This window comes from Parambassis ranga, chromosome 15 (assembly GCF_900634625.1).
Source record: "Parambassis ranga chromosome 15, fParRan2.1, whole genome shotgun sequence".
NCBI classification, from domain to species: Eukaryota; Metazoa; Chordata; class Actinopteri; family Ambassidae; genus Parambassis; species Parambassis ranga.
This window is the reverse complement of record NC_041035.1, coordinates 9,930,286-10,218,643: the sequence shown is the minus strand read 5'-3', so window position 1 is coordinate 10,218,643 and position 288,358 is coordinate 9,930,286. Positions and strand designations below refer to the sequence as shown.

Here is a 288,358-nt window from a genome sequence, read left to right as displayed (position 1 = left end):
ATAGGACCTCTTTGTAAGATTGGACGTTAAAGTGATTAGAACAATGTAGCAAAGGTACATAATGATAATGTTCCCAGACATACTGCATCTTATTTTAAACACCACAATAACATGGCTGTAAGACCCACTGAAATGTAATCTTACCAGTAAGTTACAGTCACACTAAACGTGTCCGTCTTCAAGTCATATTCAGATTAGCTGATTGACTGACAATGACAAGATTCTGTACTAATCTAAGAGCATCAGAGCATTCAGTGTCTCTATCTCGATTTACTGTAACGTACAGTATAACTGTTTACAGAAAAGATTCTTCAAGAGATTGAGATCATCATGCTCCATTATTTTTTTTTATCTAATTTTAGGAGTACTATGTACCAAAATGAAGTCAGGATGAACATGGGGAGAAAAGCCATTACATTTATATATTAATCTGGGTGATATGTAAAATGGGCCTGAACGTTGTATGATGGATGTCTGGATGAGCTGTGATAGGGCTGCTGCGTCATCAGTTGGCTAATGGTGTATTAGTCTATACTATACATGCGGCCCCAGGCATCACGCTGCAAGAATATGCACAAACACTATATAATATCCGTATTACAATTCAGGGGAAATTACTATTATAACCTCCTATATTACTTTAATGCTTTGCTGTTGGATGGTGAGACTGGCACCAGTAGGAGTGCACTAGGATGAGATTTGTGCATTATTACAGCTTAAACAACCGGCTCCCTGACCTCGAGGGCAAAGTATAACTCAGTGTAATGAAGTGTGTCAGGGGAGTCAATTCATTCCCATCTCCACCAATGCATCAGTTGCATAAAAAGCACATTATGTAAACACCTTCTGAAGTCTCACCTCCTCTGGTTCCATTTGTCACTGTACATTTTTGACACATAAATTGATTCTCTGTTTTGAAGACATTTCAACAGCAAAAGAAATAACCTTATTCTTATACTACTATAGCTCCATAAGAAGCAGGGCGACATCGTATTATAACCTCAAAACATTCTTATGTGGTTTTGCCTTTTGTGCCTTCAGGCAAAAAGGAGAGAACAAAATTATATGATAATCCCATAACAACCCAGTGCCGACTGAAAACCCCTTTCAGGTTTTTTTTCTTTTGTTCTTCATTGTTTACTTTTTCCCTTTTTTTCTTTCCTTGCTGTCGTTTCTCATCAAGAGGAGCTGTGCTTCTTTTTTTTAAAGCCAATACTTTTGGACGACAAACCTACATTTGCAGTTTTGAGCCGTGCTCTCTGACAGCGCAGAGGGATCGTCTAATGCTTCAGCTTTTTATTTGAAAAGGACAAAATAAACCCAGCGCATGTCGAGGCCATAACACTTCATCTCTCACTGAAAAACAAACGTCTTGACAGCGAGAATTCTTTCTTTGCCATCAAAGATGTTTGTTATGCAAACGCTGCATTTACCTCTAGTATACAGTATATTGGTTTTTTTGTGGTTAACAGATGTTCTGTTTTGGGTTAAAACCAACTCTTCTTCTCCAATAGCACTTGTGGTTAGTGATAATAATGTAGCAGAATCATTTTCTCAGTTCTACAAATTCAACACATACATTAGCTTAAAGACTTTGTTTGTCTCCCTTTTGTATTCTCATTTGGATCTCATTCTCTGTTCTAATAGAAAGCCAAATAGTTGAAGGTTACATATGGGCTCTCACTATGAAAATAACCTGACTTGCTAGTTGGCAGTATTGAAGACATTATGGCATAAATGTAGAACTAATTAAGATAAAATATAGCAACATAATGAGAATGAATGGAAGAATGTCATTACATATAAGAGTCTTTTTCAGATAAGTCACCATAGCCTTCACATTTTGCTTTTGACTTGCTGCGAACCCTGCTTTTAGAGCTCCTTTGTGCTTGTTAATGTTCATATCCTGCCTGTGTTATAGATGCATATTTTACAATACAATCCACCTCCTGCTTTGAATGAAAGCAGCTTAATCAGTCTCTCAAGACCAGCCTAATTCTCTCCTCCTTTAACAGAGAGTCAGTCTCCACAGGGTGGTCCAGAGATAGCTGTAGCTGCTTCACTGTCATTACTAAATGCAGGTTAAGCCGAACAGACCTGCCAAGGAGCCTACTGATGTTCAAGAATATCGATCCCTCTTTAAGATTTCCTATAACCCTTCCTCATGATACCCCTTATGATAAAGTGACAGGGCAATGTTAGCGTAGCTTTTGTTTGCAGATAGTGTACACACTGTCCATCCTCTCCTGCTAGATCAATAGATGACTTGCACACAGCATAGTGTACTGCACTAAGTACCTTGAAAAAAATCACAAAGGCATAGGCTATACATATACACAAACCTTTAAACAGACATGGAGTCTACAGCAGCTCTGGGGGCTATACTTAGGCACATGAGCTAAAAATCAGACACACACATGCTCATAATGATAATGCAACCTTGCCAACACTAAACAGTTATAAAGATAATGGCATTAATGTTCATGTCTTGGGGCTAAAGGGCTATTATTTTGCAAACCAAATTAGCAGTTTACAATTCATCCAAAAGGGGAGACATGAATATTGTGCTCGACATCAACAGAAAAGCAACAGTAGTCATCAGTTAAGGCTGAAACTAGCAGGGGTCTTTGTATGACTTTCTGCACCAGGAACATGTATAGCCTTGCTTGTAGAAACCTGACACCATTAGGTACAAGTGGCATTGTAATATGATGAAAAATGAAACCTGACAAAGCATCCGTGTTTTGCCCAGTTAGCTGTAAGACTATGTCAGAAGATCAGAAAAAAAAGTAGTTTAACAACATGTTTAAAAAAACATAATTTTAAAACTGAACCTTGCCTAAACCTTGCCTAAATAAAAATACTTTGACAGACCTTTCTGTTTATTGACTCTACCTTAATGCCAGTTTTCATTATTATATTTTTATCCTTCCCATTGTTGCAGTCTGCTCTGTCCTTTCTAAGCACACTGCATTGTATCATTCCAAAAGCGTGTCAGCCAAATTTAAGTAGGGCAATTAATTTTATTCCCCTCTTGGACTAGACCTCACATGGTGGTGTTGTAAGCCAAGAATGCAATCATTGTACAGTATCTCTGAGACCATTCACAGAGCTCAGACTGAGATAATAATTCAGTCCAGGACTGCTAACTCCATCTCAGCCTGCATTACACATTCAGAACAGACTGCTTATATTGGAACCATTTTATTATCACTTTAGTTTTTATAGTTTTTGACAAAAAAACAAAAATTGTAGCAATATATTCACAGTCCTATAAAGTTTAATAGTGAACAGCTGTTTCTAAAACTTGCCAAATGTTTTTAAATCATGCTGCGACCTTAATAAATGTGTAGGAAATCAACAACCTCTGTGCAAAATGAGCACAACCCTTATTACATATATGACCCGAAGTGGCCCTTCATCATTTACTCAATAAACTGATCAAGCATATATCTTACACTTTTTGATTATTTTTTAATCTACAGAGACTTTACCCACAGATGTGCAGCTTTTTTTGTGTTGTTTGATTTCAGGGTCAGTCAGTTTACCTTGCCATGACAAATAACCAGTGTGGATCCACCTTTCACTCCACTAGAGGCCACGTAAGACCATCATTCATGCATTGTTTGTGGTGTCTGGCATGGTGTAAGAAGTGTTTTTTTTTCACTTTTCTCTGTGTGTTTCTCTTCTGAAAGGTGTTAGGTTGGTTTATCTGCACGTCCAGTTCAAAACACAGCATGCACATCTGCACAAAAAAGCTGGACTGATGGCCTGCTGTATGTGCACACATCCTCATGTACACATAGGTTTCAAAGCTATGGTGTGTCTTCAACTTTTAAATATGGCTCAATATTTGTATTTTTAATAAGAAAAAATGTCCACCCACCCCATTTTGGTGAACAAATATATACTCCCAACAGCTTAAATACTTAGGGACACAGTTTGAGAAAGTCTGATCCATCGTCAACAGCTAATTTCTCATCCCCCAGCATTTTTTCCATTAGTTCTGCCATTGAAAGCACTTTGGAAGCTTTGCTTGTTTCCAAAAGGCCTTCGTTCTGTGTTAATTGTGCTGATCGCTGTTTTCTTGCAGTGCAAAAACAATTTTTGATGTAAGTAAACATAAAATCCAAGATTAGAAGGATCTCCTTTTTACAGAAATTTGGCACAGACAAATAAAGTGAGGGTAAACTATGTATTAGCCTGTATTTATTATTAAATGTGTGTAACTGGGGTGATATTAGAAGTGTCCATCTTCTATTTGGGAGAAGCTTCAAACTGAAAACATGCTTACTGATGTATTGCTCTAAGGATAAGATGTATGGATCTCATAACCATGCTATATTTTCTTTACCTCTTTTTTTTTTTCAAAAGTACAGTCATCTCTAACTTTAAAGTACTGGGCTGACAGAAAGAATATATATCTGCAGTCACCTGGTCTAAAACTGAAGCAGTATTTTTTCTTTTTCTGTTGCTGTAATTGCTTTTGTGGCTGTGCCCAACAAACTCTGATGCATTTCAGATCTGCAAAAAAATCTATATAGCATATAATTAACTGATGTTATTGTTGCAAGACTAACAGTGATTACTTTAACAGGCTCGTATCACTTTTTGAGTAAACACTGGCTGCTAGCATAGCCATTTCTCTGGCTTTTCCGCTTGGATTGCAACACAGCTTGACAGCTCAGTAAAAACCTCTGAGCCTTTTGATCATGATATGCTCATTTCTGCATTGCTCCAATCCAAGAGGGAGCCCTGTTTCAGTTTCAACACGACTATGATACAGCTGAACAGGATGTTAGAGCATCTTTATGGAGTGTTTCTCAGTCTCTCTCAATCCATATTTCCTTTCTTCTGCAGTACTTATATACATATACATGCTGTTAAGCAAAAGAAAGTTAAGAGAGAGACAGACACAGAGAGACAACCTGCAATCCATCAGGAAAAGTGAGAAGTGGATACATGAGGCCCAGAGAATGTCAAAGTTTTAATATCTAAAACTTTCAGAAGCAGCATTTGTGTTCAGAAATGACGCTTGGGTAAACATGTCCAGAAATCAGACCTTTAATTCCACGTTAATCCTCTTTTCTGCAGCCCTGTCCGTGGCTGACACAGTCGCCCCGTGGAAAAGCCTGCTATGGGTCTGCAAGGCTGACTTTGAAGTCTGACGTTTCCATCAGGGTCCTAGAGAAGTTATCGCATGGTAGCTTTCCCTTGGCTTTTCATGGGATTAAAAACCCTTGTTTGTTTGTTACAGTACGTTTCATTTGAAACAAGTTTTTCACCAAACTGCATCTGCAGCTGATGATCAGTTCTTCAAATCTTTTGTTATTTGGATCCAGTCTGAACTGCATTGAATTACTTGTAGATATACAGTTTAAATGAAAATAAATCATATCTTTACACATTTCTATCCTCTTGGTTTCATGTTGAAAAACAATGCAATGATGACAGAACATAAAGATGGACAAACCTTTGGTGTTATTTAAGTCTTTTGAAGAGTGAAGTTGTAGTGCTACAGGTCATTGCCACCTTGCTTTTGGATCCTCAAGTGGTCATTCAAGAATCCACTTAGTATTGCTTCGTAGGTTAGAGGTTGCTACTTGTAGACAATGCAAGTCCACCTTGTGGCAGTCTAGAAAAAGAAATATGCAGTGCCAGCACAAAACACTGTCTTCAGCCATTTAGCAACAGTGTTTTTATCTGCACTGAAATAGTATGTAATTATCCATTATGAATACAGAAATTGGTTTTACTGCATACTGTTAAAACAAGGTTAGTATAAAATGAAGAGCATAATTAAAGCACTAACAAGTACACTTAACAAGTTGCTTTATCATAAAGGTCATATGAGAATCTAGACTTTTATGATATGGTGCAGTAAGATTTATTATGTGAGGGATCATCACTGTACTGTTATGTCAGAGTTTGTTTTAATAATGGCGAGATAAATATTAATTTTTTAGTCCAAGGTCAGTATCGCCATATGTATTGCATATAAAAAATGTTGTACCCATAATTAATTGTCCCGTTCTGGGAAAAGACAGAAAAAAGCTTGCAGGCAAATTGTGTTTGTGCTATAACAAAAGGGGTTATTTCTCAGAGGTTGTGCTCCTGCCCATTGAATTCCAAGTACACCCAGGGTAACCATTTCAATTTGGAGACAGAAGAAAGCATTGCACTTGTGTGTGTGTGTGAATGTGCACATGTTTGCAAGTGAAAGAGTTCTCAAAAATGGTGCGGTAAGAGTTTGGCGGAGCTTCAGAATGATGAATGATTTAATTTCATGTTTTGTTCTGCCCTTTGAACAGTTTTATTCTGAAGGGAATCCAGCAATAATGTATTTATGTTATCCAAAAAACTAAATTAGAAAATTGCAGAGAAGAAAATCAAACATTGCCTCTAATTCCTATAATTTGCTCCACGTGATCATATTGTTACTTCAGTTTGCCCCAAGGTAGTGATGGAAAAATGAGGAAGCTAGACCAATGTGTTGCATCTCTGCTCAGACCAGGTCAGGGGATTTCTCATTGGCCTAATTTCCTGTTTTGGCCCTGAGCAGTATGTGCAGTTTCTTTAACCATATCCCCTCAAGTTGCAGCTATATCTCTACAGTGTATAATTCTGTGTGTGTGCTTGGTACTGGTGAATATGTGCAGCTGTATATGGTCTATTTCCAGCCCCAGAACACTCTGTGACCCAGTGATTCAGAAGGGAAAACCTATCCTTGCACACCACACACACACCTCTATTGTGGATACAGAAAGTGGTCTAGCTCCAGCGATTTTGCCTAAACTGTTTTTGACAAAGCAGCATGACTTGGCACATGCTAGGCGCCTGCTCCCCGGTGTGACTCCTGGGATCGGTGTGCTCATTGTGAGCCACATCAACTTTGATTTGTGCGTGCACTGCAGGTTTTTTTTCCTGAGTGTACGCACATCTCTGGGGACAACACCTGCCTGCAGTTTCATATCCTGTAAAGCCCAGGAAACCAAAAGACTGGAGTGCTTGTTGTGTTTTGTCATGCTTTAGTTAAGGAGCAAAGAACACAACCTGCCTTGATGCCCTTGGAACCGAGCCTAAACATGTAGAGTGCACGTGCAGGTGTTGAAAATACAGGTTGTTTACCCGAAAATCTGATTACATGCTCCAGAAAGTAAGCACTGAGCACCTGCATTAAGTGTTCTTCTTTCTCTGCCTCTCTTTGCTTGTGTCACATTCTCACCCCATATTTTGCCTTTTCCATCAGATATCCGAGGTTTGCAATCCTTTATGGACCAGGCATCTCGGCTGGGTCTGGATGTTTCCTTGCAGAGGGTGGACCGCAATGTCAGCAGAGTATTTACTGACCTCTTCAACACAATGCGCACAGAGGAGCTCAACCGGTACCGGGACACTTTACGGAGGGCCGTGTTGCTCATGAGTCCTCGAGGTGCACAGGTGTTCATCCACCAGGTAGGCTTTATTTCTGTGGCACTTTCCTGGCACCCCTAATCTGACATTACAGTATGTCAGATGTAGCAACAGAGATAAAATATTTTCCTTTTCACGGAGTATTTGGCACTAGAGCCACACTTGTAACCGCTCCCTCTAAAACTGATGAAAAAAAGACCCATTGGCCCGTCTGCACCTGCTTTGAGTTCTGACAAATCCCAAAGCAGATGGCACAGATCAGGTGTGTTTCACCTTTGATGCCGAGCTGGCCAGAAAAGAAACAGTATTCTGCATTAAAAAAAAAGTTACAAGTACATCTTTGGACAGCTGAAACTAAATTTCTACAATAAAACTTCATTTCCTCATTCATTTCAGAATGCGTTGCTGGTGAGGGTTTTGTTTACTGCATGGAGCAACAGCACTGCTCCTGACCTCAGGCAAAGTTCAAACATAGTTACACATACAAACATAATTCAAACAGTGCAGCCACAGAGGATTTGTATCTTTCTTGGCTTATACTAGCAACTTGGAAGCTGTTGCTAACCTCTGCTCTATTTGCTCCTTCCACATCATGTTTTTTCATTATAGCGTTAGAATCAAGGAGGATGTATAGTTAATGTATCCACTTCTCCACTCAAGTAAACATTTTCTGCTTTCATCTCACCTTGCTGAGTTCAAGGGTTATCATTAATTAGCTTATTTTTTTCTTCCTTAAAACAGTTTCGATAAGATGAATTGCTGCATTAAAAGACCAAACAGGTTTCTCTGTGGTCTCCTCACTCAGAGCTGCCAGAAGGTTTCCTTTAATCATTTGCAGAGGTTTTTCCTCATGATAACCACTTGGTCATATCATGTTGAATAATTGCATGCTGTAGTACTTTGGCATGATTGAAGAATAGGCTTGCGTGGCTCTGGCACTGTTGGAGACAGTGAAAAATATGGCAACATAAAAGGGAGCTGAGTAGCTTGTTCTGCCCAGCAAACACATCATGGTATGACACTTAATCTTCTGTTCATCCGGCAAGGACAGTGAAACAATGGTAAAACACTGGAGATGTTCCAACTCAAATGAAAAATTCAGACCTCGCATAGGATGACAACGCCTTGGTAAAATGTGCCAGCTATCCTATTATTGATCCTTAGCTTTTCCATTTTATATATGTATCTTAGCCAACTAATAGTGTTGACAGTTGTTGCAAACGGATTCACTCCAGTTTCCAGTTCTGATTTTGGTCTCCTTAGACTTTGTGCTTAAACATGAGAAGTGAAAATATGTCTTTCAATCCATACTCTACAATATAGCAGTTCAGCAGTAATTGGACAAAAGTCACGCTATTTCATATTTTCAAGAAACTCCTTCGCAAAGACTGACCTAAGGTCTTTGACTTAATTAGCCCTATCACCACCACATGAGATTTCAAAGACATTTCATAAATTCCTCACAGGTCCAGTTTATAGATTACCTTAAACGTTTAGTCAGATGTCTCAGATTTTTCTTGTTCAACTGATATTTTGTAAAGCTCTTGCTTGTAAATCACAACTTTAAAGATTGGAACCCTCTCTCCCATTCCCTTTTAATGTTACATGTGCTGCAAAAAAAGTTGAAACTCATAACTCATTTCCTTTGGCCAAAAATGTATTAATTGTAATTATTTAACAAAAACATCTCTACTGGCAATGCAGAGATTTTAAACTTGTGTGTCTGGGAATCTGAACAAATAATAAATAAGTAGCTAATTTCTCTATTTTGCTTTATTTTGTTTTTTGTTGTATTTCACTTCTTTTTACCTCACTGAGAGCATGCGTGTCCACTTTGTAGAAAACCCTTTTGTATTTTCTTGAATATCGTTTGCCTTGAAAGTCTATGATAAGTGCTGCGGGAAGACATTTCTGCAGGCCATGATAAGTATATTTATCCATCTAAAGATAAGTTAGTGCTTAGATATGGGCTTGATGTACTACAATAGGTCATGGTGCTTTAAATTGCCTCACAATAGCAAAATCTAAAGTAAATGTCCATTTTCGGTCTTTTTATTGCATTCATAGCTCGGCTGCATTTAAATCACTGGGGGATATGAGTGGATTCTTCTAACACGTGTGGTGCTATTTTACAGCAATCCTGCCCCTATCTTGAAGCCTTAAAAAATAAATCTGCTGCTTATTTGGTGTACCAATGTTTATGGATCTCAACAGGCTTTTACTCTCAGTAGAATTCCGTTTATCTCCACTTATCCCCAGCCGTCCTTGCTGACTCATCTAATCTTTCTATCTATTATGAACAAACACAGCAAAAAAAAAAGCCTAAACTGAAAGTGAGTCCAAAACCTTACTTGCATTCTGATTAGCTTTTTGATCATGTTGCACTATTAATCTAAAAGTAAAGCACTCACAGACAAATAAATCAGTGCACAGGTTGTGGATACACCAGTGCTTTCAAGTTTCATTAATGATACACTGCTTTGATCTTTTCCTGTGCACCAATGAATTCTGTCTTAGCACACACAAACACTAAGTCTACTGCACGTAAGATTGCATTTAATCTAGACAATTATATTTCCTTATCATCCCTTATACAATTAACATGAGGCGTGTTGGGGACTAAGAAATAAGCGCGGCGTCGCACTCAGCACAGCCCTGAAAAGCTCTTGTGAATATGTTAATATATTAGAAGTGGTGGAGGTTTGTAAATTCATCAAAGGCTTCATTAATACCTTGGTAATGTTGTCACAGAGTGCACACACCCTTACTAGAGATACTGAAGAAGAAGAAGTAAGTACGCTAATATCTGTGTGATGATGAGAATTGTTTGGAGAATTAGACAAGTACACCATCAAACACACAACATCATGTAAATCTCAGGATTTGTTTGGGTTAATAACTACCACGATTAGTTCAGCATTGCTTTATCCACAATTTGTTCAAGGCGTGACACAATAAGTTATGGTATTGTAGGTGAAACTATCTGGAGCTGATCAGTTGTAGCACCGTGCACTTTACCTCAGAGACCTGTTCTGTTTCATGCTGCTTTCTGAATTTGTCATCTCTGTGTTTCCTTGAGCTCCATTATATTTTTCTTTCTCTGCTCAGCTCCATTGTTATTCATTTTCTATGCCTACATACATGGATGGATTATTGAACAGACCTGGAGGGACACAAAAAGAAGCAAAACAACAACAACAAAAAGACCTACAATGAATACAGTGGTGTGAAAGGGCCCCGGTGTTACTCAGGGCAAGTACAAACACAACCACAAAAAGATCCGAGATAAGGACAGCCACAAAGAAATAAAGACTCAATAGAACAATACAGAATTAGAAGGACTCCAGAGGCTTACGTGTACAAAGAGACAGGATCACAGAGAAACTACAGAGAGACGCAATAGGACTACAAATTATTTCCATTATAAGGACACAACATCACAACAGTCTGTCCTTTCAGATTCCAAGAGTCGTTCTGGATATGCTTTAGTTGTGTGATCTGACTATTTTTTTTTAAATAGAGGGTAACCTGAGAGTATGACCTGCCTTGCTTGGATTGGAGTGGCAAAGCAACCAGCAACATTGCTGCCTTTAGTAACTGGAATCTGTTACCGAAGTGAAAAAGACTCTGGGACCCAAAAGTGATCCTCCAAACCTACTAAAGAAGCAGTGGTCCATGGACACGTGTGGCTAGTAGCAGGTTTACCTGCTTTCAATGCTGGGAAAATACACAAAGTAAAGCCTGAAGGCAAATGGGAGCCTAAAATTAAATAAACATGGCATATAGTTGGAGTGCAAAGGATTTCCCTAAACAAACACAATGTTACTACAGTAGTAATGAATATTCATTTTTTTCCATCTTTGTACATGTTTTATTGTTACTTAGAACAAATGTCTGGTGTATTATTAGTGCCTATATAAATATAATAGACATGATTTAAATGTATTAATTGTCTTTGTGGTGCCGATCATTCCTCCCTTTGTTTTAACGGAAAAATGCTCATTATCATGGCATTTTTATACAGAAAAAGTACTAAAGAAAAAAAAATATGAATCATTTAATGGACGAGTTGTTGATGTAGCATTTAACAAACCCTTTACCCACATTTGTGTTGGGTATGTTGGACTAATGTTTCAGCTGCTGGATTCCTGGTTTCTGAAAATTGCAGCATCTATTTGTGTGTAGGGTCTTTTGTTAACCCATCTTCTTGTCTTTAATACTTGTTTCCACAAAGCTAGATGAAGGAAGCAGAAATGTCTCGGTACACTTTGGGCATTTTCATCAAGCTTTTTAAAGGAGTACTATGTCCAGGCCTTCATATTCATAACCTTCATTTCAGGTTCTTAATCCAGCACAAACTGCGTCTGCAAAAGTCATTCAAAGTCACATATTTTATTCTGATCTGTTCCTTCCTGATGATGCTCTATTTCCCTGAGTAACATATTCCATCACAAGTCAGTTGTCACTTGTCCTGTCTGCTCTCAGGCCACAGTCATTCCTCATACTTTGAACAAGCTGCATATGTCATTGACAGTGTCTGTACTTTTATGTTTTCTCTCAGCTAGACAGTTGCCATCTCGTCTCTTGTTCACTTCAGCCATGAGAGGATGCAGTGCCTTCTGTCAGCTTCAGTGCCGCCTTGTTCGTGACACCCTGCGACATTCCATTCCCTTCATGATGAGGGAATTTCAGTTGAGTCACGCGAGCCTTTCAGGGAGCCATAAACTGAAATTTTAAGCTTTCAACTGTCCTATTTCTACGTCCTTGAGTTGTATTAGTGAATATTTGCTAAATCACTTACTTTAAATGATGCACATTTAGGTACAAAATCTGGACATGTTTTATGAGTTACCAAAGTCACTCACCAATTAAATGTCAATGAAGCAGCTCCAAGCTATATATCTCTAAGACACTCAAATTAGATTTTTGGCTCTCTTGTCTCTGGCTTTGGGAGATAATCATTCATTTTACCAACACTGATTAAAATGCTTTAAGCAACCTGATTACCTGTACTGAATGTGAATTCTGAAAAAGAATAATAGACCTTAATAGTAGACTAATATGCATTAATATTTAAATTATGGCTGTATGATGGATTAACAGCAGCCTGTCCAGGGTTTACCCTGCTTCTCCACATTGACTGCTAAGATATAGGCTCCACCCCCGCCTACAACCCTGTACAGTATAAAGTTTGTGAGTTGAGAGGATGGATTGATGGATTTAAATTATCATTAGAAAGACAGCAAGCAGGCAGGCTTTTCCAAGTAACAGTTTTGGGTAGGCCTGGGAGTATTTTAGTCTGCATCAGCCTTTGTGATGTAACACGAGTGAAATATTCCTTCAGTCTTTTCTTTTTTTTCACTCACTCGGTAGTCTCCTAAAGGTGTTGATGTGAGGGGAAACAGAATGGGTGGTGTCAGTTGGCATGTCTGCTCCGCAGGGCAGCTGATGGATGGAGTGTTGTGTCCGGGAGAGGTCTGCCTTCTGTGCAGCACCTACACCAAGATACAAGAGTGACAAGCACTGCTGTCTCATGCCAGGTACCGTGAGAGGAAGTAAGAGATGCTGAGCAGGAAAGCAGGAGGGGTAGAAGGGGAAGACAGGAGCTGAGAGAGTGAGAGCGAGTGGGAGTGAAAAGTCAAGGTAGGTCCAAATAGGGAAAAATAAAAGAGATGTAGAGATGGATGTAGAAAGGAAAGGTCAACAATGAGAAAGATAAGGAGGGCTAAAGGTGGCACATCCAACATACTAAGGCACCTCTGTCTGTCTGTCAGTAATGGGTGAAATCTAATGGAAGAGATGGCAGTGTAAAAAGACATAAGAGATGAGTGCTAAAAAGTCATGCATCCAAACAAAAAGTACAAGGAATGATTGACATTTTCATGACGTAAAGTTAAAGGCATTCATTCACACATACACAGGCTTAGCCGTGTTATTATAGGCATATGTAAGAAACTGTAAAAGAGAGATAAGTAAAGTAATCTAGTCTTTAGACCATGAAAATGTGGATACTAACGCGTCCAACATCTAACATGGAAGAGAGGAAAACTTGTTAATTACACAAATCTGCTGCCATGACAGCTGAAATGAATTCAGCTAGAAGGAAGTCAGCAAAAAATATGTTGTACCTTGTTACCGTTGTTCCCTAAAAACGTGAAAGGAAATTTGCTCCCAGCACTCTGATGATCATGTGATTACGCTGACACATTGCACAGAAAATATTAGTATATAAGCTTTGGTTTTCTACAGCTCCACTTAATAATGCACCAGCCCTTCATGGTGCAGAATGCAGCAAAAAAAGAAGGGTGTTAAGTCACAAAGACGTGACTTAACTGTGGTGCATATAGGATACTGTACTATAGACTACCTGTCTTTGCAAATAAATATGATCATTTTTCAGGGTTGTCACTGAATCCAGATTGAAAAGCAGGTTGAAAAAGCAATCTGTCACAGTTTTTCTGTGTGTTTTCCCCCTTAAATAAAAGCAGCTTTTAAAGCAAACATGCCCTTTACTGTCAGCAGGGCTCCAGAATTCAGGACATACAGGGACCTTCACCTGCACGACTAGTGGTTGTGCTGCACTTCTCTCGCTCCTCCATTTAAGCTGCAACTGGTACTCTCCAGTTTTTTTTTTCCTCAATCTTCCACTTTATGGAGCACCTCTGCCAAAATGAAAACATCTTGTTCAACATCAAAATATTTATTTCAAAAGCTATGAGGCAGTATAAATGCCATCGCCGAGCAAATATACAGGTAGCCGTTTGTGTACTCTTTCAAGGTCTCTGCTTTTGAGCAGCACTGTGTCATAAAACCTACTTTTTATTGTGTCGCCCTGTCCCAGAATAACTTGCGCACTTGAGTTCAACAAATCCGGCTTGAGAGTTAAAATGATTTATTTGGCACCTTTTCTTGTTTGGTCATCTCTGACAAAATCATGACCTCAGTGAAAAAGTGACTCCTTTATATTATCTGATTGACAGCCGGAGCACAAGAGGGCTTTTGAAACACTTGTGCTTTGGATGAATGTCATAGCACATGAGGTTGCGGTGTCAAAAACAGATTCACTTGTCAAAATTTGAGACCCTGAATTGCCGAATTAAACTGGAACTCTGTGACACCTGAATTTGAGGTCCAATAAACATGTTTGCCCTTGCTGTAAATTGTGTTTTGATGCCAAGGACTCGTGTGTCTCATTGTCACGGACGCTTGTGGACGGTGATTTGAAAGCCACTCTAGCTGACATGCTATTATTGGGGTGCTTTGGAAAAAGATGGCCATGCTGGCTATTCTTGCTTGAGGAATTCGATGCTCTTTACATGACTGCTAATGGGGTGCAACACAGATATATAAATACATGAAAGTCTTAGACACACACACAGCGTTTTAACAGCAAAGTCATTGACACACTAATTCAACCAAGCTATTTTTCTTTTACAAATTTCCAATGATAGACTGCAGGCGTACTAAAGTTCTCACATGTTAAGATTTAATATCAAAAATATTCTCAGTGAGAAGCTTTTCGTTTTTTCTCATTAATGACAAAATCTTCCAGCATGCAGCACAGTTGCGTCTTGGCACCTGGACTTCCCCTCAGATGGCCCTGACCTGGAAGTGTTTATCTCAGCATGACTCATTAACCTGACATAGAGAGCACAGTGTTGGTGCAGGGAAGCGTAGTGTTGGCACAAACATCTTTTTTGCATTTGTGTGGAGACTCAGAACGATACTTAAACACACCTTCACTGCGTCACCCCTCATTCTGTCCCCTGATCTATCACTGCCAGTTCTGTCTACACCCCCTCCTTTAGTGCTAATGAGTGAGGCCAGGTATAATTAAATGGCTTCAAAAGTAGTGCTCAGGCTGTTTTTGTTTTTTTTTTTTTTCTATGCATGGGAGAAAAACACACTTGCAGCCAACCAGAAGATTGAAATAAACTGGCTCATAATGCAAATGAAGGCCGCTGGTTGAGCAACATCATTTGGAACAGGAGACTATGAATGTGACAAAGCAAGCAACACATTAGGGATGGTTTGTACTTAGCAGGGGAAGTGCAAGTTACAGAGGACATGCGATGAGTGCTTATTCAGTATTAAAATTATCTCATCTATGTAAACAGACAATGCAGCCTACAGCCTGAAAATTCAATCATGGCTGATTATAAGTCTTTATACTAAACATTTATTGTAGCTGATAAATAATATCATTGTGTATGTTGTATAAGTCAAGCATGATAAAGTCACTTTTTGTGACTTTGACTTATTGACATTAAAAAAAGCAGTTGCCAAATAAACTTAAATTCAATCTACAATGTAAACATTCACACAACTACAGGGGGAGTGTATCAAATTTGATCTAACTGCCAATATCTAGATTCAAGAAACTCCAAACTCTGTTTTAAATTACCAGATTTTCTTGTGAATGATTTAAACTTGGAAAATGTAGTGCAAAAGTGTCTTTTTTATATTGAAATAAACATGGTGAGTTTCTAATTATGATGGGGCCATTTGATGCCAAATTGAACTTTTTAAAAGCAGGACTCTATTAATGCAAGTTCACAGAGCCTGTGAAACTCCACATGCCCTGTTCGTAACACAACCTTGGTTACATCACCATTTCCTCACTCAGGCTAGGCTTAACTCCCCCCAGAGCCGCAGATGCCATTTTATAAACTAAGCAGTGCTCTTTGTTACTGTTGGTAGTATTAATGGTGTGATAAATTAGGTGCATCTTTCAATAAACCAAATAAGAGCATCGAGCAAACCAGCAGTGTGCCTAATGATCTTAAAAATGTTCCCACACCCACTGAAGTACATTAATCTGCATCATGCCATATGCGCATGTTAAAATCATGTTGAGACATCAGATAGATGGCCGGTGTGGGACAGTGGTTACTGGGTTGGAGTGATCATAGCTCTGTAACCTCTGTCATCCTCTGCTGGAGGCCGGAGGTGAATAGGTGTGCCGAGTTTATCTCGCTTACCATCTACTACTGGTGCTCCCCCCCGGCTTAACGCTCCCACCTCTGGACCCCTGTCCTCTCCCTCTGACCCTCCCTGCCGCTCTTCTATTCCATTTTCCTCCCAATAACAGCATGACAAATTGAGCCTGCCAGAAAACGATCTATCATTGTCCTACATCTCATCCTCTGCTGCCCTCTGTTCCTTCCTCTTCCCCCTCTCTTTGTCTCTGTTTCCCATTCTGTCCCTGTTACAGGACATTCCCTCTCTTCCTTTTTGTATTTTTCCCATCTTAATGGTTTGACATTTCTCCCTACACAGGCACTTCATCTTTCTGCCCTTGCTTTTTTTTGCCCATAACCTTATCTCCTTTGGTCTGCTCTCTTATTGCACTGTATACTTTTATCTGTGTCTCCATTTCTCTTTCTCTGCTCATTTCTTCTCTGCCTCTCTGCAAACTTGTTTTGGCCTGTAATATTCTTTCTATTTGTTGTGTCATCTTTCTGTTACCTTTACAGACAAGTACATTATTGTCTTGATTTATACACTTTTTAGCTGTGCTGCATGAAAATATTATCCAAAAGCTGTGTTTTAGTGTAAGGTTTGATAGCCGTTGTCTACCCCAGTTAAGAATTTCTGAACAGTTAAGTTAGCTTTGACTAAATTTGGTAACTCTATGTGATATTTCTTTATAAAGTCAAATGTTATTATCATAGAGCACAGAAAAACTGTGGAGAGAGAACCCGTTAATTGCTTTCTGTAATGAATAAACGCTACAATTTGACAGGTAAATAATAGATGGCTCTCTTCTGTCTGTGATCAATTAACGGAACCTCTCGGGAGCTTGTGTGAAACTTTGCAGTAACCGTGAGCACAATGTGAAATATTCAGGATGAGTTGGCCTGTGCTAACACTGGGCTACCTTCAACACTGCACCACTCTGTAACAAAGTAGTTTACTCAAACAAAAAAACAACTCTTCATGTGCATATTTCATGGGAGAGCGGAACAATCAAGAGAAATGGTTGTATATCCAAAGTCTGGTATTAAAATTGAAACCAGGGCAGTTGGCAAGCCCTTAACTTGATGGATTGTTATTACTTGCACAAGTATGAATCATCTGCTGAAGTTAAAGAGCTTTTCATAAATAATTTGCCTTTTCATAAGTAATGCTGGAGAATTAAAACTGGGGTGTATTCGAGATGATGGCTTATTCCTTCACATTAATAAATGTCAGGGGATTTTTTTTTTAAATGTGGGAAAAGGGCTTTTAGAGGGTAAATAACTTGAGCATTGTGCTACTGGCAGAGGTAAATATCATGATGATAATAATAAGGAAAGTGATGAAAACAACAATACCACCCCGGCAATTCATAGCTTCCTGCTCAGTGAGCGCACCTTTCTTGTCCTTTTGCCTTGTAAGAACACAGTCACATGTTGGTAGAAGTGTATTTCAGTGGCAGCATCCAAAACACATTCTTCTCCTGACAGAGGGTGATAAAAGTTTGATTCATGTTTGTGATTATGAGTTATGCATTGCATTATTGAAACAGTAAACTCTCTTGGGCATTTTTTTTATTTCTTCACATAAAAGAAGAGTTAATGTTATAAAAGGCACCTAGTGAAGATGATCTCATTTGTCTGGTGACCTCCAGAGTGTCACATAAGTGTCAAAACTTCAAATAGCAGAGATGCTTAACCAGGTTTTCCCTTTTTACTGTATTGGCTTCAGTCAGTCAGGAGCAGGTCCACATGGTGCAAGTTAGATTGTTTAAAGTAATGTTTGAAAAAATGGGCGGCTTCATGTCTTAAGGGCGGTGACATGGGTGCAAAGAAGCATCAAAAAAGGACACGAGGAAAGACTACAATGTTTATTTATACCAAAACTTTTTTAAAAAAAATCCATACATGGAACACCATGGTCCTTACAGTTAGTCAATTGGAGATGAAAAAGAAAAGCTAAGCTTTAACGTGTGAACAGACATAACATGCAGGACAATGTGCAGCATGCTGTGCTGTCACTGTTGCTTTCATGCCACATCCATTTCACCTCTCTGGCTTTGGTCGTTTTTTTTTTTTTTTTCTGTTCAGGGTCAAGAAGTTTGTTTCAAGCAGTCCCCTTATGTGTACCTTTGGCCCACACACGGAGAACTGTGAAACTTGATATAATAGAAAGTGACCATTGCAGCAACTACACCAGTTGTGCAAAGCTCCTTTCATGAGCATGAGCTCTCATGGCAGCTGTGACCATTTTGTCTAGCTTACTATGCCTTACTTCTCTGCACTGTCTTCTAATTTAACTACAGCTCTGCTAAAATACATCAGATGACACACTTGTACGTAAATGACTTCTGCTGATAATGACATGGTGGCAGGCTGCATGGAGAGAGTCGAGACATTAATTCATTTATTCATTTACACATCCATATTGTATTCCTTCGAAGCATGTTCAAAGTCGACTAAGTTCCCTTTCCAGAGCGCCCCTATTTGTCTGCAGATTTTATAGTTGGAAATCCATTCAGAGATGTTTGCTAAATCTTTTGTGTAACTCATTTTGTAGTTAAATTGGAAGAGTCAAGCACAGTTACTTTGTCTGTATACGTTAATAACTTTATCACCGTGTATGTTTGTCTCCCTGCAGCATAATACAGTACGAGATGCAATTATAACAAAACCTCACTATATTGTCGGAAAGTTCTGTCTCTGTGAAATTGTTGCTGTGGGCTCTGGATCATTGCCCAACTCCCAAGTGGCAGACTCAAAATACAGTAGGAGTTAGCAGGGTAATTGCAAAGCCAACCGCTTGGAAAACAAGTACTGTATTGGTATCCAACTCACAGCCTATCACAGTCCGAAAGCTCTGGAGAAAATGTTCAATTAAAGTACAGCCCCAGTGAAAAGAATATAAATACAAATGCTGGTTCAGGTGTCCTTTCACTCCCACTTTCACCTGTTTTCCTTTCTTACTTTTCCTTTCGTCCTATTTAGCCTTTACACAAATACCGATGAGTCAGTGTCCAACATGTGCACATGCATATTCATATATTCCTTTGATGTCGCCTTTGCAGCTCTGTGTTAACACCCACATTTTGAAAGATACAGCCACATACTGTGGCTCACATTTATGCATATGGACTGTATGCGAAACTATGCAAGTGGCTTTATTCACCATGATCTGCTCATTCTAAACCAGTTTTTGATGAATATTAATATTTTCTGAGGTATATATTAGTACCATGAATAATTGTATGTACTTTCAATATTAGAATCTCAACTAGCAGCAGTTTCCAATTTGTCTTGTCCTCTTTGCTTTTTGAGCAAATGTCACAAATTCATTGAATTGACAAAATCAAACATCTCACAAAGGAGCACATATCCGTAATGACTGGGATTATGGATGGTGTCCCGATCATTCAATGAAGCCATTATTTCTGCAACAGGTCATCAGCACCTCGCTGCACAAACCTGCTGTTCTGAGAAGACCATTTCCCACAAGCCAGTGGGAGTTTCATTGGGGCTGCGAGTGCTTCTGCAATTGCATTAGCGGATTTACTTTGCAGAGGGAGCTTTGTGTGAAATCCTTAACTGATTTTTTTTTTGTGTGTGTCTGTGTGTCTTTGTGTGTTAAAAACCCAAAAAGCACTCCAGAGAAAATCTTTGTAAAAGTTAATGTGTAAATGAGCAGAGGGACACGATTTGAACCCCGAGTTCACACACTGCCAAGAATGTTGCTTGATTTATTGTGCCAACACTAACCTGTTATCTCATATTTAATTTAGATCAGATGAAATATTTAGCCCGCTATCACACCAGTGAGTCCTCTATCAGACTTACATTTGGACCATTGTCCTTCTAAACTCTGGTTCACTTTCCTCCCATCGGTAATCCCTGCAGTGTTTCCTTAAGCACTTTTGCTTCTTTTCTTTTTCTATTTCTATCTCACAAATCATGATGAAGATTTTTTTTGTAATATAATCCACCTTGAGGAAGCCAACAGGCACACACACTAGCAGGTCTCTGTGCTATATTCTACTAAGGGCTGTTTTACTGTGGCTGTGATTTTACCCTCAGCAGATGATGAAAGTTCAGAGATCTCTCAGATGTGACAGAAAAGTAGTCATTTTCTGCACTTTATAATTTCCAGATGAGCTTCCTCATACCTGCTCAAGTGCGGCGATTATGAAGATTGATTTTGACAAATTAATGAATTCCTTGTGTGTTTCTTTTCATTTAATTTTTTCTTCTTATGCCTATTCTCTTGGTGGTGAGCTGATTTGAGCTCATTAGTGTAGCTGAACTATGAAACCTATTTGTTGCGTTGTTTCTTAGAGACTGCATCCCACACACACTGTGGCAGCTAGCATCAGACAATAAGGGTTTAACTATTGTGAAGTTCTTTGAGGAATATTCTCAGAAAAGTCGAGAGTAGATATCTTTTATATTAAAATGAATGTCAGTTGCAAGTAGTGGTGCTCATTAAGACTGATTAATGGTTCCAAGTGGCCCCAATAGCAAGAACAGGCAGATGTGTGTCTGTAAAAACAAAACAAAATATCAGGTAAATCTATGTATTTAGCAGTGTTACAACATTGTTGTAGGGGTTAACCTGCAATGACGGGAGCAGGATGGGGGACAAACTGTGGTAATTCATGTTAGTGAGTTAGCATCATTCATCAGTTTGAAAAACAGGTACTTTTTGTCTCTCAGATTATGCAAATACACCTACAGGGATGTGGGCTGGAGCATTATCTGAACATGTTTCTACCTGGCAGTCCCCTTGGTCCATATTAAGTTAGCATTCCTGACTTCTGAGCCTTATTTTGCAAGGCATCAGAGGCAAATTCACCTGCCCCTTATATGCATGTGTCCATAATGCTTCTGTAATTATTTTCACTTTAAAATAAAGGTGAGAAACACAGTTCACAGTGTGGTTTTAAAGAATCTAATTAATTCATTTTAATTATCCGCCCTAAAGTCTTCTTCACATAATTTTTACAGTGTCTCAAATGACCACCTTTATACTGTAGATGTGCTCTGTTCATATACAAAGCAGAGCCAGATAATTAAAGATAAGGTTTGAAGAGGATATAGCAGCGTCCTTTGTTGTATTGTTCCATGTGTAATTATTTCCATCCAATTAAGGTGGACATTTCAAAGCCTCTGGAGATGTCTGTTATAATGTCTCATTAAAACATTTCAATAAAACGTCTCAAGTGGCACCTGCGACATTTCTGTTATTGTTGATCACTAAAGAGGTTTGCATAATATTTTCCTCAAACTGTTCAAAGAGTGTCAAAAAATGGAGTCAATTAAGGAGGCCTTGAGGGACTGGATTTGAGCATCAACTGAGTGTTAAACGGAATGTGACGCAAACACAGAAAGATGCTGCGGATGCATATTAATCACAATTTAAATTGTAATATGCTCCCCCAACTTAGAGAGAAGCCAATGAAGCATGAGACTAAGCCTGATGAGAGATGCTTTGGATGGGGTTATAGTAGTGCTGTGAGGCTTCAGGGTGTGTGGCAGGCGGGGGTAGATGGATGAAGAGGAGAAAGTCTACTGTCCAGGATGCCCTGTAGAATCTCCTTCAGATCCTTCTTTCAAACAGGCCTTTTCAGCCCTCTATTCAAAAAGCAGTAATTGCATCATTTTTCAAGCCCCTTGCCTCTGTCTGACTGTGAAACTGGCCCCATTAATCAAACTAATGGAGAAGTAAGTGATTTCAAAATATAGGCTTTGATCATGCACCCCCTATCCTCTCCCACAACTCCGCCTTCTCCTCAGCTTTGGGAACCCCTCTCCTCCCACTCTCCCATATCTGTCTATTCTCAGAGCCCTCCATGTGCACTTCACTACATACTGTATAAAAAGGCCTGACTGAAAAATGACTTTTCATATTCCCTGTGAAGCTTCTGTGAATGTATGTAAAAGCTTTGCTTTTGACATTCAAGCAGCGCTGTGGCTCTGCGACTGATTAGGTTCAATTTCCAGTATAGAAGAGCACCACACTGCGTATATGAGGTGGTAGAAAATGGTCACTCTAAAATCATTGTGGCCTATTAACAGGCAGTATGTCCCAAAGAGTCACAGTTCAGACACATTTATTGATCTTGATGAGACAGATTAAATTAAAGTGCTCCTCAGGTGTATTGGAAAGCTTGTGCCAACTATAAAGCAGCAGAACCATTATTTCAGTGCACACGGGCAAATTAGATTCCCCTCTAGCAAAGAGAAAAAAACACTCTTTGTGTCTTTGATGCAATCACTATGGTCATGGGGGATTACATGCATCCACACATGCTTTACAGCCATTGTTTACAGTGACAATTGCCGTCTATTCAGACTTTGCTGTAATTGCTTCAGAATGCTTGTTATTGGGGATTAATGTCTGTAAAACATCAGTGTACACCATGACCCTCAACACGCATCTTCCTCATATTGTGTATGTTGACATGACATGACAATATTTGTGGAAGCTGATTTGCTGGTAAAGGGACAGGAGGTCAGAAAGTTGGTTTGGTCTTTTGTGTCTTTAATGTAATACTAGAATATTTATATAAAGAAGCTGTCAGTCAAGCTCATTGTTGTGCACAGAAAGACAAACAGGTCCAAAACAATTGATCAAACAAACATGTCTCTTCACAACATCCAGCATGTAATTAAGGAAGTGCCATCTTTCCCACCTCCTCCTTTTTGTTTCTCTGCAGTGTCTCTTCTCGTTCGAATTAGCATTATGTCAAAACTTTTGAACTCCCACTCCACAAACCTCATCTTCTCCATGGTGTTTTGAGAAGGCATGCTTTACTCTGCTGTGCAATAATTAGGACGAAGTTCATGTTCATCTTTGGTCAGCCAACCTCCCACAGTTACCATTTCCACCCCCCTTTCCTTATTTCTTTCCTATTTGTGTGCCCACTTATCTTGCTTACTTGTGCTTAATCAGACAGAGTTCGGTGCATAGAAGCAGACTACTTACTTTGACCTCTAATATTTACCAGCATGGAACAGTCCTTGGTTTCTCAGCAGAGGAGGGAAACAGCATGCTGCAGAAATTTATAAAGGAGCTCTATTTACTGTTGTTTTGAAGGAGAAAGAAAAGCATTAATACCACATACATAATGGGCCTGTTATGTTATTGTTTCTTCATCTTAGGATGTGTTTTATTGTCCTGAAGATTAGAGGCAATAGAAGCTCATATTTTTTACATTGGAAGAAATACTGCTGTAGTCCAACTTGTTCTTTTTAATGTTTGTTTATGTATGTTAATGGTCCTTTTAGGCGAACATCAGCCTAAGAGAACAGAGAAACTCCTAGCACACCTGTGGAGTCTCTCACCATCAGACACTGAGCTCTATAGTGAGCCTAATTGTTGCCTAAGAATGGGTATTGAAACAGCAAAGCACACTGACACTTTCATGGTGCCCACACCTGTTATTTTCCACACACCAGGGGCAGTCAAATGCATACCTGACACAAATGGATGCCATCTGTCCATTTACAAGTTATAAATATCCACGATCCAGAAAACACACTTTTCTGTCGTCTGATTATTCTCTGTCACAGAGGATGTGGAAGATCTTATTGTTGGGGGAAAATATAGGTGAAAGCAACAAAACTGACAGCTGGTCAGTGATTTTCTTTCCTTCTTTTTAACCCCTTTCTTTTGCCCTCCCCTTGCACTATACCTTGTAACAACGTTAAGTAAATAACAGCCTTGCAGCAATGGGTCATGTAAAGTCAGCCACAAGTCAGCCAAATTTTAAGCAACAGAAGTGTAGTAATATGATGCATCCATTGTAACCACAGTGGTACTCTGTAGCATCTTTATTATTGTTTTTTGTTTTTTTTTATACTACAGAAGCCTGTGTGTCTGGAGTCCTCTCACTGTGTATGGATGTCCTTACCCATGGGGCAAGGCTTTCTTAGAGGCAATGTGAGAAACAAGTCCACAGTACATGGAGGAACTGAGAGGCTCAAAGAGACATTGGGTATCATGTAAGATCACTAACATGGGTGTCAAGTGAGGATGCTGCTTTGTAGAGATTAGGTCTGTAGTGAGATTAATGCTTTACAGGGGTTCTTAGCATGTAACAGAGGTTATTACTGCCTAAACAAAGGGAACATTTGGGTCCCAGCTTCCCACTAAATCGGCCTTAATGTTGTACAGAACAGATGAAAGTGTCACTTGTTTAACCCTCTATACATCATTTCAAGAAGTTTGAGCAAAAAAAGCTGAGAGGTATTTTTGTGCCACTTTTGTAGGGCGCTACCTACTTGAATACAACTCTGACTAAAATGAGAGCTAAAATATTTATACGTTTCCAAATGAAAAAATAGCTCACCCCTCCTTTAAGATGTGTTTTTTCAGGTGTATAGTTTAGTGTGAAAGAAAAGTTGTATGATTCACTGTTCACAGCTAACGTCCTGGAAGGGTGCGAAGTGCTTTTATGGAAAACTTTTTTTTTTTGTATTTCCTTCAACTCAAATCACTCAACAAATGTTAATGGTGACTTGCATTATTTAGGTGCATTTAAATAGCTTTCTATTCCTGTCCTGGCAATTGTGGATTCATATTTTTATATTATGTGACTTATCAACTTCAGTCCGAGTGTTGCAACTTCCAGGTCTTGTCTAGGCTTTCTGTTTCATGTCATCAGAAAGGTGCCTTTATCCTCCTTTATTTTTTTTAAGGCTCCATTTTTGCTACAGCAGCTAATAAAAACTTTACTTTGTTGATAAAGCATTCCACAGTATAGCAGTAATGACAAGCAGGCACCTTCATGCAATACAAAGTCAATGGAGAGTGATGAATTATTTTACCTTCCGGCGTGGGCAGTGTCCATACACTTACTGTGTTTGTTTTCCAATATTCTGTGTAATATTCTCTACTGGTTTTACAGTGTGAACACAGCCTTCTTAATATGCTGCTTAATGTTACATTTGAGTTTGTGAGTAATATGTGTGTATGTGTGTGTGTATGTGCTTTTTATAGTGCATTGACCCTATATCTGCTCGCCCTTGTGTTGTAACTGTAGTCACAGACGAACAAAATATCTTTTGGTGAGGTAATCAGTTTCCTCTCTGTTAATTATCCTTGGATATTACATTCATCAGCCGTGCAATAAAAAATCAATTGAAAATATCATCAAAGATCCACAACATAAATTTCCCCCAAGTGCATGGATTTAGTTTATGTTCAGTGCTTCCCCCAAGGGCACCCTGCAGAGATGCAAAGTAATTCATCCTCTGCTAAGACATATTGTTCACAAGGTGTTCCTAGGTGTCTTGTTAAAATGCAAAGTCTGGATTTTTACCGCTCACAAAGCTCTCTCACTTATTGAAACACTTTATTTTGTGCATAATGTCTGTTGTGTCACAACTATGTAAATGGCAAATTGAGTATAGAGTAAATTGGATGTTTTGGAAGTGCATTTGTCAACTAACGATTAAGCATTTAATTATACGCTACACTCTAATTAATCAATCAAACTGCTATATAGGTTTTGTGACCCTAATCATAGTCTTTCCCCTTAAAGCATGCAGTGTAATTTGGTCATTTCTGCAACAAGATGTAATTTTTATCTAGTGTTAGCAACCTTCTGTTTTGTTAGTGATTTTCAAATGGGGGAAATTATGTTGGTGGCATTATGCAAACAACAATAATAGCAATCAGACTAATAAAATGTTGCAAACCTGCTGCAGTATTCACAAAATGTCACACTTTTAATTCTAAATGTGGGTGTCAGAACATTACAGCTCACAATAAGTGACTAATAAGGACTATGTCACCGTGGAAGTCACCGTTTAGTTTGAATTCAACATGACAGAAATTACTACAACTTTATTGTGGTCTGTGTTTGTACAACATTGCATGCATGAAACATGGTTGTTGACATGCAGCTTGGTTACCCCACATTAAAAAACACTGTACTGCAGCCAAAGGTGCAGTATTAAGGTTCTTCTAATTTTAGTTTATGTAACAAGGCTAATGTGCCAACTGGTGAGTCTCCTAGTGGGGACATTATCTATTCCACTCATGTCTATAGCATAAGGCTGTGGGTAGCTACCTACATGCAGAGAGAAGCTAGCAGCTTTAGTGCCATGGCAGATGGGAGTCATGATTTGTTTTTAATGTGACACACGTGCGCCATCTTCTTTGGAGGCTCACCTGGTCTTTAATACTGACAGTGTAAGGTCAGAAGAGATTTGTTCAGGTGTTGTATTACCACCAAGGCTTGCACATCAGCAGCCCGATGGGCTTTCCTCTTGACTTTCCCTCTATCTTACAAGAATTAGCTGAAAGTGATAAGGTCATGTATGTATACCAGCATGGTTTAAATGGGTTTGTACCTGTATACTAAGGGCAGCTGGCCCCTGTTTTTGTTCAGTGCTGTGTCGCTGGAGCACATTAAGTGGTCTAAAGGTGCGTTTCTACAGCAACAGTGGCAAGGCTGGGTTCAAAGGGACCATTGTGAATCTTTTATGACAGACCTCATTACTCCTTTCTGGCTTCTTTGTGAGATCCTAACACAGAAAGAACAGGGAACGTGTGACACCTACCAAATCCTTTTCATTGTCCACGCTCTTCAAATTATAGCCAAATACAAAGACATGGTGAAAAGGCTCCCACCTAAAATCAAGAGAAGTCTTTGGTTGCTGTGCACCTAACCCAGCCTGAGGACTGTGGTGCATTGCCTTGAACAGGAACAAATCTGTTGTCATTGAAGCCTTACTTTAACAAGAGAAAAAAGAAAGAGCAGATGGTGTGAGAGAAACGAGGTAAACAGGACATTCTGAGAGCTTTTCACAGATAGGAAAAATGTAACAATCCATGCATGACTGTATTCAGATAACATATCAGGATAAGTGAGAACACGTGTTAATGCAAGCAGAACGTATTGAATGCAATCAGATCAGCCAGACCACGTTTATAGAGGTTTAGACTCACGCTGTGATCAAATTGTGGGCATAGTCGAGATAAGAGGCATTGCATTATGAGGTGAAAGTGTGAAAGACCTGCAGATTGGATGTCATTGCTCAAACACAGATAGCATGTTAATAACAGGCGTAAATGAGGTATGCCAGATGGATGGAGATGTTAGCAGTGAGCATTTTTCCAGGTCAACATAACCTCCCACTCTAAAGCAGTACAACTGATTTGATTCAGATGCAGAGGTTACATTTTTCAAAGCTGTTTTTAATAATCAATGTGTGACTAAATTGATATTTTGTACTATTGTTATGCTGAATTAGAAAGGAAATTGAGGCTTTCTGCCATGCAGACAACAGCAACCACAAACAATGTGTTGCCAATTAGCCAGCTCAGTTTCAGCTCTCAGATTCTGCAGACTGAGCATTGTTTACCTCAGCATCTGGATCAATGTGCCATTCAATATTTTCAATATTTCTACAGTAGTGTTTTGGCTTATTCTTTAAAAATAAAACAGTAGATTGCATAAGAGGACATGGGGGCCAGTTAGAATTCACTTGACTTTATAGTGTTGCTCCTTATAACCACTCGGTAACAAAGTAAATTATGCCTTTGGCCTATTTTATGACATGGATTTTGAATGAAGTGTAATTGTTGGTGTGTGACCAGACAGATTACTTGATCCGTACAGGATCGTTACATTCAGATAGAATTGCTGCATGATTAATATAGATCTGTGAAACCAATGATCCATTTTTAAACGAGTAAACCTTGACTGTTGCTATTTGAAAGGCAATCAGACTGTGTAAACATCTGATGTGTTGACTTGTGTCACCAACTCACTTACTGGTATAATTCAGTGAACAGAAAACATACTGGGTGAACAAATAGATGGGTTTATTTTCCCCCAGCTTCAAAGAGATCTGCTTATTATTTCCACTTGTTTTCAGAAAATTAAATTTAGATCATTATCCAAAGTGTAAGATGCATGGCGGGAATTTGTTTCACTTGTCAGTTCTATAGACTGGAATGAAAAAAAAAAAAGCTGTGATCGTTAGTTGTGATGCAAAGTTGCTGGAGCAACACTATAAATTACACTATAAATACAAATGGCTTTACTTCCTGCACACTTATTTATGTATTGATTCATCAAGTAAGAGCCACAGGTTGTAACAGATATATAATTACAATAATTACAATATAGCTTAATTCACACCTTTGCTTTACCTTAAATAGGATGCGCAGCAACCAAACATGCTCTGTAGAATGTATATACTATGCGATACAGTGACTAAAAGATGCTCAAATAGCTATATTTGTGTTTAACTTGTTATCAACGTGTTGTCACTACTTGCATAGGAGCTTCAGAAACTAAAGTGAAGATGCTTTGAAAAACGTAGAGAAGATTGAAGCAAGGCGTCTGGACTTGTAGAGTTTTCTAGAAGACGTTTCGCTGCTCATCCAAGCAGCTTCATCAGTTCTAACTGTTTGGTGGGGAAACATGGTTTATATGTGGTTACAGACCTGTGTGGGTGGGTCTGGGTAAAACTTAAAAAACTTGAAAACAATAGCACTAAATGTTTCCATACTTACCTCACAGGTAAGTATGGAAACATTTAGTGCTATTGTTTTCTTCTCTACGTATGATGACCTGGATGACTGAGAATCTTCATCAACATGATGCTTTGAAAAACCACAACATGACCAGTTTTACCATTATATAAGCTGGAGTAAATCAGTAAACAAAAAAGTGCTTTTTCAGCACTGGACTGTAAACATGTTTATTTCTGCTGGCCATTTTAACACAAGAGTTTATGGGGATTCTGTCTCTTTTAGCACCAGCCCCCACATGCTGCAGGGGGGGCATTCGTTTTTGACAATTATGCACGGGGCTTCATTTCTTAGCTCAAGAGGTTGGTGCCTAGTCTAAAGCCACAACCTTTTACAGTTCTACCATTGAGAAGAAGTTGAAATAGCAAAAATGTTCATTTTACAATACAACAAACTGCAGCTTCATACATTCATACACATATATTCACCTTCACAAACCAGACACCTAAACAAAATCTGAATATATGACCGCCTGCTATATTGCAAGTTTTTACAATAACACTGAAGCTAAATGGACAATGAAAATAGGCTTTGCTGTCAAACATTTAAACAATATTTTGTTGTAAACAAATAACTGAGTGTATTTACACTGAGCACATCTTTTCACTTTCAGGAGATTCATCCAGCCGTCTGAGCTGTGCCCACACCTCCCCAACCCCCCCCCCACCTACCTATTTTCTCATCCTCCTAACCACAATTCCTCTCAATCCCTTTTCAGCTGTCACAGCTTTAAATTGGAGTTGGCATTCTCTGGCTTCCTTTGTGGCAGTTCTACTGTATAAGAACATGCCGGGGGTGCTTTGCCTCTCTGATTAGAGATCTTACTGTCGCCAGGCTTTGGTTGTATCAACAGTATAGAATATTCCTCAGATGTCACTCCAAAATCTCGTCTGCGCCTCCTTCTCCAACACCACATTGCTCTGTATAGTTTCAATGTTACATCATCTCCTCAGCTGAACAGAATGAAAGAAAACACACAAAGCTGAAATTACTCTGGCTGGTTGTCGATAGCATTTAAGGTCTCAAATGGAATTTTAGGCTTTGGTGTGATAAATTTTACGCAAAGAAACCCCTTAGTTAGTTCAACTGAAATAACACTATGTGCTATTAGAAAGAGGCTGATTAAGCAAAATAATGTAAGATTTGTGCTTAGACACAAGGTGCCTTTTATATTTAGGAGCCACTAGTTTTGAATCCTTTCAGAAGCTGCTGCATCCAGGTTTTTGTCAATTAAAATCTTATTTCTCATTTTAGAATTGAAGAGCAGCCTATGGGGGAAATGAAGGTGAATCAAAACAAGCAATGAATGTTAAGTCTTAATTAAGCATTCAGTCACATAATGTATTCATTTGAATTTATCAACAACAGCCACATTTTGCTTTCTTAGACAGTGTCCACAGTAGCTCCCTGTGTCTCGCTGAAGTGAGGTTAAGCATTAACTTGCAGACATCAGTTGAACAAGGTTTTATTTCTGAAGTGTCTACAGTGTTTTCTTTTGCTGTGAACTGATGCTGAACCTCTCAAGTCTTGGGTTCTGTTGTGCCCACGGCTTCAACAAAACACTGCATCCCAGCTGGTACCCATTAACTAACCCACACTAGAGCACTTGACTTTGTTTTTTACCATTATGGCATCTGACAGATTTTGTCTGGAACAATGAATGCAGTTCAAGGAGCTGTCGTTTCTCTTGAATGTCAAGGTTATTCTTCAAGGCAGACAATAGTTATCACTGTCAGATTTTATTTATATCATAATATAAATTAATGGATTACTCACACATGAATGGAGCTTGCCCAATTTCCCATCATACACATTTTGTATTTAACATATACATTTACTGTGAATTGTGTGCTGTGTGCTTGAGTCACAACTCATGGTTTCACTGAGGAAAGAGTTTGTTTATTTACGTTGCTTGATTAAAGCTATCCTCGTGTGTTGTTCATGGATAGATTGAGTGCTAATGTAATCACCCATGTGTGAAAATTAACCTGTAACAGCTGTTAAGAGAAGAAGAGCTACAGCTGAAACAGTCTGATTCAAAGATCCAGTATCCTGTATATTCATTACCACAATGTCCATTTTTGAAACTCTTCAAAGTGTAGTTCCACACAGCTCCTCACATACATCCACCCACACACACCCACACTGAGGAAGCAGTCTTTTTCTTTTTCTTTTTGTGCACAAGTTTAGTCCCTACGGCTCAACCTTGAACATTTCTAACCTTCCCTTCCCATCTCCAAATCTTGCTCTGTTCCACATCTACACACACACACAAACACACACACCCTTGTATGAATTGTCCCTGCATTTCACCATCAATTGTCACTTGCAGTGTGCTAAACCCAATGTTACATAAATAACAGTGGGAATGTGTCCTGATCTTTGATGCAAGTACACCAAGGTCTTTTGTTAAGGCCCAATTAGACAGCTTTTCAGGTCTGTCCATCTTCCTATGACTTATATTATGCTATCACCATAGACATTTAGCAGATTAGTACATCCAGCATCTATCAGGCACTTCACAGCATTCATTGATATCAAGATTTGACGTTCAAGGTTATCTTTGAAGGCCCATGGCCCTATACTCTGTAATTGTAAGCACAGGCCATCATATTCTGACCATGGAGGTAAATATTTCTCCTACATTGTTATGGTCCTCTTGCAGTTTGATGAGATCAATCTGCCAGTTGGAGGAGCATTAAAATAAAATCACGACTCTTCCAAGGTTATGAGATCGATTGGCAGCTTTTTGGTGATGTACTCTGCTCTGGCCATTATTGATGCGCACGCATGTTGTTGAGTGAAACTGCGGCAGGGTTGTTTTAGTTATATGTTCAGGCATCAGTCTTCATTGCTGGGTGTGAGAAGGATTCATTTAGATGCTAATGATAGCAATTTGCAGAATACGGCATGCATTGAGACGTTAAGCATGACAGATGTCAAGCAGGTACAGTCTTGTGACTGTGGTTGAGAAACTCCATAATGACATTGACAGTTTTGTTAATTCCCAGAGGTTCTCTGCATATGTAAAGAGAGATTGTTAGGTCATTCACTGTGCTCACATACAATTCACTAACCAGATTACACTCCGTTTCTGCTGTATCTACCTTATGGAGGGGTAAGGTAGAGGATTAGAGAGATCAGATTTTCCCAGCTAGAGTTATTGGCTGTGTGTGTAACAGAGTTTCGAACATATTGCTATGAAAGCAGCAGGATGAAAGAGAAGATTAAAACATGTATCCTTGTATTATTCCATTCAATGAGTGAATAAATCTGAAATACTGACAAAGCCGCCTATATATGTCTAAATAGGTTTTGGCATTGACATTTGTGCTGCATACTTTCACACTGCACATGTTGCTGACAATTTACAACACATTAGTCATGTTTATCTATATAGCTGAGCCTTCAGTTTCGCAGAATCATAGGTCACAGGTTTAGATCATATCTATCCAGCAGTGCTGCCTTCTTCTGTTGGCTCCATAATTTCTGTGTCATTATCAAAATGTATTTTATAAGGTAAAATTACTATGACAGTGGTGTGGACCTATTATATGCATCTAGCTTTCCATCCAGGTGTGCTCATCATAGCATTAGTTATAATGGCTGGTTTGTGCTGCAGACTGTGTGATTTTCATTATGTTTTTCTTAGTTTTTTTTTGTTTTTTTTCCGAATTTGTTCTGACACATTAAGCCAGCATAATCATTGTGCTGACATGTCTATGGCCTTGTCCATACAATCTTTTTGCTTTTTGTTGTGTTTTTCATGCCTAACCTTAACCCTAGCGCCATGTTAGGCAAAGAGAAGCCTGAAATGATTCTGCCAGCTCACGTTTGATGTTGTGCTGTTATGTAGCTTTGACGGAAGACCAAATTGCAAAAAAATTTAAAAAAGAAAAAAAGGCCTAGGAGCCCTGGCATTGATTATCTTAAAACTCAATGAATTTGCACACTGAAATTGTCCTTCTCTCTCTCTCTCTTTTTTTGTCATTTCATTTACTGCTGCAGGCTGTGGAAACCAACCTGGCATCCAAGGATAGTCACTGGGTCTATGCCAATGAGGTGAGACTGCATACACACACACACACACACACACACACACACACACACACACACACCCCTAAGTGAATATAGACGTTAGTGTCAGCAAGCTACAGTCCTACATGTTGCCAAGGCACCCACAAATATCAGGGTGTCACTTACTGCACATTCACATTCAGTGATAATTCAGTGTTTTTTTTATTTTATCTTGTTTAGGCCTTTATTTGATATTGTAAAATTGCTGCCCCTTTAATTGTTTATGTTAGTGTATCCCTCCTCTGTATCAGAGCGCTGTGTGTCTGACATTGACCTAATGGTCTACTAAAGTGGCTGTAGCAGCACAAAATTCAGGCACACTTTGTGAATACAAAATAGTAGCCTCTCTTGGATCTTTAGCTTTAGTGCTTTAGCTCTGCACTTCCATTTATTCAAAGTGAATTGGAGATGAGAGGGTGGGGCACAGGATTGGCCCTATACCAAAAGAAAAGACGTTAGATTAAAGGGTTGCTCCCAGATGACGACCAGGAATATTTTTTTAATGCCTCTGCTTAATGGGAGCTCTCTCTATAGCCATCACACATCAGTATTCACCTGTTTGTTCATGTTTTTTATTATATCAGGTTAAACCCCACATAATGTGACATATCATCTCATTATTGAAGAAGAAACATCCCCTCCTCACACGTACGGACATGTCATTACAACCCTAAACATGACACATATTGATTTAGGATCCATAGAGGGTGATGAATGTGTCCCCTAACAACATCAGTATTTAGGCAGCGTTGTGTAAACAATAACGTATTGGTAGAAAAGAAAATGACTATTAAAAAAACCATCTGTATTCAAATTGTTGTAACCTATTGTATTTAAAAATTCAGAGTGGAGGATTACTGTATGTTTCAGGAGCTTATATATATTGATTTACAAAAGTTAATGAGGCTCAGCGTGTTGAAAACCTTCTGCTATGTGCCAACTGAAATTACCTAATTTTAGGCTATAATGAGCTTTTATAAAATAATGGCCTTGTCAAATTTCCAGTATTCATTTCAGCATAACTGAAGTATTGACATATTATAGCTAATGAGACCTTAGTTCCTTGGAACCTTTTCTCTATCAGCATAAATTGTATTTTGTTGATAGGCTGTGATCTGAGATGAAATTTGAAACAGTATTCACATTTACAAACTCGTGCATGCTTCTGAGTCAATTACTACAGACCTCCACAAAGACATTAGCTTTAATTGCATCAGACTCTGGCAAAGTATGAACTAATGGCATGTTAATTTCTGTGGCGCTCGCTTAATGGTTGATGTGATGTGGCTTACTGGAGAGTTATCTCTCCCTGATATACATTTAAAGGAGCATAATATGCCCGTTTGTATCTATTAAGTTTAAAATGTATCCCCATAATTTTCATTTCTGTGCCCTCTCTGCTCCTCATGGTCTTTTCCAGGACAGCAAACAGAACTTTGTTCCCCCCTCTTTATCCTCACCCTTTGCTCTTCTGTCTGTCTCTTTCGCTGCCTTTCATTTCATCACCTTAAATAAACCGTCCATAAAGCTGAAAATCACCTTGAAATGAGAATAACACAGACATGTTGAGAAGACTAAAAAGAAAATTTAATTACTACTCATGTCGACCTATTTTTCTAACCGATGTGGCCTCCAGAGCTTGTCTCATACAAAGAAAAAATAACATGAAAACACTTAAAGTTGCTAACAGGTCCATTTTTTTCTGTCCTATGTTTCTCATACAAGCAACAGTAATTACCTTGTTAATGGAATCCATGTATGTGTATAACTGTGAATAATTTATCTGCTTATCATTAAAGAGGAAGGAGATTTAAAGGAAGGTGCAAAGCTAATTTGTTTCAATTAGCTTGTGATTAGATTCCTTAGCCGCTCCTAATGTGGCTTATGGCAAACTGCATATACACGTTTTTTTTTTTTGTATTTTGTTGTTTTCTTTTTTAATCACATTTTATTTAAACACCAGAGGAGAGCCAAAGTTATTCCACAGACTGTATCACTCTCTCTTTTCATAGCAGCTGCTGGTGCATGCTGTAATCCCACCATGCTACATGCCTATAATATACCTGGATACAGTTTCCTGCACTCAAAATCTGAAAATCCTGTTAGCCCAACCAGATGCAGTCCAACTGTATCACGAAATCCTGCAGGGAAATAACAGCTCCCTGCGACCGCTTTCCCCTGAATGCATCATCAGTCCCTGTGGACAGTTGCTGCTGTTCAGCTGGTCAAGACAGAGTTGTGACATACATTTTAACCAGGTGATCGTGAAGGCCCACTGTGACATGCCCACCTCCATCTTCTCCTCGCAGTCCTGCACCAGCCATTAGACCTCACACATTTAAAGCAATGTCTTACATTACACTTATGCTAACATGCCATCAATGTGTGGCAACAACAAATATAGATTTCAGGCAGCCTTATCACATTTCTAGCCTGACTCAGGATAGAAATGTGATAAGAATGAAGGAACGTGATGATGAGAAAATTACAGAAACAAAAACACTATTAACACTACTTAACACTGGAACAAATTCTGAGGATTTTATGTGCTTTATTTGAATTTATTTGATGAGTATACACACACACACTTACACACACAAAATATACCAGTGTAGGTGGAAAGAACTATTTTAAATAAAACTAGCTATTATTATTATTATTAGTAATTCTGTATTTACACTACCACAGTCTACCTTTGTCAAATTAGACAGAAGGGTTCTGGTTTGGCATCTCAAGTCATTGGTCAGCCTCTACAGGGTGTAACAAACAGCTGCAAAATATTGTAATATATTAAATATTCATTGCATAAATTAATGTGTTATTGCTTAAGACCAATATACAGTATTCAGAGATTTAGCCTGTTCCTGCTCAGATTGTTTTGGTTTCTTCACTTTGCACCACTTGTTGGGCTTCTGTTATGAATTTTAACCCAAGCAAAGTAATGTCACCTGTCACAATGTCAGCAAGGCTTTTCTCCAGAGACGCAGAAGACATTATCAAGGCCGCAGTTTACAATTATTTCATTATTGATTCATTTGTCTCTCTCTAAAAATTATAATTTCCAAAAGCTCAAAGTGACATTTTCATTCGCCTTGTTTTGTATGATCAATAAAACCAGACATTCAGTTTATCATCTATGACAAAGAAAAAAGTATAAATCCTACATTTTCGAGTGATATGTGAATGTAGAACAGAAACAAAACAACTGATCATAAAATGACAGGAGTAAATTCTAAAACAGTCATGCAGTAAAATAACTACAAACAAACAACAGTGTACCGTATTGGTACCGATGTACCGACCATAAGTCGCACCTAAAAGTCTGGTATGTAAATTTAATTCTCTCAATTATTTGAGTTTTTCTCTCAGCTAATATTCCCTCAGTTGTAAACATTTTAGTTTTAAGACACTAATGTACTTTAAAACCAAAGGAGTGGGTTTGAGTGGCACACAGTTCATCAGCCCTCGGGGTGTGAAACCAATTATGTTGGTCACAAATGACCAACATAATTGTTAGGAAAAGGGAGACAAGCTTTGAAATCTGTGTAACAAGTGCAGTGGGACTTAAAGTGCGCAGAAGGGCAAAGGGATGATAGGCAGGCGTGTGTCTCGCTAAACCACCCACTAAACCGGGGCACTCCAGCTGCTAGCACACAGAAGGCTGTCTGCCTCTGACACTGTCTGGGCGACTCAGATGGATTGCACATCCAGGGAGGATTTGTTGTTTTTTTTCCTCCCCCTTCAAAGGCAGGACGGTGACACTTGAGAATGTTTGATGGATTAGGTGGTTGTGCCTGCTGTGACAGACAGAGTCGAGGAGGACAGTCGTGATATGACTGATGTCCTGGGTAACTGCCCATCAAGCAACTGAGATGGAAACCCTTTTCTACTGATGCAATCTCTGCCACACCACATAGTGGGATTTTAAGGGGGATTTCTGCAGAAAGTCACTTAAAAAGACCCAATATATATATATATATATATTATTTCCAATTGTCTTGATGCTTATTCAATAGGACTGTACAATTATCAAAATGCTGGATTTTCTGTTAAGGTGATTTATATCATTATCCACGATGAGCATCCATGCAGAAACTTAAGTCTGATGTCAAAAAATTATGTATTCAGCCAGAAGTAATGACCATGGGAATCATCTAGCGTTCATAGTCATAAATCTAAAGAGACCCCTGACAAGGTATTCCTTTCATGAACCACGTTATCTAAATGTTACAGCAGTTACAGTCACAGTCACTTCATGTCATTGGGGTTAATAAGTGGGCAATTCAAATTATACTCACAGACCCACAGCAGGATGAAATTTAAGTGATGAAACTCTCAGGATAGTGTAGGTTTGCACTGTGCGTACAGTTGGCTGATCCTACTGCTCTAATGTACAATGAACTGTGTCATGCAAATAGTTTTAAAACAAACTAATAACATGTGGACTAATTACTATGATTGTTTTCAGTCTGCTTATTACATTTGTGATAATCTTAAGTGCTAACTCAAGCATAATATCTGTTCTTTGTGAATTTAATCTTCAGACAGGCTAGCACTGAGGTGATGGAAAGCAAATAATATGTGGGACTATGTTACCGTTTCTGCCTGCTCAGACCATATGTTGTTTAGTCTTTATTTCAGTTTTGCACTTTCAGACAATCATAAACTACAACCTGTAATATGCCTTTCCTTACAGCATTTTTAAAACTGGATGTTGATCTCTGACTGATTAAAATATGTTCAAGCCTAAACAACTCCTGTTCTTCCACACCCTCCAGAATTACCTAGTTTTAGCCATTTGTGTATGCACTATTGATTTAATGCACAAGCCACAGATTTATGATGTGCCAAAGCTGGAAATGATGCACCCAACACAGGATATTTTAACTACAGTAACCTCCCCACATCAGAAATATTGATTCTCTCCCTCAAGACTGACCTCTTTACAGTGTTTATCCCACTTAACTTTTTTCTTACTTTTTTATTTTGATGTTTTAATCTCTTGATGTTTATTTTATCTTGTATTGTATTTTTGTTTGTAATTTATTGTGTGGCATTATTGAGTGTTGAGAAAGGTGCATTCAAATAAAATTATTATGCTTGGGGAAGTGACATACTGTAGAGCCAAAATTTAGCTAATGTGGTTTACTAATCTTTTTTTTTTTACTGGCAGTGCTTGAGAGCATCATTAATAAAGGCCAATAAAACCCTTAGCTTAATTTACCAATTTGAGGATTAACTGATCATTAGAAAGTAACTGGAGCTCCTGCTAAGGCAAGTCTGTGTGACAGCACAGTAACCTGCAGAAAAGAGGAGCTTGTGCTGTCACCATCTTGGCAGCGCCTGAGTCCAGCTAATTACCAGTTGATCCAAATATTATTATTAATAATAATAATATTAGGTCCTCCTCGTATCTATATATTGAGATACAGTAATCCTTCCTCTGGTATGTAAGCATGCAATGTGCTGGAATCTGACTAAACACTATTAAACTTGGTACAGTCAATGTTACCAGGCCTTGTGCATATGTGAAACAGTGAAAGTTAAGTCTCGTAGTGTAGGAGATGGTCTGCCACATGGATCTATTATATTTGTCCTCACTGTAACAAACAAGCACTAATATTATATATCATTTCTGTGCCTTTGTTGCATGTAGGAGGAGAAGGACTTTAATTGTGAAATCATGCAGTATTGCATGATTCACGGACAGCTACCATCTGTGTTGTTTAACGTGGAAGTAGAAAGCTTTGGAGTGTTGATACCGTAATTGGCTCACAAGACATTGATGACTGAATGTTAAAGCACATTAAGACAATATTTGTCACTAGATGATTTTCTGTTCTACCTTTCAACTAAGCACTTTTTTGTAGGCAAGAACAACTCAAATAAGTGTCATATCCACAGAGCTTTGTTCTTCATTCCTGACTCTCATTAGCTGTCTGCAGCTTCAAAGCACCTTAACTTCTAATTAAATGACTGTCACTGTTATTACTGGTAAGATTTTTATTTATTTCTAGTGAAAGATTACACACACAGAATAATAAGCAGCACAAAGAGGATAATTTAGCCTATCTGTCAGCTGGATTTGATTTGATTAATGTATTTTGGTCGTCAGCTGTCATTGAAACATGGCCGCGCTGTAATCGTTTTTTTCTGACCACCAAGGAGCTCAGAAACTGGAGTAACAGTGTGATACTTTCAGATTTTAAAGCATGTTATCTGTCTGTGCCAGAAACAGGCATCTGCAGATTAATAAACCTTATGGTGCTTAAAGAAATGTAGTTAATTTGCCTAATATGAGTGTCATTAATATTCTTTTGATATATTTTTAAGTGTTAAAATAGTGGTGACTTAATGGTCTGTATTTTCCTCCAACTAAAACCTGGGTTGGAGGCAGATATTTTGTGAGCGGTGTCCCATTGGTCAGTGTCACACCCGGGTCAGATTATGACATAAATGTCACCTGTGATGGTGACAGAATACTTGGACCGCGTGGCACTAGAAGTTATTAACTTGGACGTGAGGGTTCAGCTCTGTGAACCATACAACATAATTTGTCTGATTAATGTGTCACAGCAACTCATGAATATTCAGGCTTTCCACCTGAATGACTGCGAAGAGTGAGAGAAAGGAAAAAATAAATGAGCTAGAATCACCTGAGGAGTATTTTGCTCACAGTATATACACATAAAAGACCTGGGGAACAAGTACTAAAAACACTATACTGTGGCTTTTTATGACATGAAAAATTGAGATGGAGGTAAAAGGGAGAAACACACAAAAGGAAGACTGAACATAAAATCAAGTTAGGAAAACATACAAAGATTAAAAGTGATAGAGAGATAACATTCAATAACATTGAAACCCACGTTGGAATTAAAGCAAAGGGCACCAAACAATGAGAGACAGCAGGAGAAATGAGCGGTAAGTGTACAGAGATAGAAGCGGATAGAAGGAAAGATATCTCAAAATGTCTGATTAGGAAAACAGATGAAGAGCATGTTATTCAGGATATGTGGTGAGCGATCATATCAGCATAGAACTGCTTGAGTTTTGACCTCACAGCTTTTATTTTGTCAGATAGTACATGAACTCAGCGTTTCCCAGGAGACTCACTGTCTGCTACAGCATTGACCATTGTCCTGCTATGTAGACTAGCAGTCAGCGTAGAGTCTTAAGAATATTGATCTGTTTCTTCACACAATCACCCCCAACAGAACAGAGGTCACCTGCTTTACTATTGTGATGGATAATCAATTATTATTGATTTGTCAATCTAATGTCAAAAACAAAAGTAAGAGTAAGCTAGGTTATGATAAAAATAAGGATTGCGGTGTAAGGGATTTTTGTCTCTAAACACTGACAGAGGCTCTGTAAAGTCCTTAGAGACATTTTGTTTTTATAAAAGACACCATACAAATAACATTGAATTAAATGAATGCTGGAAGAGAAGTGGTTCATATTTTGTCCTCAAAATATAGTTGAGCACATAGCTTGAGTCGCATTAACTTGTTTAAACCATCCTTTCTTTAATTGTTTCCCCCCTTTCCAGTATGCCATCTGATATTTTAATTTCTCAGGAAGCAGGCCTGGCAACTCTCCAAATAAAATGTGCCAAATAAACCTCTCTTCTGTTATCTTCTTCTTCAGGAGGTGAGTGATGCCGACATCATGGAGCTGGTTCACAGCTCTCTGGGGCGGATGACCATCATTCGACAGACCTTCCCGCTGTGGAGGGACACTAACGTCCGATGCATGAGGAACAATCATCGCATCTCCTCCCTGCTCTGTGACCCACAGGAAGGCTATCTGCAGTCCCTGGAGGTACTGTTGAGTCTGCTGAAATTGTGTCACTCCCATTGTATTGGCCTGCCATGGTTCACCAGAAAAACCCATCAGAACTGAATATTATAGGAAAGTGCAACAATATCTAAAGTGCTAAAACCGATAGAAGTTGGAGTCATTGGAGAGCTCCCACCTGCAACTCCCAACACTGAAGGTGTGAATGTGTTCTGGGGAGCAATGTCAGGAATGCTTTGCAAGTGGCTGATGTGTGCATTCCCTATTTAGGGACAAAACATACAGGCATTCTCAGAGCCATGTAGCACATGCACCTCAATGCAGGAAAGAGAGCACAGGCCTGCACCTTTGGAGAACAAAACTGCCACTTAACAAACACATGACGACGAGAGTTGGCCAGAGAATATTGTAGCAAATCTGAGCTGAGGCACCACCTACCAGCATCCCTCCCCAGGACATCTCACCACCATTCACACTTTGGTGCATGACAGTTTCAGATCATTAACCAGCCTTCAGTAATATGGATATTCGACAAGTACCACCTACAGATGGCCTTAAATAAAAACAGTCAGTTAAGAATGATGTAAACGTTAGGAGTCCAGACCAGTCGCCTTTGTTTTAACACTGAGATACCATGGATGACTGAGACTCTTCACAGGCATAGCCCGCTACATACATTATGTATGGCTTTCCAATATATGTTTTAGAGGTGGCCGTAAAAGGTAGACATGTTTTCAGTCTGTTACAGTGAATTCCAGTGGTGGAAATAAATGTAACAAAACAGCCACAGAAAAATCCACCCTCTGAAACCTCCATTGTCTCAGACTCAAAATTGGCAGTGTGCTCCAAACAACCCCAGAATCTCAACATAAGCTACTCAGAAGTTTTGAGGATGGTGAATGCAGTACATAAAGCAGTATGATGGATGAGGCTGTAGAGTTTTTGACTTGTGGCAAGGTTGTGTTTTTTCTTTCTTTTTCTTTCTTCTGTCTTTTTTTATCCCTTTTGCTGTGAGTATTTATAGGACAGTGACTTTGTGTTTTGGCAGCAGCTAGCACGTTCCATCCACTTTAATCAGGAGTAACACATGAAACAAGCATGTTGTGGCCATGTTAGGATCTGTATACAGCACATATGCTGTAAGGGGTGGTGAGCATGATCTCTGCTTAATGCCACACATTCGCCACAGCATAAGGTACAGTCATGGTGTAGAACAGTACAAGTACTACATGAATACAAATATTAAATGATTATGCATGCAACTGGGTATATATTACAGTCCCAGGTAAGATAATTATGAGGGTCTTGAATGTCCGTGAATATAAATCACCACCAGAGAAATAATTGGCAGAGTGAGTTATTCTTTTAAATAGTTTTTTATTAACATGCAATTAGGAATATACTGAATTTGAGGATAACTATCAGTAAACTTGTCAGTTTAAAGAAATTTCTGCAGAGGAAAGTACTATACTCTGCCCTAAAATAAATTCCTGCAATTTGTATTAAAAGTTATCAACGAGAGAACCAAAGAAGTTTCAGTAAATGACAAAAAGATTAATAAAGAAGATTTTCCATATAGCGTTATTATTCCTCTGGCACAATGTCATTCTCTTCTTTAGGTCTTTATAGTAACCTTGCTCATCCTGCCACTCATTACATTCGATAGAATTAAGAGTGCCTCCATACACCTCTCAGACTGTTCTTTTGCTCAATCCATCTGGACTGCAATGGCTGCGTTCCCTGTAGCTCTAATGAAATGTTCACATTCCTTTTTATCCATAGTCCGGGCAGATGGCAAAACCATGTGGTGCGTGCACCCACAGTCCTCAATAATTCACATGAAAGAGGGTTAAATATCGGCTAATGGCAGTTTAAGCATTCATCAGAATAGTTAGACACTGAGGAGATTGCAGTGTTTCCCTGTACTAATCTCTCTCATTGCACTTTTAGCTGTGATGTGACATCACAGGTTCAGAGCTACCTAGCTGCATTTGACCTGCAGTTAGCTTTGGATGCAATGACCTTAAGTAAGTTGACTTACGAAGCATGTTTTACCATTACAAGGGTTGATGTGGAGTCTAAGAGGACAGTCAAATCCACCGTCTCACAAAGACAAGAGGCAGTCGACATGACTCCTGACAGGATGATCTGCAGTTTAAGGGGAAACAGTCAGACTGATGGGAGTTCTGAAATTCATCAGACAGGAGATCACTGAAGCTGAAATGATTGTTGTTTTCATATCACACCACAGTGCAAAACATTTCACCAGCTGCAGGCAGTCATATACAATCATTGTTAAGCAATTAGCCCGAGTGTAAGGCTAGAAAGGGTCTTACAAATAAAAGGGTAAACCACTGCCTCCCTGTCGAGGGCCTGGAGGATGACCCCTATCCTGGAGGCTTTTTGTCGCTACCATCAAAAAGAGATTGTTGACAAGATCAATCATATCTTGTAACATCGACAGAGCTGGGTGTCCTACAGTTATCCACAATGAGAAACAGATTCAGCACCTCTCTTATGAGGCATGCAAAGAGAGTACCGCTGGGAGACTACCTGTAAAGGGTTGCACTATTACAGCAGCCTACTACATGCATCTCTTGAGACGACCAAAGGAGAAAGTCAAAAGGATTTGGAGTGGGAAGCTGACAAGAGCAGTGCTCTTCTACAAGTGCAGCATTCTCTCCCACAAGTCATCATTGGTGATGGCTACTATCCAGGAGTTTGTTGAAAATATACAACTTAGGCCACACATTTATCAGTCAATTCAGTTATATGACTGTGGAGAGTCATGAATGAAGAAAGAAACCCGGTTTTCATTTCAAAACCACCAGGCAACCATGACATTGTCAGGCAAAAGAAACACCCTCTCACCAGTTGTAACCAGTTTCCACTCTCTCCCCAAGCGAGGAGACAGGATTTTATTCAGCACTGAAAGTTTTTTGTAGTTTTTTTTCACCTCCAAAGACTGCAGCCAGACTGGAACCATGGGGCTGTGTGATATTTCTGGGAGCATTAAAAACTAATATGTTTTCTTTGTTGTTTCCAGGGTTTCTGTGCTGCTCTGTGTTGCAGAGAACAAATCGTCAAATATCTAAGAATACATTTTTCAGTATTTCTTGTTGTTCTCTCCCCATTAGGTGTCCAATCTCTACCTGTATGACAGTGTTTTGATGCTGGCCAACGCTTTCTATAGGAAACTGGAGGACAGAAAATGGCACAGTATGGCCAGTCTTAACTGCATGAGGAAGTCCACAAAGCCATGGAATGGAGGATGGTCAATGCTGGACACTATCCAAAAGGTATATGAAAAAAAAAGTACTTCTTCCTAATTATTTTATTGTAATTGTGAGTTCCCTGTGTATCTTTAGACATAGAAATTGTGAGGCAAGATGGCCCTTTTGTTTCTTTGTTTCTCCACTGAATGAAAAGTGTGTCTGGATTATGACATCATAAGGAGATACGCTCTTCTGTTCAAAGCATGTAATCAGCTGTATGAGTTCTCCTGCGTGGTTTTCTCTAGGATTTCCATGGCGATCTAGAGACATGTGGGTTTACATTCATTCATTAAACATTAGTATTATATAAGACCAGGAGCTGTTGTAAGGAATTATGAATTGCTGTTCATTTTCAGTTTCCCACCAGGAATCATTTTTTGAGTAGCTGCATACAAAATTGCACAACCATGGATTTATGACCATTTTTAGCAAATATGATGGACTATACAGCCATAACACACAAAAAGAGAAGTGCCCTGAAAGAGGCTGATTATGTAATGTGATCCACATTTGGTGCTGTGATGGATTTGTGGCTGATTCTGGGCTTTGATCTCTTTATGCTTGTGTACTCCTCTTGGGTTTCCCATTGAAATAGGGCCTCATATACCAGAAAGGGACTTGATGTTATCCATTTTAATCTGTTAATGGATTTTTTTTCATTGTTCGGAAGTGGCATGCTGGTTTAATCTTAAATGTAACATAAGATGACCACATGGGGCACAAGGGAACAACAAAAAAGTGGTGGTCATCATATTCTGATTTAATTATACTTTAACAATGCCTCATACTTTATAATATCTCACTTTCTCAGTGTTTTCTCACATTATCCCTTTTTATAAGCTCCTACAAGCATGGCTGAGTAGCACACATATAAAGTTTGTGAGTGTACAATTAAGGGGATGATTTGCATACATTGTAAAGTATGATTTTAATACTGAAAGCCTCCCATTGATAATAACATGCTGTAAAACATCACAGTTAAGTAAAATGATTTTTTTTTATAAAAAAAAAAACACACTATTGATTTTTTATCTCTCCTGTGTTGTGACATCTCATACTGTCAACTGTCTTCTGCTACTGTCACTACAGGGACGGATCAGTGGCCTGACAGGCTTGATGGACTTCCGTGCTGAAGGCTCTAATTCTCATGTACAGTTTGAGATTCTTGGGACCAGCTACAGTGAAACCTTTGGGAAAGATGTGAAACGGGTTGGTACAGAATCATTTCTATATGTCAGTTGAGGATTTTTTTTAACTTTAGCTCTGTTCTAAGATTTACCAATGATAGTTTGGTGTATGCATTGAAGCACCAAAGAACTCAATCAGAGCTTCTTTACAGTAGCCAATTCCTGAAGCTTTTTGTTGGCCGTTTTGCAAAGACTTATGTAACATACAATCCATTGTAGGTGTTGAGAGAACAGCAGGTACTGTGATAGCACTGGTGAAAATAGCTTTTTCTAAGACATTGTCACAATGTGACTGTGCAAGAAGGGAAATAAAAGTAAAATTTCTATTACTTTTTAGGCCGTCCCTAAAAAGCTCCTGAACTTAGGGAGTCGTTTCCAGTTTTGACCGGTGACCTCCATGCATCTGTGTCTTCCTACATGTTCATTATCAACCTGGTCATACAGCTTGTTACCAAATAGGAACAAATGTCCCAAAGAGATTCCTTTTCTACTTCCTTTTCAACACTAAAATTCTTTCCTAATAGCCAAAGAATCCAGGCTATTTTTTATTTTATGTTATTTTTTACAGGAACATCAAGCAGAGGTATCTAATTTGCTAGTAGGAGTAGGATAAAATAAGCTACACTCTGATCCCTGAGAACTGTGGTCACAGGTCTTCATATTTATCAGTGAGGTGTCAGGTTTGCAGGCGCCCTCTACTGGAGACCCTGAATTAAACAGATCTTTGGGATAAAATCTTCCTTTTTATCACACCTAAACATCTTGACTGGTCATAACAAGTGCACCTCTTGGCACCTGTACTTACAAACAAGCTACGACTGTATATTAGGTTTAGTTTTGACAGAACACACAACACAGAGCCTCCACTTTGCATGTTTGATCTGTGGTTATGTGATGGGCAGAGACATGATGTGCATGTCTTTCTGATAACAAGCAGGCTGTGTGAGCTGATTGTGGCCTCCACTGGGAAACTTGTTGGATCTTTGAGTGTTGTTGGGCTGAAGTGAGAGATTGAGTGTTATTTGTGCTCTTCACTCTTAGCTGTAATTTGTTTGTCGCTGTTTGTCCTGATTCAGTCAGGGACTTTTTGCAGAATGAGGAGAAATTGAGTTTCTTGGCAATCTATGTAGAGCAGGACTGACCAGAAGCAGTAATGAAGATTTAATCTCCTCTCAGCCTAACTGAAATCATGAAGCCAATTCATCATAATGTGGCCATTAGCATTAGGTAGGCACACACACAGAGACAGACACACACACACACACACACACACACACACACATAGAAACACATAGAACCCCAAAGAGCCTTCACAAATAAGCGTGTTTTGTACACACTGTTTTGGATCACAGACAGTGATAACATGCAGCCACAATGGGGGCCAGGGAGGACACCAACATGTGTGCGCTTGTATCTCAAAATCATTAGAGGCAGAAGGGGACAGCAAGGCCAGATAATGGGATGCCAAATGCATTCAGTACTCTTGTTCATTACCTGGTATATATCTGAGTGGCTGGCCACTACCTGGCAGAACGATTTGCTGTGAGAAAAAAGGCATAAATTCATGTACTTCTCCTCCCTGTTTCGCTGTAACAGGTTAGTTATACATACATTCGGCATGCTGCTTGGTCCGTTTTATGTAAAACTGAGAGCACATGACCACATGGTGTTCTCTGCATTGTACAGCCATGTTCCTGTGTCTTTTCAGGCAGGCTGTAACTGTGGATCCATGTTGTGCTTAACCAGCAGACCTATATCCGTCACTCAGAGCCATCCTCATTTTGTCCCTTTCTTTTATCTCCCATCCTCCTCATCATCTCTTCCCTGGTCACTTCTTGCCTAACCTCTTCTCCTCGTTTTTCAGCCCTGGTTTTCTCCCTCTCCATCATCATTTATCTGCATTCAGTCCATTTTCTTCCCAGCCTGATGGCTCTTAGATGAGGCGTCTTTCTGGTTAGAAACTGTAATGAAGACTGAAATACTATTTCCTGGATGGCTACTGTGAGTTTTCTCCACCATCCAGTGCTGATGCAGAGTGATCGATGCTGTTGTTGTTGTTGTTTTGGTTTCCCAGTTTGCTCTTATTGATGTGTCAGTTTGTCTCTAAGGAGATATTGCTAATGACTTCCAGCTTACACGAAGCTCTCATAGTGGAACATCCATTCATTTAAATGTAATTTTTAGTGTCTTGCATGCATCATGCAGTAGTTATCTCTAAAATGTTTCCAATGTAGTAATACTGGCATTATTACTCAAAATGTGGAAAATATTGCCCAAATGTAAATCTGCTTGATAGGCAGTTATACGTAATGCAGTCAAAATACATCTTTCATGATGCATAACATGATGTAAATAGTGTATATTGTGCCATTTTAAAAGCCTTAAATACTACATGGTATGGCTGCCTGAGACATACTATTGGTGGGTCCAGCAGCTTTGATGTCATGCCAGCACAAATGAGTGTTGGGCAAAGGCTGTATACAAAAATGAACCAGAATAAGCATGTCCATCCAACTCTGCTTTCCCACACTGCCCCTAGGTGCCAATAAATAGAATTTATGCTTACTCCTAATATTAGACTAATCTGCCATCCTTTTAGAGGCAGCTCACATTTGATACTCTGACACCAGTATACTGATACTTTGTTGCATCAGCCACTATGCTTGGATGAAAGGACAGAATTTTCTTATTGGCCATCATCACCCTTCAACTGACCGCTTCTGATGTTGATGATAGTGGATGTAGGGGGTCAGATAAGCTTTAATGTGGCACATTTCATGTTGAAAACAGGCAGAGGTTGAAAGCTGATGCATTCCTCCCACTGCTCAACCCTATTTCTCACTGACTCATGAAGCAGAAATGACATTAAATAGCCTCTAAAGGGCACTTCTCTCGTGCCAACAATAGATCTGCAGGGGGTTGATAGGGCTGTTGATCTAGCGATTAATTTGCCAGGCACAGAGATGTCTAGCTTTTAGAAATTCACTTCCTGGCTCCTGCTGTGTTTTGAGACCTTGCCTTCCTGCTTGGATTTTCTCCCACAGGTGGACAAAGAGCAGTAAAACGAGCCACTAACATTTCACAAGCCAGAGTAAACAAAAAATCAACAGGACCATTACTCGAATTTACTATTGGTGCAGTTCCACCAATTATACTAGCTGGGTCTGTGCTCTCATTAGATAATCACCCATCTCTAAAGCAATAATTAGGTTTCCATATTAATTTCATCGAAGCCACTGTAAGCGGTGCCAGACACCTGCTAGAGCTGCAATTCCACAGTTGACGATTGACACCAATAAAATTAACCAATTACTTAAAGATCCTTTAACCATATCCAATTCAGTGGTGTGGAACACAGCATTGGTTTCAAGTTGCAGATAAGCAAAAACACAGGAGTATTGTTTAATAATACATTAAACTGTTACGTGCCCAAATTGCCTTTTCTCACAAACAAAAAAAGCATTAAAATGTCCATACCCACTTGTGGCTGTTCCATCAGTACTGCCACCCTGCACTGGCAAAAATAAATCCTCTCGTGAGTCTCGAATAATTGGATGAAAAAGTGGATGATATTTCTCCACATCCCTTAATGTATTCTCTCTCATGTGCTCCAATGAATTATAAAAACAATAGCTAACAAATGTCATTCACCTTAAAGCCACTGCAGAACCTGCTGTTTGTTGCTCTCACTTCACAAGGTGAAGTAAAAATAATTCATTTTTTCAATGGGTGAAAGTCGGCACCACTGCTCTTATCACTACTAAACTCTGCAGCACTGCAGTGTGCAATCAGCCAGCAGATCTGTGTGTGTTTCTTCAGCATGACAATTTATGTGAAACAGAGGGGGCAGAAACACTGATTGAAGTTACAGACACTGCACCTATCTTCTCCCCAAGATAACGCAGTGTATTAAAGTATATGAAGCAGTGCAGTAAATAAATGCAGGAATGATGGAAAACTTCTTAATGCATTCTGTAAGTTGTTTCTCTTCCACAGAGAAAATGAACTCATGTTTCTTTTCCTTTTTATTCATTTCCTTTCCCTCCCTTGTCTCAGTTTTCCTATTTTGCTGTATGACATACTTTTTATGGAGTGAATCCTGCCTCATGTTTCTTATTAGAGGTTAGAGTGCTAGACCGACACCATGTCTGCCAAGCTCATCTTTAGTATATCAGGACAGATAAGAAGCTTCTTCTCTTGGCTAATTTAAATGGCTGGCTTATTTTTGGCTGTGGTTCTGGTGATTAGAGATAACTCTACTGGCACCATTCCAGCATTCTCTTCTGTTGATGGAGCAGACAAAATGGAACGTAAAAACAAAACAGCATGTTTGCATTTGTACTGACACATTGTGATTGGATAGATATGCCCATAATTATGAAAGGGAGACTATATAACTTCTGCTGAACAGCAGACGTAGTGACATTCTTTATGTTTTTGTGCAATTTACAAAAACACTCCCCGCTTCCTGCTGTGTTCTGTGCATGGTGTGTTTGTTTTTACATTAAAACTTCTATTCACATCATTGGATTCAAAAAGGCATGCAACACAAAAAATACGACAAGCAGTTACTGTTTGAATACTGCACACTGTGTGTGTTAAACACACACACGCACACTGCCATGCCCTCCAAGTTGCTCAGTCAGACAAAGGAGTGTGGGTCAATAAGAAGCTAGTAGCATGATGGGCTTGTCAATATGTGAGGACCTGACGCACTGAACTAGCAAACAAAAACTGGAAGCAGAACTACTGCAATAAATTACACTTGCATGTCCATGATGAGGCTATTTGTAAGAGTTTTATGGGACACTGTAATTATGACAGTTTTGGAGCTCTGAAAGCAGGGCTATTTGATTCCCATGCTTTTGTTGTTTTCAAATGGTCATTGGCATTTACTCAGATGATTATTCAAAGAGACAGTATCATGACCATTTTCTAAATAGCAGGCCTGTTATTGATGTGACTTTTCAAACATCATATAGCAAAATCTTGTTAGCACAATAACCTCCATTTTCCTGACGGATAAGCGTTTTTCCTTAGATATTAAAGGAATATCACTTCAGGTAAAATATCTAAAAGTGACCTAAAATTGAAGGTCAAAAATTAAAGGTAGGGTAGGAGATTTCATTCTAATGCACTTTTTGTTAAATAAGTGTAACTTCTCTTTACAATCCGATAGCAACCGATTAGTTTGGCCGTTTCGCTTTAAAACGAAGAATATTAATCATCTATGGAAGCTATAAAACACTGAAAACATCAGCCAATCCTACGAGGCGCACCTGCATGAAGTATTGGCTGGTTGGCTGCCCTCTTCCTGCTCGGCGCGCACCAGAGAGGTACGTGCATGATGGCCGAAGTCACTGGTTGGGAGGCGTGGCTTCGGGGTGAACTCCGAGAGAAAGGTTTCTTCTTCTTTCTGTTTTCTTCAAACTACTAAAGAAAGATAATTTTTTTGAACTCTGCTAATATGGTGATATTGTCTTTGTAAACTGTATTTTTATATCAGACTTGTTGACACTGAATTGTTGGATGGTGTGTTATAGTGAACATTTTTGGAGACTCTATAGATATTTATAAAAAAGGATATCGGACACTTAAGTCACATTTCAGCAACACTTCAAAGCATGAATAAAGCTAGAAAACTTTTTTTAGGAGCTTTGACATCAAGCAACAATAATCCGTTTTTCTCTCACATGTTGTTAAGCACTACCGTGTGTCTCTGTCGCATCTTTAAAGTCTCATCATGTTTTCTTTGTTATAGTCAGATACCTCATGCACAAATAACCAATTTCCAAACCTGGAAATTAAACACAGTAGTGTGGCTGTAAAATGTAGGTGGTGTGTCTCTGCTGCATGTGTTGTGTGTGTGACCTTCCCAGTGGCATGCTGGAGTGCAAAGCTCTGTGAAGTAGAAGTGTTCATCTTTAGTGTTCTTCAGTTTACAGAGCAGAGATTGCTTAGTGTTTTTGCACCGAGGACAAAGCTGCTCATGGAGAAAATAGCCCGCTGTGAAGCAGACACAGCAACTCTGACTGACATTTTGCCCCAGTGCACACACAAACACACGCATACATAAACAACCACATATGCAGATGAGCCAAGTCAGTGCAAACACTTCAGATACGGCAAATGATGAATGGACAACTGTTAAAAATCAGTGGTTATCAGTGATACAAAAAATAATAAACCTGTGCTGATGTGGTCCAAGCTGCAGTGACAACTGACTGTGTGAAGTGTGGATTGTGTGGATTCTGCAAATAGTACAGCCATTGGACAACTAGCATGTAGTGGCTGCACCTGCATTGGAGGAACTCACTCTCCATACCAGCAGGTGGCAGGAGTCTGTTTTTGAATTTCAGAAAGGGAAACCGGAAGAGTTTACACCATGTGTAAACAACAGAGTGCTTGGTTTCATTTTCACACCAGTCTCACTCCTCACAGATGGACTGCCTGGTATTTGGTTTCTTTACTCCAGATGGCCAAGTCCATGAAATAATTTGCATAAAGTAATATAAGGATGAAAAATAGGAATTTGTATGTATACTGGCTCGTGTGTGTAGCTTACTATTTCTTCTTCCTCGTTTGTTGGTTTGCGATATTGTACAGTCTGATCTCTCCACCACAGGTTCAACACATTCTTATAGCTGAAAAGCTGTAAATAGAGGTCCTCTATATAAATTAGGGGGGAAATACCACAAAAAATACAACCATAAATGCTCACCAGCACCAGCAACATTGACACTTCAATGACTTATACTTATATCATGGGACTGATACTGCAGTCCCATGCTTTTAGCAAAACTGTTACAACCACACCATATTGGGTTACCAGTGTGTATCTGCATTCACATTCTGCAGCACATGCCTAGTTACATACCAAGATTTCCTCTTCAACACCTATTTCACATTATATGAACAAATAGCCCTACAAAGCTATCTAAATGCATACAGTACTTCATACCACTGCATTGTATTTAATACGAACATCTGTTCCCCATTACACTGACATGCACACCATGCTTAAAGACCTTTAGAAGGCAGCATTCATGATTGCTGTCCTGTTTACAAACACCCTCACAAGCTGGTGGGTTATAAGCACGATTCACTTCATCACTTGACTTCATTGATCAGTTTGCAGTAAAGCTATTCATAGCAATGCACTAAGATCAGGCATGTGCACTTGAAGCATGAGTTGTTCTGCAGATAGGCTGTGAAGAACAAAAATTTGTTTAATTTAAAATACAATTATATATTTTTCTGATGTTTTTGCAAGATTGTTTGAATGTGCCAACTGCTTCCATTTTATCCACGGATGAATGCCTTTGTTGTTGCCTTTTGTATTCAAAGTAATTGTTGTTTTTCGATTGCATAATTGTTTGTATTTTACAGTTTGCTTTTGTAAATGGTGTCAGTGGCACAGAGTTTTCTTTGTTCAACTTTTTTTTTCTTCGAAATCATCAGCAGCCAAAACGAACATCAACAAAATGATGATTTTAAAAACAACCAGAACCATGATGTTCAGTTTTACTGTTCCTGATTTTCACACCCCAACTTCAGAGCCTGTGTTTAACAGGAGCAAATGAGTTATATAAGCTGTCTGTAGGATGTAACTGTGCCAGAACTGTCCATTTTCTCTAAGAAATTACCCAGGCTGAATGCAATAGTTCAGTAATGGAGGTAGTTTATCAGTAACACACAGAAGTCAAAAATTGTCTACTACATGAGTGAATTAAAAAATATTTGTTAAAAATATCAAGCAGAGAGTGCTATGTATCTGGTTAATCTGGAGAAATCAATAATTCACAATGAAAAGTTAAAAAAAAAAAACAATAGCTTTAATAATGCATCAATCTACTGTGTCAGTGCTTTGTTGTGGAATACTGTGTGTTTCTGTGGAGAAGGTATCTCAGCGCGTGCTGTTCTTTGACCTTGGGCCACCATTCTTGTCCTGTCAGCTCAAATCTCAAAGACCACTCCAAGTGATGTGTCAGAATCCTCCTCCAGCTCTCAGCGCTGATTAAGAATTTAACAAACATCAACTTCACTACTGGAGACACAGCTCAAAACGTTGACAGCGTGGAATGAGAGTTTCCAAGCTAAGGGTTTAGTTTAGATTCAAGAAACAAACTCAGATTGATCTGTTTTGTTTGTATCCATCATGAGCTAATTAAAAATATATTATAATAATGATGCTCTTCACACTCCTCATCTTCATTCTCACCTCTAACTCCATGTACATGATTACTGATAAAGCATGCTGTACATTGCTTAGAATGTATGTCGATACTTTTTAGCTATTCTGAACATCAACTTTTTGTTTTTTTGTTCTGAACAGTATTAATGTGCCTGTGATAAATGGAGTAAGGAGGTGTATAGAAGACCAGCTACATTCTCCTTTTTATCACTTTTGTTCATCCTATTTTTCTTTCTCCTTATTAGCTGGCATCCTGGGATTCTACTCGTGGTTTGAATGGTAGCCTGAAGGAGAATCGGATCGAGAGCAGTATGCAGGGAGTGACACTGAAGATTGTTACATTACTGGTAAGTTGTGGGAGTACACTGAATCTATTAACACTTGGCCTGAGTAGGCAAATATCAGAGTAAGAAAACAAACACATCAACACATGTATTTACTTCTTCTTTGTACCCACATATAAAGCTGCAGAAATACTAAAACAATATGTATTCACTTGGAATCTCAACATTGATCACTGGCATGTTTTTGTGTGCTTATGTCTGCTTTACAGATACATGAGAACAAATACATTATGGATGTGTTTAGTTTTCTATAAAGCAAACAGATTAGCATAAATATGAGGGGAGCTGACAGAAAAATCACCTGTGTATATAAATATAGAAATAATGGGATTTTACAACGTTGTGTCTGAAAAATAATACATACAGTAGAAAACAGGTTCACACAGAGGGTTATCTTTTGGAACCAGACCCCATGACAGCCGAGTTTCTAACCCTAGCTCAGGATTAGGGTTAAAACATCAAGCGCTAAACAAAGGAAATATTTCCATAACGAAGGGAGGCATAATAAAAGACAGGTCAGAAGCAGTCACAATCATAATGTTATACTAATGTTGGAAACTTTTCTTAATGTATTAATTTATAACGTTGTCATACCTGGTTTATTCCTTTCATATTTGTGAAGTTTTGCATCCTATTCTACCACTATCCCACTCAGATAATCCAACCAAGGTCTCTTAGCCTCCACAGATCCAAGGGTATGTTGTGCTTTTGCGGTTAGGGCTCTGTCCTTCTACAACTCATATCTTTCTGTCAGAAAACGATGCTCTGTCGGATTTATCTGTATCTTTTAGTTTCATTTTGCTTTAAATCTTTAATTAAAATGACAGAAATGTGCAAATATGCTTTATAATATTACTGCCCAGCTGTTATGCTCATAAATAATGACCAGCTGATGAAATACCAATTAAGTCTAAGAGAGTGCAAGAGTTACCTTCATCCATCCCTTGGTCTTCTGAACCTGCTTCGCCCTGTAGTTGTACAGAAAGGTGGTCATTGTGATAGAGGACACTACACATAAAAACCCTTATTTATGACATCACAAGAACAAACACTGCAGCTTTTCTTAAAACAAACTAGTCCAAAGGAAAAATCTCCCACTCCCCTCCCCCATTTCCTCTTCACACATGATTTACCTGCGCCATATTTATTCACATAAGTTCTGCTCAGCTCTTTCCTGGCAGTCTCACTTAATCAAGTCATTTGCCCCTGCCCACTTTAACAACCCACCTTCCCTCCCCTGCTCTCTTTACTCCACCTTCACCCATTTAATTCTGCCCTGACACTTTCAACTCATAAAGAAGAACCATGGGTGGCTGCAATAAATTTAAAATGGCAATTTCCACGTTGATGAACCAGAGCAGTTGCCATGGCGCCATGTGTTACGGGTCAACAGTTGCTGAGGAAACTCTTTTATTAAAATGAAGTTTAACTTATATCATCAAGAAGCACTTCATAAAGGTGTCACCCCTCAGGTTCTTAAGTTGACTGAGTGTGTCCTCGCTTCAGTCACCGATCTGGCCCTGAGGGGATTTTCGTGCAACTTGATAAATGATATACCTGTGATTAAATACACACATATTCTACTTTTTTTCAAAGTCCGAGTGCAAATCCTGTCCCCAGAGATAACATTCACCTTCACGTTCTTTGGCAGGTTAATTTTGTGAGTAACTAATTGTACTGATTAACTAATTGTACAATGTTAATGCAAACAGGAGGAACCTTTTGTGATGGTGGCAGAAAACATTCTGGGGCAGCCCAAGAGGTACAAAGGTTTCTCAATCGATGTGCTGGACGCCCTCGCTAAGATCCTGGGATTCAAGTACGACATCTACCAAGTCGGGGATGGGAAGTATGGCTCAGTGCTGCCTAATGGATCCTGGAATGGAATGATTGGCGAACTCATTGGCAAGGTTGCACTGGTTTCTTTTTTATCCCTCTCAATCAATGTCCAGCTTTTAACTGCAAATATTAGTTTTTTTCCTCTGGGAGTGAGGCCATGTTGTGTTGTTTTGAAATGGGACGCCAATAATAAGGCTGAGTAAAAGTGTGAAAGAACAGGCAAACATTGAACAGGCCAACAACCTACATTTGCAAATCAGTTTTAGTGGGTGGTATTCCAAGTGGATCTGATTCTTATAGTCTGAAGGGAAAAATATTATAGATGATAATAATAATTTTTGCTCTCTTTACAATGTAAACCTCCATTGATTTGTTGATAAATTGTCTTTAAAAGAAAGTTTCAGGGCTGTTACATCTGTGATAATGTTGGCAATTTTAGACATTTAATTAAATAGGAGCACGTGCACTCCTACCCTCAATTCGTGATTTTTTTAGTTGTTCAGAGCAAGCTTTGTAAATGAACAGTGACAGTGAGAACAATGTGGTGTTAAATGTAACAATATACAAACTGATGGTGCTTTCTGTTTAGAAGAAACAGCCTTGACACTTGATCAAACACATTAATTGTGTTTCCTCAGGCAAGCAATATTATCATTTGTTGAGGATTGATGACCATATTTTTTTCCATTGTAAACGGCAGGATAATACAGACTTAATTCCAAGATTGATAACAACTGCAAACATCCACAAAGGCTAATAATTTCCCACGTATTTGTTTTTCTTTTGATGTCTAATACTCTGTCCTGCCAAAATGTTAAATTGGTCAGGCTATTTCTAAAAAGAAAATTCACTAAAACATATGACTTCATATTCACAGAGAGCTGACTTGGCCATATCGGCCATCACCATCACGCCGGAGCGTGAGAGTGTGGTTGATTTCAGCAAGCGCTACCTGGACTATTCAGTGGGAATCCTGATGCGGAAGTCAGAGGAAAAGATCAACATTTTTTCTTTACTCGCTCCATTTGACTTGGCGGTGTGGGCATGCATCGCCGCTGCCATCCCTGTAGTAGGCATTATGATTTTCCTGCTGAGGCGGATCCAGGCAGTGCGCTGCCAGAGCAACACAGGAGGCCATCCTCCACCTTCTGTTTCCACCTCGCTTCAGAGCGCTATCTGGATCGTCTACGGCGCTTTTGTGCAACAAGGTAGGTGACAGTCAATTACAGTATGCAAGGACAGCACATGCAAATCATGCATTTGTTATACATTGGAACAGCAAGCCTCAGTGAGTTTTTATTCCAACAAATTATGCACCAATCTTCTTCAGTTCCCAGCATTCATTGTCAATGTCACTGGATGAAAACATGTCTGCTATTGTCTTCCTGTGGCACATCAGTGGACACTACGTCATAAAACTCTAAATTATCAAGTGTTATATCAACCAGACACTAAAACAAAAGAGTGAAAAAAACATCCAATAAACTGAAACACACATGTGGCTGCCACTATACAGCAAATGCTGATTCAGTAGTGAGTCAGGTTGAGGCACAACATCCACCATAGCATTTTCTAAAGGTGCCCTTCTCAAGGGGAACATGCCATCTTTAGGCCTGGTGGAGATCCAGGTATGTCCATTTTGGATAAATGGCTACTTCAGCAACTGATGTTAAAGCCTGAACTGCATCTATCAATGTCTGGCACACTGCCTGTGAGCCTTTTTTAACCTAACACCCACTATATTTCAAGAGAAACTAAAATCAAGCCTTTTCTCTGCCTTTCCTTTTTTTTCCCCCTCATCTTGTTTCCTGGCTCGTGTTCCAACATCGCCACTTTTGTTTCAGTCAAGTGGATTGCATTTTTTTTCTCAGGGATGACGTAGGTCACTTTGATATGGATCTGAGTGCTGATGCATAGTGTGCTATTGTCAGAGTGCATAAACTTGGCAGACGTATCCCTCCAATGATTTCATAATGATATGCCAACACTTGGCTGTTTTTTTGTTGTTGTATGCTCAGCACAGAATAAACCATCCACCGCCCAGACACACTGATTTTTTTTTTTTTTTTTTATCACAGCCTTTTTTCAAACAGGGACTGCCCTGCTTTTGTTCCATAAAGAGGTCAGGGAGAGGTAGCGAATAATCTGAGGAGAGCATATAAAAATAACACCTCTTCCTCACGATTAAATGGTTTAATCAATTTCTTTCATAGATGAAAGAGACCGCACTGCAGCTGGCGTAGCAGTAGGCTGAGATCCAGCAAAGTTTCAAGATTCACATTTCGCATTCAACGACCTTAAGAAATCACTCAAAGCCATATGTAATAAAAATGACTGATTCTGAAGTGCTATGCAACCGACAAGGCCTTCAGTTTTTTCCTTAGCTGTCCTAAGGGGGCAGTTGTGTTGATTATGACACTTTCAGACAAATATGTTTTCATTACATTCCATATTCCTGAATCATTCAGATGACATTTCTATGGCTTTAGACTTCAGACATAGAATATGTGCTGACATTTTTCTCGTGAACCTCCATAAGCTGTTTTTTTGGATTTTTTGTTTGCAAAAGGACATCTTGGTCTGACAGAGAAGTCTGATGAACCTCAAAGAACACAAGAGAGATGTGGAAAAAAAGACTTTAGTATTTTCTTTCATATAAATGTGGGTCATCAAATATAAAAATATTCATTTTATGGTAGATAGCATTTTGATAAATGGTGCATAAAAGATTACAGAGATGGTATTGAATCAAGGTGGCTGCCCCAGAGTCAGATGTACACATGGATATTATCTCAACAATGAAAACAAAATTACAATCCAAAAAAAAAAATCTATTTAAAAACGTAAAATGATTCAAGACACTTTAAACATATGGTATAAAAGCATATATTTTCTTGGCTATCACATAATATAACACGATAAAATCAGACCACAGGACCTTGATGATAATAATGATAATGATAAAGGAAAACCCACGCATTCTGGCAGCGCTGCAATTTACTACACCACATAGAAGATGTCCTCCTTCACTCTAAATTAGATTAGAGGTGCGTTAGATCTTGTAGAAAGATGACAGAATTACTCCAGGAGTCAGTTAATGGCAGTTGCCATAATTTTTTCCAGCTGCTGTTTTATTTTTAATGTGCAAGTAAACAATAAATGCATTTTATTTTGAACTGCCAGGGTGGAAAAAACCAAACATTTTTTTTACTATCACTGCACGCCGATCAACTATCAAAGAAAATAACTGTCAGAAAAATCAATAATAAATGTAATTGTTCCTTGCAGGCCTAATGTGTACAGCTAACAGAGTGATGTACAGTTTTTAACCTACTATCTGCACTTCCCACAGGCACTGACTCCATACTTGGCTCGGTGGCTCTGCGGATCGTAATGGGCAGCTGGTGGCTTTTTACCCTCATCGTTTGTTCGTCCTACACAGCTAACCTGGCTGCCTACCTCACTGTGTCACGCATGGACAATGCTGTCAGGTAAAACCTTTTTTTTGTGTTTAAAATGTAAATTAAAAACAACTTTGATCACTAAAGTAAAGCCTTACAAGCTTAGGAGAAATGTTTTATCCAACCATCTAATAGGCAGCCGCTTGCATTAGGTGAGAATTAAAAAAACAAAAGAACCAAAGGAATGTTCTTCTTGCTGCAAATATTGTTGCAGTGTTTTTCAAAGAGTTCCAATGTTTGGTCTGTCCCAGGACTGCTGCCTTTTTGGAGATGTATTTCTTTCCCAGGCATTACAGCGTGAAGTGCAGCAGAAAAAAGCGCACATTTGAATCTACATTTTCTGTACTGTCTGTCACCATTTGGATTTTCCACAAATGCACAAAAACACTTTCAAGGAAGGTGAAATCCCATTGAGAAAGAAAACCGTTAGATATGTCTGTGGAAATGCAAAAACAGAGCTCACCCTCTGTGACAGAAAGCCTGTTGAAGATCACTCTTAACACTTAAGAAAACAACTTACTTTAAAGAGCACAAAGTCCATGGTGGTTCATGTGGCAAGTTACAACTGCACTCTCTGATAAACATTTATTTTGCAATAGAAAATCAACTACAATGATTCAATAAAGTAAATCATAAAATTTGTCTGAAATATGAACTATCCTGAAATGTTATTTTTTTCTTTTGGTTTCAGCCTTAGTTTAGACAGATTTGTAGTTCTGGTAAGCAGGATACTGATGCTGGTCAGGACCTATTGGACTGATTTGTTCTGTTTGTTATGTTAAACTATTTGTTGATATGTTTTGCGTCATAGTCTCATGTTCTTCTAATTTTGTTTAGTATCAATAATTGTTTACCATCTCCAGTACCTTTAGTGTTTTGTTTAGACTTCCTACAAAGTCAATTCGAATAAAGTAGCAGGTACTGGTCATAGCAGAGGACATGTACATTGTGTTTTAATTGTTCAATTTAAAAAGCCACTCTGTACTTTCTTCTTCATTTTAAATGCAATCACAAGCAGTTACTCTCTGTTCCCTTTACCTGTGCCAAATGGACTAGATTAATGTTCCTGTAATTGTCATTCTGAACATAAACACACACAAACATGAGAGAGAAGGAGTGGGGCTCCTCACAGGTGAGCTGTGTGCTGCTTAGCATTCGTCCCCATGCTCACATGTCCACATGTGGCTATTTGTTCAACAGAAGACAGACCCAATGCAATCAAATGCCTCTTTGGCCATCCTTTGGGGATAGACAGAGCACTAAATTGGATTTACTGACAAATAACATTTGGACTGTGGAGAGGCTAGTTGTTAGGCAGCAGGTCAAAAATTACACAGTCTGCAGCAGGTGGAGCTGATGAGACGAGCATGCAGATTGATCTCTAACACGTGTCCCTGCAGTGAGAAATATTGATAAATAAGATGTGTATGTTATCACTTCACCAGCCTGGTATCAACAAGGTGAATTGAATAGATGAATAACATGTTATTAGTGCACATTTTTTAGCATTTTGTGTGTCATTTCATGCCATTTTAAGTTTCCGCTGATCAGAAGGTGCTGGCTTTGCTGTGGTGTTGTACCATTATCCCCAACCTTGGTTCCTCATGCTGCCTTGTTGTGGTCATTCCATGATCGGGTGACATATTAGTGACATTGGCCAATATATCACTTGTGTTTAAACAGCATGAGAAATGCCTACAGGTTCTGTGTTATTTATTCCATAGCATCCTATGTTGTGTGTATACAGAATGAAAAATGGCTACATGTGCTTTTTCTTACCTTCAGTGTTAAATCAGAATTGTGACTTGTATAGGCGCAAATGAAGGCAACACAGAAGTGGCAAAAACTGCTGTTCCTAGACCTGCTGTGTACGCTATAGTTGGTTTATTATCAGCACATCATTTATCTGTCAGACAGTCTTTGTCCCTCGGAGGTGTGAAGCTACTTTAAAGCCAATACATTAATAAAATCTTCAATCTTATAGAATGTAAGAGTTTCTTATCTACCACTGTGACTTTGTTTTATCTGCAGGTTGTTAAATTCATAGTAATTCTGAGTGATACTATTATAGTAACACAAATTAACAACTCATGGCAGTGGTGATCTGCAAACAGCAAGAGAAACTAGAAACTGTTTTTATAGAGTCTGGTGGCTTTTAAGCGAGTCGTATTACATGCAGATAAGATCATTTTTAATAATATCTGATGACGAATGCTCCACTGATTCTACAAACATTAAAATGTTTCCTACTTCATTAATTTTTTAACTTTAATCCAGTGTCCTACTCCTGGGCTCAACATAACTTGAATTTTAAAAACATCAGTACAAAGTTGTCCAAATGTTGTTTCCTTACAAATGAGTTGTACAGTAGACGTTGGTGTGCTGCCAACAAAGCAGCAGCTCGAGCTGGAGCTGCAACTAAAACCATGTATATATTGTGTTTGCGCCTCTGTGGGGTTTCCAAATATGTGTGTGCATGATATATTAATATTGTGTAATGGGAGGAAAAAAACAACAGTTAAACCCAGATTTGCATAGAAAATGTTTTTAAATACTACATGGCTTTGTCCCTTTTTGTTTACTCTGTGAAAATAAGCCTTTATAAAAACTCCTACGCCTAAAGACACAAAAGGTGATGTTATTTTTTTTTTCCTACCATGCTGCGATGTGAAACTAATCTTGTGTTCTTGTTTTGTATAAGTGTGAGAGAGAAACGACTCACGTTAATCCTCCAGGGTATCATGTGGCTTATTACTAATGAGATGAATTCTTTGATGGAACCATATTGTTTTTGTCTTGTCACTGTTTTGGCCAGTTTTACATTTACAGAGCTAAATAAGAAGGGTTACTGAATGTTTCCTGTCTGAGGTAGGAGGGGATGAGCTGTGCAGCTCTTGTTATATAGCAGTGCAGTTTAACTCATTGAGTGATTCTGCAGAAAGTTTGATGTCAATACATTTTGTGGCATTTCTGGTTTGTCAGCGCTGAGAAAAATGCACATCGGCCTTCATGCAGTTATCCGTGTCTTTTTACAAAAACCTGCGTATTCATGGTTACAATATTAGACCTTTTATGGTAAAAGCATACAGCACATTTTCCATAATTACCATTTTAGTCTCAAGGGTTGACCGCCCGTGGAGATGGTGGCAAAGGCAGTGAGGAGTGCTCCTTGGTGATAGAGGGGGCTGCAACTGGTTCTTGAAATTAATGACATGCATGAACACCGACAGAAGGATTCTTTCATGTTTGTGTCTCTGCTGTGGAAGAAAATGAAAAAGGGAAGTAGAAACTGTGTGTGTGTGGCTGCTGTGCTTCTTCCTTGGCTTAGCCATTATAGGTAATGAACAGAGGCCTGGGCTTGGACCTCTTTCTATTGATTGCAAATCAAAGTGTTTGCACTTTGAGAAACAAAAGGTAAACAAGGAAAAGTACCTAGAATGGGTGACATATGTTCCCAATGCATAGGGATACAATATCACCTCTCTTAAATAGCTGGTGCCAGATAAAATAGTTTAATTGCGTTACTGTATTTTAAATGTTTGCTGTGCCAAGAATCCGTCTAATGTTTTTTTCTATTTCTTGCTTACAATATAGGGTCTCTCACCCCTTTGTTCTCTCCAGCTGGTGCATCTAAATATTTATGGTCCTGATTTACTTTGAGCTGTAAATCTATCTTGTAGTTTCATCTGCACTGAGATATCTAATCATTTGTTTCTCTCCGACTTTTTCCTCTTCGGCAAACACTGCCACGCCATAGAGGCTTCTAATCAAACGGCTGAATTAGTCCTGTATTATCATCATGAGATAAACAACTCCATTCCTATTTTTTTTTTTCAAAGAACTGGGGAAAGACAAACTAAGTTATGTCAATATTCTGGGGTTATATTTAGTAAATGTAAGGAGCAGGTAATCATGCACATTCAGATTACACTGAAAACTCTCTCATTTAGCAATTATCTCTATCTCTATGTGCAGTAAAAGCCGGCTGTGGTCCTCTTACTGCCTTCAGCATCTATATAACTATTTTTAATAACTGTTCATATAAGGGAGAGTTTAGCGTGATGGTGGTAATACTGGGGAAAGTGCACGCTACAGGTGCTGATGAATAATATACCCGTTAGTGGCTTGCACTAATGCATTAGACATGGAGTGTTTTGGACCAAACTGACTGGATGAAGTGAACCCAGGGGTAGTTAGATGTTGAATTTTAACTGAAATGTTTGTATATGAAGGGTTGCATGCCAAGAAACGTATGTGGGATACTGCAATGAATGAAAGAGAAGCACTGTCTGCTGGCATACCTTTGTTATTCTGTGAGTACAGAAACCATAGATGCATTCCACTCATTTTTTAATTAATGCTACTTCTTATTGCATCATAAAATACCCATATGGCATTGATCTCATTTTAGAATTATTATAATGTCAGATGAATGCTGCAGTATGATCCAAGTATAAACAAAATGCAGCCCACACATGTAAGACAGTGTTCATGCCTCTGTACTGTAAGTAAACAAGTAAAACTGGCTGATTGAGAAGTTGGTGGCTTAAAGTAGAAGCAGCCAATGTAAGAAAACCCAGACATTTTTTCCCCTCATACATTTACATGCCTAGTGGTGAAGCATACAGATTCTTCTCTTTATAGATGCTTAGACCTACAGAAAGTGGTTTGCAGAAGTGATGACATCATCATTATCTCTGTGAAAATGGCGTTCAGTGAGTGGCTTCTTCATCTTGGGGAAGAAGAAGCTTGACAGTGCCAAATCAGGTGAACAGGGCAGGTATTAGAAGAGGTCGCACATTCCTGGATTGCCGACTTGCAATTTTATATTTCCAGAAAGAGAAATGCCACAAAAGTTATCGACTTTTTCAAACTCTGCATAATCACTAGGAGTTGAACTGCATGTGTAATGTGAGTATAACTTGTCTCATTTCACCACAGGCCACAGTTTTATCTCCTGTCATATAATGCTTGGAGTTGTATTTTTCTGCTGTCAGTTGTCTACATGTAACGTGTCAAAGAAAACTAGCTTTGGCTGAAATTAGCATTCCTTCCAAAGTCTTTGCTGACTAATTCTTTGATATGATCATTCTGCAGGTCGTTCCAGGACCTGTCGAAGCAGGTGGACCTGGTTTATGGGACGGTGAGGGAATCGGCCGTTTATGAGTTTTTCCGGGCCAAAGGCACCAACCCTCTAGAGCAGGACAGCACATTTGCAGAGCTCTGGAAGGTCATCAACAAGAACAATGGCTTTGAGTACTCCGTCTCGAGCCCGTCAGAGGGCATCAAGAAGGTCAGTGCTTCGGTTGATTTAAAGGAACCCTCACACAGGACGATGCAAGCCAGACTCATTAAGATCTCATAAATGTTTCAGTTCAGTCCCATAAAGTACAATATGAATTCAGCAATTAATTAAGAAGCTAAATAATAAATACTGGTTAAGTTACAGTAATTACAACATAATTATTATATACTAAACTCATAAGATGGTAATTAATGCTAATGCAGCCAGGTAGGAACACACTGAGAGGGATTTAAATTATATACACAGTAAAGTGATATTGTTGTGAAGTTTTTCTAATTATACTCACAAGCTGTGTGTGCAGCCAAATTAATATTGTGAGGATCTTCCCCTGATTCTTTGACACACATAACACACACACACAACCAGCAGACTAAACAATAGTCCATAATTGGACAAATTATCTGCAGTCATCTAGACATCTGTGTTATTTGAGCAGCACATTGCATTGAGTATCAGGCTGGGTCATACATACATTTAAAACAAACTTCACTGCACACAAACATGGTTCATTCTTGTCTTTATTTATTAGATGTGAACTGACCAAATAGTAGCAGCTTTATACAGTATGTGGCGAGCAGAGATATAGAAACACCACAGGGGAGAAAAGAAATGTGTACAAAACAATAGAGAAAAAATGCAAAGAGTAGAATTCTGCTACGCTTGTTGTACATATTCTACACAGTGGGCCTCTCAGGGTATAGCATTAGACTGTGTTTCTGAAAACAGGCGACATGCAGAGTATTGCAGAAATGAAGATGCAATTTTCATTGTCTATGTATAGAAATCAAAGCCTGTGCATGCTGCTCAGTGTTTCCCCTGAATGGGCAAAATATTTAGGCTCCTTCCTGTGCAACACTCATTGCTATTTCCCTACTGAAGATCTCTCACTGCCATGGGTTAAAGGAGTAAAAAATAAGGAAGAGTGGTGGGAAGAGCTTGGGTTGGTTCCATCCTTGAAATCAATGTCTTAAACCATGTGTGTGTTTCTTCCAGGTAAAGAGAGAGTCGTATGCCTTTCTGTGGGACATGGCTGTGGTAGAGTACGCAGCTCTGACAGACGACGACTGCACGCTGACTATAGCAGGAAACAGCATGAGCACCAGAGGCTACGGCATGGCCCTGCAGCACGGCAGTCCTTACAGAGACCTCTTCTCTCAGAAGTACGTTTTATACTGTTATACGTCAAGTTGATATAGCACTGATGACAGCTTAGCAGAAAAGGAACCTCACTGGTGCATTATTCAACCTGTGAATCATTCTTTAACAACTTGGCTGTGATAACTAGACCTAAAATAGGCAGTCAGACAATCAGAGAAGTTGTAAAACCTTTGTGGTTTTTAGAAGCATCTATGAAAACATCCTTGTAAGCCTTTCAAGAATTGCAGTAGATGAACGAGATGAACCATTTGTCTGTCAGCATCCATCACAAGCTAACTTTACCACCACAGACCATCATCACATGTGCTGTAGTCACCAGTATCCTCACAGGCTGTTGATTACCACATAGCTTAAAGCTTGGCAGGATGAATTCTTATGATTCATGTTCTGTGACAATAATCAAACCAAGTGGCACAGGTTGTAAAAACACACTCTTCACTACATTTATGGGCCTGGACAGTCATGTGTAAACTGCAACTTGACTTGTTTGCGCAATCATACAGCCATAGCACTGTAGTTATAGTTTACTGTGTGAGAATGCTCATATTTCTGTCCTCACTGGACCTATTTTTAGCAACGTAAGTGTATTTCCAGAGCTCAGCAGTTTCCTTGCTGAGTGCAGTGCTATCAACACCAATGCACTTGATGACCAGAGATATAACATATGGCTAACATTGTAATTTATCTTTTTGACACATTCAGATTTTTAGGATATTTGCAACCAGAACATTTGTTCTGTTAACTTTTTCTGCAGAAACACGATGTTGAAGTAAACGGGTTCTGTGCAGACTTGCAGTACAGACCTAACAAATTTCTCCTAGGTTTCTCCCAGACAAGCATCGTCTGCACATAAAAAGGAAAATAAATGGGTTTAAAAACATGAGGCTGTGATGTTTCATGATTTTAAAAGTGTATAAATGACACAGCGTCAAAGCTGTCAGCTTGTACTGCCTGAACGTCTGTCTGCCTTGAATGAATGCGTGTGCACAAACACACACGAGCCAGTCACTGCTGAACAGGTTGAATAACGACTGTGCACAAAGCTAACTGCTCCGGTGGGACAGGCTGACAGTCTCTTCTGTGTTTGCGCTCAGCCGTCATCCTTTTCCATCTATTCCTCCCTCTGCACTAACTGATGGTCTGACTGTAGTGTGTGTTTGATCTGCTTTGTTTCTACACTTGTTGTTAGGAAACTGATGAGCTCTGAAGCTGGGATTGTTTTTCTTTGCCTTGTTCCCAAAGAACTGCTTGTTTAGCTTTCGTTTACGATCAATCAGCATCACGTCTCGCACTGTGTAACCAAAGCTAAGTAGCATAGTGTTTCACCCATCAGCGGTCTTTAATAAGCTAACAGTCACTGTTAATACACTAAATTAACTGTTTTATTTTATGAGATTCACAAGCGCTTAATTACTGTATCGTGATAATCATTGTTTGTTTGTAAAATAATTTAGTTTTCCCTCCCCTACTCTGCTGTCTATGTCATTTTATTAGCAAGCTTTTAATCTTAATCGCTGCTGAATTATTTGTCCCGTGACCTGTTGTGTTATTAAAAGGAATAGTGTGTGAATAAACCACTAAAGTCTTCTCTCCCCACAGGATTTTGGAGCTTCAGGAGAAGGGTGACCTCGACATCCTGAAGCAGAAATGGTGGCCAAAGAAAGGCCGCTGTGACCTGCAGAGCCACGCAGATGCTCAGCCGGAGGGACGGGCGCTGCATCTCCACAGCTTTGCCGGCGTTTTCTGCATCCTCGCTGCCGGGCTGCTGCTGGCGCTCCTGGTGGCTGCGCTGGAGACCTGGTGGAACAGTAACCACTGCCGGCGAGAGCAGCCCAAAGAGGTGACCACTGACAACTCGTCGGGCCAGGGCCCAGGGCCAGGCCTCCTAACCCAGAACCGGGCCATGGTGGCAACCACGGGTCCCCCTGCCCCACCAAGGCCCCGATCGAGACCCAGACCCCCGGGCCCCCCGGTCCTGCCCAGAGATGCCACTGCCACACTCTACTTTATGGATCCAGCTGGTGCTGATGCCAGCCCCGATTTAGTAGAGCTGCAGTACACCCAGTTATAATAGGTGTGCCCCTGGTGATAGTTCAGACATCATGTGATCAATCTACTCATTCCTTCTCATGTTGGGAGAGAGGTTGGGGTGCTTTGTTAGGGATTTCTCTGAGGCTTGTCTCTTACGCTGATTGCTGACAATCACAGTCGCTGATGCTCACGTGAGAGACCCACAGCTGAGCAGATGACTGCAAAGCCAAAACCACATACTGAAATTGTACTTCTGAGTCGACAAGTGCTTCAGTTGTACAATAGCTCTCTTTAGCTAATCCATTCAAGTCTTAATGCTTTAGAGCTCTGACTTTATCTCACAGCTGTCAACTGGGCAGCCCCTCTGCATGAGGTGTCCAGACAACTAAGGCTTGACATGGATCCCTAAACTAAAGTGTGAGCAAAAGCAGACAGTAAAAAAATATGAGCCTTGAGCTGGCTGTTTGACATGACAGTCCAACAGTACTGGATGAGAACACCCATTTAAGACCCAGTCCTGTCCTGAAAACACACAGTAAATCAAACTTCACTGGTGCTGTCTTTAGGCGGCAAATGAGGGTTTGAATTACTGCTGTTAATTCCTACGTCTTTGTGTGCAGCTGCTCTCATAATAATCACATACTGCTGTCATGACAGACACATCACTCTCTCGTTGTTTAAAGAACACAAGATGTGATGGATATGTTCACTGTAATCACAGATGTGTGTCTAGACTTTTCCACCCGGAATCTTTTGAGTATAAACTACTTGCTCTGTAGGTATTAAAAGGACAAAAAAGACCCATAGGAATGGTAGCAGTATATCAATCTATCCATTTCCTAAACCATTTAATCCATCAGAGTCGTGGTAGCAACCGGGGGAGCAGAGACACCCTGACCTCCCTCTCCCCACCAGCTCCAAGGCCAGACGAAATATGTGATTCCTCCAATGTAATACAGCTGATGGCCACATAAATGATTCTACATAATATTGTATATTATATATACATAATATACTTATTTCAGACTTAACGATGGTAACGTAGTTTCTATGCTCAAAGGTGCTTAAACAACAAAGTACAAAAAGGCGGCTCAAGTAGAGGTTTTATGGCTGGATTTCACACTGTATACACTTAGTGTACTCTTAGTGAATCCAGCATCAGCAGTTTGGAACAGTTTTGATAGATAACAGAAGAAAAATGCCAAACATTTCCTCAGTTTTTATTAATGTAACTGGACTCAAAGAGGAATTCATGCCGCATGTTAGTTGTTTTTGCTGCTTTTTAAGCCTGCAGAATGAGCGAGTGGTATTCCTAAGATGTGGGTGGAGGATCACTTAATATAATTTGATAAATTGCTTGTATTATGACAGCATGAATATACAGTATGTGGGCATTATGACAGCCATTTCAACTTACTGCAAGCCTGAACAATTAGAAGAATAGTGTGGCATTATGGGAAATACATTTTATACCCCTGAGGATACTATAATAAATACTATGAATGCAGTCAAGCAGACAAAAAGAAACCCTGTTTGTGTCAGGACTTGAATTACATTCTCACTGGTCTTACCACATTTAGTAACAAGGTAACAAGGTAACAATTTGTTTTTGTCAACATTAAGATGGTGCAACACTTTGAATTCTGCTGCTGTAAGAGATAGTGGGATGATGCCATTACTGTTTCTTTGGTAAACCATGTTTCAGTCAAAGACAAAAGAGACACTAGAGCATCTTTTTAGCATTCAGCTCTTCTCACAGCTGCCACTCAGATGTGTCTGGGTCATTTCACTTAGTTTATGGGAACCTGTAGGCGTGGATTTTCCTCATGTCTGTATTAAGAGACTTGTACGCGGCTTCTGTTGGTTGCCTGGCAACACAAAGTCCCTGTGCATAGCCGTTAGCAACAAATTGTGACAACAGTAAACTCCTGATGAGAGGCAGCTGGCATCAGCAGTTAGGGATACACAAGATGAGACAGGGTAGGCAACTGAACCTTCAAAAGTAAAAGGATTACATATGGCACCTCAAACACATATTTCAATCTTTTACCTCGTTTTCATAGTTGGGGTTAGACATTTAAACACAACTGGTTAAGGGTAGCCATTAAAATACTAATTCACTTTAGTGCTGCAGGAGCAAAGTATTCCAGCTAAAAGCCATTAGCTTGAATTCTGTGCTGCCTGTCATTAAAAAAAAAAAAAAGTAAATCAAGTCATTATGCATTTAACAATACTTTCAAAAGTATTGTTAAAAAGAGCCTATTACACATTATATGATGGTAAAGTTTTTATCTTATCTTATGATGAGACTGGGTTGTTTAATGACACAATTTCTCCTGAGAATGCTGGAAACCCAAACAAAGAAGTAAGAATTTTTCTGACACTCCCTTATTATATAGATAAACAAGATGACTGACCTAGACATTAACACACAGATGGGATGGTGACCTGCACCTCATCTGATCAGTCAGTGAATGTATTTCCCATAATGTCAACTATTCCTTTTTTTATATTTTAAGTAGTAACTAGTTGCTATTATATGTCAATGTCCGGATTCACATGGGACCGTTTTGGTTATGTATCGTTGTCTATGATCTCCAGCAGGTGACTAAGGATTACAGTCTGCAAAGGGTTTCTGGTCCATTGACATATAATGACATAACAGGCGCTTCACCTGAAGGGAGGCGGGACATTTGGACAGACAGAGAGAGAGACTGGGAGGAGGCCGAGGCTCTTGACACAGGTCAGGAGGAGGCCTGACTGTGCTGTGCTGGATGGTCATTGGTTGTAACAGGGCGGAATGGGCGGGGCATGGGGCCGGGCAGGGGTAGACTGTAGTTGCCTCATCTGTCATCTCACCTCATGGTCTGTCCTGTTATTCGTCTTTCTGGTGTTGTCTGTCTTCAGTGTGTCTCAACTTAAATGGGTGCATGACAATAGTAGTAAAATCCAGGAGCAAGCATGTTTGTCTGAAACAAACTCTCTATTTGGTTTTCCCCTTTCCTCTCCCATATCTATATGTACCTGACCAAAGAAAACAATACTTTAATTAACCAGTCTGTCTTCGTTCAAATTTGATTGTCTTACAGTCTGATTCACTGGATTTGTACAAGCCTGTCTCGTTAACAGCTCTTCATGTGACTGTCACCTCCTGCAGATGTGCAAACGCTTCTGCATGAAGTGACTTCTTTGTTTAAGCTCATCCTAGCAGTGGAGACATTACCTTTTACAACTTCACATTTAGGATTTAGTGTTTGACGGTCATGTCTCTCTGAATGTTGGCTGCTTATTAATGATTGATATACTTCTTGAATGAAGCTGAAATGAACCAGTGTTGTTTCAGCATCCTTCACATGAACACTGCGATGATGATAGATTAGACTGCACTGCATGCTGAAGATAACTAGTCATGATGGTGATAGTGAGATGGCCATTATAACCTGTCTTTCTCTGTCTTCTTTCACATCCCATTCCTCCTTTTAACCTCTCAACCCCTTTTCACTGTACATTCATTTCACTTTTATTCTTTATCACACTCCCTGCAAATCATATTCATGCGCTGCCTTCCATTAAAACCTCTATCTGCCCATCCTTTATGCCGGCATCTTTTATTCCACACCGCTGTCTATCTTTTAGGACAAAGAGGTGAACCTGGAACAGGTCCACCAGCGTTTGAACAGCCTCCTGGACGAAGACTTGGCCCACAAGCAGCTGCCAGGCCAGTCCATCGAGATCTCTGCCCTGGACATTGGCAGCATGCAGCCCAGCCAGTCCCTGGAGGCTTTGTCTGTTCGGGACTACCCAACCCATCGGGGACCACCGCCACTCTCTGTGACCACCTTCCTCCAGGAGGGTCATGGGACAGGAAGGCTACTGGGCACGTCCGCTGGCAGGACCTTGCCCCTGCCCCTCAGCAGTGCCACCATGCCCTCTATCCGCTGCAAACACAGGGCACCCAACGGAGGGCTCTTCCGGCAGAGCCCAGTCAAGACACCCATGCCAATGTCCTACCAACCAGTGCCAGGAGGACCCATCCCAGAAGCCAATGAGCCCAGCCACGGGACATCCATCTGAGCACGCCGAACATTCACAGACACTCAGCTCAAACAGAATAGTGGAGAGCTAAACAGAGTGCTAACCGTGGGAAGAGATATAAATAAAACACTAAAAAAGGATTTTTATTACCAGTGATGACGCGCCAGTGGGACGACACGCAACACTGCGACTACTGTACATATTTGTAAGTACAAACAGAGAGAGAAGCAACATTAAAAAGTGTATTTTGAATATTCAACAGTTGAGTTTAAAAAACACAAAAGTATTAAAAAAATGACTGTTTGAATGGCTTTGTAAATTTTGTTCTAAATGAATAAAGGTGACAATTCTTTGTGGTTGTTTTCTAAGTGCCAAGTTCAAAGATGTTTTCTTTCAGATCAACATTAACTGAATGTACTGTGGGAGTTCATGACAAAGACATTTCACACTTCAGACACAGTGGAGGAATTGATTTGTTTCATATGAAAAAAAATAAAAAGTATAATACAAAAACAGCCAGGCGTGTGCTTCAGTACATCAGTGTCGTGCTGTCGGTGTGTATCTGTGACTCAGATCAGTGTGACAGTTCTGCTTCAGAGAACAAATTAACAGAATTTAAGTTAGAGCTTTTGTAATCTGAGACAGCTCCCACCTGTCACGCAAACAACTTTGTGCTGTAAATGTGGGCACTGTAACGCGGCGGTGGAGCCAGCCTCAAGTGGCCATGTGTGGAAGCACAGTTTTGGGATTTCCATGCTGGCTTCATGTCTCAATGTGTCAATTTAAATGGGTGTTAATGGATGTAGAATAAGACAATGACAGCAGATGAGGATTTTCAGAGGGAGGGAGTTTTTTATTGAAAATAAAAGTAAATTAATTAGTTTAATTAATTAATTTACTTTAATTCAAAATACCTGTTTCTCCTTACTTCTGTCAGTCAGTCATGTCTTTTTTGCACAAAATATAGACTTGGTAAAATGTCATGTAACATTAAAACTAGAGATGCTTTGGTAAAACATGATGTTTGGTAGAAAAAAAAATTGTAAAATCCTTCAGCCACTATCTTGCAATGTTTACCACTCACAGCCAACAACAACTTGGACTTGTAAAGTAGAAATACCCCCCAAAAAACAATAGAATTGCCCATTTTACCCATGTTTAATGCAACAATAATCTCAGTTTGTGGCCAGGTTTGCCTCTGAGGGCTTCACTGGCAGTCCAGCTTACCGCAACAATCATCTTACAAACAGAGAGGCGAAATGGAAAATCATTCATATGGAGATTGAGAATCACAGTTTCATACTTGGCCCCAACTCATAACCCACTTTCACACTTCCATCACACCGCATGGCGCCTTTATAATCAAAATGCCATGTGCCTGCCCCAGCATAAAGGCATACACATACGGTATGGAAAAGCAAACAATAGCAGTGGACTTAGCTGCACTTTGCTGTCAAAATGGACCAATATGTGGTGAAAGAAACATCTAGACAATATCATGTTAGGGATACTGAATCTCTTTTTTAGACTCACCCATAGCTGTTCTCTACAAATAGAAATACAATGGGGAATCGGGCCTACAACCAACAAGCCAAAAGCCCAGGAGAAAGCCACATGCACCAATGTAAAACACAGTAAACAGCTAGAATACGAAGTGGCAACCACATAAGCAGCAATTTCAGGATCTGAGTCAGCAAGCCCTGCTACTCAAAGCAGTCACTTTAAGTCTACATTTTACACCATATGAGTTACATAAAATCCACACCGCCATGCTGCCAAGGACAGGGAAATGGTCTACAGGGGCTAAAGCTGTTTTTATACCAGGCTGTAAACATGTTTATTTCTGCTGTAAAAAGTTTCACCAGGAAGAAAACAGTGAGTTTGTCACAACTCTAGAAAAACAGACAGACATGACTATTATGACACCTGAACTTTGTTTTTCTTTATATCTAAGGTGGCCTGACTTCACCACACTATAATGATGTAAAACTTCAAAAAGCAAGTCAGAACTTGAAAATTGCTTCCCTGGAGTTTCGAGTGTGTGTACGCACTTCAGCACACTCAAGCTAGGAGATGTGTCTGTGCTCATATGCGTGTTGAGATTGTTGACTTGCCCCCATCACCTTTCCTGTCCAGCAGTCGTGCCTGCCAGTCTTGGACGTGGTGCAGAGCCGGAGCTGTAAAGTCCCCATGGCTGTGCTTAAAGGAACTACTGACCTTGTTCTGAGAGCTGAGCTGAGTCCTGTCAGGGACGTACTTCCTGTTTTTTGCCTAACACAGACAGTCTAGTGCCACCACTTTATGTCAAGACTCATCTTCTGACATGGCCTTTTTCACCTCCGCATCAGATAGCCTCCCTCAGAAAAAAAAAAGAAAAAATCCAATTGGAGGAGATTACATTCATCTGAGAGATTATTGAAGAGGTCATTTAAAGACATCCAGTTTCAACTGTTGCATAAAGCAGAGTAAAATTAATGCATGTGTAAGTAACATATCTTAATGAGGAGTGCAGATAATGTACTACTCAAAGCAAGAAAATCATATAATGGACTCGCATTACATGTAGAACGAAAATATCCATCAGTTTTGCAGATAGCACATTATCACAGGAACAGGGGCTTTGTAATTACGATTTTGCCATACATGGTTCGCATGAATGGTCTGTATAATTAGCTTGTGTGGGCAGCATGAGGCAATCTGCTGTAATATAACTTCTATTCTCCCTGCGGGAGGATCACTGGCCGTCTGTCCAGACTGCCTCCACAGCCTTATTATCCAATCATTAAGCCATCATACCTTAAACTGCACACTGGGCTTTCACCTTCCTGTCCACAGGGAAGTGTTTCGTCTGCTCAGCCCCCCAAAAACCTTTCATTTTCAACCCCCCCAAAAAAAATCCAAATTAATATTTGACATACTGTGAGTTTTGCAGCTTTACTCAATCACAGAGTAAATTTCAGAAGCCTCCACACTAAATTTTTTAAAATTACTACACAGGTTATGATTTTATGAAGCCTTACAAGTCTCAGAAGTGATCTCTCACAATCCCTTCAAGGCAGAGAGTATTTTTAAAGACCATCTGGTACTTTCAAATCTTTCTATATAGACAGTGTAATAACTCACTCTTTTATGTACAGAAGCAGAGCTTTAATTAGGACACATAAATTCACTTAACTGCATGTCTTTAAAGGAACAGATAGAGTGCTTCATTGCTGTTCAGAGTTAATTGACCCGAGTGATATTGTGTGCCAATATATGTCCAAAAATGTTCCAGGAATTGTATAAACCACAAAACTGTGAATCTCAGTGACTTGTTTCATTCCAGAAACCATGACCTAGTTCTTAAGAAAATCTACAGACCGTGACTTGTGCTGTTCTAGGTAGGAACTCCCCTCTACTACACCTGGAAACTGTAGCACTGCAGAGCAGGTAGCAAGCATCCAACTAGGACAACACAACTTTATACATATACATATATGTTTGTCACATTTCAAGAGTTTTCCCATCAACCATCAGATATGCAGAGACAGATGCAGACTGTATGCACGGCGTGCACAGTGTTGCATCATCTAGCCTTCCACTTTTTTCAGTCTTGTGTTTTTAAGAACAGTCTAACACACAGAGAAGGATTAAACAGAGCTGGTTACATTTGATGTCATCTGTGGCCAATTATCTCTGAAACAAACAAAACAATCCTCCAGCCCGGTATCTGCAGTCCTACTCCTGTACTAATGAGCTACTCTGTAAATCAGTGAAATTTAGTGTATAATTAATATTTATTCAGTACAGTACTACTGTATGCAGGTAGGCGGCCCCTAAGGTGCACATTTTGATGCAGAAGTTTAACTACAGGAGAAGAGAAGGCAGAAAATTCGGTTTAAGGATCAGAGGTTCAGACTTCAGGCTGACTAAAATAATTTACCATGCAGCTCTTTTAACAAACAGACCAGCTGTCTTACTGAAAGCCTGTGTGTGTAACAGTGGGTGTGTTGTAGTGTATTTAGGTTCTATCTGAGCTGTTTTATCAAAACAGTTTGTGTGTCTCCTCCATACATGTACATTAGTTCAACAAAGAAGACAGTGGTCTTTTAATTAGTGAAAAAAGAATCAGGCTGGGTGGATGATGGGTGGGTGCATGCTGGTTCGTTTGTTACTAATGTAGATTATAGGTACCGTAATGTATACGTATGTATCAAATCTGACTGAAATCTATCCAATAGCTGTGTAGGTATTTCACACAGATCCAAAAGTCGGAGGAATCATTCATGAGAAGCCATCCAAAACTCAGATATTTCCATCTGGACCAAAACAGAGGGCCGACTGTGGCTAGTGAACTGAGCGGCTGCCCTCAGAACAAGCTGCCTGCTTCCTGAATAACAAAACCAAACAGAGTGATGATGGAGCTGCACTGAATAGAGCTTTAGTGTACACCCCTGTAGGAGAAAAGAACTTTGCACTTTACACCTTTGGGACTAAAAGAAGCCCAAACCAACTGTCTTAAACAATAGTGAAAAAGAATCTGCACTTCATTATAATAAGAAACACCGCAGCTTCAAAATTGCTGAATTTTTCATGAAGCAAAAGGGCCTCTCCTGTGAGAGCACAGGTGTTACACAATATTATTTCATATCGGTAAAGCTGCCTAAGTGCTTTACTGTTAAATTATGTATTCTTCACTCCTTATTAAACTAGGTGGAGGTCCACCTACAGTAAATCCTTCTTGTTCTGACTACCTGCATGAAACTATCCGAAACAACTTCTCAGCATGAGTGTTGGGGAAAGAATACGGAGAATATGGTGTTTTTTTTCCTGTTCAACAGAGAAATACCCTGACTCTAGAATGTCTGCATTAATGTATTTTTTTGAAATAGCCTGAATTTAAAGTTTCCAACAGTAAAGTTAGAACATCACTCTGCATAAGAGGAAAACTGTGCAAATATACAAGCTCAGTGGTTCTTATTGTGGAGTCAGATTTGGATTAGTGAGAGAATAATCTGAACTGAAAGCACACAAAATTATAGACTTCTGAGACCAACTCATGTTTGGACCTGGATCAATGAACCAGTGAACATCACACTGTGATGCTGTGATGCTGTAGACGACACGATGAAAACATCAGTTGAAATCATTTAAACTGAGACAGAGGCTGTGTCAGCCTTTACTGACCTCCATTCAAAAACATGCTTGGTACTATAGGCAATATTCTGATAGCAACTGCTCAAATTGAACTACTGTACATTACAGCTTAAAGTTATAATTAATACTGGAAACTTTCCTCACATGGATATGCCGCCCACGTCAGATCAACCAGCACACAGGTGGGCCGGCGAATCCTCCAAACAGACCACACTGCAGTAAAGCTTTAGGAGATATCAAGGTTTATTTACAAATGATGCTTAAACACAGCAACGAGCTATAAAAAGGCTTCACAAATATGTATTCACCACATTCACTTTAACACCTCAAGGACACACAGTATGTGTTTGGTGGGTAGCTTGTGAACTGAATACAAACATAAGTAAAAAAAAACAAATAAAGTAGCGCAGCAGTCATTATTAACGCATTTATATATGGCCTGTAGCAGAGACAAGCATGTTCTCCGCCTGCCTGTGACTGCAGGATCTCAGTGCATGCACACTACCTCCACTTGTTCAAACTGTGATCAGTATTTTCACATTAATTGATGATGTCTTATATTATTATTCTAGCGGTGTGTGTGGAGCTGAACAACAGCAGGTCAGTGCTGCAGCGGCTTCTGATACCTCCACCCTCTCTACATCATGCATCCATCAGTGACCTGTGCATGGCTTGTAATGGAATTGATTAGGATGAGATAATGACTCTGTTGTTAAGCCAAAACAATGCCCTCAGAGCTCAATAGGGTCAATTAGCAATGACCTGTGATTACCTCAACAGATACTGCTCTTGATAACAGGAGGTACCTTGTTCCTGTGGATGGCGTGCCCCTTCTGCTTTGCATTTTACTTCTTTCTGAAGTGATTCTTTTATCGTTCTGCTTGGATAAATCACAACAATGTGCTTTACCCCTCCTCAATAATATCCTCATTTAATCATTTATGCCACATGTTTGTTCTAGACAACATCAGAGGAAGCACTCCTGCTCAGCTTTTGCATCTACCTTATTTGCTTAAGTCAAATGAATGTGGCACATCCATTTTTCCCCTTTCATGTGAAAAACAGATTAATATTTATTATTAGACCCAATATATGTGAAGTTCCCGGTCTCCTACCTGAGTGGAACAGAATTAGCTGTGTGATAAACAACTTCACACTATTTGATAAATAATCCAGGAGAAACACAGCATCCCGACAGAGCCATGAAAGTTTTATGCCCTGCACCGCAGAGGCTCTTTCTCCTGCCGAATACCAGACACAAGTCAGGGAGCCGGCAGAATCTCAATATTTCTCTATTTCTTTCCATCTGTTTCCTGCCTCTCTATTTCTGTCTTTTCAAATATACGTAAAACGCCTCTCGGGCTAGTTTGGTGCTCAATGTTTGTATTCTGTGCTATTTTTTTCCTTCTCTGCTTGGGAAAAATGTTCTCTTCTGCTCACCAACAGGTTGTGGTGCACCCACACACACTATACTGAAAGGCTCTATAGTTCTTCCCCTGCAGCCGGACAGTTAATGAAGACACTATTTATTAAAGCATGTGTCTCTTGTGCAGAGACAGTATTACAGTTAACTGTCCAGAAAACAATAATAAACAGAAGGTCTGGAAGAATGTCTGAGTAGCACGCTGTACAGATTGGGTTTTCTGGAAGTGGCAGCTTGGCGCCCATCTGGTCCAAATAAAAGATCCTTCAGTGATCCATCATTCTGCTGTCTTACTAGTCCCTCATACACATTCCTCCATGAAAATACTGTATATTGTCCTACTCTGCTGCAGTTCAGTCATACTGAGCCAGTTCTAATGGCCGGTTTACACTGTGCGATTTTGGACTGTCGCAGACGAAAGACGACCATTGTAGGAGAATCGTGGAGATGTCTTTGGTCGTGGCTCTAAATCGGTGGTCTTACGTCGCACTGTGAGACAGGTTTCACCACGGCCGTTGTCAGCGTCTTGCGACCAAAGGCAAGCTGAGATAAAATTCTAGCGGTGTCAGAGATTTAGCATGACTGTCTCACAGTCTGACAGCTGCTACGACCTGTCACTCCACGTCCTCCTCCTCCTCCTCGCATGTTGATGTACATCACAACCTGTGATCGCCTGCGATTCAGTAAATCGGGCCAGCAGTGGATCAGTGGTAGAGCAGGGTTGTCCAATAACTGGAAGGTTGGTGGTTCAATCCCAACTCCTCCATAGTCATTGTTATGTGTCGTCGGGCAAGGCACTTTACCCGCATTGCCTCCAGTGCACTCACTGGTGTGTGGTCATTGTACAATCCGCACACATCCAACCTGACGTCGTACCAAAGTTTATTAGATCCACGTCGCATGTGTGTCATGCAATGGTCTTATAAGATTGATAAAAATCAGTCAGAAAGCTTTCAAACTGGAGTGATTCATGAACTATTAGGTGGTTTTAGAAACCGCCACACAGACATTTATGATGCCTGGAAGATAAAGAAGACTGGCTTTGCTGACACCTTGACTTTTTGTGTAGCACTGACGTCAGGTGGTTTTAAGCATCACGTCTGCAAAATGGACTGGAACAAAGGTTGACATTTGTGGTTTTCAAAACTACTGTACATAATGTGCATGCCTGTTATTTATGTCTGGGTCGCTGCCCCCTTTTAAAATTTCTTCATCTTTTTTTTACTGTTTTGTTATAGAAATGCATTGTGTAATATAAATGTGACAACGTACGGTGCATTTTATTTTTGTTAGTTGTAGCCACATGATGCTTAGATGATCTTTTCTGTAGCTTTTTTATTGTGTGATGTGTTAATGGGTCCAAATTATTTCACCTGAAGCCACAAACTTAGACACTCAAAGCCCTCTCCACAGGGGACTATTTAAAGTAATGGTCTATATTTCTTGACATTTCCTTAGCCTTAGCTTGTCTTGTCTGGTTTTGTTGTTTTCAGACCGCCTGCAGTCTTTGTTTTGTTTTCTGTGTGGCTATGACTCTTCATTTTCCTCTTTTGCCACATTGCCTTGTTTCCTGTCTCTCTCGATCGAGGTTCAGTGTTATGTTTAGGCTGTTTGTTAATGTTATAAATCTAGAATGTGACTATGCAAGCTGCAAAATTAAGGTTTAAAGAGCCTTAGTATGACTAGTTGAAACTTTCCCACACCACCTGGCCTTTGTGCACTTTGCTTTGTTCAAGAAATTCAGCCTCCCCTTGCAATGATGCCCATGATGTGAACTCCCAGTAGTTTGTAACTGAGTTTTTTGTTTGTTTTCCTGAGTTTAAGACACAGATTTTGGCCTTTGCGTGCCTTCATATCCTCAGCCTAAACACATTTGCTTTTCTAAGTGGGAGGCACCGACTGCATTTTCACTCCTCATATCTGTGTCTCTGTAACTCGAGACTGTATGCAGCACTGATGAAATAATAGGATAAAGGTGAAGACATTATACATTCCATGCCTTCAACAGGTTAACTTTATATTTGTCAAACACTTTTGTAGTAAAGTACAATATGAACAGTAAGTGGAGGCATACAGTCACTAATTCTATTTTCTACAGTAACCTCTGTAACATGCTATTCTGACAGTGATACATTTACTTTTTCAGACTTTACATCTATGATATACTTTAAGTAACAAAACTTTTGTTGTGGCTATCTGTACGAAGTATTTTTACAGAGGATGATTGTAAGACAGCAAATAATCAGTTTTTACTCTCTGCCTCCTTTTTCTGTGTCTGTCTACAAACATCATTATCTCTGTGTTTCCCCATTCTTCCTATAATAACTATCTTTATGACTGTAATGATTCAATTAGTTTACGAAGACAGTGGGCCAGTTACAAAAGCAAACATTAAAGCATTTTTCAATTAAGATAGTGATACAGATATATAACCCATTCAAACAGACTGAAGTTATTGTATGAGGTTTAGATGGGAACAGATATTTTACTCATCTGACAGGATACAGACCTTTAACGTTGTGGTACTGTCTGTATCCTGTTCTCAGATGAGTAGAGATATAGGGCTCATAGGTGGCAGCAGCTCAAAGAAAACATGACATATAGCCTAATCGACGTACTGTGTGAACGTCAGTGGAATGATGCACACAACAAAACGGATGCATCTTTGCTTCTGACAGCAGAAGCTGTAAGTACAGAGGTGTTCTCGCCAGTTCAAACGAGCAGCCAGACTCAGGGGATTGAAACGTCTCGCTGTTCATCGGTCAGAAGGCTTTCAAACTGGAGTGATTCATCAACTATTAGGTGGTTTTAGAAACCTCCACACAGACATTTATGATGCCTGGAAGATGAAGAAGACTGGCTTTGTTGACACCTTGACTTTTTGTGTAGCACTGACGTCAGGTGGTTTTAAGCATCACGTCTGCAAGATGGACTGGAACAAAGGTTGACATTTGTGGTTTTCAGAAAAACTCTTCAGAGGTATTTGACGGGCTGCTGCTGTAAAATATACAACTCAGACAGTCATGCTCCTCTAAGAAGGACCTAAAATAACTTTTTTGATCCATTGACTACTTCTGCTGGCTTACAGTGCAGACGCTTTTTTCACCACTGTTCTCTTTGATTTTCAATAAGTCATGAAGACGTCTTCATAGACAATGTCCTCAAACTATATTTAAATAAATAATATTGAACACTGCAGTGCCTGAAACAAAAATCCACCAGCTAGATGTAGGACCATGATGTCATGCTTCAAGGTTTAAGAATTGTGCCTATATCTGAAAGTGGATTGGACCAATCAGCATCCCAACAATCTATGATGACAACAACACAAAACAACAACACAAAGCAATCTGATTGGTGGCTGATCGATCAAACTATTTCCAATGATAACTTCTCAGATAGCCCAGCTGCAAGACATTTCAGACAAAACACCTGATCCTGCACTCGTAAGACAGTGCCAGTCAACACTAACACGTTTTCTAGTGCTAATTAGCATAGGTTAGCTTGCTATAGGGTTGGGCGATATTGGCAAAAAAATTAATCACGATTAATTGTGGCATTTAGCCGATAACGATTAATTTGACGATTAATCGATGACAATTGCACTTGCATGTTTTTGACTCTAAATTGGCACAGTGTTCTAGCATGATACCGACAAATCATCAGTCCACTTAACTACTTCATTCTAACAGGTTAAGCTGGTAAATAGGGATTAGGCACAAACCAGCCATGTTTGAAATATGTATTGATAACAGATGCACAATGCACAAACTGCTTAAAAATAATAATGAAGCAAACATTTAAAGTAACTTTGTCCTTCAAATGTTCTTATCTTCAGGTCACAGAGGAGTGCATATCAACATTAAAATTAAACAGGACAAATAAGTTCAGAAAAGTCACATCAGTGATTATTTAAAGTTAAAAAACGTGTCAGTGCAAATTAAGCTGTGACTGGAATATGTCACACACTAGTGCATGTTTTCACTCATACTGTAGAACAGCAGCAGAAAAAACATGACAAACAAACTGGAAAATTTCACATTTAAATGTATGTCTGCAAATCAACCTGCGTTATGTTCTTCCAGCACTTAGTTTGGTCGTAAGCAGCACAATGACTAAACGTATCGCAGATTCTCGGCTGAGTGGAATTCTTTCAAATATCTGCTGGAGGAGACTTCGCTGTTGTAATGTTTTCCTATCTTGCTGTGGAGTCCGTAAATAAAATCGGAGTTTATTCTTTTGATACGAGCAAAAATCCAGTTACTATGGCAACAACCAACGCTCCACGCTTCACCTAATGCATGTCGCAGTACTCTACTACAGCTGTAGCCAGCATTGTGGCCTCGTTGCGCTTTCTTCGGCTTTCTTCGTGCTCCGGCTTACGGTGACAGACGTTGAACTTATGTTAGTTGTGCTGCTCCGCATCATTTAACTGAATACCAGTGCCTTCCGCCATTATTGTTATTGTGGGCTCACATGTGCGTGGGTGATGGTGAGAGTACGCCGCACACAAAAATGCGTCATCATGACGAGGCACTAATCGCCGTAATCGATAAGTGGCAAATATTAATCGGTGACAGTTTTTCTGACGATTAATTGCACAAGATACGATTTTGCACAAGCCTAGCTTGCTAATACAAAAATCTCCTTTCACACTAGACAAAAATACCCACTGAGACTCTTTCTTTTGTTTGCAACAGGGCACAAGAAAGGAAATCAAAGAAATGTCACCATGATTGGAATGATCAGGAGAGTTTAACAGCATAAGTCCTCCATAAGGCCAGGACAGATTATTATTCATCATTAATAGGAGAGTGCAAGAACAACCCCTGCTTTCTTCACAGCACTTCACAGCCAGGCTGACAAAGAGAACTCTGTGTTTGAGACCTGTACTTTAAAAAGTCCTTCACTTGACCCAGGCGTCTCAGCAAACTACAACTCAGTGTGCAACCTCCTGTTTCTTTCTGACGTATTTCAAAAGGCACAATGCTGCATATTTCTCCTGTTTAAGTTTCTCTTCATTGGCTTCCAGTAAAATCCAAAATAGACTTGAGGGAGTTTTCCCCTGATGGGAGTGCATACAGACAATTTTTATTGTAAGAGAGTCTCTACAAATAAGGTTGAATTGAACTGAACTGAAAAAAGTACAATAAGCAGTCACTCCCGGGTGTTTACCCAGCTGGGATTTAAACATGACATCTGGGCAGACACACTCGTTTTGGCCTGTGTTCCCATGCACCCCGTAGGTAAATCCAGTGCCTCAACCATCTTTTCCAGCTTCATTCAGCAGTGCTTCAGTAAAAAAAGGTCAACTCGAGCAGCACATTCTTGACAGCAGACAAAACGCAGAATGGCCCTGAGTTTAGAAATAAATCTTCAATACATTCTAGTTCCAGTTAATTGTTAAACAGACTCCACATCACACTGGAGGGTCACTGAACTCCTGTTTGTTTACAAGTCAGCCTGCTACGACGAACACCACAGCTGTGTGAGGCTCCTGCCCGAGGTCTATCATACAGGTAACACAGAGCTGCGGACTATAATTAACCACCATATTGCTGCTGCTTGTTACAATTGGTTAGTCTTTTTCTGTACAATGCTCACACTAAGTCTTTTTGATTTGTTCTATTTGCTTGTTTAATCCTGATCAGACAGATTCCCATGCAAAGACTACTACTGTGCTTCAGAATAACAACACACACATACATACAAATTACTGTGATATCATCCACCAACTGCTGGCAACTTTTGAAGAGCAATTATTTTTTGCAGAACAGAGCTGGTGTTTCCACTTAAAAAGCTGTTGCAGTCGACCAGAGGTTGCTTGTTATCACACTTGTGTTTTCACCGGTAATTGGCAAACGGACATTCATCATTTACAACAGTTACACGATACTCAGTGTCAGAAGTTAGATATCATGGATGACCTTAGACAAGATGATCACCTCACCTTTCTTTCTTTCTTTTTTTATAGCGAATGTTAACCTCAAGATGCTGCATGTAATTGTAATTGCTTCATGCGTGACAGAGTCTCTGAGCCTGGGGGCCAATCCTAGAGTTGCATGTAGGTTTATGAAACAGCTGCTGTACACCAAAAGGCAGCCAACTCACTGAGCACACAGCCTCAGACATCAACAGCTCAAAGGGGGAATAGATACTCCATTCAAGGCAATATGTTTGCCCATAAGTGCGGTGCACACTAAAGAATGCATCGAACAAATGTGGACAGAGATTTTAACTGTGCAGGGAGTTTCTCACTAAAAGCACTGAAAAAGGAAAATAGGCCAATTTACAGCAAAGCCAGCCTCACTAGACTGTAGGCAGCATTTATTTTACTGTTTCATAAAAGAAGAGAAAAACGTATTATTATTAACATATATTTAATAAAAATATAAACTGGCCTTATGTATGAGAGCAGCTGATGACAATTTCTCTGATTTCTCTGTTTTACTGCAAAGTCAAGTGTTTTCCATTTGAGGAGACTGCATCACTGCATTAACAGCTGCTCATTTTGCTTGCAAGCGTCAATCTGCATGATTATCTACTCAACTTGCAATTTCATCTCCAGACGATTTGAGATCCAAACAAGTCTGTCTCCCATGTGGGCTCATGTTTTCTTCAAGAGTCCTCTTACAGACAACACAAGTTCCTCACAACAAAGGTTGCTGTGAGGGATTTGACAGGCCTGGGGACCATTCAAAATATTTATTACATTAAGTCAGAGGCAATATTTGTCTTTTAGAGTCTGCACCCCGTCTGATGAATTGTGTTTGGGAGAAAGAGGTTCCAGAGATAATTGGTACGCGATGAGCAGCGCTGTTAGGCCTTGTGGTGCGAACCGCTGTGACTAGATGAGTAATGGTGTTAGACAGAGCACGGTGTCGTTTGAATATTAATCTCAGGAGTGTGGCAGATGTGGTCACTCTGTTAGAAGGATGGAACAGAAATGTATTTCCGGAGTGGGTAAACTGACAAAAACAGCTGTGGACAGTCACACCTTCCCCCTACAACACAGCCAAAGACAAGAAGCCCTTCACTGTTACTATTCCAAATTCAAGTTGTCCGCACTCGAAGTTCATGCTGACAGTGAGGAGAGTCATCCTGCCCTCTACAGAGCAGCGTGTGTGTGTGTGTGTGTGGGTTATAGCTGTTGGTGGAGGAGAAAGAGGGGCAGGGGGGGTAGAGGGCTGAACTCCGAGCGGCATCAGTTCTGTATTGTAGCTGCACGCAAGTTGTGTCAGCAGGGCAGAACTAAAGCGCTGCAAGCTTCAGCTGTTGCTCTGCTAATTGAATTCAAAGTGGATTTAAGGTGAATTATGAGTGTCAAACTGGGATTAACGTCACAAAGCTGGTTTGCTTATTTAAATGCCCGCTCAATAATTAACACACACACACACACAGGGCAGCATTCACACACTGGGGACTGCAGGGTGTTTACTTTTTTGTAATAAATATTTCAATGCAAAATGACAAAATGCTTTTTTTCCGTTTTCCAAAAGTCACCCTTGTTTGCACACTTTTTTATATTTTTTACTCAATAGTAATTTTTTACAGAATATACTGTGTGCAACTTAACTTTAACCTTGTCTTTTTTATGCCACAGTTGTTGAGGTAACAGTAGCTGGAATGTGCATTATAACAGAAGTCAGGGCTGTTTGAAGGGCAACATATCTTTTGGTGTGGTGAGAAACTTCACCGAGCACCTTTCATTAGGTATTTTTAAATGACACAGACAGGTTTCATTTGGCAATCACATCACTGATGAGGGGTTTGTCATGTTGGCTGAATGATTTAAGGAAGATTTATCCATCATTCTGGATATTTACTGCTTTTCAGAAACTGGTTCTAAATTGTGAAATCCAACAATATTAATAATAATAGTAGAATTCTACCTTATTTTCTAAGACTTTAAAAATGCATAACGTTTTGATTGGATTCATGCATGTAGATGTTTTAGTATTACTCTTTAAATAGTCATTATTCAAGTATTTCATAAAAAATAAAACTTCTCTCGTTAAAATTCTACATAAATAAAATGGCTTGTTAACGTGCGACAGCTTAAACCTGTCATTTTAAATGACCTCAGCATGACCCCCTCCAAAAATGTGATTTGGCATTGCGTGCTACACTCGATGAAGTCACTAATTAAGTAATTGCACACAGTTCATAAAAAGCCTGCAGAGAGTTTTGCACAGCACAATGACGAGGGCAACCTGCCAAACGTCTGTGCTTCAGTGTCTATTTTTAAAAGTGTTAAAGTGCTTTTGAACGCATCAGCATCTTTGAGAGTTCAGATCTCCTTCTCAAATACTGTTTCCTTCAAGTTGGGCAGAGAAATGCAGGATGTCAGGTGAGAATGGTGTATGTCTGAGTCATCATCCACACACACACCTACTGACCAGTTTGCACACTGTGAGACTGCTGTCACAGTGCCTACGGTGGGGCAGATGTCCCTTCATATGGACAAAGCCAGGGAGAGGAGACAGCTTAGTTCTCATTAGCAAATTACTACAGCAGTTCATCAGCATCCGCACCGCGGAGCAGCCGCAGGCTCTTCCTCCCACTCCCCATCAACAGCTTTCAATCTTGTTCAGGAACCTTAGTCCTAGTGCTCCTCTGGGGAAAAACAACTTTAAACACTGCTAAGTCCAAGTGACAAGACCTTTCTGCTTTTGCACTGAAAGGTTGCTCTCTTATTACAACAGGCACCTGTATCTCCTGCCTACATGTATGTTGCTCTTTCTCTTTGCATTTTTGTAAAATCAAGACTCCATGCCGAGCTTGTAGCAGAAGGTTCATGGCTTCCATGTTTACTCTTGATTCTGTGAAAACTCAAGCATGTATGCTCTAACAATACCTATAGAAACCTGCAACTAAACAATCAGGCACATCAAGGCAAAGTAGAATAATACAAAGTCAGCCTGGTGTTCTTTATCAAACCCCCACTATGGGAACCAAACCGTGGTGTTGGTGAATTACACCCCTAATCCCCGTACATAACCCATTTATAATGCCCATATTATAGGGGAAGTCCTGACAGAACTTGTCAATCATGAAGTACCTGAAGTCCCATGCACATGTAAAATATGCAAATTTGTAGTTTTGTAGTTTGGAGAGTGTGTGTGTGTGTGGGGGGGGGGGGGGGGTGTTCTGGAAACAGGCTGCATAGAGGGAGGGGAAACATTTATACATACTCACATCCTAATGATATGAAGCTATAGTTCAAAATCAGCAATGCTACTTTTTGTAACATTAATAGATGACACACCGGTGTGTGTATATGACATGTTTAATGCAGTTTATTGGAATGAGGTCTAAACACAATGGAAAACATAAATTAAAAACACTGCATAATGATACACTCAGCGAGCCCTGTTTTGTGTCTAAATGTGAAATTATTTATACTAAGCCTCAGTACTTATTTTGTCATTAATGAATTAGGAAAACAGAGTGTGCTGAATTTCTGATTAAACTGACATTTCACTTGAAATTGCTTTCAGACACTATATACCACTGTGCTCCAGTCTGAACTAATAAGTAGAAAACCTGAAAAGGACAGAATTCATAAACAAACCCTTTAAGCTTCACACAAATAAACCTTCAAAAAACATGAAAACCTGCTTAAAACTACTGAAAAATAAACAGAGCCTGTTATGGTGCTTACAGGCTCACCAGTGAGGAAATAAATAAGTGAACATTTTCAAACTGAATGAAGGACTTTTAAGTCTCCGTGATAGTAATCGCAGAGCTTGGAGCATGAGCCGGCATGAATAGATGCATTCACCAATTATATCTCTGCATATCAACACATAAACAGAAAGCCCATTTCCACTGTTTTCTATACACAGCTCCACACTGATCATCTATATCTTCTGTGTAAGATTTACTGGAGCTCATCACTGAAATCCAAAATATTCATCAAGGATGAAAAGCAAAGTAACAATTCATGAGGTCAGCCACACAGACACAGGGGGAAGGTACCACTACACTAAAATCTGATTTAAATTGGATTCCCACTCTCAGATTTCCATTTTGATTCTGTTTCCACAAATTACCTTTCAACTCATGAATCGACAACTAGAGAGGTGCCCTGGAGCCATGAAAGTTGTTCCCATAGAAACTGCACTCGGTGTGTCAGTGTTGGATGTCAGTGTCACCGGAAACTGGTGCAAGTGCTCAATGAAAAGGAAGAAATCTGAATAAGTGGGGGAGGTCAGGGGTTGTAAGGCTGCTGATAGGGGGGAATCACTCACGCGTGAATAAAAGCTTATTATGTCACGTCTCTGAGTCACCTGGACGTCGCCTTTAATTTAATGCAACTTTTTATTTTTCTCTGATCTCTGATCACTTGAAGCACACACTCCTTTTTTATGCAAGCAGAACCTAATGCCATCTCTCCTAAGTGACTCTGATCCATATAAGGCGTTTATCTTCGGTGTCCAATCAAAGCTGAACATCGATTCCTCCTCCACATCAATGTAGCTGTGGCAGCTCCTATCGTCCTTTAACCAGACTGCCAGGAACATCTAACTCATTTCATCCAGACGAGAAACAGCCCTCATTTGAGACTGAGACAAGGGTCCGCAGCCATCTTCATCCTGCAATACAGCTCCAGGAGGTTTTAAAAATGAATTTCAAAGTTTACCTGTCAGTCTTAGTTTTCAGCCTTTTTTACACCACCATTCATGCGAGCACCGGACTGGGGGGGTGGTTTCATATCTACCAGTTAAAACAAAAACAGTATGTTGACCCCACGTCAATGCAACTACATAGGCTAAGAGTCCACACTCACATGGTAGCACCACCCACTATATATCTCTTGCCAAGTTCACTTATACCATCTCTCACTATCAATTTATTTACTTTGAAAACCCAAACTCTTCCCCACCTCAGCCCTAGCCAGTTAACTCACACACACACACAGCAGTGTTGGGTGTTTCCCCTTCCTTTATATGGGGGGGGGTCCCTCCCACTTGTGTTATTTATCTTATTTGTACGGTGACATGTGGTTTCTGTCTCTACATGGTGGCAAACACACAGAGACACGCAGACACGTGTGCACATGCAGGTGAAGAGCACACCCCCACCAGAGCGTGTGTTGTTTTGCTCAGTGCTCACTGTTGCTAATGACATGCTAGTTGGATTCACTGGACTCCACTGACTATGCTAAGATTTTCTATGGTAATAGGCCAACCACTACTCATAATAATAATAATACTAATAATGATAATAATAATAACGCCTGCAAGGTCACATTAGACGTCTGGTGCTACTGCAATTAAATGCAATCATAACAATAGCCTAGTATTGATAATAGGCCTGCATTGAACCAGATTTGGGAGGCCCTGGCTTGCAAAAGGTTGAGAACCCCAAATTTAGATTATTTTGAATCATTTATTTAGTCTAACTTGTCTTTAACGTTGCCCAGCGGCACGTTTTAGAGTTTCCAAAAATCTATAATTAAAATTGTCAGCCACGCAGAACAAAGGAGTGTCCCATTACATATACAATTAAATGATAATTACTTTTTGATCAGGACTGCATTTGCTTTTATTTTATAGAGGTTTTCAGCAGTTATGACAAATTCCTTTAATTAGCCAAAAGAAATTAAAACAATGGTGTTAAATTAGCTTCTGTTGAGCTTGCGTCCAGTGAAAGAAGCACACATTCAATGCTCTAGAGGCAGACATGCATTTCTAGAGGCACAGTCAACAGTAAAAGATTAACTTTTTTCCTCCATATTGATCACCGTACTGCATTTGTTTACATTTGATTTTAAAAAAGCGAATTCTCAGTCATGGCTAAGAGCACTGACCTGCTTGATAAACGAATATTCTGAGCAGAGAAAATCTTTTATTTTATTTATCCAACAGTTGTTTACATGGTAACATGAGTTGGGTCTACCACTTCAAACCAAAGAATAAAAGGGATTAGGGATGTCCCGATCTGATCTCGTGATCGGAAATCGGCCCGATTACGTGATTTCAGACTCAATCAGAATCGGATGTTACCTCCCGATCAGGACTTGGATATATATTTACGCCTTCTGCGCAGGGTGGCAGGGTGTAGGGGTATGACAGCTGCTTGGTGCGAGAGGTCCTGGGTTCAAGACCTCGATGAGCTGCTGCGTGTGTGAAATGTCCTAGCTTGGGAAGGCTGAAGCATTTAAAGTTGGTGGTAATGCATTGCTGGCAACGCGCACATGTGGAAATGCACAGTCGATGCGACAGCAACGAACAGTCAGCGCAAAGCTCTCTGGACACGTACACACACACACGAGTTTTGCTTGCAATAACAGGCAAAGTCATTGCAGTATCATTTATATGGTGCAAAGGTGCAGGAATGCACAAATGACTGCAACAAGTGACTTGTTATTTGCCTTTGTAGAGAACCCTAAAAGCATCGGATCGGGACTCGAAACACTGAAAACACCAAACCAGTGGGGTCTGCAGGCAGGGTGATGGCTTCTGTTTTCTGAGAGGCAAAGAGGGTGCTGCTGGTAGAGGGTCACACTATTACATGGATCTCTGTGGCAGCTACACAAAAAAGCACCAAGTAAACCAATAATCATTGTGATACATACGTTCCTTTTTTTAGAAAATGTGTAGAAGAGCTCGGCCCTTTGCCAGTGTTATAAATTAGAACAAAAGAAATGAGGCTTTCATGTACTTTGATGTACATGTTGAAAGGTTGGTTTGGATTAAGGGGAAGGAAAGTTCAGACTGACACAAAAACAAAGCCTCCCTTTCCCTTTAAGTCCACACACACAAACACAGCTCTAGAAAATCCAACAACATAACTAAAGCGTCGGTTTATACAGTAGAGATGTGCGGCTTTGCTATGATAAAAACTAAAGCTGGATACACATTCACAGGAGAATGCTGTATTTGTTTCCATAGGGCGTTCCACCATTTTACCTCTCCACGCATAGAGTTTAAACTGTAAACAAACAGATAACTCGAACATGATTGGTCAACACGGCTCGCACAAACCAATGCCTAAATGTTGTCACGTGCATATTTATTTGCCTTGCATATTCGTGTTAAGCATCATGGATCAGTTATTCAGACATGGCTTCTCTGAAAATCTGACTGGTCCCACAGGAATATGGTGCTTTATGGGTTTATGACAGTGAGAGCACAGAGTGGATAATTATTCCTTTAGTAAAGACGGAGGAAGGGGGAAAAAAATAGAATTCCCAGTGTAATAGACAAATGATCCATGTTTGTCATAATGTGAAAAGGCTCCATCACTGGTTCATTGTAAGTGTATAGAAAGATCATAATTAATGTGCGAACCAGTGTTGCTCATTCATTTCTCCACTATCTGTCTTCTATTGTCTCAGATAATATATTATCACTCATACGATTTATCTGAAGAAGCAGTCTAGTAAAACTGACAAAGGGCGATAAGCAAGTGAATACATGAGCATCCTAATTACCTTCCCTGAGAAAACTTTGTAAGACTTCTCACCATAAAACGCACATGCAGTTTGACCTAATGCTGGAAGCAGCCGATACACTACTGTAGACTCCACTGAGCAGATGAAGGTCACTGATAAAATACAGTCGGAGCTGAGATCACGTTCGGTTAAACTGCCGATTAATAAGGTTCATTTTAGGTCACTGCAATCAATGTGCCATGTGACTATACAGAATCTGTTCTTGTTATAAATCTCCCTCATGCTGCTGTGCTGCTGCAGTTATTCTCTCTGATGCTTCTGACTTCTCTCATTGAGTTAATAGTTTTTAACAAGTCCTAAATGACTGACTAATTTGTGGGTGGTAGCAATCTGGCACGAGTGGGGGAAGTCATCCGTCTTCACACAAACAGATGCTTGCAATTTTGAGTGAAAAGATTAACCCGTATTCACACAACACGACAAAATATTAGCAAAGACCTTTGACAAAAACAAACAAACACCAGTCAAGGTCAATTGCACATTTGTGGAGGGCTGTACTGGTGATGAACAAAGACAGTAAAACCCCTCATCTCAAAGCTATCAGAGATTTTAATACAAGTATTGTCTCCAAAACTAAATTCACCAAGTGTGTATTTGTCAACACTAGAGCCGCTATAGGGCGAGACTTGTTGCCATGTTAGTTAAGAAAACAGTGGAGAAGTTTCCCTTGTAATTGTGTTTTAAGCAAAGTCAATGCCAACCGGGAGTGTGAACAAAATTGGGTCAGTCAATCTCTCCTGGTGTTGATATGTGAGGTGTTATCACAGACGGATAGCTCTTACTCTGTAGCTCATAATGACGGTTTAATGATGGATTTGACTTGAATTATGCTCTCCTACTATGTAAACAACTTTGTTTCAAAATACGTTATAAAAAGTAATCTGACTTAATGAGCAATGGGTGAGTAAACCGGCCATATAGTGGTCCAAACTTTCACCTCCTACAGTTAATTAGGTTATAAAAACTGCACATGACTTCTGAGTCTTTACTTAAGATGAGAGAACCATTTAACTAATTAGAACTCCAACCATTGATCACTGCACTTGATTTCATGCTCACATGGCTGCCTGCTAAAATCAGTAATTTCACACTAAATTTGTGAATATTCCTCTCTGCTGAGTCTGTTTATTTTGACTCTGACCTCCATCACAAACTAAAAAGCTTGTTAATGTTTTTAAAAACTGTTGCTTGGCGATGTACATACCTAAATCTGCCTGCTTCTTTACAGATGACTGATTGTTGTCAGCTTGTCATTCATGTACATAAGTGCTGCAAACCAGCCTGTTCACCTGTAACAGAAAGTCAACCTCCAGACTGAACATACCAGGAAGTACCTGCTGAGAATCCAGCAGCCACAGCAGGTTAGAAGTTAAATCCCTGAAAATACTTAACACAAGAATGTTGTTTGTTTTCAGTATGGTAATATATAGGAGGCTGTAATGTCATGGCGGCTTATTTTCCAGGATTAATCTCAAACTGCCTAAAACACACAGAGACGCTGACCCTGCAGAGCTCCAGCTGAATGTCACTGAAACTAGAAAAGACGGCTCAGCATGATGTCATGCTGTGATGCAGTAAGTAACTGTCCTCTGACCTCAAACTCAGAATGTGCAGGATGTGCTGAAGTGCTTTGGACGTGTGTTTTGACGGACTGTAAGGTAGGTGGGATTGCTAGAATGATATCTTTTGCAACTTCGATGGTGCATTTTGGCCTCTTAACTCAGTTTGACTCATGAGTGTCTGGCGGTTTAAAAAGAAAACCACCCGACTACACTCAAGGTTTATTTGTTTACTGAAAGACATACCGGTACTCTTGAGCCTGCTCATGCAGACACAACGCAACCAATCAATAACATACAGCCAGGTATAAAATATGTGTGTTTGTGAAACAAAATGTAAAAAGTTAGAGCAAAGTTTATGTACAACTGCTTGTATTTGGAGAGTCCTAGATGTGTTAGCTTGGAGACCCCTGCTTGTCTTTTACCTTTTATAACCTGTATTTAATGATGTTATTGTTGCTCTGGATCTCCACACAGGATTCAGAAGAGAAGAGGAGGGGCAAAGAGAAAAGAGCTCAAACAACGACTGATCAAACGATGAGAAATAAGCTTCTATCACTGTGGCCAGTGTGAATAGAGACAACCAGAGAATGAGTAACAGAACAGATCAATTATATTTTTTATTATTATAATATATTCAGAGCTCGAACGATAAAATCTAAAAAACACTGAATAAAATGAATTAATAAGGGTTAGGGTTAGAGAAACTGCTAATCAGTATAACCACATTTCTCATATATATGTCATCCTCGTGGCAAATGATGATGATATTCTATGATATCTTCTTTGTTTTCTTGACCCAAGAGTTAGCAGACCTGACTCTCTCTCTCACCTCTTTAACAAACAAGCAGGAGACATAAAACATTTATCAAGTCAAACAACATAACTTACTTAATAAGTTATGGTAACCTTTCAGGGCTGCCAATCAAACTTTCAACTCACTCATTCACTGAGGTAAGAACTGCAGGAAGTTGCTGCTGACAGTGGACGGACAGGTGGGTGGTAGCGACACCTCTTGCATTTTGTTTTTTCTTTTTTGGCCTTTAAGCCATTATTCATAATGGTCTGTGGTGAGACAGGAAGCAACGGGAGGGGGGGGGGGGCATGCAGCAAAGGACCTGGGGCAGGCAGTTCTTGTATCATGGTTAATTTTACCTTTAAAAAGCCTGAAGCAATTGTGTCAGATGTGTTTGGACTTGAAGCAGCACTTCCAGTCATTTACATTCAACTGCAGCACTGCTCATCGTTGTCATCCAAACCACACTTCCTAATCAGTCTGGCCTCCAGCTGCTGGCCTAATCGAGTGTCAGTGAATATTTCCCATACTAATATTTTGTAGTGACACACAGATTCTGGAAGGTTTAGTGACGCTATTGACCGCTGTGGGCATTACAGAATATGTAAAACCCTCACACTTACAGATAATCCATGCAGCCCGTCAATCTGAACCAAGCTGCAGCTCCCTGAGTTCAGGGATTCCCCTGTGACAGTCAGGGTCTTGGGCATTGTGTTAATCAGTGCAATGATCTCGGAGTATACACCACAGTTAGCTGACAAATGACTGTAAGTGTGCCACATGGTCCTCTCCTGTATTCCAGACTTTAATGACTTCTTTTCCAGATGGACGCCTCTGGGATTGGCTCTGGAGGAGCTCTGAGTCAAGGAGACCTGGCGATGACAATTCTATGCCTTTGGTGGAAAGAGACCCTCTGAGTCTGGAGCCACAGCACTGAGGTACCACGCTATTCACAGACAAATAACAATGACTGTACACACCTCCAGAACAACACTAGATTTAACACAACACTTTAAGATCAGTGCATGTCACAGCTGATGGTTTTGTCTGCCAAAAATCATTCCCTGAGGAGAACAGGGAGCTAATGTGATGGAGAAGCAATTTGTGATCACAAAACAGCAGCAGGAAGGCACGCTGGCACAACAGTCTATATTAAACATTTGCAAGTTTACACTTTTCTGGCACTGCTGCTACCTTTGTTGCACAGCAGTCATGAGCCATTTCTCTGCTCTTCCTATTGTTTGTTTTTTTGTTTTGCATCTCAGCTGAGAATGAATGAACAACACTTTGAATGGCTGAACTAAATGGGCTGGTTTCAGCTCAACAGATTTAATATCTGTGTGTCCTAAAAAACAGGATTCAACTTAAACAAGCCTCTTAATGTTAAATTCAGCTGCTGTTATAAATCAGTTATATGCACAAGTCTTTGCTAACAAACAGTTAATTGAAAAAATGATTCAGATGCTAATGGGGGGCCCATACACATGATTAAAAAGCACAATGGTGTCTATAAGTGTTTCAAAAAAGTTGTTTTAAACAGCATCTCTGCAGAGATTCACAGAACAAAGCTTGAAGCTAATTAACTCTTTTATATGTATGGACTGAAAGTCCATCAACAGGGGAACAAAATGCATTATATATCACAGACAAAATGCATATTGGAGAACAGTGATGAAAAACACTGTGAATACTAATGATGGGCCACTGATATCTGGCAGGGTAGGGTGGAAGCTTTCCTCTGTTGTTTTACCATTCATAACAGTGGGTTTAAATATTTTATACACCCTTAAAACAAATAGTACAAACAAAAATATAATGATTTAGTGGAGTAATAATTCACCTAATTGTATTCTATTTTAGTTCCACACACATTATTTGATTTCCTTTTTTTGCTGTGTTACACTTTCATTGATGCAGGTCTCAAATGTTCCTAAAAGTTTTGATTTTCTTACTTTAGTCCCTACTTTTTTCTTTTGGCCTCTATTATTTCCCAGTTCTCAATTTTCAAGTTGAAGCTTCTGCAATCAGACGTCTTCAACAGTCCTCAGTGGCGTTTCCAGTTTTGTTGGTCATTCACTACCACTCCACATTTATGTCACATATAAATGTCTCTGATCCCACCAGAATGCTGTTGTTTGGTTCAGCTTCAAACTGAGGACGGTGACACAGGAGAGAGACAACAGAAATGTATAGACTATTAAACTGGGCGCATCCAAATGTGTAACTCCTTCCCAGATTCAAACCTCAACAGGGATACACAGATTTTTTATTTTAGATTCACTGTGATACTGCTGTGGATATCATTACCTTGAGCGTCTATGGAAAAAACATCCACAAATCTAATCTTCACATTTTTAAGTTGAGTATCAAAACACAAATGTAAGAGTTGTCTGTATCCCTGTGGGTTAACTGCAGCTAATTTTGCATTTTTAATGGTATACATTTTTAAAAATGTAAACATAGTCTCTAAAAAATGGCCTCTAGTTGTGGTTCATCTACAGCCTCTACAACTACAGTGTGGGTTAACCATGGTTAGGGGGCATTTTACATGAGTTTTAAGAAGTCCCCCCCAAAAAGAGAGTGGATTGCTGCATTGCTTTTTTCAACATGCTTCTGTCCATAAAGAAATATCTGTGTGGGAAAAACCTGACTGACCTGGATTAAACTATCAGACACCTCCGGGATGAGGAGAAGCTGATGTGCAGTTAGGCCTTACTGCCCCACATCAGTGTCTGACCTCACTAATGGTCTTCTGGCTGAGTGGGAGCCAGAGAGTCTTCCCAGAAAAGTTAAGGCTATTGTAGCATAATGCTAATGCTTATTTTTTGGAGGGCAAGTTATATTTGACACAGGTGTTTCTCAACACTGTCCACACTGTTGTGATGTGTGACAAACTGCATTATGCAAAGAGAATAACAAACATTAAGGGGTTGGATGTCCATTAGGTAGCAGCATCAGTGGCACCACGGAGTGAGGCTCAGCTCACTGTACTAGTATCACCAGCACACTGCTGCCAGTCTTAATTTATTTTCTTCTTATTATAATGGTTAACTTTATATAAATGAATGTGTTCCATTTATATTGTTTGCCTGAGAAGGTGATAGTCTGCTGAGAGTTTAACTTGAGCTGTTTGTCCGAGGAACTCCACTCTCACGGCTGCCAGGAGCCATTTTCTGTGTGTAGATGTTAAATGATCATGAAGGGACGGCACAAATGCAGCTAGCAGCCATTATGTATAGTCAATGTGATTACATTTACCATTTTAAATTCCATTAAAAGCAGCATAGTGTATCATCAGGCTTTCATTTACATAGCCAATGATGGCTAAAAGTAATACCTTAACTTTGGATTAGCTTCTGCTGTGAACCATGTCAGACGTTAATTGGGTAAATATAGAACACACATCATGTCACAAGCTCTGCTTCCTTTTGCCAGTTATTTCACTTGTGCCATGAGCTCCTTTGAAACTTTACAAGTTGGCGGTGAAACGGTGGTAATTTGTCAGAGGTGAAGCCTACACCTTCAAAAGAGTGCAGATGCGCGATTTTAAAATTAAAAACATCTGCTTGAATATCTCACAAATAATGAGGTTAATTGGCAACAGGTCAGCAACATGACTGCACATAACAAGTGTCTTTCAGGAAGTAATGATAAGGAGGGCTTCACCACTCTGTGAAAGTTCAAAGAGGATCCAGCGAAGCCTGTAATATAGATCTCTATTATAAACATTTGGCTAGTTTAGGATATAGGATATAGGCGTTGCTACTATTATGACTCGTATGTCTCTGAAATAGGTTGGTAAAACAGGTGTTTAACAAACTGTTAGACCAGAACACAGCAATGCATCTACTTCAATAAAAATCTTCTGGTGATTTAGACCTGTGTTGAAATATGCTGTATTATTATGATGTCCACAGAACACACTGAAAGGTCTTAAAGAATTTCCCTCCTATTTGACAGCAGGCTCTGACACCAGCCAGCATAGCAACTGTAGCATTAATGATTAAAATGAATGAAAAATGAAACACAGTGGAGGACTAATCAGGGGAATGGATAGGCGGTGCGCAGCATTCTGCTCTGCTACCAGCCGGTCAACTCAATCAGCTTTCAAACGAAGAGTACACACACACACACACTCACTCACACTCACAGGCTGTGACAGATCACCACGGCAACACTCAGCCTTTTGTTCAGATTTTCTCCTGTTGCTACAAATCTTTATAGTGACATTATTTATGGTATAATAACATATTTCAATTCAGGTGTATTTTCAGCATGTTGATGTGCCTACAGTGTTTCTGTAGAACTGAGCAGTCCTGCTGCAGTATGGTCAATATACAGTTGATGTTACATGGACTCTCTGAGGAGGAATGCTTCATAGTCAAGGTTTGACATCAAAACTGTATTTGAATGTGTCAATATCAGCAGAAGAGAAAAACTATCGTCTCTAAGGGGAAAGCACAGCTTAAACATCAACAGCATGGCCCCTTCAATCCTCTGGACTATTACCTGCAGTATTACATAGCAGTTAAATGGGTATAGCCTGAAGACTTTGTCCTGGGACGCTGGTTAGATAAAGACTGATGGGACCGAATCGGACATTTGCGTTTACACATACACCCCCGCCGGACGATGTTGGGTGTGCACTGAATACTGATGCTCTGACTCTGCACCAACCATTTACCCCATGATGGTATCAACGCTCTGCATGGAACAGTAGTTCGTTTAGCAAAGGATCAAATTTTGTGTCAAAGGCTTTTCGGCTAATGTCTTGGCTACCATGGCGACATGGTTTACTTTAATGCATCTGTTTTGTTATTTATGTGAAAAAAAATATAAAGTAATGTAGTGCCAGAATAATTACTAGACACAGTATATGCAGGCTGGGGGTATTTAAAGATTGGTGTGGGTAACAGTTAACTGATGAGTGCAGGAAGTAATCTAAAAAAACAAAATGGTGTTTTCTAGAAAAGACGTAAACGTTCAGACTATTGACAGAGCAGGAGACAGCAGTGCTGGCTGATATGCTGGTGTAATGCATTCCTCCAGTTTCCCGTTATCACTTAATAGGTAGTGTTTACTTAGGAGCTGCCTTTCATTTGTCTCTATAATGAGCCACAAGCAATACTGCTGAATTAACATATACTTTCTATTGATTAGTGGCACACATAAGTCTCCGACTACACAAAACCCAACACTGCACACTTGGTAAAACTTCTGGCAGATAGAAAATTCTTTCATTTCGCTGACTAAAGTGTTGACGTCCAAGATAAACATGTAGCAGCAACCATGAGTTCTGGAAATGATCAAATAAACATGTAGCACTGCAGTTACTCTGAGCTCTGTGAGGTGTTTGGAAACAGTCTCCAGCTGGCTCGTTTTAAAAGGAGAACTCTTTAAAAAGTCTTAGATATGAACACGTTATGTATATATACATAATGCTGCACAAAAGAGACCGTGGTAGAAGCTGTAATAAATAAATGTTATTTGGCCTTTAGTTCATCACTTTATCAGTATGATAAAAACACAACAGCTGACACAGAGTAAAGACTTCATGTTTTCAGACACTTGTTTTTGGAGAAAAGGCCTTTATGATAAGTAGCACTGTTTATTAAATACTGATGCACTGTCTCAGTATCCTGTCTGGTGCAATGTAAACGTTTACCGGATTCGGAAATCATCCTGAACTTTTTAAGCACAAATAGGAAAATACCCCACCGCAGCCAATATAACCTGAAAATGAAAATTATTAAAACACTTGACAGTTGGTTTTCTTTCAATCAGTTAATAAGCTAATTGCAGCTGTTATACTGATGACGTGCACTGTGCAGTACACTGAGTTAATAAATATAAAAACAACCATTTTGTAGTTGCATCAACAGCAAAATAATAAATAAATCAATCTTTTTGCTCTGTGGATGGTAGTGAAGGTTAAAAAAGATTGCTGAAGGATCTGAAGGCTGGTAAGAGATCTGCTTTTCCTGTGGCACTGTCACAGTCCACAGGTACACAGTAATTTTCCTTAGCAAACACACACAAGCTCCCTGACACTCCGCTGCTCTCTCTCTCTCTCTCTCTCTCTCTGCAACAAAATGGCAGAAGATTACTAAAGAATGTGGTCTGTCTGACAAGGCTGACAGCTTACATTCTACACCTCAGATGTGCCTCCCATTTCACAATCACCCCAGAGTATATGCAGTGGCCGGGGTGTTAAAGCAGTGTTTTATATGCACTACCTGTGCAGTCCTGCAGCAATTCGCATTTAGAGAGGTGTCAGGCAGAGAGTGCCCAGAGGGGGATGCCTCCTATTTCCAGCAGATTCAATCAGATCAGCACATACTGTATTCTCTTTAGAATGACCGACTGCATTGCGCTGAGCACCGTCAGCGAGATGAAAGATTGCTTCTTGTAGTATATGATAAGGATTTCTTATCATCACAGCTCTTCCGATGGGAAATGGATATAGTCTCCCCTGCTGCAAAAACCAAATGACCCCTTGTTATTGCAGGTGCTTATAGACAACCAGTGTCATACAGAAGGGTCTTAGAGTGGGAAGTAGAGGCAACAAATAAAAAATGAGTATTCTGGTGCTAAGAACACTGAGTAAAAGCTACTCACCCGACATGACTTTTCAATTTTTATACAAAAAGGCCTGGAGTGATACAGCATTATCTAACAGTGTCATTAGAGGGAAGATTAATTTGTCACCTGTTCTGACACATTATGTCACACCCTGTTACGACTGGATTTTAATTTAGATTTAGTTTAGTGAAATCAGGAGATCAAAGGATACAACATCTTGCTATAGTTCACAAATGTGTATCTGAACAGCAGACCAAACACCAGTGGTGGAAAATAACTAAGTGTTTGTACTTCGTTACTGTACTTAAGTACATTTTTATGTATTTATACATAAAAATAATAGTGCATACTTTATACTTTTACTCCATTACATTTCTACAATGTCTGTAGTTACCAAGCGGCAGCCTTCGGGGCTCAAAGTTGAAGCCCATGCGGAAGTTTAAAAACTTGTAATTCATGCCGCCGTTTCTATAATGTGCATGATGCTGGTGTGCTGGCTCAGTTAGCTAACTAGTTAGCTACTGTCTGCTAACACAAATCCATCTATTAATGTCTGATTAAGTACCAAGCTTCAGTACTTCCTCTACCACTGCCAAACAATGCACAATAGATTGGCTAAACTGAATAAAGTCATTTTGGTTGACAAGTTTTTTGCCAGTCAAATTTTGCAGAGAAATATTTTTAAAAATGATCAGATGTTTTCCCTGTTTAGTGTCTTGTTATGTGTGCTCAATGTGTTGGAAACCTTTACCCTTTTAACACAATGGTGACCATCACCTATCTACATACTGCATTTGCATTTATTCTGCTTTACATGCTTTACATTCTGATGAGGTTCACTCCTGCGGCGCATCATTTTTGTTTGTTCCCAGCGGTGCACTTCACTGACTTCTCTGTAAGTCTCTGTAAGTAAATGCCTGTCTTAAGTGCTGTCAACTAGTGTGAAAGAGACAGAGGAGTCAAACGTAAACACTACTGCAATTATATTTGTGTCACTTAATCACAGCATGGTGCTTCATCTTCTTGATTGTTAATTTAAGCATTTCTCTATGACACTGGAAATTTTATGATAAAATAACACAGTTAAAACTTATCTTTTTGATTGAAGTGACCCCTTTCCAACTTCTTGTCTTAACCATCAAAATGACACAAATCTTATTTAAGTTAAAAACAAATTAGATGTCCAGCGTTAATATGCTGTCAATCAAAGAGCAAATATACTGAGTTTACTTTAAAAAATACTTTAAAACTTTTGGCTGCAATGCGACCTAGAAAAGAATAGGGTGTAAACGAGACAACACTAATTGATGTAATTCAGGTGAAGCGCATTGTTTGTATCTCTGTTAAGTAATATTTATGATAATAAAACTCTGGTAAAGTATTAGGAGCAGTCTGGGTAATTACAAGACTTCCTGCGTGTGCAAAGAAGTTTAATAAAATTATTTTAAATTGGCAGGAGGAATTTCGTCTGTGTCCTGCTGCAGAAAATGTGATCAAAAATATGCAGCTTCCATTTAAACTAATGTTTTTAAAGCTGTTTATAGCTCACACTGATCCTAGACGTCGGCTACAGTAGCTCCTATGTCTTGTGGATGAGTGACTGGCTTTATGCTTGACAATCCTTGTGGCACTCAACAGCTAAAAACAAACATACATCTAAAGCCACATGGGAAAATCCATCCATCACTATTAATGCAGCTTTTCTGTGCCTTCATGTACCTTTGAATAAGAAACAAGCAGCCCATGAGATACAGTAACAACAGAAAAGCTTGTCACACACAACTGTAAACATGAGCAGAATACAGCAGAGGCAGCCAGCAGCAGGCTTCACACACTTGTTTTCACACATTTTCCAATGAACACACACTGTAACACATTATCTCTATTATTTAGCTTCTACAGGTTCCTGATAAGAGCAAAGTGAAGGGGGGATTTTCACATGTGTGGATGACAGAGAAGAGAGGAAGGAAAATGTTATGCTTCAGCAGCTGTAACACTCTCAAAGAGCATGAAAAGCACATTAGTGTTATTCTTTACACAGTGAACAAGGAAAAGCAGGTTGTGAGCAGGTTGGTCAGCTTGTGTTGGCGAGTTCTACTTCTGGAAACTTTTTTGTGTTGTTTTCAAACAACACATTTTCTCATTGTGGTAAGGTGCTTTCAAAATGTCCTTTTATCAGTCAATAACAAAAAAAACCTCTAAAAGCACCACATAAACACAAGATGCCTAATGTGAAGTTAGTGTCAGGAGGTCTAAGTCATTTTGTGCCTCTCAGTAAAAGAGCTGGTTGCAATACAGAGCAAACTACTGTATAACTTTATTATCCCTGTAAAATCCAAGGCCCTGAAGCTAAGTCAACATGTACCGGGGATGCTGGGTTAAGTTGAGTGTACAGGTTTTAACTGGTTATAACAAGGAACGCGGGAAGCACAGGTCGAGGTTCTTAAACCTAAAGGGAATCTAAACCTGCCTCCATTCGTGAAGGTGTTATCCTCAACAAGTACACTATAGGGTCTGTGCGACACAACTATAAGAATGTATGTGAAGCTCCACTATCCAGGAGCAGTGAACAAGCAAAATAGACACTGAGTGTGATGAAAAGTTCTTCATCTTTACCACTGTCTATAGTTATCCAATGTGTGAGGAAGAAAAAGAAAATGTCAAAAGCAGAAGTTTAAATACGACCGTACATTTGCAAATTATTAGTCCCTTGTTGAAAATGTCACTTATATATAAATATCTCCCAAGTGATGTTTAAAAGATATAAAATGTTAACATGTTTCACAGTGTTTCCTTTGAGCCTTAGTTACTGAGATTTATGCAGAGCAACCCCCACACAAACCAAAAGGGTTAATATATTAGCCACAATAACAACTGTCCTCTTTGTTTTACAACACTACACAGTCTTTCCTTGACTTAACTGAGTGACCTTGTAAGAATATGTTTTTGCACTTAAAGTGAGGATAGGTATCTTGCAGCAACCTGATCTCACAGTAATATGTGACATACGCACGGATTGTTAACACTGCATTACGTGGCACTGACAGGTAATGCGGTGAAATTATGTGTAGGCATCACGGAAAACTGTCTCCATAGAAAGTCAATGCGGGGCATTTTCGTAGAGACACCACAAATTTTTAATACGTGTGGACACCACAGACATGTAGAAATGAATGAGGGACGGTTCGTATTAATATTACACGAGCTATCTGCTGCTTGAAGGCCGCTTCCTCAGCCGGACTATATGGAAAACATATTCCTTACACATCAATAACCTCAGTTTATTAATGTTCATTTTTCTTATTTGTCTTGTAAAGAAAGGAAACAAGGGGCAGAGACAGCCAGTGTGTACAGTGAGCCCTCTCCTTCTAAAGATATGTTCATATTTACAGTACACTGTATTTTATTAGCAGTTATACACTGATGTGTTGTTATGTTCACCTCACTGACACCATCTCATTTTCTGTCATCTGATCAATAATTCTACATTTTTGATGATGTTATTAACAGTTCTGCTCCTTTATCATCCTTGAGAGAGGCAGAAGCAAACACCACCAACACAGATAAGTACATTTATTTTATTATTATGAGAACTCAGATAAGTAAGAAGTATTTCCTAATCGTTGAGGTCACTCGTTAACTTTATATTTTCTTTTTAAACAAAATCCAGCAGAGTTTCAGAAGATAAGTATACATTTATTTGTAGTGATGATCAGAATTGATCAATATGCATGCATGTTTCATGTATGTTTCCTTAATCCATCTGTCTTTAGCACACGAACACCTCTGAACTGCTGAAAAAGGCCCAGCGGAGGCTCGACTTCCTCAGGGTGCTGACTGAGGAACAACAACACCACTCATCACTTCCAGCACCAAAATCTGTTCAATTTGTAGTTATTGTCAGTTAGTTGTCAACAAAATGCAAAGCAAATACTAAAAATAGCTGCACACTAGGAGTACATGTCTGCTTTCAACACATGAAGTTTGGAGTGTTCACATTTTCTCTGTGTTCACAGCAATGACTTTAATGTGTATGGCTGATCACTTACACCCCACCAAATATTTTCACAGTGGAAAGACACATTGACTTTCTATGGAGATATTTTTCCATGGTGCCTGTACGTAATTTCACCACATTACATGTCAGTGCCACGTAATGCAGCGTTATCTCTGCATATGTCATGTATTTCTGTGAGATCAGGTTGTTTGCAGTACACACACAGTTTACACACAGCTTTACATCATGGTTAAAATGTAATAACAAGTGTTTAGAACTGAGGAAAACTGATTGGTAATGCCTTCACAAGTTTATCAAAGCACTGACAGAGGGAAGAAATGAAACATTTTGGTGGCTCTGGAAGGAAACTACGGGGGGGGGGGGGGGGGGGGACTAGGGCTGCAACGATTACTCGAGTAATATTAGTAGAGTAATATTAATAGTACTAGATGGTGATAGTGCTAGATGGAGCCATATTTATGGAAATACTATGACATTTACGCATGATCCGAGTACTCAAGTAATCTCAAAAATAATCGGCGAGTATCCGAGTATCAAAATACTTGTTTGTTGGAGCTCTATCCTGCACAGAAATGGACTGCAAGGTTACAGACCAAAACTATTTTTAAAAATAATTTTGTTTCTAAACAAAAGTGGTGGGAAAGACTCTTTTGCTAATTTGGAGCCAGCACTGCTCCCTGCTTCTTCTTGCCATTGTACTGTATTCCCCTGACTTCAGTCGTTCCCAATTCAAGTGACCTAACCAGCCAGGGCTTTGTACCGGCTTGTGTTTATTTAATCCTCCTCCACTAGGAGACTTAGCCAGTGATTAACTCTTCCTCTCACACCATGTGCTGTCTGCAATTAACTCCTCTATTAGCATCTCTCCTTTCTCTCTATCTATGCGAATTTTACTTGATATTGTGTACTACAGAGGAGGCTTTGCAGCAGGACTTAGTGACACCTGAGATGTGTATTTTGTCTGTGTTTTCTGCATCAAAAAGCTAATTGAAACCATTCTTTACATGTCACGTTTTAATAATGGAAAACTGCTGTAATAACAACACTAATGAGACAAACCCTGTGACGGACAGACGTTTGCATGTTATGATGGATTAACTGTACCATCATGTGAAACTCACTGGAGCTAAGTGTACGTATTGAACCCTCTGCCAGATTCGTTGATCCAAAGCTGTCTGATGGTTGGCTTTACTTTCACTTACATTACACAAGCAGAGGCAGCTACAGTCAGAATTTAGCAATGAGCCTCATTAAAAAATCCTGCTGGATCAAACAAGAACTTCCTAAAGATCTTTTAGAAACTCCTCCAAATCTACCCAGAAGCTGCAGGATGTCTGCCAGGTCTCCACAGTTTCTGACTAACCAAGATGCTCCAGCAACATCCACACTGGTTTCCTTCAGGTCAAAGAAACCCACTAAGAGCCTGCTAACCAAGACACCATTGTCACCTTGCCAGCAAATAACAAAACAAGAAACACTCAAAGATCCTGCCTGTTTGTGTAGCATACAAAACACTACAGAGGGACAGTATCTGTCCAGCCCGGTCGCTGCTTTGTTTCACCTCAGCAGCCACCTGGCAGGCGCAGACTGATACAGACAGGACTGCATTATCAGAAATTATAAACAGCCTCCGAGTCACAGATTCTGCCAGTTTTTGAGAGTATCTCTCAGCAACACCATGTTACCTTGATCCTACAGCAGCACTGCAAACACTTGTTGATAGTGAAGACGTTCAGTTCAAAATAACAAAACCTCATCCTGAGAGCCTTCGACAAGAGAACAAGAAGACCCTGGCATGTCAGAATGGCACATAGAGCAAATATTTCAGCGTTAATAACAGAAACTGAGTCCACAAAGTGATTTTAAATAAACATGCACTGAAGCAGATGAATGCTGTGTGGAATGGATTAAATGGAGCTGCTATCAGGATTCAGTTCGGCTGTTAACATGTAGCTGATTGAGCATTGTCAACTAATTGTTGAAGAAATAGAATACACTTCAGGGAAAAGTAGAAAAAGAGCAGGCAGCTGAAATGACAACTTAATTACTCAGATTTATCAGTACTTTATATGTTCATACTTTATATTAGCTCTGTGACTGTCACTTTTACATATGTTCAGCTCACGTCACCTAATAACACCTTGCCAAAGATTTCCTATCTATAAGCGACATTTCATTCTCACAGACAAGAAGGAGGGCTGGAAGTCAGACTGTGGTTACAGCAAAACTACAAAAAAAGAATGCCTGTTAGTGAAGTCACTACTGTAATGGCAACATCTGCCATCTAACTGAGTATAGCATCCTGAATGTACTTAAAACTCAACCACTCCCCAGTGCAACATCTGTCCAAAGGAGCCTAGTGTTGCCTCTGTGTATTCTCGTTCTGCTTGTCTGTGAATTGCTTTGCCCTCTTTCTTTGATATTACAGGAGCATCCAAACCCAGCCATCAATACAGATGAGTGCTCCTCCTGCACACCACCTCCCCTGCCTCAAAACAGAGGGTGTTTTCATTCAGGCTGAATCCTCTCCTGATGGCCTCGGGTGTGAAAGTGCACCTCTGGACAAGGGTACTTAGAGACGCCTGATGTTGCAGCAAATCTACTAAGAGGCACAAGCATTATTCGGAAGAATCAGGACTGCCCTTATCAAAGTAATGACTAAATAGGTTGGTGATTTCTGACACGTCACCTCCTGCATTTAAAAAAAAAAAAAAGAGAGTTGCTCACCTACAATTTTCTGCACATTACTTTAACAAAGAGAAGAACAAAGGTGGTTCCAGTTCATAAATATGATTGGAAAATAGCCACAGAGGTGAGAGGCTTTGCAAACAGTCAATTAAAAACTGCTTTTACATCAGGGTTGTGTAAATTAGATGGCTTCTTGGTAACAACTCTAGTTTGCACCCAGGAGATGAATTACTGTAGCTGTCCTTGTAACAAGCAAGAAAACTGCCAAAAGAAGAAAAATCAGGAACACTGATCATTTGCTGCACTTGTCCTCAGAGTGCAGAGTACACGTCTGCTGGGAGTTCATGTTCACAAAAGCAAAACTCTTATTAAACTATTTCTAACCACCTGAACTGATGAAACTACAAATGTACCACACGATTCACTTGGCATTCTGAGAATTCCTCTGACAGCCAGAGCACTGCTCCCTACAACCATCTCATTACCTCACTGGTAATTTAAAAGCAATAGTCTGCTTATAATTACCCAGCACTGCTGCAAAGCACATTATCCGAGGCAGTATTAGATGCTTAGCCCCAAGTCAGACTCTCTTGGTTAAGTGATGTTGCAACAACAGTGCATTGTTTCCAAGGTTTGCAGCAAAACTGTCTGTTCTGGGCATCAATAATTTGTCAGGCAGCTGCATTCTGTGTCACAGCGACTCCCAAATTATTCCTTTGAAGTGTTTTGCAAAGCTGTTGCTTTCTGCCTCCCCTGACAATAGCTCTCTCCATCTCAATCTCTTATTGTCTCCCCGTCCCTCGTCCTCCCTCTATTCACAGATCATTATGTTAGAATTATTGCTCAATGCTGCTCTGCTCTCCACATCTGTCCCCGCGCCTAAATTCAGGAGGCCGACAGCAGCTGTGTTTGTGGTCCCTGTGGGCATGGCTGAGCTGGGGTAAAAGGGTCTCGCGGCTCAGTAGCCCCCCCTCCCCTCTCCTCCCCTCCCCTTCTTCCATTTGAGCAACAGGAAAAACAAAAAAGGCAACCAGTGTAAACCCACACATTTTTAAACTATTGTCGAAAGATATATAAAAACTTATATATAATATATATATATATATATATATATAAAAAAAAGAGTTTCGTTTCCAGCCATGTAATTAAAGCCGGGTGTTTATTTGAAGTTTTTATTTAAAGAGGCTGCAAAGGCCAGGCTGAGAAACATCTGAGAGGGTGTGTGTATGTGTGTGTGTGTGTGTAGTTCATATGCTGCTCCTTGTTGCTGAGTAATTAAAGATTAAAGATAATGTCCCATATACGATTAGACCATTTCACATAATTTGTCCACTGGTTAACACACCTTGCACCTTAAATTGATTGAGTAACATGCACATGCATGTGATTTACTCACACACATTACAGCTGCAGCATATTATGCAACATTTTTTTTTACAGCCATATCCTCTTGGCAGCTCATTACTGTTTTGTTATCATTTCACATATTGCATTTAAATTGCCTATAATTGTTAAGATGCTTTAAAATATAGTCACCACACATGAACTCCAGCACATCTGCATAAAATGATGATTGGGTCCAAGCTATTGTGTATTGTAATAAGGTGTCTCTGTGTCTCATAAATATTTCCATTTTTATCTTCTCTCTTTTTTTGGCTGATGTTTGCAGGTGACACAGCTAAAGTCATTAACCTCACTGATGTTTATTTTATATGAAAGGAAGAACAGTTATACGATTATTTGAAAATGCATTTCTACATTCCTCCTGCTTTGAAGTTGATGTGAAGCTGTGGCGTTCTGCATTTCACCACAGTTTAAAAACACTGCAGCATAAACTGGGGAAAAAAAGAATCTGCCAACAGTTTGATAAATTATTAACCTTTGAACCAATTTTCCAAATGCCACACTGTTCCTTTGATCTTAGCGTCTCCGCCATGCTTTTCATTGCTTCATATTGATTTGATTACATTATTTGTGGATATTTTTCCATGGTCTCATTGATCAAACTATGAACCTAGAAAATAATCAGCAGATGAATCACAAAGTGTGTTCATATGTGTAGCCGGCCAAGCTAATTATAGTTCTTGATTTTTGCTCTGGGAGGAAAAATTCACCTTATTTGTTCATATTAAAACCTTTTAGCCCCCATACAGAAGCTACTGCTGCATATTTGTCTCTCCACTATTTTCTCTGTCACAGCAAATGACACAGAAGAAAGTGTATCAGGATCAGAGACATCATTCAATGCACATGCGGCCACTACACGCTCTCTTTGCCCTTTGTGGGAAGGGATGAGTGTGAAAGTTAGGAAGCGGCCGTTTCCAGCCCTGATAAATATTTCACCAGGAGAACTTCGCCTCGTCTCTCTGCATCAGTTCACAGGCCTCTGTTCCTCTCACACACTTGTACATCCAAACAGGCAAACACACTTGTGAGGACCAACTGTTTTAAAGAGCTGTTGTAACAGACAGGTAACCTTTTTCTGCTGCCCGCCCCTGTTAGAGCTGCTCCTGAGAGCCTGAGGTAAGAGGACCGGCTCGATGAGAGAAAAGTGGACAAACAATGAGTTCTTTTAGTGTGTAATGAAAAAGAAAAACATATTTTTGACTTTGAAGTGATTAGACAACTTATGCAGCATGGTAAAGTGGAGCGTAGCCAATTTATGCAGAAATACAGACATTTTTAGATGACCGCAGCTAATCCATCTATTTGTTGATTAATTAGCGACTTGTATTCACAGTGCCCTCCTGTGGCTGTTTGAAAATGACTCTATAAGACATTAAATAATATATATGATGTGGTTGGGCTGTGGAGCATCTGAACTTTCAAACAATTAAAAATCGCTCAGAGTAGATCATCTTTATATTTTTGTTCACGCGCCGTCTCTGTGACATAAGTCGATCCTACTCACACTGCTCCTAAATCACATCCAGTGGTGCGTAAAGCAGACGTTAAGGAAAACGCACACAATCATTTGAACTGCAATTTAATTTGATTTTTCTGCTATGCAATCAAAAAATATTCAGTAAACCTTAGACTGAAGTGAACAGAGTTAAACTGATGCGCATAAACTGTAACGAAAATAAATCCCCGTAGCATACATTCACAATTGCTCACACACAAACACACACACACGAGGGATTCAAGGACTTGCTGACTAAATCGGATGGCAGAGCTGCGGGTTTTAGCTAATTTGTGGATAATAGAAATACACAGAAATAAAGCAGTTATTTATACTCTCTCTCAAATATATCAAGAAAAACACGTTTGAGACAAATACAACCCTGAAGGATGTCATGTATACAAAGACACCATTATACGTTTAGTAATCATACAATCAACAGAATAGGGTGTTCATTTATAGTTTTTTAAAGCTACATATTTAAAAAATTGCAAGTTGACCTTGGTCAGAAGTATCTGATGATCTTAAAATAATGTCTGGAATACAATGGACTGTCCTCAGTGTGTGCTCACCTGAGTAAACACAGTCAGTAAAACAGCCCGTCCTTACCGTCCTTAAATTTCCCATAGTGGACTTTCACCCAGGGGTCTGAGGTTAGCTTTTCGTTTTTTCATTACAGTTGAAGTTATATATAACTGCTTAAGTTTAGGCATGAAAAAATATATTAAGGGGTTTGGTAAATAGCATTTTAAAACACAAATGCATAACATTACACACTCCGTCACACCATTTATGGCAAGATGAGTCTCCGCCTCCCATTAACATCTAGGGATGCGGACAAACTAATATTTTAAATACAGAAGTTGATTTAATATTTACAAATATGTCAGCCGTCAGCAGCAAAAGAGATTCTACGTTGATATGAAGGAGTAAAAAAAGAGCCACAAATAATGTGTTACATCAAAAAATAAGAAAAATAAGATCTCTCGATTAACAGCTACAGACAATATCCCTTCTAAGCAACACACCTATCATCTGACTGGTTAGCTCTACTACAGCCCGACACTCACTTATAAATGCATTGTACAAAGTCAGATTTGCAGTGCACATAACTTCATAGTGTAAACTGAAAGAACTGATAAAAGAAACAGACACAGGTGCTGAGTCACTCTGACCCTTGTAGTGAAGGTCATATCAACATGAGTGAGTCGGCTGTCTCTTGACATGCACACCGCAAAGATGTCCAGATCTCCTAAACAGACCTGATAGGGATTTCCTCCACTGCCTGATGGAGCTGACACTTCTCTACCTCTGTGCCATTCCTGCGAGGGCACTTTACGCCAAGCGTCACTCTACATCAGTGGATTACGCTTTTGCCAAAAAGGCTCCACCTCAACCTCTCCAATGTGTCCCACACCATTGCTGGGTAATTGACAAAAATGTGGTAGGGCCACAGCCAATGTGACAACTGAGAAAGTCTGCCTCCAACCTTAACAGGCTATCTAGGGTGAGTGAAGGCAGCTGGATATTACAATCTGTGGGCGTTTGCCCTGCAAAATTTAGCATTCACAGAAAAGATGCTAATAATGCTTATATTTATGAAGCGTTACACGTTTAGCTGACAACCGACCACATTTAGTGGGGTGTTTGTGATGTCTGTGTGACAGAGCAGCTGTCCTCTGAAGCCCGGCCTTCGAGCGGTCGAATGCCATTTGTCATTTTTTGTGTAAATATATAAAAAAATTATTACAAAATTCATGAAAAACCGCTGGAGTACAAAAAAAGGAAAAATATGCCGCAGTTGTTGCCTTGGACCACACTGGTGGCCTGCTTTTTTTGTTGTTTTTTTTGTCATTTGTATCTTGCAACCCAGAATAAAAAGCTTTTCTAGGTTTTGTTGCTTTCAATTCACAAAGGTAAAACTGTTACTGCCTGCCTGCCACAGCTTCAAATCAAGCAATTCACAATTTTCCAACAGCTACTTTTTATTATGGATATTTAATTCCAGGAACATTTTCCTTCACTATCTTTCCCTGAGCATTGTACGAGCATTAACAGTGCTAATACTAGGTTCTCTGCAATGATATTATCCGATTGTTAAGAATGTAGATGAGCCACAGAACAGCCAGGCAAGGTCTCTCTTCCACTTTCATACAATTTCTGCCTGAAGAAATATTCAAAAACTCTTTTTTTCCAAGGATGTATGAACTCTTAGAATCTCAGTGTTCCACTTACCCAGGCCATTGAAATGATTATTTTCTCATGCGGGGACTTATTTGCTCCCTCTCCCTCTCTCTCTGTCTCTGTTGGCCTCCAGGGAGGCAGAGTTTCATTACAGCCGTAGCCCAGTTTAGCATGTTTGAATGGCTGACATCGATCTGTTTGGCTCTGGTGGATCACAGTCCGATCTTTTGCATTAGAGGTTGCACAGTGGTTACACCTGATACCATGGGCAGCCACGGGTGAAACTTGAACCGTTCCATTTTGATTTTGTCTGTCTGTTTTATATCATCTCCTCCTCATCTGCAAGTTGTTTTTAAGTCACACAGGACTGTCATCCTGATAATGGGAAATGGTGTATGAAGCATGCGCACATGACCTTGTAGACTTCTTAAATGTATGAATGTGATTCAGAGCATCAACACTTTGTCAATAGCACAGAAAGGTAACAAAGTCTTCCCAGTAAATCATTCTCCAACCAATACCATGAGACTCTGTATCACATCTCCTGTCAAACAGTATACGGATGCATCTGAAAAATGGAAAGCTGCTTGACAGATGTGTGCTGCTAAGAAAACACTCTGTGATTGTGTCTGTCCATCACGGGATGCCTTGTTTACTGGTCTCACTCAAGAGAATATGGGAGAGCTGTGGAGCCTGTGTCGGAGTGTGTTAGTGTGTGCTGCTGCTGCTGACACGACTTTGTCTCTGAATATTGGACAAGTCTATTATGTGTGCCGAGACAGAAGAAGATTGTGCAATGACATCTCAGCAGGCACCGGGAGCAAGGGGAGGAGGGTGTAACCTCACAATTTCTGTGCTCAACACATAGAGGTTCTCAGACACCCCGAGCTCCTCTTTTTTTTTTTCCTCAGGGCGGGGGGGCAGGTGCTCCTCCATGAGCCTTGAAGCTGAAGATAAAGCACCTACGCTCAATCTGAGCTATCGGCCAAGCCTCCACAGAGCTTTAAGTATAGATCTTCACAGAGTCTCCAGTTGTTAGAGGGTCTTTCAGGCAGCAGATGTGTTTCCAGACCCCACTTAGCCAGACACTGGGAGTTGATCAATGGAGGGGAGGAAAGGCACCACGGAGGTGATGGAGATACCTGCCACTGCAGCAGCACCGGCTGATCCGTTACTGACAAATACTCTCCCTGGGACATGAATCTCCTCCAGATCCCTCCAGCTGAGCTGCAGCAGATGAAGTGGGTTTGCCCAAAAAAGGATACAGCGTAAAGAAAAAAGTTAAACCGCTCGAAGACATGTCCTGCGCTTCTCCAAGTTTCAAGGTCGGATAGATCCTTTTAATTCAATGAGGATTAAAAGAATCCAAAGCCAGATAATCTCCAATAAACATCTCTTATCCTTTGATTGAGACATTAAAGAGCTGTGACATGGGCAAAGTTCATAAACTCAACATGACTGATTTTAGCTGTCACTCTCCCAGTTTCAATCACAACGTGCTTTGAAGAACATCTGAAATGATTCACTGGGAAATTTTGTGACTTATGTCATGGATCTGTCTGACCTCACCTTTCTCTTTGAGCTGCCTTTTGTTCCTTTTTTTACCTTATTAAAAAAAAATGCAAGAGTAAAATCATCTTTCATAATGTTGCTTTCGGGGGGAAATGGCTCTCATTTTAGCTGAATTTAATTATCTTTCTGTATATTCTTTTCAGCAAGCGTCACTGTGCTGCATGCAGATTATTAAATGTCAAATATTTATGCCGTGAAATCAAAGGAAAAACACAGAAGCCAAATGCAACACACAAAATGTCAGAACAGTTTAAAAACAGCCCATAGATTCATGTTTACCGTCTCCACAGCAGGAACGTATACACTGAGGAAAATAATATTATCATGTCACAAAGACACCTGCAAAGACAGGGGTGGATTAAGAAGCAGGTGTACAGCCAATGGGAAGGTTTGATATGTGACTTTGTATGGCAAGGCCTAAATTGTGATTACGGGGGGTCTTGCTGGCACGCGGTGGATTCTAAATGTGCTCCAAGGATAGACAGGCACAGACCCAGTGACCATGAATGCATGTAGACAATTCCAGGGGAGCTACTGTGGCAAAAACTGCTAAAAACCTCAATGCTGGTTCTGACAGCAAAGTGTTAGAGTACACACCTGCAGAGTCACGGAACCAAGCTGACTCATAGGTTGACAAGTGTGTGTGTGTGTGTGTGTGTGTGGTAAAGATGACAATAGATGCACTGTGAGAAAAAGGTGAGCTGGTGGAGACAGTCTACATCTCTGGGCAATGTCCTGCTGCAATCCCTGCATTTTGTACATATTGTTGCAGATCACACACAGTCAGATGATGAGCGCCATGCTCACAGGGAAAAGTTAAATACGTTGACAAGTGTGCGTCAGCAGTGTGGGAAGATAAACAACAAAAAAGAGGCTGATTCAGTGATGATGTGTGGGGCTAGCTGGGCCATTTTTTTCCACCCCACACACAATGGAAACTCTTTTGTGGTTTTGTTTTTCCAGCTACTATTTTCCCATCTACCCTTCTACTGGCTGAGTGCGACTGTGTGACTAATCACACCTTAAATTAGAGACAAAAGCAAAAAGGCTTGTGTGAGAAAAGCAAGTTTCTGATGACTGCAATAAAAAATATTTTGCAATAAGGTGGATTGAAATGACATGTTTAAAAAAAAAAGAAAAAAAAAAGCTGCCAAAACATACAGAACACACACACACACACACACACACACTGCACCTCTGACAGCAACACCTAATCTTTGTCAGCGGAGCAGCCAGTAAAGCATGCTGCTGATATACAGTGGGAAATAAAAATCAATAACAGTAGCACAACTTTTCCCTCCCTGTTCATTTTGCAGAAGATGTACGTCCCAGATCTAAACATTTTATAAAGGTTAATATGTTAATAATTTGCAGAAGGCTAAATTAAATAACAAAGTGGTTTCCAAGCTAACTCACCACGCCATCACACATTCATAATCACATAAGGCTCAGGTTCATAAACTCAAGACTTATTTCCATACCAGAATAAATCTGAAAGCAGTAACACAAGTTCAGTCACTGACACACATTGTGCAGAGTCCTCCACAGCACAAAGCACAGTGGACTCCGAGGACTCACACAGTGTCTGAGTCTCACCCACACAAAGCAGCTTCATCAACCCGAGACTTATTTCCTTGTCACCAAATGCCAAAATCTTCACACAAAAAATAAAAAATCCTAATAGAGTGTTGCGCTCGTCTCTTATTAAACTAATCATTGAAGGCTTTGGGCACTTAACATTAGAAATCCGTCAGTGCTCCGCGCTCAAAATGGATTGAAAGTCTGTAAAATGAGAAGGCTTCGGAATCTTCCCAGAATGAATTCATGTCATCCAGGCAAACACTGTTATGCTGTATTAAAGTGTGCATCAGCTTTATGACTCATTTAATTACTTTTTTTTGTTCTGCATATGTTCGACACTTCAACAGTTATTTTTTTCAGATTTGCTTTTCTTAGCTCTCCTTTTTTCGGATGTGCTTATAGCCATTTGTCTTTGTGTCTTTCTCTTTATGATGTTAGCGTCTACATGTCTGTAATCTGAGCTCATTTCTTGGTGGGTGGCTGTGTGGGAGCGTTGCATTATATTGTCCCCGAAATATACAAGATGAGTTTAGAATCCAGCGAAGTTTGTGAAGCTTTACACTGTTGCACATTATGGGCCAACCATTTACAGCTTTATGCTGCAGAATCATTGGCCTGAGAACTCCCTTTGTACTGTGATCTGAAGACATGATTAGACAAACTAAACAATGAGAGAAACAAAGAGAATGATTCTGCAAACAGAACTGTAGTTGTTTACAACATTATACGACTCATAGCATTAAGCATTAGGAGGACAGTTAACCTTAAACTTAATTTTGTCACAATGAACAATGGTGCACAATGAAAAAATAAAATCTATAATATATATAATATGGTGCATGCATCGGCTCATGCATCTGTATTATTATAGCAGACAATCGTACAAAGGTGTAGCCTAAGTGTTTATGTAACACCTCTGGCCTGGTTAGTGTATTGACGAACAACACATTGATCATAACAGTTAAACCGACCATTTAAAGCTGCAGAGCAGCAGCATTGTTAGTAGAAGTGCCCCGAGTGTGCTGACAGCGTGGCCTCTGTGGCAGGAATAGTTCTGCTTTAACCCCAAATATCACCACTTATCTCAGGTGAAAACACACGCTGGCTTTGTTTAATCCTTTTTGCTTGACATGTTCTTTGAAGGCCAGCAAAACAAGGTCTGTGTTAGGATTCAGTACTCAAGGTGTTCTTGGATGGCTGCTCGTATTTTCTTTTTTTTTTTTGGATGTGTGCCTGGAACAGCACACAATACAGAGGTTTAAAACAACAGAACCAGACGCTCCAAGGATGATAACTAAACCTTTCAACAGGTTTAGAAACTTTTTTTAACAAAGTTTTTGTCCTTTTTTAAAATGCAAACATTGTAACATTGAGACAACTTGATGACCTTTAAAAGTTTGTTGCTGTCAGTCCAAGCTGACAGGAGGGTCTACGCCATGTCCCTGACTGCTTTGTCTGACTTCAATCTCCAGACCTCCAGCTGTATTTCTCTGCGTGTCCTTCCTGATAGGAACAGTGCTGCCGTGTTCAAGGTATGAAGAAGAAGAAATGTTGAAATATATGACTACATATTTTCAACAAAAGAGCAGACTGTGGCATTCAGAACTAACAGCTTTTAGCAAGGATGGAGGTTTGGAGTTTGATACCTTAAGACCAAGATAGGTGAGGTGAGGTCACTGTTTTTATATATCAAACAAAAAAATACTTTCAATCTTAAATCTATTTTAAACATGATATAATATTGGGTCACATGTTAGTATGTGGACAAAAACCCTGGACTCTGCACGTCCATGAGTTAGCTCAATGCAACAACACAACAGCTCCCTAACAGTGATGCCAAAACATCAAAAGTAAAATCATTTAAAAAATAAAGATCCATGAGGATCCATGAGGATATTAAAAATGGTTATCAAACCTCCAAAAGCCAGCATTTGGATATTTATGCATGTTTTAGAGGGAAAGAGTTAAGCCAATAAAAGCAAAAATTATCTCTCAGCAAACCTGAACTTTCAGAACATCCATAAAAATATTTAGTATTTCCAATTGTAACTAAATATTCCACCTCCAACACACACAAAGGAATTATTTTTCAATATTTCCATTGTTTTATTTCACATCTTACAATGCTGATAAATACCCAAAAGCATTTTAAAATGGTAGACGGGCTATAGGTCATTATAAGCTGATCTTCACTGTATCAGTGACTGACCTGAACTCTTTTGCATATAATAAGAAATCTACAGTGTACGTCTGAACTAAAGCATCAGACCTACAGGGTCCTGTCCTCGAGGAGGAAGAAGTCAAATAGCCGTCAGGGGATCCAATTATGGTCATGTACCTTTGCCATCCCACAGTGCACATCCACATGTTGTGTTCCTCCGCACCACCGCCTCCTCCACCATTGAAACCTTCTCCCTACACTCAAGTTAAGCCGGCTCGCCTGCAGCGTTTGTGAATATTTGAAAGCATTGCCCGAGGAAAAGAACGAGGCTAGCATTTCTCCTTCAAGACAAGTGGCCTGGAACCGTGGTGGCAGGAAGTCTCTGCCTGCAAACATAACAAAAGTCAACTACAAAAAAAAGCCCCTCTGTGCCTGTGTCAGTGCTTAAATGTTAAAGAAATTCTGCTGCGAGTTTAAAGAAGTTAGAGGAGGGTGCAGAGAATTAACTGAAAATGCAAACAAATCTTTTAACGATCAGTAGGCACGAACATCTGGAGTTGTTTTATTCACCCCTCCGGGACAAAGCACATTAATCAATACTAGTTAGACACGAGACTCAAGAGTAATTATCATGGCATTCATCAACAGAGGATAACAAAGAGAGAAACAATAGAGATTTATGGTAAAGTCATGAAACTCAGTTACTGAAGAAAACACTAACATTTCTCTTTCTACAGACACCATCTGGAGTGAAAAAGGAGCAGACTGCAGCAGACTTGATGGAGACCATGTCCGTGTCTCTTATATATCCTTCTCATATTTCCCTTCTCAAAATGGACAGAGTCCGTTCAATCATACCAATCCTCTAAAGCAGCTGTCCAACAGCACACTTCTACAAGGCTAATTGCTAGCACTGCTGAGCAAGGAGCCAATCTATGGTTTAACCTATGAGTTCATCTGCAGCCTGCGATCCACAGCCGAACAGATGGTCATGCAGGTTATGTTTCCGTACCCTTAGGGCGACTCCTTTTCAAAATGAGACTGTGGGCCACTGTGCACAAAGATGTTTTCACACTCCGAGTGTTTGGATCGTGCAGTTTTCTTTGGAAAGCAGCACCGGTCTGCAAAACGCAACGATATTGTTACCAATAAATGAATAAAAGCATTTTATCGTCAAACTTACACCTATAAAACTGACTGCAATGCAAAATGCCAGCTGTCAGCTCTGGCCATAGGAAAAGATGTTCTGCAGCACAATCAAGTGCGCTGTGACACCTCTCATTCAGCCATGCCTAGCCCCTACATTAACCCAGCTACAGCACACAAGGGACTAACATCACATACTGTACAATCACCATTAACACTGTCCTGTTTACCTTTTATGCCTCACTCACTATGCTGTGTGCACATTGGCTGAACTTTTGTCCTGCAGACAGTTAGCATCTTGTAAACTAAACACAACATCACTCCTCTACATGAATATCTAAGAGTTCTAAATAGTTACCAATAACTTTATTAGGTGGGATTATGTCCTTTACACACCACATGCAAATAACACTGCATCAAATGACAGCGTTTAGCAGAGACTGCTGACTGGTTTCAGCAGGCTACACCTGCTGACATGCAGCACTGCATCCTAAAAGTAGCAGTTTATCAGCTCCCAGGCTGAAGAGATTACCTTCTGGACCTACCTGTCAGACAGAGATATGGGATTAAATGTCCAAATGACAAATCATATAAATATTAAACATGTATGGCTGTTTGACGTAAGTAGAAATATGTTTTTAATTCAAAAAAGAAGGAACTTTTGAGCCCCATTAGTATAAATTTAAACTAATTAAAAACCACCACAGAACCTTCTTCATCTTCTTCTTCCCGTGTAAAAATGTCCGACTTTACAGCAGAGATATGCAGCAGAACCTGTTTACAGCCTGCTGTCCTCATGTGATACCAGTTAACAGTCACATACATGTGCTGACTCAGACTTCATCCTGCCTGCCCACCTCAGCTTTCACATCCCACTGCATGAATTAACCTCTGGTCACACAATTTCCATAAACGATTTCAAGAAGAGGAGTTGATGTTTTTTGGGCACCGGCCATGGTGACAGCCATGACAATGATACCCCATGAAAACCACATCAGTCCTTATTAAAGCTGTCAGTCATCAGCCACCGTGTGGCCTCTGTCCTGCAGCAGATAGGCCTGAATATTCATTCATAGCAAGCATAGTGAGCACTGACACAGCAGTGAACGCACAGTGCAACAGCAGTCAACAGTAATCAGCATCTGAACACAGCAACAGCAGAGCAACCTCTGACATTAAACCTGTGCAGGAACATGTGAGGCAAGGGTCTGTCAGTGAGGTGTGTTCAAGAACACTGTGTTTACATCTTTCAAGCTATTTACATAATTATCCATGCAATGAGCCAACAACAGCAGTGATGAAACCAAAGGGTGTCCAGTTCAGCCCAAACACTTACATCATGAATCATCGGCCAAACACTGCATGCGTGTGAATCCTGAAAAGCAGCAGTAAGCAGAGCAGCACCACGACCAGCAGCCTCACATATAAGACACAAAAACATCATCAGCCACACAATATGCAGAGCAGGTGATCACAAAAAAAGCAGCAGAGACTTACCTTCGTGTGATTTCGGACCTCAAACGCTGGAAACTCCAGCTCTGCTCAGCTCCCAGCCTGAAGCGCCGTTTGAGGCCGCAGCTGCGCTGATTAAAGTCGAACACAGAGAGCGGCGCAAACACCATCACTTCTGCAGCAAAGCCTCCTGAAACTACACATCGGCAGGGGAGCTTGTTTATATCCGCGCATACTTAACGAGTGTCTGCAGTAACGTTAAAGTTAACGCAACTAAAATAGTCCAAAAGTAAAAAAAAGTCCCCACTTCTGAAGAACAGTGCGTTTCATATAAATTACAGGCAGCTGAGGAGGGCACACCTGATTGGTTGTTTCCAAGATAAACTAAGATAATCCTTTAATAGAGGAGAAACTTCACAGTGTCACAGCAGCCAGGAAAGATAGAAACACACACTGTAAGAAATAAAATGGCAAAAATATAAAAAATAAATATAAATGAATACAAAAGGAATTAATGCTTGTCTTGATAACAGACATACAATAATAATAATAACAACAAGTGTCCAAATAAAAAAAAAGCCATCACCAAGATGCTGGGTACATGTTAAAATAAACAAATAATAAACAGTGCATGTGAGTTAAAGCATTGTCACTTCCCCTTTTCTCAATATTATCCATAGAATCACTCTCTGTTCTCAGGATAGTAACCTGCAGTGCTCTCATATTACCAGTCTGTATATTTGACAGACAATGATAAAAGAACTCTGCTTCCTTTAAAGAGAAGAACCTTTCTGCACTCCATCTCCCACTTCTGCATGTTAATCACAGTGTCACACTACTCCTGGCACTCGGCAGAATGTTTCCACCCATCTCCTGTGAAGCGTGTCACCTCATTATTAAATGGACTAAATGCAAGGTGTCCAAAAGCGGTTTGTTATGAAGAGAGAGGAGTCAGTCAGTCGGTATACATTGACAAGAAGGCATTTCCTGTCAATTATAGTACAATAAAATCATATCCAGCTCTGTCTACCTCTCTGACTTCCACATATAATTTCCTGTCTATTTTTTGTTTATTTTTTCAGTGTCTGTGTCAATGTTTTGCAGAAACTGCATTCTCAAAAATAACAAAACATCAACCAAAATGATATTTGTTTCACAATCAATCTTTATTTCCACAGAAAAACAACTGGCAGTGAAAACAAGGAGAACAAAACGAGGCCTTCTTGGAACTGACATCAGCAGCTTTATTTGTGTGGAGTACTTTTACCTGTTGAGATTATTGATATATGAATTGAACACCAACTTAAATAACACAAAACAGGACCGAGCTTCAACAGAAGCCAAAAAACAGCCATTTTCTCTCTCTTTATTGCTTCCTGCAAAAACATGATTTTCAAAGAAACTAAATGAATTAAAATAGCTTTTAAATCCAGTTTAATGTTAATTCTGCCTTTGCAACTAATGTCATTTAAAGTGCTTCAGATTAGAATTTCTAAAAAGCTTTGTTTTTTTCATTTGCATAAAAGGTTGCTACAAATATAAAGTAGCGTTCCCTCATGTTTTTGCTTTAAGACAATATTGCACAGTATACTTGAGACAGTGCTTGACGGTTGAGAGCAGCTGATGTAAGAGGTTATGTAGTGATAAACACAGCGTCTTTGCATATAACGGAAGAAACAAGACCAGCTACACTATGCTGCTTTATCTGTTAACACAGTAAATGTCTGGTTCCGCTACAATGGAAAGGACAAGAGTAACACTTGATGTGAACTTGAAACAGGTGTAAATGTAGACTGTGACGTGCGTTGCTGCTTGGGCAACAAACAGTAGACTTCAAGTCAAGTAATAACAGTGGCTATAGTCAGGGAGCTATTTTCAAATTTAAGCTTTAATTCAATTATGAAAACAAACAAAAACAATAAGCTAAAGGGGTGGAGAACAAAGCTAGGTGATGATTATGTTTGTCATAACTGTTAGTTATTAGTGTTCAATGTTGATAATAATCATTAGTTTAAAACAAAAGCTTGAAATAAGCCCTTTGTTCTTCTGCATTCACTCTACTGTAAGTAATATGTGTTAACTGATGTGCGTGTTAACTGTACTGAAAGCAAGCTTCTTTCCAGACAGATAATGTATACTGGGTGTTTAAAACAACTTGTTGTGCAATGCAGCTTCATCATTTTTGACTCCTCTCCTCAAATAAAGTCAGTCAAAGTCCCGCCATAGAATCGATCCAAGTTACTTCAGACTTTTCAGCACCAGTTGTGGTTTTGTTATAGCATAGCTAGCAAGACTGATGCGCTTGACTGCTAAACTGAGCAGGGACATTGATTTGGAGATAGGGAATACAGCAGAGGGAAAGAAGGATGGCACTGCCTTGTTTTCCCTGGCATGGGTTTGCCTTTGGCCTGGGCAGCCACGTCTCTCTCTCCCTCTCTCTCACACACACACACAAAAGCTCTTCCAAGAGGGAAACCAGTAGTGTCTGGAGACGCACTTACACACACACACACACAACCCCACAGACACACACATAAATACACACAGCGGGCAACATTGATTTCCTGTTTGGCATTGAGTGGCACAGCTGAGGAGATCGGACTATTCTCTGTGGACAAACAAACATTCTATGCATTCTGTCTGCCCTCTTCTTTCCACTCTCCTCTCCAACAGACCTTCAAGACGCTCCATTGATAAACATACACAAACAGCAGGGTCTGACAGAAATAACTTATCTTGATCATTAGCACTGTCACTGCTTCATCACTTGCCCTCTGCTTTCTCCTCCTGCTCCATTTTTTTGTCCCTCACAGTGCATGTACCTGCCAGTCTCTATTTTCCATGTTCATTAAAAAAATGGGTTTTTCTTGGCTTCACAGAGTGGAGTTGACTGCTCGGCTGGATTGGCAGAATGTGTTGAGCCATCCAACAGGTAAACATGTTTCATCAGCCACATGGATCCTCATTCGCAAACATACACAAACCTCTACCCATTTCCAGGATAATCTAGAGACAGACATCTTTATTTTTTGGCTACAGCAGACAGATTGATCAGTGTGTACCCCGAGAGCTCATTTTATCAGAGCTACCACAACACACTTTTATGCATTTTGTTAAAGAATTTTCAAAAACGTCTCTGTTTAGGCGCACTGTGTGTGAGTGAATGTGTGTGTGTGTACTCTCTGAGTGTGATGCCACTTTGGGTTTTGTGAGAGTTTCTGTACATGTTCGGCTATATAACTTTTGTGTCCAGATGGGTATGCATGTGATGATGTGTGTGTGTGTGTTTTTCACTCTGTCACACTCTTCCGTCTATGTAGGGTGCATTATTGGATGCAGTAGACCGGACAGTGCCAGAGGCGTACACCAAGTGGTCACGCGGCGTGACAGAGAAGAGAGCAGAGTTGCTGTCAGAAGGCCTTTTTAACACACTACTGCTCTCCATTCGGGGACATTTCCGGAGCGTTTGACTGCAAAAGGGCTTTGCAAAGGAGCGATAAACACAATTCCCCAAAACTCCCACAGAAACACCACTAAAGCCCTGAAGGCTCCCTACCTGAAAATACCGCACTAATACCTTTGATGTTCCCAAAGAGATGTGCAAGCGAGTGAGAGGAGGAAAGAGACAGGGGGAGCTAAGACACTCCAACACACACACACGTACACCAGGCATCCACTTCTCATGTCTAATGAATCTCTGAAAGCTGATGTTTCCATGTGTGGGCGATTCTGAGAGAAGTCAGTTTGATAAAGTACGAATGTCTCCTCTCATATGTTATTTAACTGATTCCCATATTAAGTTTCTTTGACTTTAAAAGAGTCTCATTGTAAACACATCCGCTGGTTTAGATAGACCCTTAGTCACAGTACCAGCAGATTTCTGTTTTGTTTTGTGTCATTTGTGACATTTCAGGGTATTTTTGTTGTTTGCTTTTGAATTTCCTGAGCACACTCGTGTATGAGTGTACGCTGCCCTTTTCTGCTACGTTATGAAATCTAATTCCTCACTTGCACACTGCTTCTCCTAATTATATCTCCACTAGCAACGGTGTGCTACTGTTTTTTAAGAGCCTCTATTTCCATCATAGGTGCATTCACACAGAAGGTCAGAGAACTCTTTTGCTCATATGTGCAAGGTCTGAAGGTTCACTCAGGATGTAAGAGCTGAACTAGAAGACTGTTTGTGCCTGCAGTGAACAGCTGCTTTCCACTCTGTCTCTCAACACTTACTTTCATATCCACATACACTCACACATTTACACAAACACATATTTTCTGGAAGTGACAGCTACAGAGCAGTTTGATGAATTTGCTTTTCAGTCTCTAGCTTCCATTCCACATTTCCCCCTTTCTTTCCCACTTCTTCTTTTAGCCTGTTTTTTTCCCCCCTGGGCCTTCTATCACACAGCAAAGGTCGCAATCATGTCACCTGTAGCTTTTTAAAACCAAATGCATCTGTGTGTCAAAGGGCACAGCTGTGTGAGGACAACTGAACTTTAGCCTAAGGGTATGACAAAAGAAAACAAAATAACTTATCTGAATGGTAACACTTTTCTACCATCTGCAGGATTCATGTACATGTCAAATCTCCCATCAATCATTGTGGTGGTGTGAATATAAAATTCTGCTAGTTACTACATTTTGATCAATGATGTTGTGGAAACTAAATTAGATAGAATACTGTACAGCAGTCACAATACAGTAACAATCTCACAGATACAGGCAGTCCCTGAATGGTCCGTTTGGGTCCATGAGCTCGGTGTGTGTTCCTTTGACACTCAACAAGTAAAACCCACATTGATGAGAAGGGAATAAATATCAGTGTTGGTTAACTGTGGTTTTAAGCTGTGATGGGTGGATTTACTCAGGGAATATTTGGCTTGGGGAGGCATGATTGACTCAAAGGGATCAGGATCTTGGCTGACCCAGGGTCTTGCAGCTTCCCCTGGCTGGGCTCCTCTAGGCTGGAGCTGGTGCGCAGGGCAGCCCTGCAAGGCTCTGATGTTATACGAAGCTGAAGCAGTGAAGTATGACACAGGCTTGGAGCCTGCACCTGAGGTCCAGTGTTAAAGCAGGGAAGGCCTCGAGATGGGGGCGGCAGCTGCTTGGTCTGGTTAGCCAGAGGCCCTAGAGAACACCCTGGCTTCAGAGAGGCAAAGCTACCAGTACCCCCTGGCTTGAGTGCTGGGAGAGACACACGCTTGTGAAGGCGAGGAGGCTGCAGCATGCGAGGGCAGGTTGGACCAGCAGATCTAGGAGAAACAGCCTTCTGTAGTGTCACAGCAGGGGATCTCCTCTCATGCTGTGCTGCAGACTGAGCTCCTGATGCTGGGCTGTCTCTGGCAGTTATCCCCTGTGGAGCCCAGAAACCTGCGCAGCGAAGGTTGGTGCTGGGGAGATGACTCGGCTTGTCAGGGCTTGCTGGCCCAGACACATCTGCCATTAGAGCTTCAAGAGGACGGTCAGCATGTATATGGGTCACTTCCTCTGATCTGCTCCTTCTGAGGTCACTGTGGCCCACGGTGGGGGGAGTTCTTACTAGTCTTTCCTGTTGGAGGTGCTCGTTGAGACAGGGGTTGAAAGGCTGTAGTACTTGAGGCTGAAGAAAAGAGGAAAAGCATATCAATAAGATAAACTAGAATAACTGAACAGTCAGAATGTAATGAGGCAGGGCTCAGTTGTTTTTAACATGTTCCAGAAATGTCCAGTTTCAAACAAGTCTCTATTTTTAATGTCTTTGATCCCCATAGAGATCATACTTTTGAATATTTTGGAGCTGTGAAGATAGTTCCTTACTTTTTTATCTCCTCTGTGATATCACAGCCTGTCAGTGACTGAACTATTTGTAAAATGGGAGAGACAAAGGCACAAAGAAAGGCCTGATTCAGCACTTAGAACAAGCAGAGGAGGATAACCTTTCCATGGGTTCGTCTGAAATTTTACTGAAGTTTTTGAGGCATGTTGTGATCCCTGCTGCAGAGGAGCTTCGCAAAACAACAGAGAGCTACAATGACTGCTGCCTGCAAAGAACATGCTGAGCTGTTGAACCTCAGGAAAGGTAGAACAACCGGTGTTGTCGTCCACTAAGGCGACACAATCATTAACACCTGTACAATCAAATGCAATCCTTTACAGAGCAATTACTGTCTTTTTGAAGCAGGGAGAAGCTAATTATCCAGTGCAGCAACAAAAAAGCTGAACCGGTCCACTCATTCTGACACAGAGTCAACAAAAACTCAGCTGACTTTGACTCTACAGCCGTGGCATTTGTCTCAATTTTCTGCACTGAATTGGTTTAGTTGGTACAAGTGCTCCAGATATATCTCTCTATTTCCTACTATTTATTCTCATGTAGATAGAGAAGAACAAAAGCAAACAGGTATTATTCCTTATGACAGCTTCACTTTTAAAAAGATATCTCACATCAACAATTCTGGGCCAGAAAAGCAGCAGATAAAAGACCAAAGAGGCAGTAAGGACAGTCAGTATTTGACCCAGGAGACAAGTATATTCTCTAATAAGTTATGACTCTTACATCAATTAAAATATTTGACAGTGTTTCCAATGATGGCCTATTTAGTTCAGATTGAATCTCTGATCTGTATTGATGGCTACACTCATCAGAAATCAGAGTATATTTGAGCAGGGACTACAGAATCTATATCCACCATCCTTTAGAAGATTACACTTGCTTTGGAGTAAAGGGATCTCAAAGTATGAAAATATATTGCTGTACCGGTCAGATTTCTGCATCTCTTTCCACTATCAGTCATGTGTATTGAGAGTGAGAGTAGATGTCCGAGGCCACAGCTCCATCTCCTGGTCCCCTGCCACAATGCCTCCACTAACCTGTTATAAAAGCCACGTCCACCTTTTCAAGTAAGGAGATTGATGTTTTTACATAAAGTTTGTACTTTATATAACTGCTATATATATAACTGCTATAGAGGCTTCTGGTCCATCTTACAATTGCTCTGATTAGTTTGTCACTTAAACTAATCAGAGCTATTCACAATCATGTTGCAGTATGGATGTGTATAGCTCCAATCATGAAATAGCATGAGGGAGAACTACTTACTGACTCCCACACTTCAAAACATCCACAAATAAGACATCACGTAGTATTTTTTTCAGTTTGGCCATATAGACCATAATGTTCACCACTATAAGATCACACTGGAAGAAGAAAGTCAGTGATAGAGACATGCCATTTTTTGCATCACGGTCAGTAATTATTTGCATCTAAAGCTGTCTGCTACTGATACAAACAATTACCAGAAACAATTTTGAGCTCTTATGTGCACTGCCAAGAAATAAATATCTTAGCACACACATGACAGCTATTACTTTAACAGGAACCCACTAGACTAACCAGGAAATGTGCCAGTCTGTGACACCTGGAGGATGTCACAGCACACCATAATCAGTCTCATTGCCAGCTTCTCTCACCAAGAAAAATGGTTTGGAATTAGAGAAGTGAGAAGTGCAAAAAGATGACTGCATGAATCAGTGTGGGCACATGAGACAGGCAGGTGAAATCATCAACATGGTGGCACTCTTTCAAATTAGACTTCACATGTCATTTGTACTGGTGGATAATGTTCGAATTTAAGCTGTACTGATTTTGATAAGTGAAAATAAATGAAGGCAATTGATCAAGACAGCAGTAATATGCATTCACAGCCAATGATGCAAGGTTATTCCTTCACATTTTTCCCTTCAATACACTTTATCAGTTCAGGTAAACACCTGAAACAATAAGGCACTTACATGAATAACACATCGACAACAAAAACACACATCCGAGAATTAACCAAAGCATGCACAGCAGTTCTTAATTTGACAGGTTGAAGAAACAAAAAATCAAACAAAACACTTTTAAAGGTTCTATACGTAACAATATACTAATGAAGATTGTCACTCATTCTGATGTCATTTTCATGCAAGAGGTTGAAGTGAAGCAACTGAACATGTATGAGTTTGCATGCATGAGTTTTCTTGAGGATATTTCGCTGCTCCTTTAAGTAGCTTCATCAGTTCATCAGCAAAACGTCTTCAAGAAAAGTCCAGTTGCCTTGCTTCAGCCTCTTATATATATATGGAAGTGTTTTGCCACTTTTTGAGTTGTGTGTGTAACGTCAGAGTTAGAGCATTCAGAACATGTGTTGTCTTGTATATAGAGGGACTAGGAATGGAATAACCGAGCAGGACAGTAAACAACAGTAAATATTTGGAACTGACTTGATGGGATGCAGACAATACTTGCACGACCAATGGTGTGTGTGGACATGTGCAGCGATCTGACAGCAGCTTCTTAAGAGCAAGTTCTATTTCTTACATTTAGAACCTTTAAAGAACTCACAAAGAAACCCTATCTCTGTGACATCCCTTTTGAAAAGCAGATCCAAAATCCCACATACAGTGCTGTTCCAGTTTGTGAACCCTGATTTTACATATTTCTGCATAAATAACCAGAAGCATTAGCCGAATTTCACACAAGTCCTGACAGTGAAAAAAAGAAAAGAACACCCAGCCAAACAAAGGAATTTTACTGTTTCACTTTGTAATTTATTTATTCAGTGAATTATCCAATAATATATATGTGTCAAACATATGTGAACCTTTAGGATTAGCAGTTTATTTAAAGGCTGATGGATGACTGATTAACAACTTATGTTGAGTCACAGCAGTCACTAATGGTGGCATACACATACTCATGCCACTGCTCTCTCGTATAATATTGGATACTTTTCCTAAATAAATATAAGTAAAAGTTTTCACAAATAATGGAGCAGCACTGTCAAAATACACAAATAGAAAAAAAAACTGAAAAACTGAAAACCCAAAGCGTGCAAACATAGGTGTAGAAAGACAGGCTCCTAGCATGCCACATTTTGACAGACCACAGCCCATCGAGTAGGAGGGTGTGTCTGGGGGAGTATCATGTTCATTTCATGTTATAGAAAGGGTTACTGTACCACGCTGTGTCAGTGAAGTACTGCACTAGGTGCTCCACTCCTTGTCACAGGTATTAGACATGAGAAGGCAAAGGTATAGAGGGGAGAGAATGTGGAGATTTGTGTTCAGTTTTTTTTTATACCAACATGAGGGGAACAGTCACAGGTTTAAAAGACAAGCAAAAGAGAAAGCGAGGAAAAAGGGGGGTTCAGCAATAGTTACTGCCTGATACATTTTAATTTCAGAATTAAGACAATGCCTATGCTTGCATGAAAAGGTCACACATTTGCTCAACTGTACTATGCCCTCTGGAGGTAAGAGAGAGTTTGTATTTATAGACATTTGTCAAACGCCAAAAAATGCAAGCACATTTGACATTAAAATATTGTGATTTATTCCCCCCAATAACCACTACACCTGTGCCACAAAATGTTCACCTTTCCTCTTGATAGAAAGCTGAGCCCCGCTGAGACAGATCAGATGGGCACAGCGTGGCATATTTCTTTACTTTCTCATTCTTTGTTCTCTGCTCTCCACTCTCATGTAGTTTCTGAAGTGTATTTACCCATTGTCATTTTCTTTACCTGCCTTTGCTACCTGCTTCTTCATTGGCACAACATAATACAAAACCTTTGTTGTGAGACTCACAGAGATACGGGAGGCTGCATTGTTGTTGTTTAAGCTGTGCTTTTAAGAAATGTTCAAAATGTTTTATACCAAAAGAAGAGATTATATATTTTTTTGTTGTGTGTCTTTGTTCAAAAACAAAATACATGTAAATATACTTCTTGCATTAAAGTTAAATCTTATATTTTAATTACAAAGTAATGCAAATTATGGTGGTATATATTACAGTTTTCTAAATGTTTCAAACCATCTGAGTGCAATTATATTTGTATTATGTAAATATATATTGTTGAAGGAAAGAGTCAATGTTTTCTATATGTGCAAGTGGGACAAGTCATGTTTGTGTGACTGAGTTACCCTTATGCAGCTGCAATCGAGTTAGCCTTCTACATTACTGGTAGTTACTTATGTGCATGCCAGAATAACCATGTCTTCTTTGTGTGCGTACAAATTGCGTAATTAAAGTTAATTAAGGTTGGACTATATTATGCAATATAAAGTAGAACAACAGCTACCAAATCATTTTTGAGGGGGCTAAAGTGAAAGTTATAAAAGTTGGAAGAAAATGTACCATATCACAAAAAGCACAAGATCAATGTATTAGCCCAATTAGCCTACTATCACAGACACCAGGAAAGCCACCCTGTTACCCTTGTGGAGTTCATATTTAGAGTTTATAGGGGCCAATCATCTGGAAACACAAATATTTTCAATACACTCTTCTTTTTATCCCAAAACTTTTCCAACTTTTAATACTTTTTCACCCTATGTAGAAATAATAATAAGGGCAAGAAATACAGATATCTGCAGCTTTGATACTGAAACCATACATGGGAAGCACTGGAAGAGGACACAAGATAATTAATTGTTAAGTGACCAGAGGTCAGACTGTGTTCCATAAAACAAACCAGACAAGGTACATTACATGTTACTAATCTTGTTCCATATTAATCTAAAGGTAGATAAACTGTCACGGAACCAGACAGGTAAAAATATACCCTGCTACAAAGTGGAGCAACAACACTTCAGTGGCTCAGAGCCAGAGCTAGACTTTTCAAACTATTTACAGACCCCCGTGTACATTGTGTTATGGGAAGATAGAGAAGAGGCAGCAAAGGATGTTAGTGACTCACTCTGTCTGCGCTGGGGCATGCTGGTACGGGTCAAGCCCTGGTGCTGTGCCTGCCACGGGGACAGCAAGGGAGTGGGCAGCACACCCTACGCAGAGAAAAACACAAAGGACAAAAGGCATGACACAAGAACACACACACACACACACACACACACAGAAGCATGCTCACACAGTGACGACAACACTACAGGCATAAACAATGTTAATGAGAATGGAAAGGCAAAACACTGCAGACAATAAAGGAGACATGCACACGTTTCCTGCCATACACTGGGTCAGTATTAAATCCTGCGTCTCTAAGGTTTTGTGGTAATTTGATTGGAATAGATGGACACATTGAAACTGTATCAAATCTTTGGCTATTGAGGAGGCCGCCTTTCGAAGGACTAATACAAAAGAATGAGGTTGGAGAGAAGAAGACACAGAGAGAGCTGCTTCTTCCCAGCAGGACCAGCCCAAGCTATTTCAGAGCCCTCCTTGTGTGACAGCTAGAGGTGGGGGGAAATGAGTTTCCCTGATCTGCTCTCATCCATGTCCTTCCCTGAACACCAACAACTATTTCAGCAGGAGGTCTCGGCAGAAACCTCCCGTTGAGGCTTCATTTGCAGAGAAGAAAAGGTGATGAGAACAAGAGGGTGCTGGAGGGGCCTGGAATGATTCTGACAGTACCTGGCAGCTTTATTAGAACTCTGAAGCAGCTTCAGCTGTCAGTTTCTCACAATTTCAATCACTCTAAAGGCTCTCCAATGACGGACTGACAGCTTCACAAGGGCAGTGAGACAGAAATTGGGAAAATATAAAAGTTACATTTTATATATTCCATCCATCAATTTTGTCAAAATGTTTTTTTTTCATTTTTCACTTACCAGCACACAGGCACTGGTTTCAATGACTGCTAGCAATAGTTCTTTCCAACACAATGGTTTGAGAGTCAAAAGTGACTGAAGGCTTGCTTCTCTTTTGCTGCCCACATGACTCTTTGTGGTTGGTTAAACTTGCACAGTATGGGTGAAGCTTGGTCCTAGAACCAGGGTAAAAGCTTCAGCAACCAACCTAATACATCATCCGAGTGAATCTCACAGCAACATATATGTGCAGCAGTGTCAAGGATGTAGCCTTGTTTGACTCCAGCTGAATACAAACAGGATATAGATACTGAACCAACTTCATCCATAAGGATAGCAGCGTGCTTCATTTTACAGCATGGTTAAAAAAAAGTGGGCTGAATTCAAACATAGCAGAGAGAGATTGGAAGATGGCCCTCTGTCAGGGAAGGCCAGCCAGCAATAACCTGACTTGCCAGACAGTTTATAACACAGAACAGGTCTGAACATGTGAGGTTATGATCTCACAGGTCTTGCAAGGTAAAGTCATTGATAGCTACCATGCAGAAGCACAGATGTGAATTCATCCAACATCTGCCCTATTTATCTGATCGTGCACTCTCACCCTACTACCTCTTCCCCAAGATAAAGAAGGAGCTCAGCAATGGTGGAAGTGTAGGAAATGAGACTACCGTATTTTCACGACTATAAGGCGCACCTAAAAGTCTAAAATTTTCTCAAAAGTCGGCCCTGCGCCTTGTAGTACGGTGCGCCTTGTATATGCGCTGAGGACAGAAATAGACCGTGTAACTGACACTGCGCCTTATAATGCGGTGCGCCTTATGGTCGCGAAAATACGGTACACTAAATGTGCTTAAATAGAAGATGACTGTGTTGACTCTCTAAAACGACCATTTAGAAGAAATGGATATTATACTGGTAACTAAAGAATGTAGATAAACATTTACATACAAAGCAGCTTCAATTTGTGAGAATTAAGCTTGAAAACAATAAAAAATAAACATGTAGAAAATTCTTCTCATAACTTCCAACTCAATATTAGTTTTAGAAGTATGTTCACTAGAGGACCAGACTGAGGGGAAAAAAACTCAGGATTTGTTTTTCCTGCAAAGTCCCCAAAGCAGATGTAGAAAGCTGGCAAGCAGGACAAGAATTTAAAAGTGAAGTAAAAGTTGTTTTGTTGTTATCCTACAACCCTTGCAACAGCATTTAGAAGACACTATTGTGCCCACTTCCAACAGCCTTTCTCTGCTTGGATCCCCTAATCCACTACACTACACAGAGCTTTACGCAGCTGGCTACAGCTAATACCTTATGTCTGGCTGCAGCGTCTCAGTTCACTGACTTTGTCAATTAAATCCTCACCTGTCCAAGACAACTCCACCATACGAGTTTACATTAATGAGTGTGCATTTGTGACTGTGTGTCTGTGATGTAAGAGGCCAGACAGAAAGGATGAGGGTGGATAGGTGGTGTTTGAATTTGAGAGGGGAAGACTTTCAACCACCCACTTAACACTGTTCACTACCCTTCTCTCTTTTACTCTCTCTCTTGTTCCATGACAGAAAATTGATCTAATTACTGCTGAGGTAAGAAGTCGAGGAGAGTAGTAATGTCAAAGAAACAATAAATACAGGTGAAGAAAGGAAAGGGAGCAATAAAAAAAGACGTGTGAGAAGAGGAAGAGGAGGACGTTTAAGAGGCAGTGAGGGAGTAGGAGGGTTGCTGTAATTATCCTCTCTGTCTGCTGCTGATGAAACACTGCCTATTGTGTTACCATTGTTTCACTGCTGCTGCTCATCTGCGTGTTTGTTTATCTGGGTTATTAACAAGTTCGGTTCCCCAGTCCTCCGCCGGCTGAACTCATTGTTCAGTCATACTGAGTGCACACTGCACTTCAGTACAAGAGAAACATGTGGCACATCCCAGTCACACACATACAAATGCACAAACAATTGCAGACAATCAGGGTTCCTCTCTGTCTGACAAAAACACAAACAAACACAAGGTTGTGTAGGTTTCTATTTTGCTACATCATAAATTACTAAAATCATGCACCTCATGTTTTATTTGTTGCAAAAGCGAGAGGAGGCAGGAATAACATTTGTGCTGCTGTGATTGCTGCTGGGAACCATTTACCAAGATTATTTTTCTACTGTGACATTTAAATAGTTTCTAATGCCACACTACATATACATCCTGCTGTGATGCAGGTGTAAAATATTTGTCTGCATTTTGTATGTTGTCAGGCATGTGCTCGTTTTATATTTTTTCTGAACTCCAAATTAAATTGGAAGCAGATTAAAATGGAGCTGAAGCAGCTGGTGGCCAAAGCAGATGGTTAGAATGTGTTGCTAAAGCCATGCTGCAGATTCTAAAAATATTAGAAAATGTTTGAATTTCTGAGAAAGCAAGTACAGGAATGACTGGGAATATATCTAAAGATGCTACATGAATAATGAAATGTACAACAAAAAGCAAATAATAACAAGTTCCAAGGGGTCATAGCCTGTTACCTTACTTTCTTGTTATTCTCTTAATCTGAGCTCAAAGCACAGTGAGAATTCTCATAAGCTGATGTTGAGGACCTCCCCATACCAGGGTGTACATTTTACCCTTTGGCCTACTGATAAGGCAACTATATATCAACATTAAAGCTAAGAACAAGTTAGCTATTGGCCTTTGACATTAAAATTAATTTACTTTCAGCCTAGCATTCAAAAATACTATCAGAGGGCAAGAGCTACTCCAGTGCTCTGATACAGCAGTACTTTAAATGTCAAAGGAGAAGAAAATCAAGAGAAAAGGGCATTTCAGAGAGCAAAGGGGGAAAAAACAATAAAGATGACACCAGATTGTGAATGTTTGTGTGAGCATAAGCGTGTGTGTGTGTGTTATGAAAGAAAGCACTGAGCAGTAAAACAAACACAGCCACACTTGGATGAATGTATGAGTGGGGAAGAATTTCTACAAGAATTCCCCCTTGGAGATAAATAAAGTAAATCTGATTCTGATTCTGAAAGGAAACCAATATTTGTAAAAATGGCAAGGGTTAAAAACACTAAGAAAAACATATTTAAAACTTTTCATGAACCAAAGCTAGCTGAGGGTTCCAAACCTGTCAGTGCAGTGCAATACCAAGAGCATTGATACTATCTAAGGGAAAGAAAAAAAAAACAGAAAAAGAAACTTTCCCTCTGTTATTGTTATATTTACTCTATGTTCTTTTTTATTTTAGACTTGTCAAAAAAGTAAAAAAAAACTCACAGCTAACCTTCAGTAGTAAATGTATGCTTGGAAAAATCACTAACATAATATGCTTGTCTCCACAAAGGCAGAAAAAGAGAGAAAAAAATCCCACTCTAGTGATGACACAGTGACGTAGACAGAAAAAAATAGAACATGGTGGAGAACCAAAGAACAGATAACAGGAGCATGAAGAATGGAGACAAAAGCAGAAAACCAATATGACTGTGTTTAAGTGTGTTATTGTTATGCACAAGGTACTACAGGTCACAGAGAGATGTTCCCACCATGGATATGACTTCCATCGAGTACAGCTAGCCCTGCTTTGATGGTTTCCATGGCAACTGTTATAGCATATGCTCTTGTGGCAAGCAGGGACCTAGTGTAGCTAGTAAGCTTGTTCTGTCATTTGTCTTTCATATATTCATATTCAGTGTAATAAACACACATGCTTGGCAGTGCCAAGCAACTGAGCAGAACTATTCATCTTTACAGCATCATTTAAAATTCTATGTGTAATCTTTTTAACTTGGTCTCTTCAGCATGTATGAGTGTGTATGTGCATGTGTGTCACCCTTTTAACTGAAAGCAGGTCAATTGGGGGAGTGTTTACTAGGCACCCTGCCTGTGGCTCTCCTGCTATTGAATCAATACTTGGCTGCCACACAGCCTCCTATTGTGGCATGAAACCAAGCACACTGAACACACATCTATCCACCTTTCACTCTCTCTCTCCCTCTCTCTCTCTCTCTCTTTCTTTCTGTCACTTCAACCATAACACCAACCTCACAGTGAGGTCTTGGTATTAGGAGTGGAAGCATGTGTGACATGCACACTGACAAGCTAATAAACTGTATCCCATAGAGAAGACATAATATAGTGATTTAACTCTCTAGGCTCTCTCCTGTTGTAAAAGCCCTTAATTTATATATTATTTGAATAATGAGGGTTGGAGCCTCAGATCTAAACAAACCAAAGATTTTGTGTTGAATACAATGGCTTTAATTCAAATTACTGGTGGGAGGAAAATATTACCTAGCTCACTGAATTTAAGCAAGATCACCACCAGTTTATACTAACGCGGATGGCCACTACTACACTTTGATTTCATTGTTCAGAAAAGGCTGTAAATTACTGGACTCACAGCCTGGGCAGGTGGTCTCCAGTATGTCTGAGTGGCCTTGTCATAGTGGTGCTGCGTCCGTTTGTCCATATGTCTGTCACTCTGTCGTAGTGAAGAGGGAGCCCTCTGGTGGTGGCACTGACATCTAACCTGCCGTCCTTGAGCAGTCTGAATTGGGATGAAAAAATAGGGAAGGAATTAATGTCAATTGAACAATAATGTTTTAGGATGTGCTTTTACTTTTACCCTTGGCTACCCTGCTATCATGCAATTTAACAGCAATCAAATCAAAGTAAAATCAGAATCAAAATATGCAAAGGAAAAAAGGCACTTAAAGCATGTCTCTTTGATTTTAGCACCCACTGTGCCATAAGACTGACCTGATAATAAAATATATAATAAAAATAATAATAATAAAGCTAATAATAGTTAGAAGTGATAGATAGTAAAGAAGATACTAAAACAGGCTTTCCTAAGTGCAAAACATAACAAGAAAGTAGATATTTTGCTTAAAAAAAACAGTGACAATTGACATCACCAATGGAAAACAGGAGCCCAGAGATTATCACATAGAGCCGATTAGAACTGATGGGCATGAAAGCCAGATTGGTGAAAATCAAGCCTTAGATGGTCATGATTACCTATACTTGGTGATTTAGAGGTCATGTTATAAATTTAAATCACTGACATTTACTGAGCACATGTTCATCTAATATTAACTCCTTATTGATCAGTAAAAATCTTTACTGACAAACCACTTTAACTGACCTTTTGTAATAACTCATTCATTATAATGGTGTGAACTTAACATCATCTTTTGTGTAAGAATTTAGAGATGAATCTCACACATTCCCTATTATATGTGAATAAATAGCAGAGAGGGTTGTACTTGGCTGCAAAGACTCTAGCAGAATCTGACAGAAATTTCAGGATTTTGCCAGCCTTGTTGAAAACTTCAATGCAGCTCAGACAAGACGAGCACATAATCATGAGCCGTCTGCCTCAACAGCGGTGGAAGCAACATCCAAGGCTGCATTCTGTCAAGTAGGATGGAGAAATCAGTTTTCTATCTTTGATAGCTCCTCTTTTTTCTCTCTCATTATTTCATTTTCTCTCTTCTTAGCCCTCCAAATCCACACACAGTGCACACTGTCTACTGCAACAGACTTCCTCACAGCCACACAGAGCTCCACTATTGTTTTCTTATTACTCCATTATGTTCAATTCAGTTAGCTGCTCTCTACTTTTGCAGCAGTGTTTCTCTAATACTTAACCTCCCTCTACTTACTTGACTCCTTGCATACTTTAATATTATCTCTTATTATCCAATGACAAAGAACAGGTCTAATAGCTAATAACTGTCAAATTCTAGATATAATATGATCCAGATTCATTTTTTTGTTTCATTTCAATTTCACAAACTTCACAAATTTCACAAATTTCAGGGATTGTCAGCACATTAATCTGATCGAAGAAGTTTGTTTTTTGTATTTTTGTTGGAAACGAGAGCAGAGGATTTTCTTTTTCCATTGCTCTAACCTAGGGTGCTCAAAAAGCTTCAACATGGAGTCAGGAGTAAACATCTCTTATTTTCCTTCTAGTACTCTCCCCGACATTTTCACTCTTTCAGCCTCTACACCCATTAATGTCAGCCACAATTCTGGAAACATGTTCTAGCGTTTCCTTTCTTGTTTGTTCAGGGTAAGGGTGCAACAATGTATTGACTAAAGAACCTGCTGTGGGTGGGTGCTAATTCTAATTGGAAGGATAGCATGAGGCAGCAAGGCTAGTGAACAGGCCTGGCTTTGACATTTTGGTATTTCTCGATATGGCAGGGATTTGAATAATGTCAGCCAGGCATACTGGCTGTTTGGCTAACAAGGCAGCCTGGTCAAGACACTAATGAATGTTAGAGTACAGTTGGAGCCAGCTAAAGGCACAGAATGGAAGTTGTTGGTAGGCAGCAGTAACACACTAGAGTGCAAGTAGGAGTAACATACCCAGCAGAAAACAAACTCCCACCTATGGGGTATTATATTTTGTCTACTCTGATCACCAGGAAGCTGAACAGAGGGACCGTGCATAGTATATCACTCTATTCCACATTACATGTTTTTATCAATAAATATTCTTTCACATTTTCCCTTTGTAGATCTAGTAAACAAACAACAAAAGGCAGCAGTGCACAGACATTATCAACTACTTTAGGTCTGTATAGAGGAAATATAAAATATGACCATGATGGCTATTATAACCTGTTTTTGTACATGCTCAAAGAACACGTGCCTAGGTCTTGTAGCACTCAATAGAAGATGAGATGATCTGTATTGATATTCTACATGTTGCACTGACATTCACAGATCATTTACTTTCTGTCAGTGATGGAGTCACAATAGTTGTAGCTACAGTATACCGAGATTCATCCACATACTTCATGTAGACTGTTTCTCAAAAGGAGCGCTATGCATCTTATTGTGTAGAGCAGTGGTCCCCAACCACCGGGCCGGGGACCGGTACCGGTCCGTGGGTCATTTGGTACCGGGCCGCACAGAAAGACTGAGCAAAACATATATTATTCATTATCTGAGTCTGAAGGCTGTTTCATTTATAAATCAATCAGATTCATCCGCCTGTGCCTTTAAGCACCTGTCCAGACGCTTGTCTCGGTCACGGGATACGGCACCCCAAAATTAAGCCCACAAGCTAGCAAAAATGAATAAAAAACAAACGTCTTTGGAGAGCTTCTTCGGAAAGGGGAAAAGGCCTAACGAGGAGACAGAAGAAGAGGAGCCTACCCCTTCAAAGAAAAAGAAACCCGCATTTAAAAGACTATATCAGGAGTCCTATTTAAAATACGGATTTATTGCAACAGGTAATTCTCACACACCAAGTCCGCTCTGAGTGATATGTGGCGACAGACTCGCAAATGAGGCAACGAAGCCTTCAAAACTGCGAGACCGAGCACCCTGCATTAAAAGACAAGCCATGGAAGAAAACATGAACAAGAACGACTGAAGCAATTAATGACGGCCAAAACAAAATTACGGAGTGGACTGGACATAAGAAACACACTTCGGGTGTCATGTCTCCCATTATCCCTAGATGGGATAATGGGAGACATGACCGCTGGTGTAGAGGACACTTGAGCTCCTTGACAACAGCAAGTAAACATTCCCAAACCAGCTTAAGCTGGTTGCTGCATAATATATGTGAATGAACAATGACTCCCCTGCTTCCATGCAGAACCCTGCTTCTTTGCCAGTTTGTACTTTTGCATTTTTTTAGTATTTATAGTGTATGGTCTCAAACTTCTACCTTGTGTCAGTACTGTTCACACTAACTTACCATTTGTTCCCGCTGATGTTGTTTTTGTTGTAGCTGTTGACACTGTAATGTGAGCTGAGCAATGGTCTTGTCCCGACTCTGCAGCTCCCCTCTCAGCACCTGCACTTCCTTAATCAGTGCCTCCAACTGAAAACACAAAAATGTGCAAAAGTGATAGCAGACCACCTACGATGATATATATATCTATATGTATATATAGATATATATATATATATATACACACACTGCATTCTGTTAGTTACGTTTCTCACCTGTGATGCAGTGGTATTTTCGTCAGTCTCCTCAGGAACAGGAATATTACCTGGTGAGTCTGAATCTTCAAGCTGAAAATGCACAAAACATATACGTGGTGGGTGGTGGTGGGGGTGGCACAGGCATAGTCAGAATGTGTATAGTGAGCTGAATCAGTGACAAGTGCCTTAAGGCATGCCTCAAGAATGTTTTTTTTCACTTTGGTGGAATAATTTTGCTCTTTACTCCACTGTAAACCAGCAGCGTTAGATGCCGAAGGCTAAGATTATTTCTGAACATTCAATACTCATACTGTATTTTAACTGAATCAGAGGAAAACATCTAGACTTTAGGGCCTGCTTATAGAAGTGTGGTATTTTGTGTGTATTTTTTTCCATAATCAAGTACATTCTTTGATTTTTTTGATGCCAATCACTCTTTAAATAATTCGGAAATATCTGTCAAAGATAACGACCTGACAGGTTATCAGAGCCCAAAGGCTTGTCTTGCATATTTTAATCAAGCCAAGAGTCACAAAAACAAGTATTCAAATTCCATTAATATTCTGTTAGTCAGCTAACCATGATTCTAAATCTGTTGAACAATCCAGTTAGGATCAGTAAGTATAAACAGAGTTGTGGTGGGTGTCTGACATTTAGCACGATGAAGTGAAAATAAATGATTAGGCAAGGCTGGAAGCTTATTTTAAAGTTGCTGCCTCAAGCACTGCATCATGCAAAAAGAAATTAAGGAGTCACTACTGGGTCATAAGCAATGTTTTGTCTCTTAAGGCCATACAGCCAATTAAACACATCTGAAACATGCATTTGATTTACATGCAAACACAAATATCTCTTTTTAGGCCGAAAGAGGAATCGAGGCATTCAAAATAACTTCATTTTACAGAATGTGCAGAGTGCCTGTGCTTCTGTGAATTTCTGTGATTGCTTTGGTTGGCCTGTGATTTTGTAGAGAGCAGGTTTAGGGTATTCTTCTTATATGTAAGTAATGTATGTTATTTCTCTTTGCTTCTTCCAACCCCATGTTTTTATATTTCTTGACTGATATACAGATACACAGAGCATCTAACAATAGAACACTGGTTTCTGACTGATAACCTGTCTTTGTTTATAATCTTTTTACGATAGTTTAACATCGTTGATTATATCTAGTCTTGTCAGAAAGTATTGCTTCCATATTGCTTTGCTGAACACCTGAGCACAGTCATACTGTGTACACCATCAGCTGAAATCCAAACGCAAAATCTTGACAGTTATTTGGCCCATTTCTAAAATCTAAAGTACAAGTGATGGCATGATCTGTGTGACCATAATGGTTTAGGACAACAAACACTGCAAACAAGGTCTCAGTCCCAGACCATCATGTTTGCTTAAGTGTGTGCTTGAATTGAAACATGCATGCATTTCCATTGTTATTCATTCACATGGTGCTTCAAATGTTAACCTGCAGTAAGGTTTTAAGCCTGAGCAGCTGGTTCTTGAGCACGCAGCAGTCCTGAGTCATATGTTCGAGTGTGAGTTCATCCAGCATCGGGGTGTAGCCATGCTGCCTGTCCTCAGATGAGAGAGTCCGTGGGGAGAACCTCGAAGCTTTGAGACCATCATAGTGCTGGAAGACGTAAGCCCTGAAGAAAGAAACAAAAACCCAAAGGGCAGAAACGCTCACACAGAGCCAAGCAGACAGATGTCCTTTTTACCTTTTACTTCTTTTGACAACTTTAAAGTCAAACTCACCTGCCATCATTCTGGAAGTGATCTGGTCCACACCAGCGGTGGTGTTTACGCCGCTGCCCCTGTCGATTGGCCCGTTCCGGGCGTTCAATATGGGACATCCTGTCAGTTTCTATGTAGAGAAAATATAGCGCAGTGAGCAAAGGAATGTAAAAGACAAAGAGGATGCAAGTGAGAGATGAAAGAGATTACATTGCATTAACCAAGCATTTTATAGTATCACATATAGTATGCTAGCAGAAATACGATGAGTTAGAGTTCTCTTTTTCTCTGGTTGTTTTTATATTTTATACAACTTACAAGGTGCAGACTCACACAACATGCATACATATTTAAAGGACATTACACTGACTTAGATTAACTTCCTGTAGATTTTACCTAACCCTGACTATAACTGCTACAAAATATAAACTTTAACCAAAATGCTATATGAACTTTCCTATTACCGAAGGGAACAAAAACACTCCACTCCTTGTATCTGTGTATACAAAATTATGCCAACAGATACATGAGAGCACACACACTATGAATACATTGCGGTACCGAATAATACTGTGTGTGTCTTTAAAAACTGCAGATTATCTGCATAAAAATCTTGATCTGGTCTCTCATACTCATTTCTCTCAGCTGTCTCCACTATGAATTGCAAATAAACACACACATACACACACTGACAGGCCATTTCAATTTCAAGGAGGTAAAAGGACAGAGTCTTTGGCAACACTCAATAGCATATAGCTGTGAAATGAACCATGACTGCAACAAAATTGACAACTAACAGAGCGCGACCCCCAGGAAATCAAAAGGACCCTTGACTTTATATATCCTGGTTCTCTTTGGAATGAATAGGGAGATAAAGAAATAGAGATAAAGAAATATTGGCAGACGGAAAAAGCCAATCCAAGGAATTCAGCAGTGGTGGTTTAAATACCTTACCTAGAGTGTCACCACATAGCACAGGAGCAGACAGCCTCTTTCACATTGAATTGTTACATTCCAGAATACCTCTGCTTGCTCACAGTGAATCTTTTCAGCTTTCAGCTCAGAAAAAAGTCCTTTAAGTAATACAATCTGAATATATTCCAACTGAGGGAAAATCCATAAAGGTAGAGAAACAGACGGAGAGTGGAAAGAAATGACTCCTTGTCCAGTCAGCTGGTAAGCTGTTAAAGGGCCAGAGAGAGAAAGTCAAGCCAGTTCCCACCCTGCCTGGCCTTGTCTTTGTTGACAGCCTTGTTTTTCTGGGAACTCCCTAGGAACTGGAGCTGTGGAGAGAGGACTGTGGTGGGAGAGCAACTGAGGTGGCTGGTTCTTGTCCAAGCTAGGAAGTCACCAGCTGAGTCAGGCGGGGAGAGAGGAAAGCTGGGGCCTTCTCTTCAAAGGACATAGCAGCTGGAGGAAAATACAGGATTCTTTCATTTTTTGTCCTTCTCTTTCTCTTTCTTCTTCTTGTTTGTGGTAGAGTTGGGGTGTCTTTAGGAGAAACACCCTCCCCTTTGCCACATCTCAGGGCCTGCCCTGTGGGTTGGGTTTAACTGAACTCTTCAGTCTGTCTTTCTTTCACTCCACCACTCATGACATTAGCTCTACTCGTGACAGAGTGCTATAAATATGGCCGCTTCCCAAAAAGGAGTAGGAAGGGATGATGTTTCACATTCCTCTAGAGTGACCATTCCCTCTCTGTCCTTCTCTCAACAAGTCCTTCTTACAAACAAGGAGATCATTGTTTGTACACCCAGTAGCAAGTTTATTATGTACACCTTGCCTCTTTTTCTAAGGCAAGCACACTGGGCCTGCAAATATTTTAAGTTCACATAAAGCTGTTGAAGCTGAGAGATGTGTTGATTCAGTTTGGAGGTTGTTAATAACATGGACTAAATATTAGAAACATCAACAGTACCACAATATTCAGCCTCCAAAATCACCATAAGTTTACATACCATTCAAATCACTGTCTAGAATTCATTATATTTTGATATAAGGGCCCTTTTAATTATTGGCCTTACTCATCCATACTATCTAAAGACTACGTAATAATGTTGTCAACACTGTTATCACATGGAAACTATGTGACCTGATTACCTTTAACATCTACAAAGAAGCTAATGATCAGTACTTGATTACATTTACTAAAAGAAAGTGGACAACTGAGAAAATCCCAAAAGACTTCAACTGATACAACATCAAGACAGAAGTGCATGATGCATTTTGTGATCAAACTATTAGGCTAATCTATTAAGCTAATCATGCTACGACCACAGTGATATTGTCAAGAATATCAAACAAAAAGGCTTCTCCCACTAAAACTTCAGTTGCGAACAGTAGCGAAATACAAGTTTCTGTGCAGATGTCCATAAACAGGACTACACATCTGCCTAAATGCCTATTCTGAATAGTTATTATTCAAAAAGTTGTAATTTAATAACTATTCAGCAATCCAACATTAAACAAGTAACAGCACATAATAGAAAACTGGGTATGCATTAAAATAGTTTAATGGATGTTCCGGGGGGAAGTCTTTTAACCCAAGGCAAAGCAGGGCTGAATTTATTCACACTATAATGTGCCATAGAAGGATACAACTAGAATAGAAAGCTCAGACCTTGGTAATGCATTAATTTACAATTATGATCAGAACAGCTTTGCCAGAGGTATCCGCTGATACAAAAATAATGGACAGCCTACAACCAATGAAACGAAAGCATTTGTCATAGTCATACAATGACCTTATGAAATGAAATTCCACATACTGCAATTATATTAACAACTGTATGTCTGTGTGTGTGTGCATGTGTGTGTGCTGACCATGCAAGCCATCCTCTGGGAGGTCCACATCCAGCATGAGGTCATCATCATCTAACTCCCCTGTCACTGGAGGGTCCAGGTTGTTAAGGATATCCTGAGAACATGAAAAAAGCATTACTTTATTGTAAGGTGTAGGATAAAAATATAGACTATTCTGGGTAGATTACAGTCATTTTATCATTTGCCACTGGAAAAAAAGTTTTGTTCTGTAAGGAGGAGACCAGGGGACAGATACTAAAAAAGTACACATCGACACACAAAAACACTGAGATGCAGCCTTTTCCTTTGTGTGATATGTTTGAAATTGACTTGAATTACATGATGTTCTCTTGCAATTATGATGAAGGGTGTTTATAATTTCAGTATGAAATGTGTAAATTAATATTAGACAATGCATTTATAAATACTGTGCTGATTTCCATTTCTTAATTATTATTTTCTTTTGCAGCACTATCAAATCAATTACTTGTTTCTAATACTTTAGCACAACAGATGTTTTTATTCTATACTAGACGCAGACACCAAAACATGCTTTTGGAAAAATATCGGCCAATTATGAATGATAATACAGATGGCTTTGAAAACAAAAACACTTCACATAACAGCCTCAATATATGCAGCTAGTCTGACTGCTGTGCTGCTGACTACCAAATAATTCAAAGCCTACCCAAAAGCAAAGGAAAGAATCAATAGTTCAAAGCTTTATTTTTCAAGGCAATTTTGTGCTCTACGAAACTAAATTGACGGGGCTTTGACTACAAGACTCAAGCGTAAAAATTACTCATTACTGAATGTCTCGTGTTGCACGATAACTGACTGCTGCTCAGTGTTTCAGGCTTAATGAAGATGGAATAATGAAGGAAATATAATAAACAGAAAACATATTTCTGCAGACATCCAAATAATAATAGCCAAGTTGTGGGTGGAATCTCTGTTTACAGATCAACCACTCAATTCTAGTATTCACTCTCACTTGCTCTAGCCTCTGATTTCTGTCTTCCTTTTCCTCTGTGCCCCCTGTGGTTGTCTTCTCTTTAACCTTAAAACTCTCATTTTCTGTATAGGTATTTTAGACGAAAAGTAAGACAAATAGCTGATAAAACAGTACATAATAGTACATTTTAAAACATTTACTGTATCTAACCAGAGCAGTTTTGCTGGGAGGGATGCTCTTTTTTCTCGGATATGCCTTGCACTCTGATCATATCTCAGCAATATAGCTACTGGCATCAAAACGGAGATGTTGTGATACAGTGCTCCTCCTTCCTAAGCCAAAAGTTGCCCCATGTGCAGGCAAAGCTTTAAGCCATTGTAACAAAATGAAAAAAATCCCCATTTTTATACAGCCACCAAGCCAGTCCTCCACATAAATACAGCCACCTTTTACCCTTGCAGCACTGTATTACTCACTGCACTGCATCAGTTCTACAAAGCTGGCACCAAACCACTTAATAATACACCTGTTCTTTCCATTTACAACTAACACTGTCACTGTCCCTCCTTTTCACTGACAGTCCTCACATTACAGTGTTTCCCCAGGGGAAATATCATTTCACACTGGCAGGACAAAGCAGCTTAGAGCACTGAAAATTTCAGATAATCTCTCAGCAAGGAAGTGAGCCCAGGTAAACAGTAGATTGGATTAAGGTGTATGTCCGCTAGAGTCCTCAAGTCATCACACTGTTCAAAGTGGTCATTTATGAAGGCTATCCATCTATGGCACAGGCCTGGCCTTAGGTGAGATAACATAACAGTAAATGTTCGGTAGGAACCTGTCCTGCACTTACTTTGACTGTGATAGGCAACACCAATATACTGATACTGAAGTTAATCACAATATTATTACTTTATTGCTAACGATAAATAACTGAATGACTAAACATTTCCATGTCTTAGATTCTTTTTGTAAAGGTTATAACAAAATGAGTTGACTTTGGATGATTTTGGCAAAACCATTACATGGACATTTTTAGACAACCAAATATGCTCCACCATTCCAAACCCTGCAGCATGAACCAGCATGCAGGATCCAAAGGATCTGCTCCCACGATGACTTTAGCTGATTCTTAAGACAAACACAGCTGGATAAAACACTGGTTAAACCCTGAAAACCACTGGGAAAGTTCTCAAGTCAAAACTCTTTCTCTCAGTTTGATAGTTAACCCCTGACTGTCTGCACGAAACACTTCCAAAACTAAATAAAAGTTTTTTTTCAGAGATCTTCGGTGGACGTGGGCTTAAAGTAAATTAGCATCATGGCACACAATCAAGCTAAAAAGGCAAAGTTGGCAGTTCAACACAAACTTCAGCTTTAGATAAGAGTGTAAAATCAATACATGCCAGGAGAAGAAGACTGACTGTACTGCTCTATCTTTCTATTCTATTTCAACTCAGTAAGCCAGCCCTTTCAACCCAGCACATCTTTATTAGTTTCTAATGAAATCTCATTTTGGCAACTTCATCAGAGATGAGGGATTAGAAATAAACACAAAATATACCTTCTTTTTTTCATTTATATATCTTTCAAGGCCAGTTACTTCTCAAAATATTACAATATTATTTAATAGCCTGCAAGTGGACTGGATTTAATGTGTCTGTTTTACTGTGTGTAAAAGAAAGTGGGAATATATAACATGCAACGTTGTGTAACATTAGTGCCCCCATTAACAGATAAATCCCAATATTCTATCTTGAGAGTTGCTTCTGGTTTTGATGAGGAATATGTCCACACAATATTTCCTTGTCTGACAAACCTTCAGTATCATTTCCTTTGTTACACCAACAGTTATCTCATATTCATTACTGTGTTGCTGTGAATCTATCTTACAGCAATCACACATGAATCACAGATTAACTCTCAGTCATTTTTATTTTATACACATTCTATACATATAAATGTTACACTAAGTTTGAATCAATAAAAAACAATACTTTTAGTCTTTACTCTGAAAGGGAGGAATGAATTAATTTTGTCAAAGACACTATGATTTTGCTGAAATGGCAATATTCTTTTAACATAAATAGTGTATTGTCCTTATGCACGGGCAAACATTCAGAGCCAGGCAGTGCAGAGAGGCACACTAACTGAAATTGTTTAATGAAAGATGGCAGCTGCAGAAGAGAGTAAAATAGAGTCAGAGAACCCTTGATTCAGCAGTATGTTTTTCCAAGATTTATCTTTTTCCCATTTCACTTGGTGCTCAAAATGTGAGTTGTTGATGGAACAACAACACACTGTTTGTGGCATAGTGTTTTATACACCTTGTAACTGTACAGACACATGTGTCTGAATAAAAAAATATAAGAATAAGTATAAGCCTTCTCATAGTATGTACAGTTGGGAGTCGTTCATGTAGAACAAAAAGGATATAAGGCTGCTTTTTTTTAAAAAAAAATAGTTTTGGCATCCTTTATGTGTAAAGTATAGAGCACAAACATGGGAAAAACAACAGCAAGCAACTGCAAATAGTTCGAGGAAAATATATACGTCTGTTTCTCCTGTCAGAATCTGTCTGTATACAGAAAACATTCTGAAAGGTGAGGGCTTGTACAGAGAATACACCGACCAACAATTCATGGAAGACTAGATACTGGAATTATACTAGATTCAAAATGGTACAAGGAAATAGAAGCATAAAATGTACAGTAATTGAGACTAGTACAGGGTGAATGATGCATTAAAAAAGATATAACAAAATGACAACAATTTTTTTACATTTTAGTGCTCGGTACAATGAGCAATACAAGAAGCTATTAACCCTCATGCATTGTTCGCAAACACTACCCTAATGTGTTGTTCGGGGACAAAAACGTCCCCTAACTTTAACGGTTTTAAAAATATATTAGATAAATATTTTTTTGAAATTTTTTTGCATAGACCTTTTAATTAACTTCAGTTCTAATCAACAGTAGTGAAAAAATCATTTTCCCCCAGGATTTTAACCCTTTAATCACCAATTTTATGAGGGGTGGTGCTGAAAATTGAAAAAAAAAAACACAAAATGGCTCATTTTTAATAGAAAAGGTGAATGTGGACTGGATTCTTTTGAACCTTTATTACAGTCTTGGTCATGTCAAACATCAGTAAAAAAATTGACTTGATTGCATTATTAGTTTTTGCACAGCACTGGATTTTCTTTTTTTCTCCCTAATGTGTTGTTCGGGGACAAAAACGTCCCCTAACTTTAACGGTTTTAAAAATATTTTAGATAAATATATTTTTGAATTTTTTTTGCATAGACCTTTTCATTAACTTCAGTTCTAATCAACAGTAGTGAAAAAATCATTTTCCCCCAGGATTTTAACCCTTTAATCACCAATTTTATAAGGGGTGGTGCTGAAAATTGAAAAAAAAACACACAAAATGGCTCATTTTTAATAGAAAAGGTGAATGTGGACTGGATTCTTTTGAACCTTTATTACAGTCTTGGTCATGTCAAACATCAGTAAAAAAATTGACTTTATTGCATTATTAGTTTTTGCACAGCACTGGATTTTCTTTTTTTCTCCCTAATGTGTTGTTCAGGGACAAAAACGTCCCCCAACTTTAACGGTTTTAAAAATATATTAGATAAATATATTTTTGAATTTTTTTTGCATAGACCTTTTCATTAACTTCAGTTCTAATCAACAGTAGTGAAAAAATCATTTTCCCCCAGGATTTTAACCCTTTAATCACCAATTTTATAAGGGGTGGTGCTGAAAATTGAAAAAAAAAAAACACAAAATGGCTCATTTTTAATAGAAAAGGTGAATGTGGACTGGATTCTTTTGAACCTTTATTACAGTCTTGGTCATGTCAAACATCAGTAAAAAAATTGACTTTATTGCATTATTAGTTTTTGCACAGCACTGGATTTTCTTTTTTTCTCCCTAATGTGTTGTTCAGGGACAAAAACGTCCCCCAACTTTAACGGTTTTAAAAATATATTAGATAAATATATTTTTGAATTTTTTTTGCATAGACCTTTTAATTAACTTCAGTTCTAATCAACAGTAGTGAAAAAATCATTTTCCCCCAGGATTTTAACCCTTTAATCACCAATTTTATGAGGGGTGGTGCTGAAAATTGAAAAAAAAAAACACAAAATGGCTCATTTTTAATAGAAAAGGTGAATGTGGACTGGATTCTTTTGAACCTTTATTACAGTCTTGGTCATGTCAAACATCAGTAAAAAAATTGACTTTATTGCATTATTAGTTTTTGCACAGCACTGGATTTTCTTTTTTTCTCCCATTTTGTCCCATAGACTTACATTATAAACACACTTTTTTTGACTGCACAGCCATGGCACTACATAATCATGCATTCTTGATTGTTGGTGGTTTACCCTGTTGGTAGGAGGTAACATTTGTGATTTTTACAGTTAACAACTTAATTACCATATTAACCCTTTACCTGCAGGCCTGTGCTCATGTAGTGTAGTTTCTGGCTTGTATATGGAGTTATAGGGAGTATTTTAGCACATAATTGTGTGTCTACACACTGTGTGTGTATGTTAGAGAGGAAGAGAGCCATTTGCACACTGATCTTGTTGTCTGTGAGTACACACAACCACAGAGTCTTCATAGTAAACAAAAACAAAGAAAGTGTTGCTATGCACGTGTGGCCCTTTGATGTCTACAGGTGCAGACTAAACAAAACAAAAAGGCAAGTGGTCTTACATGTGACCTTGTGGTCATTTGATGGTGAGAAGAGCAGAAAGCAACATGAAGAGAGGATTCACTTGTGCACAATCTCTGGAAATGATTGTGCAGCCTGGCTCTATGAAGGGCCAGGCTGTGAAGCTGTGAAGGCTGCACAAGTAGATCCGTCACTTGTTCACAAGCGAATCCTTCATTCGTTCACAAGTGAATCCTTCACTCATGCACAGGTGAATCCTCTCTTCATGCTGCTTGCTGCTCTTGTCACCATTAAATGACCAGGAGGATGCATGCAAGTCCACTAGTGTTTTTGTTTTGTTTAGTCTGAACCTCTCAGCATCAAAGGGCCCGGCACTTACTTTTAGGGCTGCAACAAATTTACTTTACTTTACTTTACTAAACTACTTTTAATACTAATTTTAGTAGGGGACTAAACTGTAGATTAGATTTGGTTAGTCAATGATTATTTATTATGTTATCAAGTTATCTATCTATGGTGTCTATTTAGTAACATGCACATGTACGTATGGTCGTGTGGAGCGCAACACACCATGGAAAAGGGGCACTTAGACCTCACTTAGACTAATTCAGTGATCTCAACTGAGACACTAACCTAAAAGTAAAGTCACTCTACTGGAGGACGTGTTTTCCGAAAGCTAAAAAAAAAAAAAAAACAGCTATTTTACCCATCCACAACTTCAGACGCCAGAACTCCTGGATGTTTTCATTTTACATGCTTATGCATTGCCGTTGTACGTCTGAATTAGGTACACTTCACTTACTTAGTAACTTTATTTTCCTGACTTTCCTTCCCTGACAGTGTGCAAATGGCTCTCTTCCTCTCTAACATACACACACAGTGTGTAGACACACAATTATGTGCTAAAATACTCCCTATAACTCCATATACTTAAGCCAGAAACTACAGTACATGAGCACAGGCCTGCAGGTAAAGGGTTAATATGGTAATTAAGTTGTTAACTGTAAAAATCACAAATGTTACCTCCTACCAACAGGGTAAACCACCAACAATCAAGAATGCATGATTATTTAGTGCCATGGCTGTGCAGTCAAAAAAAGTGTGTTTATAATGTAAGTCTATGGGACAAAATGGGAGAAAAAAAGAAAATCCAGTGCTGTGCAAAAACTAATAATGCAATAAAGTCAATTTTTTTACTGATGTTTGACATGACCAAGACTATAATAAAGGTTAAAAAGAATCCAGTCCACATTCACCTTTTCTATTAAAAATGAGCCATTTTGTGTGTTTTTTTTTCAATTTTCAGCACCACCCCTTATAAAATTGGTGATTAAAGGGTTAAAATCCTGGGGGAAAATGATTTTTTCACTACTGTTGATTAGAACTGAAGTTAATTAAAAGGTCTATGCAAAAAAATTTCAAAAAAATATTTATCTAATATATTTTTAAAACCGTTAAAGTTAGGGGACGTTTTTGTCCCCGAACAACACATTAGGGGGTAAAATTTGCCCACAGTGTACCGTTGACCTATGAAAAATTTTAAAATCATATTAACAAAATTTATGTAAAATTAAGCTTATTGAGGAAAAATGATTCAATTTGTCCACATATTGACAAAGTTATGGCCAAAATAAACAGAAAAATTTCTCTCAGAGGACAAAAATGTCCCGAACAACGCATGAGGGTTAAATAAAAAAAATTCAACACAAGATTATGTATTATAAGTGACTGTAGCTAGCAGTAGGAGCAGAATAAACGTAAACAGTATAATGGTATATGAATAATAAGTAAATAACTTGCCATGAAAAAGCTCACATGCTCACATCCACATGCTGACACTGCCACTATGGCACTGCAATGATGCTGGTGTTAAAAGGGATAATACTCTATGTGTAACGTGTTGACTCTAGCACCTGCTTATTAGAAATGAAAAAAATACTGCTGAGGCTTAAATGGCTCAGCTCTATTTCATTTACTCTTGTTTATTTTGCCATTCTGCCTTTATCCTCCCAATATGGAAATGCTGCATACCTAGTACCCATAAGGTTCCTAGTGTACAGCCAGTTTAATATTTACAACCTGTGAGTGCCAGTTGATAGGTAAAGCTGATATAAAATGAACTGCTGTGATGATTTAGACTAAAATCATTTATCACAACTGTATCTGGAAAATAAGAGTGGTTATGATTTATAATGACAGATGTACAGGTTGGACAGTAGGAATGACTAAAAACTACTGTTGTAGAAATGTGTATTTTGCATGTGTGTGTGTGATGGTGTCTAAAGTGAGCAGAGAATGCACCAAAAAAAATACACACAAACCATTGTTTACCCCTGGGATTGCTGCTGTCAATTTAAAATCAAGGCAAACAAATGCCGGTGAGCTATAAGCCTCATTAATGCAACTGCATAGCTGGTGGACTGGCAGAATGTTCCATAAATGGCTGAACACTCTGCAGAAAAAAGGCTTAAGCACCTCACTCATTTAAACACTAATGAACTGACCTGTCTCAACCTGCCTCTACAAATGTCTAAAATTAGAGGCAAAACAAATAAATCAGGCTTAAGAGGCAGTAATTCTGCAGCTTTGAGGAAGCAAAGGTAGAAATTGAAGGATTACAGAACCACCAGGCATTTAGCATGAAACTGATTGATAAAAGGGAAAGACAATAGAGGGTTGATGAGAGAGATGTTTCAAGACATAGTTCATTAAAAAAACAGAAGACAAAGTAATTTACTAATTTCATAAATCAAATCACAAAAATATAATATCACAAAACATAATCTAATATCCCTGCTATGCAAAATACATCTCAGATGGTTATGTGTTATGTAATAAATGGAATTTACTCTATTATCATATGATCAAGGCAAGTTCATAATGGCCTTTCGATTTTATTGTACCTAAAGTGTGCTAGATATCTGGTGGCTCCTTGTACACAAGGGCAATGACACAAGGATAGCACTATTGTTTGAACTACTAAATAAACAAGCAACATCAGCAAGTCCTTATTGAACACATTATGAATAGTTGTGAATTGTCTGGAAAAATACATTACCAAGAACTCAACATACTCAAACTGTTTAGGTACAAACTATGGCACAGTCTACTGATGCTGCTGTACTGTATGATACATTAAACTGCCACCTTGAAAACATAAACACTGACTGTGAGACTGGGCCATCCATTTCACAATGCCAATTTTATAGAGCTGGTACTGTACTGAGCTGCATGGTGCATCATGGGAATGTTATTATGAGCTCAGGTAGCCCACTCCTTGATTTTGCACAGAGGCATATGAATGCAGATAGAGCCACATATAGCCAGAAAAATACTGGCACACAAACAAGGAACAAATACAAGCACACCCACACCGAGTTACATGAAAGATGCACAGTGCCTCCAAGTGGACTGAGCCCACCACTGCAGCATGGTTATGAGAACCTGATGTGAAAATCTTGTCCTTAAACCAGAAGAAAGCACAAGAAAGCTGTTCTTAACCCTGATTGTAAGTTTAGGGTTGCTACATGTCAGTATAAATTACCTTGCCCTTTTTCCAACATCTAATTCATGTCCAGCTCCTCCTAACCCTTAAATAAACTGTTTTTGTCTCAACAAGCATAACAAACCACACAGATTACTAACTCTCCAAAAACTACTTATCATTTTGAACATATATTGTATCTGTGGTTTTCTTATGCACATTACAAGCAATGATTTACTTTAATAAATGAGGGAAGAATAAGCAGTAAGTGACATTAACAGATGGAGAGGAAATAGCAGAAAAAAGGGGAGGGATGGAGAGAGCTCAGTGCATCCAATTACAGTAAGTGGGCTCATTTCCTTTAATCAAATAGCTCAGTTAAATATCTCAAAGGCAGATTCCCCATAGAGCTAATCTTCACACATCAGCAATCAGCCACTACGTCTGCCTCTCTCTCTCTTTCTTTCTCTCTCTCTGGTTCATTTACTTGTTACTCTAATTTGACCTCCAGATTATACTCACTCATCACACCCTGACCTCTCTGATGGCACTAACTATACTCTCCAGCAGTATATAACCACTGATGAGTCTTGGGTCCACCAATTCCAAAGAAAAAAAACTAAGAGCAAGAGTTCTGTTGGTTGACTACTTGGAAAGCAGTCAGGCTCATCTTTGAGACAGAAAATCAAAATCAAAATCAAAGAAGAAATTTCATGGAAGCTGACAAGATGAGTGCACTTCCCCCGGCTCCAGCCAACAAGTCAGTACTACCTGATCCCTAGGAGGAAAGAGGAGCTCATCCATCACCATTTTGACAGTGATTACATCATCACTACTTTTATGGAGATTCAAGATGCTGAATTCTAGAGACAAGTGTGGAAAGGTAGAACTGAATTCTGAAAACTGAACTATCAGGAAACATGCTTCCTTAAAGGATTTATTAAAATGCTGTAATCAGTATTAAACTGTACTCTTTTAAGCAGTACAGTTGGCATTACAAAATCACAAATGCACTAATGCATTGTACTATGTAGACATAAAGTATAACACATAGCGAATAACTCTTACGGTAATCAGATACACATGACTAAAACACATGAAACATTTGAACGAAAGCATACAGAATGTGCTGCACATATACATATGCTGTCCTCTCGCTTCTTTTCCCATTTCTTCATTCCATTATTGTACCAAAAACATCAGCACAATTTCAGTGTTGTGCAGCTTATGTCAACATCACATTAAGAAAGAAGTGAACAAAGGTTTATTATATAATTTCCAATCCAGCTCAATTTTAAGCTCTTTATGCATTCCTGAGATCAGGTATCCTGGTACAGGAGTACATAAAAAGAAAGGCCAGTGAAGCTATTAACACACTGTTGGTGGGCAGGTCAGCATTCCTTTCAGTGGGAGAGAGGCCTTGACTTGAAACTAGAAGTGAGAGCTGGCTCAAAAATATTTGAAAAAATCTTCTTTTTCAGACTTACTTCTGCTTGTTTCATCCCTAATTATAAAATGAATGAGGACTTATTTAAAAAGTAGAACTGATGAATGTACTTGTAGTCTAAAGCCTACAAATATTGTTTGAGAATGGCTTTATGTCAAGATCACAGAAAATTGTATATTTCGAAGTAGATACGAAAAGACAAGGCCCTTAATGCACAAGGAATCCTGTGTACAAACAGTGTATGTTCGGTCTAATTGCAGCATGACGGAAAGTAAGCGTTTGACACCAAAACAAGTCTTTTGAGCTATGATGCAGCCCTTTGCATTTCTTTCAACCTTCTCTCTCTCCCTCCTTTAAAAACTACCATTATTGGAAATGTATCCAGTTCTCCATCACACAAGCCTATTCCATGCCATCTCTTAATCAGCTAATGCTACAAAAAACTAAGTGTTCTCTAAGGTTTTCAGCTTTAGGAACCACATTATTGCTAAAAGGGTTTGGCTGCCCTCCACCCCTTATTGAAAAAAGAAAAGGCCCCAGAACTGCCATTTGACAAACAATAAAGTAAAGGAGTTGAGAGCATGATGGCCAGTTGGCAGATGCTACCTTTTTTCAGTTCAACGGAAATACATTTGCATTCTGTTTAAATGATTTTTCAAATTGTTAACTGAGACTCACCATGCTGTTGAGCTCTGAGTCATCATAGCTGTCTAATGGATGGGTCCCAGAATCCCCAAGAGGCTCAAGACCTTCTTCATCCCACATGTAGGTTCCACCAGAACTGTTAGAGGGCGATAACTCCACAGATGAAACATGGAGAGCATCACCCCGCTCTGGAGACAACATCAGTGGACCCTGAGAGTCCTGCATAGGGCTTTCTTCTGTTTCCCCTGCAAAACACAAACATAGGCTTAACGACTGATATAACATAATGATGTAATGTGACACACTTGCTCAGTTATTACCAGCCAGATCCGCTGAGTCCCCATTAATAGTCTCATTGAGAACGCTGTGTAGATAGGTTTGAGTAGCTCTGCCAGTCTTCCTGTTGTCATTTAGGTCACCATCACTGAACACATCTCCCACACTATCAAAGTCATCCAGAAACTCTTCACTTGTGTCACCTCTGTCTAGCGATGAGGCAGAAGATAAGGACATGTCTTCCAGGGTCTCGATTGCTGGGTGGTCAGAGCTCTGCATAAGTAAACCACAACCTCTGTTTCCTCTTCCATCTCCAGAACTTACATCACTGTCACTCTGTGAGGTTACTTTTTCAGCCTCATCACTTGGCTCAGTGTCTACAGCTATCCGTGATAGCCCTCCACATTCAGAAGTAGCTGCAACTCTGGTATCCTCCTTGACCCTGCCGGGAAGAAGAGGCTTCTGCTGCTTGGTCTGTTCAGGTCGAGCCAGCCTGTAGCCCAAAGATGCACCACTGCTCCCAAGTGACTTTGTAAGCACACAGCTGGGGAGCAGAGGCTTTTTGAGAGCGCGGGGAGTAGTGGGTGCTAGAGACATTGATGGGTTGGGCAAAGAGGAGGAAGCTGGAGGAGTTCTGCTGTAATGTAATCCCCCAAGGCTGCCACTCAGCCCTAAACCCACTCTTCCATTACTCAGCTGAGGAGGTTTGAGAAAACTACTACGAGGAGGCCGGAGCTGAGTGTTTGTCAGAGGCTTGGCCAGCTCCACAGCCCGGTTAAAAGAGAAAGACCGTGTCATCGGCTCACTGGTGGGTGAAGGGATCTGCTTGAAGTGAGTGAAGCTGTTTGAACGAACCATGTTGTCCAGCACCATGATCTTCAGGCTCTCAGTGGACTGAGATAAACTGTCTTGTGAACTGCTTCTGGGTGAACCTGTGCCTAACCTTGGTGTCACAAGGCGTGACTCTGATCCTGTTCGAGTGGGAATGCTGGAGCCATTGTGGGCCATTTTAGTTTCTCCATTTAGAGGGCTTTGGCCTAACTTTGTCCCTGTTTTAGGACTCATCTTTAAGGAGTGCTTGGGAATGGCTTTGGGGCTGGAGATAGCCACCAACAAAGAACCTGACCTGCGTATCTTGGGCGTCGCAGGAGAGCCATTCCTTACATCCTTTCCCAATGAGGTAAGCGGTGCTAGAGCCTTGTCTTCACTTCCATCTGCAGGGCTGGTGCTTATGGTTGGGCTGGAAGGGGTCATCCCCTCATCTTTTTTCCATTTCAGTGAAAAAGACGAGGCACGGATCACACCATTAGGACGCGTCCCTGGGGGAGTAGTTTTGCCATCCTGAGTAGGGGTAGGTTGTTGCACGGAACCATTAGACAAAGGGCTGGTGCCATTAGTGGAGGATCGCCCACCGAACTTAGGCAGTCTAGAAACCATGGCAGACCTAATGGGAGCTTCTTCTTCCATTAGATGCCAACAATGGCAGGGAAAGCATGGAACTATGAACAACTGGGGATAGAAAAGACAGAAGAACAAAATCAAAGATGATTAGATTTCACTGTATGACTTGGGGTACCGAAAAGCAGTTATATATGCTCATCCATCCTTTGAAAAAAAACATTATGCCAACAGCTGGTGGTTTATGACTAATTTAAATGTTAAATGTTCTATCACTGCATATGAAATATGTGTTTAACTAAATACTGTTGTATTGTACACAATCTAAGCATTGTTCCTATGCTACTTTGATGGTGTTGCTATTATATAACAATATATAATATATAATTAAATACAATGTGTATATTTATTGTTTATATGTCTCAAGTATCTTTCTTCTGTCACATAAACAAACATACTAATAAGAACATTCCTGTCACATATGGAGGGAATATTTGCATATGCTCAAACATTCACTTATCAGAGATTCTGTTTGATATTTACAATGAAGAATAGGTTCACAAGCTGCAGAGGTTGCATGTTTTTCTCCTTTTCAAAGACTGCAGACTTTGAGTAGCATTTGTGATTAATCTGGCTAGCTTACAAGATGATTTGAGACTTTGTCTCAGCAGATTTGTTTTGTTGCTTTCACATTGAAAGAGACATAACTAAGGCATATTACAAACTGAAAAGTTGATGGCTGATTTGGTAAATCGTCTACATGGTTTTACGGAAAAAAAACTGTGAAAATGATAAAAACACAAATATAGGACGAAAAATGTTTCAATGGATGGGGGAGGGGCATTGCAGCTCTATGTGGGTTTCCTATTCGGGGAAAAAACTCTGTACCACACTGCCCCACATTCCCATGCAGAGACACACGTGTCTACATTCAAAGAGCCTTACTCACCACTGCCACAGAAGTGTCTGGCAATGTCACCATCCTAATCTGTTTCATAAACACACATGGCTATAAACACAAAAAACCCACTAACACACACAAAATCAGGTCAGCATGTGAAGGCAGGGCAACGAAAGCCTCTTTGCCCTGAGGAGGGGGTAGTGCCTGTGTGTGTTTCTGTGTGGGTTTAATGGCTAGCAATTAGAATCAGGGTTTTTACTGCTGTCAGTTAGCCTTTCAAGTTTCATTCATATCCAGAATGGTAGGTCACTCTAAGATATCAAACACACACTCTGATCTGATCCAAATGTAACACTGTGTAAATGCACTTAAACAACCATACCAGCAAACCTTACCAAACCAACCAAACCTTGCAAAATAAAACAACCATAATCGAGACAAAGAGACCAAACACTGTGCCAAGTGAAGTTTTGCTCATTGCAACAGACAGAATATGCAGCTGCACACCAGTACAAAGACAAAGGCCTGCACAATAGAGTCACAAAGAATTAAAAACAAAACAAGATCCCAACTGACTGACACACATTCAAAGGAGAGCTGTAAACCATGCAGGCCATCTGTCAAACACTCATCTCTGAAGCCATGCCCCTCCCCCATAGTAAAGTATTGTAAATAAATATCTCAGAGCTTCAGCAACATCAAGTTGTTGATCTACAAATAAAACACCAAATGAAACCCTGACACAGTTGGAACTATTATCAGTGCTTACTAGTATAACACTGAGCTCTGTGGAGATTAATGTTATTAAATTATTTGAAGTCCCACACCCTTAACAGAAAGCCCAGGATTTAGATTTAAGAAACAAAAATGTAATGTATTTTGATACACTTCATGCTTGGAGACAAGGAATAAGGTAAAGTAACTCTTCTGGTAGACCTGCAACTTAGCATTTCAGCAGCAATCCCTGTGTGTGAAATAAAGAATAAAGCACAGTGACATATTTTCTTACTCTGTACAGGGAGTGAGCTTTACATCTGTCTGACATTGAGGCTATTTGCCCTTGCTTCATTTCAGACTAAAAAGGCACTGTGAGGCAAAAGGCACTCAGCAGAGAAGCTTTTCCTTTCTGGCCAGCTTTCACTTTTGAGCTGCACATGCACAGGAGTTACAGGATAGATGCCAATAGGATGCAACAGCCCAAGGGGCTAGGATCTATTGGGTCACTGGGGCTACGCTTGAATGGAGGAGCATATACACAGTAAATCCCTATTCACGCTGCATTCCCCATAGCCCAGTCTGTCATCATCTTCTAGGGTTCACAGTTCCCTGTCACCACAGAGCTTCATTACAATTCTTCATTACAAATTTGGTGGATTATACTGGATATTTATTATAGACCTAAAATTTTTAAGAAATACATGAGAAAGTGAGGAAGGTATAAGCCTTCATCTCTAACCATCCCATAGGCCAAAGCTTACAGTAACGTCAGCAAAAATAGCACGTCCATCCATACATTTTTAACCCATTTTATCCTGGATCCTATCCCAAATGTCAATAGGCAAAAGGTGGAGGACATCCTAGACAGGTTCCAGACGCCAGTATATCGCAGGGCTACACAATGTTCAAAGCAAAGTGCTTTCTCATTTAAATAAAAAATGGCATGTCTGAGCAGTTTAGGTACATGGACTGTAAGTTGCATGACAGGGGAAAACTGAAGAAGGGAAAATACAATGGGGAAAACAGGGAGAGAAAGAAAGTGAGCAAAGAGAAAAAAGAAAGAACTCTCTTCTGGTGCTTGTTTGTTTTTGGCATGATGTGGAAGACAGCTGGAACTTGCAACAACCCTGACTTCTTGCTTCCTTTCTGTCAATGTAAGTTATTCATCAATACATATGTAACCCTTGACCGAATAGCCCAGTGAGCCCATGGACAAATGGCTAATATTAAGTACAGCCTTCACTTCCTGCTGAATCTAAACTTAAATGCTGCCTCGTTTACATATATTGACAGAGTTCAGTGTCTCAGTGGAGTCATAACTAGGCCAGTCATCTGGACAGGGCAGTTGTGGGCCATGGCTTTCTCCCTGAAGAGATTAACAGAGTGCCATCAGAGCAGGCTAATAGAATGAGACAGGGATGAAAGCAACACTGACGCTGGACTAATGTGTATCGAGTGAAAGCAATACTGGGCAGAGCTGCATGAAGCTAAAAGATACTAATCCAATGAGACAGTACAGAGAGCTGGGTAATGTTGTAGACTAACTGTGGTAGATCAAATGACAAGAGAGCCACAGAGGAAGCAGTGAGTAGACAGTAGTGTCTTGCTACATTAAGAGCATACTGCACCATATTAACCACCACTAGCAGACACATGACACACATCACATCACAAAAATCTAGACGACGGCACACTTTTTTGTTTCGCAGAAACAAAGATAAGAAAACATTACCTTAACTCAGTGATCTGATGGTGGCCTGTCAAACCACAAATAAAAACTAAGATGAAAGCTAAGCCCTGCTACATCACTCAACACTCTGTTTTCTCCATCGTCTAAAGAGAAAGTGAGGTTGCAAAACACATCACAGGAAGAGGTTGAGCCTTGTGCTGGCAGGCTCTGTCCTCGCATGTGTGCGTGCATGTGTGGGTGGGGAGAACAGAGTTCATTAATATTTGATACATTATCTTTTAGGAACTCCACCCAGTGTGGAGGGTAAGGAAGAGGAAAGGAAAGGAGAGAAAGAAGAGTTTATATTCCTGAGAGTTATTCGTTATTGACAATATAGTTCAGCATCTGAGGACAATGCCTCATAATCGTTCAAGCATTGGTAGCACTTCTCAGAGCGCTGCCCTATAATCTCACCAGAGGGTTTAATCAAGTATAGGCATTTTGCCTAGAACTTAGCTGCAGTCAAAAAGTGGCAGTAGTAAGGTCAAATTTGTGTGGTTCTCATAAAAGTGTGACTCCAGTTTCCACTGCTCGTGCTAAAAGCATGCTGATTCCACTGAACTGTTCTCTGTTAGGCGCTGACAGTAAAAAGCTCTGCCAGTTCCTCAGTATCTCCTGATGTCTCTGTGATGTGGCACGCCTTGATAAATCACAGCATGGAGCCTGCTGCAACCCATGTTGTTTTAGCAGCTTAAACAAGTGCTTTCTAAGGACTAATTACGCTCTTTTTTTCCATTTCATGTGTCATTTCTATTAAATGCCTCAAATTCAGATGTTTTGTACCACATGACTGGTAGAAAAAAAAGATATTCATTCATCAGTCATGCAACAAAAAGGCAGGATTTTCTGTATACCAACTGGCAGGCCTGAAGCACAATGAGTCATTCTACTCTCTCTATTCTACTAAGCAGTCACAACAAAGACACCAAATGGTTCCCCTAATCTGTCCTGACTCATTCAAAGAGTAGGTTTCTTAAGGTATGATGTTGAGTGGTGGAAGTTTTAGTAGCACTAATAATTTTTTCCAAATATCACGCTGTATCATTCAATTTTTTTTGTATTATTTGTACTGCATTATTCTCTAGATGTAGTTACTGTTGTTGCGGTCTAAATCTAATCCTTTCAGATTTTCTTTCATTTTTATAGCTCACGCATGAGACACAGCCTGCAGCCCTCGACATCAGTTGGAATTTCTCATATAAGAACACATGCTACGTTAACAGATTAGTGACAAAGACAAAACAGATGATTGAAATTCAAATGTAAATCTTCGGTTTATCTATGTGTTTTGGAAAACACTCCATTCTTGTCCTGTCTACAATATCCAATTCCAAGCTTTGGACTAACTGTTTGGTCTCCAAATTACTTGATTTTCTTTACCATTTCTAATCTTTCTCTCAGTTCTTGACTACTGAGCTGAGCTTGGTCTTGTTCTGATGTGGCTGAGAGCTTGTGAACCTATTAAGTGGGGCATTACTTATCTGTGAGAGCAGCAAAACAAGCAGGCTTCTTCTCTCTTATTAGAAATCAATTGATTCAACATATGAAAATAAACCTTTTTACTTTAACCCAAATTATCCAAATGACAAACATTATAATCAACAACAAGAGCACATAATATATAAAGAGCACATCCTGTTGTAACATGATGACCATGAATGAACCCCACCCTGCCAGTGATCAAGCAAAAGCCTGAGATCACTTACCATATACCTAACTATAGCACAGAGAAACATAGTGTATTTATGCTAAGATAAGAATGTCTCCCACCTGAAATGGCTGCACAGAGGAAGAAACTGTGTTGTTGCAGCAGCATATGTTCTGATCTGTTAAAATTGTGCAGTCAATGCATAGTCAGAAACAAATCAAAACATCATCTTTAGGAAACATATATTGTGGTAGTGTTTCCCTTTTTTAAATCATAAAGTAAACAGGTGCAATGACAGATGACTTAACTGTAACAGAGTTCAATATTAGGAACCTCTTGATCTTAATTCCACTCGCTTCTGTATCAACAGTTATGTGAGCTCATTTGAAATATGCTCTGCTTATCTACTGTGCTGCATGTTGGTCATTTGTTTTTATATAGCCTATGCAAACTCCTACTCTGTACTGCCACCTGAGATGAAAAACACTGACAAATAGAAGATGTGACATCTATAAAATAATGTATTCCATGACACACAGCAGATGCTGTGAATATAAAACATGGTCAAAGCTTTAAAAAGATCATGTCCCTGGTGAATTTTCCTCTGTGTATGAACAATACAGCGGCGTCAGGTCAGCTTCCCTCCTAGGTCAATTGCCCCACTTCCCTCTTTCCTGTCTCTTTCCCTCCATCTTTTCCACTTTAAGGCTGTATCTTAACACCATTTCCTCAGGCTGCACATATTATACAGTTTCACATGAGACCAGCGAGAACAAGGAATTTTCACATCAACTCAGGCCACACTTGGTAGTTAACAGTCATCAAATGTCAGGCCTTTGTGTCCCTTTTTTCACAGGCTCTGAAACTATAAGGTCAAGAGATGGGCTTGGCAGGGGGCTACATGAAAGAGTGCCTAGGATAATAGTTTCTATTCACCTCAGGAGCCTTCTAGGATAACCTGCCAAGACACCTGTCTGTGACCCTGTTATTTAAATTGCTTTGAACACATAAAGGCATGGCAACACAGTGAACTCTATTATCAACTAATGTTAGACGATGCAGCCGTTAAGCCTGTCAGGCAAATGCGGCATTTGAATATCATTTAAGTCTGAATAGGTGACTGCACAGACTGACCTTTGGGAGAGCATTCTGCCTTTGAACACCAGTGAGTAAAATGCTACTGCAGTCTCATAATGCATGTCAAAGGTGTGTCAAAAGATCTAAAAACCTGTTAATTAAAAGTGATTCTGGCTGAGTTATAAAGTGGCAATGATATGGCAGTTCTGAGTGACTAACGAGAGGAAATGTGCCAACTGAAACTGGTTCAGATGAGTGAGTACAAAACACCTTTTGTTAATGGGCACTGCTCTGAAAACAAGCCATTATATCTGAGAATAACACCTTTCTAAGCTTGGAAATTACAGCAGGCCCCACATGGTAATTTATAATGACTCGCCAGAATGTTCAGCCTCATGACAGAGCACTCCAAACCAGCACATGTGCAAAGCCTCTACAGTATACCTCATGACTCAAAGCTTCAAAGGATTATTCAAGGAAAGACTTAAAGGTCTTAAGGAGAAAGGGGCTGGATGAAGCAGAGCAATACAGTGTATGCCCATAAACAGATAAGCCCTACATAGTTTTACACCAGCAGACAACAAATATGGAAAGACATTTGATTGTATTTTTTACAATATTACCCCTGTAGCTTCCCAATCATACTTACTTATGAAAACACCTAAAATAACTATTGGCAATCATCTTGTAGTGTGTTTCCAAACATGACAAGCACAAATGCCCAATGTGAAACAGAAAATCTACTATGTTAAGTCAATAACTTGACAATATGCCATCATCCAACCAGTAATGACACACATCTGCTGCCACTACCCTTTACTGTGTCCATAATGACAGCTGTGTAAACACACTATTCAGATCAAAACAACAGAGGGGCTCTTCCACACACAAAGCACTCCGAGGCATTAAATCTCATGAAATGATACAAGAAACACAAGAAAAAAAATTCAACCTACATTCTGATGTAACAGTAGATTTTAAAAAATAAGACACATCACCTTCCACCTCAACTACCTCAATGATATTCTACCTAATCTTTGAAGGGCATTTTTGTTCCTGCATCTGTAAATCATGCGTCTGCACTTTACTATGTACTGAGCTATTCCAGGCTTTTAAACACCTGTGGTGTTACTAAGGGAATGCCAGTACTGATAAGCGTGGCTAAGTATAGCTCTAATGATAGACCACATACAGAGAGAGAAGAGGGCAAGGAGGATCAGAGAAAGTCAAAGTCAAATCAAGTGCCACACCACAAACATGTGCAAAAACTATAATGACATAAGATAATAATAATAATGACTATAAGATAGTTCTAAATCTAGTAGCAGAACTGACCTTAACAGATTTTGGGTCAAGTCAATACATAAATGATAAAAATATATTGCAGTACAACACTTTCAGTGGATGCACCTTTCCTGATGCTTGCAGTCTGTGCTTTGTGGCATTGACCCCATACTTCTCAGGCAGTAAAGATCACACTGTAACATTCCATCAGCCTCAAGGTTACCCATCATGGGCACTAAAGGGTCTTGGAATGACGACTATGCACAAGAGCACTACCCTGACGACACATGTCAAGAATGGCAGACAACATAAGACACACACAGTCTTCGCGTACAGGACAGCAGTCTGGGTGGTCAGCAGGCAGGTGCACCGTGTAGACATTCAGCTGTTGTTGGGTGGAATCAGACTGTAAACACACCCTCCGCCAAGGTGGCACCCCAGGACCCTTGCCAACAGGTGTCTGAGGAATACACCCATGGATTTGCATGCTTGCATGTGTGTGAGCGTGCAACTCCACCCCAACACCGGGGAAACCGAAGGAGTGTCCATGTCACTTACACTAAGGGCAATTGGTCACACCTTATCCTAATGTGTACTGGCACGCTGATGCCATGGTACTTTACACTGTCTGGGCTGTAAGAGGTCACTACCTAAAATACACACACATCATGGTACAGACTTGACTGACAGCAACTTCAGTTGTGACATAAAAATATGAATATGTGAGGCTTCCTTGCATGTTTTACAAACCCTGGTTAAATGTGAACTTTTGTCTGCATACAGTAATGTATCTGCTCTCTTATGTTATAAAAACACGTCCTATGCTTGTTACATAAAAGCCATTCACATGCTTGGCACAGTCAATCTGAACAGGGCATGTTATGACTGTGGGGGGTGATGTCAGAAAACATGGCTTCTGCTGTCTCACTGAGTAGCACCGACGAAGACCAAAGACAGCTTTATTACATATGTGTGAGACTCACCATGTACTTATCACACAGACAAGTGAATGCAACACATTACATTGTTTACATATTACCACAGTCAGAACAGGACTTATATAAGATAACACGTGTACAATAGGGTGGCACTTACCTGAATTATGCTGTAAACATGTGTTTATAGCCTCTGTGTTGTGTCAGCCAGCGGTTCTCTTGTTTGTAGCCTTGTAATAAACATCATGTTGTAAAGGGAGTTGAGGTACCTGCCTTTCACTTTCAAAACATGGACTAATGCACTGATGAAGTTACGGCTAGCTCGTAGCCGTACACAACTTCAAAGATGTATCGTCCACAGTGTGTTTGGTACCACACAGTTGTGCTACAACGAGGGAGCTGAAACACGCCAATAATACTGAGGTTAAACTTCTTTTCCGTGAAGTATTTCCACGTCGACGTTAAAAATAGCCCGAAGCTACTGTATCTCTGAGCCCGTTAGTTGCACTATCAGTGTCAACAGCGACCAACTGATGATACGGAGCACCGAATGAAAAGGGAGGTCCCGCAACACACGTTACAAGACCTTAAACTGAGAAAAAAAACAACAAAATAATCGATGTGAAATCCTCGCACCAAGGGTTTAGTGAATAAAGTGAGCGTACAGTGCAGAGTGCAGCCGTTCGTCATTCCGACATCCTCCTCCTCGGGCTTCCAGCGGGGCGGAGCGTGTCCGTGTCAGTCACCTGGGTCTCCTGCTTTCCTACATGTGAGTGGCAGCTCTTTGTCACATTTCTGAATTAGTTTTATATTCTTTTGAGCTGTAGCTTCCAATAGCTTTTATAGATTAGCTACTGTTGATGAGCGTGTGATGTGTTAAATGTTACGCGACCTTATCAATGGAACAATATACTGCCATATGTTTACTATCATCCTGTAGTAGAGCTATTGTCTAGTTGTTCATTTTATGAGTGGTAAAAGTAATATAGCTTTTTAACCAGAAAATGAACAGTAGTTAGATTAAGAATTTCAAGAATTTCCCCTCGGGGATAAATAAAATAAAGTAATTCTGATTAATATGCACATTTTTTTCATTATTGATTTAAAGCACAATGTAAAGATAATTAGGCAATTTAATTGTTATAATGCAATTTAATTCACTTTTAATTGCATAGCAGAAACCCGGTCACAGCCTTCATTAGGAGCAGGGAGAAATCATTCTTCTTAGGATGACAGAAACAGAGAAAGAGGAGCACACACAGAACAGATAGGCCTACATCATACCTTGCAGTGGACAACAACATATTAAGTTGCAGGGTTATGTTGTTGATAGGCAGGCTGAACAGAGGTTGATTGTATGTATTTATTTTAAGTGGATAGCTTTAGTCAAAGTCAACAGATTGCTCAAGATGGACAGGCCACAGGGCTGACCCACAGGTCACTGTGTAGCTCTAGACTCAGAGATATCTGCAAGAAGAAGTTAATGTTCCACTTCGCCCAATCACTTCAAGAGTATGAGCACTTTTTAGGGATAGTTGTGACATTATAAACAACAGATGTGCCATGTTTTCTACTTTTACACAGCTTTTACATTTTAGGTAATACATTCGTTGACAGTTATACAACATATTAGGAAATGTATGATTTTCCCTGTGCACCAACCACCTCCAAGAGAACTACAACTCAACTGTCACAACGCTCTAATAATAACGAAGCACAATGACAGACATGTTGTACTGGGCTGTATCAGTGTTCCTCATGTTGTGATGAGTATTCATTTAGGTTAATATACGAGGTTAGGTTAATTTATCCTGGTTTTACAGTTTGGATAATCTCATTAAGATTTCTTTATAATCTGCCTAATCTGTCCCTGTATTTAGGTAAGGATCATCCCACTTGGGGACCCAGTTGAAAGAATATTGCTACTAAGCCCCATTTCCATTATTCTGCCATGCAAATTATGAGACGCTGTGCAAGACAGGTTCTAATAAAGGAAGAGCTGCCTTAAAGGTTTATTATTAATGCAATAATATATACAGCACACACACACACTGCAGAGTTCTTCCACATTAAGGTCTGTAATGTCTACCGAATTATGACAGAAACAGGACTAAACATGCTGCCTCACCAGTAAATTACATCTTTGGTGATATAGTCCTTTAACTATTTTTACTAATTCATGTTTTCTGGTGTTCTGCCTTATCTTACATAATCTATTGTTCAGCGCCTTCTCTGTACAACTGGATTTTTCTCAGGGAGAATTGTTTAGGTCTAAGGCAAAATCTTAAACTTTTAAACCTATATAACTCACAAAACATAGTCAATTTAGGAAGGTAAAGTGATTTGAACTGATTTGTTTTATTTACAATATATTATGCTATTTTACCTGCAAACCAGTGAAGCCCCCGTTGATGATTTGACCACTAGAGGGCAGCCTTTCCCTAGCTGTCACAGCCTTTCCCCTCTGGCATTAAAAAACCTAGAATATTAACTGTTGTTTTCCACAGGGTCACTCAGTTTCCGTTTCAGTGGAAAAACTAAAGGCACTTTGGGTAAGATATGGTGGCTGCAGCTTGACTGGAAAGTTGAATGGTGAATTCAAATAATGGTATAAAGTCCCAGGTGCCCAGAAGTAAGAAAACCAAGGTGTCAGAATGCGAGTTTGCAAACTAGTGGGTGATGCCATCATCTATCTTTTAAGTATGGTCAAGCCTTCATACCCAGTTTTGTTACGCTATTGTTGACGTTTCAAATACCTGAGATATTTCAGATGTGGAAACAGTATTCCACAATCTTGCAGAGAATAAATCTGTGTTGCAGACAGGAAAGTTCAATGAATGACAAACACCAGATTTTGTTTTCTTTGTTACAGGATTTTATTGATCTTGCAGCAACAGTGTCCACTGGCATTGGAGTTTCATTTAAAATAAAGTTACTTGAAATCAGAAAAGAGGTTTACAGTAAGTTTGTTTCAAATCTCTTTCAACACAGTATGTTAAGCCCTCATTGTCAAACTAAACGGATTTGAAATAAATCTGCTATCTGACTTATAATGCTGGACCTGTATCACCAAAAATGTGCAATGCAAAATACAACCCCCTCTGTGTATGTGTCACCAAACAAGGCCAGAGTTAATTACAAAGCCAAAAGAGAAAAACTAAATAAATCTTGATAGACATCATTCAATGGTTCCAGTCATACAGAAAAAAAAAACAGGAACTTCATGGTGATTCATTTACCATGTTTAGAGCTGCTACTTGACAAGACTATGATTGTGGTGTAAAAAAAAACTTTACTGGGACCAAATGAGTATGTGGGCCTCTTTACCACATTGTCGTCTGAACTTCAGTATCCCACAGCAACATGTACACCCTCAACTTTCTAGCTGCTATAGTGGAAGAAAATTATGTAGTAAACAAAAACATAAAAAGTATCTGTTTTGTTTGTCTCCCAAGTATGACGTTAACTGTTCAGTGTTGCAGTGAAAAAATAAACATCTGTTGGAAAGTACAAATTGATGACAAGGAACCTAGTTTTAGTTACTGCATTTTATGTAGAGTAAGGCAGTGTTTCCCAACCAGTGTGCCATGGCACACTAGTGTGCACATCAGGTGTAATTATGCGATTTTACTTCATTGGTCTGAAAATTATTATTCATTTAAAGTAAATAATTTGTCTTAGTTCGTCTATACCAGTACCATAATTACAATTAAATACCTCTTAGAGTTAGATAAGTGAACAGACGTTTGTGTCATTCATTGTCTAGTCTGACGGTGTGACCGCTACCTTACCTCGGTGCCGTCAGTGTGTTTGCCGTGCCGTGACATTTTTTACATGTAAAATATGTGCCGTGGCTCAATAAAGGTTGGGAAACACTGGAGTAAGGCATGGGCGAACATGACGCATGAAAAGAATAGGTAATGTAGCATGGCGTAAGGGCACTGGGGACAGATTTGTAAAGTTAAGGAACAGCTTCTTTCAAGCCTGATGCAAACAATGGTTCCTGGTTTCTTGACACTTCTAACAAACCCTGAAGCTTGACAGCGTCCAAACAAATACCCTCAATACTAAGAAACTGTATTAAAAATAAAATGCGTATAAAACATCTGGATTATTTCAAGTTTTTCAAAATCTGCTTGTATCACCTAAAAATTAACATTGGTATATCAATAACCATTTTCTGCATTTTAAGTGTTGTCTGTGTTCGGAAATTCCAAACCATCTAGCAGGTGTGATGCAAAGTATCATCTCCTGCTTAGGTTTATTAAATACACAAAGGTCCTGCCAATATAAATAAGTTAAAGTGATTTTACTTGGCAGATTGGAAATGTGTAATTGAAATTCATTGGCCACTATAGTGATAAATTCAGTGGCCTTATTTTGTTAAAATAGAGTGAAATTAAAATCAGTTTTTACATAGCATAGGGTAATACAATCATCTGATAATTAGAAAACAGCCTAAAATCCATTTTTAAAAAATGTTTTCCCCTGAAAATTGCAAACTTTGCACATGCTTATGTTCTGTTATTTTAAGGAAAATCTTGGAATGGCATGTAATCACCTGTTTAGGAAAATAGAAACTACACGGCATCACTTTACATACCATCGCTGGAAATATAACGGTCCAACTGATAATAGATTGTGGAGTTTTTCAAGTAAACCAAACAGGAAAGAAAAAAAAATCACTTAAATAACATGCTTACAAGTGTCCTCAAAACCAAAAACGGTGATGAAAATCAAAGCGTTTGACTGATTCTAAGGCCAGTTTTATAAATTACCACCTTCTCCCCAATTACCTTGGAATATTTTACGGACGTGCTCTGTTCAAATCCTGACTCACAGAAAGCTGTAATTGGACAGTTGTAATGTTCAAGCCCATTCCCTGGTTGTGTACTTGTTGATTTGTATTGCGACTGGTAACCATGGAAATCTATGCAAATTACCTACAGTAGTTTCCAGAGTTGGTCACACTGTACCTGTATGTATGATATACTGAATCCCCATGGTTTACACACATAATTACACCCAGCAGTGAGACAAAGAGCTAAAGAAGATGGCTGCCATGAGGGCTCACGACATTGGTTTCTACAAGCCAAGCCACTGGCACACATGATGCCAGGTCATTTTCTTGTGCTGGTGTGTTTCCAGTCTGTTAGATGTCCATTTCAAACTGGGCATCATCACCTTGAAAGCAGAACAAATGACAGTGTGAGAAGAAATGTGTGTAAAAGGCTGAGTTTGACTGACTGATTCCATGCTGCTTCTCTTACCGGTTGCAGGCTTGCCATCATGGTTGTTGATGTGGTTGTTGGCTTCATTCTTCTGGTTCTCACTCAAGATATTTTGGCTGGTCACTCCAGGGATGACAGGCAGGTGGGCCGGGGGAGTCTGGGCAATGGGAGAATTACGCCTGTCCAACAGGAACTTCCGGTCATAGATAATCCGGGTTCCTACAACAGGACAAACATTAATTACTCATTACTGTATCAGTAAAGAAATATGGGTGCTGTGACTTATAGGCCAGCTTTCATCCAGGGCCTATATTCATGTCCACCTGTCTGAGAGCATCATAGAAAAAAAATATTTAGCAAAATACATTCCTACAAACACCAGCATGCTGTGGCAGATACAAGAGGTTACTGACCCAAAAAACATAATCCACATCAGAACTATTTGATTGACAGTGCTTGCTTTGAAGTTGGAGCATTCCTTCTTTTTGTCTTTTTAGGCATGACACGTTTGGAAGCAAAATGTCCAAAGTTTAAACTGACCCCAATTTCTTTCTTTTTCTGTAGTTATAAATAGTATTGCAGACATTGAATTAATTCATTAAAATACGGGTAGATCAACAATCAATGAATTACCGTTACCATGGCTCAGTTATTGCCATGCAATGCAGCAATAACTTTTATCTCCTTTGTGATAGATAAAAATGTCTGCTGTAAATGAGGTCTTATCAAATTTAGTTTCACTTCTTGTCTTGCTACGTGTGTCATCACCATTTTCCCAGAAACCTCACCTCTAATAATAAGAACAACATAAACTTAAAGCCAACCTCTTTGACTACCAATTTTGCAGCAAAAAATATTGTTTTATTCATTTTGTTATTGGAGTCCAATTCAATTAAGCAAGGTTTATGACCTGATCTGAAATCAGAGGAAAATGCACAGATTGTTGTTGCTTCTACAGTATTCTGATAATGATATGGTCGTACAACATCACGCACAGCCTGCAAGATGTATTGTGCTTCCTTGATCTGGCCTCTACATTGACTATAATGAATCCAACAGCTGACTGTCAATCTGATGCTGATTAGCAAATTTCCTGACCGCCATGACAGTCAAGCAAACCATCCTCACCTTCTTTAAACGGTGTAAACGACAACAATACATTCATCAGAATCTCTGCGCTGCAAAGCAGCCAATCAGGCAGCAGCTAGAGAGCGTGTGGGCGGGGCTTAGCTTTGTTTTTGTTTTGAACAGGATGACAAGGCAGCAGAGGACACACCGACGGAACAGTTAAAGCCTAGCCGAGAGCACAAACACCACACAAAGCCATGTCACCGTCATTTTTTCTTTACAAATATGATAACAGCGTGGGCATCCCTTTACCTCCGGGAGTGGTAGAGAATAAAGTGCCTCCGGGGGTGGTACAATAGTCATGAGGTAGCTGCGTTGTGTCGTTGATCAACACCGTCCTGGTCGGGATGGCCCTGCTCTCGCTAAACTGACGACTGGTCGACATTTTCAGCGCCGATTTGGTGACAAATCCAGCAGCTACAGAAAACCGGGGTGTTTATTTCCCGACGGACGGTGGAAACCCGGGCCGTTCCCCACTCTCTTATAGCTTCCCAAAAGCTTTCTTGTCTCTCCTTTCGTCCTCCCAGCCGTCAGCACCGTCCCCTCCCTCAGCAAGGCAGGAAGCACGACACGCTGCGGGCGGATGTGAGGTCACAGGAACGTACTGACGGTGACAGTTTTACAACGTTACAAGATTCTATTAAAAATGTATGATGTATGATTTTTGTGTATTTGTAGAACTACAACAGCCTTGTAGTTTAAACTGGACAAAATATTAAAATTATACCATATTAGTTTAAATGAAGGAATAACATTATACTAATTCTAAATCTACTAATTCTCAGGTTAGTATCCACTTTAATTAATAAAGAAGTTAAAGTAATTGTTGAATTTTCACATACATTTATATATTTTTCAAGCTTCATACAAAAGTCCACCGATTCAAAGCTCCCTTCAAGTGCTTCTGGTAAATTTTTTATATTGTTCCAGACCGTAGACCATCTAGCACAGAAATGTTCAAGAAGTGTTCAGTTTCTTTTACAGCTAGAAAACTGTTAAGGTTGGCAGCATTCAGGTAGTAGTATCGGGATAACAAAATCACAATTAATCAATAAATAAACATAATTCAACCGGAAGGGCTCTAAATCTGCCCTGGCATTAAGTTAAATACTTACAGCGGCTAATAGTAATATTTATGATATTCCGTGAAAGCATCATTCATGTGCGCATGCGTTATGCCCTCTGGATCGCTCCTCTCTAAAAAAGACTCCACCCACCCAGCGCCGACGTCTACTTCCGCCGCCATCCTCCATCCCAGGTCCAGACAGCAACACAAACCTGCTTTTTAAACATGAGCTTCACAGTAGAAGAGAGGGGAAACCCGAACTCCCTAAACTATCGCCTCTTCTTCAGTAAGTAGAGAATGAATAGCAGTAGTAAAGTTGTGTCATTGTTTGCGACTTTGTGGACTCCCCAGTCACCGAGGGGCAACCTCCCACGTGTCATCATCAATTCGTTTATTCTTGCTTGTTGGTTTCATAATTTCAGTAATATCAGTAATAGGAGTGATTAGTGTCTCTTCACTGGGACTACATAGTTGCTCGGAAATTGTGTGGACATGCTTTAAGTCTTGTTAAAGTTAGAGCTACGAGTCCTACCGGTTTTACTGCTTGGTAACTTGTAAATGAGGTACACAGTAACACACTCCAGTGTTTTGAGTTGAACCTGCCAAGGGAAGTTTGTTATTTTGGGAAATCTCACAGCGAGATTTAACACGTTGGATTAACATTAAATCATAAAAGCTTGCAGTTAGAGGGACAACGCCCTCTGCAATTTAATGATGCATTTACACGCCAGCTGTTATTGCCGTTTAAACAAATATTGCTGTATTTTAACTGGGAGAATATTATCATGAAATACGTCTGGGTTGCTCCACGATAGTGTTTATAACTATAAGGCGATGATCTGTCAGAATAAGCCCTCAGTCCTTATGCAAGTCATTGCCTTTTTGAAGATGATATACCATAAAACTAGCCATTGAACTGATATATTATTTTTCCTAATTGTTACACCTGACTTTGCATTACAGAGAACGCTGAAGGAAAGTACATCTCACCATTCCATGACATACCCATATATGCTGACGAGGGTCAGGTAAGGAAGCACCTGTCACCTTTGCTCAGAAAACTGACCACTGTTTATCTTTGCTCTCTCTGATTAACTCCATTCAGTTGTACTGCACTGAATATACCATTTGAGCTGCTGTCAGTATACTCTCCATTATGGTGAGGTCATAGTCTATTTGTGGAATGGCCTTTACTCTCTATTTTCCCAGTGCTGTGTCAATATCTCTTACGACTGTAGTTCACTATTATCTTATCTTTATGAAACAGCTTAATCTCATTTGTGGGTTCACCTGAGCAGTAACTTAGTAATGACTGATTAAAGCATGTTGCTTAAGTAAACATGATTTTTTTCACAGAACATCTTTCATATGGTTGCCGAAGTGCCAAGATGGACAAATGCAAAAATGGAGGTGAGATTCTCATTTATCTATTTTGATCACACCTTCTATCATACATTGTGTCTAACAGCACTACAATATGTTTTTCAGATTGCTACAAAAGATCTCTTAAACCCAATAAAGCAAGACGTGAAGAAAGGCAAGCTGCGGTTTGTTGCCAATGTTTTCCCTCATAAAGGCTACATATGGAACTATGGAGCCATTCCTCAGGTCAGCAGATTGTTTGTCACTTATGCAATGGTGATCTTTTCAAGTTTTTTTTTGTAGTTCATTAAACCTTGCTGATATTTTTTAGACGTGGGAAGATCCAGCACATAAAGATGGAGACACTGGCTGCTGTGGTGACAATGATCCCATTGACGTCTGTGAAATCGGGAGTAAGGTAGGGCATTGGCTGATGACGTGGCAGTGCGATGTGTCTATGGAGACTGAAACACAAACTGTCACTAGGTGTGTTCACGTGGGGAGGTAATCAAAGTGAAGGTGCTTGGGATCCTGGCCATGATCGATGAGGGGGAGACTGATTGGAAAGTGATTGCAATCAATGTAGAGGACCCTGAAGCCAACCAGTTCAACAGTAAGCACCACTTTTTAAGTCATGTCTTTTATACACATAGCTACGTGTTACATATGAGTGCACTGGATGGTCATTTGTTCCAATTACAACCTCTGTGATCTCATATCTGTCTGTGAAAATTAGCCAACATGCTAACCATCAATCAGTGCCTGGACTATGGTGACACTTAAAATTAGTTTGATGTCAGAATAAAATTCCAAGCAAATCATTCATACTTCATTTTACAGCCATACGGACATAAGGCGGAAACCACTTTTTTTCTGTTTGACTTTCTACTTGTTCTGCAGTGCTGCCTTAGTCCCATCATAAAATGACTTTATCTGTGTTCAGACATCAGTGATGTCAAGCGCCTGAAGCCTGGTTACCTGGAGGCCACAGTGGACTGGTTCAGGAGGTACAAAGTGCCAGATGGGAAACCAGAGAACCAGTTCGCTTTCAATGAGGAGTTCAAAGACAAGGTCTCAATAAATCACTGTTTTTAGTTCAAATGGATGAAGAGTAGCCTTATGTTAGAGTAGCCTTGCACTGTTTTAGGAAAGTTGCCTCAAGTCTGTTTTTATTTTTCAGGACTTTGCCATTGAAGTCATCAAGAGCACTCACAACTTCTGGAAAGCCCTCATCTCCCAGCAATCCAGTGCTGGTGAATTGAACTGGTAAACACAGCCTCTCTCTTGCCCTTTAAGTGTAACATTAATGTTTACTAATTTCTTGATCATAAGCAACTGCATTTAAATATAAATGTCTTAATTTAAAACAAAACAGCAAAAACACGTGTGTGTCGGCCAGTGACAGCCCATTCTGCTGCTCTGCAGACGAGGCTAGCGCTGTTGTCGGAGGGGTAAGGAATGTTTTGTTTATTATGCAACATAAAATAACTGATTTTCAACCCTTGTTTTTCAACTGATGTTTCTCTCTATGTTTAGACCTGCCCATGTGGTAAAGAAGAGGCCATCCCCTCATCAGGTAACCTTTTATAAAGGATTTTTCTCAGTGACCAGGTTATTGAATCTCTGCTAAGACTAGTGCTCTTATTTGCAGTTGATCAATGGTTCTACTACGAGAGGAAGTAATCCAGGAGCTGAAGAAGAGAAGAGAAAGGCTCACCTCTCACAGGAATACTTGAAAATGAAATTACATTAGGAACCAATGGGATGATAGGATGGTAGAGTCTCGGTCGCCGTCTGCATGTAGAATGACAGTTAGTGGTTAAATACTGTGTAGAGAAACAAGTCCTCGTGTGCTCATGTCTTGACCAATGGATTTTCACTTATTTAACAAAGATCTCAGTGGAGATGTGCTGCCAGAAAAATACAGGTACTGTGCCTAGTAGATACTTGTGCCCTGTATGAACATGAACTGCTTTAATAAAGTTTCCCTGGTCAAATTTTAATCAAGGTGTGAGTTTACAAATTAAATGACTCTTAAAAAAGATTTTACATCCTTTAGAATGAACCTCTTCAATTCCTATGCTGCCACCTGGTGTTCATTGCTTTTCATTACTCTTCTTTTATGGATATTTTTGTTTTGCATAAGTACACACCGCAATGAGGGTTTTTACTGTCGTATCTGAAAGTGTATTTCTTGTTAACAGTTAGTACTTCGACAGTGAAACTTGTAAAAAAAAAAAAACTTCTTAGCAACTAAAAAAATTTAGTGATTATTAAAATACATTATTATTGCTACTCATTATTCGATTTTTACTGATAGTTAATTTGCTCTAGTTTACTTAATAAATAAAACAAACTTTTCTTTAACTTTAAAGTTTATTGTTTGCCATATTTGCCCCTCGCGCTTTTTCGTCACTCTGGTGACGTACTTCCGGTTATCTGTCAAACCTGCGGGCTCGGCGTCAGTGAACGGGACAGGCTCGGATCAAACGTAAGAGGAGTTCACATCAGGAGCCCGTCAGGTAACATGGCGAAGTGATGATTTCAGCTGTTCACTTTCTAGTTTTTACTTATGTCCGCTGCTCTAACTCTTCTCATTAACAGTAACTAATTTAGGCGTGCGCGCGCTTGTGGTGTTGACTAAGCTTGTTTACTGTGGCAGTTGTCGTTATCACCGCCGCTACATGCGACAAGGCGAACTGTGGCAGTAATGGTGAAATCACTGGAACAGTCGTTTTTGATGAGCTTAGTTTAGAGTTATTGGCCAGTTTAATTGTGTTAATTAATGCTGTGTGATTTGACGCATGACGTTTGTTCTGGAGTTCTTGATTAAGAAGTTTTAACAAAACTAGAAACTTTTTTGAAAGTCTTTGAAAAACTTACAGGAGCAGGGGTTGTTGTGCTTTATATAAAGAATTTAGTGCTTACAGGTGACCTCACTGCATAAATTGTGTAATTTCTCAAAGCTCTAATCACTAGAGGCTTCACTGTACACTGCAACAGGCACACTATGTTCACAGAGAGTGACAGGTGTTTGTGTGTCAGTGAGAGAGTGGGAGAGGAGCCGGGGGTGACCACCAAGATCAAGTGTCGTTGCCACAACTTGTCGTAAAAATAGTCAGAGGTAGATCTGTGTTTCTGAGCGAGACAGCCTTCAAACCAGCAGCCTCTGTGTTGCCTAGTTCAGCTGCTTTATGTGTCAAAACCTGTGTGATTACAGAGAGCTTACACATACCACAGAGTAATCCAGCACCAGGAATAATGATCAACAATGAGCCTCAGTGCTAGATCCTGTAACATGTCCTTTTGCAATAGCATGTTGATTTCTGTTCTCCGTTTTCATTTATTGCATCATGTGTGACAGATGCTGGCTGATACAGCTTCTATACATCACTGTGTTCTTCTTCCTTTTATGTCATAAATAATATTTTTTTTCTGTTTCAGGGAGTCAAGCAAAATGTCTTTTATACTTGACTGGATCTACAGAGGCTTCAGCAGCGTTTTGCAGCTATTAGGTAGTTTAGCATTTCAGTTTAACATACAGCTTGTCACAGATCAGTGTGTATATGTTTAAACCTGTGCTACAGATAACTGAAAATAGTAAAAGTAATTTAGTCTGAACAGTAGTCTGTTTTTGCATTGACAAGGCCATAGAAATAATTCTGATCAAATGAAACGGTACAAAGCTCATTTATACTGTTTTTTTACATGGTCTCTATGAAAAGTCATGTGCTTTTAAATGTTCCAGATATTTTGATTTACATGTGTTAATTGTTTTATTAATTGCCACAGTGTAAACAAATGACTTTTGTTTTGTTTGTTGTTTTGAATATGATTTAAAAAAATCAACCTTAATTTCACAAGGACATGATGTTTATGCTCACATCCAGCACAGTTGCCAGTTTTTTTATGTAAAAAAATGTTCCCCAGTACTCCCAGTGCTTATCTGATATGTTGGCTAGCTCATTGTTTATAAATGACTTTGTCAGTGTAGCAATGTTACAGCTAGCGAGCAAGGTTAGCTTGTTTGCAAATGTTTTCATTAGCAAAAGACAGCATTATGGAAGCATACATTAGCATGAATTATGGAAGTGATGAAATGCAGTTCAAATTAACTTTGTAATGGTACTGACACACAAGTCAAACTGCTTGATTGATGGTGGACTCTTGAGGACTGCGGGAGGTCCCAGTCCTCATCTTTGCCCTCCTTTTCCTTCTGTGTATAATAGACTTCCATCCATTGTATTTCTTTCTGTCATCAGGGTTGTACAAGAAGACCGGCAAGCTGATTTTCCTCGGATTAGACAATGCCGGGAAAACAACACTCCTGCACATGCTCAGAGATGACAGACTGGGACAGCACGTGCCAACGCTATACCCAAGTACGTTTAGTAATATGTTCAGAAATCACTGAACAGCTTTGTGTTTCTAGTTTTAATCTCAGAGCTTTTCTTTTCTTCTCTTTAGCATCTGAAGAACTGACCATAGCTGGAATGACCTTCACAACATTTGATCTTGGAGGTCATACACAAGGTGGGAGTTAGAATGTTGTACTGATGCATTTACAATGTGTGTGTGTCACAGAAATACTGATTCTATTGCAACAACAACAACAGCACGAAGGATCTGGAAGAATTACTTCCCGGCTATTAATGGTATAGTCTACTTGGTGGATTGTGCTGATCATGAGCGATTACTAGAGGCTAAAGTTGAACTCGATGTAAGTAAATTATATTATTTTCCTTATTATATCAGCATACTAGGCATTGCCAATCTGTTCAAGCATCTTACACTTGTCATGTTTAGGCTCTGTTAACAGATGAAACCATTGCAAACATCCCAGTTCTCATCCTGGGGAATAAGATAGACCGTCCAGAGGCCATCAGTGAGGATGCACTCAGAGGCATATTTGGTCTTCATGGGCATACAACAGGAAAGGTAAAGATGGATTAAATGTTTGTGTTAGGATTTTTTTTGTATTTGTATAATGTTTTCACCTCCGTCTGGGTGCATGACACCTGGTCCTCCTCAGACATTTTCACTGCATAACAACAGATCCAAGGCCACACTGACCTACACACAAAGCTTTGCACAGTAGTATCTTACTCTGCTTGAATTTCTGATGAGGGAAACTGTGCGTAAATAACCACTGCTCATGACAAATACAATGAGCGCGGGGGGCAGCAGTGCACTATTGAGAAACATTTGGCAGTTTATCTGTGTCATGCAAATTTGTCATTCATTCATGTAAATCTTGTTAATTACCTGCTGTTTCGCAGCACAAGGTAACAGAAGGATGCCACAGTGAGCCGATTGGAAGGCATGTGCTAGTGAACTATGTCAGCTCTACTGTCCATTACCTGTGCTTTTTTTTCTCCTCTTCAGGGCACAGTGTCACTGAAGGAGCTGAATTTGAGACCGATGGAGGTTTTCATGTGTAGTGTGTTGAAGAGGCAGGGATATGGAGACGGTTTCCGCTGGCTCTCCCAGTATATTGACTGATGCTTGTTCTTTTATTAGCCTTATTTATCATGCTGCTTGTGCACACAAAGACATGTTCCACACAAAACTACCTGCAAAAGACAGATATTTAATGAAATATAGTTCATGTAAGACTTTGACTGCCAGTAAGAAGTATATTTTAAGAGGTGTTTTGTAGTATGTTACACAGCTAGTGTAAGTTATGAATCATCACTCTGTATGGTCCAGACTGAATGTGGATAAGAATGTCTATAGTTATTTAAAGCATGTAGGGGATTCTGTCTGTGTGGTATAGAACACATTGCTGTGAACCAGTTTTATTAACCCAGGTTTATTTTTGGCTGCTGGTGTTGACTTACAGTGAAGGTCAATTTGAATAACTTTTCAGAGCCCCGGGTTGCTCCTCCTCCATTGAGGATGTCTTTGTTGGAACAAATACAAATGATATCATTTTTTTCAACACATCTTTAGTAGCCTGCTACCTCTAAGGATACCAACAGCCTTCCTGATTCTCTGCTTTTTGAATCCATGAAAGGTTTACAACTACACAAATACTACAAATGTGACCACACGTGCATTAACCAACTTTCTGCAACACTTAAATTATTGACTGCATGAGCAAAGCCGGGTGATGTAAACAAATATCTGCAGAGGGGATGTCGAAGTGTTATGGAAGGTAATTGTTGTGAAATGATTAGAGTACTTTGTGATTAATTTCTGCTCAAACCACGCAGTGATATTATGAGAGTACTCCGATGGTGCTTAAAAATATTCAATGCATAACATGCATGAAATGACCTTGCCATATCATTTAGTACTTGATGTAAAGGATCTTATTTATTTTGCCATAAAATAGGCTTGCCTTATGCCACATTGAGATTTGAAATAATGTATGTGTTACAGAAAGGTAGGCCATATTTTTATTGGATGTGATGTGTGAAATGTTAGCACAAATAAATATTTTTGACAATTCTTGAAGTCACTGTCACTGGCATTTTTTTAATTATACAGTATTGTTAAATAAGTTTACAAGTGGTATGACATCATCAACATTCCATAATACTGTATAGTGTTTCAAAGTGTAAGATATTCTAACGGGAAATATTGAAACAAGTGGATGGTAGGCGGTGTTACAAAAGGTAAATAAAACTGGGACATACCACGTACCACCTTCCGTCTTTCTGGTTTCTCATTGGCTAGGAGTCGCAAGTCTTAGCATTCTGACCAATCGTGTGCATCCATGACACAGAACCAGGAAGTGAAGCAGAATTGAAGTTGTGAAACACTTCTATGAGGAATACTATTGTTTAATTTCTTACGCGTGGTCAACAGGTATTCCTAATTTGCTGCTTTTTCGACTTCGTGTGTCCTTACTTTACTACCCAACATAGAGCTCAGCGCTGCTACCTAGCATGGATTTAAAAGAGGTGGAAAGGTGTTGCTGTGTGGTTAAACTGTCAAAGGTATTTTCGGCTAAGAAACCCGTCAGCTGTAGCGGAGTCATCGTCCACCCTCAGTCTGGGACTATTATATGCACCGGTCTCCCCTTTTCACGCTTTATTACCGACAGAGAGCCCCTCTCAGCGGAACACGGGTTCCTCTCACCACACAGCTTCAGCGACCAACTTAAAATCCGCGTCAGCTTTTACTCTCAGCGCGATTTGGACACCAACCAGAGCCCACGCAAGTCCTCTTCCACACGCCACAGACACAAAACAACACGACCACAGGAAGTTGCAGCTGAGTTGCTGATGCTGGTGAACTGCGTGGAGTTCAACGAGGCTTTCCAGGCTGTTTTCCAAGAGGCTGAACAGTGGCGTTTTCATGGTGATGAAGAGGACGAGGAGCTGGTTAGAGATGCCCAGTTCCTCAGCTGGTTTGCCGTCCTGAAGGCGCCAGGGTTGGTGGACAGCAGCTCAGATTCAGGGACCATCCCCTGGCAGAGCAGCTCATCTCTCCAGAAGGGCTGCCCAGTTGTTGCATGTGGCTCACCTTTTGGCTCCCTGTGCTTAGATCTCTTCAGCAGCACCCTCAGCAGAGGCATCGTTAGTAACCTTGCCGGAGAGGACAACGCTGTCATCCTCACTGATGCCCGCTGCCTACCAGGCACAGAGGGTGGAGGGCTGTTTGTGGTGAAAGCTGCAGATGTGCATCTTATTGGGCTGGTTGTGTCTCCATTTGGCTGGAAGGCAAATGAGTGGATAGGTCTGACTCTGGTCTGCTCTGTCCATTTGATCTTCAGGAATATTATCAGCTGCATGAGCACACAAGACCCACTCAGAGACATGTGGCTCCATCCTGCAGAGGCAGGCCTCAACATGTCCTCCACTGCTTATGAGTCAAGACCTGTTAAATACCCCACAGTGTGCTTTGTGGACAGTGGACAGTTCTGGGGCTCAGGGGTTGTTGTCAGCCCACAGCTGGTTGTGACTTGCCGGCATGTTGTTAATGGGAAGTCTACAGTCACCCTGAAGTTCCATCACAGGGACAGGTGACAGCACACTCATTTATTCTGAGCCACTTGCCTAGCTATATGCTCTGTGCATGAAGGGACTACATCTAAAAAATCAGATCTGTTAAACACAAACAACAGAAAGTGTAAGTTTATGAATGTCTCTGTGTTCTGCTGATTCTTTTTCAGAGTCTATGACATCGTGGGAGATGTCCTGTTTTCTACAAAATCATCTTCTCCCTATGATCTGGCCTTGGTGGAACTTCGAGTCCCTGTCCCGGAAGCTGTGGTCCCACAGATGTCACAGAGTTTTAATCTAGGTTTGCTTTAATTAGTTAGTACTATTATTAAATAGTAACATCTTCACATCATATTCAAAGCTAAAGAAGATCAGGTGCAGTTCTGTTTCTCTGCCCTCAGGTGAATCTGTAATTGTGGTAGGATACGGTGCGTTGGGTCGGAAATGCGGCCCGTCTTTGACCTGCGGCGTCCTCTCCAAAGCCATTAATGTGAAACACCAGCCTGTGATGCTCCAGACTACCTGTGCAGTACAGGCAGGGGCCAGCGGGGGTGCTGTGGTGCAAAAGCACTCAGGAGAGCTACTGGGTAGGAGATCCCTGCTTTGTAGCTCGACAGTCATGTGCTTGTTTTGGACAGTGGGGGGCACACAATGACCATGAAAAACCTCAACTCAAAAGCACAGCATTTGTACACACTGTATCTGACTGCTCTGATGTATGTCTGGTTTTTAAGCGTATTTCTTGTTTTGCAGGTATTGTGTCCAGCAACACAAGGGATTTGGCTGCTAAAGTGACCTACCCGCACCTCAACTTCAGCATCCCGGTGACTGTTTTCCAGAGATTGTTGCAGTGCTTTCAACAGATGAGGGATGTCAGTGTGTTCAGGGAGCTGGACACAGCAGAAAAAGAAGTCAGAAGGGTGTGGAGGCTACAGTCTGCTCAGAGCAAACTATAGCACTGTTTTAAGATAAAAGATTAAATTAATTAATTAATATATTTTACACGTTACCTACTAAAACATCATGCTAGAATCATTCAGTAATTTAACAGTAATAAAACAGCTACACTGAAATTACACTGAAAATGAAATAAAAGTTTATTCTAGTAAAATTCAGTGTATGCTTGATTAACAGTGTTTTCCAGTGTCTGATCCTTATTTTTTTTTTTTCAAGTAACACTTTTTCCTGTATTTACACCTGGTTCTGCTACATATGGTTTGTATTTACCAGGCAGGAGGAATATTCAGCATAATAAGTTGACAGGCTGCTGAAGATGATTGGTCCCTCTGGGCAGCCAGAAGACTGCTGTCTGTATCAGGTATTCAGACATCTGCTGGCTGGCATGCCCACTCACAGCTAACACATTTTAGGTTTCGCCCACTGGGATAATACTGGTACTGATTTTCATTCTCACAGAAACGTGAAACTGAGAAATGACATTTCAGAGGATTGGTTACTGTCAGTTTTTTTACAATGCTAAGGCCAGCTTTGTGGGGCTGAAGTCCCGAGGACGTGCATACATTGTGACATACTGAAAGGTTTCCATTTCACTGTTCACAGACTGAATAGTTCACAGCACAGAGGCTTGAGCAATATCCCAAGGAGGCTGAGGAGAGAGAGGTTTCTATAGGCATTGTGCTGGTAGAAATGCTGATATGCAGACCTGGGTCTGTATCTCATTTCTGCTGGTTTCCCAAAGCTATAAGCCACACTTCACTGCAGAGCAAGGGAAGGTAGCAGCAGACGTGAGCTGACAATATGATCTGATCCTCACAGAGCAGGTCACACAGCACAGAGATTTATGTGTTTGGAACACAAACTTTATAAAGGCATTCCTGTTGAATATTAAGGAGAATTCAACTTATCACAATCTACCTGTAAAGCAGCAGGATTTAAGTAATAAATCTGCTGAATCTGAGAATCTGACAGGGAGTGAAATGATAAATAGCACTCATACTCAGATGTACGGTGGCCTGCTGGGCCACAAAATCAGTTGATTTTATTTTTTAATAAACACGATAATTGATTCACATTATGATACGATGTACACTTGTCGACTAAGCAGAACTCTGCTAGTATTTCAAGGCATTGATTACGGGACTAATAGGTGACATTCTGCCTTCTGATACACACATTATATACAAGCTAAAGAGTGATGCGTGAGAAACTTGTTCTGAATAAGTCATGAATGAGACAGAGCACTACTGTCACATACTAGCCGAAGCGTATGACATAAAAAAAAAAAACTCAAAGGGTGCTTTTCAGTACTCCTAATGTGGCTTCCTCACTTCACTTCCCTAACATTTAAACTGATTGTCTAAATGTTGTCGATGTTCGAACATAAAAGATAAAGGAGGCCAATTCGGAGCATTGAAATGCACCCAGTCCATTTTTTATATGCAAGCACATGAGAAGCACCTGCAGCCTGATAACGTCTCCATTATGCATCTCACATAGATCAAAAGACAAACAACAGAAGAGAACAAAGATTCACAAGTATGAAGGACAAAATTCATGACTCCAGACCCACAGTTTCCTTAATAGTGATATCCCCCCCCCCTCCCCCACCCATTTTAAGAACATCCTGTAACATTAAATACTCCCATAACATCTTCACCCTTGCAGCTTATGGACCCCTCTGAGCCGGTGTTGATCTGAGTGTGAGCACCTTCCATCACGTCCATCTCTTAGGATCTGTACATGTGTGTGTCTGTCTGTGTGTGACTGTGTGTGTTTAGGACCGTCAAAATGCTCCTGTAGAGAGGTTGGATTACACCGTTGGCCCTTTACCAGATATATCCCCCGTCGTCTACCTCTCCCACCTCTCCCTCCTCCTCTTCAGCCTCCTCAGCAGTCTCCTCAGCTTCTTTCTCCTCCTCATCCTCCCATCCTACCCCGCTGCCAAAGTCTCCTGAATATGTCATTTCATAATCTGCAGAAAGATGGAGAAAAAAAACATGCAGGGATGCAGGAAGATTAAATTATCCACTCCGGTCATCTTGCAGATGGTTAAAATTTTGCTCATGCATGTCTCAACTTTCACTGATTTCTTCCTATACCACTGAGAAATGCTGAGTTTAATTTAAAAACATTGATGGCAACGATGAAAAAAAGAATAGGGGCATGTGTTTGACTTTGTCTGGATTTTAATAGCTATTTCAAAACCTTGCCAGGGGAACCATTCTTATCAGGTGCAGGTTCAGTCCAACCAGCCCTCATTTATCTTGAAAGCCTTTTCTCAAAGCGACAAGCGGGCGCTTTAGAATGCAAATGACTCTGGACACATGAATGTGGCACTGGTCCCTGCAGTGAGTTATGTTGCAGTGGGTCTCAGTGCTGTAACATAAAAGAAGCCTTGTGTAGTATCCATGTAGCCTACTCTAAAAAAAAAAAGGCTGGGTCACTCTGATCAGCAGAGGCAGGCTGCTGGCTCACAGGTTGGGCGGGTTTGACCTATTAGTGGATTAAAAACTGTTACCAAGTACAATACGGGTCGGAGATACTGTCTGAAAAAGATGCTCACTTTTTCTGAGCATCAGAAATGAGTCCACCATTTTCAATCACACAGCCACCAAATCTAGTACACCCAACATTATGACAGGTTCATGGGATTATTCGTGTAATATTTACATTAATAAGCTGCTTTAATGGATTTTTAATCACATTGCTATCAGATCTTCAACTCTCGTAAAAACAGTAGGCTATCTAAATAAACACTCAATGTCATGCCAGTTTTATTGTATAATCCATAGTATTAGCTGTTAAATTGTGTTATGTAAGTTAGTTCAAGAGTCAAACAGGCTATTGTGGGGCCTGGTGTGGTAACCTGGTTAGCCAGGGCAGCCTAAGTCACTGATGTGTTCATTTGTTTGGGTCTTTGACCCAGCACTATGTAACTAAAAGTGGGTTATTTTTAACCCACCAATTTTTAGAGTGATGCGGGCCATGTGGTGTAGAAGTGAGCCGACCTCCTTGTTGCTTTCAGCCTTTATGGTCAGATTCTGTTTATGTGTTGACAGCTTACCGCAGTCTGGCTTGCCACGAATCCTAGACCCAGCCACTTCACCTCCGCTTTGATCAACACACCAGCACTCTCCCCTGTCACACTGCTGCTTCCTGTAGTAGCCATCTTCGTCGCAGCTAGGAATGAATCGACCTGGCATTCACACACACACACACACACACAGATAGATCAGAGATATTAGCTTACACTATATACCCTATAATCTCCCCAAACCCAATAAAGGAAACAGCAGGCGCCTGCATCATCACACGTGGCACTGAGCCCAAGTGAGGGTGTAATGCATGCAGCATATGTGGCAGCCAATTCCATATTCTATGAATACAAATATGCTCAAAGAGCACGATACAGAGGAACGAGCACAAAGTCAGCAGACTGCAGTATGTTGGTGTTGTGTGTGTGAGGGGGTGGCTGGATAATCATCATATTGTGACGAAGACTGAATTCTGGGGGGATTCTTCAAGGTAAATGTAGCTTTTCATCACGTCCTTCAGAGATGGATGGATGTGTTTAATATATCAAATGGTATTTTTTTTGTAGCTGTAATACAAGTGAGATGGGTCACAACAGAACTGTCCACCCAGTGTTTCAGGGAACATCTGAGTGTCGAGCTGGCACGCTGCCTCCTTCGCTCGCCGCTCTGTGTCCTTGGAGAGTCCTGACTCAGAGCACAGTCAGCTAGCCAAAATCTGCAGTGTGCCCATGCACACAGACACACACACAAACACACATATTCACCCACTTACACATACATGTAAAACAGACTGATGGCTGCTTTCCTTTGCCGTCTGTCGGCATCAAGTTATAATCCACAAGACTGATCAGGATTTAATCCCCACCTCCTGCTTGTCATCTGCTCCATGAAACCCTCAACCAAGAAAGACAGATCTAATTAGGATCAAATGAGAAATGAGAAGTCAGATACCTACCGAACTTTCTCTTTCCGCCATCTAGTACTTGGATCCTCTCAAGTTCAGCCAGACAGGGAGGTTCTTTAAAGAACAGGACGTTGTTTTTACAAGAGAAAATAAAAGCACGATTAGTCATGGAACAGAGAAAAGCACCAGCAGAAACATGACTGGAGATAATAACAATTTAAATTCTGTATTATCGGTTTTTGCTTGGCTGGTTGGATGGCACGCTCAGTCTTTGAGAGCTGTGGGACAACTAGGCTGTCAACAAACAGCATGGATGTTTTTAGTGCCTTGTGGCAACCATTTCACCCCATAGGGGGACGAGTAGCACATCACAGAAGCTTTTGCACCTGAGGCCAGAAAAACACCTTGAAGTTTGAATGATCACACCAAGGGAAAAATGTCAGCACACACACATACACAGCCTGCAGCCGTCACATCAGCCTCACAGTACTCACTCTCTCTCCAAAAGCAGAGGCACCACTCAGCAGTGGAGACCTTGCCGTCCCTGTAGGAGTCGCATGAGTTGAAGAAGGGCCGAATGCAGACCTCGTATTTGTCCAGATTGATGGCAGCCAGCTCAGCTTGATCCAGGTACAGGTCGCTGTTGGTGTCCAGCTTGGAAAACATCCAGCCGATGGAGTCCTTGCAGCTGGCCACCAGGCTCCTGTCCAGCACTGCCAACACAATGACAGACAAACAATCATTTTTTATCAGGAGGCAGCTGCATAAACACAAAATAAATCAATGCCAGAAATATCTTCCAATGCAAATTATGCCTCCAGTTTCAACAACAAAAAACCATATTGCTTATATAAACACTATGTTCTTATACAACTCATGGCTACCAGAGAGAGACAAAGGTGAACTGCAGCTTTGGCTGGTTAGCTTAGGCTGTAACTACTGTTTAATCTCAGCTGCAACAACTCCTTTAGTGGCTTCTTTATATTCCTGTAGCATTCCTGTAGCCACAGCATTGAGCCACTCTCTTCGTCTTGTAGTTGGGATTCATTAAGTGGAAGCTCTAACCTGACGTGGTGCTGGCTGCAGTGGCTCTAGCCCCGGGCTTGCTGTTGTTGTTCTGCTTGGCATTGCTCTGCAGTAGCTGGAACCAGTCCCTCAGACGCTCTCCGAGATCAGCCAGATCCTGTCCGGTGCAGCTCTCTGTGTAGGCCAGAGGGAGAGAAAGAATATGATATGTGCTTGAGTGAATGCATGAGAATAAAAACACAGACAGGAGGCCTGATGATACAAGCGAGTTAATGTTGCTGCTGTGTGTTCCTACCATGTTTACTGTCCTTGGATGTAGGTGCAGCAGTTGGACAAGGACACAGACCAGAACACTTCAGAGTAAGGTCCTTCCCTGTAAGACATGCCTGCTGCTCCAGTTTGCACTGCGTCACACAATCATTAAGACACACACACACACACGGCAGTGACATCGACAAGGGGACACAAAGGTGAAGTAAAATGAGTTATTGCTGCAACACAGATCAAATATTCATGAGGTGACCGACTGTAAGCCTTAATTTAAATCTTAGACTGCGCTTCCCAGACTCTGCTTGTACACAAGGTCAGGAATAGTGATCCAAAAGACAAAGCATTAATCAATAAACACATGGGATTCTGTCACCACAAGCCACCAATTGGTCCTTCTGAGGCCATATATCATAGCTCTTTGTCTCAGCTTTTCCCTTGAGAGGGCCTCTGCACACTGCTCAGCTCATAATGTGCGAAGTGTGTCCTATTCCTGACTGCACACCCCGTTTAGTTAACACCTACAAATTTAAAAAAAAAAAAAATAGGTGTGAGTGAATGTACCTCCTGTTCACCTATGCTGGGTACAATGTGTCAGGCCTTTTTATTCACACGACACGTAGGATTTCTTAACATGTATTACAGAACATATGTGATGTCGGTTTAACACTAACAGGAGCATAATTTTCACCTCTCAGACCTCCACCTACATATGCCAATTATTTCTAGCTTTCCAACAGGTCCAGCAGTTCAGGAGCATAAAGTGTTAATATAATTTACACAGTTGAGTTCTATATAAATGTTTACAATTGTCACAAATGAAGAAATTGTCTGTAGTGACCAAAAAATGTAATTTGCGTCAGGCTGTTTATTTTTAATGGTGCCCTGAAGTGGCCATTTGAGGAACTGCAGTTTTTGGCACTTCCACACTAACACCATGTCCTGGTTCAAATCTACCTTCATGATGAAGTTTACAGTAAACTGTTCATCTAGAGAATGATATGAATATTTACCCTAACCCTACCCTTCATCATCAATGTTATATTCACTACATAGAATGACAAAAAAAACTACAAAAACCAAAAACACTATGTCTGAATGTATTTCCCTGCCCCTGCTTCAGCGTACCTTTGAGGCGTAGTTATGTCCATCCGATCCGCACACAGGCCCGGTGGAGGAGATGGGGCAGGGCTGACAGTTTCCATCAGGAGACCTGAGAGTGGGCTGCTTCAGTCTGCAGGACAGATGACACACAAATACTTCAGCCTCACTAAGCCCAGCTGAGACAGCAACCGCTGTGCTAATTCAGAGAGTACAGACACAGCAACCTGAGGTAAAGGACCAAACAGCCCTCCTCCAGGTTGTCGGAATGTATTAGTTTATCATAAAACAGCAGGTTGTCGTATTACACTAGTGCACAAACAGGCTTTATCATTACCGCTGTGGCCGAATAGGGAAACAACACTCCAGAGTGTGAGCTTGGTTATGTTGACCTCATCTTGAGGGTTTGTGCACTTAGGGAATTAGTCAGTTCTTGCCCAGGGGCTAGTTGAGTTGTGCGCACACGCACTCACCTGTGTTCCAGTTTCTTGCGGTGGACGCACACAGCTCTCTGGTAGCCCTGGGCGACGCACACCTTGTGACGGCTACACTTAACCTTTTGACAAGGGTCCTTGGTGGTGTCTACATCTGGGAAACAAATTAGAAAATAAGGTGTTTACAGCAGTATCCTCACTGCAAATCATCCTACCCCAAGTCTCAAATCCCAAACCTCTCCGTTCTACTGGCTCAGCGTAACCCGAGAGTCCGTCTAAATTACTCGAGCTGTGCAGAACTGTTGGTCTTGCACTGTTGCAAATATGCACTGAGGGGCGTTCTGTGATTTATTTGGGGGGAAGAAAGAAATGATTGAACATGAAAATTGCAAGATTTTCCAACAGGATGAAGCAGATTAGTTTCTGTTTCTGATGTAGCTGCAACTTTTTGTTTTGTTTAATCATCTCTCAGATCATTTCATTCTATTTGCAGCTCAGTGGCTTCTTTAAATTTTAAACAACGCTCCTGATGATGTGGGATAAAGCCTGAACAGTTAGCTCACTCTGCTCCGTCCATCACATTCTTTGTTAGTTGCTATTAGAGAACTGTGTGTCAGCAACTGACACACACTCATATGTCACTGCTGTCTGTTCCTAGCAGGTCTCCCAGAGCTCGATGTCACCCTCTATTCCCTTAACTACATTCTTTATTCACAGGCGCTACCCATCAGTACAGTACACAGGAATGTTTGCATGCCACAACCTAAATCATGCATTCCCTCATCTCCTGCTCTTACTGTATCCTGCTTTATAGCAGCACTATAATTTAGCAGGCAGGCTTAGGATTTCCTCTCTTGTCCTCTCTGGTGGCTGAATACATTGATGCTGCCTACATCACAGGATTATTGAAGCAAACTGACAGATATCTGATTTGAGAAGCAAATCCAAAACAATACCCCCCCTCCCTCCCTCTGTCATGGCTGAGCTGGTTGTATAACTGACTGACTGCTCCGCTGCTGGGGAGAAACAGTGAGGCTCAGAGGCCTTAATGCCCAGATGCTGACTCCTCATCCATTTAGACTGTCAACAGTACAGCCTTATTCTCTGGTTGCCCCCCTTCATCCCAGTTGGCTTTGATTGTGAGGAGTATCTCAGTATATCACACCCACATCTCTGGAGCCTTTCTTACTCTTGCTCTCTTCTCGACTCTCTCCCTCTTTTGTCACTGCCCGCCTTTCTTTTCCACGCAGGTTTGATGTTTCACATCTAATTCACAGTGGTGCAGCAGCCAAGTCCACCTGCTCTGACACGAAGGACAAGGTAGCTTATGTAGTAATGGGCACACATCACAGGAGGAAGGGCGGCTTTTGCTGTTCTTTGAAGCGACAGTTGCGCCAAAGAACTGCAAAGAAGCAGCACACAATCAAAGCAGAGATGATCTTTCCTTCTAATAACAAGACATTTGTAAATAAATCTCGTCGGGAGTGAGCAGCTACAATGCTGGCAAGGCGTTGTGTTGTGAGTACAGAAGCATAAGGTGGCTCCCTGAGCCTCATGTTAACTTAACAGGCTTCCACGGATTAAAGCAGTGCCTGCAATGATGACGTTTCCATAGCAACAGGCTCTTCGTGGTCTGGGAATCATTTCTGGGTTGACTGTGATTTGCAGCTCAATCTGGTGTTTCTGAGAACTCTCTCCCTCTCTGTGTCTTTACCTCCCTGTTGTGCAGTCATGTTTATCACTCCACCTTTCTTCCACCTTCTCCACATTCCTTTGTCATGTTAAGACATCCTCATTCCCTGCCTGCCTGTGTGCTCCTTCCTTTCATCCACTCCCCTATAGAAACCACCTACATCCCATTTTTACTTTTCAAAAATCTCTCCTTATTAAACTAATGCCTTCAGCAGTAAAACCTCTCCTAATTAGGCTCCCTACGCTTCAGTGTAATCCAATCCAGATTTGCACGAGGTTTATCCCTGCAGATTGAGGATAACAGAAGCAGAGCTCAGACCACATCCTCATCATCAGCCCTCTTATCTACTGTTTACACACTCAGTCTCTAATCAGGGCTTTTTGTCTTCTAGGTAACAGTGCAGCCGGCCGTGTCTCTGTTCAGAACACTTGTCTTTAAATTAAAATCAACAAATAAGGATATAAATACTCTCTCTATTTTATAGGCAACAGCAAACAACATTATGGAAATTATGGATGTTAGATTTACACACTACTATCATGTCTGATTTACTACATTATATTTTCCCATTTTTAATATTGCTATTAAAATCAGTTCCTGCATATCGTTACATTCTTAAACTAAGCTAGTTTCTTAAGCACACATTTTGGTGAGAAAGAATATTTGTATTTTCCCGAAGTGCCAAACTTCCACATTAACACTAAATATGTTGATTACCGCGGATTGTATATCCTTAAAAGCATACACAGTGTATGTAAAGGGGAGTAATAACAGAGAAATAGCTAACATTTAATCCACATTGAGGATTTATTTTCCCAGTGAGGTTACAGAATGTTACTTAGAGAGGAGATTCAGGAGCAAGAGGATGATGTAAGGCATCTCTTAAAAAGATTAACTTTAAATACAAGGGGAGGTTGACTCCCCTGTGGAGTCAAGAGTAACATACTAAGCCCTTCATGGCCTTGGAATTTGATAGAAGCAACCCCAGGTGGAGGCAGAGCAGTGTGACACTGGACAAATTTGTGGAGTGTGATGGTGAGAAGGGGAGCCCCTGGAGGATTGTAGAGAATGTTTTTTGGAGGTTGTAGTGCAGGGACAGGACGTGTACAGCATGTACAAAGAGCTGGGCAGATTCCCTGGTGGAGGTAAGTTTGCAGAATATTGTGAACATGTATCTTACAATAAAAATACAGACGCAAGTCTAGTGTAAGACACTGAGTGGCAATTTACAATGTGCAAACTATTGAAGCACCAATATATGTCACTACAGTCTCAAAAGCTATTAAACTAAGTGAAGTGTACATTCAGCATGTTTTTCTATCTCCTTACTATCTGCCATTGATCACTCAGCTGGCTCCTGGAAATCGAGGGTGCACACGTGGGAGCTGTATGCAATCACTTGAGTGCGTTTGCACATACGTGCGCATATACACTTGTTTGCTCATACAAGTCCTAATGACATCTGTTTGCCTGCTGTGTTTACCGTCCTCAGAGCGAGGTGATACAATCAGGTGCTGGATTGATGAATCGACTGCAGAAATCAACTACAAATTACCCTGACCTCTCTCTGGCTCTGCACAGTGCTGACTGGAGTGGAGTCAGACGCTGCCGTGCCTGAATGCAAATTTCCACTTCGGCCTGTTTGTCGGCATTAAGGGTCTGTGTGTTAGGGAATGTTGACAGCTCCAATGCTCTGTCTTCCTCTGCATGGCAGTGGATCGGTCGGAGCTGCCTGGCTGAGAAATGAGGCCTGCAGGCACACAGCTCCGGAGTAGAGACATCACACTGATTTAGTGATGTCTCAGAGGGACAAATCTCCTCTTTTCCCTCCTTCACTTCATTAGGCCACTCATAAAGGAAGGCAGATCAATGGAGGGAGATAGCACACTCACGCCAAAATGAGAGAAAAGGAAATGGATAGATGAAGGGCTTTATGCTGAAATGAAAGTGATGAAGTTCACCCGACAACCTGAGGCATGAATTTAAAACTATTTCACAGACACATATACCACATATGATGCCATACATCACATTTTATACAAAATAATTTACAATCATGATGTCATCAAAGCTGGGAAGCTTTTTCTGATTTGTGTGGTAACCAGCATAAAGGTGCATTACCATCTTTGACAAAGGTTGATCCTTAATAAAATGTACTGGATTAAGGTAAGTGTATTGTCAACATAATATTAATATTTCATTTCTAAATACCATAGCTATTAATATATTGATGTATTGCAGGTTTGTGATTCTGGTATTCTGTTGTCTGCTATTTCAGGGGACTGCTGCCGTGCAGAACTGATCCCTGCTCATTGCAAACGGTAGACTGGTACATTTTGTTTTTAATCAGCATTTGGTGTAAAAAATTATCTTTGCCTTTAAAGTCACTGTGTCTGGGTTTTAATATGGTTAGAAAGAAAATTATAAAATTCCCTTAGAATTGGCATGAAAACAAGAAAACAAGAATCATAAGGTTTCGAATCAAAACGTTTGAACCGTATCTTCTCAACAAGATAGTGAACAGAAATTTCACACTGCTGTATAAAGCTGTGTTTTACATACTAATTGTAAACATGGACCCCCCTGGGCTCTTCAAATGATCTGCTTCTTGCGAGCAAACTGCTTCCTCTTTACAGATGAACACTTATATGATCCTATCATTCTCTTACAGACTAACTTGCTTTCAGCTTACAGTCCACAATTTCCTCATCACCAAGCTGCCATGGATTTGGCAGGAATAATGTCAGCTGCTTTACATTAAATCAAGGCATATTAGCTCCCACCCCTGTCTCAATGTCTCCTCATGCTTTTACGACTCTCTCTGGCCTTTCATTGCAAACCATAATTAGTCCTTCATTAAGCCCATGGAAATTGCTCTAATCGACTGTGCCATTCAGTTGACTTCATTTAAGCTGCAAATCAAGTGACAGTGGTTGAGGACACGACTCCTGTGTCATGACTTCATCTGGCAAAGGCTCAATTAAAGCTGGAGTTACAGCAGCAGTCGAGGAGGAGACCTCGCCTCCTGCTCGAGTGCAAAGACAGGAAAAGGAGGAAGCAGAGGGAAAGTGGTGATGGGTTGAAGTCGTGCCAATGTTTTGCATCTCCTGGGAGAGGCACATCAGAGGCACTCGAGCAGATAAAACAGAGCGCTAACATCTTTCAACCTTTTCACTGAGGAACCACTGCACAAGTGTGGACAGCAGGCGTCTGACACCAGAATACAAACAGCAAACATGCGCAGTGCTGTCTAATAAGATGAACCGCTGACAGTCTGGGAGGCAGCATCACAGTTCAAATACAGGCCACTGACGCAGCCCCTGCTACAGAACATGCTAATGACATTCAGTCTCAATAAATCTTGCGGCTTTGCTTTCATCACATCAGCATGCATCGCAGGCTGCTGGATAGATTTTGTGGCCTGTATGTATAGATTTGTGCCTCAACCCTGAATGCATAATGACACACTTTAAACACTGAAAAACATTTTTTGCAAGCTCATAAATTCTCAGATTATACAGAGCCTGGGAGGCGTCATGAACAAATTCTTGCTCCCAATTAAGTCTCTGCTCAGGGGTCGCATGGAAATCAGCAATATTGCGTAATGCACGATCCCTGTTGACTAAACTACTCTTTATTATTTGTTGTTTATAGTTAGAATGAATATGATTCTATTTGAAGTTGGTGAATATGACTCTGACTTTTTCTGATACATTTATGACCCTTTACATACAGGCCTAACGATCTGTGACAGTGAGGAACACACAGCGATGCTTGAACAACAGATGAGAGACTGATTAAATGTGAACGCTACTTCTGCAGCTGGCTCATGACCTGCAGCATCCAGTTTCTTGCCTGATGGACGAGAGGAGCTCGTTGTGCAGTCCAAGCATAGAATCACATTTTATCCAAACATGTCTAACTAAAATGGACCAAGGTTAAAGAATTACTTATACTAGAGTAAAAAAAATGTATTGTGTTAATAAATGTTCATGATCATTCATTTTAATGCACTTGCTTCAGGAGTAAGACACAAATATCCTACATATAGTAGGCCTACATTGACCTGTATTAACATCCAACAAGGCACTGGCTTTAAAAGACTTAACTGCCTACACAGCCAGAAAGAAACAAAATAAAGACTTACTGTCATTAGAAGCTTGATTTTCATCCCAGGTACGCACATAATCGTCCTGCAGAAGGAAAACAATGATTTATTAGCAGCTGCAGAAAAAGAGGATTTGTGTAATTCACACTGAGAGCACAGTGTGGATGATAGTGTAAGGTATGAGCATTCTGTCATTATCACAGAGGAGAGGTAATGTAGTTTACATTGTCACTGCGCACTGATTATAATGTGTACATTAGCATGATAATTAGCTAAGTGAGTTACACCGGGGACAGTGGCTATATATTCTGTATGGAAATGAGCTTAACAACTCTGCAGCCTCTGCCTATATGAGAGACATATGGATGATGGGGGCGAGCTGCCTTTTAAGTGCTCTAACTTTCCCCCCATTTAATTAAAACATTAATCGTTCTAATTAAAATGGCCATGTTGAAGGAGATGTTGGAAAAAGACAGAGAGGGGAGAAGATGGATGGAGAAGCAAAGATAAAGACACACACACACACAAAAAGACATGGAAATGAGTCATGAATGGAAAAAGACATCGTACAAAGGCAGCCAGAGGAGGGTTGTAGAAAAAGTGAAGAGAACTGACCTCTACCTCCTGGTGAAATGACAGCAAAAGGAGAGAAAAGAGCCAATATTAGTGAAGGAGAAAAGTGTAATTTTAGATACAGTATATTAAGCTTTATTCAATGACATTTTAAAGTCACAATAAAGACTTTCAACGTTTATTATAAAGCGCATAAAAGCTTAGTTCTTTCTGCAATATTAAGCATTCATGATGAAATAACTGTCAGGCTTAGCAACAAAAACAGTGCATAGAGCTTATATGCACAAGTGGACAGTGCTAAATAGAAATGTCAATGGCCACTAAGACAACATCATGTGATCACTCAAAACACTTGATTGGTTATCAAGGACACATTTAAATAAATGCATTTTGTACTGCACACATATTCTCCCCAACAACCAAAATATTCCAGAAGAACTCCCTTCTGCTTAAAGTCAGTTATTGTCATTGACCTGAAACTGGAAACAGCGGTGGCACCGGTGTGTCACAGGGGACTTCTGCATTGCCCAGAAGCTGAAGTCACAGCTCAGAGTGTCCAACAGAGGATACTATCAACCAAATGTCACACATCACAATGACAGCAGGAACCGTTGTGTTGAAGACTAAAGGGCACACACTGCTTTACTTCAAGAAAAATCAAGTGTTAAATAGCATACACTGTAAAATAGACCAAGGATGGTGATGAAATAAAGGTGCAAATGAATTAAATGAGGCGCATCTATGATTAGATCCGCTCGAAACAAAACTGAATCCAACAAGAAAATGGTGCAGATGCAGTAAAGCTTTTCAAGCATATTGCCATGTCTAAAATAATAAGCATGAGTCATTTGAGGATATATTTACAATCAACCTCCTCCCCTCCTTATAGCGATGACTTACTCATCACCGTAAACATTTACTGTACGGGAAGCGTGTGCCAAACGGCTCCCCGAAAGGCGATAAATCCTGACACAGCACGTGAAATAAGCAGGGCTCGTTAAAGTGGGGACCTTCTTTTTTTGACCCTCACAGTTTTATTTCACAGAGGTAAATATTTTCATCACTGGCAAGGACCCGCCGCTTGTGTGTTGAAACTGCATCCTCTAAGGCTGCGGCGCCGAGCTCATTTCCCCTCCTCAATGACAGGAGAATCACTTCAAGTAAACTGCCCTGCGTCTGGATCTTAACTCAACGCTCCAGCTCAATGCTTCGTGAATGATTGTCAGTTATGTAGTTTAACCTTGAGTCACGCATTAGCATGGCAAGACCTCAAACCGTTTATGACCTGGTCATTAATCTGATGCCTCCCATGTCTCCTTTATTGATGCTTCAGCTCCTGCATTATTTAGCAGCCTTTCTCTATTTGTGTTTCTGCCAGAACCGATGAGGGAAGTGTCCTGCTGCGGTGACAGCACTGGAAATCAATGTCTTCATAAAAGAGAGGCTGCAGAAAATGTATTTAAGGAAAATAAATTCTCCTTAGTGCGCAATGACAGCGAACATGAAACATGTAGAAGGAAGATAAATAGACTGACACCTTTTTACACAGAAGTTATCAGAGGAAGCATGGCACGAGTTGAAAACGTTCAGCTGTATCCAGGAGCTCTGTGATCCAGCTGATAACATCAGAAAGATCCCCTCTTGTTAAGCTTACCCTTGACATCAAACATGGCAGAATGTGCAGCACAATGCTGATTGACAGATCACAATCCCTTATATCTGTCAGGATGATCACAGCTGGCGAGCGTGTCCACTAAAAAAAAAAAATTGGGTTCAGCTCAAGAGGAACAGCACAGTGTCACGGACATGTCTGGGAAAAAAAAGAAGGTGAACGCGCAAGAGCGAACAGGAAGATGGTCGAAGTGAACGTGTCTATCTGTCAAATCATGTGTGTGACTGACAGGTGTTTCTGGGTAAATGTCAGCTGTCAAATGCAGCTCACTGTGCTCACTGAGGGGTTTGTTCATGCTGAGTGCAGAGTGCATCTCAACCTCGTCAGCTACAAAGGACACAGTCATAACACCCTACTGCTGGAGATCTGCACCAGATGAAGGCGCATACTTGACCTTTTCTCGCAATTATGGTTAGTATCAGCCTCACAGAGCTACAGTGTGTACACACACACTCTGTATAAATGAAGGCCCCGGGGATGTACACACAACAACAAAATAATATCAGTTCGTCTCCCCTTTTTATGCACGACACTGAACACAACCTTTGTACTAGACATCAAGGGGGCTCCATTCTGTTCCAGACCACCTCCAATTTTTCCATTATGATGAGTCCCATCCTGAATTCCAAGCAATCATGTACACAATCATGTTCTTAATTAGACATATTATATGTTTTTATGCTCTCCTGGTGAAGATAGGCTGATGTAAACATGTTTTGCGCAGTTTTTCAGAGAGGGTGGTCCTAAAAAGATATAGATTTCCTCTAACAAAAGAGACAAGTGCGCTAACAAATCCTGACAAATGAGTGTGATCAGACCCTGAGGTCCTTCTGTGCCACTCAACAGTAAAGGTCCCACATATGTGATGTTAATCTCCCTCCAGACTTTATCGAGGGATGGGCTGGGTGCCCAAGGAAGGCTCCCTCCTCATCCTCTTTTCAGTCAACTCAACAAGACAGAAGGCTTTGAGCAAACACAAGAACCCCTTCAAGATGTGAGTCATTGAGAGTTGGGGGGGAGACAAAGAGGCTGACCATGTACAATGAGATTTCCCTCAGAGATGGAAACATCGGTTAGATGTTCAGCAAACATGCACGTCCTAATTTCAGCTTTAAAAAGACTTGTGGCGTTCAGTGCAACTGAATATAGATATAACAGTACAAGACATTCATGCCCTCGTGTTTTGTTCTACGTCAATAACATGTTGTGTACTCTAGAAGCACACTCTGTTGGATACTGCTATTGTATAAAACCCCCAACAGCGTCGTGTCACCTTCGTCCACCAACAGACTCACACAAAGACTCAGAGAAGCTGTTCACAGCCTCTCAGCTTGGGTTTAGACATCATATGCAAGAAGGTGCCTGAGATGAAACAAAGCCCACCCGCCCCAAACAATATTCTCATTTTATATGTTCTGCCCTTATCTTCATGCACACAGAGCTACAGGGCATGAGAATGCAGCCTGCTGCTGATCTGTATTTATGCATGCACACAGCCAGGACTCTCTGAGCCAATGCTTCAGGATTGCAGAACATAGGCAGAGCATCAACTGCTGAAATGCTGGTATGCTCACATGATGGAGAGAGGCTTATGTAAGACAGCGGGGAAGACTGGGTGAGTAAAAAGGTGAAGCAGAGGTTACGTGGTGTAAGTAAGTGGTTGAAATGTAGAGACAGCAGAAAAAGGCAAAACGCGATTCCTTTGCATTTTGTTTTATTTCTTCTTTTAGTTGAACAATCTGACCTCCACCCAGCCATTCTTCAAACACCATGGTCCATCAGGGTCATGGTAGTAACAAGAAATGCCCTGGCTCTCTGCAACATGCTTGAGCTCATCCACAGTCACTCCCAGGCCAGCAAGAGATCATCCCTCCAGCAAGTTATGGATTAGCCCTGTGGCCTACTCCCAGCTGGCTATTCCGAGCAGATCTCTAAGGCAATGCATCCAGGAGGCATCCATCCTGTGCCAAAGCACCTCAGCTTTCAATATGACTCCAATGAGCATTGTCTCATGTAGTCATACAATTGTTTGACATGTGTCTACAGTGTTAAAACTAAACTACACCTAAAACATACTGCTACCCTTTACCTGGATGGAGCAGGCTACATGGGCGTGTCTAGGGAAGTGTAGCATGTGCCACCCCTGTAATCTGATTGGCCACCTCACTCAGAGGGGGAATTTTGACTTGAATGCATGCAGTGAAGAGTGATAGTGCTCAGCAAAACAAACATTTTCTTTGTAGCAGTGACCAGTAAATAACAACATTGTTATTGTTGTTACAACAAGTCTCAGGACCAGAAGTTGATGGTCTACTGCTCCTGAAAAACGTTAGTAATTCCTCTGTCGTGTTACGCTTCTGTGTTGTGACGAGATATGCTAGGATCGGTGCTAATGGCTAATGTCAGCTACATAAATATATGCCTATTAAAATATCTTTTTGTTAGATGTATTTTGATGTGAATGTTGTTAATTGATATTACAGAAAGCATGAAAAGAAATAAAATATTCAGGAATTCTTCTAAAGAAAGAAATCTAAATGATCGGAGTAGGACAGAGCAGCTAGCATAGACCAGTGTCAGTCCAAGGATAGCATAGCAGCTAGCTTCAAAATATAAACCCTCAGCAGCAAGAGCCTCCAGCTTCTATACTCCTGGGTATGTAAGTAAACATTGTGCTAGTTCCAACGGGATATAACAGTATTTGCGTTGTATAATCTTTACGTTTCATACATTTTTTCATTTCGTTTTGTGCAATCGCGTGTGACCAAGTAGAAAAAACTTCAAAGCCCATGATTCTTTGCACTCAGTTCAGTTCATTGATTGGCTGTCGCGCCAACATGGCAGGAGTTTCTTGAATCGCTCTATAATGTTTTGAGCGTCGCAGACGGCAGGAGTTTTTCTGATGACAGGTGAATACACTGAATACTGAAAGCTTCTAATCAATAAATGACGGCTTTAAAAATAGGCTTTAACTGACATATTTGTTACTGTGTTGTGTTCTTCATATTATTTACTACGTGATCACTACTCTTATCATGTACTGCTCTGTGATTGTCTTCAATATTAAGATTAAGATTGTTTGAATAAGCTAAAATATGATGAAATTCTTATTATAATCTTTATTGCTTGTCAATCTCAGATCCTGACTGACAGTGAGGAGCAGCCAAGAGTCTCTGCAGGCCCAGGGGGATCCAGAGAGAGCAGTGATCTGGCGGCCCTTAATGCTCCAAAAGGACCTCATGGACAAGGTCTAACCATTTAACACATTTAAATTCGGTAGGCACTTGTATTTTGTGGCAGAATTATTTATGTGTATTGGTTCAATGTGGACTTTTTATGTAGCCTTACATATAGCTTCTATTACTTCTGTTTTGAAGTATTTGTGGCACTTTTTGCTTTTGAAATTTTATGTGGCGCTTTACATTTTATTATTTATGAATAAAGAATATGTTTTCTAAATATATATTACAATTGGTGCTTCTGTTTTGCAGGTTTTGATACCTGAAAATTGTTATTTCCATTTTAATTAAGCTATAGTTTGTTGCCAAATCATCACATCATGAAGCGTTCAACTCTTTTGGTGTCCTCCATACCACTGAGCCTTGGGTGCCACCCACGTGCCACCCATGTGCCACCGCAGTGAAAAAAAAGTTGACTGCTTAAATTAAAAGATCCTCAAAGGTTGTAGCGATTGAAGCTCCTTGCAAATCCAGACTATAGTCAGTGTCACTATATAACCTAATCCGATCCAGGTTGCATTAAAAACATTTAGTAATATTTTAAACATTTCCTTCCTCTGCAGTGAATAGATGGGAGTTCTATTTCTATCTGTAGGCATACTTTAAAGATGAATAACCATACTGTCTGCAGTGCACCTCTACTTAGATGAGTAATGTCCTTCATGCTGTAGAGGGTAGAGAAAATGTATTATGTCTGCCTCTAATGTAGATATTGTGAAATATACACAGAACTCCCATTCCTCATTGAAGAAAAGGCTCTAATGTCACTCTTCACGCTCAAGTAGAGACGAGTGACGTCAGGAACACTGTGACAGCGAAGGATGAATAAAAGGTCAAATACAAAGCGCGGCTGAAAATTGCACTCAATTATGTAAACGGTGAATTGCTCTTTCCGTTTCGCTGGATATGTTTTCAACAGTACGGAACAAAAAAATCGTCTGGTTTCAAAAAAAAATTCTGATGCAGTGTTTTGAGTTCTCAAATGCTTGTGCTTAGTCTTTGTTATGTGTACACACACAGAAAAGATAAAAGACGTGCTTAACACGCACAGACGCAGCTATAAAAAAATCACACTTAGTCCACAAAGTCTCTGTGCACTCATACCAGGCCTGTACGCACTGTCTCTAAATAAAACCAACCCCAGTGCCTTTTCAGGGCCCTGTAGGGAATAAGAAAACTCACAGGAGAATCTGGTACAAACAGCGAAAACCTTCACACTTCACTGAAAACACCGAGCTCTACTGAAAAAAAAACAGACTTGTGCAACAATGGAAAATCGATGAAGTTGCCAGGGTAAGAGCTACAGGAAGGATAAGAATCAGCCAATGATTTGAGACAGGGGAGACTGAAACAATGCAATCGAATAAAAGTCACAGCCAGATCAACAGTCAACAGGACTGAAGCTGGGCTTCCATTCTGTCATTTCTGGTGCTTAAAGAGTTCAGTCATTGAGCTCACTCGAAATCCATACAAGAAAAGACATTCTACATGCTGTAAATTGTCACAGTATAGCACTCAATAATAAATAATAATACTCGGGAACACAGGTATAGACTGTGAATAGGAGAGGCCAAACCGTCTGTAATGCCACACATACAGAAGGTAGGTTGCCTCCCTGACTCGACCTGTTCTGTTGAGGTTGAGGCTGTGAGGTTGATTATAGTGAATATTTTCTCAGCAGGCCCTCTTTTGGGAATGGCCTTCACTCAGAGACAGGTACTGCCACTTAAGCGTAAATGTTAGTTTTAAAAGGAAACATGTTTGATTTATGACTTAAAGAAACTGAAAAGCAACATACACTCTCACAATACAACACAGTGCCTGTGTGCCTGAGACTTCATCAGGAAACGAATGCTTAAGTCCTGTTTTGCACAAGTATTTTATAAGAACTTGCTGATTCAAACTAATTTGGAGGTTTCACTGCTGAAAATGACTGAGCTGTTTGCTGTATTTTTCCAACTGCAGGACACTGCTTGTATCCCACAAAGAGCTCATTACAGGCAGATTTCTGAATGTCAGGTGTTCTCTGCAGCAAACAACCTATTTGGCATTCAGACTCCCAGGTGTATACAGTGTAGAAGGAGGGATGTTAAATGCTTGCAGGTAGAGATTTCTGGCATCTGTAAGGATACATGTTGCAGAAAAGCATGTGTGTTTCTGGATGAAGATGTATTCTATTTGTTACCCACTATATCCTCTAAGTAATGTAAAATGTATGACACTTCTCTGCTGTTAGTAAACCTGTCTCTGCAGCACCTGTGCCCTTCAGCTGTGGCTATTGCACTGCTGGTCGAAGCAGCTGTACTCAGGCATGAGGAAAGGCTATTTCCCCTCCTTCTGCTCAATTACAGCCCACCTAGGCCTCTGGTCTCTGGCCAACACAGCACACAGAGCACCAGTAGCTCATCTAAACCCTGAACAAGCAGACCACCTCTCCTGGAACAGTTAGACTTAGGACTGCATGGCCACAGAGCTCTCTGAATGTTTTCGCCCCAGAGAGAATCTGGACAGCGACAAGGAACGACTTATGCCAGAACAAAGCATGACTAGATAGTCTAATGGATTTCTGATAAGCCGCTATCATCATTCGAGGCATTAATGCATCAGAATCAGTCTGTTCTGACATCAGAGAGTGCGGAGTAGTTGAGATGAGCGAGAGGAAAGCCAGACTGAGAAGGTTGTGATAATTTATTGTTCGTTTGGATCTTTAATGGAGCATTTGGCTCCACTTTTACAAATGCCATTATCCTCTATTATTTTTTGCATGCCACAGTGAAATGATAAAAAGGAGCACTAAAGAGAGCGCCCACCATCACGGAGTTAAAGTTACAGCCTGTAGAAAGTGCATGAAAGAGTACAGGAAAGCCCAGATAAACCTGTTGTCCAATGTTCTCTAAGAGAACATAACATCAAATCACAACAAGAACTGTCAAGATCTGCTGCAAGGGCTTCCACCATTCTGCATATTCAGTCCACTGACATGCACAAGGGATGTGGATTCTTTCTTTGTGCTAGGACAGAGCATTTTCTGCTTATTAAAAATGAAGTGAATGGATAACAGGTGCAGGCTGCATCAGTACTGGGTGGTCCAGAGCATACATTTTTAAGATAAGGGTATACAGACTGCACATGATAGGAGAGGAGAAAGCAGAGAAAATGAGAAAAGTATTAAACAGAAACCGCCTCATAAACACTGAGCTCTTTCTGCTGTGTTTGTGCTGGCACACTTGATGGATGCCAACAATAAAAAGCCTGCTTCTGCGTGAGCCTGCATGCCTATGTCCTGATGATCATCCTTTTTCTAGGCACAGTTTATCTTATATCAACATCGGAACAATTTCAGGGCTTGATGATTTCATGGACAGTATCATTTTTACGAGTGAAGTTGAGCAAAAAATTGAATTTAGTGGTGATCTGCCTTCAAGTAGACATACCAAATTAAATCAACTATGCATAAAATGCAGCAGGCTCCAGCCATTTGATTTCATATTGGAATGAAAACAGACAGTGCCTCAACTGATGACCTCTTCTCAGTTCATATCTAATTGTCCCTATAATTGAGTCTGATTTTAGTGAATAGAACAATTTGTTCTCAGTGAGTTATTTTTATGATCATATCTGTGATATTTATTTGATAAATAGTTGAATTAAAATGATCAAAAACAGATACGGTATCTATGTATTCGGTTCCAGGTATATTAAGTTAATGTTCTAACCAGCTACCTGCAGGTCATTCTTCATGTAATACAACTAAGATGAATCCATGTAGTGTCTCATCTGCTGTCAGTTGGACATGACAGGAAGTAGCTGCTGCACAGGCTGACATTCTGCTATTGTTTCTAGCATACAGATTCTCCAGCAGCCAACCGGATAAAGTTAAGTGGTCTCAGCTTGCTGTGGAAATGAGGAATCCCAACACAGTCGCAACCCATTATGTGAAATAATCACATGCAACAAATCCTCCAGTTATTTCATGGAACTATCACTATTTTTCGCAAACATGTACCGTATGTAACCATATGAGGTTGGAGGGTGTCAGCCTGCATGAAATAACACATCAATTTAATAGGTAGAAAAAAGTGCAGCAGGCCCACAACACAATTCCAATTAAAATGCATTAGATTGAAATGTACTGTGCACAAAACAATGAGTTCAAAATTGAGTTATTGTTGTGAGACTGGGTTAGAAATCCAGTGCTCTGTATGAAACTGTGTAAAAGAGTGAGCTGCAGCAAGCGGGGATCTGTCCTAAAAGAAAATCTAGCCCGCTGGTTCTAAACACATCGGACTACATCTGACTCCAGCAGACCGTGGGAGTTCAAAGACTGCTGCATCTTTGTTTTCACAGAGTTCTGGCTTCGCAGCGGAGTTTGGGATGCTACTACTTAGACAAACAAGCTCAAAACGCTTCATGCCAACAAAAATGCAGCACTACGCTAGTGTGTATCCATTGGATACGCTAGTGTGTATCCAATGGATCCAATGGATACACACTAGCGGATACAAACTTTGATGGATACTATCCATCAAACATTACTATATGTATATGTCATTATTCTGCTATGTATGAACCCTTTGAGTAAGTAAAGATGATATATTTACATTACATCGTGGTAAAAGACAACAGGACAACAATACATTAAATTGTACTTTTGAATTAAAGATGACTAATTTCTCATAAATCTGAGCCAGGTTAAAATAATAAATCTGTGTTCAGTTACCCTGATTGTCTTCCTGTTCCCCAGCTTGGCTTTTTTTTTTGCTCAGGATTTGGTGCATTAGTGGAATGAAATGTTGAGTGCACCTGTCGGATTAAAGGATTGAAGGTATTCCATTCTATTATTTGTTGACTGTAACTGTTAAATCTAATCGCCTTGTCTTCCTGTGAAATAGATTGAAGTGCAGAGCTGCTTTTTATTAGAAGTGAAAGAGCCTCTTATCTGGATTCTGTTTTTACATTCAGTGAAGGAACGCATGAAATATTTACAGCGCGCTTTCTGCAGCCTATGTATTGTGTACGTCGATGAGTGTGAGGGTTTGCTTGCCTCTGTGAGTGTGCGTGCATGTTTGTGTACATGCAAAAAGAGACAGTGATAAGAGTTCGTCTTTCATGTGCAGCTTTGATTTTTGCTTTCCAACGTTGGATTAATATTCAGCATTCAGCTCTCAGAGGACTGTGCAAGTCAACATCAATTTGTGTAATCTGAACACCTATAACTGTGTCATCGGCAGTAATTACAACCCAGAGACTGAACTGCTCATTTTCCATGTTTTTCTTCAGCTCAAAGACCAACATAAAGCTCTGACAATTAAATGCCTGCTACACTCCATTCTCATTAATAACTCTGAAACAATGCTGCTTATTTCTGCTGTGAACGTTCACAGTTTTTTAATGATATAATAGGATATTTCCAGTTATTCCTCCACCCTGAAGCAGGACTGGAGTGAGGGGATAAAGTCATCAAACTCCTAGTGATACATGCTCCATCTCAACACCATAACACAGAGGCTGCTGTTGCTAAGGCAGCGAGCTGATATCAAAGTGGTTTCTATTGGCGATTCCCTCGGGAGGTTCAGTGGTTCGCTTCTCTGATGTTTCTCCTGTCATCATCATCATCATCATCATCATCATCATCATCATCATCACCGGAGACACTGCTGCTTTTTAACATGTGTACACACACACACAAAGACCAGATCACACTTATTGACTCTAAACCTGATCACGTCTGTATGCATATGATCATTACCCTTGGGAGTGATGATCATAAAAGAGACGCAGTCTGTGCTGTGCAGCAGCATTGATGTTAAATCGAAGGGAAGCGGTGGAAAGCAAGAGGAAGTGACATCTTCACACCAGATGGCAAACACTTAAGCAAACTCTTTAGATCTTAGGAGGTGCTACACGTTGAAATGTTGTGATTTTATTTTTTGCAAAACAATAATATGTAACAATCTAAAAATGCATCTGCACCCAGCCAGTTATAATCCCACAATAATTCGGACCTAATCTTTGCATGCCCGCTATTTGATTACCTTACCTAATTCTCCCGCAGACATACTCTTTAAGTAATCACAGTCAAACTGGTCTAGCCCCAGGAGGGACGGCTGCCAATTTTCGCACAGGTTCACTTTTTGTCTTCAGGGACGACAAAAAGTGAACCTGTCTGATTTAAGATCAGGAAAAAACACCACAATCTGTCTCTGAAGGCTCATCTCCTCCTCCTCCTCCTTCTCAGATGAACGCTCAAGTTGCACTGCTCACGTTTCAGATCCAATAATGATACCTGTCACGTGCCTGCACGATGGATCAATTAAAACCCAATTAACGGGAGTCATATGGAACATAATCCTACTGTCCAAATCCTGTTGGGATCATTAGTAATCATTTCACAGAGCCGGAGGGCAAGACTACACATTCACAGACACATGCAATATATCACCGTGCATATACCCTGTGGGCTTCAATCAATCCCTGCAACCCAGTTCAGTCTGTTCAGTAGGTGAATATATGCACATCAATCAATCACTCCCGCTCTGCTCTAATTGCTTAATTCTCTTGTTTGTTAGATCTCCTGAGACGAGTCTGGAAACACATCTGAGGTAACCCATAATAAGGTCAGTGTGATGAAATAGGTCCATATACTGCTGTGCAAGTGGGACTAAAACAATATTTCCATGTAGGCTATATATATAGGGATCTTACACCAAATGCAGTAAGAATTATAAGAGGGAGGAAGTTTTCTGATATCACTTTTGGGTGAATTTTACAGTGAAGTGATAGTAAAGCTTCTAAATTTTATCTTGTAATTGTAAAAACAACAACAATAATCAAGTTAAAGATGTAAATGGAGATAACCAAAGAATATACATTTGTGCATATAAGCTCTTTTATCTAATTATGACATTGTAAATATACGTAGTCTACCAGCCCATTTAACTCGTTTATGTGTGTTTACGTTTCAACGTCACCAAGTTTGTGTGTCATCCAGCTTTAAACAAAAAAGTGTCACAACAACTATTTCCCCCGTTTTAACGGCCTTGTGTGTTCGTACCGCATTAGCGCGCACCACTCAATCAACACTTACATCTCTGAAGCGATTCCAGTGCTTGATTTTGCGGCTGTACTGTGAAATGGTGGACAGCCACTGCTCGTCTTCCATGAAATTCCCCGTTTTTTCCGCGTCTTTGACGCTCTTCACGTCGGTCTGGAAGGAAGAGCCCGCAAGCATCACCAGCGGGACGAGAAGGCACACCGTATCCGTGAATCCCACCATGGTTGCGGACAATAAAGCCAACACACAAACACACACACAGCGCACGGACCGGCTGCTGGCTTTTCTCTGCTCTACTGGGAGGAGGAGGAGGAGAAGGATGCTGAGGCTGGATTGAAACTACCACCTGATTAGCCCGTAGGATGAGAGAGGGAGGGAGAGAGAGAGAGGAGGAGAGCGAGGGAGGGAGGAAGGAAGAGAGAGAGAGACGGAGAGAGGAAGAGCGAGGAGGAGGAGAGAGAGGGGGAGGGAGGGAGAAAGAGAGGAGGAGAGAGAGAGAGAGGGAGAAAGAGAGAGGGGAAGAGATTCAGTTCTTTCTTGATGCTCCTGGGGGACATCACTATGTTGTGTGGAGTGTTGTTGCTGTTTACAAGCTGCGAGTTCACGTGTCATGTGACTTCCTGAACCATAACAGCTAACTCAGACATGACATATATTTTTGTAAAGTTACTGGTTATTTCTATAATTAATAATGCAAATAGACTAACTTTAAATACATTTCTGAACTTTTAAATACACATCTGAGAGCTACAGCCTTTTGGTTTGTGAGTTAGTTTTCCTGCTAGCTATAGAGAAGGTATAACTTCTTGGTGGCCATTTTGTACAAGAATGAGTAACCAAACAAAGAAAAGACAAAATATTTTATGAGACACTTTCATGTAGTTTATAGCTGTATTTTCTCTTTAAATGTGCTGTGTTAAATAATAATAATTTAATGGTGTGTTCTGTAATCTGGGGTGAAATACATTTTTAAAGAACCTCACACATCAGTGTAAACATGAAATAATCAGTCCTCCAACAGTAAGATGTTGAGAGATGTGTGCCAATTTTCCAGATTTCATTAAAATGACATTAGACTGAGAGGCACCATGTGACCTCTCATTTACAAAGGTTATATGCTGCTTATTTATTTATAATGTTTAATGAAACAGCTTGAAGGTCCACTAATTTGGGCTTTTTCCAGAAGTCCTTAATCATGTCACAGTGAATTACGTTTGCTTAGTTGTCAGGAAGATCTCTTGACACTCCAGCAATCAGATCCTGTTAATCAAAATATGCAGAATAAACTTAGACATTTTTTTTTTAAATTCTGTATATCCACATGATTGTAATAATTCCCGAATCGATCAATCGATCCATCAGTTGGCAGATTTATTTTTTGTTTAAGTGAAAAAAAAAATATAATAATTACATATTACATATATATATTACATATATATATATATATATATTGAAATGTAATTATTATATTTATATTTATATTTATTAATTCCACTGCTGAATACCTTGACTTTTTACAAAAACAAATCTGCAGATCTTGTAATGTAATCTTGCTATATAGTAATTCATGTTCTTACAGTAATTTTACAATCACCATTGTACATAGATTATCATCATTTAAAATGATGATCAGTTTAAAATGCTCAGCCGAGTTAATTGCTAATCACAGTTGTTTACACTGTTAGCCTGTTTTATTTGTTTATCAGCTCTGTTCTATTTAAGTGTCCCAGTAAACCATGACAGCGCCCTGGAACTGGGACACCTGAACGCACCGCAGCCATAATTAATGGTGTTAATTACACCTGTGCTGTCCCTGCTGTCAAAGGCTTTTTATAATTGAGCTGGATCAACAGCTCTCTGACACAAAAAGTGAACATTTGACTCCCAAATCAGTATCAACGGCAGCGCTGTTGTATTTGCTCTCTGTTTAAAATGATAATGATATGGTAAACCTGTTGTTTTGCCCTCTGTCACTGTGACACACCTGGCTACCTGAAGGATCAAACTTGCTGCTATACTCTGCCTTTTTAGCTGTAGCTGTGCATTCAAACCCCAGATATGTGTTTTCTGATGCATTTGTGGGAAGCAGATCATTTGTGCGCTGTGCCATGCCACAGTTTCTCACTGTATCTGCACCGCCTGCTGTATCTCGGCCCCAGAGAGACACACTGAATGACAGCTTGTAATTGAAATGCTGGATTAACTGATGCCATCTTTATTTCATCCTGAGAGGAGTGTCTGTGAGGCTCTCTTAATAAAGGCAGGAAGGAGACAAGGCGTCATCTAATCTCTCAGCTGAAGGCAATCAAGTCAACGAGGAAGAAGATAAAGAGACAGGAAGTTGTTCATAGTGAACACATAAGTACATGTAATGCTGTAATATAATAATATGTCTCTCTATCTGTGTCTGAAAGCACCTAGGCATGTCTTAATCCACATATAGTGGAGCAATAATGTGCTCATTTTTTAGCGCCACGCATTCAGGTTGTAAATAAAATATTGATGTGGCTGAACAACAAATTTCCCGCTGGTTGAACCTTAGTACTCCCTGCTGTAAACTAATGCTAACTCTAAGTGTACTGACCCATTTTAGGATGACGCTCCGCAGCTACAGTCTGCCTGCTTCGTTCTCAGGGATATCAATCAAACTCAGAGCAATGTCACATGGAGTTAAATGGAAGCTTGCTGCAGTGGTATTTATGTAAGGCGTGGTGATGGACCCAGATATGAAATGACAGACACAGGAAAGGTGAGAACATGACAGAGTTAATCATGTTTATTGGAGGTAGCTAACAGAAAACAAAAATGGCTGAGTAATCCTAGAGTCACAGAGCCAAAGGGGGTTTCAGGTAATCTTCTCTGTGAATGCATTCAGTCATGTCAGCCATGAGAGTGTTGTTTCCCAAGGTCTGATGTGGAGTGACTCAGAGGGAAGGAATGTGATTGTGATGGCTTCTGTCATCCTATAGACTCCATGCATTACTGTAAGCTAATGCTGCGTGAATCTAAGTCAGTGATTATAGTAATGCATACATACAGTGTATAGACAATGATGATTGTGACTATTGAATTATTTAGAAGAAGATTAACAGATGCATGGTGGTTGGTGGTTACAACCATTTTGCAAAATGACCATAACTAATATGTGTGGCTTGTGTCCCAATAGAAACAAAAATAGAGTAAAAAATGAATCATGAATTATATGCTTTGAGCAATTCCCTTAAACCATAAGGTAGGTTGTACAAATCCAGTAAACAGAGGTGCACCTTAACATTCAAAGTCACTCAAGTCTTGTTTAATTCAAAACCAAACACAAAACACATAACATTGGCAGCGCTGCTAAATAATGCACATGCTTCTAAAATGAGAGATAGCTTCACTCAGGGACTAGTCACTGAATGAGTACTGTCTCTGTCTGATGTTGTGTGGTCACAGTTCATATGCACCTCTCACTTGCAGCCTCTGTGGAGCCAAGTGACGTTCAATCAATATCAATAATGACTCGCTCACACACATGACAGTACAAACTGGAAACTAATGCCATTCCTCCAGGTTGATTAAAGTCAAGGTACTAGTAGGGGAGATATAATTCCAGGCACGCATCATACTTACAGCATAGTCAGTGACATCAAAACATCCAAAAGACTACATGTTAAGTATAGTGTCTCTTAACAATGAATACAAAAGATGCAGAAATGGGCCTTACATGCATTTTAATGTAGTTATGTTCTATTCTGTATTCTCTAAAGCTGCAGTCATGGGGCTCGCTCTTTTGTTATTTCTTCTAAAATGTGTAGTAGATGTGTAGCTTTTTATTAGTGTTCGATTCTCCAGGGGAAAAAGGCTAAAATATGCTAAAATGTGTTGGAAGGTGCCATTAGCACTAACAAGACAAATCTCTGGAACAGAAGCTCAAATGCTAGAAGCTAAAAAAAATCTTAATGGAACTCTTGGCTAATAGATGCTAAAATGTGGGGCATGTTTTTTTGTAATAGTCCACTTAGAAATAAACTAAAAATCCAAAGAATCCCACTGTTATATGGTTAATCAGAAAAATAATGTCTAACTTAGCAAACTCTTTAAAGAAAGTCTATTTAGAATGGATTGTTAAGTATTAAAGTTTTGATAAAGAAGCGTGCACCACAGCAAAACATCACGGTTCCTCCTCCCCTGAGAGTGCAGGTCTGTTTCTGCTTCTACCAGCAATAAATCAGAACCTAAATGGAATGCTGTCCCAGCTCCAGCTTCAGGTGACACACAGGCCCACAGAGCCAAAGGGAGAAAGTCCTGCATTCAGCTGCTGATGGGGTTTACAGCTCACCACAGAGCTCAGGTGACGGAGGGACCGGGTGTGTTTTTGTTTTATGAATTACCTTCACTTTTCACATCATGAGCAAACTATTCCTGCCTACAAGTGGATGTTGTTGCTATAGCCACAGAATACAAAGGACAACCCTTTCACTAATCTACATAATGTGAGCATATTCAAAAGAACGTGTTGAGGATGTCATATCTGAGCTAATTCAGGTATATTGCTTTCTCTGCTTAAGTGCGTTCTAATAGCTCTAGTTATTTTTGCACCAATGGCTGAAACAAATATCTCATTGGAATAAAAAATATAGGTGATTCACTCCCATGCGTTGTTTCCCTTATTTTTTAATGACACAGGACCAATAATGTTCTCCTCACTTAATAGTAGACAGGCTGAAGCTCAGACACATTAGAGAGGCCACACAGAGCATGGCTGGGATCATTAGTATGTACATGGAAACACATGTCAAACACTGTGAGCTCAAAACAATAGGTGAACTCAGGCATAACTTAAGAGGGTGCGCTCACTCCTCTCAGGCTACAGAGTCTTCATTGTCTCAAATTAGAGGTGGTGCAGTGGCGCCATCTTCTGGGTATTCCTTATATTACACCCAGAGAGGACTCAGCTCATCACAAGATTTATGGTGTGTTTGCATACATACAAAGGCTCCCCTCCTCTCAAACACACACAGGGTTAACCAATGACGTTTGCATCTCTAAGTATATCTGTAAATACCATTTAAATAATAAATAAAGGGGGGGGGGGGGCAAACAGACAGGTGTAGGAGTAGGGTGTGCTCTCGGGGGTGGGGGTTGGAGAAAAAGAGTTGTTTCTAAGGGCAACATAGGCGCTCTCCTATATGGCGCCGCCTACTGGAGGGAGCGCTACTGCAGGTAGAGGTCCGCAAATCTCGCAAATCTCGCGAACTCTCACGAAATACCTTCCCTCGAGCGGGAGCTGGTGGAAGTTTTAGGAAATACCGGGTCCCGCGGTCAAGATATAAATTCAGAGTATGGAGAGGGGGCAAAGGAGCCAACAGCTGCGGTTCAACATAAGGTTAAAGATGGTCAATACAAAGTCCAAACTACTGACATGTTACAAGGCGGAGGGCTGGACTCTGCCTGTTGCAAAAGCTGTAGCCTTAAAGTTCTGGTCTACTCTGGTAAAAAGTGTCATAGTGCTGTCCTCTTCTGACCTGGTGTAGGTCAGCAGAGGACAGCACTATGACACTTTTTTATTTATTAAAATATGTATTATTTATTTAATAATAAAAGCTTTGTATTTTATTGTTATCTTCTTCATTTTTAATCCCATAACTCTCATATTAACAAGTTTCCTCGTGGATTAATAAGGTATAGGCCTATCTATCTATTATCTAATCTAATAACTGACAATATATTTTTTCAAAACTAATTAAAATATAATGCATAGCATATAATGTATCATATATTCTTATATTATTCATAAATCATATAAATAATCTCATTTTTAATCGGGGTTAAAAACGCAGCTGAATCAGCCCAGTAATCAGCATTTTGCCCTGTTGGCCACAAAAAAGTATTCTAGGTAACACATAAGTTATTCAAAACAATATACACCTCAGCTTTCAGCACAATAATGAACAAACAGCACAGCAAACACGGTGGTAACTTAAATCTTTATTTATCTTTAGTTATATTCGGGATGACTGGAGCCGGCTCTAGGTTTAGTTGATGGGTCTAATATGCTAAATTCTAGCATATATTAGGCATATTAGAAGTGGTAGTATCCTAATCTAAACTTTGCAGAGTTTAGATTAGGATAAACACTTATAACTCAATCCCACTTTGAATACAATGGTTTGAAAATTCCCCCCAAACATTCAGACCAGCACTGTGTGGCCGAAACAAAACATATGGTCGTGGTGTACGTGACCTACGTGTCGGCTCCATTCATTAAGCAATCCGTTAAATTTCATGTGTTGTTTTTTGTCTAACTGTGGGGGGTGTGTCGCCTTTTGTTGTTTTATGCATTTGTAACTAGGGCCGATCGGTTTTGTGGTTTCGTTTTATATTTAAAAGTAGTAAAATGTATATTATAAAACATATAAACTTGTTGGTCACAGTTGTGTTGGGGGGGTCAGATGCCAGCAGCGAGGTCGAGGGGGGCCTGGCCTTTGCCTCATCATCAAAAGGACCAAAAATGTTACCAGGCAGGCTGAGGCGCTGAGGACGTGAGCTGGAGCCTGATTGGCTAAAAAATGCAGGAGGCGGAGCGCGCTCGCTTGGGTATTTAATGCTTTGTTCCATTGTTACAGACTGTGTGTTTTCCAGCTGGTCTGGTCGAAGAGAGGGTCGAGCCCCCTTAACGGAGACACCACCTATTGCACTTTTTTTTTTTAACTTTTCGTCTTTGTATTATTAGAAAAAATGTCTTTTTCTTGCAACCAGTCTCTGGATGGCAGCTTTCCTCCATCTCCAGCGGAGGACAGGAGCTCACAGCGACTGTCCTGGGGCAGCCTGCTGCAGAGGCTAACTGAACTGAAGGGGATCAGTCACAGAGTCACAGCTGATCAGGACTGCAGGAGTGAAACTGGTGAGTGCTGCGGGCTTTGTCTGCTTTTTGTTGTTTGGCTTGGTGCATATTATTTTGGCCAAAAAGCACGTTCTGCTTTGTTTACACATATTTTTTACCTGCAATAATGCATCTGCTTGAAGAGACTTTTACTGCTCACATCATAGGCTGCGCCATCAGACCAGATTTTAATGTGACCCTCTTTGTTTCAGGCTCTGTGGCAGACCTGTCGCTGTCAGAATTAGACAGCAGTTTCTTCTGTTATCCCCTGGAGGAGACGTTGGCTGCAGAAGTTGTGGCCACCATTGCACAAAGCCTCAACAATGCATCGCACATCCTGGGCTGCTCCAAACTCATCCTACCTGACTGTCTGCTACACAATATCAGCAAAGAGCTGATCTGTTTGGCTGTCAGTGAGCCCTGTGGACTCAGGGGAGCCCTACTTGACCTTTGTGTAGACAGAGGAGGGGACCAGAGCTCCCCGTGTACAGTGGACCAAATAGCAGTGGATCCCTCCCTGGTCCCGACCTTCCATGTGACCCTGGTGCTGAGGTTGGAGTCTGGCGGACTTTGGCCAAAGGTTCAGAGGCTTTTTAAAAGTAGCAAGGCCCCTCACGCATCTGCATCACAGCACAATACGCTGAAGCTGAGCACAGGCTTCAGGGCGATCAAGAGGAAACTGTACTGTTCAGGGGAGCTGCTGATTGAGGAGTGCTGCTGACTAAGAGCTTTGATAAACTGAACTCAATTCATGGGAACTGTGAAAAATGGCTGTTTACAGGTGACTCAACAGTGAAGACTCATGCCTGAATATTCAAAACTTGAATGAATGTAAAGTCACACCTATAAGGGAAAGACTTGTGTATTTCAGTCCAGTATTCCCTCTGGGAACCTTTGTGCTTTATACTTGAAGACACAATAAATTATTTTCTACATATTTGCTGTCATTGTTCTTCTATCGGTCACATCCACGCTGTGATATTTCTCATGCGTAAACGTAGCATTTCTTAAGATTAGTAATGTTTACACAGATCTACTTTTTCTTTGCATGGTATCTGCAACACATCCGGATACTAATATTTCTGCTGTGAGTTCAATTTCATCTGATCACTGCTCCACAATTTACTTAGCAAAAAGGTCAAATGTGGTTAGATGGGAATGTGTGTGTGTGTGTAAAAGAGAAAATGCACTGGTCAATCATTGGACAAATTTAATTCAAAGAAACTTTTATACAATTTTAGCATGTTAATTTAATAAATATGGTTTACTTTTTATTTGTGCAACAACTTTAAATAATAATTAATGATCCAACAGTCTACAAGCAAATCCACATAACATTTTTGTAAATGACTCCAATAACCCCTGTACTGTTAAAAGTAAAATGAATATTTACATTAGTAAGAACTATAAAAATTACACACTTTTCCTGCGAGTGGCTCAGACATCTGTCTACGAGAAGGCCGAGAGATTTCTCAAAAATGTTTAAGAAAAAAAAAAAAACGAAAAAGAAAACAGATCGGGACAGAGAACGCTAACCTTAGCAGCCTGCTTTATCATTCAAATAGACACCAAATTTCTTTCCACTGTGATGTCCAGCAGACTCTCACCTTTGTAAAGACACTAGAGTAAAATAATGTCAGCAGTCAACTCGAAGCTTCTCACAGTTCTACAGGAAGTCAATCTACATCAAAGCTGCAGAGAGGTTCCCTGATGAGGTCTGCTGCCCACTGAACGTAAGGCATTTTTGATTCTCTTGGTTTGCTGCAGAAATAGGCTCCAATTTGAGCGGGCTCCGACCGATTTCTTCTGATTAGATTCAAGTACTGATGAACCTAAGAAAATAAATGTTGATGAAGATTCTCAGTCATCCAGGTCATAATACGTAGAGAGGAGCCAGGCGTCTGGACTTGTAGAGTTCCAAACGCTACAAGTCCAGATGCCTCGCTTCAATCTTCTCTACCTAAGAAAATAAAGATTCAATGACAGGGAGACAAAGACAAACAGAAAAAAATAGAAATAACCTAAATAAACTAGGTCCATGTAAATCTAGGAATAAATGCAAATTACTTGTGGAATTTCTTCCCAATAGCTGTATAGTTCTTCATGTATGTATTTATTCCTGCTGTGACAGTGTTTTTTTGTCCTACATAAAACATTCCTCAGGCAGTGATATAAAAATGCTTCTTGTTGGTGCAATAGTTGACTCTTCACTATCAGGTGTCAGTTTTTACTTGCAGCTGCATTTACACGCCATGATAAGTTAACTGATAAAAATAAAGCTGACTACCTGCTCGTCTCAATGCATTGGATTAAAATTAGTTAGCAGAGACACAGTAGCAGAGTTATCAGGATGGAAGAACGAATTGGCTCAACATGCAGAACAAGCTTATCTGCAGCATACAGTGATGGAACTTACCCATATGTGTGTAAGCAGTATTTAGCCATCCAGCATGACCTGAATCTCAGATAGTCTGGAACAGCTGGGAGTCCCCATTCTCTGTGCTCTTTGGTACAACTCAGAATCACCAAAGTAACGAGCACGATACAGTAAGCCTTCCTCTGAAAGGAGAAAAAACAGCATGTAAATCACAAGTTGCTGTATATTAGCTAATAAAGAAAATAAACTGTGAGTAATTTCTGATTTATGTAAACTCACTTTGCTGCTTCTCCTTCCAACAGTTGTTTCTAAGGTTGGAGATGTAGTCTTCTTCTACGCTTCTCTCAACATTCTTCAGGTTATTTCCAGTATATTCTTCATTGAAACGGTCCCCTACATAGAAAGGCACCTTCAGGTGTGATGTATGCCTTTTGTGAATATGTCCAGCTGACCTGGTGAAGAGAGGAAATTATAAATGAATATAAAAAGAATCATGTTGTATTATTTTTGAATATAAATAAAAAGAATCATGTTGAGATAAGCACAGTGTTGATTGGGCTGATGAAACAGTGTTACACTTACGGGCGGTAGCTAAGGCTATACGGAGGCTGGGTGACCATCAACTGACTGAGAGCAGAAACAATGATGAGAATTAAGATGGGCAACAGCTGGACAAACAAAGCCAGGCCTCCCTGGTGAAAGAGAGAAAAACACATGTGATTACCAAAATAAGGCAAACCAACAGCTTCTATTGAAATTAAGCATAATTATTACAGACGAGACTTACATCTCTCTGTTGCTCTCGTCTTTCTTGCCCGTTACGATGTGCAAAGTGCATTCTTCCATTTCTGTAAACATGTACATTGCCTAGAAGGAATTTATGAAAATGGATATCAAGTATGATGTGTGCTTGCTTTCAGTCAAACATAAGCATCCTACCAGTACATTGTATTGCGCTGGCATCTACTTACTTGTAGGGAAACCTCCACCAAAGAACATATTGAAGAGGTCCTCAGGTGAGATGTCTGCTTCAAAATCACGGTGGTGTCTGTGTCTACTTGGGTGTGTCCTCTCCTCTCCGTATTGGTCATACTGCCTTCGTTTCTCAGCATTACTCAAAACAGCATAGGCATTACCAATAGCTGAAAGGCACACAGATTTGTACTTAGTACACTCAAATGTCCGCTATAGAACAGGAAATGAAACTAGAAAAGGGCATTTCCTGAAGAAAATGCAAGTTTGCATCTGAAGCATTGCTTTGAATGCTGATGTGAAGGATTGCTCTGAATTGCTGAAGAATCAGAGCAATTCAGAGCTTTGTATGCCTCTGTGTGTCAGCCTGTCACCATGGTAACAGCAGAGGAGACCTCAAAGACCACTCCAACTTTGAGAGCCTGGCATGTGAGATGATTCGGAATTAGAAAATTGTGAATACAAGTTTGATAGAGCAGCATCTAATGAGCGTTTTAAGACTAAAATTGAGTCTGTAGCTTGAAATTTGTAGGAGGAGCTACATTTGGCAGATGACCCTCATAGAAGGGCTCTCTCACAGACTCCCATGTTACAAATCACACCGAAATTGCTTAGTATTTGAAAAATTATAATTTTTTGAAAAAAACTTGAAGTTGTCCTCTGTGAGGTGAACATTTTGATAGTTGAATGGTCAATGTATGCTGAAGATACGCTGCGCCAAAAAACATACGGAAGAATAAAAAAGAAGAAGAAGAAGAAAGAGGGCGAAGAACAATAGTTTGATTGCCTAGCACAGCAATCAAACTAATATCTTTTATTTTACCTTTAAATGCCTCTGTGGCTCCAGGTGCATGGTTTTTATCTGGGTGAAATTTGAGAGCTAACTTTCTGTAGGCCTTTTTAAGATCCTCCTCAGAGGCAGTCTTCTCAACTCCCAGAATTTGATAGTAATCTTTACAGCTCTTAATCCTGCAGAAGAAAAAAATACATCCACCAGAGATGGTTAACAAATTGTAGAGGGAAAAAAGGAAGACTGGAAATACAATACACTCTATATACATTCAGTCAAACATTATGGGACAATACCTTTATCAAACTGGGGAAAACACATAGTGTTGCGACGATTAAGATCACACCATCAACACCAAAGCAATTTCCCCCTGGGATTAATAAACTATTTCTGATTCTGATTCATATATTCATTTTTATAAATGGCAGTGTCACCTAAAATTTAGAATGAACAGAGATGACAAACTTATTTTACAAAAATTAAAAAATTTCCAGCAGTATTAAGATTTACTTATTCATATTTCTGATCAAGCATGGAGCATCTGGAATATAAACAATTTTCTTCTGGGATTAATACAGTATTTCTGATTCTGATTCAAATCTCTTTATTGTACTGAATAATATATAAAAACACGTAATCTTGTTCATCGAGCTACATCATATTATTGCTGATATAAAAGAACTGATCAGCATGCACTTACTTTCTGACTGCTTCCAGCTGCTCTGCTGTGTATGACTTAGCCGATTCTGTGGATCCTTGTGGGGGCCCATCAGCCTCTTCTCTACCGCCGCGGTGCCTCATATTGGGCCCTTCTCCGTTCACATGGCTGCCGTTCTCCTCTGGAGGCTTCCCGTTCTGCGCTAGCGAATCCAGTAAGTCTGTAAAGAGAGCAGAGCCACCTCATTCTAGGTTGCTGCCTGGGTTTACGATTCCCAGTTAGTTAATCCAGTACCGTGAGCTAACAGTTAGCACTGTAGCTGCTAGAAAGAACGCTACAAACGACATGTACATAATATTTAAACAGGCGAGCACCAAGAGAGATAATAACTAACTAAATATGCTGTGATACTGCAGGTGCGGGCTGAAAAACTACAAATACCAGGTCGGCTAAGAGCAGCTGGTGTAACATTAAGACGGTTTTGCTAACGTTAGCTGATAGGGTTTCACTGCTATGGCCCAGCACCAGAGATACAATCGCTGCCTAAATAGATGTTTATTCGACGTACTTTTGGCCTGGTCTGTCGGAAACAGGCGCTGTGCCTTCTCCAAAAACTTCCTGGCTTTGTCAGGCTGGTTGTTGTGGATCGCATTTAGGGCTATTTTAATGCACCGCTCCGCTTCGTCCTTGTTTGAATCCATCGCTACACAACGGAAATGTTTACTTGCCCCGGGACGCACGGTGATGACGCAAAACGCTATCTGTCTAGTAAATAAGACGTCACAGCAGATGGCTTGAACCGCCGGCAAGGACTTCATGAACATCCAGTGGAACAGCAGTTTGACCTCATATTTAAAATAAGTGGTGTTTTGTTTTATTCCGGGTGCTAACGGGCCCGTACAGCACTCTGCAACATAACAGGAAGTGAAAGTCAAATGGCTTTGGCAGCTATATGCACTCGGTCAGTCAGCTCTGTCAAACGTAACTTTTTGTATTCTTTGAGGATTTCCTGCCTGTTGTTTTCAAGTAGCGACATTATCTTAGCTGATCAGGGGAAACCACCACAAAAGAAACGGTTTAAGAAAAGTCAAAAGAACCCTTCCTGGGCTGGTGATCTGTCCTGGGAGGAAAGGCTGGCTGATGTGGTCACTCCTCTGTGGAGGCTGAGCTATGATGAGCAGCTTGAGCTTAAGCAAAAGCAACAGGAAGGATTCTGTCTCAACTCTCGGGGCATCTCTCAGGTGATGTTTTGTCTCATTCTCCATCGCCTGGCAGAGATAAACTCAACTTTCCTGTTATGCCTATTCTGCCATCTCCAGTTAGAAACGGCTACCGCAACAAATCCACATTTTCTGTCAACAGGGGAGTTGATGGAAATCCAAAGACCGTTGGATTTTACGTGGGCACAGGTAGAGTCGGAAACATCGTCTGTGTCAATGGAGACCATCTACTTAACATGCCAGAGAAGCACAAACTGGTAGCCAGGTGCTACCAGGACTTCATCCGCCTCTCCTCGCTTGAGCCCTGCCTGCTGTTCCATACTGGGGGTCATTGGAGGGAAATTACTGTGAGGACCAATGCAGAGGGCCACACCATGGCTATAGTGTATTTTCATCCTCAGACACTCACACCACAAGAAGTGGCAGTTCATAAGGCAGAGCTGGTGAATTACTTCACTCAGGGTCCTGGATCTGTGTGCCAGCTTGACTCACTGTTCTTCCAGGAGAGCAAAATGACTCGCTGCAGCCATGAAGAATCCCCCTACCAGCTCCTGCATGGTCAGCCACACATATACGACAAGGTAATGTCCAGACAGAATCTCTAAGGGACTCCACAACTTCATAATTTCTTGTCTGGCTAAAGAAGATAATGTTGCTAGGCTGTTATTTATTACTGCTGTATTTGGTCTAATTACCTTCTAACCTATGCTGTACATATATTTATAGAGCAAACACAGAAGACATTTTGATTTTTGACCACAGTTTGTTGTTATTTGCAGGTTTTGGGCTTCAAATTCCGCATCTCTGCTGATGCCTTTTTCCAGGTGAACCAGGCAGCGGCTCAGGTGCTGTATGGGACAGTGAGAGATCTCTGTGCCCCACAGTTTGAGCAAGATGGAGGACAAAGGAAAGCCAGTGGTACTCTTCTAGACGTGTGCTGCGGGACAGGTGCCATCGGCATCACTACATCTCCCAGAGTTGACAGGATTATCGGTGTAGAGCTCATCAAACAGGCGGTTGAAGATGCCATACACAATGCAGCTCTGAATAATGTACTGAACTGTACATTTATCACGGGAAAGGCTGAGGTGGTTCTTCCAGGCTTTATGTCTGAACTGAGCTCTGCAGGTGGAGGCCTCACAGCTGTGGTAAACCCTGCTCGAGCAGGCCTCCACTACAGAGTGATCCGAGCTTTACGAAACCAACCCTCCATCCGCAGGCTGGTCTATGTTTCCTGTAAACCAGACGGAGAGGCTATGAGGAACTTTAAAGAGCTCTGTTGTGCTCCTAACCCACAGAAAAAACTCACAGGAGAGGCATTTTCTCCCACTCTGGCTGTGCCAGTGGACATGTTTCCACATACTCCTCACTGTGAACTGGTGCTGCTCTTTGAGAGGTAGCAGGATAGATGGTTTGTTTCACAGGAAAAAGATAGATAATAAACTTTATTCTTACAGCACATTTCATAACCGTGTTACAAGGTGCTTGACACAGAACAATAAAACATAGTAAAAGTATAAACGAATAAAAAAGTGTTTCAGAATCAAAACAAGATAAAGCAAGATAAGGCCGGATAAAACACAAAACAGTCAATCAATCAATAAAAACCTGGCACTGTTCAAACCTAAAAGTCACTAAAAGCACAACCTTTAAAGAGGATTTCAAAGACTAAGACTCCATAGTGTCGGGGCCCTTACAGAAAAGGCCTGGTCTTCCTTTGGTCTTCAGTTCTCTTTTACTGTGGAATTGTTTGTAGCTGAATATGTCTGATTGCGACCAGGTTTGTAGGGCACGAGGAGCTCAGAAATGTATCCAGGGGTCTTATCAAAGTCTTATCAAACTCTTATCAAACTTGCAGTATAGTATAGTTAATTGGTATGACGAGATAAAAGATGTTCTGACTGCAAGCTCATCTTTAAGTCTGAACATAAAACTTTCTACACGTTCTGTTTTTGCCTCATTTTAACATCCTGGCTCTGTCACACTTTTAAAGTTTAATGGAATCTCTGACTGAAACAGAATGGTTGGTAACCTAAATTAATATTACTGCTGCAATTTTATTTCCTATCTGTCAAATTGTCTGCTGTGAGAAGTTTAGGTGTAACTGCTGTAGCAGCATCGCTGCAGTAGATGGCGCCATTGCATCCTGTAAAACATCTGTTGCACAATGTCCATGCTCATCCCATTCAGTCCAGTTCACCTAAGGTCATAACACAACGACGGTTCAGTATGAGTGGCAAGATTTGTGCCTGAAAGGTTACCACCGTTTATGCGAGGTCATTAAGGTGACCATGGCCTGAAGATAGGATGTTCGACGTTTTAAATGACATGATGATGTCCAGTGTACAAAATCACTGATGCCACAGTTGAACTTTTTTATCCTCTGGAAATCCAGACCCAGAGGACCCAGCAGGGTGACCAGGTTCAAACTGGGAGCATATTTAACCTTTTTTAGCTTTTGAAATTCTGGTGAATTTAACCCAACAAGAAATATTCTGTTAACAATGTAATTCTGTGGTTTATTGGCCTAAAGGTATACAGATTATTTCACATACCAAACATCTCTAAAACTAAAAACTGTAAAAACTCTAAGTTATTATTTTATTATACAGATAACTTGCTTTTTTTTGGTCAGACTGGAAATTAACTAAACCTTGTAAAACAGCAAATGATATGCACAGGACCTTTGCCAGGGAAGAGTGGCATAACACTGGGGTTAAAGGGTGAAATCACATAAATGCTTGATGGTCCCATGACAGACAGTGAATCATGGTTTCAAATGACATTCGTTTGCAACACGTTTTTATCAGATTAACGATTTATATTTACATCACGATGGTGGACAGATTGGGCAATGGGTTTGTATAGCTAACTACATGATAACACATTGTGTGATGGTGAAAAAAGAGGGAGGTAAACATCGGTTAAGCAAACAGCCAATAGGATATTTAGAGCCAGTGGCATCAATTTCCTGAATCTGTTAGCATAAAACCACCAAACGACCTCGGAGTTAACAACAAGAAGACTTCAGTACAGGGGGCTCTGATCTGATCTGCGCTCCACCGACATCCCTACACGCAAGTGGTTGCTAGGCAACAGCGAAACCAGAACATAAGGTGAGTATGTCCATGAAGATTCTCAGCCGTCCATGTAATTGTTATTAAAGAGTGTGAAGCAAAGCAACTGGACGTTTAGATCATTGAAGACGTTCTCGGGGAACATTAACAAGTCCAGTTGACTTGCTTCTTGAAACATTTAACACGGACAACATACATGGAAATTAGTGTTTTTTTTATTTTTCAGAATGTGTCTTACAATATAATTTTTTTTAACCATTAATGTGTCAAAAATGCTCCATGTACTGCTGTGAAACTGGCAATTTACATTAGCTTGAGCTGCATTTTGGTACAATTCTACAGACAACTTCATACTGTCATTTAATACACATATTTCTAATACGGTACTATAAACAAATATCACGACATGCACATTTATATGTAGCTAGAGTAGTGCTGAAACGCTTACTATGTTGCTAACGTTAGCTCTGCTAGCTTAGCTAATTTAATGTTTAAAAATCAAAATGGCCGCTTAAACATTGTGACATTTTGCTAGCTAGGTATCCTGTTATCAAACTCTTTTGCATATGTTGTGCCTTAATGGCTAATATGACATCAAAACAACAGTTGAACATGCGCAAATTAAAACAACACATTAAAAACTGTTCCATAACCTCCTAAAAGATCACGTAACAACATGCTGCAATGATATCAGGGTCATCATCATCATCATCACCAGCGGTGGCGTGTGCCACGTTACACAGGTTCCATGTACCTGTCAAGCACACGGGGAAAGTCGCATGCAGCAGCGGCATGTAACCGTTACATCACTCGGCTAATAAGACTCGGTAGGCGGTGGATAGTGCTATAAGTTTTACAGCCAATAGAAACGAGGCGAAGCTGCATAAGAAAAAAATGACACTGCTATGGTGCTATTCGTGCAGCCACCATCCGGCCTCAGCGCTGCTGGAGAGTAAATGAACGCAGCCAGCCGCCGTACCTTCCTCTCAGTTCCTGCATCCTGCTGTGCGCATTTAACTGAGCGACATCTCTCTTTTTCCGCTGCTCTTTCAGGACACCATCTTTTTTTAAAAAAATGACAGAAGCCGAATCCAGTAATCGACACGCTAACAAGCAGCGAAACGGATACACCATTACAGAAACATCGACAGTGGAAGATGTATTTGACGACACCTACAAAGAGAAGGAGAGCAAACCACCGAGGACGTTGGTGTGGAGAAATATCATACTGATGTCTCTGCTACACATCGCTGCGCTGTATGGACTGGTTCTCCTTCCTTCCGCATCGTCTTTAACACTTGCATGGAGTAAGTATGATGTAAATGCTGTAGTAGGCTTAGCCTTGCAGGTTTTTGTTGTTTTTGCCCCTTCTCTGCAGGCCACAGTCAGACAGCAGAATGTGCTGATGTGTGATCATTGCTAACTACAGTGCAGACTGCCTGAGGGGCCATGCCTATGAGAATAATGGAGTATGAGTCACTGGAAAAAGTACTCGACCACTCCTGGTGTCTTTATCAACTTTTGCCAATGTTAAACAGTTTCAGATATTAAAACTTAATTTAATACACAAAACAAACATTACATGATATATTTTGAATCAAAAAGTTATCTGTTCCAGGACCTAAATAATTATTTGGTAAAGTAATCTCTCCGTAAACTTATTAGCTAGTTTTGCAGCAACCACATGCTTCTGTTTTGCAGAATATTTTCATGTACCTTTCTAGCATCTCCAGATCTTTAATTGCACTCAGAAGCAGACCTACCAGTGTCTTGCTGCATAACCCAGTTGCAGGTAATTTTCTCTTCACATGGTCATGACCTCTCATCCTCCTTCAGGATTACATGGCCCTCAAGCTGCAATGCATCACCCTAACATTACACCAGGTGAAGGTGTAATGTTGTGGAAGCTTGTGTAACATGACACATGCCTTCAAAACGATTTACCTTTAGACTTGTCAGAAGAGTATTTTCTAAAATGTTTGAAGGTCATTGGGGCATTTTCCTGATGGTTCTTTACATAATGAAGTCATGAACACTGACTGATACTGAGAGAGGTCTGCTGCCTCTTTTGTAACCCTAGGAGGACTCTTGGAAACCTAACAACTTCTGGATGTGTTCACTTTTATTCCAGATCTTCTTCTTTTTCTAGGGAGTGTTTGTCACTGTTAATCAGAGCATTGTAATCCTCCTCTGTCTGATAATTTCAGTTCAAAATTAATATTTTTTATAGTGAACTACAGACCTGCCGGTAAAAAAAAAAAAAGTAATTTGTAAATGATTATTGGATATTAATGCAGCTGGTTTTTCAGGTCGAGTAACTAAAGGATGGTGTACTATTTCTGACAGGCTTAGGTTTTCATTTTACTTAAACATGTATTTTGTTTACTTAAATGTGACGTGATGCACACAAACATCACAACAGTGTAAAGTATCTATAACTAATCTGGCCTTATGAAAGAGCTCAAACATGTGTCTGATTGTAAACTATTTGGGCTTGTTGGAATGTGTTGCATGTTCCTAAATTAGAAGCGTTTGAATTTCAGTGGTACTATTCAAACAAGTTTGCTGAATAATTAGAATTTGTGCCCTATATATGTAGACTATTGAGGCATGACTCAAATTCCCGAACAATCTGGACTTTGTTTCCCCTCTGGCACTGTATAATTTTCCCCTCTCTTTGCAATGCTGAGCTGCATATTATTCCCCTGGGGAAGACAAAGCACAATCACCATTCCTATAGACATCCCATTGTGAGCTGCGTGACACCACAACAGAATGCTCTTTGCCAATCAGAAGCCCCCGTTACTCAAATCCTGGGAAGTCTTGTCTGGGCTTCACATAGAAATGCATTCAGCAGTTTTAGAACAACAAAAATGTGAGGGCAGACCTGTGTGTACCCACCCTTACATCTGCCTGGAAGACCTCTGAACAACAAGGCCCAAGTGTTATGAAAAGAACATGGTGTCCCAGTGACTCTGCCCTCATGGGTGTTGAACTTATCTCAGTACAATGGTGACAGCTTTCTATAAGATCTCTCTCCTCTCTCACCTGTGTTCCTTCCAGCTGTGGTGTGCTACCTCTACAGTGCTCTTGGTGTGACTGCCGGTGCACATAGACTATGGAGCCACAGATCCTATAAGGCTTCTTTTCCCCTGCGGGTCTTCCTCGCTCTTGCCAACTCCATGGCCTTTCAGGTAAAAAAAAAGCTCCACATGTATTATTTTTCATCAATAACTTGCCAGCAGTTGCACTTTTGAAATGAAAAACAATTGGTGGCCTATATATTTGCAACTTTGATGGTTAAAGCAATAATAAGAGCAGGAATGTAATCTGAGTGATATACAGTAATTGTTTTGCTACCAGATGACCTGCCGCCTTAATCTGATGATCTGAAGCTTCTATACATAGGTGCCTTACATAACCGACTTCATTTCTTTGTGTGTGTTTGTGTGTGCATCTGTGCAGAATGACATATTCGAGTGGGCGAGGGATCACCGTGTTCACCACAAGTACTCTGAGACAGATGCAGACCCCCACAATGCCACACGAGGATTCTTCTTTTCCCACGTTGGTTGGCTGCTTGTCCGCAAACATCCCGACGTCATCGAGAAGGGACAGAAACTGGAGCTGTCTGACCTGAAGGCAGACAAAGTGGTGATGTTTCAAAGACGGTGAGGAAACAAAATGTGCAGAGCTCTGTATTTTGTGCAGTTCAGTAATGCAAATGGCTGCATACCTTGAATAGATGAAAAAGAAAGCAGAACACCACTCAGCACTGATTATTCTGACAGACCATGAAACTGCACCATTGACAATGTTATTGTGTGGTGTCCTGGTATTTAAAATAATTTCCTGTCTATGATAGCCTGAGTGAGAGTGTCCATGACTCAACAGAATGTCCATGTTGTGTCAACTGACCACTCATTGGTCAACATCTATACTACTCTGGAACGAATCCCAGACTCACTGCTCCTCTCAGGCAGAGGGGATTAATGGTGGTCACAGTCAGGATGAACTGTCCACAGAAGTGACGTGCAAACCTTTCTGCAGATAATCATAGGTTTTGAAGTTGTTTTGCCTGATTACACAAGGCTTATACTATGTTTTCATGTACCTTAGGCTCAGACTGAATTATGGCCTTGTGACCTGTGTGAGATGTCATGTTATATATATTTTTGTTCTTTTTTTAGGCACTACAAGCTCTCTGTGGTGACCCTCTGTTTCCTTGTACCCACGCTGGTGCCCTGGTACTTCTGGGGTGAGTCCTTGGTCGTAGCATACTTTATCCCTGGACTCCTGAGATACACTGTGGTGCTCAACGCCACCTGGCTTGTCAACAGCGCTGCCCACATGTGGGGCAACAGGCCCTACGATAAGACCATTAACCCAAGGGAAAACCGAATGGTTGCTTTGAGTGCCATAGGTAAGCATTACTTATTCTTTGATATTTGACTCATGGTACTACTGTGCTTATACTGTACTAGGACTACATGCAGTAAACATTATAGTGTCTTAATATATTTTAATTTTCTTCACTTGTTAAAAAACTAGGCTTGGTTACAATTAAAGTCTTAGTCTGCCATCTCTATAGAGACAGTGTGCCAACCCAGTGGCCATGTTTTTTGCATGCAAGTAAATGCTCTCCTGCAAATTAGAGCAAAGGGAAAATGTTTGCTGGAAATTCCTATATGCTGAAGATATTTTTTACCTCCATTAAGTTCCAGCTATTGTGTCTATCTACAGTAAGCACATTGTTAGTAATTGGAGTTCCCAGTTTCATTTGAAAGTTCGTAATAATAACCTCAGTGTGTCTTCATTAAAATACTAACCTTGGTGGATTATTACAGGAAACTGGGGGTTTCAATCAAAAATCGAGTGAAATAGTTGTTACACTATTTAATACAAAAATTGAAGAACAATCTCAATTTTGCCAGTTCTACAGTAGTTTTATCGATTCGAGCGTGTTGATTTGAAGTCAGCAAAAGTTCAGTCTCACAGCGTTTTATTTTGAAAATCTACCCGAAACTCTATGATGTTCTGGTGCCTGACTTCCTGTCTGCTTGGTTGTTGTAAACGGACATGTCTGGGGTGCAACACAGCGCCATTATAGTACCGGCGTGTATCTCTCGCGGAGCAGTGCAGAGCTATGCTTCTGGGACGCTCTGCTACGCGCCACGTGTAAATACTTAAGTCATGGACTTAAATGCAAGCGTTTCACAGCGGCGGCTGCACTGCTTTCGTACCCCTGCTGGTGTAAATCCAGCTTGATCCACATCCCAGCCCTGAGAGCTGTGCGTTGGAAGTATTGTTAAATACTGATATACCCAACACAACTTGTGTTGTTTCAGCTGTGGCATAAATTAGGAAATCTGATTGTGGGAGCTTGTGAATTACATTAGCCGACAGCTGGATTTTCAAATCCTAAAATTAGTTTCCATTCAGCATCAAATTAAATTAACAGTCACATGCTGCTAACAGTTGTCACTTCTCTATCCTGTGATGTGTTCAAATCAACATAGATTTTGCAGAAGTCTTGTATTTTTGGTTTTTAAAATGTCACTCAGGTTTTGCCTCTGAACTTGTTCTAACTCTGTTTTTCCAGGGGAAGGCTATCACAACTATCATCACACATTCCCCTTTGATTATGCTGCTAGTGAGTTTGGCTACAGGCTCAATATCACCACTGCCTTCATTGATCTCATGTGCTACATGGGTTTGGCCAAAGACCCAAAGAAGGTTTCAGATGAAATGATCATTGCACGAATGCAGCGAACGGGTGACGGCAGCCACAAAAGTGGCTGAGTCACACAGCTGTTAACTCACCATATCTGATACAACCGAGACGGAACGTAGCAGCGTTTTACTGGTGAGGTGGTGATTACCAAGCTTCTGATTATAAGTTAAACCTCCTCTTGAGACTAATATTGGCTATAAAGAGTTGTAGATCTTTCATAAAAATGTGTGGGTTTTTTTTTTAATTGTTTGAGTTGTCCTCAACAACTTTAGCCACAGGTAGCAGGCTTGGCTACATGTGCGAGTACAGCTTTTTCACCTTAATATCAAAGAGGTGCGAGTTTAATGAAAGCCTTTTTTTTTGCCACATTAGCACAATAAAATAAGTGTGTGAGCAGCGTGTCAAAGCAGACGTTACAGAATAATTTACTGTATCTGGTATTTATTAATTTGCTATTTATTAATAGTTTTGGCACTTTGTTGAACTTTGTAGCAAAGGTTTTTCTGCAAGCAAGTCTTTTTGCCTTCAGCTCGTGTCAGTATTGCTTTATGTCATTCCCAGAAGAGGTGTAAATTAAAGCTAAGGTTTTCTCTATTTTTTGTAAGCTAGTACCGGTAGTCTTCCTAAACCATGCACTGCTGTATTTTAGGCCAACACAGCAGCAGCCAGCCCTGCACTGAGCTGTCCCCATGTGTTGTATCTGAATACAGCTGAGGATTAAGTTCTGTGTGGTAATGCCATTTATACCTCTGGTTAATTCATACAGATGCCTCTGGACTGAAACACAGAACCAGACTTGTCACTCCTAATCTGAAAACAGACGATTGTTTGCATTTATTTTGTATTCATTTGCAACGGAGTCATCAGTTCTCCCTTCCCCTGAGATAAAAAGCCAGTCAGGCTTGTTTAGGAGATGCATTTGCCTTCATGCTGTGTGATATTGAAACATGTCAGGAGCCTTGCCTGAATGCCTTATGAGTGCAAGTTATGGGGGAGAAAAAAATACGGCTTTACATTTTAGTCCAGTTTGTTGTTTGTTGTCTGTCTGCTTTTAAGGAACATGTGAAAAACTGAAATTATTTAAGATATATAAAAAAAAAAACAAACAACAAATCTTTAAAGAATTGTGGTTGTTTGTGTAACCAAAACAAACCCAAATGATGATACTGTTGGAATATTTGTCACAACTTCTCTTTTACAGAGCAACAGTTTTCTACAGTGTTAAAAAAATGGCACTTTTTTTCAAAGAATGTTTTGTATATAACATATGTACCATAATAAACCAAATTTTGTACATGTGAAGAAATGTTTTGCTGTTTTTGTTGGAAATCTGTAATACTCCTGATTCAACATATTGAATAAAACTTATGATCACACCAGTTCTCTTACATTTTATTACAAGTGATAATGTACTGTGGAGGTGATTATTCAGAAGCAGTTAAATAATACAGAAGGGTGTTCATGAGTAGAAACATGAGAAGTTGTCCATTGGGTGTTCATATATAGAAATCGTTTGATCCGTGTTGTGTTGACCGCTCCCTGTTGTTGACCCAGCACAGGAATCAGTTTGTGTATCCACATCTTGCTGCAGACATACCTGAGCTGTTCTTCCATAGGCCACACCTGCTATGCTATTCACATTTAAAAGCCATGTGTCACTTGTACCCTGATGGGGATCTGCCTCGTGCGCTTTATGATAAGCTTGTCACAGTGATGTGAAGCAGTTGACTTGTGACGTCACCTGTTCAATGATCTGCAGATGGTTTGCACATTCCTTGAAAGACTCCATCAGTACAACTACACCATATGAGCTGCATTCAAAGCTACCAGCTCATAGAGTTTGACCCTTCCTTTGATCAGGGAGAACACCCTTTCCGGGGGTCAATAAAGATGATTTTGTGTTTGCTGAATAATGTTTTCACTTGCTCCCTCTGTTGGACAAATGTTTTAATGCAGGTCAAAAGAAAAAAAAGTGCATCCTCACAGTGTTCTGTGTGCGTTGTGAGTTGTATTTTGGCTGCTGTGATGTGCAGCCGCCAGCTTGAACCGGGTCCAGTATGTTAGACCACTGTAAGTGGTGCCACTGCAGCAGATCTCTGTCGCCCCAAGAGTGACATCAGCCCTCTGTCTATTGGCTGCTGACTGTCAGGCCATCCTCTCCATGGCATGCAGCACATTAGTGTTAGAGCTCTGGTCAGTTCTGTGGTTCTTGCAGCATTAGACTAAGATGAGGTTGCTGTTGCTGCTGCCGATGTCAGATTTTTGCATACACAGTTTGCATATTTGTTGTCACAGTTAAATTGTACAAAAAGCTTTCTGTGCAGCTGCTTTGCATCCACAGAACCTAAGACTATTATATTACTAAAACTAAAACAACAGGATGATTCATTCTTTTGTCTCATCTTATTTGTCATTTCTCTTTAAATCTTAATCCAAAAACATCCCTCAGAAGTCCCCTCTCCACCCCCCCCCCCCCCCCACTCTCTAATCCTAATTTGCACACAAGAAGCTTGCAAAAGGCCTGCCTGTGCCAAAGGAAAGGGACCTAAGGGTCAGACGGGGTTAGTGGGGGAATAACTCTTCATCCAGTGTTAGGAAAGGACCGTCTGGATTAGTGATGCAAATTACTTATATCTGATCAATAGCTAGCTGGGACTTCACTGCGTGTCAATCCACCTTTTATGTTCTGATTGCGGGAGAATTTGGGAATTCTTTTTGCGGAAAATATGCACTCACCTGCTGTTAAGTGAGTCTGATTTGACCACGACTGAAATTAAACCGCAATATGCCCCTGTCACTGTCAGTCTGAGTGATCTGAGTGTGATTCAATCAGTTTTGTTAACTTACATCCTCCAAAAAAAACAGCCTTCATGTTTGCGGTCTTATCAAACCTGCGCGTCTTCCACAGCGCTATCTTCACCAATCCCTGACAATTAGATAGTTTAAATAAACTTTTTACTCCGAGCAAGAAATTCAAGGGATCAGTGTTACACTTTTCGTATGGGATTAAAGAGATCTTCCTTTGCTCTTGAATGGAGGCAGGGAGCCCACCGTTGCCCGGCCCTGAAGGCCCAGGGGTGCCCTTTTGATCATCGCAGTCTCTCCTTGGTGCGATACTTCTGATTGGTCAGGAGAGCAAGAAGGGGGGAAAATCTTTAATTAAGCAGATAATCTCTTGTTGGGACGAGAGCAGCTCCATTTCAGAGCCCCCTCCTTGAGTCTTGGAAGGCCTGGTGAAGGTTTCATGTGCGGCTCAGTTTCCTCTCCATCGCTACGCCGTCCGCAGGCTCAGCCGCGTTCACCTGTCAGGATGTTCGTACACTGGGAGGCTTTCTATTACATCTTCATCCTCCTGACTCACATGAGGTCTTACTGCTGCTGGTAAGTCTCGTTTTTATCACTCATATTATTTCTGTTTCTTTTTGATTTGACACATGCCTGCTTGAGGAACCTAAGGACTGCTTGGGGACCAGGAAAACAATGGTTGATTCTGAATAATCATAATAACAATAATAACAACAACCTTTATGATATGAAGCCATTTCCAAAGACAATTTTTGTGGTTGTCAGGTTGTGGGGGCTTCTATAAAAATATGATCTGGTCCAAAAGAGAACATATAAACATATGTGACACACACAGACTGCTTTTCTGAACATGGGGAGCATGTGGACTTTTTATAAGACTGAGACCATATCGGCATTTTCAAATAGATTACCAGGAATTTAGCCTTCCTTATGTTGGGGTGAAGTTTCTAAAAAAAACATATAAAACACAGATATTTTCTCTAAAGTTAGACGTCATTTAAAACTCTATTTAGCCTATTAGACAGTATTTTTAAAGAAATATTTTGTGTTGCCAGGTGGTGAAAATTCAAATGAATTAGTTCTTAGTGCCTCTTAAAAAGTTGATCTGAAGCTGAAGTCTGTTTGTTAACAACTTATTAATGCTTTAAAGTATTGATGAATTTAAACATTTTGTGACTTATTGTGACTTATTAACAGATGCTGTGAAGACACTGAGTGATGGTTTAAACACAGTCTACTAGTCTTTATAACAGCATAAGAACAGCCTATGTAATAAACTGTGATTACATTTAACACACCTTGTCCTCCGTATTGTATTGTTATATATTTTATTTCTGTAAGGGTTTTATTCCATCGGTTCCTTCACTGAGGTTTGGGTGGCGGCTGGTGTCACAGTTAACATGTTACAAAGTGCACTAATGAGAGATGTTAGCTCAGGAATTCGTGAAGCTTCCCCAAGTGAATAAGCTGTCTCCTTTTCCAGGTCAGTGAATAATTTCCTGATGACTGGACCCAAGGTAAGCTCAACTTTCTTTTGATCTTTCCTCCTCTCCTTTCTCTCCAGAAGAGTCGAGGGAAAGGCTCTTGTGATATCTTAACTCGAGTGTATAGACAAGCTCCTCAGTATACCCGCCTGTATGCAACAATGGCCACTATATCAGTGATATTCTTGGCCTTTTGTGATTTTTTTCCTGCAGCCCTCCTCCTTACACTTGACCTTATTCAGAGGCTCTGTGTGTCCGAGGGTTGAATGTGTAAAAGAGGTAGTGCTGTAGTGGGTGGTCATCATTAGTGAGCCAGACCCCTGTGAAAGAGGTGGTACTCTATCTTCCTGAAGCCCACTTGAGACATATTAGTTATATTATCATTCACACAGTCTGGACAAGCAGCAGAGCAGCAGGCCAAGGACAGCTGGGGACAGAGTGTACCAGTTCATTGCAGTTTTATAATGATGTTTATGTCATAGAACAGACAAAGATCATTATCTACATTCAGGGCTTGTTATCTAAAAAAACTTCATTAATTGAGGTTGAGGTAGGAAGATAGATACCAAGTTTATGGGATGCCTGCCTGTCGCCTGTTCTCTTATATTTCCCTATATCCTCACTGCTGCAGGCTTACTTGATCTACTCGAGCAGCGTGGCAGCAGGAGCTCAGAGTGGCATAGAGGAGTGCAAATACCAGTTTGCTTGGGACCGCTGGAACTGCCCCGAGAGAGCTCTGCAGCTGTCCACGCACAGCAGCCTGCGCAGCGGTGAGTCCAAAGTACCCAGAGAGCCACCAGCCACCGGCCTTGACTGGCTGCGGATCCAGCATCTCTAGGCTGACATCCCAGCTCTGAATGGGAGGCACGGGTGAAGAAATGTTTACGTAGGCAAAAGATTCATCACCAGCCTTTGTAATAGTTACAGTGGCCAAGTGTGAACAGTGGCAAAGCAAACACACTAATCCATTTCACAACATTCCCTCAGAATCACTGCCTCTCTTTACAGAGTCACCAAGGGTCAAACGTGTTTATATAACATCAATACTACTCAGAACAGGGGCCATTTTCATACATGAAAATTTACACAAAATGTTATATTAAAACACATTCAAGTGGACTCACTGAGATTTTAATACAAGTTTTCTTGACAGCAAATCGAGAGACGGCGTTTGTCCATGCCATCAGCTCCGCTGGGGTTATGTACACCTTAACCAGGAACTGCAGCCTTGGAGACTTTGACAACTGTGGCTGCGATGACAGCAGGAACGGACAGCGTGGTCAGTGCACATACATATCCCCTTCAGAGGATGACACATAAGACACATCATTTTTTTAAAAACATTTTCTTGTTTATGTCCTCCTAGGTGGTCATGGCTGGCTCTGGGGTGGCTGCAGTGACAACGTTGGCTTCGGCGAGGCCATCTCCAAACAGTTTGTTGATGCCTTGGAGACAGGGCAAGATGCTCGGGCAGCCATGAATCTCCATAACAACGAGGCTGGGCGCAAGGTACAGTAGGTGCTCTTTTATTCCCCTGAAACAAGATGTAGCAGCTCTACAATTATGCAGTGTCGATGCCTTGATCTGAACCATACAGTATTTAAACTGGGTGGCAACTTGGTTGAAATTTTGAGAAGCCCTCCAACTGATTGCAGAATGTAAAGCACCTTTCAGAATTATACTGAGTGTGCCACCCAAGCATCCCTTTCACGCCGCTATAAGTGAGGTGCCACTCGTCCCCAATAATAACAGTGTGTTCGGTGTACCAGAAGGGCCTATTTACCAGCCCTGAATACTCCTTATGACAATACCTCAACTCAAGAATCTCAGGATCACTGGTGCAAGCTTAATTAGAGATCCTGGGGAGCCAGACATTGCACAGCATTCTGTATTATTCTGCTTTTTTTTAAAATAAGTGTTTAGTTTTATTCTTGCAATAAGGATCCCACATTTATGTTGGTCTTTGTTTGGCCCCGAGGGAGTCTGAGGGGACCACAGGCGTGCAGCTGAAGTGCTCTTTGTTTATGGTGCCTTTGCTCCCCCCTGTTGGGCCCTGGGATCCCCACGGCACCTGGAGCATCATTGTAACAGAAAAAAATGGGGATAGAAAGAGAGAAAAAAAACTCCTTTTTTCATTTCTCCACTCAATGGGACTCTCCATTGGGTCTTCTCACACCAGAAAACATGTTGATAATGAACATGCTAAATAAATACTCCTATTTATTCTTGGAGGCAACAATGGAACTCAATGTGAAACTTTGATTCAGCCTCACCTCAACAGAAAGTTCATCCCCTCCCGGAGGAAAGAAAATGTCCCCTTTCAAGCAACAGCTGTTTTGTGTCGGGTGAAGTCAGGAAACACTGAGGGCGACAAAGAAACTCAGCGATGCACCTTGAAGCTATCACTTCTTCCTTTCAGTGTATTCTTCCCTTTCTTGCCTGGAGCACAATCAATTAATTTGACAACACATCAATCATCAAACAATAGACACACACACACATGTATGCACACTTATATGGTGACAATCATCTTTGTTTTGTATAATATTTAACAGAATACTTTTTAATGATGTGAGGTTCTCTGTCTGTGCCTCCAGGCTGTAAAGGGAACCATGCAAAGGACGTGCAAGTGTCACGGTGTGTCGGGAAGCTGCACTACTCAGACCTGTTGGCTGCAGCTGCCAGAGTTCAGGGAGGTTGGAAACTATCTGAAGGAGAAGTACCATCGGGCCCTGAAAGTGGACCTCCTAAGAGGAGCAGGGAACAGCGCAGCCAGCCGGGGGGCCATCGCCGAGACCTTCAGCTCCATCTCTCGCAAGGAGCTGGTCCACCTCGAAGACTCCCCTGATTACTGCCTGGAGAACCGCACTCTGGGCTTGCCGGGCACAGAGGGCCGTGAGTGCCTTAAGAAAGGCAAGAACTTGAGCAAATGGGAGAAGCGGAGCTGCAAGAGACTTTGTGGAGAGTGCGGGCTGGCTGTGGAGGAGCGCAAAGCTGAGATGGTGTCGAGCTGCAACTGTAAGTTCCACTGGTGCTGCGCGGTGAAGTGTGAGCAGTGCAGGAAGACAGTGACCAAGTACTTCTGTGTGAAGAAAGGTCAGAAGGGAAGGAATGAAAGTGCTGGTAACCGCCGGAAGAACCTCAGACTGAGGAAGAAGCACTGAAGGGGTTCCTCAGCGTCACTCAGACTCTGTGCATGTTCTGATAGTTTGTGTTTTGGACAAAAGTTTAGCATAATTTCAGACCCAATTCATTGTCTATGTTGTACTAAAAGTTATTGACTGTTGGATGTGCACAAGGCAACATAATACAGGAGATGAGAAGGGGCTTTTTGTAGAATTCTTGGTATAAATGTATTTAAGATCTATTTTTATATTTTTACAACATTTCTGAAAAGTCACTGGGCTTTTGTTTTTACTTCGAAATAATCCACAGTATCATCTATTTATTTTAAAGATATGAAGCCGTGTACAGTGACAGAGACACTGTGCTGCATATAATCACAACACAAACGTAGTGCATTGAGTTCTCTAGAGTTGTACAGCGTCATACATCATTTCCAAAAGAACCCATCAGATGCCAGTTCAGCAGCAATCACTGTAAATTTCAATTATATCTTCCATTTGACTAAGGAGACATTTTTGAATGGCCCTGACCTTCTTCCCTTCCCTCCTGATGTATTTAATTGTACATAAAATGAAGCACTTTGTACTGTACATTGTTAATTTATTGCACAGCGTTTCTTAGTTTTGCTTTGTTGTTAGTTGCCGCGGTTTGTCTTCCATTAAAATATAATGAAAGAATAATAAATACTGTGATTGTGTTTATCCTTCAGCTTAGTGTGAGTGCTCAGTCTTTTCTATAAGACAGTCATACCTCCTGATTTTGTAGTGAACACAACCTTCTCCCACTGGGGTTAGGACACTCCAGTTCAAACTAACAAGAATAGTAAAAGCATACTCTTCCTTCCATCACGCCTTTCTCAATTTCGCCTCAACAAATACCTCCCGTTCTCTCCCTCATCATGATAATCCTCAAAGAGCCCCCTAACTCCTGAGCGGCTGGAAGTTTCTTCACTGTTTAATACTAGTTTAATTAACTTTGTCCAGACGGAGTAGGGCCTTGGGGGTGGAGGGCATGAGGCAAGTTGCCCTTATAAATCATCCCGCCTCTAATTTTGTATGCTAATCTCCTTTTTCACGCCGCACCTCCTTAGGAGTGGGGGGAAAGAAATGTTGGGAAAACTTTGGGCTGCCTGTGCAAGGCGTCCTGTGGCTGTTTTATTTCTGGGCCCACCTATTTGGATCCTTTCACTCCTCTAGGGCCTTCCTTTGCTCGATTTAACAATGAATGCAGAGCTAATCAGCTCTCTCGGAAATGCACCACTGTCGAGGAAGGTAATCCCTCCTTCTCTGCTCTCAATGGGCTGTCGCCTTCTAAAGGACTTTGGGAAAAGGCTTTGCACAGATTCACACTGTTCGCTCAAAAGAAGTTAGTTCAAGTATTGTGCCCAAACAAGTGGGTTTTATAAACACATGCTTGCCAGGATACTCACCCCACCTGCAAGTAAGAGGTGCCAGGCCCAGGCAGACTAGCACATGGCAGCCGGGGCCGAAACCCTTCAAGACAAGAATACGCATGAAAGGGGAGATTAGAGGTCCCATTGAGAAGGGGGCGTTCATTTCTGCACCTTCCTCCTTTTACTCAATAAAGTGTCAAGGAAACACCTTGTTGACATCTTATTTACCAAATAATGATCATAATCAAAACTCCCCTCTCCTCTGATGACCCCTGTGGGCTGGCTGGATCGGTCTGCCTGGCATGCAGCAAAAACCCACTTGCCAACAAAAGATCCAGCATTCCAAGCTTTTGCCCTGCAGCTCTGTGGAAGTCTAGCGAGCACAAGAGAGGCACATGAAAATCTTCATTCAGTATGTTCAACAAAATATAATGAGGACAAATGTTTTGGATTAAACTTCACAAAGCCTCTTTAAATGTGGTCTGCATGAGGCTGTGATTCTTATTTTGTTGAAGCTGTGTTGCAGTGGTTCTCACTGTCAGCAAGTCTGCTGCCTACTCACACACCCACATGTAAAAACACTCACACAAAGCAAAGCATGCTGACACAGCAGTAAAGTTAACGTGTGGGAAAACCTGTTTTTTTGACAAAGATGTAGGATCAGCTGCGTATCAGTAGTAGGAGTGTGTTGCTGTAGTAGACCACTTAGAAATATAATACCCTGAGATCTAGTAAGTAAATGTGACCTGAGCTGGAACATGCAATAGGTCAAGATAGCATAGCTGCTGCAGAAGATCAACATATATTTTTATATGTGAGAGCTGCAGGATTCAGATCAACACCCACACACCTGAAATGTGTTGAAGCAGTGCACAGCTTGATGGTGACTCAGACACAACTTCCTCCGAGAGTGACACGACCTCCGACCGAGGGGCCTGAGCTTCCATCCCTAAGGCTGGCCCTGCCATTTCTAATCAGCAGTAACTCATGAGCCAGAGGTGACAGGGAGGAGGGCGACACTGCAGAGGAACGACTGGTGTTTGATGGGAGAAGTTCTTTTTTCCTTTTACTGATAGCAGCATAAATGATATAATACATAATGTTTAGGTTAGAGGTGGATCAGTGGAGTTCTGTTTAATTGGGAGTGATGTCTCTCAGGTAGCAAGTGATAATGCAAACAATTAAAGTCGGAAAAACGCCTCATAATGCTTCAGAGAATCCTTGACTAATAGGATTTATGGCTTAGGGGTTTTAGACCTACAACACCTAGAGGGGCGAGGGTCAGCATGAATGTGAGAGAAAGCCATCACAGATGAGCTCTATACATCCGCTGTGTGCTTGTTTACATGATGATCTGTGGCTGCTTGTGTTGTATAATTTGTCAGCAGTTATTGAATATCAGGAAACAGTTTCATTGCCCCCTTCAGAGAGTCTCCGCTCCATCAGTTGTTCATCTGTCTTGCTGGGAGGAAGACAACCATGTTCTATGTGTTTGTTTCTGTCAGCAGAATTAAGATATAAGCTTCTTGTGACTCACCGGGGTGGTTCAGTCTCCACAGCTGTGGGTATCTGCAAAAAATTTGGGGGAGAAGATCATCAGAGGGATCAGCTCAGCTCACTGATCTGCACAGGAAACACTGAGCATGGGAACCCAGCAGGGAGCCCAAACCAATCCCTGACGTGAAAACCTGCTGCAGATAAAGCCTGACTCAGGAAAAAAAAGACACACATCTATTAGGAAATGCTTTTATATTTTGTCAGCTTTAAATGTTGTACAAAGATTATAAGTAACAACGATCAAAGTGATTGATGTATTTAATCTGTGCCGTGATAGTGACAAAGCAGAGTGGGGCTCAGCTGATCAGTCCACCGAGCAAGGTACAGCATGCTCTGCTATCTCATGAGGGATGATCACACGATGATCAATACAGTGATGTAGAGGCTGATGACCAAGTTAAATATTGAATTAGGATTTCAAATGTATTTGCTCAGCCTCAGCCATTACCACACTCACAAAGACAGCCTCCAAGATTGGTAATATTTATCTGCTTTACGTGTGGCCTGTGTTGATGCTTTATTTAAATTTAAATGTTTACAATTATACAGCACCTTTTACAAACAAAATTGTCTGTAGATGCATTACAGAAACCCAGAGCCTGAACCCCAAGCAAGCAGACAGTGTCAGGAAAAACTCCCTTTAAACAGGAAGAAACCTTGATCAGGACCCAGCTCATAGAGCCTTCCTGCTGATAGTCAGCTGGGTAAAGGAAGAGAAGAAGAGGTAGAAAGGACAGAGAGATTAAGATTAAGATTTACTTTATTAATCCCCGTGGGGAAAGAGAGATAGAGAGGTACACACATACAATAAACATCATACATTACAAGGGCAAACATGACAGGTTGTATAATTGTTATAATTGGAATGCTGAAAACTATGTATTGTATGTTCAACTTAATTATACCAGCACTACATAGAAAACAGCATAGGCAGGTGTGGACAGTAGATGCTGGATTTGTCATAGAGGGCCGGATCTATCTATCTATCTATCTATCTATCTATCTATCTATCTATCTATCTGTCTGTCTGTCTGTCTGTCTGTCTGTCTGTCTGTCTGTCTGTCTGTCTGTCTATCTATCTATCTATCTTTTAGTATAGAACTTGTCCTGTACAGCTTAAACCAGCCTAAACTCCCACATACACTGACTTAATGTGCAATATTACATATCCAGATGGACAATACACAACATGTGCAGTATATTTAAACTTACAACATATACATGTGCAATATTTTTTCCATACTTGAATACTGTATATAGACCATATTTATATTCCCAGGACTGTGCACTAACTTCTAACTTCTTAATATCTTTTTTAATATATCTTTTTAAATATCTTTTATACATTGCTTGTTTGCACTGAAACTGGTTGACGGCTTTAATCTCATTGTACTTGTGTATAGTGACAATAAAAGGCATTCTATTCTAGTCTCTGTAAAAACTACCAAGATTAGTAAAACAGCGCTCTCTTGTGGTAGAATTACAACATTACAATAAGAGCATTTAGTCACCCACACCACCAGGGGTCGCTGTTGGATACTGTAAGCACAACATTATGAAAGTGTTTCCCTGAGTATGTAGTTTCGTGTGTCGTTTGTTTTCTGGCTGTCAACACGGTGTGTAAACACCTACACGGAACACAGCCACGGGGGGAGGCTGTGCTGCCGTGCAGATTTTTTAACGAGCTAATAACTCGGAACCGTAATGCATGTATGATAGCACCTCTGTAGGCTAGCGGGACAGCGTTACCGAGAACAGCCGGTCTCTGGTTGTTTCATTGTGAGGAGGACGGTGGCAGCCGATTCAACGCTTGTCGACGACCATGGCAGCGGCGACCGTTGCTGAGGCTGATCCGGCGAACAGTGAAGGCGGTGCCGATTTCTGCGGCGTCCAGAGCCGGGACTGGGATGAGTCTCAGCTCCGAAAATACTCTTTCCCAACCAAACCCATTCCCCGGCTGTCTCACACGGACCCCCGAGCAGAGATGCTAATAAATAACGAGGTAACACCCGCAAAGTTATCTAGCGCAAACTTTTCGCAGACTTGTAAATGGACCTCACGTTTTTATATCAGGAAAATATGTATGTGCTGCACAAACATTAATTTAGTAACCAATACTAAAAAAAATATAGGCTAAACACTGTCAACACAGCAGAATGAAAATGAATGTAAATGCATTTTTCATATTTTTATTTTGTTCTTGCTTTTTTTTCTCTGAGAAACACTTGGTATTTGTCACTGAAGGAAGAATAACACAGTCAGCCTATTTTTAGAAGACACTTAAGCTGATTGTGTAATTGAGACATGGTTGGCCTTATATTGGCAGATAGATCTGGTCTAACATGTCAGCAGAGCGCTATAAATCTGCATTAATGACGCATATGTGCATTAAAATAAGCAGCAGACCACCATATGTTTTTGTCTAAGTCTCACTCTGCTGCCTGTCAGCGGACATTTTACAGTTTTGTGTATAAATGCAGCCCCTCTAGGATTCAAGTTGTGAGTTTAATCAAATTTCTGGTGTCACATCATCATCGTCTGTGTGTGATCTAATCCCCCCACTCCTTTTTTTGATGAAACAGCAGTAAGTCTCATGCATGACAAATCTTGGATGATTCAGTTTGTTTAGCACTTGCTCTGGATGATGCAGTGATGTGTGTGTGGATGACATTTCAGAACCATTGAGCTGTCAAAGCAATAAGAGTGTTTCAGTCTGGGATCCTCAGTCTATCTTTATTGGTTCTATTCAGCACCTACTTTGGCTGCAGACTTTTTCCAAGAGGCTTTTCCTTATTTGATTAATTTATCCTGTAATCCTGTAAATAGCTTTTCTTTAAATGATTCTTGGTTAAGGCAAAATGTAACAAGTGAGGACACACAGTGGCATGTTGTCTATGTTACTAGACATAGTTGTATAAATCTCCTGATTGGGCTGTGAAAAAAACATGGAAGTAAATGTTTATGGTGTCATGAGTTCATTTCACTCACGTTTACCCTTGTTATATCATGATCATGCTGAAGAATACCTAAGAATAGCCCTTTGCTGTAGGTACAGTTTTCTAATACATGTTAAATGGCTTTGAAATCATCAAGATGAAGATCCTCTCCCACAGAGTGAGCATATCTCACCTACGGACCCACAAACATGTGGTTAAATAGTCAATCATATCCTGCACCAGCAGAACTAAGCATGGTCCTTATTTATGTGGTCAGCATTAGTGTGTGTCACCCTTGATCATTCTGTGAAGGTTGCTTGTCTCCAGCCTGTGTTTGATGATTCTACGAATAATATCAACGATGAAACCTTTGTTATTCTCAACACACAACACAAAAATGAATTATAATGCATGATGGATCCTTTTAGTGTCATTTGATCTGCATGAGAGAACCTGCAGGATAACAGGCTGAAAAGGTGCTGTCTCATTGTAGTAGCACAAATAAACGCATCTTGAGTAAATGCATCGTTTAGACACAAAGAATCGCATCAGCTTCCTGTCACAGAGGAGAAGGGTCCACACGTGGCGTGCAAGATCTAAATTGTGTTGCGCACTGAACTCTGGGAATAAATGCAGCACGTCCCGGTGTGTGTGCAAACTGTATCAGGGCATCATCCGGTCACCCGTTCATTGTTTAAAGCCATGCATAAAAAAAAAAAACAAAAAAACAAAAAGGGGTCGGATGTGATGAAAACCTACAGATCCTCTGCACTGAAACACATTTACAGTTTCATCTTTCACCAGTTTAAAAACTCCCTGCGCCCGTAGAATCCCCCGCGCTCCGGCAAAAGTGAAACCGATGGAGAGTCGGTGCAGTCAGTGTTACACAGGCGTGCAGCGGGAACGCGCACAGGCGTCTACGTTCAGTTAGTCACGTAGCCCACGGAGCTCACAGTGTCTGGTGCCATCTCGCTCTCTTGCTCTCTCTCTCTCTCTTACACACACACACACACACAGGCATGGTGTGGGCTGGGATTTATGTCCCATAAACCCGAGTTTCAGTGTATCTGTAGACAGATTATCCCCCTCCTTCAGTCAACCAAACACAGACATAAATACATAAATAGATTAAAAATGGGCCAATTGGATCTGACAAAAAATAAAACAATAAAATGGTGCACATGCATCAACTATTGTTTTGTTAAAATCAGATGAAACAGGCCCTTTAAAGGACATTTCAGTGGAAAAAAATACAAAAAACGATATAATAATAATAATAGACCCTCCATGATGTCACCCATTCTTTGTCTGAAAAGCAGTTGCGACACTTCCAAAAAATGGGGAAATAGAATTTAACTCAGAGGTCTATGAGAATTAACTCTTCATTGAAACTGCTGTTTTTAGTCCTTGTGATCCTCTATAAGGGGCCCAGCTTTGCCTCTATGGATGAATGCATTAGTACTTGTATTAGAACATTCACCTGAAATAAACCAATATAAGGTGCTGTAACGTTCCTGCACTGAGATGTTCTTTTTCTGTTTTCAGGAGCCGGTGGTTTTAACAGATACAAACCTTGTTTATCCAGCTCTTAAATGGGACATTGCGTATCTCCAGGAGAACATTGGAAATGGAGACTTCTCTGTTTACATTGCAGAAAACCACAAATTCCTCTACTATGATGAAAAGAAAATGTGTAACTTTGAGAACTTTGTGCCCAAGTCTCGACGAATGGAAATGAAATTTCCTGAGTTTGTGGATAAAATGCATCAAATGGAGGAAATTGGAGGAGAGGAGAGGTAAGATTTCAGTTCTGCACTGATATAAGCCATGTTTATTTTAACACTGCCCAGTCTGAGGTTTGTTTAGACAGCTAGGAACAAGATGTGATAGTGCTGCAGGTGTGTGTGACAGTGTGTCCTTCATGAAATGTAATGCAGCACAGGAAAGTGGAGCGAATGACTAAGCATTCAGACAGGAGACTGAGGAGAGCAGATTACTCCTCTGACCTGAGCTGACCGGGCAACACACACAGATCACTTACTGAGCAAAGTCACCAATGTACTGACTAACCCTCACAGTACCTGATGTACATTTGGGTTTATACTGCCTGTTTCTCTCAATGTCATATTGTTCTGTGTTGTGTTTAAAGGAGAGGCAGTCAGCTGAAATTGAATCACCCTGTGAATATCGGACTTCCTGTGGACATATTTATAGGACTTTTGAATATGGGCTGCTACTGTTTTTCTTGTTTTTGCTGCTATTTGAGGTTTCATGTGTTTTTTCTCATGCATTTGAAGAGTATATCTGCAGCAGACCCTAAATGACACAGTAGGAAAGAAGATTGTCGTTGACTTTCTTGGTTTCAACTGGAACTGGATCAACAAGCAGCAAGCCAAGAGAAACTGGGGACAGCTGACATCCAACCTGCTGCTCATAGGCATGGAGGGTGAGGTTCTGACCAGTCATTCACTGAATTCTTTTTAAAGCTGTGTTTTATCTTCTGTCTGGAACTGGAGGTGGAGGTGCACTTCACAGCTTGTTAATTTTTTTTTCCCATAGGTAATGTGACACCAGCACATTATGACGAGCAGCAAAACTTCTTTGCACAGATTAAAGGCCATAAGAGGTGCATCCTCTTTCCTCCAGACCAGTTTGAGTATCTCTATCCATACCCTGTGCACCATCCCTGTGACAGGCAGAGCCAGGTAAGTTACAGATATAGGGGAGTACATTTTAAGTTACCCTCACTGTAAAAGCACACGGAAAGAGGGGCTCTACTCGAGGACATGTACAGTGGTGTTTGAGAGTTTTGACCACTCTAGTGTTTTCTGTGTTCTGGCAAAAACAATTACCCAAGTCCTGAAAGTAGACAGAGACCCCAGTCAAACACAAAACACTATAATAATAAAATAATAATAAATAATAATAACAGAAATAATATGTTTGTCCATACATTTATTCAGGATAGAAGAGGAATGTACTGTACAGCAGGGCCCCATTCATATACATCTACATGTATACCTGCCTACAGTATGACCTGACCTGGGTCAGGTAGCGGGTCAGGTCAGACCTGCAACCAGAGCACAAGTTTTCCTGTCTTTGAAGCCACAACAAATTCAGCCTTGAAATACTTATCTTTGCTTTTATGCAGCTGTATTAGGCATCACAACAGTCAAAAGAAAGGCCTGTACTTGTAATAAAAACAGCTGTGTGATGTTCAGTATCTGACAGAATGCATCTTTTTCTTTCTTTAGGTTGATTTTAATAACCCTGACTACGACAAGTTTCCTAATTTTAAAAATGTTGTTGGCTATGAGGCTGTCGTGGGGCCTGGAGATGTGCTGTACATCCCTATGTACTGGTAAGAAGTGCCTCTATAGGCTTCCTATAGGAATTATGGATGCAAGCTCTTAGAAGTGCTTTTACTTTACTAGTTAAAGGTAGGGTAGAAGATTTTGAAAACTCAGTGAGAGTTTGACAGATTTTGAAAGTAAACATACGCCCCTTTCTCTCGGGAGCTCTCCCCGAAGCCACGCCTCCCAATCACATGGACGCGCATTACCTGAAGACGAGCTGCGGTCTGTGACTTCGGCCATCATGCACGTACCTCTCTGGTGCGCGCAGAGCAGGAAGAGAGTGACAACCAGGCAATACTTTGTGCAGGGTCGTCCCGGAGGATTGGCTGATGTTTTTAGTGTTTTATAGCTTCCATAGATGATTCATATTCTTCGTTTTATTGCGAAACTGCCGAACTAATCGGACTGTAAAGAGAAGTTACACTAATTTTAATAAAAAGTAAAAAGTGCATCAGAATGAAATCTCCTACCCTACCTTTAAGTGTAGATAAAGGTAAACTGCTCTTAAACACTGCATAGCCAGAATGTTGGTAAATTGGTGTCATGTCATGTAGTTGTATTTACACATGTACACTTATGTTCTGCCTTCAGGTGGCATCACATTGAATCCCTGTTGAATGGCGGAGTGACGATCACTGTAAACTTCTGGTACAAAGTATGTGTATTTGAGCCCCAGCTAGTGTTAGATCAGTTGTTTACCTTCCACTACACGCCTTTTCATGACTGCCTACCTCTTTGACTCTTGTGTCCAGGGCGCCCCCACGCCTAAGAGGATAGAATACCCTCTGCGTGCTCATCAAAAGGTGGCCATCATGAGGAATATAGAGAAGATGCTGGGAGAAGCACTTGGAGATCCACATGAAGTAAATGCACCTGGTTTTATTGCAGTTATGTCAACAGTGTACCGATTGCAGTGTGAATGTCACACTGACTGTTTCTAGAACATCAAACTCACATTTAGGTCACTTGTTACATGAAGTCCCCGGGGCATGCTGACCCCTCCAGCAACCCAATTACTGTGAATATTTATGGCTTACCTGATTTAGTCAAAGGACAGATATATTCACTGTGGGACATGTAATATATGTGTCTGTATGCTATGAAGTAGCTCATCCTAAACACACCTCCCGTTGTGATTTGCTGCAGGTCGGACCTTTACTGAAAACAATGATCAAAGGGCGATATGACCAGGATCTCAGCTAGAGCCCCAGCCTGATCACTGGACTGTATGCATGTGAGACTGACACCGCTGTGTGTGCACATTCTGTCTGTGGAACTATGTATCACTGCGCGGCAGTAAGCGGCCATCTTGAAACCATTTTTGCTTCTGTGTCCGAGTGCCATCACAATTACAGAGGAAACATCCGAGTAACTCATGGGAATTTGACCTACTTGAAGAACTGTTCTTTTATCTTTGTAGAGGAGTCCTTATTTTCAACCAGTGTTGTCTCAGCAGTCTTACAATTTAAGCTAATTGTGTACTAGCTTTAACTGTGAACTGTAAGCAACCTCAATATTTTGACCACTAATGGACAATCAAGGGGGGCAGCACTTACATATATACACATACAGTACAGCCCATTTGTTTTCTCCATGTTGATTACAAAGACAGGTTGAGAGTTGTGTTGTGTATTTTGGGAATATTAAGTTGGTGATCTGCAAGGCAGCATTAAGCACGCATTAAAGCCTCTGATTTACATTGTTAAACATTAAAAAGGGGCTGATATTTAGCTGAAGGAATATATTGCAGCCAGCTAAGTTTCGTTTTTAGCAGAGATTGCTTCTTGTGTTATAAATGCTCTTGCTAGTTCGATTTGCTTTTCAAGGATTTTCCATTTTTGCATTATCATTAACAGAAAGTGATGCAAATACAGATATGTGAGTAATCCATTTTTCTTGGTAAGACCGTGGTCAGTAAATTGGAACAAACTGCATACATGACTGATTTATGTAAAAATACTATTTGCCCACTTTATTAGTGGGATCATCTGCTGGGATGTAACCTTTGCAATGCAACACAAAGCGCCATCTAGTGGTTCAAGCATGCAGTGGCATGCTGAGCTGGATACGTGTCTTGCTCCCTGCACAGTAGTTTAAATGCAGCAGATCTGACACAACAGTGAAAACTTTGTATTTATAGTCCCCCAGAAAGCACTTACTTGCAGCCATATGTTGAAAGACCTTGAAGCGTCACCAACTTGAAAGATAGTTGCCACTAAATTCAAAGTGTTCTCTTAAATTACTGTGAAGATTGATGTTAAAAAGGACAGATGATGTAATAATTGTGCTGTCTGTGCCAAACCAACATACAGAACAGAGGTGGGTATGTTACACGTGATTATGTGCATATGTATTGATGACAAACTGCACGGAGTCCGTTGTAGTGTTAAAAACGAAATGACCTTACATGACACTGATGTTTCATCTCTCTAGTAATTGCTAGGTTAATTGTTTACTGACTGTGCCTTGCCTAACGGTGGCATGGCATAAAATGTTGCAAGATGTTTTTGCAAGTTTTTTCTATTGGCTTTGTGGTAAAGACTGAGCAGTTGATAGAAATAGAGGCCTGTGTTTTGTTTAGGACATGTCCTCTCCTTGTTCCTATGATTAAAGTTGGTTTGCTAAGTTCTACGCTGCAGAGTTATGAATAATTACTTTGAGGAGGAAATAAATGAACAGACACAATGTCAGCAGTAGTCTACAAAATTAGTCTTTACTAGAAATTGTGCGTCAGCAGTTTCTCAAAGCGAGGGGTTAAAACTGAGAAAACAGCTTCAGGTACTCCATCCCATGCTCTACAGTAACACCATTATTATCAGTAATCAAAGATAGCATTGCTGCTGATGACAAGTATCAGAAACAACACATCTTTTCACACTCAGTGTTACATTACACTCAGGTAGCTAGATTATACTATCAATTAAAACAGCTGCAGAAAAGAACACAACCAAAGAGTAAGTATCTTAGTAAGGAAACACTCACCAACCCATTTATCCTAATACACAATTAACAAGAAATAAAAATCCAGTCATTATATATAAAAAAAGAAATCACAACCCACAACTACTAGCAGAGCAGAACACAAATGAGATGAGGCATGACCACTTCAGGAACATGTAAAGAGAACCTGAAAGCACACGACCGCCTGTCCTCACAAACACATGATTGCAAATCTAAACATCTATATCAAAAATAAAGACGATGCTGCTGGAGAGCAACTTTCAATTCAAGTTCTCCAGCAGCACCTTTAACATTTGGTGGGGGCGACCACGGTCCTCCGCACGATTATACCAGAAGTTATAGCGCTGTCAATAGTTTGAACACCTCTTAAATTTGTTGTACTACAAAACAAACTGCCAAATTATCCTAAGAAAAAGTCACATATTTAACTCTTGCTCAGTAAATAACAATAACAGGTTGTCAAACCTTACATTTGAGCCATTATTATACATGTTTGTAGCAGAACAAATTGTCCAAAAGCTCCAGGTGTGAACAAACATTTTCTCATTTAAAAATGGATGAAATTGGCACTGTTGCAATATGTACATTAAGAGTAGTAGAGAGTTATGATGTTCAGAAGAAACTCTAAGCACCAATAAAACTTACATTAATGAATACAGATTCATTTACATCGTTTAATAAGTATCAATCTGTATTCTATGGGTTAAAAAAAATATACAGCTTAGAAACAAAAGCAAAACAAAATACTGTCAGTGCAACGTCAGACCTGCTGAGATGGAAAAAAGAGTGAATAAGGTACAACAACAAAGGCATTTAATGGTAACAATACTTCAAAATAAGCCACTGACACACTAACAAATGTCTTCCTTAACTTTGGGGGAAAAACATGTAGCTAATGCAGACTGAATGAATAAATAAAAAAAAAGTGTAAACAAGATCGTCATTAGCTGCTCTTAAAGTTCTGTGCTCGTCATCAATGGAATCTGTATTTGCGTGCAGGCTTGAGGTTGACGTACGTCTTCTTCATGTCCTCCGTCTCATTTTTCTTCACGAGTTGATATCGCTCTCCCTTCGTGGTGACCACTTGGTTCCCATGATACCGGATTAATTTCTTTGGGGCCTAAAAGAGGAAGTGCAGTTCACGTTATAAAACACACTGACTGTAAACCAGCGAGTATGAAGTGAATCTTACGTCTTTGGGGGCGACGGGCCGGTGTGTTTTGTTATCTTCCTCATTGTCCACTAGCATGTACCTGGTAAGATGAAACGCAGACATAAACACCGATACACATAACTGACGACAGTTGAGTGGAACAATCTTCACTCACTTCTCAAGGATGCTCTCTTTCAGTTTTTGGTCTGCCAGTAAAGAAAAACTTTTCCCATGGTTGACCTGAGGCGACAGAATACCATCGATTATGCTGAGATAAAACGCTGCCAGTGTTTCTGTGTGTAGCCGAGACTCACGTTAAGAGGAGTGGGGCTAAGCTGGACGTCGCCCTCTATGATGAGGCGCACAGCTTCCTCCATGTCTCCTTTGGCAATAGACAGGGCGCTGCGAGCCTCCGACAGACTGCACTTGGGAAACATCTCCAGCAGGTGCTGCTCCTCGACTTCCCACTCTGACACTGGTTGCTGAGCAGAAACACATTTACAGTTAATTTCAAAGGATATGAGAGGACCAGCAGGAGAAACAAGGAGAAAGGCTGACGTGTGCTGGAAGGATCACCTTGGCTGTTGCGCCCTCTGTCTGTGTTTTAAGGCACTGTGTTTCTCCTCCTGGTGGAGGCTCGCTGGGCAAAGTGCTGATGTCTTCTGCGTGTGCCTCAGGCACACTGCTTTCCTCATCGGCTAAAAAAAAGTACAAATCTGTTTAACATCACAACATTATGTGCAACACAATACTGTACAGCATGTGTACTACCTGAGGTCCGAGCAGTGGCCAGCTTAGACGCAAGACTGAACATCATTTCACAGACTTTGACACTGCAAGATAAAAGAAGCTGTTTGTTTGAACAAGGACTGGTGAGTTTTTCCTCATCATCATAAGACATGGATATACTGCACGAGCATCGTAGCGTCCTGGATACACTGAGGGGGTCTCCAGTGTGTCTAATACATAAACAATTGAACTTGCTGAGTTTATATATTGTGATTTTGCTCTTGAAAGTATTACTATTGTTCTTCTACCAAAGAAGCGAAGCTTATATTTACTTTATTCTAGTATGATTCTCAGTTTATTGGTCAGATATGAGAACCTCAGAACATGTTTACCTGTCAATTTCAGCAAAGCCAGGTATGTATGCTTCTAACATCTCTGCAAAGACCTCCACGTCAAAGCTCTCTTCAACACTCTGCTGTGAGCCAAGATCCTCCAGGACTCCAGTGATGTAGGAGAGAAGAACATCATCCAGCGTGCTGCAATGGACGCAAACAAGTTAACGCAAAACTGACCACATGTTGTATTGTTGTTGTTGTTGAAGCAACATAGCTAATGGAGGGACAGTGTACCTGAGATCTGCATCGGGAATGTAAGTCTGAATAAACTCGTGCAGTGCAGTGTGGATGATTTTCTGGAGGTCCATGGTGTTCTCCTGCTGCGCAGCAGAGACAGCACACAGTCAGAGAGCAGCGGGCGGTGTTAAAGCGAACACAGCGACTACAAACTTAAACAAAAATAACCAAACACCAAACCACAACTTATGAAAGCTTGGTTGTGAAAGCAGCACATTTGAACTCCACTTGTCCAGTCTGCCATGAATGTTTGAGCTGGATTCAAATTAACAAACGTCTGAAGTTAGCTGTGATGATAAGGTAAGCAACACGTTAACAAAAACATAAATTAGTTTTAACTGATGCGAAAGTATGTAACACAAAACTACTGTGACCAAAACAAGCTTTTGCAACACTCTCGTGTAGCTGCGCACACCTTTCTTGTATTAGCTTTGCTGCTCATTGTCAGCACTGCTGCTAATTTCATTACAGCTGCTAATTAATTAGTAGCATCTCTGCTAAGCTAGCATGAGCTAAACCACACCGTACGCCATCGCTCGCCTCAGTAGTAATGTCTCGCTTACTGCTGGAGAACATCTGATCAATGTCAATGTTTCATTCATCAACAACCTTCATCTGTAAGTACACTGTGAAGGAAATAACGGGGAGGCTGTTGGAGAGCTAGCCGCTAGCTAAGTGAAGGGGGGGGCTTATGTTAGCTAACAACAACTACAAGCAAGCTAAAGGTTAGCGCTTAATACCGAACCTTATTTACTTTCACTGGGTGATTTTTAATTGAAAAATAACTTACTGTGAAAGAAATTATGGAGACATTAAACTAAAAGTTTTCCCCAAAATGTGTAAGGGGAGGCTGGTCAGTGCAGTGGAGATGTATCCGTGATGCTTGCTAGTAGCCCGCACGATTCAAAACATTAGCACGTCATTTCCTCCGTTTGTAAACAGCCTGGCTATCAAATCCACGCAGACCCCTGCGTGGATATATGGTTTCAACAGATAACACAGTCTTACATTAATTAAAAACACACTGACTAAGATAGATTTTATATTAAAATCTAACCACACACTGATTCATATAGTCACAACATGGCCAAAACATGACCAGGATACAAATCATAAACAAATGACACACACCAAAACAAAACAAAATCTGTGACGTATATTCACAGATATTGATTAATATTTAAATCGTTTTCTTTATTCCAGCTGTCACTAAATATGATCTTTGGGAGATCTTCTTCAAAGTTTATATCTGTGCTATATTTAAAGCATGCAGTGACCCATCTCTGCTTCCTGACCGAGTGTCTGAACACTGCTCCTATGCCTCACATTAGGTTGGTAAACAGTCTACTCTCACTTGGACATTATCTTATATCTTTTGCCAGATCCATGCATAGTTGATGACCAAGGTGTTATCTGAGGCAGCATCAGTGATGTCATCAGATCCTGCTCTCGTTACCTTCGCCTGTGTTGGTATTATAGCAGGTATGTAGCTGTAAATCATTAATGCCTTGTCAATTGTTTCCTGGCTCCCTTGGCAGTATCTCTTGCCGGCTGTAGTATTTCATGGTGGAAATATGGTACACGTCGCTGATAAAAACAAGCAAGAACAATTCTGGACTTGGCTGAACTCTGTTTCAACTCTGAGCTCATGGCTAGACAGGTGGAGCTGAGGTCCAGTATCAGGGAGAGCATGTAGAATCTACAGCGGCTTGTTTCTCTCTGTGTGTGTGTTCACAGCTGATGCTGCCAGTCTGCAAGCCTTATAACACATCTTTCACACACTAAAGGGCATCAACATTAAAATTCCACCCTCCTCCAGAAACACATATTAACACTTACTATGAAAATAACATCCTTATTATCTCATCTAGCTCCAAAATGCTGAAATGCCTCTATTTATAATCACATATTTTATTTTCTGAATTAATTTTCAGTGGTTAAAATCTCATGCTAAGAGGCTTTAAGAGGCATTTCCTCTATTTATTGAAACATATCTCTTGACACTAGGTGGCAGCATTGAGTTATTATTAGAGCTCTACTTTTCACAGAAATGATCTCTTGAGACGTTCCAGGTCCAAAAAAAGGAACAAAAGCAGTTGAAAATATATTTAATACCAGATTCACAACATGCTGGGAGGCTCATATTAAAAAAACATCCATATTAATTCTGTAAAGCAGAATTTATTTGTAGTACACAGCTTAGATTTTTGGTGTGTTGCCACTGGCAGGAGATAAGTTTCTAAATAAGTCAGATTGCATTAGTAGTTTTAGTTTGGACTGTTTCTCTGATTGTTTTCTATGGATCTATGTGCATACAGTAGTTCATACATTTGTGTAAAAGGGTTTTTTAACAAATGCTGCACTGATAATTTAGCTTTAATTTCATATTATAATCTGGAAATACAATTTGTTTCCTGTTCCTGTGACTCCTCAGGCAGCCTTACATGTAACATTTAACTGTATAACAAACATACAATAAGTCAAATTAATGTACACCAATGTGTGTCAATAATCACAAAGGCTGCATTGGCCTCGAGCTAAAGACATGAGGAGGTCGAGTGATTAAGTTCAAATAGTGTGGCAAAACAATATCACTGTGATTGTTTTGTGTGTGTGTGTGAGAGAAGATTAAATGGTAACCACGTACTTCATAGAACATGTTTATGGCTCCTTTAAAGTCAAAGATGGAGGAAATATTCAGCTTTGAGACAAAAGAACAAAAAATTTCACTTTAAAAAATTCACCTTTTATACATGAATGTGAGTGGGAAGTCAACCCTTAATGTGTGCTAATGGTATGTTCATACATTTCTGTCCTATATGCCCGGGTACAATCAAGCATGTCATGCAACAATGTCAAGGCAGGGCACATAATGTGGATATTGTACTGGTGGCACAGATTTCCATTTATTATACAGACAATAGAGAGCTGGGGGTCGGCTGAGGCGATGTCTGCGAGAGAGAGAGAGAGAGAGAGAGAGAGAGAGAAATCATTTTACAGTTCTCATCAGACTCACCAAAACATTGAATGATTTACTGCCAAATTAATTACCCCTCTGCCCAACTTTAGACAATAATGCTATGAGCTGTCTGTCGGAACAGTATTCTTCTATTAGCGTTCAATTTGCAGTTCAGCCAGAGTGACTTCGTATTTAGATTTTATTGTATTTTCTCAGCGAACGCGTAGCATCGCATCCACAATAGAAAGGCGCACAATTATTTGATATTTTTTTTCAGTCGAATCACCTGTGCAGGCAGCAGAGATGGGATCAGCGCAGAGAATTTGTTAAAACACTTAACAAATCTGTTCCAAAGCATCACAAAAGGTGCATTTACAGGGTGAATTCAAGCACAGTGTGGTTTAATTAATTGAAAACTTTCTGCAATATAAGGCCTCCTTCACAATCATAACCTATCTTTAATCAAATCTAACTAGTCGTTTCACCTCTCTCTGCTTTTGAAGGTCAGAGAGACAGAGTGGAGATTTGTACAAAAGTAAAGACTTCTCAAATCAAAGTTATGTTTCTAATTAAACTTTACACTTTTTTTCTTCTTGATCAAATGTGTCTGTTTAGTGACTTTTTGGGCATGAGCATGAGATTAGCTGGCCGAATGAGGCTGACCTGATCCAGATCCGGGCCACCTGTGTGGGCTAGCCTGCCCTCCCGTCTGCCTCCATGTCCTGTCTCCAGGAAACGGTCACCAGCCTGCCCGCTGGCACTTTTTCCATCCGCTACAACAAGCAACAAGAAACAAGGCGTGCAGCCATATTAATGTGTCTAAATCAATTCAAATCCAGTGAAATTACACCATATATTCAGATCATACCAGCTCAGGTTCATGTGAGTGGATGGATCGGTCCCTCTTGTCTCAGCCTGTGTGTCTCTGTTGAGCAGTCGATAGGTTAACCTGCCTGTGGCATCCATCTTGTGTGCCCCCCCCCCCTCGCATTACCATTGATCTGAGGGAAATAAAGTGCACACGTGTTATTATATACAGCCCAGAAAAACACCCTCTCACAGTGATGGAGTGAACTGGCCAAATGTATGAAATATTGCCCCTCCGACATATTCTGTCTTCCTGTCAATAGTGCAGCCTTTGCCCACAACCTGGATCAATAGGGACTTATCTTTTCATGATAACACATAACAATGTTGTCTGTTGTCTTTTTCTGATATTGAAGTCCTAATTCTGTCCACACACCTGATATGTATGCTGATATTTTTTTTCGTCTCCTCCTAAAGAAATAAAATTGGCGCAGGCCCACCAGTCTGAGACATGGCAGTTACAAATTTACATGTTGGTTTTTTGGACGTTTCTCTGAAGCTTTTGGGGGTCTCTCATGTGTGAGACTGCTCAGCGGAGAGAAGACACCCCTCTGTAAAAACATCTGTTGTGGAAATGGCTGTCAGACTCCCTTTTGTGGGCTCCGTCTCTTCTTTGCACAGAGATTGTCATTTGTTTTGATCATTTACGTGGGTGAAAGAATAATCATAAAAAATCAGGGGAGGATGTACCCATGCAGTCAAGCTATATCTACAGGAGGTTGTGTTTATTTCATTTTTTTTTGTGCGCGCTGTGTTTTAGTGGCATTGTTGTCTGCACATCGAGGCATGTAACGATTTTATTCAATGTAAAATAAACTATTAGATTAGAGTTATTTAAGTAAAATATTTCACTATTTACCAACTCAGTAAGCATTAAGTTTCTGTGTGCATTAGTGCTATTGACAAGCTGCCTAAATGTGATTAAAAATACTGTTTAATTATTCATGATGTGATGATTGTTATCGTGTGTGGAAGAAGTCACCGGAAAAGAAAAAATACTGTTTACATTTGAATACAAATAGCTTAAATATTCATATATGTAAGGGAGTAAAAATGTTACTTGTACCTTGTAATTTATTAATAATAGTTCTGACTTTCTTCCAGGATGGCCTGATGACACCAAGCTTCACATGCAGAAGTGTTGTGTGATCACCTGCTATCCAGCCATACAGCTAGTATGTAAGTAAGTCATTTCTTTCATCTAAACAACACAGCACTCTCAAGTAAATTAATACTTAATCCAAAACAATTTATTGCTCTGTACAGAAACATTATCAGGGTAGATACATGTTTTTTAGTGTTTTATTGGACATCACACAAAATCCCTGCACTGTTGAATCAATAGAGGCAATTAGGGAATTTGTGCAAGTGCACTGTGACAGCTGAACAATCTAAGCCCGTTTATACCATATACATATAAATCACAAAGTGACAAAGTAAAAAAATAGCTATTGAACTCTGATGATTTTTTTTATAACAGCCGGTCTGGACGGACGTGTTTTCCGTCAGTCTCAGGAGCCTGTTCTGAGTTGTTTTCACTTGTTTTGAAGCGTAGCATCAATACTGCACAGTGTTGGACATGAAGCATTTCCTCAGCTTACACACCAGCTTAAACCAGAACATAACCGCACAAATCGTGCAGTTACAGTGTATTACCTCTTGTGCTGTGTCAGTAATGTGTATGAGGGTGGGTACCATTTTCACTCATGATTTTTTTTTTATGCACAATTTTGTGCTGTCAATAGGTCTAAATCTAGCTGTATTCTACAGAGTTGCATAGACACATTTATTCATCAGTTACTCACATTTAAAAGCAGTTTTTGTTTAGCTGAACACTCATTGGTCAAACTGCTCCACAGTGAGCTGCCTTCTGAGGTAAAATGACAGCAGCCTGTTAGCATTGTCAGCATAGTAACCAGACTGCCAGATGTTTATAGCTGACAGAGACCGCAGAGTGGAGACCAGACAGTTTGATTTTAAGGAAATAATAATTAAAAAAACTGTTTATTCACAATATTAATGTTAAATGCAATGAATTATGCATTTCTTTAAACTCTATCACTGCTTATACAAAGTAAAATGTTTTGTATAGCCTGTACATAAGCTGGAAGTATCTATATCTACATTATGTATGAGATGTGGTTTGATAGGTGTAAAAGACCTTTAAATGATTCATAACAGAAGAGGATGTGAATTAATGGGACGCCTGTTTGTGACTGTATGATTCTCCTGTGAAACAGGTGAGTGTTTGAGCAGAGTGACACCTCATAAACTAGCTGATAACCTGTTCCCGTGTCTTCTTATCTTTCTTCCAGACAATCTCTGGTCCCTGAGCACGTTGTCGTTTCCCCTCAGGCCCATTATCAGATCCCCTCTGTAGGCTCTCAGCAGCTGCATTTATTGTGGAAGACTCTGCTTTTATAGCCCCCATGATGTCTGTGACAACACTGCTCTTTATGAGTGAGTACACGCTGTCTTTGGGTTGTTGGGATTGCAGTTTCTTCTTCTTCTTCTTCTACTTCCTTTTTTGCCTAAAAAGCCTCCTTTATTGCATAAAAAATATATATAATAATCTTTAAGTATTTAACAAAAGCACAATATACATGAACACCTTTCTGCAATATATAGAAATGTTTTATTAAAAAGGAGCAAGCCCAAGAATAGCAGGTTGAAGCATCTACAGCTGAATTTAATGTCAGTATTATTCTGCCATGCTGTATCATCGATCATCTTTTTCCAATCATATTTCTGCACCGATCGGTCCCCTCACTATCTGTGGGAAATGTGTTATCTCTCTCTGCCATTCATGTATACATTTATTGGTTTCCAAGTCTCTGGGATCAATCTTTTGGCCACCAGAGGAGCATAACTAATGGCAACATTAGAATGGCTTTGTGAGAGGGACTGGCCGGATGCGGGTTAACCAAGCAAGAAATAATCTAGGATTTTATATCCTGCATGAATGGCCATAGGATATGCTGAGAATAAATTAATCCCCCCCAAAATTTTAGCAGAGATTTAGCAGAGGTTATCTTTTGAATTGAATAGTTCCAGAGGGGAAGGTGGGGCTGTTTTTCTTTTTTTTGTTTGTTTGCACCCCACATGCACATATGTGGAATTTCTTAGCAGATAATGATCGTCATCTTAATGCTCAGCCAGGGTCAAACTATCTATTCTGCCTCTGACCGCAGGTCTAGACACTCTTCCTTTTGGAAAGCCTCCCCCCCCCTGTCCTTTTAAAGACCCACTTCTATTTTCCTGTTGTGCCCAAACAAGGATTTTATAAAACGGGTGACATTGCCACACAAGCTGTCTGTCGAATCCCCCTTAATTAAAGTGACGTTTAAAGCCTTCCTCAGACACTAATAAACCCCCTCTCCATTAAGATCCTCCTAATTACTGTGTACAAAGGAAAAGGGGGACCCACACAGACAGACAGTGTGGAGGTAAGCCTGCTGGCATTTGGCCCCATAAGCTGAGTGCCACACAAAAGAAAATGTCCCCTGGGTTACCCATCCTAGCAGAGAGATTCCTTTTTGTTCCCTCCTCTCCTGTTCTCTCCTTATGAATGAAAGTATATGACATGTGGGGCTGAGTGTCCATTCATGGCGCTGGTGGAATGTGTGAATAAGGGCTTTGAATGAGGCATGAATCACTGCCACCTGATTAGTCATTAAGCAGTCTTTTGACATTACCATTGTTTGAATGTGCATGGTGGAAGTGAGAGTGCTGTCATCTATAAACACCCGTTCACTAGAGTGAGGCTGATTAGAAGAGATGTTCAATGTAAACTTAGAGATGCAGGCGTCCTCTCATACAGCAATTTTATTTTTTGCATTGTTGTTCCCACATAGTGTTTACAGGGTCCACAGGACAACCTGACATTGACACTCTTGACAAGTAGCTGTCCACCGAGTCACCACAGCTATGTGGCAGAGCCAAACTCAGAAAGGTTAAACATGTTTGGTTCACATCCTGGTCGGCAGATTAATGACATTAACGAAGTTTCCATTATTCGTGCAACTGGGGGAGACAAGGGCGTCCATGCGGAAAGCCACATGACCGAGGCAGAGGTAAGAGAAAATCAAATACGTCTTCGTGGAAATGGGAGGGGCCAGGAAGTGCCACTCCAAATTAGCTGCAGGCCCAGTTTGTTGTTACTTCATTAACCCAACAGCCCTGAGAAAAATAAAAAGCTGGGTCACAACCTTTAGCAACAGGGAGGCCTGATATTTGCAAAGAGCAGCTCCTTCAGACTTTGACTGGTTTCAACTGTTGGCACAACTACAGACACCAGTTTATGGTGAGATTTGAATGCTAGGTGCAGTTACTCATGGTACATAGAGGTGGAATAATGTAAACAAACAAATGTTCACATAAGAATACAGCAGCCCAGTCCTTCATCATCAGCATTCGATAATGTACTGTGTACTCTGTTTGTTGCTCTTTAACATTTGGTGGTGTACTTCATACAGAGCCGAGCTGTATAATGCTGTCCTTGTTGTTGTAACACGAGCTGAGCTGCGTCTCTTTATTTGCAGGCAGTGACTTTATTAGAGTCTATGGTTACAGACCCTTGGAAGGAGGGCTATTGTATTCTCACCCCTTCTTTGGCAAACATCCCTCTGCTGCTTTCTTCCTTTGTGTACTCTTCATAACAAACAAGACTGATGTGTTTTGAAGCTATCTACATTTCGCGATGTGTTTTAATGATTGATGGTGTAGAAATTCTTAACCCGTGTTCCATGTTTATTCTTTAGAAATCAGGCTACGTCAGCAAAGTACTACCTACTCCTATATTCTCTCTCTCTCTCTCTCTCTCTCTCTCACACATACATACACACTCTCACACACCTATACCTACTCAGCAACTCTGCTGCACAGGTAGACAGAAGCAGGGTCCAGCGAGTATTTACTGAGGCTGCAGACACATCTGCCTGCTTGATTTCACCTGGTAACTGAGCATGTAGTATTTACTTCTCGGCTGAAATGCAATCAGGGGCTGGTAGTTGGCAAGGTAGCAAAGAACTGGTGATTAGGTGCAGTCAGCCCCCACCACCCCAGCCGCTTCTTGCAAGAAATAAGGCAGAGTTTGAGTTGAAGAAGTGTAGTGGGGAAAAAAGCGTTGTCAGTGCATATTTAAAACTAAGCCACAAATGCAGCTTTGTATAAAAACGAAGCTCCTTGATGAGTTTCAAATCATTATGAGCCTCCTTCATTGCTGACGACAAGAGCCTTGTGAATTCCTGATGAGAAACACAACAATGATGCTGCTGAGGTTCCTACAGTACAGTCATCCCAGGGCGTGTATAAACATCTTACATCCTTGAGACAAGAGTCACCTCACTAATCTGGCTGAAGAAGTGCATGGAGAGGCCCTTTATCCCTCCCTGCTTTAACCGGTTGCTCACAGAAGAGCCATTTACCTCCACTAATGGGGAGTGAGTCTTTCAGCCGGCCTCTTTGCCTCTCAACCCTCTGAAAGAAACTTCACCAGAGAGGAGACATTAAGAAAACCTACTAATCTGCAGCAGCCTGTCTGTGTCTGCCCATGGGCCAAGCTGCTTGGTGCCTTTTCAAGAGGCCTCTCTTCACAACAACTGCAGAAGTGTCACATCAGCACTTTTCTCAGTTTCCCTGATGGAGACGCAGCAGTGAAACAAACACATGGTTGGCCCTGTTGGGTGTTGTTTATCAAGTTTAAAAGCTCTAACACAAGCTTTGCACCTCGTATTGCATTGTATCTATGTATATATTTGAGATTAATATCTGTTAATATCTATACTCTCCTTGAAAAGTCCCTCTGACATTAAGCAAAAAAATCTGAGTTCAAGTCTCTTATGTCATCGTTATGGCTAATATGCTCATCCTAGGCAACATTTTCTAGTCAGAAGACTGATTAACCTTTTTTGCAATGATGGCACTTGATAACTTAGTAGTTTAGATGGTAGATTGTTTAGTCAAGTCAGAATTTTAACATGCTAGTTTGCTAAGCTGGTCTAGCTAACAAAGAAACCAAGGTGAAGAACTGCTAATTCATAGCATGCATGATATAGTTTTGGTAATTTAATCTCTATCTGTATTAGAGGCTATAAACCTGGAGCGAAGAGAAATGAAAAATGATTCAAATTATTACTCCAACTTTCTTTGCTCAGCTAAATGAAAATAAACACAATGGAAATATTTGATATTCTTTCTATTTTTTTTGTAAATAAAAATGGAGAATAAGTCGTTTCCCTGTATTTCCCTGGTGAACTGACCAACTAAACACAGCTATAATTAGAGCTCTGCTGCTAAGATGTAAAATTAAGCTAACACACAATTTAATATAAAGTTTTACAAAAACAGATATGACCCAGATGCTAAATAAAAAAAACTGCAAAAACAAAGCCAATTATTTCTGTGCTACTTCTGTTACACTAAATTTTCAGTATGGCAAGAAAAGAAAATGTTGATTTTAGAGCACTGGGTTACTATCTTTATGAGTCAGGCAATAAAGCCTTGCTCTCTGAAAGGAACCAGTATTGTACCAGAAGGGACAGAAGCCCTACCACAATCACAACCACGTCACTGTTACTTACTTTTGTTTGTGACAGTGGGGGCTGTTAACTCTCAGACACTCAGTCTTTACTGACCATTTATGGAGTAATCCTACTGTGGCAGGAGTGCTAGACCAAGGTCATTAGTGACTGCAGCCACAGTGACCTGTCGTTAAAGAGGGACAAATAAACATCGGAGGAACTCTGGAGAACGAGGCTAATCTGGTAGGAAGCCACAATGGCAGGTAACAGGGAACACCAAGTGGGTGTAATGATGCAAGATGATGGGATTAGGGGGGACAACGGTCAGTTACTTTAAGAAAGCACAACATACATGCATGCACAGGAAAATGAACACACCAGTATGCTACATTCATGTAAAATACAGACACGTGTGGCCCCACCCCACTGACTTGCATTTGAGTCGGCACGACAGATGCCGTATGGACTGTTGTATCCTCGGCAGCAAAAGAGGGCCCTGAGGGTGTCTGCTGTCAAACAGTACACCAGGGATCATCTGTGACACAGTGACACCGATCCCCTCATGTCACACACAATGCCATGCTAACACCAGTGTTTGTGTAAGTGTGTGTGTGTGTGTGTGTGTGTGTGTGTGTGTGTTGGGGGGATTTCACCATGTCAAACATACTACAGCACATTTTATTCATGCCTTGTCCACCTTTATGCTCCCTCAAGGGGCAACATGCCTGATGCACAAATATATATGTATATATCTATATATTTCATTTGCCTCAAAAATATTTTGTGACATAATTTATACCAAAGAAATTGTGTTTTTTTGCATGGCTGCTTAATCTGCTTAATGTCCATACAAACACAGGGAAGGCTGGGAAGTGCAGCTAGTTGTACTGCTCATGTTTGGCCAGTTGAGGCCATGCTTTCCTTATGGTGAGTGGAGTCTGTTTGCAGCCTCTCTATGTACTGTATCCTGGTCCACTTGTCTTCTCACCATGATGCTGTGTATTTGTGTTATCGTCATGCTTTTTGGATTAACTGCACATCAATGTGTTAAAAATATACGGGATTACAACTCAACTTCCTATTTTTTAAGATTCTTTCTTCAGAATCAGATAGACTCTAGATTTTGTTCACCTCGAATTCAGATGTGGATTATTTGTCTGCCTCTCACCAAAGAAATGTTCAATTTTATAAATAGATATTTAAATATTTCCATTAAAGCCTAATACTTTGACTAATGTCAACATTTTAATCAGAATATGTTGACTGAAAAATTCACTTTAAAGGATTAAAAATTAGCTGTTTTAAATACATTTGAGACTGATAGTTTAGCTTCTGCCTCTCATCCACCTGCAGTGGTCCATACACCGTTTTGGTCAGTCTCCACTAAAAACCCACCATGAGCCATGTGTGGCCCTGTGAAAAGGGATATGCTCATCCTGCTAGTGGGCGCAGAGACGCTCCTTTGTTTCCTGGCATGTCTCACATACTTTTAGAGGCCAGATAAGCCCCAGCACCATGAAACACTGCTTTATGTTTGGCCTCAGTTACGTCCCAGAGAGGGCAGAGTGGACTCAGAGGAGAGACCAGCCATTGAGCAGGTAATATGTCCTCAGTGTCACACCTTATTAAAGGGCCAGCTACATGTAGGAGGCCTGGTTATGTTGTCTTGAATTATTAAAGCTGAAAAAATGCTCAGATAACCAAAACCCCCAGTTTAAATATCCCTCTCTCCACATCCTCGACTCTTGCCCAGTTTTTCTTTTATTTCCCTCCCTCTCTGAGGAGATGTGGTAAGCTGGGATGGTGAAAGGCAAGAGTGGGTTGGAGGGTAGGGAGGCGGGGGCTTGGCTGTTTCTTGAAATCGGATTAGCAGCTACTCTACACTTAGATTGCAGGGACTGGGGCTTTAGTTTAGCCCCAGCTAAAGACCACCCAACAGGTAAACAGGTACATTACTGTGGAGCGAAAAGGAAAGTGAGTGGTGAGGCTATAGCGGATAAAAATGCTCATGAGAGATGGATACAGAGTCAGTGAAATAAATACTGCACAAGCTGACAGACGACTGAAAGTGGATTTCTTAGTGGTTTTAATCTGAAATTAATTCCACAACCTGCTTGATAAAACTTAAAACAAATGTCACTGAAACAAAGAAAAACAACAAAAAACAAACCTTGGTTATACTTTAGAAATATATTCTAAACAACCAATTTGTAAACTTCCTCTTCTCGAGCCAACTCTCTGGACCTCTACAAAAGACCTACATATCTCAGCCCCAGCCCTCCCCGCTCACCAAGATATCCAAACCTCACACTGTCATGCTGCTGCCACTGCATCCCACAGAAAAACCTCCTGAAAATTAGTTTTTGGCAACCGGCTCGCAAACACACTCTCCTGTCTGCTGCAAGCCACCAAGGCTTTGTTAGGCAGGCCTGCTCTGAGCCCAGAGCCTTCAAGACCCCCATTATGCAGCAGGACTCAGCAGGGCAGAAAGAGCAGGAGTGTTTTCGCCAGTCATGTGGGCACACAGGCATTACACACTCTTCAGTGGCACTGTAGATATTTTGTGAGTCTTACAAACAGAGGGGAGGCCTGCAAAGGCTGCAAGAAGAAGTTTTGATAATTGGGAGTTATATAAGTTCCCAAATCCTCACAGGAGGATTTTAAGTTTCTTCCCCTCCTTTTTTCCCTATTGTGTGTTTTTGAAAAGCTGTGTGCGAAGGCCCCACTGCGAAGGTGACAAATCCTTTGACATAAATCATTGTGTAAAGGTTAAAGGAATACAGTCAAGTGCTCAGGAAGAGGAGCCTCTAATTGCCTGCTTTGCTTCAGCTTAGCTGAGCAGTGTTTTACAAATTAAACAACAGTCCTCACACATGCAGAGCATTTGTCTGTGTGTGCATGCACCTCATGTACATGCGCCTTTGTTTGTGTCCACTTATGTCTTACTGTGGAAAAAAAATAAAATAAGCTTGTTCCGAGCTCGTGTCAAGATCCACAGATGAGCGTATCAAGAGCAGCTGGAAGAGCTGGAGTTTTTACTAATCAGTGATGGACCGACTCAGGGCTCCCTGCATCTCAAACATCACTGCTTCTGTCAGGGGCCCCGAGTGCAGAGCAAGTGGGCTGAGCAGCTCTGATCAGCAGCCTTGTGTTATTCCCCCCCCTCCTCTGAATCACACAGGGGAACATGTGTGTGTGTGTGTGTTTGAGATGCAGGGATGCATGGTGCTAACCCTCCCCTGAGTTGTAATGCATGAACTGTTAGCAAAACATTGTTGCTGCTGCCGTTTCCGTCTATGTTAATAAGATGTGGATTGGGGTGGCGGTTTGGTGGGTTCACAGCTGTAATTCAAGGTTGACATCCCAAGATTCATAATGCACCTGTAGTGACGGATATCATGCATTTGGCAGACCTTAGGCGAAAGTTCAAAGTCAATAGAAAACACCATGCAGCCCCCCCCCCCCCCCCCACACTCACACACACACACACACAGATGATGATTTCATGTGAGGCAGCTCAAATGAATAATGACAAAATGATTTTTTGATTAGATGTTTCAGATTATTATCAAGTTCGTCAATCACTTTTTTGTTGTTGTTGCATAAAATGAATATATTCAACATATATTTTGACAGAGAAAACCCACGCAGCTCATTACAAACCTTCTGTATCTGTGATCTGTGCCTTTTATATGCAGCATCTCAAGCTGTCAAGCCGCTCGCCTCCATGTCACTCAGTTATGTGTTGTAGGGAGAAGAGTTTAGGGTGTGTAAATGTATTTATGAATGCATGATTTTGTGAAAGTGTGCACTTGGCTCTTTCCTCTTGCTGTCTAATAACTGGTAACCCCAGCTGTGAGTGTGTGTGTGTATTTGTCTGCCTGTGTAAAGCTGAGGCTCGCTGGTGCACTGAGGCGTAACTTGGCCCCAGTCAGGCCAGTGCACAGAGGGCAGAGACCAAAAAGCCTCCAGCCGAGATTTCTCTCTCTCTCTCTCTTTTTTTTCATCTTCTTACTCTCCTCTCTCTCTCTCTTTCAATCTTTCTTTCTTCCTCTGGGATTTGGAAATAGGTAGCCCGGAAGATGTAACATGTATTTATTTTGTATACAGCATTCAGGGATTTTTTTCTTCCTTTTTGTAAATGCAGATGCAGTATGTTTTACTGACTTTGCAGTGTCAGAACACATTGACTGTCCCCATACGGCCAAAGCATTTCATAAATAATCGCCTCGCATCTTTTATTGAGCAGAGATTTGTGCATCCGCCTCCTCCCTCACAGGGCTTACCAGTAGGAAAACCAGCATGGAGCCAGGGCCACTGGTTAAGCATTTTCATGCTGGATTTGAAATCAGATTATATATGGAACTGCTCAATTGACTTAATGGATTTGAAGAGACTAGATCCTATTAATAAAGGAATAAAAGAGACGGAAGAAAGGGGAAAAGGGGTGACTTTGCCCCCGAGGCTGTGGGCCCACCAGTGGGACTAGAAGGCTAATCTGCCATGCAAATTAAATCCTGCCTCCATGCACTGGCCCCTCTAATGTCCTCCATTACACACCTTTTATTTGTTGTTGTCTGATATAACAGATATAGTTCCAGCAACAGTCAGGGACATCAGGCTGGTGTGGGAGTGATTACTGGGGAAGATGGAATTTGCATCATTCTCATCCCCAGCAAAGTGCTTTTTGCCTCGCAGGGGACGAGCAGTGGGAATATTCCAAGATGGTGTTCAGATTGGGACTGACACTTGTTTGGCATCCTCTCTGGATGTTTTTTTCCCCCCTCCTACTAAGGAATCCACCTTCATGAGTTCCGGGCAGGATTATGATGCAGTTGAGACTGAGAGGTTTAATCAGTGAGAGTGGCAGTATTAGGGCCGCCACAGAGCTTATACCTCGCCGTTTTCTCTTTTGTCTTAATGAGGTTGTACTTTGCTTCATTCCTTGGAAGTCTACCTCTCACACTCTGTTTCTGTCAGGATGTCAAAAAGTAGCTGTAAAAACACACATATGTCACACATACTAATCCGATTTGCACTTAATCATGACAGGGATTATACTGTACGTACAGTAGCCACAGAGCTGTGAAACTTTCAGTATTCCTTCGGTGTTTTCCAGCAGCAAAGTTCACCTTTTCTGTTAGTCTGGCACAAGTTTGCAGGGCAGACAGTTTCTCTGTGATTAGGAATTAAAAATAAACAAGTCTAGGAGGAGAAAAATCCCAAGAACTCTGGCATAAGAAGCTTTCAAGCTTCCCTGTTTAGGCTTATTTCTTGTGAATAATCGCCGCAAATGAGTAGATGAATTACTGGCTGCTGGTATTTGTTTGTTTTTGTCCCGGCCAGTATGAGGGAAAGTGTGCTTACTTTGCTTAAAGTAGCGTTAGTAGCATTTGCTTCATCAGGGTACAACCACATCAATGCATTTTTTTATTTTAAAATACAGAACCTTTACTACATCGGCTCTGACGTTTGGAGAGGCAAAGATGTCAAAGTTGATCAGAAGCACTGCTGACCTAAGTGTCTCTGCTGTTATCCATTTAAGGATCAGTGTACACATGTAGCTGCTTTTGCACTGGGCCTGTGCATGGCCACACGTGCAAGGGTCAAGGGTTTGTTGTTAGCTAGCACTTCTGATCCTGGAAAATGATCACAGGTTATGTTAAACACCCTTCTGTCTTTACCACTACTGGGGCTCCCACGTTAACATTTCCCCCACCTATGGCTGCATTTACATGCACTCATTCATACACCACATTATACGTGTCACAGTAATTGATACATGATTTGCAATTTTAGAGTATATTAAGAAAAAAAATAACCCTAATATAGTTCATGGTTCTGTCTTAAAATCTTTGTTGAAATGCATGATGAAAGTCAAGTTCTTTCTCTTTCCTTCTTTATCACTGTAGGTGGAGCTTTATTTCTGTCCAATCATAGCTGAGATAAACTAAAACAGAGCTCCGGCACTCTTAGCCTATTATCAGTGTCTGACTGTTTGACCAATCACTGCAAGAGAAACTGCTTTTGCAGGATAAACATAAACAGAATGTGGAATATATCCTGCGTCTTTGATATCAACATCCTGCCAAATAAAAATGAATATCCACCTTTCAAACAAAGGTATGCCTGGGAGTGTGGACCTCATTTCAAGCACAATTAACTTGAAATGGAGTGCTGCAAGATCAATAGTCCCCAGTTGATCCAGAGGGAGCTGTCAGTCTATGGAAATGGCACACATATGGTAATATCCCCAGCTTAACAACAACTTAGAGGATTTACTGTTGCTGTTTTCAGACCCACATGAATAACAAACAGTGAGCCACCCCCTGGGAACCATTTTGTTTTATCCCAGCTTCAATTAATCTTTAAGGGGGAGGATACCATTTGGGAGAAATGGCAGGGGGGATATGAAGAAGGCGTTTGTAGATGTGAAAAGGTATACTGCTAATTATGAAAATTACAAATAGACAATCCACTTATGCAGATTCACGTGTGTGTTTCAGCTTTGTTCTCATGTAACTAGCTTTTCATCATCTGTTTCCCCGACACAGACACTGAGATAAGGTGTGTTTGTACTTTCATTTTGTAATTATACACTTTTGTCTTGGTATTGACAAACACTCAGATATTAGCAGGATCATATGAGTTCTTACACTCATCAGTGTGATGAGATCTCAGGAGATGTGTATGGATTTAACCTCCTGCTGACTGCACTTCTCTCCTCTTAGCCTTGGGGTGAGAAACCTGTGGCATGAAAAAGCCTCTCAGAGAAGAAATGCAAGTGAGGATCACTGGCGAGTGTGGTAGTTATACGCTCCAGTGTGATGTCATTAAGTCAGATTCGTTTAGCGGAGTCAGGTGCGGACAGCCATCACGTATAGACAACGCAGTGTCTCCCGAAAGAGCGCTGGGACTTAGGTCAATTCAAAATTGATTTACCTCAACTCTGCGATTGATGAAGTCCGTTCAGGTTAAACTGCAGAGCTCTCGATTGGACGTGCACTTTTGGGAGCTGCTATTGGAATTGACTTCTGCGTGTCACCCTCAGCTCAAGCCAGGTGGGAAATTGAGTTACAAAGCACAGTGTGAGAGGGATAGATGACCTCTGTGACAGTTATACAGTGTGGGTCTGCCTTTCATAACTGCAGCTGAAGAAAGTCAGATGATTGACCTGAAAAGGAGGCTAAGGTAAAAATCCATATTACTCCTTTCATGTAGTCCTGAGTCCTCTTGAGTATAAGAACAGTGATGAAATGGCACCATTCACAACAGAACTGGGAAAGCCCTGCCTGGCAAATGGTAAAATGATGGGCCAGTCAGAGGTATGTAAAACATCCTCCCTGCTTCACATTCAGACACCACGTGACCTTCACAGAGGCAATTCCCTGTCCTGTTTTCCAGGGACTGTGTTAAGCTAAATTCAAATTGCCAGCATGATTTCGTCACTCGCCTCCAATGAAAGAGAAGTGATGTTGGTAAAGAAATGAATAAATGAAAAAAAGCACCACAGCCCTGGGCTTGTGGCTCTTCCTGATTCCAGCTTTTATCATGTAAATAAGGCGAATGAGACTGGGCGAGCGCGACAATTCCCCAGCCACCACTTGGGCCAAATACAACTTTCCTTCGTTTTAGGCTCACAATGAGGAATGCATTTGGTGGCCTCAGTTTTAATTTAACAAGAGTGGCAGCTGAGGGGGCACCAGGGACCTCATCTCATGACTACGGCAATCACTCGGGTGCAAGGAGGGGAAACCTTACCCTGGCACCTTACATTTTAATGTGAAAACACTCGTGCACTGTGTGTGTGTTGTGTGTGTTTATCAAGTGTTTTCTGAGTCACAGCTGACTGTTGCACTCACTCCGTAACACTTCTCTGGTTTCCCAGGGAGGAAACACGCTTCTTGCTCCTCTCTAACATTTGATTCATTACGATCTGAAACAGCACATCAGTTCGCTTATTATGTCTTAAAAAATCCTCCCGGCATCCCAAAGAGCAAAAGGGGGGGAAAAAAAATCCAGCAAAGAGGCACTGCCTTGAAATTGACAGCTGTTATTGTGCTGTGCCATCTGGTGCATTTGCCATGGAACAGAAAAGGGTTAATATTCTATGATGTGTGGTAGCAGTGGCACAGCCTCTTTTGCACAGCCAGTGCGAAATACTGGGTGCCAGGAGTCTGTGCACCCGATGGAGAGAAAACCTCAACATTAGCATGGCACCAATGTGGCTAATTTAATGGGTCAAATACGGTTGGGAGGATGCCAAAATAACAGCCGTACCAGCAGCATTTCTAACAGGGCGGAGAATCACAAAGGAAAGTTACAGCTTCGCTTGGCACTAGGCAGCTTTTAATCATAATTTTCTGCAGATAAAGCATTTAAATTCCGTTTTCATTAATTTTCTTATTAAACCTACATTTTGGGGGACGGTGTGTCTATTTGTGTCCCTGTGCATTGTGTGAGAGTATGTGTTGTTGCTGTGTTGGAGCTGTCATTATTCATTGACCACAGATGTAAATGGAACTAAACAATGGGACGTGCATGCTGCGGGTAGCGATCGCCCCTGGAGAGGACAGGGCCTGCTGAAATTAATAGGCCTCCCGTGGCTAAATAAGCAATGGCAAAATAAGCCTAAATGTCCCCTGATCGCATGACAGACAGGGCCCAAGAATCTGAACAGCAGGTAGTTATTATATGAATTGCTGGAGAGGGACATATTGCAGACCTAACATGCCACATCAAAAGCATCACACTGCACTGGCTCTGAGTCATTATGTGTGCATGCTAATTTGGTGCCATTTTTGCTTTTTTGTGTAGCACCTCTCATGATATCACACAATTCTTTATGTGAAAATCCAAATAAAATCACTTATTACAAACTTTTTTAACCAAAATAGATCTAAATCACGAAACATCAAACATTAAAACAATGTCTTTCTGTCAGAAAATACCACATATGGGCTCTCAACTGCCCAAAGCCCTTGTGTTGGAAAAAAACACAGAAAATATGGGTAGAAATATGCTCCTTAGCTGGAAGACACTCGTCTTTGAGCCATCGGCTCATTTCTAATTCTGTGTGCTGGTTCACAAAATGGTCCAACATTTAAAACGACTGGCAGGGGGTAAATTAGTGCTCCGAGATGAATTATCATACAATTAAGGAGCCCAGAATGTGCCAAAACACAAAACACACAATATGGAGGAAAGACCTACTTTCCCTCCCTAATTCATCAGAGACAGTCCGGTGTCGCAGCCTCTTTAAGGGAACAGGTTTTAACTTTGTAGCCTATTTATACTCAGGCTTGTTTTGTCCCTGATGTTAATAGACAGAGAACAGCTGCAGTGTGTTGCAGATTTTGATGTCATTTGCATTGATTCTTGAGGACACAATGATTCACATGCATGTAATATGACCGGATGAGGCTTCTGTGTTTTTGGTCATCCTAACACATGCTTCTCATACTGTTGCTCTCTGTCTTTTCTTCTGTATGGTGATAAAGGTGGCTGTATAGAGTGATGAGGACTGCTGAGGTGGTCAATAATCTATTACTGCACACAGCCCTCCGCAGAGTGACAAATGTCTGTCAGAGAAATGGGCCCAGAGAGGTCAGAGCTTGGCTACTAACCCCCCACCCCCTCTCAGTCACCGCACAGGCTGACTACAGCAAAATACTCAGGCGTTTTCCCGCCACTATCAAAGCATCACATCATGCAGGAACACAACTTTTACTCAGAAACATCATTGAATCACAGGAATAATGTAGGGAGCAACCAACATTTCATAGAAATTGTAGCATGTATAAGTATATTGCTAATATTCCTCATTATTTGGTAGTGAAAAACTGACATAGCTTAGCTTTATTTTGTTTCAATTGCCCGGTTTTCTGAATATTTTTGGAGTGTATGACTTAGTAAACCAACATGAATTTGATGCTGACCGTACAGAAACTCCCTTGCTGCTTTTTGGAGTCACCCTGAAAAGAGTCAGTAGTCCCCCTTGTATTGGCAGGCCTACCTGCATGTTATAATGATAGGAATGGACGTACACCATTTAAGTATCAAATCAATAGCAAATTAAATTTTTTAGCAGTGCAAGCTACACTCAGAATCACCTGTAATTAGCCTTGACAGATTCTGGTTACGCTGCGCTTGTGTCACTTTGCTGTTAATACACGTGCTGCTCAGACCCACTCACACCATTTTCTAATTATAACTACGCATAATGAAATAGTCTCTATTGTCTCTTTAAAGGGTCATAAATGTATTCAAAACAACACCTGAAATAGGTTAAGCATGTGCATCTAGCCCCCTGGTGTGGGCTAGAAAATGGTCTGGGACCTGATTTAGACAAAAACACAATGACCCACAGGCGCTCTTATAATGAATAGTGTGTCCTCTGAGCCTTTGGTTTTCCTCCAGCTTGCTACATTTGTCATCTTCATATTAATAAACAGGCCTATTTAATCTCTCTGTCCTGTCATGAGATTTGGTGGCACACATAATGTATAAGTTAACAGCAGACTGTGTGGTGCCTACAAACATGCCTGTGTTGTCCTGTTTCTATTGAATAGTTATCAACAGAATCTCAATTGCAAATGAACTGCAGCATCAATCTGTCATTCTCTGGATTTATAGGGAAACTTTGATGGTGTTTGGAATAAGCTTCGCTCACGCCACATTATGGGGATGTTTTTGTAACATGCACATCAGTAACAGTAATATATCTGAAGCATAGGAAGGCCTCAGAGGTTCACCTGAGGCTGCTGTAAAAGAAGCAGGGAGGCGATAGATGTGTTGACGCTGACGTGTCAGTCTCTCTGTGCTCACTTCTGCAACACATCTACTGTTGATCAAGTGGAAATTAACTGCTCTTCAATGACATGCCGTGCTGAGAATTGGCATGTTGGCTCTGCCTTTTTAATAGACTTACACCTCATTTGGCCTCTAAAGCCTGTGAAGCCTCCCCTGGGATGTCCTCAGGCAGACTCACACACTCAAACTCATGTACACAAATGCATGCACATACAGGAAGTCAGAATTAGTGATGGAAAAAAGGGACAGAAAAAGAAAAAGAAAGAATGGTTAGCTAGAAACAGAGAGGAGAGGGCAAAAGTTAGGAGTCCCTGAGAGACAGGAGGAGACAGGAGCAGACAAAGAGACAATGGTGTATAAAGGACAGAACACAGAGAGAGCTTGTGCTGTTTATGTCAGACAGCCACCACAAAGCCTGATTAGACCGTCGCTACACAGGGAGGGCTGAACAATGTAGTCCTCTTCGCCTTCATAACAACAGACCTTCCTGTCTGACCCTCTAACCTCTGTCACTGGCAATACGTGTCACAGCGGCGACGACACCCTGTCAGACTCACCCCTCCCTCCCTCTCTACACACCCATCACCTTCCCTGTAACGTCATGTTAGTCACTCCAACACTGACAACTGATGACCCTCAAATTAGTCACTTTTTCAACAGCAGGTGTGATGAAAGTTTTCATGTTGATGCTTTCTTTGCATTTTTTTTGTCTTGCTCAAAAGTCCTTTAATGCTAAAGCTAAGCTATAAAAACATTTCTACAAAAACATTTGTCATATCAATGTCTGTGAATGTTGTAAATTATATATAATTATAGTTGCTCTACACATCTCACCTGGTATTGGGTGACGCTGGGCTGGAGGCTTGGTCTCTGAGGTTGTGTATCTTATCTAGCATAGCATCAAGAAGGTTGGTTGTTGGATGATTTATATACCGGTATGTTGTAGCATGGGGACAGGGCAGGAAAGGATTTGACCTAACAGTTACATATATTCAGATCATCTCTTCTGTAATGTAATTTTTTATATTCTATTTTTAAGGAATCCTCCATACACACACACACACACACTGATGCTTGCTAATGTCCTCTGATTTGTTTGGTATTCATTGTGCATCATTTGATGTAACTCTGGCAGATGGTTACAGCAGAGTTAAAAATCTGCTGTGAATTTGGCATTCCTCTGTCAGAAGTTAACAGTTAACAATTAAAACACTTCTCCTGTTAAACTAGCTCAAATGATCTTTTTGCCAATTTCCCTCTCTCTTTCTCTCTATTACCCCTAAAACATTCCATCTGTTGTATTGGAGCTGGTATAATGAACTCCACTACGAAGCGACGCTTCTGCAGTTTTCCACAGGCTGGTGAGAAGTGGTGTGTATTGTCTACATATGAAGCCGGGGTTCTGTAAGGGTTTCAGCAGCATGTTGACTCCCCTAAGCTGAGGAGCAGCTGAGGTTAAGTGGTCTCCTCATTCATGGCACCCATCTTCTTCTTCACAGTGACAGCTGGGGACCAGACCGTTGCCATAGATACACTCTCCACCACTCCTAGTCAACTGCTCATTTGAAGTAACACACACACACACACACACACACACACACTGTAAATATCAGCCATGATTTTCTTTTCACTATAAGCAACTAAAGCGGAAACACTGAACAATGCCAATCCTGAAAGCAGAAAACTCTTTCATGCACTCTAAAGTTTAATTGTTATCTATTAGAACTGATTATGAAAAATGGAAAGTCAGTTTTTGGAACAGTAAAAATAAAATCCCATCACTGTAGATGAGTGCATTTCTGTTTGTTTTGCTCAAATTGCAGAACTTTTCACTGGAGGTGGAAAAATTCCAAGAGATAAGCCAGTGATCAGGAAAATAATTTCAAATATTATTTTCCAATAACACACTCCACAGGGCAACTTCTAGTGTGCCAGGCTACAGAAGACACAGGTCTCGTTGACTGATTGAAGGGACTGGAATTTGATTTGTATGCAGGAACACTGGCTGATAAAGTTTGAAATGTACAAATACTATAGAACAATTTGTTCCTTTAAAATATTAAAAAGAGTCATTTACCATTTATATCATAAAATATGCATTTAAAACCATTAAACAATAGACTAATGCAGTGTGATGAAGCAGTCTGAAGTTACAACACTGCCTCATCCCATTATGAGAAACAGTCACATATTGTAATTTATTGTTTTGTGCACACAATTGTCCACACAAGCGCCACTTATTTCATGCACATATACTCAAATCAGACGTTCATGGTTTAACGTTAGGTGTGGATGGCTTTAACTCACAACAGACCTTTACCCTGAAGTCCTAGGCTTGCAGCCTCTGTGTTTTATTATGCAGGTAACAATTGTTTATTTCACATTATAGGGTCAGACTGGGCTGCTAAATCTGAAGATATTTTAGGTGCTTATTATTATAGAGTAGTGTGTATAGTAGACATTTAGACAAAGAGACATTCACACCTTGCTTTGTACCTTTACCTGACTGTAACCTTATATATTTGTGGTTATGTATAGCATTTTATAACACATCAGAAATTACTGAATTATAGATCAGTAAGATTTATGTAGCTGTCACGACAACCCTCCAGAAGTCACTGGGTGGCCTTGTTTACCCAACATGCATCTCTCTATCAGACTGAATATATATAGTTTGAAGCCTGCTGGTTGTGTAAGTAACATGTTCAGCTTCTGCTGATGTATTTTTTCTGATCCAGCTGCCACACCTCTGTAGTTGTGTCCTGTTAACTTGATGTTGACACTGTGTGGTATGACCTCCTTCTAAGATCACGCTTTAAGAGTAAAAACAGTCAGAGGATGCCACAACTAGGAGGCCCCAGTGAGGACCCCCGACCAGCAGGCTGAGATTAGAGGACATTTGTTCCACAATATTGCTGCCTCCTGCTTTCCTAAGGCTGGTGCGTTTGCACAGAAGGCGCAGGCAGATACTTGGGCAGCGGCCAAAGCCTTTCCTTGCTAGCGGGCCACCTCGCTAGAGCTGCAGGTGCTGAGAAGGACTCCCCACTGCTTCCTAGTGTGGTCTGCGACCCTACAGGCTGATGGAACAAATGCTGGTCCAGGGAAAATAAACTTATCTCATTTGGATGACAACACATAGCCTCAGGTTACTGTGCTGTGTTGCACCAGTTTTGGGAAACAAGTCGGATTGGGTCAGTGGCTCCTCCACTGCACTCCTCTCGCTCGCTTTCTCTCTCTCTCTCTCTCTCTTTCTGTATTGCTCTCTCTCTTCTTCTCTTATACATGCTGTTTATATTTTTACTCCGGTCTATGACAGGATTAATTGATCATATGAGAAATAGTAATGATTTTGCCTTGGGAGTCTTCAGCAGATAAGTGAGAGACGTGTTCTCTGTGGAGGGGCTCTCTTCAGCAGTGACCTGGCCCTGACCTCTTAGGTGAGCTCCATCACACGGAGGTGTTAGCGTGCCACTAGGCATGATGGATCACCCCTTAGATCCCTGTGATCTTATAATCACAGCCAATCATCGGCACTCTCTCTGTTACTATAATGATCAGCAATGATTCGGGCCTGGAGTATTCAGATGATGGATGGAGGCTCACAGCGGGTCCTGAGAGAGAGGATGAGTCAGGCTTTCATTGTCTATAGAGAGCATCGGCAGGTTGGCTAGTTGTTCACATCTTTATCATAATGAAGTGGAGATACTTAACCCTGGAGTACAGAAGGGTCTCGTGGTGCCTTTACACTGATGTTTAAGGTGACCCCCCTTGGGGAGACGCCCACATGGTGGCTAACCATTTTGCCAGATGATATGCTAATTTTTGTGACCTTAGATTGAGCTGGGTTACACCCACATCTATTGAAAAAGAGGATGATGAACTCAGCACAACATATGAGATTTTATTTACAAGTCTTTTAATTTTAATTTCATTTTAATAGATACTGAAGTTTAAACATACGGATGTATAAAATGTTTGAAGCCCGTTTTGTACTGTATCTCTATATAATACATGCAGCGCCTATGTCTGGCCTTGGATTTGAGTAAAAGCTGTCACAAGCTCACATGAGTGCATGCATCACAGAGCAGGGGTACTCATCCAAACCCCACCCAAAAACCCAGTCCCCCGGTGCAGGGAATTACTGGGCCTCTCCCAGCTCCTGGTAACCCCTTCATTATCCACACACCAATGGATCCGGATCAGATTCAGCCTTTCTGCAGGGGGGAAAGAAATGGAAATTGGGAGGCAGGGGCTGCAGTCCATGCATCTGAACAATGCCTCAATGTTTAAGAAGTGGCCTCATGGTTGGGAAGTGATAGGGTTCACATGTGGTTGGTCTGGGGCAGGCTTCCTTGTTTTCATTTGGCAGAAAATGCCCTAAATGGTTCCTCGTGGTTTGTGGCTATTAAATGATTTAATTGGCAACATTACTTCACAGAAAAATACAAATCAGATGCTACATTTTGGCTGTGTGGTCTGTGCTCAGCTTCCCCTCACTTACTCTCTCTCTCTGTCTCTTTCTCCATCACTTTTCTCTCTCTGTATGTCCTCCATTCATTTTTAAATTAACCTCCTAATGGACCTCATCTGTCCAGAGAGAGCCTATTAACTAAAGCCCTGCTCCCTGCCACAGAGGGCTGCAAACCCCACCCACATGAACCTGTCCCTTACTGCCCATCAAACATCCTCACACACAAAAATCAAACATGGAGAAGGCAAAGAGAGCAACAAAAGGATTGCATTATATGTAGGTAATTACCTGCTGCCCTTTTCTGAACTGCAGAATTAGAGAGTTTTAATTGCCTTATCACATGGGATTGGAACTCAGCAATCAGCCTGATTTGTTTTAAATTAGCTGCAGCGGAGATGCTGGTGGAAGCTTGATGCCCTTCAGCACCTATAGGTGAGGCGGTGCCCTGAAAAGATGTCGATTGTAGCCTAAAATGACCGTCTGAACGTCTGTGAATGAATGGAAATCAACAGTATGGCATTTTTCCTTTGGCCAAAATGGTCATAATATCACCGTTTCTCTTTATGTAAACCCCAGTACATTAACTCCCTCAGGATGTGGTGGTAGCCTTGGGATTTGAACACCAGTGTTACTGAAGCAATTAGCATATTCCTGTATTAAAGGAGGGAAGCGTGACAGTGTTTTCCAGGATGTCAGTATGTATCATTAAGAGGCATATTTTAATTAGGGACATGTTAGTTCGTTACACTAAATGGATTAACATTGCTTGTCAAGGGTAGAGATATGTTTTACATTTAAGTCCACTGGGGAACAAGGTCTCAATTTAACAAGACGTCTTAAGTCGAGATGGGGTCTAGTTAGTGGGGATTCAGAAATGGCACTTAGACAGTTTAATATTTTTGAAAATGAACAAAGATGGCCGTATCACTGGGCTCCTGTTTGTGTGTAACTGAGTGTAAGAAGTCAATTATTATTGTGCAATAGTCTGCAGGCTGTCATCTGGAAACAATGCCATCAAAGGCCTGCAGAAGTCCGTTAATAACAGACAAACTCAAATCATTATTAAAGCAAACTCCTCTATTTTTAATCGCGTTCTTCCTTTTCAAACTTTTTGAGGAGCGCTTTAAAAGCAAGGAGCCGACTTTCTGACGATGCAGCGAGTATAGGTTCTGCATGACCGTTTGGATCAAAGAGTGGTTATCTCTCCTATTGAGCTGTTCTCACCTCTGTCTTCTCTCATTACAGAGTGGACAACAAGAATTTCCCTCCATTAATCAGAACCCAATCCCCGGGTCAGCCATCACAGAACCCCTAACAAGCCAAAATGCAAAAAGAAGTGTGGAAATAATATATATATATATATATATATATATATATATATATATATATATAAACAAGACAAGCATCTCCTGAATGTCATAGATGCCAGAGAATTGATTTCTTCCCTGTTAGTGGGAGAAAATGGGCGAGAAACTACTGCTTAGCCAGAGGTTCTACTAAATTAGATTCACTTCGTGTGTTCAGTCAGCAATCAGTCAGCAAAGTCAACTTGAGCTGGTTGTGAAGTAAGCACATATTCATAATAATTGGCTTTTTTTCTGCTGCGAATGAAATAGCACCTAACCTGGCCGCATTGGATAGCTCTGCATACATTTAGTTGTTTCTCATCCATATGTGAATAACAGCTTATATGAGAGAATTTTTAGAGTTTCCATAAGAGCATGTCAGAGGAATTCGTGGCTCTCAGGATGGTTATTGGGATGTGAACCCTGCAGCTGTGTTTTTACACACCTGCAAGGATTATATCCAAGAGGATTTGCAGCCGAGAGGAGTGAAAAAAAAAACTTGCCTGAGTTCTCAACGTGTGCTGTGTGCATTCATGAAATTTCTGCTGAAAGATGAGATTAAATCAGACTGTAGACATGACAACATGCACATTCTGCCAAGAACGGAGCATTTTAAACCCAGACGAATGAGAAAACACTACACTCTCCCATGCTTTGCCTCCTTCCTGTCTAAGTATAATGCCTTGCCCTACTTTGCCAGTTCTTGATTAAAATGTTGACTTTTTGCTGGGTAATAACCTGATTAATGTAATTGAATGTAAAAGGGCGTAGCTCAGCAGCACTGCTGATCACTGGAGATGGATTAGGAGAGAAGGCTTTCAAATTGAATACAGTTCTCCCTCCTCAGCTTGTTAATTGTGCCGTTTACCACTACCTGAGTCAGTGACCACTGCTATTTAGTCTCTCTAATGATGATGCACAGTCGGACCCAACCACAGATAATTAAAAAAGCCTTCCCTGCACCCACCCCCCATCTCTCTCTGTCTTGAGTTTGGTGTTGCATTGACAGGCCGAGCTAAGGCCAGATATTGAGCTGTCTGCTTCGCAGAGCCTTGGCTGCAAGACCATGTAGCCCTTTAAATGCTGTTATGTTGTGCGTTTAGAAAGAAAGTTCAGTATAGATCCTTTGCGTTTCGCTGCGATTGATGGAAGAAAGGTAAAGTTTAACCAAGTTCTTCCTGCCAGAATTGTCTAAAAATAGATTTATTACAATTATTAGCTGTAATGATGAAGTATTTAGAGAAATCTTATTCTCTAATTTTTTTTTATTATTTTATATTCAAAATTCTCAATGAACCAAAGGAAATATGAAGAAATTAATAATCAGTTTTTATTTGTGGTAGTTTTTGTTTGGACAATACTAAATGTAGGGGCCATCTTTCCATTTGACTGTATTTTAGAATTGCAACAATCAATTATTCTACAAATTATTTTTTTCTGTTATTGTGTAGACTGCAATATCAGATTCTTTCAAATGTTCAATAAAATTGCAGATTATTTTGTATTGATCAACTCTTTTGTCTTAGTTCAATGCAATTTCATTCTAAATTTGATTCATAGTAAAAATAAATACATTATAATAATTATGGTAACCATCCATCCATCCATGTTCTGTCTTGTAGTACAGGGTCATGGAGCCTATCCCAAAAATTATGTTATGATTTTCTGTAAATTATGAATTCATAACAATAATGACATTACTAAGAGATTTCCCCCACTTCTTTTTAGGTATTGCACAGGGGTTAACACAAAAATGGACAGACAAGTCTGCATTTGTCCTGCACAAAATTCTCTTTTTTTAAATACAATCAATTTCAGGAACATCAAATGAAAGATGTATCTTCCTAAATATGCCCTGTTGAAGCAGCTCCACACTGAGGAGTTTTCTTTAAGAGGTCTGAGAGGAGCAAAAGCAGTCTGTAAATTACACAGCTTGCAGTCTGAAGTTGGTGCTGAAATAATTAGGAGAGAGAAATCTTTGGCTTGTGCAAACTTCCCTCCACCACTGCAGAACAAAATAATAAAGAGAATGTGCGTGTGAGACAAAGGCAAAAAGACCCCCATGGTGCCTGGGTCTCTGCTTCCTGTCAGGAGTATTCCTGCGGGGTTTCACATGACAAAACGCAGAAAGTTGTTTTGTCCCTGTGCCTGTCACCATCCACCCTCATAACCGCAGCTGTGTGTTTGTGTGTGCATACGCGTGTGTGTGTTTGTGACTGTGCTTTTCTTTCTTTCTTTTTTTGTGCTGGCATGTTGTCTTGCTGTCTTCCTGTCAGCTCATAGCCTGGCACCTGCTCTCATGTTCCTAATTAGTCTCATTTAATTAATTATATTCTACAGCACAGCTTCTCTCTGTTCATAGGCAGTTTCTTGCTGTAGGTTTCACTTCCATCCTCCTGCTATAGTCTCATTTTTTTATGCTCATATATGTAGAGAATAGAGAGTGTTTACATGCTGTGTGTTGCAGTAATATGGGTGAAAAACAGAGGACGCTGTGGGGAGCCTCAGGAGATGTTAAAATTTGACTAGAAATACACATTTAAAATACCAAAAAATAAATAGATTTAAAAAAAAGGCTTGCTTCATTTGGCCACATTCTCAGTCTGTAAAAATATGTGTTTGATAACATTTTCCTCTCTCAAATGTGACACTAAATGAGTTTTCTCTCTCTCTCCAGATGAGCTGACAACTAGCTGACTCACAAACAGAATCTCTTCAGTAAGCTGCAGGAAAACAAGTCAAGTCTCAAGCCTGGTGAGTAAACAAAAATCAGGAAAGCACTTTACCTGTGACAGTTGGCCTAAGCACCTCTTTCTTCTCTGTTAGCTTTTCTGTTCCATTTGTCAGGTTCACTTGGCTTGTATGCCACTGTTGTCTATTAGGTGTATTTTCACTGTGCTTAGCTCTACAGTAAAGGAATGAATGTGGAGAAATGAGAAGGAGATAAAGAGGGTTTGGGTTTATTGTTCCTATGTGAAATTAATCTAGACACATGAAATTTATAAATAAAAAAATAAATAAATTATTTAATGATGATTTTTAAGACATAACTGATTGTCTTAAATTGTAAAAGCTCAAATCACATACCTATAATCACCTTTTTGTTGCATGAGGTGTGATAATTTCTCAAAACCAAGTAAGCAAGAGGGCATCCAAGGTGCACGAGCCCATCAATGAACGACAGTGGAAACAGTGTTGGATTTCACTTCCTGATGTCAGAGAGGAGCGACAGCCAGTCGCAGGCAGCCTCCCAGCTGCCCCTCATCCCGTGTTTTCCACTAGAGGATCCCAGGCTTAAAGAAAAGATGTCGTTAATAATTCAGCATCGTGATGAACACCACCCAACACAGCCACAAAAGACAAGATCAAACTTTTGGCAAAGCCAGCGCTGCAGCGGGGTTGATAGTGTTTCGCTGTACGTTGACCATATGGACACAATAATCACCCGTGGGATGAATCAGCAGATTCTTGATCTGGCGCCCAAAATCACACGACACCTTAATTAGCTGGTGTTGATATCGCCCTTCACTGTGCTAATTTGTCAGCACCAACAAAACAGCTTCTGGCAAGCACCTTTCTGCTGAATTTTATCAACAGTGCGATTGAAACAGAAATGTTGGCAAATATGTGAATCTGCTCTGACAGGTAGATCTACGTGAAGTGATTTCACCTCAAATCATGTAACATATCAGTAGTCACTTATGAGGAAATGAGCATGAGTTTGTCCTGGTTATCTCCTGACTAATATATGCAGCTATCATTAAATTATTTGGGACTGTGTTTATTCCCAGTGACATGCAGCTTCCAATAAGGTGTAAATAATTGCTGCCCTCCTCGGGAGGTGTAGCCACCATGAAGCAGCGAGTTGAAAAGGTCAGACGTGTTCAGCACGCCAGCTCTAAAGTGGTTTATTAGCATCCCAACGACATATTCAGGAGATCGTCTGAGACATAATTACCTGGATAAGGTACAGATGAATACTGTATTTGGGGGAAAAGGCAAGGTTGGTTGGATATTGGCTTTGTCTCCATTAACCTGGAGCACGGTGTTAAAGGATCTGTTTGTGGAGAGAAAATGACAGGGAGTCGGGCTGACGGGGCTGGACTAAGACAGTTAAAGGCCCCTCGCTGCATAGTATAATTAATAAATAAAATACCAGGGGAGCCCCTGCCATGCCTTCGTCTATGACAGGGGCTGTCTCCAGTGCGCTAAAGCATTAAATGACCAATTTCTGTCAGACTAACTTCCACCATGCTTTCTCTCTCCCTCTCTCTTTTGCTTGCCCTCTCGTCTCTCGCTGCACCCTCACCCGTCTCTTCCCCCGTTCCCTCCCTCGCTTCCTCCTTTTCTGAAGTGGGGCTACTTTGCTCTCTTTGCACTGAGTTTTTCAGCGACTGATGGCTCTAGTTCATTTCTGCTGAATTAATTGGTCCCTGAATGAATTCTGTTGACAGGGCAATTCATCATGTGTTTGGCCTGACAGTGACTGGGTGTTGGGTAGGCGAGAGGGGGGGAGGGATGGAGGTGTTGGAGAGTGTGTGTCTAAATGTGTGTGTGTGTGTGTGTGGGTAAGCCAGTCAGAGGTGGTGGGGGTTGGTGGTTGTGGCCTCCCAGTTTTCTTTGCTGCGTCTCGTCTTCTTCCTTCTTGCTGCAGAAGGCTTGATGCTCTTGTTGAACTGTGTTACCAAAACAGTTCAAACAAATCAACCCCCCCTCCTCCTCAGGCTGAGCCTCTGTCAGACAGAAGACACTCTCTCAGCTTGAAGGGGGCACGCAGGTCAGTGCTACCCCATTTTACACATTTTGGCCTTTTGTTACTCCCATGCACACTTCCTCTACAACCTCCAATCCCTCCCTACCACTTGATATGCACACACAAACACAGGAACACCAGTCCTCGCCCCACACCTCCTTAGCTCTTTTGGAGAGTGACATAATCAGGTAGCGAGGCATATTCAGTGCTTAATTACACAATGTGTCGCACAATGGCCATTCAAAACGATAATTTAGCTGAAGGGAAATTGCTCTGCACTGCTGACTGATCTAACAGGGATAGAAATGGTATAATAGCATTAAGTTGGCAGATGAGACCTGGGTTGAGAAACACGGCAATCGCATTTCTCCAGACAGCTCTTCCACTGCTCATTATTCTAATTGTGAACTATGCTACGGTACAGGATGCACAAAGAGAGCCTGAGCGTCCTTTGAGCTTGAACGCGGAGAGGACCTCTTTAGGCTGTGTCGAGTCAATCAATGCTCACTCATTACAAACATCACAAAGTCATGTTCCTGTCGCCTGGATGGTCTCACCCGCCAACAGTGAAAATAACCTCATAATCATTGTTCTGTCAGGATCAGGATCATCAGAGAGCTGACTTGTAACACACTATGTGAAATAATGATTTACTTTCACCAGGAGTCCTAGTCCTAAAAAAAACACACTGTTGCGTCTTCAGAGATATTTTTACATCCACTCAAGATCCAAACAGCACAACAGATAGTATAGTTTCTCGGTGTAACACCGCGGTGCTTCCTCTCCCCAACACAAAAATCCATGTGGGATTAACAGAGTTAACGAAGGCAGCATAGTGAACAATACTGCACCCATGCAGCCACTAATTAAAGCTGCTTCTAATGAGGGCTCGTTGATTGACACAGCAGGGTTGGCCTCTCCCCTCACTTGCATCAACTATGACAGCCACATGATGAGGCTGATGACAGGCTCCCATGCAGGCAGATGACAGGACGTCACTGCAAAGACCACCACCGCCGCCGCCGCGCCACATCTCTGAGTGATACCGCACCCATGTTACACCAACAGATTCTTTGAATCTGGGATTATAGACATTTACACAAAGATTAATGATTAAATAATGGACTTGATGAGTTTACACTGTATCAGAGTGTAACTGTGTTTAAGGAAAAAGACTTGTCGACCACTCGTGGAACAAATAAGGTCAATGGAACAATGTGAAAAAACGAATCACCAAAGCTGAACAAATGATTCATTGTTATTACTACATGGGTGTTCTGTGGGGGGAGCAGAGGAGTAGCAGAAGGGGACTTTATCTGGTATTTTTTACTCCCATCTAATTCATATCATTTTGGTGTGGTTAGTGTGTCTGCTTTGTATCCCATCAAAAACGTTTACCTTCATTTTCAGTCTAGTTAAGGTAATGATTGGGGTTTGAAGTATTTGGCACATATTACAAACTAAACTCCTCCCACAGCAACAAACTTCTCTTAATTTTCTTAGCTTCTACTCTTATGTTCATGTAGGAAGACAGAATGGGTAAGAGGCCCCACAGAGGAGGCTGATGTTTATGGGCCTATAAAGAGATTTGATAGAAAATTCCAGGTCATCTTTGCCAGTAAAATTCACACAATTGTTTTTTAAGGCAACTGAAACCAAAGCTTTGGCCAATAAAATGGCAGAGAAGCTTGTTGAAGACAGGGAGAGATTTGCCTTATTATTATGTATTTAGTTTAAGCTTATATACTGTGTGTGTATGCATCTTTTCCTTAAGTGCATCACTACGTGTTCATGGGGTTGCGGACTTGTTCTGTTGGCAGGCAGAATTGGCGACCACATGTTTTCCTTCTAAAATGTGTGTAATGTCATGAATGTGTCTGTTTACTTACCCTGTTTTTAATGCCTGACTTTAACCAGTCAACGTTTATGCTAAAAGTTGATCGCACAAAAACACAGAAACACAAAGTACACATTTTCTTCAAATTGCACATTTTTAGATATATATATAAATAAATATAGGAAATGTACATTCCTCCACTGCTGTCAAGCAGCCCATTATTTTAGTTAAAAACACATATATTTATCTTGGCAAAAACTTTAAATTTGCTTCAGACTGTGTCCACCTACTAGCTCTTCCTCGCTGTATATATTATCAGTGACAGACATGAATCACGCCACAGAGGCCTATCTGTAGAGCATCACCGAGCCAAGTTGACAATGAGGGTGAAGTGTTTGAGTAAATCTTGCACGAGGCCCACTGGCCCCCGTGGCAGGGCCTCTCTGCGCCGGTTTGAGAAGCCCTGAGGATGACAGGTGCTTTTCGTAATGCCTAACTGATGAGAGCCAATCAGTGGGCTCCATTCTGCTGGTGTGTGTCTCTTCTCCTGTTGTTGTCATCTGGCCCGCTAAAGTAAAGATGAGCTTGACTGACAGATGCATCCGGGGTTCACAGTTTATTGGTTTCTACGAGAGAGCCAGATATGCCAATTTAGACAGGGTAGTGACAAAAAAGTTCCCATCTAAATGGAATAATTTTACCACTGGGAATTCTCAGCTGGGAGAGGAGGGAGTGTTAGAGTGTGTGTGTGTGTGTGTTTTTATCTTTTAACAAGGCCTGAATGACAAACACATAGGACAGTTAGGGGCTGACAGAAACAGCAGCTTTTGATGCTTCACAGGGGATCCATGAAATAAACAATAGGCAGAGGAAGCAGAGAAATTGAATTATAAGGGCTTGTGTGTGTTTCAGAGTGGAAGTTAGGCAGCAGCAGCAGCAGTGTGGTATGAAACCAATGCATCATTAAATATACTGGAGTCAGAAGCTGGGGCAAAGCTCTCCTCCCTTACTGCCCTGCTTCTTTGTTTAACCCTCTTATTTCAGTACTGCACATAACCATTAACATAATACAATTGTTCTGTTTGATGTTTTTTTTTGACACACACAAAAATAGTACTTCATGTAGTTCATATTTGAGAGCTGTCATCAAATACAGCAGCGGCAGCAGGGATGCCACTCTGTGAAAAACCTTGAACTCTTAATCATTTTCTTATGGGGTTAATAATGAAGGGAGACCAAGTCAATGACAGACATATAAAAGAATTTATTTCTCATGTGCACAAAAAAAGAATTGGAACAGAAATTGAAACAGAACAATGATTGAGGCCACAAGGCTTTCCGTATAGATTTTCATCAGAAATCCTTTTTTATGTCCATGACACATCTCCTGTATCATCTTTACAGCAGCCTTCCTGCAGAGGTGCTCCACTTCCTAAAGCAAAGACTTCGCCTTGCACTCTGCACCGCCATTTCATTTTCAGATGTATGTCGAGCTGCAAGTAGACAGAAATAGGCAAATCCCAAGTGCAATTTGTAGAGGATAGCTTCTCAGTCTGTTTCTCTGTTATCTGGTGCCCTCAGCAATGACAGATAACCCTGGTACTATAGATGATGTATTAGCTTGTGTAGAACTTCATCTTGGATGCCTTATGCTGAGCAGATGTACTGGTACTGTAGATGGGAGGAAGGGGGACATGTATGGATGCGTTTCTATACATTATTTTGATCAACAAAATGATCACGACATCTACAAACAGCAAACAGGACAATATCTTTGATTGTTGCCAAGGACTTCAGTTTGATCTTTGTTTAATTTTATGCCGTTCTCCATGGGGGATTACTCGGTCTGAGCCCAACACCAAAAGATGATACAGAAAGCCATTAAACTCATTGCATAGTGACATAAAAACATCATCATGACCACATCATGAACATAAAATAAAATGACAAAGACAACCTATGTTAGCTTCTGAAACCTGCTATTGACGAGGCCATAGGTTATACAGCGGTTGTGCATTTTCCTCAAAGCACAACATTAAGACACAAATGTAATGTTTTTTTTTTCAGTCTGTATATCTACAAAGGGAGCCGGTACATTAGTATGATACTGTAATGGTGTGTGTTTGTAAGTGAGACATATTTACAGAGAAGAATTGTCTTCACATTATTCACAAATCATTCTATAAAGCAGCATTTTGTTGGAATATTGAGAATTTCACCTTTTTTCGTTACAGCGTTGTGGAAAAGTTGCGACGACATGTTCAGTGTTGACTTGTTTTAAAAGATAATACTGCTTTAATTATGCATACATATACTGTAAATAAAATATTAAATATCAAACTAAGTCTTTGGCAAATGTAGTTAAGAGTACATTCACAAAATATTTTATTTTTAAAAACGCAAAGAAAAAAAAAACAAAAGACAGTATTTCCTTTCAGCCCCTATGGAGAGTGGTGACGTCATGGTGACAATGGTGTTTTTAAAAGGCAATAATTTCATTGAACAGGAATCTAGGTGGAACAAACAGGTTTGTAAGGCAATTATTGAAGCTAATTTACAGTCGGTTTACACAACTGCATACAGCTTTCTAAACTGCGTATAGGCATCTAGTGGTGCGACTAAGCAGCTGAATGAAGGAGACTGGGACTGAGCC

At 40.4% G+C, this 288,358-nt stretch overlaps 14 protein-coding genes and 1 long non-coding RNA gene across 25 annotated transcripts in view; 10 read left to right on the top strand and 5 right to left on the bottom strand.

Moving 5' to 3' along the window:
• Positions 1–71,837, top strand: part of LOC114447212 (glutamate receptor ionotropic, delta-1-like) — a 187,060-nt gene extending 115,223 nt beyond the window's left edge. For both annotated transcript variants that reach the window (XM_028423352.1, XM_028423351.1), the window contains 13 exons: positions 7,250–7,455; positions 32,923–32,976; positions 40,642–40,815; positions 43,929–44,090; positions 45,156–45,275; positions 53,693–53,794; positions 55,504–55,701; positions 56,508–56,838; positions 58,983–59,121; positions 64,189–64,384; positions 65,390–65,556; positions 67,154–67,394; positions 71,222–71,837. In XM_028423352.1, the coding sequence (XP_028279153.1) occupies positions 7,250–7,455; positions 32,923–32,976; positions 40,642–40,815; positions 43,929–44,090; positions 45,156–45,275; positions 53,693–53,794; positions 55,504–55,701; positions 56,508–56,838; positions 58,983–59,121; positions 64,189–64,384; positions 65,390–65,556; positions 67,154–67,394; positions 71,222–71,659 (2,528 nt within the window). In that variant the 3' untranslated portion in view covers positions 71,660–71,837. The remainder of the gene's footprint in view (positions 1–7,249; positions 7,456–32,922; positions 32,977–40,641; positions 40,816–43,928; positions 44,091–45,155; positions 45,276–53,692; positions 53,795–55,503; positions 55,702–56,507; positions 56,839–58,982; positions 59,122–64,188; positions 64,385–65,389; positions 65,557–67,153; positions 67,395–71,221) is intronic.
• An 11,798-nt stretch (positions 71,838–83,635) lies between these two features.
• Positions 83,636–104,531, top strand: LOC114447345 (uncharacterized). Of its 3 annotated transcripts, none has more exons than XR_003671828.1 (6): positions 83,636–83,698; positions 92,870–93,002; positions 93,105–93,215; positions 93,678–93,794; positions 94,821–94,934; positions 104,089–104,531. It is a non-coding gene; the product is annotated as an uncharacterized LOC114447345 (long non-coding RNA). The 3 variants fall into 3 exon arrangements; XR_003671829.1 differs by lacking the exon at positions 104,089–104,531 and adding an exon at positions 102,472–102,540; XR_003671830.1 differs by having other exon boundaries at positions 83,672–83,756.
• Positions 104,532–123,275: 18,744 nt separating this feature from the next.
• Positions 123,276–166,221, bottom strand: ccser2a (coiled-coil serine-rich protein 2a). 4 transcript variants are annotated; one of them, XM_028422922.1, is made up of 12 exons: positions 165,670–166,221; positions 155,865–157,329; positions 155,578–155,789; positions 144,346–144,439; positions 141,544–141,652; positions 141,254–141,434; positions 139,810–139,881; positions 139,559–139,684; positions 136,235–136,381; positions 131,001–131,085; positions 129,261–129,300; positions 125,677–125,881 (listed from the first exon to the last, which is right to left on the bottom strand). In XM_028422922.1, exons 2-12 carry the CDS (start codon positions 157,285–157,287, stop codon positions 125,821–125,823), a joined length of 2,550 nt encoding a protein of 849 aa, XP_028278723.1. In that variant the 5' UTR covers positions 157,288–157,329; positions 165,670–166,221; the 3' UTR covers positions 125,677–125,820. The 4 variants fall into 4 exon arrangements, with proteins under 4 accessions (XP_028278721.1, XP_028278722.1, XP_028278724.1 ...); XM_028422923.1 differs by lacking the exon at positions 129,261–129,300 and having other exon boundaries at positions 125,646–125,881; XM_028422920.1 differs by lacking the exons at positions 129,261–129,300; positions 131,001–131,085 and having other exon boundaries at positions 123,276–125,881.
• A 2,140-nt stretch (positions 166,222–168,361) lies between these two features.
• On the bottom strand, positions 168,362–172,438 carry eif4ebp2 (eukaryotic translation initiation factor 4E binding protein 2). The gene is made up of 3 exons (XM_028423109.1): positions 172,121–172,438; positions 170,780–170,959; positions 168,362–170,693 (listed from the first exon to the last, which is right to left on the bottom strand). The coding sequence occupies exons 1-3, from the start codon at positions 172,251–172,253 to the stop codon at positions 170,662–170,664; spliced, it is 345 nt and encodes a 114-aa protein (XP_028278910.1). The 5' UTR covers positions 172,254–172,438; the 3' UTR covers positions 168,362–170,661.
• Positions 172,439–173,089: 651 nt separating this feature from the next.
• ppa1b (inorganic pyrophosphatase 1b) lies at positions 173,090–176,299 on the top strand. Its single transcript, XM_028423108.1, has 11 exons — positions 173,090–173,220; positions 173,898–173,962; positions 174,291–174,344; positions 174,423–174,542; positions 174,628–174,714; positions 174,783–174,909; positions 175,240–175,367; positions 175,477–175,562; positions 175,672–175,747; positions 175,833–175,872; positions 175,948–176,299. The coding sequence occupies exons 1-11, from the start codon at positions 173,160–173,162 to the stop codon at positions 175,977–175,979; spliced, it is 876 nt and encodes a 291-aa protein (XP_028278909.1). The 5' UTR covers positions 173,090–173,159; the 3' UTR covers positions 175,980–176,299.
• A 394-nt stretch (positions 176,300–176,693) lies between these two features.
• Positions 176,694–180,755, top strand: sar1ab (secretion associated, Ras related GTPase 1Ab). The gene is made up of 7 exons (XM_028423745.1): positions 176,694–176,818; positions 177,741–177,811; positions 178,559–178,678; positions 178,764–178,829; positions 178,913–179,016; positions 179,103–179,234; positions 179,682–180,755. Exons 2-7 carry the CDS (start codon positions 177,754–177,756, stop codon positions 179,796–179,798), a joined length of 597 nt encoding a protein of 198 aa, XP_028279546.1. The 5' UTR covers positions 176,694–176,818; positions 177,741–177,753; the 3' UTR covers positions 179,799–180,755.
• A 115-nt stretch (positions 180,756–180,870) lies between these two features.
• On the top strand, positions 180,871–183,308 carry tysnd1 (trypsin like peroxisomal matrix peptidase 1). Its single transcript, XM_028423744.1, has 4 exons — positions 180,871–182,268; positions 182,419–182,549; positions 182,650–182,835; positions 183,002–183,308. Exons 1-4 carry the CDS (start codon positions 181,190–181,192, stop codon positions 183,202–183,204), a joined length of 1,599 nt encoding a protein of 532 aa, XP_028279545.1. The 5' UTR covers positions 180,871–181,189; the 3' UTR covers positions 183,205–183,308.
• Positions 183,309–184,212: 904 nt separating this feature from the next.
• Positions 184,213–208,630, bottom strand: spock2 (SPARC (osteonectin), cwcv and kazal like domains proteoglycan 2). Of its 2 annotated transcripts, XM_028423527.1 has the most exons (11): positions 208,348–208,630; positions 196,392–196,400; positions 195,816–195,861; positions 190,015–190,129; positions 189,569–189,674; positions 188,469–188,577; positions 188,213–188,347; positions 187,642–187,860; positions 187,199–187,261; positions 186,273–186,404; positions 184,213–185,180 (listed from the first exon to the last, which is right to left on the bottom strand). In XM_028423527.1, exons 1-11 carry the CDS (start codon positions 208,534–208,536, stop codon positions 185,035–185,037), a joined length of 1,269 nt encoding a protein of 422 aa, XP_028279328.1. In that variant the 5' UTR covers positions 208,537–208,630; the 3' UTR covers positions 184,213–185,034. The 2 variants fall into 2 exon arrangements, with proteins under 2 accessions (XP_028279328.1, XP_028279329.1); XM_028423528.1 differs by lacking the exon at positions 196,392–196,400.
• Positions 208,631–214,952: 6,322 nt separating this feature from the next.
• On the top strand, positions 214,953–215,900 carry LOC114447489 (DNA damage-inducible transcript 4 protein-like). The gene is made up of 2 exons (XM_028423775.1): positions 214,953–215,200; positions 215,392–215,900. Exons 1-2 carry the CDS (start codon positions 215,035–215,037, stop codon positions 215,898–215,900), a joined length of 675 nt encoding a protein of 224 aa, XP_028279576.1. The 5' UTR covers positions 214,953–215,034.
• Positions 215,901–216,372: 472 nt separating this feature from the next.
• Positions 216,373–220,731, bottom strand: dnajb12a (DnaJ heat shock protein family (Hsp40) member B12a). Its single transcript, XM_028424022.1, has 9 exons — positions 220,545–220,731; positions 220,019–220,196; positions 219,352–219,497; positions 218,528–218,698; positions 218,344–218,423; positions 218,139–218,248; positions 217,836–218,008; positions 217,596–217,738; positions 216,373–217,011 (listed from the first exon to the last, which is right to left on the bottom strand). The coding sequence occupies exons 1-8, from the start codon at positions 220,675–220,677 to the stop codon at positions 217,617–217,619; spliced, it is 1,113 nt and encodes a 370-aa protein (XP_028279823.1). The 5' UTR covers positions 220,678–220,731; the 3' UTR covers positions 216,373–217,011; positions 217,596–217,616.
• trmt2b (tRNA methyltransferase 2B) lies at positions 220,689–223,134 on the top strand. Its single transcript, XM_028424021.1, is given in 3 exon segments — positions 220,689–221,182; positions 221,185–221,777; positions 221,976–223,134. Coding segments are annotated over 3 exon segments (1,485 nt in total). The 5' UTR covers positions 220,689–220,911; the 3' UTR covers positions 222,597–223,134.
• Positions 223,135–224,175: 1,041 nt separating this feature from the next.
• Positions 224,176–231,386, top strand: scdb (stearoyl-CoA desaturase b). Of its 2 annotated transcripts, XM_028424192.1 has the most exons (6): positions 224,176–224,312; positions 225,327–225,580; positions 227,337–227,467; positions 227,739–227,944; positions 228,464–228,696; positions 229,876–231,386. In XM_028424192.1, the coding sequence occupies exons 2-6, from the start codon at positions 225,349–225,351 to the stop codon at positions 230,073–230,075; spliced, it is 1,002 nt and encodes a 333-aa protein (XP_028279993.1). In that variant the 5' UTR covers positions 224,176–224,312; positions 225,327–225,348; the 3' UTR covers positions 230,076–231,386. The 2 variants fall into 2 exon arrangements, with proteins under 2 accessions (XP_028279993.1, XP_028279992.1); XM_028424191.1 differs by lacking the exon at positions 224,176–224,312 and having other exon boundaries at positions 225,065–225,580.
• Positions 231,387–233,317: 1,931 nt separating this feature from the next.
• wnt8b (wingless-type MMTV integration site family, member 8b) lies at positions 233,318–237,460 on the top strand. The gene is made up of 6 exons (XM_028423214.1): positions 233,318–233,388; positions 234,296–234,329; positions 234,928–235,066; positions 235,450–235,575; positions 235,663–235,805; positions 236,894–237,460. Exons 1-6 carry the CDS (start codon positions 233,318–233,320, stop codon positions 237,458–237,460), a joined length of 1,080 nt encoding a protein of 359 aa, XP_028279015.1.
• Positions 237,461–241,967: 4,507 nt separating this feature from the next.
• Positions 241,968–249,295, top strand: hif1an (hypoxia inducible factor 1 subunit alpha inhibitor). The gene is made up of 8 exons (XM_028423212.1): positions 241,968–242,374; positions 244,854–245,104; positions 245,606–245,754; positions 245,868–246,013; positions 246,563–246,669; positions 247,256–247,319; positions 247,417–247,527; positions 247,811–249,295. Exons 1-8 carry the CDS (start codon positions 242,195–242,197, stop codon positions 247,865–247,867), a joined length of 1,065 nt encoding a protein of 354 aa, XP_028279013.1. The 5' UTR covers positions 241,968–242,194; the 3' UTR covers positions 247,868–249,295.
• A 63-nt stretch (positions 249,296–249,358) lies between these two features.
• On the bottom strand, positions 249,359–253,040 carry cuedc2 (CUE domain containing 2). Of its 3 annotated transcripts, none has more exons than XM_028423215.1 (9): positions 252,930–253,040; positions 252,137–252,222; positions 251,900–252,043; positions 251,550–251,611; positions 251,355–251,476; positions 251,093–251,260; positions 250,954–251,018; positions 250,818–250,878; positions 249,359–250,745 (listed from the first exon to the last, which is right to left on the bottom strand). In XM_028423215.1, exons 2-9 carry the CDS (start codon positions 252,208–252,210, stop codon positions 250,599–250,601), a joined length of 843 nt encoding a protein of 280 aa, XP_028279016.1. In that variant the 5' UTR covers positions 252,211–252,222; positions 252,930–253,040; the 3' UTR covers positions 249,359–250,598. The 3 variants fall into 3 exon arrangements, with proteins under 3 accessions (XP_028279016.1, XP_028279018.1, XP_028279017.1); XM_028423217.1 differs by having other exon boundaries at positions 252,137–252,219; positions 252,930–253,034; XM_028423216.1 differs by having other exon boundaries at positions 252,137–252,291; positions 252,930–253,027.
• Positions 253,041–288,358: the final 35,318 nt, after the last annotated feature.

Coding starts and splice junctions, on each gene's coding strand:
- ccser2a (XM_028422920.1), bottom strand. CDS start 157,287: ATGGAAGAAGAAGCTCCCATTAGGTCTGCCATGGTTTCTAGACTGCCT. Junction 155,790..155,864: donor GGACTCAGCGGATCTGGCTG/GTAATAACTGAG, acceptor TGTGTTTTGCAG/GGGAAACAGAAGAAAGCCCT. Junction 139,882..141,253: donor GGCTTAAAACCTTACTGCAG/GTTAACATTTGA, acceptor GTGCATTTTCAG/CTTGAAGATTCAGACTCACC.
- eif4ebp2 (XM_028423109.1), bottom strand. CDS start 172,253: ATGTCGACCAGTCGTCAGTTTAGCGAGAGCAGGGCCATCCCGACCAGG. Junction 170,960..172,120: donor ATTCTCTACCACTCCCGGAG/GTAAAGGGATGC, acceptor GTCCTGTTGTAG/GAACCCGGATTATCTATGAC. Junction 170,694..170,779: donor TGATGGCAAGCCTGCAACCG/GTAAGAGAAGCA, acceptor TCTGCTTTCAAG/GTGATGATGCCCAGTTTGAA.
- ppa1b (XM_028423108.1), top strand. CDS start 173,160: ATGAGCTTCACAGTAGAAGAGAGGGGAAACCCGAACTCCCTAAACTAT. Junction 173,221..173,897: donor AAACTATCGCCTCTTCTTCA/GTAAGTAGAGAA, acceptor TTTGCATTACAG/AGAACGCTGAAGGAAAGTAC. Junction 175,748..175,832: donor CTAGCGCTGTTGTCGGAGGG/GTAAGGAATGTT, acceptor CTCTATGTTTAG/ACCTGCCCATGTGGTAAAGA.
- sar1ab (XM_028423745.1), top strand. CDS start 177,754: ATGTCTTTTATACTTGACTGGATCTACAGAGGCTTCAGCAGCGTTTTG. Junction 177,812..178,558: donor CAGCGTTTTGCAGCTATTAG/GTAGTTTAGCAT, acceptor TTCTGTCATCAG/GGTTGTACAAGAAGACCGGC. Junction 179,017..179,102: donor AGGCTAAAGTTGAACTCGAT/GTAAGTAAATTA, acceptor TGTCATGTTTAG/GCTCTGTTAACAGATGAAAC.
- tysnd1 (XM_028423744.1), top strand. CDS start 181,190: ATGGATTTAAAAGAGGTGGAAAGGTGTTGCTGTGTGGTTAAACTGTCA. Junction 182,550..182,649: donor GTCACAGAGTTTTAATCTAG/GTTTGCTTTAAT, acceptor CTCTGCCCTCAG/GTGAATCTGTAATTGTGGTA. Junction 182,836..183,001: donor GCACTCAGGAGAGCTACTGG/GTAGGAGATCCC, acceptor CTTGTTTTGCAG/GTATTGTGTCCAGCAACACA.
- spock2 (XM_028423527.1), bottom strand. CDS start 208,536: ATGGTGGGATTCACGGATACGGTGTGCCTTCTCGTCCCGCTGGTGATG. Junction 188,348..188,468: donor ATCCAAGGACAGTAAACATG/GTAGGAACACAC, acceptor TGGCCTACACAG/AGAGCTGCACCGGACAGGAT. Junction 187,262..187,641: donor CCTCTGCTTTTGGAGAGAGA/GTGAGTACTGTG, acceptor TGTTCTTTAAAG/AACCTCCCTGTCTGGCTGAA.
- LOC114447489 (XM_028423775.1), top strand. CDS start 215,035: ATGTCTTTTTCTTGCAACCAGTCTCTGGATGGCAGCTTTCCTCCATCT. Junction 215,201..215,391: donor GGACTGCAGGAGTGAAACTG/GTGAGTGCTGCG, acceptor TCTTTGTTTCAG/GCTCTGTGGCAGACCTGTCG.
- dnajb12a (XM_028424022.1), bottom strand. CDS start 220,677: ATGGATTCAAACAAGGACGAAGCGGAGCGGTGCATTAAAATAGCCCTA. Junction 219,498..220,018: donor CAGCTGGAAGCAGTCAGAAA/GTAAGTGCATGC, acceptor TTTCTTCTGCAG/GATTAAGAGCTGTAAAGATT. Junction 217,739..217,835: donor TTGGAAGGAGAAGCAGCAAA/GTGAGTTTACAT, acceptor TTCTCCTTTCAG/AGGAAGGCTTACTGTATCGT.
- scdb (XM_028424192.1), top strand. CDS start 225,349: ATGACAGAAGCCGAATCCAGTAATCGACACGCTAACAAGCAGCGAAAC. Junction 227,468..227,738: donor CCAACTCCATGGCCTTTCAG/GTAAAAAAAAAG, acceptor GCATCTGTGCAG/AATGACATATTCGAGTGGGC. Junction 227,945..228,463: donor GTGGTGATGTTTCAAAGACG/GTGAGGAAACAA, acceptor TTCTTTTTTTAG/GCACTACAAGCTCTCTGTGG.
- wnt8b (XM_028423214.1), top strand. CDS start 233,318: ATGTTCGTACACTGGGAGGCTTTCTATTACATCTTCATCCTCCTGACT. Junction 233,389..234,295: donor ATGAGGTCTTACTGCTGCTG/GTAAGTCTCGTT, acceptor CTCCTTTTCCAG/GTCAGTGAATAATTTCCTGA. Junction 235,067..235,449: donor GCACAGCAGCCTGCGCAGCG/GTGAGTCCAAAG, acceptor TTTTCTTGACAG/CAAATCGAGAGACGGCGTTT.
- hif1an (XM_028423212.1), top strand. CDS start 242,195: ATGGCAGCGGCGACCGTTGCTGAGGCTGATCCGGCGAACAGTGAAGGC. Junction 242,375..244,853: donor AGATGCTAATAAATAACGAG/GTAACACCCGCA, acceptor TTCTGTTTTCAG/GAGCCGGTGGTTTTAACAGA. Junction 245,755..245,867: donor GCTGCTCATAGGCATGGAGG/GTGAGGTTCTGA, acceptor TTTTTCCCATAG/GTAATGTGACACCAGCACAT.
- cuedc2 (XM_028423215.1), bottom strand. CDS start 252,210: ATGGACCTCCAGAAAATCATCCACACTGCACTGCACGAGTTTATTCAG. Junction 251,612..251,899: donor GGCTTTGCTGAAATTGACAG/GTAAACATGTTC, acceptor TTTATCTTGCAG/TGTCAAAGTCTGTGAAATGA. Junction 251,019..251,092: donor TTAGCCCCACTCCTCTTAAC/GTGAGTCTCGGC, acceptor CTGTCGCCTCAG/GTCAACCATGGGAAAAGTTT.